This window comes from Mytilus edulis, chromosome 7 (genome assembly GCF_963676685.1).
Source record: "Mytilus edulis chromosome 7, xbMytEdul2.2, whole genome shotgun sequence".
Lineage (NCBI taxonomy): Eukaryota > Metazoa > Mollusca > Bivalvia > Mytilida > Mytilidae > Mytilus > Mytilus edulis.
Window position 1 is genome coordinate 42,457,258 of NC_092350.1, and position 288,358 is coordinate 42,745,615.

The 288,358-nt window shown below is 32.0% G+C and overlaps 10 protein-coding genes and 1 long non-coding RNA gene across 18 annotated transcripts; 5 read left to right on the top strand and 6 right to left on the bottom strand.

Annotated features, from left to right (window-relative positions):
* The first annotated feature begins 1,057 nt into the window (after positions 1-1,057).
* On the top strand, positions 1,058-25,552 carry LOC139481490 (palmitoyltransferase ZDHHC17-like). The gene is made up of 15 exons (XM_071264859.1): positions 1,058-1,146; positions 4,119-4,360; positions 6,411-6,488; positions 7,039-7,109; positions 7,381-7,519; positions 9,638-9,800; positions 10,616-10,741; positions 17,931-18,070; positions 19,159-19,259; positions 20,420-20,544; positions 21,501-21,657; positions 22,162-22,245; positions 23,247-23,404; positions 24,763-24,905; positions 25,260-25,552. Exons 1-15 carry the CDS (start codon positions 1,090-1,092, stop codon positions 25,426-25,428), a joined length of 1,953 nt encoding a protein of 650 aa, XP_071120960.1. The 5' UTR covers positions 1,058-1,089; the 3' UTR covers positions 25,429-25,552.
* Positions 25,553-37,648: 12,096 nt separating this feature from the next.
* Positions 37,649-76,135, bottom strand: LOC139481517 (N-acetylglucosamine-6-sulfatase-like). 2 transcript variants are annotated; one of them, XM_071264902.1, is made up of 13 exons: positions 75,963-76,134; positions 74,238-74,297; positions 73,956-73,982; positions 72,250-72,453; positions 71,213-71,278; positions 67,123-67,221; positions 43,010-43,180; positions 41,827-41,909; positions 41,350-41,468; positions 40,518-40,621; positions 39,930-40,133; positions 39,298-39,417; positions 37,649-37,885 (listed from the first exon to the last, which is right to left on the bottom strand). In XM_071264902.1, the coding sequence occupies exons 4-13, from the start codon at positions 72,298-72,300 to the stop codon at positions 37,685-37,687; spliced, it is 1,218 nt and encodes a 405-aa protein (XP_071121003.1). In that variant the 5' UTR covers positions 72,301-72,453; positions 73,956-73,982; positions 74,238-74,297; positions 75,963-76,134; the 3' UTR covers positions 37,649-37,684. The 2 variants fall into 2 exon arrangements, with proteins under 2 accessions (XP_071121003.1, XP_071121002.1); XM_071264901.1 differs by lacking the exon at positions 73,956-73,982 and having other exon boundaries at positions 75,963-76,135.
* Positions 57,324-60,452, top strand: LOC139482880 (uncharacterized). The gene is made up of 2 exons (XM_071266911.1): positions 57,324-59,157; positions 59,849-60,452. The coding sequence occupies exon 1, from the start codon at positions 57,412-57,414 to the stop codon at positions 59,137-59,139; it is 1,728 nt and encodes a 575-aa protein (XP_071123012.1). The 5' UTR covers positions 57,324-57,411; the 3' UTR covers positions 59,140-59,157; positions 59,849-60,452.
* Positions 76,136-76,143: 8 nt separating the features above from the next.
* LOC139481515 (uncharacterized) lies at positions 76,144-110,694 on the top strand. Of its 2 annotated transcripts, XM_071264899.1 has the most exons (27): positions 76,157-76,263; positions 81,261-81,576; positions 82,491-82,555; positions 83,229-83,418; positions 84,326-84,456; positions 85,708-85,740; positions 86,182-86,272; positions 86,861-86,943; positions 88,278-88,355; positions 88,952-89,043; positions 89,799-90,851; positions 91,654-91,800; positions 92,550-92,597; positions 93,562-93,775; positions 95,152-95,260; positions 97,327-98,797; positions 99,305-99,419; positions 100,536-100,691; positions 101,303-101,407; positions 101,812-101,922; positions 102,896-103,008; positions 103,888-104,203; positions 104,800-104,875; positions 105,141-105,212; positions 105,747-105,835; positions 106,447-106,523; positions 107,360-110,694. In XM_071264899.1, exons 2-27 carry the CDS (start codon positions 81,358-81,360, stop codon positions 107,422-107,424), a joined length of 5,319 nt encoding a protein of 1,772 aa, XP_071121000.1. In that variant the 5' UTR covers positions 76,157-76,263; positions 81,261-81,357; the 3' UTR covers positions 107,425-110,694. The 2 variants fall into 2 exon arrangements, with proteins under 2 accessions (XP_071121001.1, XP_071121000.1); XM_071264900.1 differs by lacking the exon at positions 92,550-92,597 and having other exon boundaries at positions 76,144-76,263.
* A 954-nt stretch (positions 110,695-111,648) lies between these two features.
* LOC139481518 (uncharacterized) lies at positions 111,649-118,318 on the bottom strand. The gene is made up of 4 exons (XR_011654629.1): positions 116,600-118,318; positions 115,557-115,751; positions 113,243-113,281; positions 111,649-112,646 (listed from the first exon to the last, which is right to left on the bottom strand). It is a non-coding gene; the product is annotated as an uncharacterized lncRNA (long non-coding RNA).
* A 4,314-nt stretch (positions 118,319-122,632) lies between these two features.
* Positions 122,633-161,312, bottom strand: LOC139481520 (uncharacterized). 2 transcript variants are annotated; one of them, XR_011654630.1, is made up of 5 exons: positions 161,025-161,312; positions 128,552-128,826; positions 126,947-127,139; positions 125,536-125,595; positions 122,633-124,397 (listed from the first exon to the last, which is right to left on the bottom strand). XR_011654630.1 is itself a non-coding variant. In XM_071264909.1 (5 exons), exons 1-5 carry the CDS (start codon positions 129,659-129,661, stop codon positions 124,240-124,242), a joined length of 762 nt encoding a protein of 253 aa, XP_071121010.1. In that variant the 5' UTR covers positions 129,662-129,757; the 3' UTR covers positions 122,633-124,239. The 2 variants fall into 2 exon arrangements, 1 of the variants encoding a protein (XP_071121010.1); XM_071264909.1 differs by lacking the exon at positions 161,025-161,312 and adding an exon at positions 129,586-129,757.
* LOC139481519 (apolipoprotein L3-like) lies at positions 154,411-165,347 on the top strand. Of its 5 annotated transcripts, none has more exons than XM_071264905.1 (4): positions 154,411-154,504; positions 162,275-162,383; positions 163,744-164,004; positions 164,583-165,347. In XM_071264905.1, the coding sequence occupies exons 3-4, from the start codon at positions 163,758-163,760 to the stop codon at positions 165,194-165,196; spliced, it is 861 nt and encodes a 286-aa protein (XP_071121006.1). In that variant the 5' UTR covers positions 154,411-154,504; positions 162,275-162,383; positions 163,744-163,757; the 3' UTR covers positions 165,197-165,347. The 5 variants fall into 5 exon arrangements, with proteins under 5 accessions (XP_071121006.1, XP_071121009.1, XP_071121007.1 ...); XM_071264906.1 differs by lacking the exon at positions 154,411-154,504 and adding an exon at positions 156,370-156,504; XM_071264903.1 differs by lacking the exon at positions 154,411-154,504 and adding an exon at positions 159,600-160,024.
* Positions 165,348-173,187: 7,840 nt separating this feature from the next.
* On the bottom strand, positions 173,188-194,397 carry LOC139483132 (probable glutamate receptor). Its single transcript, XM_071267166.1, has 8 exons — positions 194,226-194,397; positions 185,391-185,530; positions 184,711-184,805; positions 182,292-182,382; positions 181,288-181,609; positions 180,253-180,470; positions 175,909-176,177; positions 173,188-173,584 (listed from the first exon to the last, which is right to left on the bottom strand). Exons 1-8 carry the CDS (start codon positions 194,395-194,397, stop codon positions 173,188-173,190), a joined length of 1,704 nt encoding a protein of 567 aa, XP_071123267.1.
* Positions 194,398-197,261: 2,864 nt separating this feature from the next.
* LOC139483134 (glutamate receptor U1-like) lies at positions 197,262-211,904 on the bottom strand. Its single transcript, XM_071267167.1, has 10 exons — positions 211,820-211,904; positions 207,556-207,743; positions 206,285-206,473; positions 205,156-205,335; positions 204,758-204,852; positions 204,268-204,358; positions 201,687-202,008; positions 200,563-200,780; positions 199,188-199,456; positions 197,262-197,690 (listed from the first exon to the last, which is right to left on the bottom strand). The coding sequence occupies exons 1-10, from the start codon at positions 211,902-211,904 to the stop codon at positions 197,426-197,428; spliced, it is 1,902 nt and encodes a 633-aa protein (XP_071123268.1). The 3' UTR covers positions 197,262-197,425.
* Positions 211,905-217,620: 5,716 nt separating this feature from the next.
* LOC139483135 (glutamate receptor U1-like) lies at positions 217,621-232,905 on the bottom strand. The gene is made up of 10 exons (XM_071267168.1): positions 232,893-232,905; positions 231,345-231,532; positions 229,892-230,080; positions 225,896-226,081; positions 223,678-223,772; positions 223,257-223,347; positions 222,027-222,348; positions 221,190-221,407; positions 219,486-219,754; positions 217,621-218,498 (listed from the first exon to the last, which is right to left on the bottom strand). The coding sequence occupies exons 1-10, from the start codon at positions 232,903-232,905 to the stop codon at positions 218,096-218,098; spliced, it is 1,974 nt and encodes a 657-aa protein (XP_071123269.1). The 3' UTR covers positions 217,621-218,095.
* Positions 232,906-245,715: 12,810 nt separating this feature from the next.
* Positions 245,716-248,015, top strand: LOC139481521 (neurocan core protein-like). The gene has a single exon (XM_071264910.1). The coding sequence runs from the start codon at positions 245,725-245,727 to the stop codon at positions 246,904-246,906; it is 1,182 nt and encodes a 393-aa protein (XP_071121011.1). The 5' UTR covers positions 245,716-245,724; the 3' UTR covers positions 246,907-248,015.
* Positions 248,016-288,358: the final 40,343 nt, after the last annotated feature.

Below are 288,358 nucleotides of genomic sequence, written 5' to 3' on the forward strand. Positions count from 1 at the left end.
AATCATAGTCTCATATTAGATTCATTACATATTAAAACAGAATTATATCTAAATTGCAATTAGTCTAAAATAAACAATAAACAATGTATGGACTCGATCATATGTATCCGCATATCGTTCGTATTTTAGTCTAGGCGTCTTCCAACTCACCTACGAGATGACCTCCAAAAACTGTCGACGGTCATATAACCAGATATAAACATGAATATAAGAAACATATAGTTAACGACCACGTGCAATTGAAATCTTCTAGGTCTGTTTGATTTCATGTTCTAGGTAAAAAGAAAAGAAGAGATAATCATCATTTACCTGTACAAGAATGCCTTTGTCGATCACATCAGTCAACGAAATGGTTCGGCCTTGTTTCACTTTCATTGTTGAAACTTCTTTAACAGCTGAACATGCATACTGCAGTAGTACATGTGTGACCCATTTCCAACTAAGGTGTTAAATTGAATTTCCTTGCAAACGAAGTCACATGAGGTCGAATCATTCACTTGCAAGCGATATTTTTATGGCTTATTTGTAAAAAAAAAATAATAATAAATGGCAAAACTGACAGCTTAAAAAAAAAATGTTATTTCAAAAGTCCGATTTTATTATTACTTGAAACAAAACGATTCGTATTCTAATTTCAGTTTGGGCACCTTTTTAAACGAAAATATGTATAGGAAAAAGTTAACTTGACTTAGCAAAAAAAAAACCACAACAACAACAAAAATAAAATAAAAAAATCTGCTAAAAGAAAAAATTGTTGTGTCCAAAATTCAGTCAAAAATATAAACAAAAATGAAAAAATTGCAAAAGATAAAGAAAAATTAAAGCAGGTAATTTTTGACAATGCGCAGAATTAATTGCTGTTTTTTCATGCAGAAGCAATTTCAATTTTACACCGCTATGAAATCTGGGACTTTATACTGAATTATTCTCAGATAAAACTAATTGTATTAAGATCTATTAATATTCACTTGTTAAAAATAATTATAATGTGATGCCGTCGTGTTTAATTTCCGGAACTTGTACATGACCACCCCATTTGGTCTTATATTTAGTTATAGATTATTACTTCCTGGTAAACTGTCTTTCGAAATGATGGAACCAGAAGTTGACCCCTCTTGTAATCCAATACAGCCCCTTTACCAACAGGTATAAACCAAATTCTAAAACAAACAGCTACATAAAGTTGAAAAAGTATACATCAAAGAGGCATAGAAGCTTTACAATTGCACATTCCGTAGCGTAACCATGACGCCCCTTACTCCCCAGAGGCAATTTATATATGCCCTGACGTGATTCAGTATCCCGCTTCTATATTTTTCTCTCCATCTGATTCGTTTGTACCTTTCAGACATTTATATATAGGTAAAATAGTCCAGTATACTATCTTCTAATTGAAATCAAATGGCCAGTTAACAATGGTAAGTCTATGTTCTACCTTTATAAATTTAGTAAATATAATTTTAGGGTTATTGATTAATTATGCAAGATCCAGTAATTTTTAAAAGGTTGAGTTCCAACCCCAGGTTAAAGGGGGGTTCCAACCAATTGTCCCCATTCATCCCCTGGAACCAATGATTACAGTGGAGTCCCCGACCGCCAGTGATGTCGCGCTTTAGCTGATTTCGATATATCCGCACAGTAACTAGTGGCGGATCCAGAACTTTGCCTAAGGAGGGGGGGGGGGCCGCTCCAGTCATGCTTCAGTGATTCCCTATATAATCAACCAAATTTTTCCCACGAAAGGGGGGGCCTGGGCCCCTCCAGGGCCCCCCCCTGGATCCGCCTATGGTAACACAAATAAAATTGTTTAGCCTTCTGAAGGGATAGCAAAGAATAAAATTGATAAGTTCAAGGGTTAATTTATAACTGCAATCCTGTGATTTACCATATTTAGCCTATTTCCATTAAAAAAATTACATTTATATAAGAATGAAATAAAACTTGCTCTGCATCCTTGGCAGTGTATTTGGTTCAAATTCAACTAAATTTCGTTGTCAAAAATCTTATCCTTTTTCAAAATAAGATGTTTTAGGAAGGCATGCTTGAAATCACCAGGCATTTGAGGAACTCTCAACACAACCACAGCGGTTTCCTTAATATTGGACACGCATTTCATTAAATCTTGAGGGTGAAACCATACAAACAAAAGATTTTTTAAGATATAAAACTGTGTTATGAATGTCTTCACACTAAAATATCTAATTATTGGTTTTATCAGTTGATTAAAGTGAAGTCATAAGTCTTTATACATGTAGGTGTGTGGATACACCGAGCTGCACCCTACATGATAATTTTTGCTGTAATCGATTAAATAACAATTACATGTAATAAAAAATATTGAGGATTACAGGATTACTGCCAATTGTTGTAATAATTGATCTTTCAGATCTTGCCTAGGGTTAAGAATGTCAGTGGAAATTGTAAAAGTTGACTTTGAATGGTTTTACACTAGTAATTTTTTGGGGCCCTTCATAGCTTTCTGGTCGGTGTACGCCAAGGCTTCGTGTTGCAGACTGTACCTTGACCTATAATGGTTTACTTTTATAAATTGTAACTTAGATGAAGAGTTGTCTCATAGGCACTCATACCACATCTTCCTATTTATACATTCATCATAGATAAAGGCAGATGTGGTGTGAGTGCCAATGAGACAACTCTCCATCCAAATAACAATTTAAAAAAGTAAACCATTATAGGTTAAAGTACGGCCTTCAACACGGAGCCTTGGCTCACACCGAACAACAAGCTATAAAGGGCCCCAAAATTACTAGTATAAAACCATTCAAACGGGAAAACCAACGGTCTAATTTGTTCTATAGGTACAATATATAGTCGCATTTGTCATCCATTCTTATGATAATTCAGATTGAGTTATTTCGGGAGAAAAACGGGAAAAAATGCGGGCGGATATTGATTCCGTCATTGGGCAGAATGTTAAGTCATAGTAGACTTCCGGTTTGCATTTTTTTCTTCACTTTGAACATACATATACTATCAAAAAAGTGTATTTGCTATCTGCTATCATTTTCAAGTTTACTATAAACGGCAGTGACACAAATTTCGTTGTCAAAAATCCTTAATATTGGACACGCCAACATGTGTGTATGTTGTTATTGTTAATATACATAATATAAAAAGTTCTTTGAGCCTTATTTTTGATAGAAATTTATTTATAATGAATGGCAATAAATTAGTTTTATGGTTTAATAAAATCAAAATAAATTATTGCCATTCATTATAAATAAATTTCTATAAAAAATAAGGCTGAAAGAACTTTTTATATTATGTTTATTAACAATAACAACGTACACACATGTTGGTGTATGAATACACAACGTCAGAGTGGGCGTGTCGCCATCAAAATTGACAACATTGAAAATAAAACTAATAATTTTAACCAATCAGAAGGCAGAAAAAACACCAAATTTATTTATTAATAAATGTTTATAATATACAGATAGACGCTAATATTATTGAAATAAACAGAAAAGAAAAAAATGGGAATTTTGGAGAAAAAAAAAGGAGGAGGGGTAGAATACAATTGTCCTGTACCCAAGTACCTATGCCTTTTGATTCCTTTCCTGAAATTTTCTAGTCATTAAATCTTTTAGAAATTTTTTTCCTACAACACTACATACTTTCAACCACACTCTAAAGCCTGCGATTTTGCAGGTGTGTTCTGGTATCTAATTAATTCTGCATTTTTTGTAAAAGTAGCATTTATTCAGCTTGTTTGTAAAAGTTAAGAGACTTGTGGTAGCAAAATATATTATCAGTATGTTTATAAGACTAAATGAAAAGCAAAAACAGATATAATTTGAATTCTTTTCTTACATTTTTAACCTATTTGCAGTGAAAACTTGAAGTTTGCTTGAAATTAAAATGAATATGAATCCCTTTGCCAAGGTCATAACCTCATAGTAATTTTTTGATGGCCTGTCTAAATAATATATTGGACATTAAGTGTTGCCCTTGATCTTCTTTCCATCCTTTTTTCTTTCTGTCATTCTGTCATTCCCTCCTGTCTTAATGAATTTCAAAGCTAGAGCAGGTGCATTCATGTCCTCAGGCATTATTAAAGTGTATTTATATATACATGTATTTATCATTCCTTGTAGGAGGGTGACAATGGTTTAAATAGAGTAGACTCTGCAGTGCCACTCCAGCCAGCAACAACAGACCAGCAAGGTCAGGGTCAAGAGGATGCCAGGAATTATGGGATTGTTAAAGCTGTACAGTATGGAGCATTTGGCAGAGTTCAGGAGTTGGTGGAAGGAGGGTATGATGTGAACGAGATGGATAAAGAAAATGTCAGTCTTTTACACTGGGCTTCTATCAATAATAGAATTGATATCATCAGGTATGTATAAATTCTTTTACTACAAACATGACAACTACACTTAATGTGTTACAAGTTATATATATAGCACGCCTTTTACGGATTAACTTATTCAATTCAGGAAAAGCGTAGCTTTGAGTGGATTAAATATGTTAATGAGTAATGCGTGTCTATATATGATTTGTAACATTAATGGGCTATGACACATATCAAAAGTTAAACCCTGACCAATAAAGCTTAACTGCACTTTTCAATATGTCAATCAAATAGTGGCGTGATACGATAGCTGATTTCCAGAAAATTAACACATGCAGCAGAGGTCAGTTAGATTTGGTTGTCAGATAAAGGTACGTTTAAAATTAAAAGAATTGTTGCTGTAGGATTCATACTTGATAGTCATTTATGTGTTATTGAATATTTTTTCTTCCCAAAAAAATCTTGAAAAGGTGGTGTGGTTGGGAGAGAAAAAAGGGGGGTGGGATGGGGTGGCGGGGTAATGCAAAATTTTATTCTCTGTTTATTTGCCCTCAAATCCAAAAAAAACGTGAAGTTTCTAAGGACGTTGTGTTTAAAAGGAAACATATCCCTAATAACAATTATAAAGTAAATCAAAATCTTCTTTAATTCCCTAAAACTGGGGAAAGATCTTTTAATTGATTGCAAAGGTTGCGTGTTGAATGTGTGCAAGGTTCAGGGACAAATGTTTGAAGCATTTTCAATACACGGAAATAGTTATTTATGAAATTAAGGAAATTACTAAACATCAAGTGTCATGTATTTTTTTAGACTATTAATTTAGACATAATAAAACATGTATCCAAGCAAAACAACTGTAGGAAAATGTATAGTCATTTCTGTTTTATTTTGTTTAAATCTATCATTGAGGGAATGACATTTTAACTATATGAAGGAGGGAGGATATGGTTTTTTTTCTAAAGAGATATTTTTATCTCAATTTGATGAGAAAGAAGAAATATTCTGGTCAAGTAGATTAAAAAAAAAATTTGGAATCCAGATCTTCCCCCTATCTTATAGTTTTATATATATTGAAAAAATAATTTGATTGTTAGCGTTGGAAAACTAAATAAGCTTGATAGCGCTTTGCGCGTAAAAGAAATTTCCAACTCGGACATTAAACTATTGCCCCCCTTGAAGTTAAATGGTTGCTCCCTAATTACTATCCGAAGGAGGCAGAGCTAGACTGTGCATTAACAACTTTTGAGATGGAAGGTAATGCACTGGATTAAGCTCCTCCGATTCTTTGCTATTCAAATGAGAATCCTCAACGGCGGGATTGTAGAGTAAAATAACTAAAAAATCATTCAGTTAACGCACTCCTCTAAAGATCAAAGGAAAATTTATCATTCTGACATGTTACAAATGATGTGATACAAAAGGGAAACTGAATGGACAAGACCTTGTGTAGCATATCTATTATTAACAAGATGCAGAGAAAAAGTGACATAGACTTCTTTCTGCAGAACAGACTAGTCTTAACCAGAAATATTGCCATTGGAACCACACACTTGTGAAATATATTATATATGTAATATGAACTTAACAACAAAAGTTTACACTGTTTCTCATATTTCATGGTAAAAACATATCAACACACAGACAAGTACATCACTTGAAACTAAAGAGAACTGTGTTCAGGAGACAAGATCCATTGTACAAATTTTACGTTTTGAACTCAAAATAAACTCCACTCATAATTTGCTCATTTACAAATGTAAGGTACTGCATTACTCTAAAATTATTATTGAATATTTAAAGATTAACACATAAACAGCCTTCACCCTCAACAACAGGTTTCACAAGTCTAAGCTTGTAAAATTACTATTGGGCCTGTAAGAATTTCTAGTACTGGCTAATAGAATCAGTACAAAATTTTCCAAAAAGTAAGCATTTGGCCTGTTGATGCAAAAGTTTACTGTGAAAACTCTTAAGAATAAATGTTTAACAACCTCAAAAATGTTTTAATGCCCTTTTAGATAACAAAAACAGTTCTAATAGAATTTTTACTTCAATATATATGAGTAGCTGTTTTAAATATTTTCTGTTATTTCAGATATCTGATAGATAAAGGGGCTATAGTGGATAAGTTTGGTGGAGATCTTAATTCAACAGCACTACACTGGGCAACAAGGTATAGTAAATTTTACCCATAAGATAAAATCTTCAGAATTTTTCTTTTCAGAATCTTATGGATTATAAGATATTTCCTTGATTTATACCACATAGGAAAACACAGTTCAACCTATAACAAAGGTTATCTGTATCAAATGGAAACCAAGAGAAGACAATTTATTACAACTTAAGACACACATATGGTGCTACAAGAGGATAACAATTATACATTAACAATTGCATATATAATTATACATTTACAAGCTAGACTCACAATAAATAAATTAGTGATATCATACAGGAAATATACTTGTCTTGTCATATCAGGAAAACATTTTGTACATATATTTATAACTGCAGAATTGCCTTGGCCATATCATTACCCCAGGCTAGTAACCAATTATCAAGTTTTTTGGTTTAAATTTCGCAGTTACATTTACAATTTTGTATTAAAGGCATAAATATAAAAAACGGTTGGATAATAATCATTCCTTTTTAAAGTATTTCATGTATATACATGTTTAACTTTAACTTTTGTTATTGAAATAAAGAAATTTTGTTTATTTCAGACAGGGTCATTTATCTACAGTGGTACTTCTCATGTCATATGGAGCTGATCCAACCATACTTGATGGAGAAGGTTTGTACATTTGTTTGAAATGAATTGCAATTAAAAATCATTACTTTGGAAGCAGTAGGTGGACTTTTTTTTTAGTGACATTTGTTGGTCAATGTCATTATGACATGTATGATAAAATGTAAATATCAAAATTTATGCTTTAGCTTGATTCAGAAATTATTCTTAAAAGACACTTATCTACAATCAATATCAGCATAGGTTCTCACTTCAGCAAACCAATCCTATTTCATTGTATAGTTAATTGTAACAGCTGTGTATGCTTAATCTATAGGTTGTAGGTGTATCCACTTAGCGGCACAGTTTGGCCACACAGCCATTGTGGCATACTTAATTGCCAAGGGTAATGATGTGGACATGATAGATAAAAATGGAATGACACCTTTAATGTATGCCTGTCACAGAGTATTTGGGTATGTTATATTAGATTTGAATGGTAATCACAAAAAAACACTACCGCTCAAAAGAATTATTATATTTTGCATCTTGGTTTGATTTCTTATTGTTGAAAATTATTGTGTTGGTCAACCGCAGATAATCTTCAAATTATTACCATTGTGTATTGCAGAACAATTTCTGGCAAATACAAATGTACAAATACACATGAGTATAAATGCAACAAAAATGAAAATACATATTCAACATTTTGGCAATTTGTAATAGTTATATACAGAAATGGCTCTTTGTTGTATTACATGAACATTTTATTTGATATTATCAAGAAATCCTACAGTAAAAAAATTTTGGTCGTATGTTGGTATCACGTCGTCATCGTCATCAGCGTCGTCTGAAGACAGATTGTTTCAGGATAATAACTTTTTAATAAGTAAAAAGAAAACAACAAAATTTTAAAACAATGTTTATAACCACAAAAGGAAGTTTGGGATTGATTTTGGGGGTTATGGTCCATAAGGTTTAGGAATTAGGGGCCCAAAGGGGCCAAAAACAGCATTTATCTAGTTTCAGGACAAAAAGTTGTGTATTAGTATTTCAATTGTACCACAATGTTTAATATCTAACATAAAAGGTTAGGATTTATTTTAAGGGGTTATTGGGCAAACAGTCTTAAGAGCCAAAAAGGGTCCAAAAACAAGCATTTTTCTAGTTTCAAGACAATACCTTGTGTGTCACTGTATGGATATCTCTGACATTGTACCAAAAGTTTCCATATAACACAGAGAAGGCTGGGATTCAGTTTGGTGTTAATTATCGAATATGTAGGAAAAAGGGGCCAAAAAAGGGCCTAAAAGAAGCATTTTTCTAGTTTACAGACATTAATTTGTGTTTAATTGTATTGATCTCTATAAATTTTTACAAGAAGGTTCAATACCACTAAATGAATGGGATTGATTTCGGGGGTAATGGTCCCAATAGATTAGGAATTAGGGGTCAAAAAAGGGGCCCAAAATAATAGTTTTTGTAGTTTTCAAACAATAACTTATACTTAAGTGTATGAATCTCTGAAATTAAACCACAATTGTCCATACCATGAAGGGATTGTTAGTATTGACTTTGGGGGGTAATGGCTCAAAATGTTTCAGAATTAGGGGCAAAAAAGGGAAAAACAAGGTATTTCTGGTCAATGGACAATTAAGAAAATTTATAAGCAGTGTAAGAGAGGTAATTTTAAAACATTTAACATACAATGTTGGATATGTTTGGATTTACCTCCCTTACACTACTTGCATATTATGTATAAAGAAATGTCAGGTTTTGGACTAATTGCAAAAAAAGGGGGGGGAGGTAGTTGTTTTCAACTTTTTTTTCTTCAAATTTCTCAAATTCCAAATTTTTGAAAAGTTTAAAGAAGAAATCTTTAATTGCACAATATTGTGCAATAGATTTGTAAGATCTTGATATTTGTTTTGTGTCAGAAACTCATATAATGTCAAAAATTTGATCGCAATCGAAATTCAGAGCTGTATCAAGCTTGAATGTTGTGTCCATACTTACCCCAACTGTTCAGGGTTCGACTTCTACGATCGTATAAAGCTGCACCCCGGGGAGCACCTGGTTTTTAATGGGACATGTATTTTTAGTTACTGCTGAAATAGTATTTATATAAAATTTTCAAACTTTTCAAATACAGTACTGTCCTTGTTTATGTCTCAAATGATGTAACTTGAAGGAGAAAACTCTATTTATAAAAACATAATTATACCTGGTGGAGACCCATTATGTTCAAATTCTTTCAATATTATATAGTGTTCTTGAACTGTACTAAATGAATTCATTTAAATTTTGCAATTATAATTTGTATAAAAACTACTTGGTGGCTGAGTGGTCAAGAAGTCAAGCAACTGTGTCACTAGCCTGTCAACACTGGGGCTGTGTGTTCTGGTGCTGGTGCACTTGAATCCAATCTTTAATTTAGTATGATTGTCAGTTTTCTTACCAAAGGTCAATGGTTCTCTCTGAGCCATATGGCTTCCTCCATAAAAACTGACAGCCACCAAATAACACAATAGTGCTATAAGTAGTGTTTAACACCAATCAATCAATCAATATATAAAAACTACCTTATATTTCAGGTATGACCCAACACGTATGCTGTTGACCTTTGGAGCAGCTGTCAACAAGGCCGATAATGCCCTTGGTAACACACCATTACACTTCGCTTGTGTGACAGGAAACACATGTGCTGCCAAGCTGTTATTAGATGCCAAAGCTGAAATAAATGTATCAAATCACAAGGTTAGCCCATCAGCAAAAAATATTTACTTACTCTTAGACTTATTTCAAAGCCTAATCTGTCTTATCCCACCGCGGGTAAAATATCACGTTGTGATTGGTTTAACACAGTCACGTGGTGACCCCCTATGAGACCGTAGGGGGTTAGTAAATTTCATAGGGGGTTCATGACGCGTTAATGGTGACTTCATCTATTAATGTTGTTGTGTTTCATTGTTTATTTTTCAACATAACGCAGCAGAAAAAGTCCAGCATGCGATAAATTCATTTTACGGTTAACTACTGACCCCCTAACGACCATAGAGGGTGAATAAAATCCATAGGGGATTTGGCCTCCAGCCTCACCCCCTATGAATTTTACTAACCCTCTATGGATCCGTAGGGGGTCAGTAGCGAACCATATAACTTATAATGTCATGTCATTTTCTTGGCTTTTACAAATAACGTCTGTTCAGTAATTGGAGGTCATAAGGGAGCATTTGAATAGACTTCATAAAACTTTTCAAACATATTTGAAGAATCTTCTTTGATAAGAACAGAAAATCAAGAGGTCCATCCCCATTGAACTAAAATTAACAAAGCATGTTTTATCTGCATATTTTTTAACAAATGGAAATCAAATGGATTATTTTCAATGGAAAATGCATTCTTTAATTGGTTATTATTTTACAACAATGCTATTCTTGGGGTCTGTGTATAAATATTTGTTAAGAATGTCTACTTACAATATGAAATTTTGCTCCAAATGCCTGATGGAAAATTTTACCCTTTTTGTACATGTATACAAATTGCTCATAGATAAAGTTTTTTTTATACAGGGAGAAACTCCAATAGATATGGCAGTAGCAGCTAAATTACCAAATCTAGTGAAAAGATTAAGACAGATTAGTGAAATGAGAGGTTCAGGCAAATCTAACTGTCTTACAAGATATACTTCAGACAAGGTGTGTAATGAACATGTCCAAACTTAACATAAATCAATTTAAGTCCTGTAAACTTTATTGAAAATTTGCCAAATATACAACTGAACTGTGTGTGTTAACCATTGAAGGGATGCCTACCCTAAAAAAAAACCTGTTTTATCCGATTTCAATTTTCGAAGTTCGTATTTAAACTCAAAATGAAAATTATACATGCGAAACATGACTGAATTGCGTTGAGTTGAGGTTACATGCACTCACCTAGAAATTAATGTTATAAAGTTGATCTCTAAAAGTATGGAAAGCCATTAGAGCAAAATAACGGTATTTTGGGTATGACTGTAATATTACAGGTCCTGCATGGTAAGGGTTAATTATAATTAAAAAAAAACAGTTTAAGAAAGTCATTAAAGGGAAACTTCGCAAAAAAATCAAAAATTGATATTATGTCCATTCTGTATAAAAATGCTCAAATTTATAGATATTAAAGTTTTATTCCTCTAGATAAGAGATCACCATCGATTTTAAATTTTGAGTATCAATTCTCTGCGTTCCGCCATTTTGTCATCTTCTCCGATTAAAAATTACGATATGTCTATAAACCAGAAAGGACCAAAACTACAGTAACCGATGTAGTCGTAATTGCGTGTCGATATCTTGTCAATCGTACGGTTGTTTTATCTGACTATCTAACTTGATACGGAAAACGTTTTTATTTTTTTAAATAACCATAGTAATAGTTTTAAACTGTTAATATTGGAATTAGTTAAAAAGTCAAAGTTCAAATCATAAATAAGTGTTCCGTGATAATTGTTTTCGAAAATCTAATTCGTTCATAATTCTTTAAAGTAATAAACTTTATTCAAATAAATTCGGATTTTCCCTCATCTGATCACCAGCATGGCTAAAGGTATTACTCCCCAAGGTATTGTGAGGGATGTGAGGTGACACGTCCAGGTATTCAATCGATTTCCTGTCGGGCTTGCAAGTTCATGCATCGTTTCACTTCTGTAGGTATTGATTGATCAGTGTACATGACCGATTACTTAAAACTTTCCATTTTGAACTATCAGGTGTATAATATACATCTCTGTCTTGCGTGTCCGAAAGTGATATAATATACTAGTCATTACTTAACTCATTCGCTTGTTTATAAATAACATTTCTGGTGTAAAGAATATTATTTATGAAAATATAAATAATACCAAAAAAAAAAAGATTTGAAGAAATAAAAATCTATTTACATATTTTTCCCAAGGGTTAATTTGTGAAAAAGAGAACCAATTTGATGTTAAATACAGGTCGATATATAACTTGCTGTGGTTCATCGAAGATATGAACATAGTAAAATCACAGATTTATATATCAATTAGATTGTTCTCGAATAAAGGAAGAAATTCGTCATCATCACAATTGTTCCGACATTCATATAATATATATGCAACTGGACGTACACTAATAATCCCCAAGGGATGTGAATAATTTCTAGGAAAACTATTGAGTATTAAAGTTTCAAATCAATTTCGGGATTTATTTTCTTTCTTGATATTCAATGACAGCAATTTAAAGAATAAACTGCTTGTCCGCTTTAGGGATATTCTTGTCAGTTGAACAGACTTATCATTACATTCAAAAATAGGGAAAGATGTCTTTTGTTTTTAAACATCGTTGGTAAAATAGCTATCGTATTATATGTTGTGAGACGAAGACTATTTGAATAAGGACGTTCCCGATTATGAATAAATTTGGTTGACGTTTTTCACACTTGAAAAGAATATCTATACGTATTTTTTCGATTCCATTCCAAGAAGATCCTTAAATTTCCTGTCAATTTTTTAAAACATCTTTTTTTTATAAATAGCTGAAGTATTTATGCGTTGTGAGATTTAAAACATTTTGATGAGTACATTAATTCCTAAATAGGTAAATAAAGATCGCTTTGGATGGACTAAATTATATAATTGCAATTGTAAATGATTTGTTTGAAATATAAAAGGTTGCCGATTCTAATTTAAAAAAGTACAATTTTTAGTTCATACACTCATGTTTAGAAGGCTATATTTTTTTTTATAAATTTATTCAATTAAAATAATTCAGTATTTTATCGTTACAAAAGTAATCAGAAGTCATAATTCATTTAAAAAAGTGAGCTTATGCAAAATATATAAAAATATACAACAGCTATCCAGTTATTGTGCGACCTTATTACTCCCGTAAATTAATTTTAATTATTTTTCTTTCATTTCTGTGTCTTAAACTATAACTGACTCCCGTATATCATTCATATGAAATGTTGTTCACACCTGAAATGGTGAACCGTGACGCCTAGATGTCACTGAATGAAGATCAAAAGATTAGAATTACATAATGCTAATCTTTTAATTACCTTGATTTTTACCACGCATTAAACATTCACTAAGTGTCACAAATTAATACACATTTTATTTCCAGTACAAGCAAGTGAAAATGTTTGCTGGAATGAAGCAAAAAGTTCAGAATACAAACATGTATTTTTTAATACACTATCGATCATGTCAGATTCATATGTTTGTTTAAAGTATTTGTAGAAAAAAATCATAAAAATATTCTATTGTATTATTTACTTTAATTACTAAAATTCGTATAAAAAAAATCCACACATAAATCCTACAATCAAATTTTAAAAGTTGCATGGCTATCACTTACTTTTTGTTGGTTAATAGCTACACCAAAAGTCGTCGATGCGCTTTAAATAGCGTTATTAGATGGTTAACGAACAAGACTTAAATGAGATTAATTTCACTCCCGGCATGCAAAAGACTTAAACTACGTCACATAAGTCAGGTAGTTTTGACGAAATAAAATTAGTAATTCCCAATTTTCTTCTTTATTACTTTTCATATCAAAATAAAACTTGGTGAATATGTTTTTTATGGTATTATGAACATAATAAGATGAAAAGTGAAAAATCGCGAATTATCCCTTTAACTGTTGTATTATTTGGAGTGTTTGTGCTAAAAATGAGCTAGTCAGAATAATAAAATTGCAGAAAAGGGCTGCAAGACTTATTTTAGATGCTGATCCACTTTCATCATCAGCTCCACTGTTTAAACAGCTTGGATGGATGATAGTAGAGAACAGAATCTCATACCACAAATCTGTTTTGATGCAGAAATGCCTTAAGAATGAAGCCCCTGTATATCTCACTGAAAAATTTAAAGGGAAATTCCGCGATTTTTTACTTATCATCTAATTATGTTCATCTTAACATAAAAAACACATTTGCAAAGTTTTAAATTTATATTCCTTCTAATAACGGAGAAAATCAAGTATTTGTAACTTTTTTGGTTGAATTCTCGAGTGGGTCGTGACGTATTAGCCCGATTTATTGAATTCTGGGAAAAAATAAAATCTGTTTAACTCTTATAGCTTATCGACAATATACGTAATTAAAAGCGCACAGCTGACGAATGGTGGAAGTTATAAACCACAATATAAGAGTGTGTATATTATTTTGTAAAGGTCACTGTATATTTCTCGGCTTGAGGGCAATTCGTTTACCTTGTAGCTATTTAGCCGCAGGTGTGAGTTCAAGCGTACACAGGTATAAATGTTGTTATTTGGAAAGGATAAATAGAAAGGATTAGAGTATATGCTGTCATGATGTTAATACACTAAGATTAAATACACGATGAGAATAAAGATACAATAATTAAATTGTGTAAATTAATTGAAAATAAAATTCAGATTCGTAATTCCGAAAGTGTATAAAAATAAAAGGAAACAATTTTTGATTACTTTCTTAGCGGCAATTGGCGTAAAGATTCAAATATGAAGCAAAAAATAGTAGTTTTAATCTTTAATAAAAACTAAATGCAATATTACCCAATTTGATATACCATTGTACATCTGTTTGATATCATTGACTTTACAGGAATTTCTTAACTTGTATTCAAATCTGGCTGTGTTTAAATGCTAATAAAACTATTGCAATTTTAAAGTTTTTAATTGACAAAAAAATACAACATACAACATGCATAATTTTTTTTTAGTTTCTTTTTAACATTTTATTCTTACATAATTAATTTCATTTGACAATCATTTACACGAACTTTTGTGAAAAGAATACTAATTATCTAAGCTAAGGCATTATATCTTTTGAGGATTTTTGAGGATTTTTTTTAAAATTCTATGATAATAGTTGTGCAATGTTGAACATGATAGCCGTCATTAATCCAAATAAGTAATACAGTAGTTGTAATAAAAGTTATACTTTAGTCATGCATTACAGATATTGACGAATTTATAATAGTTCGTTCATACATCGTTGTTCATGAAACAATCATTATTAGTATACATGTAAGTTTCCTGACGTATAAGAGCCATTGAGGATGAGCTCCAGAGAAATCAGACTAGTTGCGTTTCGTTCGTTTGTTTGTTGGGAAAGGAGAGGAAATGCAACCGCTTGTACAGATAAACGACAGAATTACCATATTTATATTCAACACAATCAGAAAGAGTTCCCATCGTTAGACGGGGAATATGAAGGCTTCCAAGAATGAACAAGTGACATGTCTAACTCTGAACAGTTAGAGAACAGACTATCGACATCGAACGCTTGTTCTTGATATTTGAAACTGTATGCATATATATACGTATACGTTTATGATATAGTGATGAGTTCTGACAAAAACTAAATTCCTTCATGGTTATATCTTGCCATACGTTTATATTGGTTTGTAAGGTGATTACTCAAAATCGTTATTTGAAAATCCTGTTTGTGAGATGTAGATTCATTTCAATACAGAAATTTCGTCTATATATTTCACAAGTGTATAACACGGAGAAGCTCTGAAGGTTCATTACTCCCATTTTGTTTGGGTGTGAACCATCGATGTTTACAGCAATATCAAGGAATAAGGTGATGATGGTAGAAAGAACTATGGGCGTCATGTGGCAAATATTACATGCATATCGGACAATGAGTTGTCAATCTGTATGAAAAGTTTTCCAATACAACCATATTATTGAGAAGGAATGTTTACATGCTATACTCTCGTACTAGTATTACAGGGTTCTTGTGGCGTTCACCTTAGACACACATCGTTTTAACGATGTTTAAAAAAAGACAGAACCAATTTAATGTCATATTTCCCTATTTTTTAAATATAACTAAAATTCTTTTATCTGACAAGAATATCCCTATTTAGCGAACAAGTAATTTATTCTTTTTTCGGTTATTGAATACCAAGAAAGAAAATAAATCCCTAAATTAATTTGAAACTTTGATACTCAAAAGTTTCCCAGCAAAATATTCACATCCCCTGGGGATAATTAGTGTTCGTCCAGTGGCATATATAACAATTGTGATGACGAATTCCTTCCTTTGTTTGAGAACAATCTTATTGAAATATAAATCTGTGATTTTCCTAGGTCCACAGCTTCAATGAACCAAAGCAAAAGTTATACATCGACCTGTATTTAAATCAAATTGGTTCTCTTCTTCTTTTTGTATACAACTGTAGTCTATCGACATTCGATGATTACATACTGTTGGCATACGTTGGCTAGTCTATTTACAACACTTTTACCCCTATTTATTCAAAATATATGTTTTTTTCTTATGTTCAATGTATACACGTATATATTTTAAATTGCGCTATAGTTCCGTAACTTTATATCCAGTCGTATAAACGAATCGTCGGCAAGTGCGTACATTTTTTTAAATCAATATTTCTGGTCTGTTCCAATCTGTCCTTCACTATTGACAATGACTATATATTACATTTTCCCAAATTCACCCTTGGAAAAAATATTCAAATAGATTTTAATTTCATCAAATCTTATTTTTTGGGTATTATTTATATATTATGAATTATATTCTTTACACCAGAAATGTTATTTATAAACAAGCGTATGAGTTTAGTAATGACAAGTAAGACAGAGTTGTATATTATACATCTGATAGTTCAAAATGGAAAGTTATAAGTTATAAGTTATCAGCCGTGTACACTGATCAATACCTGCAGAAGTGAAACGATGCATGAACTTGCAAGCCCGACAGGAAATCGCTTGAATACCTGGACGTGTCACCTCACACCCCTCACAATACCTTTGGAAGTAATACCTTTAGCCATGCTGGTGATCAGATAAGGGAAGATCAAAATATATTTGAAAAAAGTTTATTACTTTAAAGAATTATGAACAAATTAGATTTTCGAAAACAATTTTCACGGAACACTTATTTATGATTTCAACTTTGACTTTTCACCTAATTCCAATATCAACAGTTTAAAAACAACAGACCATGGTAATTTAAAAAAAGTAAGAATATTTTCCGTATCAAGTTAGTTAGTCGTATTAAACAACCGTACGATTGACAAGACATCGACACGCAATTACGACTACATCGGTTACTGTAGTTTTGTTTCTTTGTGGTTTATAGACATATCGTTTTTATTCATCGGGAAAGAAGACAAGATGGCGGATCTCGGAGAATTGATACTCTAAATTTAAAATCGATGGTGATCGCTTATCTAGCGGAATAAAACTTTAATATCTATGAATTTGAACATTTTTATACAGAATGAACATAATATCAATTTTTGATTTTTTTGCGAAGTTTCCCTTTAAAGATATGCCAGAAATAAACCAATATTGTTTGAGAAAAGCCTCTTGCAAAAATTTACAAGTTCCAAAAGCCAGCTGTATAAGAAATCTTTTATATATTCAGGATCTATTTTATGGAATAACTTACCAATATCCCTGAAAAAAATCAACCTCAAGTATAAGCTCATTCAAAAAAGATTAAAAAAATTACTTGTTGGAACATTAAGAAGCTATGCGATTTTATATGCATTATAATTTTCTCAGACTTACTCAAACTTATGATATTGTTGATGGCAATACTATATATGTCATATATGAATTTGTAACTTTTACCTGTTTTGAAAATTGTATGTTTCATAACAATTTTTTATTGCATTATTCATGTATGTGTGTTTGTTTGATATTTTGTAATTGTTTGTTATATGTCATTGTATTTCATGAGGGCCTCAGAGAAGATTAGCTTTATAGCTAACTGTGTAACCCTCTTTAAATAAAGAATTATTATTATTATTATTATTATTATTATATTTCCAACAACATTTATTACTAACATGGTTAAAATTCATTTTGAAACTCTGAATTTTTTTTAATAATAATGAGAATTTTGTTCATATTTTACTTTTAGGCCTTTAGAAAGCGAGTGATGTGGACCTTCCCATTTGTAGCCTTGTTCGTGGTTGGTTATATTCCAGAAATGACAGCACCTATCTATATGAAGATACTATTAGCTCTACTAGCCTTTGGTGGATTCCAGATCTGCAGACAGTTAGTCTCTTTCTACCTTTGTTATCAACTATTTTTTTCTAAATGTTTTGAATGCCTCAGAAGATTTATATGCTGTTTAAAACAATCAAGTGTTTCAAGTGTTTGACTATAACTATATTTATATAAGACACAGGGGTCGAAATTAGCGCTGGTGCGACGGTCCGGGACTAGTAGAATGTACATCGGACCAGTAGATTTTGTCAGCTGGTGGTTTGGCAGACCAGTAGAAATTTGTCGAAACATCTCTATTTATATTAGTGTTTGTCAAATGAATGTCATGTTTGCAGGACCAGTAGATTTGGAGCCGGTCCAGTAGTGTTTTCAGCCCACTAGTCTGACTGGCCAGTACACAAAAAAGCTTAAATTCGCCCCCTGATAAGACATATTATGAAAAAAAGACATCAGCATGTGATTATTTATTGACTATCAATTACATTGTTCTGAACTTACTCTTGAAAACATTTGACAAATTTATAACTATTTAACAAAGACTTTTCTTCAACAAAATATCAACTGTTATCCACCTCTTTACACTAAGTGCATAAAATAATGTTAATTGTAGTGTCATGTTTGGTAGGTATGGTACTTTTTATATGAAATCAACTCCAACATTGCATATCCCTTTTAGGATACAAACATCTTGAAGTTGGATTAAAGGTTAATTCACTAAAGTATAATCTATCTCTTTTGGCCTGCAGATATTAGAAATATATTAATGTTAGGTCAATAAAACCTTTTTCTTCCACATTGCTAAAATTGTATGGATTCAACTAATTTCCTTTTAACTTTTCAAATACAATTTCATTTAACGAAAAACAAATTAAACATTTTTTCTCAAAATCATTCACTTTAATTCTGGTTAATCTAAGGTACAGTAGCTTGAAGCACACTATTTAATCTTAGCAATGTTATATTCAATATCAAACAGATACCATATTTGAACTACTATAAATACATTGATATTTAACCAACTAGTTGCAAGAAAATTTATCAAACTTGTATAAATTTGTGTATAATGGTGATGTAGTAATTTGTTAAAGATATTTCAGAAATTCAAAGCATTGAGAAAATTTATTTGTTTTTTTCAGGTTTTTCTTTGATGAGAATATAATGAATGTGATACCTTTACCTCTGTATCTTGCCACAAAAGTATGGATGTACTACACATGGATTGCCTATTGTTTGCCTTGTATCCTTATTTAAGGTCATTTAAAGGTCACACTGCTATAAATAGACTGCTAAAACATTGGCAGTTTGTTTTTGAATTAATATGGTTTAAAAATCAATGAGATTCAAAATTTTAAATGTACTGTATGCTTTGTCACAAAATTTTAATGTTTTTACTTGTCCATTGCAGAATGTTTGATAGTATTTAGATAAAATCACAAAAAGTATCCTGCTCACATTAAAGATAAGGTTCATGAAGGGCTGAAATTGAAATGTTCATTCATTTTTTTTTATTTCATAATTCATATTCATAATAATCGTCCAGCAAAGGTTCTGCAATAACCCAAATTCCCTCAGTTTTCATTTGACATAATAAAAATATACCAAAATAGTCCTCATATTTTCAAAGTTTTGCCTTTGCTTAGGAATTATTTTGTTTTACATATACATGTATACTGTGTTCTGGTAATTTAATACTGTAATAAACTAATTACTTACTTAATTAATTTATTTCTGTCAAGGCTTGAAATAAGTGAACCTAAACCTTTTCATATATACATTTCTGAATTGAATGCTTCTTAAAAGCAATCAGTTTTGAAAAAACTTTGTTTATTTCTGAAATGTATTAATAACAAAGTTAGTCCCTCCATGTAAATGAAAACGCATATAAGCATCATACTGATTTCTTTCTATTTAGTTGAATCTTTTATTATACATGTCACTTAACGTGTACACCGTCATAATTTTTACCATATTGTACTGCATTTGTTTACCTCAACTATTGTAATTGAATTCATATTGTATGTATCTCTGTAAACTTATATTTGGTTTTAAGGCGGTACCCAACACATTAACTAAAATTAATTTGGCTTGTTTAATTTCTTAAAATTTTGACAAATTATTTACTTTGACCCTTTGACAAATATATAAAAATTTCGAAAAAATTTGTACCAACCGTTTAATCATAAAAATTACACTGGTTATATAGCAGTTTGACAAACACTTATTTTGATCATTGAGAGGCTTAATATTCCCTTAATAACACAACGTAATTAAAACGTTTAGATGATTTTAAAGAGTTATCTCCCTGTAGTGTTAGGTACCACCTTATGAGAATAAAGTATCTATCTAACTTTCTATTAGTGAACCAAATGATCCATTACTTCCTTAACTTGTATACAGATGTAGATAGCATGAAACTAAACATTTTATTTACCATAAATACAATTTTACTGACGTATAACTTTGTAAAAGCTTGGAAGTCAGACCCAGGATTTATTGACACAAACAGAGAACAGAAAATGAAGGTATCATTAGCATTGAATGAGGAACAATCTGTAACAATCTGATAATATTCTGAGACGTTTACAAAAAAAACTACAGTCACTGTGTTAATCCTCAGTCAAAATGTTAATTTATTTAGAATAAAATTTAAATAGTAGAAAGTTTTACTGTTTGCGCAATTTTTTTTATGAACCTTCCAGTTTCCTTTGTACAAAATTTATCATATTGAATCTTCAAGAAGAAAAAGTGAAAATTGTGATCAAGGGGGGATAACCACTGGATATTAAATAATAAATGCACATATAATAAATTTCTGTAGCAGTGTCCACATATATATGTTACACATTACTGAAGTTCCTTTGAGTACTGTTCCCATTTATGTAGCAGGAAGAATTTGAATTCATATTGGAACGATTTTTTTTTAATTTAAGAGTTTTTTTTTTGTATATGACAACCATGTACATTCGCAGCATTGGGGTAGCTGCGGAACCGTAGCTCTTAGGTCCTTATGTTATTTTTTGACTATTTGCGGACAGTCAAAAAATAACATAAGGACCTAAGAGCTACGGTTCCGCAGCTAGCATTGGGGTATTTATAAAACTGTTTTATTATGCCCCACCTACGATAGTAGAGGGGCATTATGTTTTCTGGTCTGTGCGTCTGTCCGTCTGTCCGTTCGTTCGTCCGTCCGTTCGTCCGTCCGTCTGTCCCGCTTCAGGTTAAAGTTTTTGGTCAAGGTAGTTTTTGATGAAGTTTAAGTCCAATCGACTTCAAACTTAGTACACATGTCCCCTATGATATGATCTTTCTAATTTTAATGCCAAATTAGAGTTTTTACCCCAATTTCACGGTCCACTGAACATGGAAAATGATAGTGCGAGTGGGGCATTCGTGTACTGAGGACACATTCTTGTTTTATCATAAGTTTAAATTTTAATAATTTTTCCTAGAAGAGTTAGAGCTTCTATATATTTTGTAGACTGTATTAGATTTAGCAGAAACACAGACTCTAACATTACAAGAATTCTGTAGTACCTGTTTAGTACATAGACCATTAAGATCCAAACATTGTGGTATTTGTAATAAATGTGTGGCTAAAATGGATCATCACTGTCCCTGGATAGATAATTGTGTTGGTAAGGTCATATTTTATTTTTTAATGAAAGAAAAATATATGATGTTGACATGAATGTGAACTACTGGTAAAATAAAGCAGATAACTAACTCGCAAACAGGTAAACTAGGACAGGCACCAGTTGAGCTGGATTACAATTTCCAAAAAATTGAGTTTCGACTCCCTAGCCAGCAACAGGGCAGAGCAGGAGATTCAGGAAATTTAAGAAAAACATGGGGAGGCACATGCCAAGATTCTTGAGTTGCTAATACCAATGAAATCTGGACACAAAATGAACATTATTTAGTAGTTCAACCTGTGTAAACAAAAAAAACCTCACAAGAATCAAATTTGATTGTTTTATCACATATAAGAATTCAAAGAAGCATGTAACAATTTTAGAAGACTAAATTGGTTACATATATTTTGTTTGTTAATTCTAACTACGTATTTACTAATGTTTAAAGTAAGACAGGTATTTATATGATGAAACTGTATGTTGAATGATTAAAACTACTGTTTTCAGGTGCAAATAACCATAAATACTTCATTGGGTACTTATTTTTTCTGTTTGGTATGATCTGTTGGTGTATGTATGGCTGTAAATTGTGTAAGTATGAAACTTAAACAATAACATATAACAAATTACAATGTCTCTTCGTATCTATTTTAGTTATTCATATAAATCTGGGGAAGCAGATAAATATGAATGAGACTTGTTCTGTGGCAAATTAAAATAAATATACACATGTATATAAATAAACTCATCATAGATACCAGGACTATTTTTTTATATACGCCAGACGCGCGTTTCGTCTACAAAAGACTCATCAGTGACGCTCGAATCCAATAAAGTTAAAAAGGCCAAATAAAGTATGAAGTTGAAGAGCATTGAGGAACAAAATTCCTAAAAGTTTTGCCAAATCCAGCTAAGGTAATCTATGCCTGAGGTAGAAAACCCTTAGTATTTCAAAAATTCAAAAATTTGTAAACTGTTAATTTATAAATATAACCATATCAATGATAATTCATGTCAGCACAAAAAGTGCTGACTACTGGATGGTATCCATATTTGCCACATGGAACATAATATAGTTTTGATGCTCTGAGCTTAATGTCTATTTTGAAGAAAAAGGAAAAGAATATAGGTATTTAAATGATAAGAAAGGCAACTGTATGGAATTATTGCATAATGTCACAGATAAAAAAGCAAGAGCCGAAAGGAAAAGAAGTGCAGTGTCTTAATCCATGTATATTTATTGTGTTTAAATACTATCTAGCCTTGTCTGTAAGGCTGATATATGGCCAGTTGTTGGATAAAGGTAATGATTAAATACGTCAAGATTATTTTTGTACAAAGAGACAGTATGAACTATACACCTAGCATAATGTTTTATATCTGCTGATATATATACTGTAAATAAAAACAAACTTTTCTGAAAATGACAGGGTGAATTGAAATCAATCTTGGTCTCAATTTAAACCAATAATAAAAAAACGTGTAGAACTATAATGCTGAGGATACTGGACAAGCAACTTTTATATTCAAATTTCTTTACAAGCATATTATGTATTGAAATTACAAATAAAAAATGTATTTTTGTTTTTCAGATTGGAATAACGTTGTGCCTTTTGATTTCTACGAAGAAGGAATTACAGGAGTATCTTACAAATTAGTGAAAAATTCTCCCTGGGTAACATGGATAGCTTTGAATGCAGCTTTCCATTTCTGTTGGGTTGGAATCTTATTAGTTTGTCAGCTTTACCAGGTATGTATAAGTAGACCCTAAGTCCCTGGGTAACATGGATAGCTTTGAATGCAGCTTTCCATTTCTGTTGGGTTGGAATCTTACTAGTTTGTCAGCTTTACCAGGTATGTATAAGTAGACCCTAGGTCCCTGGGTAACATGGATAGCTTTGAATGCTGCTTTCCATTTCTGTTGGGTTGGAATCTTATTAGTTTGTCAGCTCTACCAGGTATGTATAAGTAGACCCTAGGTCCCTGGGTAACATGGATAGCTTTGAATGCTGCTTTCCATTTCTGTTGGGTTGGAATCTTATTAGTTTGTCAGCTTTACCAGGTATGTATAAGTAGACCCTAAGTCCCTGGGTAACATGGATAGCTTTGAATGCTGCTTTCCATTTCTGTTGGGTTGGAATCTTATTAGTTTGTCAGCTCTACCAGGTATGTATAAGTAGACCCTAGGTCCCTGGGTAACATGGATAGCTTTGAATGCTGCTTTCCATTTCTGTTGGGTTGGAATCTTATTAGTTTGTCAGCTTTACCAGGTATGTATAAGTAGACCCTAAGTCCCTGGGTAACATGGATAGCTTTGAATGCTGCTTTCCATTTCTGTTGGGTTGGAATCTTATTAGTTTGTCAGCTCTACCAGGTATGTATAAGTAGACCCTAAGTCCCTGGGTAACATGGATAGCTTTGAATGCTGCTTTCCATTTCTGTTGGGTTGGAATCTTATTAGTTTGTAAGCTTTACCAGGTAGTTATAGAATGTCCTAGGTCAAACTGTTTCCAGTAATTGCATCAGTTGTGTGACCTTGTGTCAGTTATCAATTCACTTAGGCAAGACTTTATCTGTCAACAGTTTTTATCATTTTATGAATTTATGATATCGCAGTACAGGAATCTCTAAATGCTGATGTGCAAATTATGACAATGTACATATATTGTATTTATCCTACAATTTACATCTGACACTTGAAGCTTTAGTTGTTTAATCTAAAAAGTTGTCTCAGATTTTTCAAAGAAATCAATATAGTTTATAAACACTGACTGTGAAGAGGACCCAAAAATTAACTGTTACGCAAAAAGAAAGATTCACACGACCGCTTGCTAAACACTTAAGCGAGGAACAGGAGACTTTTATGTACCTGCTATTTGTTCAAAAGTAAGCTTTATATTGCATGATAAAATAATTTATAATTACCAAGTGAGATGACGTTAATGGCCAATATATTTTTTCCCAATTATATATTTACCAAAGCTTACATGTATCCTATTTGATCATCACAAAAATTAAAAATTTAATGACAGGATTTTTTTTTTACAAATCTTCAAAACTAGCATGGTAACTAACCTTTGTTATATTTTGTAATCTTTATTTTCATAGGTTATGTGGTTGGCCATGACAACCAATGAAAGATTAAATGCTCACAGATATAAATATTTCCATTCTGAAGACCAGGACAAAGAGGTTGGCCACAGCCATGATGATGGAGAGAAATGTAAACACCAACCTAAAAGTCCTTTTAAGTGAGTATTTTGACTATTTAACCCTGATATGAGTATTTTGACTGTGTTTAACCTTAATTGGAGTATTCTGTCTGTGTTTAACTATGATGGAGTATAGTATTCTGACTAAGATTATCCCTAATGGGAGCATTTTGTCTGTGTATAACCCTAATGTGAGTGTTCTGACTGTGTTTAACCCTGATGGAGGATTCTGACTGTGTATAACCTTACTGGAATATTCTGTCTGTGTTTAACTTCTAAAATACTATTTTCAAAAATTACAAATGTAGATCACTTAGCTTAATAAGGATTATAATGTTCTGCCTATTGAGCAGTTTTTAAATCAAAATTTGATATGTATATTTTCTTTTTCAGCCGAGGTCCCTTATCTAATCTGATAGATATACTTGGTATAAGTTTTTGTGGGTTGTTGCGACCTAACAAAGTAGACTGGAAGAATCTTTATGATGTACCAGGGAAACCAGAAAACTTGCTCAGAAGAATGAGACTCAATGTAGCTAGAGAAAACTATCAATTTGTTTAAAATTTTCATTAATTATTGATTTTAGCACTATTTAAATCATTTTCATTTTATTAATTAATTTCATTTATTGTGTATTTTTTTTATAGTGTTTTTGTTATTAATTATATTGACATAAAAGGAAATAAAATTATGTGAAAGCTTAATTTTGAGTAAATATGTACATACATTGAATTTTCCAAAATATATTTCAATGCAAGTTTGAGTAGACCTCCATAGACTTACTGTTAATAAGGGATAATTTTGTTATTTCAAAGCATAAACTTTTCACCTATTTATTTGAATTCAAAACTAAGTTTTCCTTTAGATGTTTGAATTGAATAAGATTTTTTCAGTAGTTTACCAACATTTATAGCTATGGCTTTAGCTGCCATATTTTCTAGTCAAATATCGGTTTTAAAGAAAAAAATTAAATCAAATTAGTAATTATTCCTCCGTATCTTATGTTTTCAAAGTTACTACTGTTTAAATTTTGCTTTAAAATTTTTTATACCTTTTCACACTTATAGATTTTACTTATTCTTCTTAAACTGGAAATTCTGTTTTTATGAGATTTGTTTATCAAGAGCTGTTAACAAAATATCAGAATTCTCAGGTATATCTCAGGTATTTTTTAAAATCAACTTAATCAAGCTGTTTCACTAAAACAATATTAATTTTCAATACTCTAATTTTTTAAATTGCTCCATGCAGATTAACTGAAATTGTATTGATTTTGAAAGATTTAGCTAAAATTTGTATAAGTCTTGGTGTATTGACTCATGAACTGAACTAAGCATTTACAACCATTCTTTGCATAATGTAATGTATATGATTAATGTTTGCAAGAAATGTTTTTATTTTAATGATGAAAAACCATAAGTGTTATACTTAAACTATTATTTTGCTTTTGATTTGTTTAATTTTAGTGCACAGCTTATCTCATTATTTTGTTTAAGGAATTTGTTCCTTTGAAACAACTGTTTTGCCTGACTAATATCCAACATTTTGAATTTGATATTACATGTATCATAAGACTTGATAATATTAAAAGTACTTTCAACAAAGTGATCTTCACCAAAAGACTCAGGTTCCTTGGAACTTTTTTGTTATTAAGCATTTTTACTCTGACCAATGTTGAGGAATGTTAAAATATTTGCTTTGCACATATCACAAAAAAAGGTACAAAAATGCTATGGTTTGGCAGCTAGTTTATTTATTGTTATGTTATTAAACCATTTTTTCCATTTTGATATGTTAACTTTACTTGTTAGATTGTGTCCTATGTTCATTGTTGCTGCAAATTACATTCTTCCTTTTCTTTAGTTATTTATAGACTATCTGTTGCTCATTGTTGCTACAAATTACATTCTTCCTTTTCTTAATTATATATAAGTTATTTATAGACTATCTGTTGGTCATTGTTGCTGCAAATTACATTCTTCCTTTTCTTAAGTTATTTATAGACTATCTGTTGGTCATTGTTGCTGCAAATTACATTCTTTCTTTTCTTTAGTTATTTATAGACTATCTGTTTTTTGAAAACAATCTCATCATAGGTTGAAATCTCACATGAAATAAAGCAAAGGAACTTCCTAGAGTTGAAAGATCAAAGATAATCTGTTTAGCGCTATTTTCTTGGCAACATCAATGATACCATTGTGTTCTCACTGGACTGGGTTAAGAGAAAATATTCCCAGTCATCTTGCTTCAGATTGAAAATGATCAAACAAAAACATTAAAGCAAATTTTAAGAAAACATCGATAAATGTGGTTTTAACATCATGATCATACGTGAACTTTTACCTTACCTTTCTTATAATTTCATGTCATTCAGATTTATAGTTATATTGAAAATTTTAACATTCTACACATTCAAAGTTTTAAAATCCCATCTCAGAATATTCAGTTTATTGTAAAATATTTCAAGTATGAAACATAATTGTGTTCTTGAATTATAAACCCTGTGTTTGTGCTAGTAGATCCAACCAATTTGAAATTAAACTGTGATATGTGTTTTGAAATTATGCAAGTGTGAGAGTTGAATTACCTATAAAATATTGGATATCTATTATAGATGCTCATAAGTGAACTTTAAATGTTGATTTCGGAGCAATATGATCAAAATTTCAAAGTTTACAAAAAAATTGTTTACGCTTTATCATTTTAAAGTAAGGGCTATTCCAGAAAAAAATGTAGGGGGGGGGGGGGGGGGTTGGGTTGGAAGGCACATTATATTAATAATACATGGGTGATGGGTATCAGAGCAACTTTTCACACTATAATGCACTATAATTCTCAATTACAATTGTCTGGGTGGTGGGTGCTGACAAAAACTGCCTTCCAACCCCCATACATTTTTTTCTGGAATAGCCCTAAGACAAAAAGAAAATAGAACAAACGGATATGATTTGCGTGTTTGTGCTGTGTTGATTACATTTTATGTTGTTATAATGATTTTTTTGGTTACAGGATGAGATACTTCTGAAATAGATTAATATGCCTGTTAAAACTTTGTGATTTGTGTGCAATGGTAATGTGCAAAAGATTTGTTTGAAATTATTTTTGTTATGCTAAATGTATGTGTTTCATTTTGTAAACCAATATTATATGTAATTATTTATTTATTTTGAAATTAGCAATTTATAAGTAAATTTTAGCTTGTATTTAAAACTTATAAAGTATTATTTGTAAATCAAAATATTTAAAAATAAATGTTCTATAATTGAAATACATAATCTAAAATACTTAGTTTTGAAATCTTTGATCAAATGATCAGAATTATTGCACATAAGTTTCTCCCTTCACAACTTTGCACTTTGGTGTCAATGTTTCATATAAATCACCAAATATTTTGAAGAAATCCAAAAAATATTTTTAGAATGCAATGCATTCTGGGCAAAATTTTCAAAAATGTGCATCAAAAAGGTGTGATGAATTAAAATGAAGTACAACACTGTTTTTTTTTTTTAATATTAACACATGCTTGAAAACTTTTTTTCTTTGTTAGATACTAATTTTACAAATTAGTTAATTCAAGGAACTAAAAACAATTTATCCCATGAACAAAGATTTTTCTTTTTCACTGTACACATGGAACAAAAACATACAGTGGTCAATTGAAGGCGGATGAACAATTTTCACTTTTTCATATTTTGTTTTAAAACTTTTACTGAGACATTCATAACTCTTATAGTCCACTAATTTTTGTAATGGAACATGATCTTTTTTTATGTATCAATTTTCCATGAATTTGTATCCTTAAATGCTTCATATAGATCCATAAATTTACATTCAAAAATTAAAAAGCTTTTGAATTAAGATCTACTTTATGGTCACAGTTTCTGTATTAATTTTCCAATTTTGACATAATCCGAAGAATTGAAACCATATATATGAACAGGTCAAAACAGCCACTCAGGATATTTTGCTGTGCAAACAATGTATGATCAATACAATTGTTATTTCTTAGTCTATCTTAAAACTACAAAATGTATTTGAATTTAAAAATGAGCTTAGTTTTATATTAAAATTTTTATAATTTGTGATGTTTTTTAATTTGCCTATTAGACAGACATATATATCTAACTGTAATTATATATCTTACTGTGGATTCATTTATTTTCGTTGGTACCAATTTCGTGGATTAAGGCAAACTTACATGGTTGTGGATATTTAATTTTGTGGTTTTGCTAAAATCTGCATACAAGTCTATAGAACATTTGCTTTTCCTTGAACATTTAATTTCATGGTTTACCTGTTCCCACGAAACCCATGAACATTGATACAACAAATAATAATGAAGTATATAAATTACAGCTATCTCTCATAGTAAGTATAAAGTTATCTAATGCAATAAAATTAACGGTACCAATTTTCTTGCACCAGATGCGCATTTCGACAATACATGTCTCTTCAGTGATGCAACTTGCACTGCTTTTTTTCCAGTTATTTAATAATTAAAATTCCTGATCTTTTCCTGAATTTAATGTTTATTCAAACCTGTTGTATGTATAATCAGTCTGTATAATAGTCTCATATTGTAATTTTCTGTAGTCTCTTCGGACTTCTCTTGAACTGAATTTTAATGTGCGTATTGTTATGCGTTTACTTTTCTACATTGGTTAGAGGTATAGGGGGAGGGTTGAGATCTCATAAACATGTTTAACCCTGCCGCATTTTTGCGCCTGTCCCAAGTCAGGAGCCTCTGGCCTTTGTTAGTCTTGTATTATTTTAATTTTAGTTTCTTGTGTACAATTTGGAAATTAGTATGGCGTTCATTATCACTGGACTAGTATATATTTGTTTACGGGCCAGCTGAAGGACGCCTTCCAGTTGCGGGAATTTCTCGCTACATTGAAGACCTGTTAGTGACCCTCTGCTGTTGTTTTTTATTTGGTCAGGTTGTTGTCTCTTTGACACATTCCCCATTTCCATTCTCAATTTTATCTTATCTTCCTAAAATCTCATTAGGTGTAAATATTCTCTGTAGTTTTATGAGGTGGTTGTTTGTTATTCGTGTCTGAGTGGTATGCAAAGACTTTTGTAAATGTATAGTGTCAGTGAACAAAACATTGTAGGTCACCAATGGCAGGCTTACTAAATATTTAAGTTATTTATATTTTCCTATCCCAAAGAGCAAAGGTTTCATAATGTAAGCCTTCCATTAATGAAATGAAAAGTTTAATGATCACATCAACCTGTTTTTTACAGCTGTAATTTAGGTAAATTATTTTCTGTGTGTATTGATAAGAAGTCCTGATTATTTCCTGTGTGTATTGATGATAAATCTTAAATGTCCAATATTTAGTACAAGTAACTCTCCTGGTTGAGCAAATCACAATTAAAGTCAAGACAGCAACCCACATATTTTAGCATTGTAATCAATGACCTACTCCAAACAAATTTAACATAAGGGATATCTGTGTTAACCAAAACATAATACTTGCAAATCACACTGGCTAAAGCAGGAAGATATGTTAAAATAATAATTTATTAAAAATAATCAAATCAGTTTTGGCCCTTGAGAAACACTTAGCATAAAAAATAAAATTTTGAGTTCCTGCCTGAACAGGTGAGCTTGTGTTACCTTCATTTAAAGGAAGAAACTGCCTGCCCGACAATGCGCCAGCCAGGAAGTGGAGTGTCTCCACAGAGAGGATGAGAATAGACATCTCATCTGCAGACGGGTTGTGCAAGGTCTGCATCAGGGGATAGCCCATGTGGTGCTATTACAAGTAGTAAGTAGCATGGTCTATCAAACTGGCGCTGGAATAATTTTGATCAAATTTGTCCCCAAAATGCTTGGGGATGAATGAAATTTTAGAAATGACCAGTGATAAAATTCCATCAAGGTCCAAAAACACAGATGGAACAGCTGAGTGCCCCCAAGGATTTAGGAGAGTGGACTTATTCACCTTCAATAAAGTCATGAGAGAAAAAAAAAATATATATATATATATATAAAATCATAATAATAAAAAATACATTTCGCAATGATATCATAATGCTTTGTGTGAAGAATTACCTAAAAAATCTTGTGCATACTTAATTGAAGAAGATGACACTCTTATATACCTGCAGTAACTATCAGAGGACCAGCGTCCTAGTACTTTGACCAAATGGTCTTCAATATGTGCTTTACCTGCAGTAGTGGCAGCTCCAATGCGTAGGCTATGACCATTATAGTGATCGGGATTGAAGCCACATAAACTAAGTACATGTTTAATGCAATTAATGAAATAATTTCTTTCTAAAGCTGAAGAATTTTGTGAGATAAAAAATGGATCAGAAGGGAGATTAGGAATTAGATTTTTTCGAGTTCGAAAATATTTGATTAAGATTTTATAAGGACAAATCTGATTTTGTACTTTATGAAGTTGAATATCTATACCCTTCCTGAAGGGATCTGTTTTTGACTGTTTCAGTTTCAAAACGGTCATATCTTTATGAAATGTAATATCTCCAATACATAAATTTACAGATGAGTCATATTGGTTGGCATTCAAAACTTTGAATTCTCCACATCTCAAAAACCCATAAAAACCTACTGTACAGGCTGTTTTTAGCATTAAATCAATAAAAGGGGTAAACACCCCATGTCTAAGACGAAATATGATTTTTTCTTATATCTCAAAAGTAATAGGTAATCTCTTATGGTTCCTAGGTTTTTGAAGTTTTTTGACAGAGTTCAAAATGTAAGTGAGTCTATCTAAAGGTGTGTTGTTTTCAGATTCTAAAGGGTCTTTACAACTATTCTGCAAATACCTGTATCTTATCCCACATAAATACAAGTTAATGGTATGTTCAGCAACATAAATCTCTCAAAATGTTTGAATCCAGTTTCATATGCACTCTTTGTTTTGCTTGCAATAGCAACGTCTACAGGAGTCTTGTCCTTTAAACAATGATATTCTGAAATTGGTTTTAAAGATATAACCTGGAAACCAAAATTTTGCTCTAATATCAGTCTATCAGTTGCTGCTATGACCTTGAACCAGTGACCTCAAAATCATTTGAGGTTTCCTTCATACTATAAGGGCAGTGTCACACCATGATGGGGAAAAATTGGACAATGGTTAAAAGATAACATCTAGAAACCAAAAATTTGCCAACAGTTCTGTCTATCAATAACTTTTGTTACCTTGACTTTTGACACCAAAACCATTAGGTTTCTTTTTCAAGCCATGGGGCATTATAAAAAAAGTTTGTTAAAATTTGGACAATTGTACACAACATAAGAAGTTAAAACCAAAGTTTTGCTCATATATCAGTCTTTCAATCACTGCTGTGACATAGACCTCAGACCTTTCGACCCCAACATAAATAGGCTTTCTTCATTCCATGGACCATTAATCAAACCAAGTTTGGTAAACAAATTGTTTATGGCTCAAAAGATTATATTTGGTAACCAAAATTTTAATGTAAGACATCTGTACAACTTGATTCCAAGATGTGTGGACATTTTGACAGCATTCATCTTATTATAAGCTGACTAAATTTTTGTCACAACTCTGCTCAAAATTACAGAAGCACCATGGGTTGTAATCTTTCTGATTTGTAATAGAACAATAGATTTTTATGCTTTGATTTTTATGCTAGGTAAAATAGAGAATGTAGTCTATAGACAATTTATATTATTGTTGAGAAACCAAAAAAAAGTCTATTAATAGCTGATGCGACCCTGACCTTTGACTGATTGACCCTCAGACACTTCAATACTTTATTGATAGGAGGTGTCTAGATTGTTGTTATCCCCATCCTTTTTGTATAGTTTAGATTTTATAAATGTATAACTTTTCATTATTGTGAAGGTAAAAATAATATTTTTCTATACTATTTCAAAGAGTTTCATGTGGTGTTTGATGTAAGAGTGGAATACCAAAGTGTCAAATGAGAGAAAATTGGCTGAAAAAAAAATGGCCTGGAACATTAAGAAAGATGACAGACGAAGACATAATGGGAACTTTATCGACCTTAACTTATATTTCTGATAGTTTTCCCAACCTAGTCACATATTTTCAAGTTTGAAAAGGTGACCTATTCCAGCAGCACATCCTATCATCTTGTATATAGTAAGTGGCCCTCTTGTTCATTTCATACAAATAAAAATCAGAAGAGACCAAAGCAAATGAATCAGTCAAAAACAAAACATTCACAAGATAATCAACATTATACAAAACATTACACAGACAAATTATTTCAGCAATACAAGAACCTGACCAAAAAGGAACAGTAAGCATTTTTTGGATTCGACTTTACTATGAAAACCCTTTATTTAGCAGCTTCCTGTTAAGTAGTGACCATCACAGAAAGTATGTTTTACATTATATGCCATGAAAAAAGAACCAAATATGCATGAATTTCTAATTCTTGTAGTTTATTTATAAAATTACTATAAACATGATAAATACATAAATTATATATTTGTAAACTTATAAACTATAGAGTATAAAAATATAATAAGTAAAATGTGGGTGATAATGAAAAGAATATGACACTTGTATTCATGCAACCTCTGTAACAGTCTCTCATCTCTGTATTCTAAATAACCAATCTTTTAGTCATCTTCCTTGACCAAAAATCCAAAGTTTATAATTTAACAAGAATGTGTCCAAAGTACACGGATGCCCCACTTGCACTATCTTTTTCCATGTTCCATGGACTGTAAAAATTGGGTAATAATCTAATTTGGCATTAAAATTAGAAAGATAATATTATAGGGAACATATGTAATAAGTTTCAAGTTGATTGGACTTCAATTTCATCAAAAACTACCTTGACCAAAAACTTTAACCTGAAACTCCCACTTTCATTTTCTATGTATAGTGAACCATGAAATTGTGGTCAAAAGTCTAATTTGGCATTAAAATTAGAAAGATCATATCATAAGCAACAAGTGTACTCAGTTTTAAGTTGATTGGAATTCAGCTTCATAAAAAACTTCCTTGACCAAAAACTTTAACCTGAAACTCCCCCTTTCATTTTCTATGTTCAGTGGACCGTGAAATTGAAGTCAAAAGTCTAATTTGACTTTAAAATTAGAAAAATCATATCATAAGCAACAAGTGTACTAAGTTTCAAGTTGATTGGACTTCAGCTTCATCAAAAACTACCTTGACCAAAAACTTTAACCTAAAACTCCCACTTTCATTTTCTATGTTCAGTGGACCGTGAAATTTGGGTCAAAAGTCTAATTTGACTTTAAAATTAAAAAGATCATATCATAAGCAACAAGTGTACTAAGTTTCAAGTTGATTGGACTTCAGCTTCATCAAAAACTACCTTGACCAAAAACTTTAACCTGAAACTCCCCCTTTCATTTTCTATGTATAGTGAACAGTGAAATTGTGGTCAAAAGTCTAATTTGGCATTAAAATTAGAAAGATCATATCATAAGAAACAAGTGTACTAAGTTTCAAGTTGATTGGAATTCAGCTTCATCAAAAACTTCCTTGACCAAAAACTTTAACCTGAAACTCCCCCTTTCATTTTCTATGTTCAGTGGACCGTGAAATTGGGGTCAAAAGTCTAATTTGACTTTAAAATTAGAAAAATCATATCATAAGCAACAAGTGTACTAAGTTTCAAGTTGATTGGACTTCAGCTTCATCAAAAACTACCTTGACCAAAAACTTTAACCTGAACGGACGGACGGTCGCACAGACGAACGGAGGCACAGACCAGAAAACATAATGCCCCTCTACTATCGTAGGTGGGGCATAAAAATAAGATGTAGTATGATTGTGAATGAGACAAATTGACAACCGAGACCAAATGACATAGAATTTAAAAAATTTATGTCACTGAATGGTCTTCAACAATGAGCAATACCCATACCTTTTGATAAGCTATAAAAGGCCTTGAAATTACTGTGTTATGTAAAACAACTTAAAAGAGAAAACTAATGGCGAGATTTCTGTATAAAACAGTTACTGTAGATTCATTATTATTCGTTGGATACCAATTTTCGTTGCTTTCGTTGGTACAGGTGAACAACGAAATTAAATGTTCAATGAATATCAAATTTCTTATAGGCTTATATGCAGAATCGTCAAAACCACGAATTTAAATATCCACGAACATGCAAGTTTTTCGTAATCTACAAAAATTGGTACCCACGAAAATAAATGAATCCACAGTAACAAAAAAAATAAAAATATAATAATCAGCAACAAACTACCACTGAGTTAAAGGCTCCAGACGGGATAGGAACATACAGAATGTAGAGGGCTAAATATGTTTGCTGTTGCCAATTACAAATTCGTAATATAAAACTTCAGTTATTATGAGACAATAGAAGGAATTAACTTCCACAGTTTAAACTAATTGAGAATTTAAAACAAGTCTTTTAAGACAAACAGAAACTATGGCAGAATTTTGTATAAGCATACACTTGAGTGAGTCGACTAGATTTGCTTTCGCCATTGGCAACAAAATTAAACTAGAGGCTCTAAAGAGCCTGTGTCGCTCACCTTGGTCTATGTGCATATTAAACAAAGGACACAAATGGATTCATGGCAAAATTGTATTTTGGTGATGGTGATGTGTTTGAAGTTCTTACTTTACTGAAAGATATTGCTTCTTACAATTATATCTATAATGAACTTTGCCCATTAGTAACAGAGAACTATATTTGGTAAAAATTTACATATATTTACCAAATTAATGAAAATTGTTAAAAATTGACTATAAAGGGCAATAACTCCTTAAGGGGTCAATTGACCATTTAGGTCATGTTGACTTATTTGTAGATCTTACTTTGCTGAACATTATTGCTGTTTACAGTTTATCGCTATCTATAATAGTATTCAAGATAACCAAAAACGGCAAAATTTCTTTAAAAATTACCAATTGGAGGGCAGCAACCCAACAACCAGTTGTCCAATTCATCTGAAAAATTCAGGGCAGATAGATATTGACTTGATTAACAATTTAACTTCTTGTCAGATTTGCTCTAGATGCTTTGAATTCATAGTTATAAGCCAAAAACTGCATTTTACCCCTATGTTCTATTTTTAGCCGTGGCGGCCATCTTGGTTGAATGGCCAAGTCATCGGACACATTTTTCAAACTAGATACGCCAAAGATGATTGTGGCCTAGTAGTTTCAGTGGAGATTTTGTAAAAGATTACTTAGATTTATGAAAAATGGTTAAAGATTGACTATAAAGGGCAATAACTCCTAAAGGGGTCAACTGACCATTTTGGTCATGTTGACTTATTTGTAGATCTGACTTTGCTGAACATTATTGCTGTTTACAGTTTATCTCTATCTATAATTATATTCAAGATAATAACCAAAAACAGCAAAATTTCCTCAAAATTACCAATTCAGGGGCAGCAACCCAACAACCGATTGACCGATTCATCTGAAAATTTCAGGGCAGATAGATCTTGACCTGATAAACATTTTTATCCCATGTCAGATTTCCTCAAAATGCTTTGGTTTTTGAGTTATAAGCCAAAAACTGCATTTTACCCCTATGTTCTATTTTAAGCCGTGGCGGCCATCTTGGTTGGTTGACTGGGTCACGCCACACATTTTTTAAACTAGATACCCCAATGATGATTGTGGCCAAGTTTGGATTAATTTGGCCCAGTAGTTTCAGAGGAGAAGATTTTTGTAAAAGATTAATTTAATTTATGAAAAATGGTTAAAATTGACTATAAAGGGCAATAACTCCTAAATGGGTCAACTGACCATTATGGTCATGTTGACTTATTTGTAGATCTTACTTTGCTGAACATTATTGCTGTTTACAGTTTATCTCTATCTATAATAATATTCAAGATAATAACCAAAAACAGCAAAATTTCCTCAAAATTACCAATTCAGGGGCAGCAACCCAACAACCGATTGACTGATTCATCTAAAAATTTCAGGGCAGATAGATCTTGACCTGATAAACATTTTTATCCCGTCAGATTTCCTCAAAATGCTTTGGTTTTTGAGTTATAAGCCAAAAACTGCATTTTACCCCTTTGTTCTATTTTTAGCCGTGGCGGCCATCTTGGTTGGTTGACCAGGTCACGCCACACATTTTTTAAACTAGATACCCCAAAGATGATTGTGGCCAAGTTTGGATTAATTTGGCCCAGTAGTTTCAGAGGAGAAGATTTTTGTAAAAGATTACTTTAATTAACGAAAAATGGTTAAAAATTGACTATAAAGGGCAATAACTCCTAAACGGGTCAACTGACCATTTTGGTCATGTTGACTTATTTGTAGATCTTACTTTGCTGAACATTATTGCTGTTTACAGTTTATCTCTATCTATAATAATATTCAAGATAATAACCAAAAACAGCAAAATTTCCTCAAAATTACCAATTCAGGGGCAGCAACCCAACAACCGATTGACCGATTCATCTGAAAATTTCAGGGCAGATAGATCTTGACCTGATAAACATTTTTACCCCCATGTCAGATTTGCTCTAAATGCTTTGGTTTTTGAGTTATAAGCCAAAAACTGCATTTTACCCCTATGTTCTATTTTTAGCCGTGGCGGCCATCTTGGTTGGTTGACCGGGTCACGCCACACATTTTTTAAACTAGATACCCCCATGATGATTGTGGCCAAGTTTGGTTTGATTTGGCCCAGTAGTTTCAGAGGAGAAGATTTTTGTAAAAGTTAACGACGATGGACGACGACGACGACGACGGACGACGGACGACGACGGACGACGGACGCCAAGTGATGAGAAAAGCTCACTTGGCCCTTCGGGCCAGGTGAGCTAAAAAGTAATTGCACTTTTGTCCTACTTAGTGTTCTTTATAGTCAGTGGAGTAGGTTGATAATTTTCTCACAGTTATGTCCCCTGCAGTCTTCTATAAATTTAAGAACATGCTGACATTTTTTACAATTCTTCATATCTTTTATCATCTCCCCATTTTTTTCAAAGCCTGGTTTGTCAATATAATCTATAATATTGTTTAGTTCATTTTCATCCTTCACTAAATCATACAGTTCTACAAAAGTCTAAAAAAAAAGAAGAAAAAAATGAAACAAGTTATGTATGACAAATTTGACATAAATTCTTGCATAAAATAGAATTATATTTTTATAAGTCTTTACAAATTGATTTCTGTAAATTTCTGTGTCTACACTTCTTTTCAAGAATTTAATAACTAATAATCATTACTTTATAGTAAAGGTATTTATCATCAGGACAAAACCGGAGATCCCAAAATGTCTTTTTAGTAAGAAAGTAAAACAAAATGCTATTTGATCCTTGTAAGCAAAACGATGACACAGGATCAGCATATTTATCAGATTGTACGTCTTCACTAAAAATTAGAGATCTTGGATAAACATCAATAAGAAAGACATTCGGCCAAATTTCTTTTTTATCACTCTACTGTCTTCAACCATTTAACTATTGAACACCTTCCTTTACAGCCTCTAAATTGATCTGAGTGTAGATAATTTCTACATAGACAAAAGCATCTTAATCATTCCCTTTAGAATTGCAGTTTGTGATGTTACAAAATTACCTTGAAATAGACTTATTTGAGCAAATATTTGTATTGCAATCAATTTCAATTAAAAATAACAATGATTACTAAATGAATTGCATTATGTACTGTAACCTTTTCCTATATAGGTTGGGTTTTGTGGGGTGCGTTGGAAAAGTGTAATATTTAAGGCTAAAATTCTGTGTGTAATGTTCACTTATGACGAGACTTTCAGCTGTTAAAATGACAGGGCTTTTCATATACAAGTAATTGGGACTTTATCTACCTTATCATATATTTCTGATAGTTTTCCCTACCTATTCCAATATTTTCAAGCTTGAGGCAGGTCCTAACACCTTATATATAGGAAGTGGCCCTTGAGTGTACTGTGCTTTCAATATTCTAAAGTTTTCCACAAGGGAAGTGGGGGTGGGGTGGGGTGGGGTGGGGAATATACCCCCTGAGCAGTGAAGGAAAAATTATGCTAAAAAATACTATATAAACTGTGAGAATTTTTTCGCTCATCAAAATTTATGTTTTTTTAAGATGAACAATTCTCTCTATGTTGTGATGTTACACTATTGTGTCAGGTTAGGGTGAAGGTTGGTACCTTTAATATTTAAACCCGCTGCATTTGTTTACACCTGTCCTAAGTCAGGATCCTGATGATTAGTGGTTGTCGTTTGTTGATGTGGTTCTCGTTTCTCATTTTTATTTTATAGATTAAAACATTGGTTTTACTTTTTCAATAGTTTTACACAAGTCATTTTTGGGACCCTTTATAGCTTGCTGTTCTGTGTTCTGTGTGAGCCAAGGCTCCGCTTTGAAGACTAAATTTGACCTATAATGGTTTACTTTTACACATTGCGACTTGGACGGAGAGTTGTCTCATTGGCACTCATACCACATCTTCTTATTTCTATATGTCAAACTTACCTCATTATCCTCCATCACATAACATAGTTTTTGTTTATCTATATTTGGTTCACCCCACATCACCCAGCATCTAAATGTGTTGTTATGACTATCTTCACATACACAGTGGTTGTCACAATTCTGGAAAATAAATATGTACTAGTAAATCAAATGATAAAAAATATTTGAAACAATTTTTGTTTTATTTTGAGGTTAAGTCATTTTACTATTGCCTGCATATATATGAAAAGTTTCTTACCGATTTGAATTAAAAAAACATATCTTAGTTTAATTAATGGAAAAATTGTTTCTCTACTTATCTTATATTAGTTGACTTCTAGTTTACAGTAGGGTTCATTCTGTACAAAATTTTGTTTCAATTACTATTGATTGATTTTTTAGTGTTTAATCCCTCTTTTTATTGGTAATTTCGTGGTGACAGAAGCATGATACAACTGGCAATCCTAGTCAGTTAAGATTGGAGTCAAACACACCTGCCACATTCAGGGATCTAACTTAAATCACAGAACTTATCTGGGGAAGGACATATATTTTCAAATATTTTTAAAACTAAAAATACCCTTATCACTAATTACAACTTCAAAGGATAGTATAAAATTTAATTGTTTTCTTCAAATATTCCAACAACTTACTGCCATGCCTTGATTTGTGTACTGAGGACAACCATGGATTTCATCTTTATGTTCTCCATAATGTTCTAATAGTATAGGTGATGATCTGTTATAGTTCTGCGTGGTCAGTAACTTTAGTAATGATTCTCCTTGCATTGTTATAGGTATGGTTGATTCTGCTATCTCCAGAAATGTTGGGGCTAAGTCAATAGATGATACTGGAGACTAAAATCAAATAATTTGTATAATAAACTCAAGTTGTGATATTTCTTTTATTCTAAACCTATTGATACTTTCCAGAGCAGTTGATCATATTTTTTTTAATAATCAATTTGAAGTTTGCTTGATCTATCTGGCTATGGACAATGCCACCATATCTAATGACATCACATAGAGAGATAAAAAGGATTGTTTTACAGAGATGAAATGATAAATTTGCCTACACATTGATAAAAATTGTTAGAAAAACAGATTCCACTACAGCTATGATTGTGATATACCAGTATTTTTCTCTCAGACAGTTTGAAACTAAATTCAAATTGTGAGTCATTCAGAGGTTATCACTGCCTGTTAGTATATCTGAAACTGTATAGTCATTATGATACTTACATTATAGGTTGAACCAGATTTTATGCCAGGTCCTCGAACCATGAATGGGACTCTGTTATCAAATTCATACAACTGTCGCTTATCATTAGGCAATGAAAACTGACCTACAAGAACAAAAGTTGTTATACCTTAATAGTATTTAAAGTTACGCTATGATTTTTATACAAATTGATGTACATTTTTATTTCATCTTTGTTAGATTTGGCATGTCATTTGTTTCAAAGCTAGCTGGGCTACTCACAACTGTTCCGCTTTTGACTGGCTTCTTCTCCAAATTTCACAGAATTTAATGCTTTATCTCTTTTTGATATTTCTACCAATTTTACTTTGTCAAAACACAAAACATTCAGATGTTATTTGTGAAATTAATTTGGAGTACAGTATGCAATGTGATGCAATACAAAAACAGATCTCTGTGAAGCAGCCTCTACATATATAGTTTTTGGTGTATTGGAGTTTTGTTGTTTTAATGATGCTGATTACACAGTTTTATACATTGTGTAACAAAGGCACAACATTCTAATAACACCTAATTCAAAAAAAATAAATAAAATGAGGAATGTGTCCATGGAACACAGATGATGCCCCTGCTTGCATATAAGATTATAAAGGGACATAAGAACTGTAAAAGTGACACTACCCAAAATCATTCTTGAACTGTGTTTTGAGGTAAAAGGCATTGAGTATAAGTTACATAACATTTTGTTGAGGCATTTCAAGTTAGAGAACAGAAACTTACTTTTGGAATATACGGACAGACAGACAAGGGTAAAACTTAATGCCCCCTCCACCGTGGTGGGGGCATTAAAATATGTTGACATTTTGATGTTACCTAAATGATATCCATTATCCGATGTGAAGAATATAAATGTGTTGTTAATCAGATCTTTTTCTGTCAGAATATCGACTACATTTTCTACCATATCATCTACAGACAATAATGTTCTCCATCTGAAACAAAAATGGAAAACTTACCATCTGAAAACATTATTCCTTCACTTATGTCTTGACTTGAAATGAAGACACATTTATTAAAAGTACAAATCAGGCAAACAATACACTGTTATCAAATTATCTCTTTTCACGATTATCATTCTATGTAAAAAACATTTTGTTCAATTAGATACAAATGGAAAACTGACCAAAGTTTCATAAAAGTTAGATGATGAAAACTCAATTCAGAGTGCGAAAATGAAAATGGAACAGACCAAAGGACAGTCAGATTGAAAGAACTTCAAGGGTAAAACTTTATGCCCCCTTCACCTAGCCAAGGGCATGAAAGAAAACAAATCAACTTATATACATTTACCTGTTTCTAAAAATATCATCAATAGTTGTTACTGTATCATTGGGCATAGGGTTAAGTGCTTGTTCAATCAACCAGTGTTTGTCCTGAAATTATATTTTTAAAACTATTAATATGGTGTGGTTTTTGTGTGAAAATTGGAACTGAGAAGTCTCAAATTAAAGATTTAAAAGTTATATAGTCTATTTTCATCAACAATGAATTTATAATGAAGAATATCCTACACTTTTGCTGTTTTACTTACATTTCATAAATCTAAAGGTGTAATACCACCAAATCATGGTACGTCACATCCAGTTGCATACGAAAGTAGGCCTAAAAAAATATTCCCTTGAATTTGACAGTTGTAGAAAATTAACCCTGCATTTCAATGCACTTAAATTTTTCTGAGTCGTAAATATGTATGTTGGGTGTCTGAAAGCATCATTCTTTTTTTATTTGATGGTCTTATAAAATATTTTGGAACGTTAAGGTTACATAGTTACCAAAGCAGGTAACCAGTAAATAACAGTGTAAAAATTGGGTTGTCTACCCTCGACGGTGGTTACTTTCTTATATGCAATGAAATGTAGTGTGAAATTTTCACTGTATCACTGGAAAGGATTGAACTTTACACATGCAAAGTATTTCTTTGGTTGAAATAAAGGTAAATACTGTACGATTTTTTAAAAGTGCCAATTTAACAAAGACTAATAGGGAAAAATCAATGGTGGTATTACACCTAATTATTTATGAAGAAAATCTTTTGTTATTATTTTACAGATCTATTTCAATTCATGCTTTATGAGACTTCCTATATAAATAATTTCTTACATCCACTCCATTTGAATTGTGGCAGAAAATTGTCTCATGGTCAATCATACAACATCTCTGTATTTTTATATTCAATTCAAATTCAGTTCCCATGCATTTCAGTTAAACTATTTAAGCCCTTAATTTAAACTAGTCCAGGAATAAAGCCAAGAAAGGTTTTCATAAATTATTGATTTTTAAGAGACTGAGAAGTTACAAGGCAAGATTTTTGTTGTGTTCTTGTTAAAAATATAACTACCCTGAATAGATGAATAATATATATGAATGGCAGTTACTATCACAACTAAAAGCATATTTAGTTGATAAAAAATAATTCATTAGAATTTAAAAGTAACATAATTAAAGGTTTACGTTGGTGGAATAAACAATTAACCTTTCCATGAATGTTGTAACTAGAAGTTCTTGGAGCCTGTTTATCAGCAAAGTTATCTTTATACTTTGGTGCTGGTGTAAAGGGTGCATGTGATGCAGGAGTAGATAACATCATGAAAAATGGTCCAGCTTCTGTAGACTGCTGGTACAAAAACTCTGTAGCTCTTCTGTTCTGAAAAAAAAATAATGTTTTAGCATCAAATATTTACATTTTCTTTAAAAACCAGGTGCTCCACCAGGCGCAGCTTTATATGACCACAAATGTTGAACCCTGAACAGTTGGGGCAAGTATGGACAAAACATTCAAGCTTGATACAGCTCTGAATTTGGTTTGTGATCAAAGTTTTGACCTCATATGGGTTGATTACACAAAACAACTGTCAAGATCTTACAAATCTATTTCACAATATTGTACAATTAAAGATTTCTTTTTCAAACTTTTCAAAAATTTTAAATTTGAAAAATTTGGAGAAAACAAATTTGAAAACTACCCCCCTCCCCATTTTTTTGGCAATTAGTCCAAAACCTGACATTAATCTTTGTACATTATTTACAAGTAGTGTAAGGGAGGTAAATAGGAACATACCCAACATTGTATGTTAAATGTTTTTGAATTACCTCCCTTACACTGCTTATAAATTGTCTGAATTGTCCAGAAAAACCTAGTTTCCCACTTTTTTGGTCCCAAGTTCCAAATTTTTTTGAGCCATAACCCCCCAAAGTCAATACTAACTATCCCTACATTGTATGGAAACTTGTGGTATAATTTCAGAGAGATTTATACACTTAAACACAAGTTGTTTGGAAACTACAAAAATGCTTATTTTGGGCCCCCTTTTGGCCCCTAATTCCTAAACTATTGGGACCATAACCCCCAAAATCAGTACTAACTATTACTTCATGGTATGGAAACTTGTGGTATAATTACAGAGAGATTCATACACTTAAACACAAGTTATTGTTTGAAAACTACAAAAATGCTTATTTTGGGCCCCCTTTTTTTGCCCCTTATTCCTAACTATTGGGACCATAACCCCCAAAACCAATACTAACTATCCCTTCATGGTATTGAAACTTGTGGTATAATTTCAGAGAGATTCATACACTTAAACACAAGTTATTGTTTGAAAACTACAAAAATGCATATTTGGGCCCCCTTTTTGACCCTGAATTCCAAAACTATTGGGACCATAACCCCCAAAATCAATCCCAACCTTCCTTTAGTAGTTATGAACCTTCTGGTAAAACTTTATACAGATCCATTCACTCGGACGAAGATGATGACGCAGACGACAATATGATAACATTATACGACGCAAATTTTTTTTTGCGGTTGTATAAAAAATCTCCAACCTCATAAAATTAGTGTGCATTTTTTTTGCCGACTTCATTGTACTGCTCTGGTATAATTATCATTCCAGTATTCCATTCACCAAATAATTGCCTATAAAAAGCACTAAGAAATATCCTCTACATGAACAATGCTTGTACAATAAACCTTATTTTATACTAAGGGTTACAGCTGAAAAAGGAACACATTGTTGTTCCCTTTAATTTAAAGATCTATGTCTCATTTGATTAAACTTATAAAGCTGTGATTATAAGTAAAATAATACACCTCATTTTCGACTCTATGAAACAGAACATTCAATACTTCTCTAGGTACATGTATGTGATTTATGGTGGTCATTCTGGTTTTCTCTACAGGTTGAGGACCTGTTAGTTACTCAGCTAGATAGATCTTCATCTTATTAAACTTTTTATCCCATGTCAGATTTGCTCTAAATGCTTTAGTTTCAGAAAAATAAGCCCAAAACTGCATTTTACCCTCATGTTCTGTTTTCAGTCCATTGTGGTAGGGGCAGGGTCATAGGATACATTTTAAACTAGATACCCTAAGGATGGTTTAAGCCAAGTTTGGTTTCATATGGCCTAGTAGAAGAGTTTTGTTAAAGTTAATGACAAAGATGAACACCAAGTGATAACAAAAACTTTCTTGGACCTTTTGGGCAAGGTGAGCTAATAAAAGGGGGAAAACAAATAATAAGAAAATAAGAATGGAGACAAATAGGCCAAAAAAACAACAACAACAAGAATGTGTCCCCAGTACACAGATGCCCAATCTGCATTATCATTTTCTATGTTCAGTGGACCGTGAAAATGGAGAAAAATCTCTAAAATTTGGCATTAAAATTAGAAAGATCAATGATCATCATATCATAGGGAAAATGCGTACTAAGTTTCAAGTTGATTGGACTTCAACTTCATCAAAAACTACCTCTTCCAAAAACTTTAACCTGACGCGGGACAAACAGACGGACTGACGCACAGACCAGAAAACATAATGCCCATAAATGGGGCATAAAAAAACAAACCCAGAGGTTATTTGGGTACCAAAATATAATAAAATACATAAAATTGTAATAAAAATTAAGATAGAGAAAAATGGTCTTAACAAGAGGTCATTGTGACAGCAAACCGGATTTCCTGAACATGTCGAACTTTGAACAGAAAAGACACTACAATTAAGCTTAAAACAGCTCTGAATTTGGATTGTTATTGAATATTTGACACAGCATAGGTTTGTGACACAAAATGAATGTGGTCAAAGAACTGAAAATTTGAAATTGGACATAACCTATTATGTACCAATATCCAAAATCTTTTAATTTAGGACCTTTTGTACTTCAATGTATTATTATCTAATTAATAATGAAAAAATACAGATTTAGATTCAACATTTAAAAAAACCATATATATATTCAATTTATGTTGAAATCAAACACAGTTTAATTTTGGACAGCAATTTGGACCAACTGGAAAATGGTCCAAAATCAGACATCTAAATATATATTTAAAAATAGTTAATTTTCAAAGGAATAAACTTCATTAAAAAATATATATAGCATTCAGAAAATTAGTTTATACCGAAAAACAATAAAACTTCCATAAAATTCTACAAACGATTTACCAAACAATACCCATAGCCAGGGGGGTTCGGACCCCCCCCCCCCCCCCCTTGAAATCAAATAAGCACTGTTAAAGTCAACGTTTTGTTCAAATTGTGACTGTTAAAGTCAAGTTCATGAGTCCAACGAACCCCACTTGGAAATTCCTGGCTACGGGCCTGCAAAGAATGGAGAAAAAAATCCAAAATGTCATTTATCATTAACACAATGTCTTTTAAAAATTTATAAAACTATCTGTAAGTGTAATCAAACTTTATATATGTAATTAACTGTTTCTGTTCAGAGGGTAATAACTTAATTATATGAAAAGGTACCACTTTAGGCTACTGTGAAAATTGAACTTGACCTTCATTTAATCACAGGAAACAACATATCTAAATTTTCATGTCAATGAACGGACACTGTTTGGCACTGTGACTCAACCATATACCCGCCAGCTGCACATCCCCAAATCAATAATCAATATTTCCTTAAAAAATCTGGTAAAAAATTAAAGAACAAGTACTGCTAACCGATGGTACCCCTGCAGAAATATTTCAGTAAACAGAAAGTTGTTTAGTGATGAATCTGAAAACCCATCATACAGTATAGCTGACTTATATAAACCTTGAAACCAAAATTCAGAAATCCTTGTTTTGTAGTTCCTGAGAAAAATGTGACGAAAATTTTTAACTTGGCTATCAAGTGTAAAATGATACAAGAGTTTGGTAAACAGGAAGTTGTTGAGTGATGAATCTGAAAACACATCACACAGTATAACTTACTTATACAAACCCTGAAACCAAATTTAAGAAATCCTTGTCAAGTTAAGTTCCTGAGAAAAATGTGACAAAAATATTCATGGGACGGACGGACGGATGGATGGATGGATAATGACTGACTGATGGACAGATAGAGGTAAAACGTTATACCCCCACTTTTTTTAAAGCAGGGGTATAAAAAGAAATGGGGACCCCCCATCAAACCCTCAAGTTTTGTTTGCTGTTTCATATGCTAAATCCAACAATTGGTCTACTACTTCTAAGGATGGGGTTCAAAGAACTTGACGTAACCCATTAGGGTCTCACACAGTCTGAAACCTTAAGGGCCAAGTGAGCTTTTCGTATCACTAGTCTTGACTTTAATTGTCTGCTTTTGTATCTTGTTTTGAAAACTATAATAGATTGATAGAAAATTTAGACAGCAAAATTTATTTGCAAGACAAGATTTACAAATAAGTCAGTAGGACCAAAGTCGTGGTTTACTCCTTTTTAAAGTTATTGCACTTTAGTGACAACTTTTCACAGTTTTTTTTTAAATTTTTTATTCTCAATACTTTGATAGAAAGATAGAAACTTCAATAAGCAAAAATAATTAGCTAGACAAGATCTACATATAAGTCATCAAGGTGGAAATCTTCAGTTGACCATTTATTGAAGTCATTGCCCTTTAATGATAATTTTTTACATTTTTTTGTGTTTTTTGCCTGTTATCTTGAAAATTTAAGAAAAGAAATAGATCAACAGGATAAGATCTATGAAAACGTAAACATGATTGAAATTGTCAGGTAACTCTTCATACTGTAATTCTCCTTTTATAAGATTTTTACCAAAAAGTGGCATTGTTGAAGATGCAGGTGAGCGACACAGGCTCTAAAGAGGCTATATATTGTTTATATATTTTTTCTGTGTATCCATTTGTTTATTAAACTTAACAATTGTTAATTGATCAGGTGTAAATTCTAGATTTAATTTTAAATTGATATAAAGTATACATCAATATGCTTTAAATAATCCATTGTATTATATATATTTTATAACAATTTGAATATGTAATCGATTGATACATCTTTGGTAACTAAATAACATAGTTTTTAACAAAAGACTTCTCTTTAATTTAAAAACAGTCTCTGATTGCATATTTTGTATTCAACATAGTGTTCTAGTTTAAAAATAGTCTCATTATTTGTCAACTAGCATTTAAACACCTTATTTGAAGAAGAATGAGGCAATTTAAAAAGCAGTATAAAATTTAAAATGGCTGCCTCAAATTCAGTAAGACGTTCTCAAAGTATAAAACAATGTGAATTTTGTGAAACAAATAAAAAAATTAAAGTGAAATGTATCGATTGTGACAAATACATGTGTGAAATGTGTAAAAGGAATCATTCAAAATATAAAGATGCAGAAGTTCATAAGCTTGTAGATATAAAAGATATCAGTGCAGATGATGAAGACAAAAATGATCAAAGAAAATTCAAGGAGGTCAGATGTACCAGACACAAAGATCGACTGTGTAGTATGTACTGCAGCTCATGTAATCAAATTGTGTGTCCAGAATGCATCGAGTCTGATCACCAAAAACATGAATTAAAAACCATAGAAAATGGCTGCCCTGAATGGTTGGAAAAATTATCAAAATTACATGTTGAAGTTTCTAAAGAATCCAGTTTATATCTTGGGAAACTTGAGGTACTGGAAAAAGTTGCCCATTTGCAGTATGAGGAAATACTACGTAGAATTGAACTGGATAAAAAAGAAGCAATGGAAAAAATAGAACAAAAATACAATGATGAAAAAGACAAGTTGGGTGGACAGAGACAATCAATTTCTAGTCTTTTAACCTCTAGAAAAGACAAAATTGATAAGCTGCAAGAAAATGTTGACCAAGTAATGGAGCATCTTATAGATATTGCTGAAAAAAAGGACACAGGAAAATTTGTTGCAAAAGCAAAGGAATTTGAAAGTAAGCATTTACAAGAGGTAACAGATTCCATTCATTCACATCTCTATCATTCAAAAATACTGCGATATACACCAGGTATCGTATTTGGAATGGAACCAAATACAAAAATCAATGAAATTATTGTTAAAATTCTACAAGCATTTAACATGGAATTGAGCATTAAGGACTTGAAAATTGATAAAAGCAAGACAATATGGACATCTAGCATTGATAGTATCAACCAAGCTGACGCTAAGGAGGGTGTTGAAAATTTAAACATAACTGAAAGAATACGAAGTTCAGCAGAAATAGGAAAATTTATTCAAATCGAAATAACAAACACAGATGATCTAGTGTTCATTAATTTAAAAGGTGTTTATATTTTGTATAAAAAAGATGAAACAATCGAGAAAATTGTTGGTTTAACCGAAAATAAGCCAAGGTCAATACACGTTTCCAAGGAAAATCAAATATTCATTGGAATAAGCTTTGATAATGTTAAAAAAAGCACTGACAAGGCCATCATTAAAGTCTTCACCTTGGAAGGGAAGAAGATACCAGCAAAAACCATTTTCAATTCAGGAAATAAATTTCTCATCAATGGTTCTGTTACTGGTTGTGCCACCTTTAACGATGAAAGTGAAACTTTCACAAGGAAAGAGAACTCAAACAAAGGAACGATTTGTTACATAGATTATAATGACAAATCGCACTGTGGAAGACTTATCAAACTTAACTTGAATCGTGACATTCAATGGGAATACAGAGGAAATGAAATTATGAATCATGAAGAGAATTCATTTAATCCCTGTGCAATGGTGGTAACAGAGCAAGACAATATTGTTGTTGCAGACTATAAACAAAGTTCCCTACACATTATTCAGCCTAATGGACTCTTACTGGCCTTAGTGGATTTGACCTTAGTGGGGTTACAGGGACCAGAACTGCTGACCCTAGATGGAGATGGACACTTGTGGATTAAAACTCTTACAGACACAAAAGACGGAAAGTTATCTGAACTGACATTTTCTGGCTTTTAAATTTAACTGATTAGATATAAAGGACTTGAAAATAATCGAATGAAACTTCATGGTATGTTTAAGTACTTTTTAGAATTTTTTAAAAGAATAACATGTACCAGGTATGCTTTGCCTGACAAATCAAAATTTGGAATATCCTAAAAATAAAACATGTGTACTCATAAAATTTTTTCCATTCTCAGCAATTTGTTCCTTCAAGTAACATTGTATAAATAACAGACAGTTGAGAGGGTGATAGAGCAGATTGTTTCCCTGAGAAAACTTGTAAACTATGGCAACCTGCTCTATCACCTTTCCAGCTATGTGTTATTTTTTCAATTGTACTGAATGTTCTTTTGTTGCTGTCTACTTAATTTCAAATGCAAAGTAATAAACTATAACGTCTTGTACCTAGGAATCATCCCTTTTTAGTAAAGCGCACAAATGATTAAGTGTCTTTGTGTAGGGTAATAGGGTCTTTGCCATGGGATAGAGTAAATTGTCTTCCTCGTATTAATCCAGTGACGGATCCAGAACTTTTCATAAGGGGGGCAAGCTCCAGTCATGCTTTAGTGCTTCTCTATATAATCAACAAAATTTTCCCCACGAAAAAAAGGGGGGGGGGGCCAGGGCCTCCCCTGGATCCGCCTATGTTAAGCAATCAGGATCCCCTATTTTGAAATCTTTTTATTTCTGAAAATGTATGCATTAAAAATACATGCTGTGTATTTTAAATTTGATACAAAACCATGCTTCATGCGAAATGTGTTGGTCACTTGCTTTCAATTCTTATGTATAAAGATATATAAAAAATAACATTCAAATTTTTAATTAAGCACCTCACTCAGCCTAGATCAAAACTTTAAACAGATATCAAATAATATTCCTTACTCTATGAGAGGTGCTACGCAAAGTAATTTGATAAGAAAGTTCCTAAGATAAATAGTTCTCTATGGAATGGTCTTAATCATCACCATGCATTGAGTACAATGAGCAAAAGACTTTACTTAATAAAAGTTTTTTTCCAGCATGTATTATTTAGATTTGTTTACAATTATATGAATATATTAATTATTTACGTATTATTTTAAGTTACTAATGTTATCAGTTTAAAGAAGATTTTTAATATTGAATTGTTTATCATATTTTTTCTTTTTTCTCAGAGCTTTTTATAACTTACTATATACTGTATGGATTTTGTTAATTGTTGAAGCCTTTACAGTGACCTATAATTGTTAACATCCTGGTCCTTTGTTCTTAGTAAATATTTTCCTTATTGACAATCACACCACATCTTTTAATTATATTTACATATTGCTTTAAGGAGGCTCGCAGGTACAAAAATTTCAGCAAAAATTTAAACATTAGTTTTTTCATTACAAATTTTATTTATCACACTATTTGTTATTACTTTATGATATGGTACAAAAATCAACCAAAATTATTGATTCGGTTTGGCCCCAGTTGACTTTTTAAAATGTTTATATAATTGAAAAAAAGCTCCAAATTATCTCCCTTTGGTGCAGAAATGCCATTTTTTGGCATTAAAATTGAGATATCTTTTTTAACTCATGGGTGACCTATATTTTTTATTGTTGTTTTCAAATAAGCTGTACATAAACTAAATAATTGTAAAACTTAAGCAATTTCTGTTATTTAATTCATTTTTTATTTCAATATTACCAATATTTCTCCTATTAGTTCAACAGAAAAAAAGGACATTAACAGAAATGTATGCATCTTTCAGAGGCAGATTGTGAGCTTAAATGAAGGGTGACCCCATTTTTTTATTTCATTTTTCTATTAAGTACAATGCATATGATAAAGTTCATTTATAGAAAAATACACTGAAATCCTAAATTTAAAAAAAAAAATGATTTACACCCGAGAGCCACCTCAATCAGTTTTCTTGCATGTTGAAAATATTATAAAAATTTTATTTATGAGCTTTAATATTAGGAGCTGTACCAAATATTGCAGAGGTGGAATTCAGTTATATTTATGTTTTAAACTGGGGTCACACATTCACTATTTTTACTGCCGTCCTTAAAAGGACCATTCCCAATTAAAATTTGTCTGATCCTGTGAATTGTGGATGGAAATTCAAACTTTAATTTAAATTTGTAAAACAAATAATTTAATCACGACAACAATCAGATACTGTTCAGGAAGCGTCGATATTCAACTGTTTCTAAGCAAATTTATCTGGATAATCCCGTTCTCAATCCGCTTCTTATCCAATTTGTATCTTTCACCTGGTAAAATTCGACCGAGTCTGTCACAACTGCGTCCCGATTCTACCTAATGTAATCCGCAAGAGATCAGACAGTGACCAGACAGTGAACCAACGCTGACGGAAGTTATCTGTTCGAAAACTGTTGGCATACTCAAGATGATCAGGTACTGTCGGAACGTAATCCTATCACGGTCTGCTCTGTCGCATTGCAAACGGCATTGTCTGGTTTCAGTCGTATTGTATTCTGTAATTGTCGGGACTCTGACGTGGGTATCATTGACGAATTTCATATTAATAAAGGGATGCAATCTGGACTCAATCGGCAGAAAAACAACAATGAAAAATTTCTCAAGATCATTCCCGTTCCACAGGACACCGTCCAGAATACACAGAACATTGTTATGATTTTGATCCGATACAGCAGAATCTGTCACGACATAGGCACGATTGTAATTCGTCTAGACAAAATTGGCTGTCGGGGTGCTTCGCCGAACTATTCGGACCCTTCCCTACCCGTAGGAATTTGTTACGAACTTAAACAACTGAGACAATGATAGGACATTCCAGATAATTGAGTATAGTAATCAGACTTTTTCTCTTTTCGTGTCGTATTGCTGTCTGATCTCAAAGGGGAGCAATAATCAGCAATGTGTGAACCCCGCATTAGTCATCTGAATGAAGCTCAGATCAATTCAAGTTTTAGAATAAAATACTTGTGTATATATTTTGAACAAAAAGTTAAACCTTTCTCAAAACAGATAGAAATGTAGAAAAAAAAACCCATGAAATATGGAGTAATTATCTCAAAAGAGTGGTCTAAGTAGGTGTTAAACATCAATCAAACAGTCATTCAATCAAATAAATTGATCAAGTTTTTTAATTAAACCACTGTGGGTTAAAAACTGTATCATATGCCCTTATTTATAGAAACATTAAAGGAAAGCCCCATACAAGCAAGGCTATAACTTAAAATATTAGTTTCCATTTTTGCTAAGCTAACCCTATCACATTTTTATACGACCGCAAAATTTTTTGTTTGGTCGTATATTGCTATCGCGTTGGCGTCATCGTCTGCGTCGTCGTCCGAATACTTTTAGTTTTCGCACTCTAACTTTAGTAAAAGTGAATAGAAATCTATGAAATTTTAACACAAGGTTTATGACCACAAAAGGAAGGTTGGGATTGATTTTGGGAGTTTTGGTCCCAACATTGTAGGAATTAGGGGCCAAAAAGGGCCCAAATAAGCATTTTCTTGGTTTTCGCACTATAACTTTAGTTTAAGTGAATAGAAATCTATGAAATTTTGACACAAGGTTTATGACCACAAAAGGAAGGTTGAGATTGATTTTGGGAGTTTTGGTTCCAACAGTTTAGGAATTAAGGGCCAAAAAAAGGGCCCAAATAAGCATTATTCTTGGTTTTCGCACAATAACTTTAGTATAAGTAAATAGAAATCAATGAAATTTTAACACAAGGTTTATGACCACAAAAGGAAGGTTGGGATTGATTTTTGGAGTTGAGGTCACAACAGTTTATGAATTAGGGGCCAAAAAGGGGCCCAAATAAGCATTATTTTTTGGTTTTTGCACCATAACTTTAGTATAAGTAAATAGAAATCTATGAAATTTAAATACAAGGTTTATGACCATAAAAGGAAGGTTGAGTTTGATTTTGGGAGTTTTGTTCCTAACAGTTTAGGAATAAGGGGCCCAAAGGGTCCAAAATTGAACTTTGTGTGATTTCGTCAAAAATTGAATAATTGGGGTTCTTTGATATGCCCAATCTAACTATGTATGTAGATTCTTAATTTTTGGTCCCGTTTTCAAATTGGTCTACATTAAGGTCCAAAGGGTCCAAAATTAAACATAGTTTGATTTTAACAAAAATTGAATCCTTGGGGTTCTTTGATATGCTGAATTTAAAAATGTACTTAGATTATTAATTATTGGCCTAGTTTTCAAGTTGGTCCAAATGGGGGTCCAAAATTAAACTTTGTTTGATTTCATCAAAAATTGAATAAATGGGTTCTTTGATATGCCAAATCTAACTGTGTATGTAGATTTTTGGTCCAGTTTTCAAATTGGTCTACATTAAGGTCCAAAGGGTCCAAAATTAAACTAAGTTTGATTTTAACAAAAATTTAATTCTTGGGCTTATTTGATATGCTTTATCTAAATATGTACTTTGATTTTTGATTATGGGCCCAGTTTTCAAGTTGGTCCAAATCAGGATTCCATATCAAGTATTGTGCAATAGCAAGAAATTTTCAATTGCACAGTATTGCACAATAGCAAGAAATATCTAATTGCACAATATTGTGCAATAGCAATTAATTTTCAATTGAAGTTATCTTTCTTTGTATAGAATAGTAGTTGATAATATATGTTGGAAATTTTCCAGACATGACTATGATGTCATTTTCTATTTTTATTTGCCAATAACTTTATGTAAATAACTTCATTGGAAATTTGCCAATATAAAATGTTGCTGATGAAGCTTTTTTTCCTTATCTTTTCTAAAATGTTTTTAGATAATTTTTGTTGGACATTTGCCAGACATGACTATGATGTCATTTTCTATTTTTATAATTTTCTGATGTATTTAAATGAGTGTTTATGGTTGCAAAGTCCATTTAAAATTTGAATTGAGATGATGATGATGATGGAGTGGCTTGACATTTGTTTTGTTTAAAAAACCCATATAATGTCAAAAATTTGATCACAATCCAAATTCAGAGCTGTATCACGCTTAAATGTTTTGTCTATACCTGCCCAAACTGTTCAGGGATCGACCTCTGCGGTCGTATAAAGCTGCGCCTTGCGGAGCACCTGGTTTCCATTATTATTATTATTGATATTTATCCAATATGGATTTTCTTTTAAATACAAATACAAATATTATATCAACTTTAAAATTAATGTTTATTGATATATATGTCTGTCATATCTGTTTTTAATAAATTTGATTGTTATAAATTAGGCTGTTAGGTATTTGCATTGTTTTATATTTTGTCATGTTAAACCTTTTTTGCAGAAATTTTTTTTTTGCATTGTTGAAGACCATACAGTTGCCTATGATTGCTTACATCATTGGCATTTTAACACTGGCAAATATTTGTTTCATTAGCAATCACACCCAATCTCCTTATTTTCACATCACCATGAACTTTTAAGTGGATTTAGAAATAAATTGATATAAATACAGATATGTTTTTGACTTTCAATCATCATGAATGGCACAACATGACACCTCTTCTAATTTTGTATTGTTGATGTCTCAACTGCTACAACCTCAAAAACTGAGGTCCATTCACTTATCAAGTAAATTCTGTCTGGTTCACAGTTCATCTATATGCAATGAATTCAGTTGAAATATGATTAATCTTGATTCCATGATGTCTTATGTAAAAAAATAAAATTAACAAACATACCAAACTCCGATGAAAATTGAAAATGGAGAGTCCATTATCAATTGGCAAAATCAAAAGCTCAAACACATCAAACAAATGGAAAACAACATATTCCTAAGTTGGTACAATAGACATTTCCTTATGTAGAAAATGGTGGGTTTGATAGCTAGCTAAACCTCTCACTTGTATGACAGTCTCTTTAAATATATCTTTCTTGCACTCAATCTACACACCAAATTGTTGTTCTATCAATATAAAGCTACTTTACAGACTTCTCCAAGAAAACATGTACCTGACCACCAAAGCTTGAAATGTAGGACAACATGAATAGGATATTATCAAAGTAACATCATTTGACTTCACAAAACAAAGCTATAAAAAATATCACTAGTTGTATACACAGTCTTCAACAGTAGACAAGTGTCTATACTAAACATCCACCTCTAAACTGCCATAACAAAGAAGTGAACAAATATAGGAACCTGATGTTCAGTGGTTGTTGTTTGTTGATGTGGTTCATAAGTGATTCTCTTACCTCTATTTCTATATATATAAGCCTGTTGGTTTTCCTGTTTGAATGGTTTTACACTAGTCTTTTTTTGGGCCCTTTATAGCTTGCTGTTTGTTGTGAGGCATGGCTCCGTGGTGAAGACCGTACTTTGACCTATAATGGTTTACTTATACAAATTGTGATTTGGATTGAATGTTGTCTCATTGGCACTCATACCACATCTTCTTATATCTAAATAAAACAGAGATCATTATATCAAATTCCATAAAGGGATATAACCCATTAAAATTTGGATGAAGAGAACCAGTGACTAAGTTCTTGATATGGCTAGGTACATATCATTAATGCTATATATATATATATCAAATTGTGTCAATCTATCATTCAATGTTTGTAAGGAAAGTCTTAATCCTGAAATTTAACCTGACCACTAAATTGAAAATGAGATTGTGGTCGTATGACATATAAGACGCACATTTACTCCCATAATATTGTGACCCAACATGCATAATTACTGAGGTAAAACTTGATCTTGCTGTCATAAAATCATCATCCTCAGACTCAAGAGTTCAACCCTATCAAAATGCTGATTTTTATGGTTCAAGCAGAAATTTGTTCTGTGAGTACTGAGCACTATTTTAAAACAGAAGGGTTTTATCGAAAAAGTTGACTCGCACAGACTGGAGTATAGCATTTCAATGGAAAACCTTCAGTATTTTTTATATATCAATCACTCAATTAAACAGTAGTTTAATTACTTTCCAGTTGAAGTACAATTATTAAAACTCTAAGAGACCTAAGATGATGTGGCATCTTTACTGATAATGATTCAATGTATGTTAAAAGTATTTGAGATAAAGGTCTGATGAACTCTGCCAGATAGATATGTGTACCATTATATAGTTCCATACACAAAATATAATTGACTTATTGCTTAAAGTATCTGAGGAACAAGGGCAACCACAAATCCTTGTTATGATCAATTAACCATGAAATTCACTCAAGGACAAACTTTCTACCAATTGCAACATGAATAAAAAAAATCTGTAAGAAAAAGGCTTTGCTTGAATGTTTATCAATAGGGCACCTACACTTCACTACCAAATTAATCATGATATTTTTTAACAGATTAACCGTCATTTTAATTTTCTACATTTTATGCAACATATGAAAACCTCATTCTTTTGTCAGATTTTTCAGAGTAATTCAATATTGATATTTATTGACAGAAATTTAGTAAGTATGAAACTTAAATAATATTTTGATAGTGTAAACATCAATAGCCTCTCAATATTACATTGCATTTCATACAAATGATTGTTTTCCTTTATAGGTTTATTCTGGTTGAAATAGGATATAAAACCCAATAAAAATACAGTGACAGGTTTCATATTGTGAAAATAATTATCATGTGACATCTGTGTGATCAAAACTACATCATAGTACACACTTAATACTTTCAGCATATTGTTTGAATTGAATAATTTACCGGTAGCCATTACTGAATCATTTTAATGTTTTAGAAGACAAATGATAAGATATGTCATTCATTTTACATGGCTTCCTCAAATTCAGTAAGACGTTCTCAGAGTATAAAACAATGTGAAGTGTGCGAAACAAATGCTAAAATAAAAGTGAAATGTATTGATTGTGACAAATTCATGTGTGAAACATGCACAAGGGCTCATTCAAAATATAAAGATGCAGAAAATCATAGGCTTGTAGATATAAAAGATATCACTGCAGATGATGAAGTCAAAAATGATCAAAGAAAATTCAAGGCAGTCAGATGTAGCAGACACATAGACCAAATGTGTTATATGTTCTGCAGCTCATGTAGTAAACTTGTGTGTCCAACATGCATAGAGTCTGATCACCAGACACATCAGTTAAAAACCATAGAAAGTGGCTGCACTGATTGGATAAACAAATTATCTGATTTTCACGTTGAAGTTTCTAATGAAACCAGTTTATATCTCAGGAAACTGGACACACTGGAAAAAGTTGATAATTTGCAGTATGATGAGATAATTCGTCAAATCGAACAGGATAAAAAAGAAGCAATGGAAAAAGTAGAACAAAAGTTCAATGCTGAAAAAGACAACTTGGGAAGACAAAAGAAATTAATTTCTAGTCTTTTTACCTCTAGGAAAGACAGAATTAGCAAGCAGCAAGATAATATTGACCAAGAAAAGAAGCATCTTAATGATATTGCTGCAAGTAAAGACACAGCAAAATTTGTTGAAAAAGCAGAAGAATTTGAAAGTAATCATTTGAAAGAGGTAAAAGATTCCAATCATTCAAATCGCTATAATTCAAAAATACTGCAGTACACACCAGGAATCGTGTTTGGAATGGAACCAAATACAACTACCAATGAAATTGGTGTTACATTTCAACAAGCATTTAACATAGATTTAGACATAAAGGACTTGAAAATTGACAAAAGCAAGACAATATGGACATCTAGCATTGATAGTATCAATCAAGCTGACGCTAAGAAGGGTGTTGAAAATTTAAACATCACTAAAAGAACCCCAAGTTCAGCAGACATCGGAGAAATTAAACAAATTGGAGTAATAAACATTCATTGTATTGTGTTCCTAAGTTCAACAGGTGTTTACAAGTTGAGTAAAACAGATGAATTAATTATGAAAAGAGTTTATTTAGCCAAATATAACTCAAGGTCACTGCACATTTCCAAGGAAAATCAATTATATATTGGAATGAGCTTTGATGATGTTAAAAACAGCACTGACAAAGCAATCATAGAAGTCTTCAGCTTGGAAGGGAAGAAGTTACCAGCAAAAACCATTTTCAATACAGAAAATCAATTTCTCATCAATGGTTCTGTTACCTGTTGTGCCACCTTTAACGACGAAAATGAATTTTTCACAAGGAAAGAGAATTCAAACAGAGGAACTATATGTTACATTGATTATAATGATGACTTTAACTGTGGAAGAATTATCAAACTTAACTTGAATCGTGACATTCAATGGGAATACAGAGGAAATGGAATTATGAATCATGAAGAGAATTCATTTAATCCCTGTGCAATGGTGGTAACAGGTCAAGACAACATTGTGGTTGCAGACTTAAAACAAAGTTCCCTACACATTATTCAGCCAAATGGACTTTTACTGGCTTTAGTGGATTTGACCTTGGTAGGATTACAGGGACCAGATCTGCTGACCATAGATGGAGATGGACACCTGTGGATTAAAACTCTCACAGACAAAGAAAATGGGAAACTATCTGAACTGACATATTCTGGTTTTTAAATTTCATAGATATTGGACCTTAAAGGGGCACTAGCTGTCAAATTCATGGTCACCAATTTGATTCAAATTCTCATATTTGATTTATAACAAAGAAAATCATTTATCTAAACTATAAAAAGTCTAAAATAAACAGTTTACAGAGCATGGGGTAGATAATATATAGGTTCATTTCCTGTGTATTTTAGTCCAGACACCATCTAATCAACTATCCATTTGACCTCAGATGACCATATAAGCGATGTAAACATAAATAAAGATATGAATAGATTAAACCAACATGTGCAATTGGATTTTTATAGGTCTGTTTGATTTTATTTTATAGATTAAAAATAGATGTTTCTCATTGTTTTTAACGGTATAAGAATGATTTTATGTGCATCACATTAGTAATCAAATGATTTACCGTAGTTTCACTTTCATTGTTGACATTCTTTTTCTTTAAATAACCAGTACACGTACAATGCATGCGTTGTCAATCTGTAACTAGGGGTTAAACTGAAGTTCACATGAATACGAATTTAAAGAGGTCGACTCATTCACTTGCAAGTGAATAACTAATTATCAATGTTTCTTAGCGTAATTTGACAAAATTGAACCTTTTTGGCTGCAAAAAGCGAACTGTTATTTCACTATTTCAATTTAATTATTGATTCAATAATTGAACAGAAAAAAATCAAACTTTAAATTTTTTATATATCGTAGCTAGTGCCTCTTTAAAATAAGCATATGATACTTCATGGTATTTTTAAGTACTTTTTGGAATTTTTCAAAAGAATTTCATGTACCAGGGACTGACAAATCAAAATTTGGAATATCCTAAAAATAAAAAGTGTGTACTCATAAATTTTATTCCATTATCAGCAATTTGTTCCTGAAAGTAACATTGTATAAATAACACATACCTGAGAGGGTGATAGAGCAAATTGTTACTCTGAGAAAACATTGTATACCCCAGCAATCTGCTCTATTACCCTTTCAGCTATGTGTTATTTACTTTATTACACTTAATGTTCTTTTATTGCTGTCTGCTCAATTTCAAATGCAAAGTAATAAACTATATAACATCTTGTACATAGCAATCATTCCTATCTAATAAATCACACAAATGATAAAGTGTCTCTGTGAAGGGTAATAATGCCATGGGATAGAGTATATTGTCTCCCTCGAATTAATCAATCAGAATCCCTCATTTTGACGTCTTTTTATTTCTGAAATTGTATTCACTAGAAATACATGCTGTGTTTTTAAAATTTTATACAAAACAATGCTTTGTGCAAAATGTATTGGTCACTTGCATTCATTTCTTATATATAAATATAGCATTCAATTTTTTAATGAACTACCACAATTAGTATAGATAAAACTTTATACAGATATCAAATAATAATTACTACTCTTTGAGAGGTGCTAGACAAGGTAGTTTGATAAGAAAGTTCCTTAGATGAAAACAGTTCTTTATGGAATGGTCTGAATCATCACCATACAACATTTTTGTGCAATAAGTACAATGAGCAAAAGACTTTTTTTTCCAGAATGTATTATTTTGATTGGTATACAATTATATGAATACATTAATTATTTAAGTATTTTAAGTTACTAATTTTATCAGTTTAAAGAAGATTTTTTATATTGAACTATTTATCACTTTAATTTTTTTTTTATCTGACAGAGCCTTTTAACAATTGATCCGGAAAAAATACCTTGCATGGAGAATTTTTGTAATTAAACCACTGTGGGTTGAGAACTATATCATATACCCTTATTAGAAATATTTACACAAAACTAGAGGCTCTCGGGCCAGGTGAGCTAAAAATTAGGTCCATTAACTGATCAAGTAAATAATTAAAATTCTAACTCTAACACTGTTTGGTGTAATTTTCAGACTTATATATATATATATATATAAAAGTCTATAAAAACGACCAACCAGCAAATTTACTATGTACCGGATCGTCTAGAATAGGCGATACTATGCAGATAAGGAAAAAATTATATCAGTCTAAAGATTTGCACAACGGTACTGATATAAGATGTTATAATACGAAAATGTTGTTATTAAATCGTGCTGACAAATATTTCGGCTCAACAAATGGCCTTCTTCAAGTGTCACAAGTTTTAACAATACTGATGTTAAAACTTGTGACACTTGAAGAAGGCCATTTGTTGAGCCGAAATATTTGTCAGCACGATTTAATAACAACATTTTCGTATTATAACATCTTATATCAGTACCGTTGTGCAAATCTTTAGACTGATATATATATATATATATATATATATATCAAATTGTGTCAACCTATCATACAATGTTTGTAAGGAAAGTCTTAATCCTGAAATTTAACCTGACCACTAAATTGAAAATGAGGTTGTGGTCATATGACATATAAGACGCACATTTACTCCCATAACATCAAAATACCAAATATTGTGACTCAACATGCATAGTTACTGAGGTAAAACTTGGTCTTGCTGTCATAAAATCATCATCCTCGGACTCAGAGTTCAACCCTATCAAAATGCTGATTTTATTGGTTCAAGCAGAAATTTGTTCTTTGAGTACTGAGTAAAGTTTAAGATAGAAGGCCTTTATTTAAAAAGTTGACTCACACAGACTGGAGTATAGGGCATTTCAATGGAAAACCTTCAGTATTTTTTTTATATATCAATCACTCAATTAAACAGTAGTTAAATTACTTTCCAGTTGAAGTACAATTATTAAAACTCTAATAGACCTAAGATGATGTGGCATCTTTACTGATAATGATTCAATACATGTTAAAAGTATTTGAGATCAAGGTCTGATGAACTCTGCCAGATAGATATGTGTACCATTATATAGTTCCATACACAAAATATAATTGACTTATTGCTTAAAGTATCTGAGGAACAAGGGCAACCACAAATCCTTGTTATGATCAATTAACCATGAAATTCACTCCAGGACAAACTTTCTACCAATTGCAACATTAATAAAAAAATCTGTAAGAAAAAGACTTTGCTTGAATGTTTATCAATACCTACACTTCACTACCAAATTAATCATGATATTTTTTAACAGATTAACCGTCATTTTAATTCCATACGTTTTATGCAACATAGGAAAACCTCATTCTTTTGTCAGATTTTTCAGAGTAATTCAATATTGATATCTATTGACAGAAATTGAGTAAGTATGAAACTGCAATGATATTTTGATAGTGTAAACAACAATAGCCTCTCAATATTACATTGCATTTCATACAAATGATTGTTTTCCTTTAAAGGTTTATTCTGGTTGAATAAGAGTATACAACCTAATAAAAATACAGTGACAGGTTTCATATTGTGAAAAATAATTATCATGTGACATCTGTGTGATCAAAACTACATCATAGTACACACTTAATACTTTCAGCATATTGTTTAAATTGAATAATTTACCGGTAGCCATTTCTGAAACATTTGAATGTTTTAGAAGACGATTGACAAAATATGTAAAGTGTTTTATTTATCATTTTGTATGGCTTCCTCAAGTACAGTTAGACGTTCTCAAAGTATAAAACAATGTGAAGTATGCGAAACAAATGCTAAAATAAAAGTGAAATGTATTGATTGTGACAAATACATGTGTGAAACATGTAAAAGGAATCATTCAAAATATAAAGATGCAGAAAATCATAGGCTTGTAGATATAAAGGATATCACAGTAGATGATGAAGACAAAAATGATCAAAGAAAATTCAAGGCAGTCAGATGTGCCAGACACAGAGATGGACTATGTAATATGTACTGCAGCTCATGTAATAAAATTGTGTGTCCAGAATGCATCGAGTCTGACCACCAGAAACATGAATTAAAAACCTTAGAAAGTGGCTGCACTGAATGGTTGGATAAATTATCTAAAGTTCATGATGAAGTTTCTACGGTAACCAATTTGTATCTTCGGAAACTTGACAACCTGGAAAAGGTTGACCTTTTACAGTATGAAGAAATATTACAACAAATTAAACAGGACCAAATACAAGCTATGGAAAAAATCGAACAAACATACAATGATGAAATAGACAAGTTGGAAAAGCACAGGTTTTTAATTTCCAATAATATTACTTCTAGGAAGGACACAGTTGAGAAGAAGCAGGAAAATATTGAAAAACAAAAGAAACATCTTCATGACATTGCTCAAAGTAGGGACTCCATTAATTCAAACCACTATAATTCAAGAATATTGCAGTATACAAAAGGATTAGTGTTTGGACTAGAACCAAAAGCAACTACCAATGAAATTGATGTTACAGTTCAACATGATTATAATGTAGATTTTAACATAAATGACTTGAAAATAGATAAAAGCAAAACAATATGGACATCAAGCTTTGATAGTATCAATCAAGTTGAGATTATGAAATGTGATGAAAATTTGACCCTCACAAAAAAAACATCATGTCCAGATGACATAGGACAAATTGGGCAAATAGGATTAACAAACTTGAATAATCTGGTGTTTATAAGTACTTCTGGAATTCACATTTTGAAAAAAGTAGATGAAAAGATCATGAAAATAGCTGATTTCACTCAATATAAACCGAAGTCAATACACATTTCCAAGGAAAATCAATTATTTATTGGAATGAGTTTTAATAATGTTAAAAACAGCACAGACAAAGCAATCATAGAAGTCTTCAGCTTGGAAGGGAAAAGGATATCAGCAAAAACCATTTTCAATACTGGTAATAAATTTCTCATCAATGGTTCTGTTACCGGTTGTGCAACTTTTAACACTGAAACCATTGAAGGCAAGGAAACTTCAAACAAAGGAACAATTTGTTACATTGATAATGACTGTATTGAGAATGGTTCTCATTGTGGCCGACTTATCAAGCTTAACTTAAATCGAGACATTCAATGGGTATATAGAGGAAGTATTATTATTAATAGTGAAAAGAGTCCATTCAATCCATGTTCAATGGTGGTAACAGAGCAGGACAATATTGTCCTGCTGGACTTTAATCAAAGTTCACTACACATTATTCAGCCTAATGGACTTTTACTGACCTTAGTGGATTTGACCTTGGTAGGCATACAAGGTCCAAGGCTGGTAACCCTAGATGGTGATGGACACCTGTGGATTAATACTCTAAGTCACACAAAGAAAGGAAAATTATATGAACTGAAAATTTCTGGCTTTTGATTTTTAGGCCACACCAATTTAATTTCTTGTTCTACGGATTTTTGGACTCCAAAATTTGGGGCGAGCGAGCGATTTGAAAATTTTAATAAAAAAATATTTAATTTGCAAATTTTTGAGGCGAAGCTTGAAAAGTAAAGGCGAGCGATTATAATTTTTTTTTGTAAACATAAAATAGTAGGTTTTGACAATATTAAAGCTTGATTTATCACTTGTACTTTGACATTTCTTTAATTTCTGAAGTATTTTTTCCCTGTTCACCAAGACATAATTAAATCTGGCCTATGTACAATGTATGTGTGACTGACAATGAGACAATTCTCCTTCCAAGTATGTGTGACTGACAATGAGACAATTCTCCTTCCAAGTCATAATCAGTTTGGGGACAACCCCTTAATGTTATAAATATCCCTTTTACTTGTTTTATGAGGGATCAATATAAGTTATAATATATTTGTTTGTACAAAAGGCTCATATTTTCTCAAAGAACTACACATCTATCTGGTATTAAATGGTCAAAACATGTCCAAGAATTTTGTAATATTCCTGGACTTTAACCATGTTAACACATTTACTTTTATACAGTTTAATATTATTCAAAATAAGTGTCTGAGACCCCTCTTTTAGAAAAAGTTGTTTAAAATATGATGTAACTCTCCTCTTTTTGAGTACAAAATTCTAAGTTTTCAAAGGTTTTGTATAGAAGAACTATACAAATCCTTGGTATTTCTATTTTCTTTTCTACATCAGTAAAATGACCCCTTGTCTAAGGGAGGGTTGTTCTCAACCTGATAATAACAAACACAGGTCAAAGTACGGCCTTTTACACATGGCTTTGATACAGACCAAACAGCAGGCTATAAAGGACCCCAAAATTATTAGCGTACACAATTCGAACAGGAAAACCAACGATCTAATTTATATATCATATATATATCCAAACGGGAAAATACCAATGAACTAGTTAACACTATGCAATGAACCATGAAAATGAGGTCACGGTCAAATAAAACCTGCAGGACTGACATAAGATCATAAATTATTTCCATACACCAAATATAGTTGACCTATGGCATATAGTATCAGATAAAAAAAATAAAACTTAAAAACTTAACTTTGACCACTGAACCATGAAAATGATGTCAAGGTCAGATGACATCTGCCTACTAGACATATACACCTTACAATCATTCCATACAACAAATATAGTAGACCTATTGCATAAAGTATGAGAAAAACAGACCAAAACACAAAAACTTAACTATAACCACTGAACCATGAAAGGAGGTCAAGGTAAGATGAAACCTGCCAGTTTCGACATGTACACCTTACAGTCCTTCCATACACAGAATATACTAGCCCTATTGCTTATAGTATCTGAGGTATGGACTTGACCACCAAAACTTGACCTTGTTCACTGATCAATGAAATGAGGTCAAGGTCAAGTGAAAACTGTCTGACGGGCATGAGGACCTTGTAAGGTATGCACATACCAAATAAAGTTATCCTACTACTTATAATAAGAGAAAAATCAACATTACAAAAAATCAGGAGTACTACAAAATTCTTGGACATGTTTTGACCATACAATACCAGAGATGTATAGTTCTTTGAAAAAGGTTTCTTCAAATAATATAAATATGTGCCCTTTGAAGTAAGAAGTGGTTTTACAACAACAAATGTTTTTTTATCAATTGAGATTGATCCCTCATTTAAGGGATAGTCAATACATTGAAGGGTTCCTCCTTATTTTAGAGGTTGTTCCCAACCTGTTGAATATATTTCTAATAACGACTGGGTTTTTTTCTATACCATTGTAAACAAAAAAGTTGAGATGTAAAACTATGCTTGAAATATGTTCGTCACCAAAACCACTTTGAAGTACCCTCTTAATTCAATTATCTATATCAAAGTTAAAGAGTAAAGCTTTTAGTCAGAAATTTTTCTTGCTTTTGAACAATTTTTGTCATAACAACAGTTTGCCTTTCCAGACCCTTGTTAAAAGAAGGAGAGGAGAAGTCAAGAGTTTAACATGTGCATGGCAAAGGGGTCAATGAATCCTTTATGTGACATGTGATGGACCCCATTTAACCATATCATTTTGTCGATCAATACAATCAACACCTTTATCAATAAGTCCTGTATTCCCTACAGCTATAAAATGCAATCAGCTGATTATTTTTTTACAAAATTTTAAAGAAATAATACTCCAAATTGACAACAACACTTCAAATGGTCTGCAATTTTATTTGCTATGGTCTACATGTTTTGCTTGAAGGCAGGCTTCATCAGGACAATTTTTACACAGAAATTAATTCCTGAAGTACTTAAAGTGGTACATAGAAATTGACATCATCATGGTGAGAGAAATCTTAAAGAGTTCAAGGTGAATTCCCAGTATTGTATGATCAGGTAAAGTCTGAGAAACCCGAAAAAATTAAATAAACTAGAAGGATAAAATCAAATTGTTATAATATTTCTTTCGCTGAATTCTTTCTAAAATGATGATTTTTTTTTTCGCCACAATTACTTCAGCAATGAGCAAACCCATATGACAGGGCAAGTTTAAAAGTTCCCAAAATGACAAATGCAAAACATCAAAACTAGAAGACTAATGAACAAATTTATGTGGAAAACAATTAAAAAAAACTAATATGATATACAGCAGCAAATGGCAACCACTGAATTATGACTTGAGACAGATACGCACGGAATGTGACTGGGCTAAGCATTTTATCAGTTGCCCAACCATCTCCCTCACCTAGGACATTGTTATATTAAGATTACAGTACTATGTGTGATTTAATATAATATCTTACTATCAAGTCTGTGAGATAGTCTTTATTTGGGTCACTTCCATGTGCTTCCTTTGTACCATTTACTGAAAGATGGTAATTATAGTATCTGGAATTTCCAACCTAAAAATAGATAAGAAAACTTTCAGAGCATGAATATAAATAGTGAAGTACCTTCTCTTGTGAGATATTTTTCAAAGCAGATGGATCATATCCTTATTCAGCTTAAATGCAAGAAACTCAATCATGATTGTAAACAAAAATCTATATGTTTTATTGGACATGTTGCTATTTAATGAATAGATTGAACTGTTTGCAATGTTTTCAAAGTGCAGAGGACCATAGAATAAAAATGTTAAAACTATAGTTGTTAAAAATGACAGCAAATTATTGAATTTTCAGAGATAAGCCCATCCAATTAGGGATTAACATGCTTCCTTAAATTATGGAAAGTATACTTCTTATGGTACCATGCAAATTGAACCCTGCATAATTTATGAGGAAATTCAAGTTTGTCATAACTTCCAAATTCAAGTTTGTTGTAACCATCTATATAAAAAGACAAGAGTGCACACACTGAAATGTCTCGTCTTCTTTACTAATCATTGATATTATGTTGATAGCCCTAAGTATAAAGTTTTATTACAACTGTCACATAAACTTAACATTAACCAAGATAGCTAAACAAAGACCAATGAACCATGAAAATGAGGTAAAGGTCAGATGACCCATGCTAGGCAGACATGTACAGCTAACAAAGCTTCCATACAACAAATATAGTTGACCTATTAATTATAGTTTTAATAAGAAAAATAGACCAAAACACAAAAACTTAACACTTTGCAATGAACAGTGCAATTGAGGTCATGGTCAAATAAACCTGCAGGACTGACATATAGATCATAATATATTTCCATACACCTAATATAGTTGACCTTTGGCATATAATATTAGATAAAAAGACCAAATCTTAAAAACTTAACTTTGACCACTGAACCATGAAAATGAGGTCAAGTTCAGATGACATCTGCCCGCTAGACATGTACACCTTACAATCATTCCATACAACAAATATAGTAGACCTATTGCATAAAGTATCAGAAAAACAGACCAAAACATAAAAACTTAACTATAACCACTGAACCATGAAAATGAGGTCAAGGTCAGATGACACCTGCCAGTTGGACATGTACACCTTCCAGTCTATCCATACACCAAATATACTAGCCCTATTGCTTATAGTATCTGAGATATGGACTTGACCACCAAAACTTAACCTTGTTCACTGATCCATGAAATGAGGTCAAGGTCAAGTGAAAACTGTCTGATGGGCATGAGGACCTTGCAAGGTACGCACATACCAAATATAGTTATCCTATTACTTATAATAAGAGAGAATTCAACATTACAAAAATTCTGAACTTTTTTTTCAAGTGGTCACTGAACCATGAAAATGAGGTCAAGGACATTGGACATGTGACTGACGGAAACTTCGTAACATGAGGCATCTATATACAAAGTATGAAGCTTCCAGGTCTTTCACCTTCTAAAATATAAACCTTTTAAAAGAAGTTAGCTAATGCCGCCGCCGTAGCCGCCGCCGGATCACTATCCCTATGTCGAGCTTTCTGCAACAAAGGAGAGGGATGAAAGATACAAAAGGGACAGTCAAACTCAAAAGTTGCAGGCTCGACAAAAATGTGGTATGATTGCCAATGAGACGTCTACCAGGAAACAATTGGAAATACTGAGATACATTTCTGTACAGGGTAACGTTATCGCTATGCCATGGTTTAATATCTCCCACTTATGTATACTGTGAATAAGTAATACAGTGTGAGTGTGCTGTAACATGATAAAGATATATAACAGAATTTGTATAAATTATGTTGCAATATGAATGTTTTAGAGGACGAAAATCATTTTGTTTTATCATGTCCAGCGTATAGATCTGTGCGTATTAGTGTTGTCAACGATTAACCGGTTAACCGGTTAATTGGTCGAATGACCGAATACCGAATACCAAAAACGTTAACCAGACTTTTTTTCAATTTTGACAGATTTGATATAAATTTGTATTGAAATCATTTAATAGTTAGGTTTTATTTAAAAATTGTCGTCTTGGTAATTAATTTGACAGATCAATTGTCCAGTAAATTGATTGCTATTGTTAATCCTATACACATAAAATTAATTAGAACTTGTCTCTCGGCTCGGGGCAGGATCTTAAAGAAACATAATTAGTATACATGTTTTTTTGACAGTAACTTTAAATCAGTAAGCGATTAAACTTTACGATTTACTTCATTATTTCGTTTCTGATCTAATATTGTGTAAACCTTCACCTAAATGTACAACCTCCGTCGCGCAAGGCTTAGTCTTACTTTAAACGAAATGCTAACTAAAAAATTGTGAAATGCAAACCAATGTGAATGTACTCAATGTATATGTGATAGTACGAGTAACATGCAAATAAAGTAAAGAAACGGTGACCTATAGTTGTGAATTTCTGTGTCATTTTGATCTTTTGTGGAGAATTGTCTCATTGGCAATCATCTTCTTTTTTATAATTAATCATTCAAATTGAAATATTCCACATCATTTTCGGAGTCAACAAGTGAAAACGAAAGAATAATCAGTTTCAGACATATTCAATTCTACGAGATCAAGAAGGTTTTTCTATTTTTCAATCTGAAGTTGGTACAAACGTTATAGTTGATACGGTGTAGTTGATTATTAAAAGTCAAGCTTCGCCAGGAATCCTCACAGACAAGCCTTATAACAAAGAGGACAAACTTCAATTCTAAAAGCGTAAATTTATGACTTGGATGAAAGGTTGTCAAATTGACACTCATACCACATGTTATATCTATGTGTAGGGTACTATTGATAAGGCTTTCAAGCACCAACTCAAACTACCCGTTAACCGGTTAATCGGTTGAACTATTATCCGAGTAACCGGTTAGGCAAAAAGTTTACGATTTGACAACACTAGTGCGTATAGAATTTTTACCTTTATTCTACTGTTCTTGGCCAAATCGGCACAGGTTAGATAATTTATTACAAGCTCATTCTAAATCTCTGACAGTAAAACTATGCAATTATTTAAATGCAGCTTGGAAAATTATATCACATATATTGTCATAATATTATTGTATACTCTAACTAATGTTCTCAGCTGTCTTTTGTTTGTAATATATTGTATATATTTTCGTTTGCCATAGCATGTATATATGCTTCTTGCAAATAAAATATTCATTCATTCATTCATTCATTCATTCAAAGATAGTCAAAGTCCCATAACTCTGGCAGAAAATGTCAAATTCAATCAAAAAGACAGTAAAGTATGGTCAACAACACAACATGACAAACCAGTCTACCAGTCATTCATATTTAAAAGATTTCTATTTTTTAAATGGTCTCAGTGTGCTACAAAGGTAAAATAGAATGGTCAAAGTTTCATTACTCCCTCAAAAAATGTCAAATTAAAATGCCAGTATAATATTGATATAATATTATAACTACACATGATTGATGGAAACTAATTCTACCAATTCTGAAAGCTTTCTGTCAAATGGTTCTAGATGAGTTGTGTTCACAAGGTGTTTTTGTATTCTAATAGTTAAACAAAACATTTAACATGGTCAAAGTACTATTTTATGATAACTTATTGTTTACGAAAAGAGACCCGAGTGTGGATTCTATAGAATTTGTATTCATTGAACTACTAGCAATAATGTATAATCAACCATATTCATGCCTTAAATACAGGTACACTCATCCTGCATAATTTTAAATTTCGTGGTTTAAAACTGATGGACTTACATGTAACAGGAAAAAGCTAGTAATCTATGTCAGACAGATGGGAGGACTGACAGACAGGAGTTAACATATGCCCCTAACATTTTGTTGGGCATTCAGTACCATCCTAGAGATACTTTTAAAAAAAATATTTAAAAAATGAAAATCCTGTATAATCCATTAAATAATAGAATACAACGTACCAAAATAATATATCAATCATACAGTCAATATGTATAAGACTGCCTTGTAAGAAAGGAAATTTTGACTATCTGCAACATTACACGAGCACATGTTTGTCTCCATTACTTACGAGTCCATTCCACCAGTCCCATCCAGGAGGTATATGTTCAACTCCACCAGTTGCTGTAAAACCATACTGTATAAGTAAAAACAAATCCAAATAGTATCGTCAGTCCATAAAATCTGGCATAAATGAAATTTAGCATATATCAAGATGATCTAGAATTTTACAAATATAAAGCCATGTGATTTGAAGAAATAAATGACAAGTAGTCATTTCTAAACATGTTCAATCATTTATATCTATATCTATATCATTTCTAATACATGGCCTTTTCTTTATTGTTAAAAAAAATTGTGCTTGTGTAGAAAGTGCAAGTTTAGACCAAAGGAGTAAGACAGACCCCTTTTTGGCCCCAAAATATAGCAGTTTTAGAAAATTGTGAAAATGTAATCTTTTAGCTATATTTTGGAAAGTAAAATGCGTCTGCTACATACATATGAGCTGTTTTTGACAATACAATGCACAAATATCGCGTTCTAGCACCATTAAGTCATGCTAAATTACTGAAATCTTCCAAATTTTAGCATTTTGGTTAATTTTTAGACGGTTTCCGGCTAAAATGAAAGTGGCCACATTCGTGTTCATTCATAATATTGAAATTCAAGTTGTATTTGATGATAATACAAAACATATATAAAGGTGGAGGATGAACACGGATGCGGCCACTTTCATTTTTGACAAAAACCATCTGAAAAGTGACGTTTTTTGGCATATTTGATAGATATTTCATATTTAAGCTTGCATCAGAGCGTTTTTAATGACTAAATCAGTTAAAATCTTTCACATAAACTAATTGAATCGATTGAAATAGACACTTAAGTGTTTAAAATTGTCCAAAAACTTTCATTAGATGAACCTGAAATTTGAGGCCAAAATCGGCCCTTACCGGACCTACTCCTTTCAACTATTAAAGAAGGATAGCACACAAGTATGAATTAATCAATATGCAAGCTTTAACATTTTGCCCTGTTGATCCGAAAAATTCTAACACTTAGACGTACATGTGATATGTATATCTAGTTTATACATTTATTTAGAAATACCTGGTTTAAATATTTTCCAGCAAAGAATGTGGTGTAGGACTGGTTTTTCATGTACACTGGAAAGGCATCAATTTCCTGTGTTTTCTGCCATTCAGGACTACTACATCCTCCAACAATTGAGTTGTTGTAAGCCTTGTGGCTACTTACGTATTTTCCTGTCAGAATACTCGATCGGCTTGGGCAACATAGCGGTGAGGCTACATACTGAAGTATAAATAAACTAAGTATTAATATCAAACAGGCTATTATTTATACTTGGAATTATTTTTAATTATGGAATTTTCATAATTTCTTGTGCTTGAAATTTTAATAAATACCATAATAAAATTGAGAAAGGAAATGGTGAATATGTCAAAGCGACAACCACCCGACCATAGAGCAAACAACAGCCGAAGGCAACCAATGGGTCTTCAATGTAGCGAGAATTCCCGCACCCGTAGGTGTCCTTCAGCTGGCCCCTAAAATATGCATAATAGTACAGTGATAATGGACGTCATACTAAACTCCGAATTATACACAAGAAACTAAAATTTAAAATCATACAAGACTAACAAAGGCCAGAGGCTCCTGACTTGGGACAGGCGCAAAATTGCGGCGGGGTTAAACATGTTTATGAGATCTCAACCCTCCCCCTATACCTCTAGCCAATGTAGAAAAGTAAAAGAATAACAATACGCACATTAAAATTCAGTTCAAGAGAAGTCCGAGTCTGATATCAAAAGATGTAACAAAAGAAAATAAATAAAATGACAATAATACATAAATAACAACAGACTACTAGCAGTTAACTGACATGCCAGCTCCAGACCTCAATTAAACTGATTGAAAGATTATGTCTTCATCATATGAATATCAGGTACAATCCATGTTTATTCTGTATTATAATGTTTTGATTGGTGCATAACACTTTCCATACAATGCATTTTGTATAGATAGTGTTGTACGCCACACAGTTCATTCTATTGAAAATATGCTATCTTCTTTGTAATAGAAAGTGTTGTGCACCGCAAAGTTATTAAAATACAGAATAAACATGGATTTTATTAAAATTTTCAAGCAAAACAAAAAATGTAAATTCCATAATTAAAAATAATTCCATGTTGAAATACTAACCTGTTATCAGAACAATGGCATTGAATGTCAATTTTCACACATCCCTTTGCTCTCCAAAATTACTAAACCTCACTCACAAGGAAATGCATGCTGCACATGTTGCAGTTTGAGGAATCCTTGATAACATACACATTATGCAAGATGATATTTTGCATCCATGATCTATGTTGTTAAAAAGATCCAATTAAATTAATGAGGAACTCTTGCACACATTTTTTAACCAGAATTATCTCCCATTATAACATTTAAATTTCAATATTTTTTTTTTGAAGATGTTAAAATATATGCAAATGACACAATAAAACCTAAACATATCTACTGGTCTAGAACTTAGAAGTCAACATTTAGTCCTCAACAATGGACAAATTACAAGCTCTTAATTTCTGGAAGTATAAAAAAACTTTACCACCTGGTACATCAGAGCTCATCATTCTCAACTTAAGGACAACTGTATACCTAATCTATTACTCTTTTCTAGTAAAAAAATATTCATTGGAGAAATGTTACTCGCTCTATAAATATTAAATTATAAATATATAAATTGTCAGAGTGTCTATGTGTTCGACAAACAAATTGTATTTATTTATACTTACTAGTAAACTATGTCAGCATCCTATTTGCTACAAAAAGTGGACGGAAGTTTTTGAGATTGAAGAGAATGATCTAATTTTTATTGGAAACTATCTATATTAATGGATCTAGATTTCAAAATAGCACATTATTGTATTTTCACTAATTCTAAACTTATGACTATGAAACTTATAAATTACAATGTATGTGATGTTTGTGAAAAGAAAAAAAAATGTTTATCTGTTTTTTGGTATTAGGTTGCTTTAGCTGATATTTCCCACAAATATTCTTTTATAAAGACTTACCATGGAATTAAATAGCATCCCATGATCTCCAATTAACTTGTTTGTCTTCACAATTGGAATCTATAAAAAAAAATGTTTGAATTAGCCTATTTTTAACAATTTAAATTTTTATAGAAACCAGAAATTATAGGAAAAGATGTTATCAACTTTTTAATGTACAACTTAAGTTTGGTAATTCCAAAAACATGTGTCATATTGGCAGTGAAATTGTTATCATGTTTTCATTGACATTAAGTCTTCGCATAACATTTTAAATGTATGTACAAAAATGTATTATTTCAAACATTAGTTTTAGTTTCATAACAAATCTTTTGTCTATAGCCTCACTGGACACCAATTAAGAACGATTTTTGAACTTCAATTATTTTTTTTCTTTAGGGAATACTTTTCTTGAATTGTGTGTACCATAGAATTAAAGATGTATGAAGGCTTTTCATTTTAAATCATAACACACATAATTTTCTATTTACGTTGGGATACTTAAGTAAGATTTTCATAACCTGGTTTTATGGGTCTAGCAAGCCCAATATGGACGCAATTACGAACGGCATTATATTTATATATCTGGCAGAAGAAATCAATGACAATGATCTAAATTTATGAAACATACATTAATCTTATCTTAAACCCATTTCCTAAGAAATTAAGAAGCGTAATATGGTATTTTACTTCAAATTCTTCAGCAGTAGTTGCAGATGAAATTAGTGACAAAAATTTTCTTTGAAAAAGAAATATTTACGATTTTTTTTGTTTTTATGCAAGTTCTTTTGTCTAAGAAGCACTGAATTCTCCTTTCAGTTAGTGAACCTATGATTTTAATATATATTTAACCTTTACTTTCAGAGTTCTTGGGACTTTTCAACAAATATACTATTTTTTCTGACAATGCTCAGGGTCACCAGAGTCTGAGAAAACGTTCATTTTTGAATTATTTTGGCAAGATAAAGGGCATCACGCATATGAACATATTCAGGAGATATTTTTCTATCTATATAATGACAAAAGAAGGCAATTTGCACTAGCTTGTGTGCTTTATTCATGTAATTTCCAAGAGAGGGAGTCATTATTTTGACATTTTCGAAATTGAATTTTTCATCGTCTGCAACATTAACCATGTTAACCAACTGCGCATGAACTTTTTTTTCATGAAAACACAAGTAATGTAGTGGGTTTTTAAGTAATAGAAACATTTATTAATTATCATGCATAAATATTATATCAGAGGGCAAACATTAAAAATCGTTCGTAATTGTGTCCAGTTGTAATTGCGTCCGGTAAGGCTAGGGTTTAACTAAATACTATTTTCTTTAATATCAACTGAATTAATAAACAGGCTATCAACCAATTAGCATGGAGAGACATTTTTCCTGCTTGCCCTGACATCATCTTAAAAAAAGTCATTGTTATCTCTCTATCTGTACATGTATGCATAACATTTGACAGGATGGAACTACATTTACTAGTCTTTTTCCCATGCCATACATGTACATGTATAAAGTTGCCCATTCTGGTTAGAAAAAAGTCTGCTCAACTTTTACGTATAAAACTAGGAATTTTAATGCATGATCAACATGTAGTCAGGGATATAACAGTAACACTGTGGAACAAGTATAAGTAATGTAACTAGCATTGTGTAAGAGGAACAGTTAATGAGTTCAGAGACATATATACATATGTCTCTGATGAGTTATAACTTTTTGTTTTAACATCCTGTTAAAATAGTACCTGTCCTCCGAGGATTAAATCTTGATCATCTGTTAGAACAAACACAATGTTTGATTTCCCTGACATCGTTTCTCGAATTGAAAAACCAGTCATTAACGCAAATATTAGTATTAGTACAAGCATCCTACCCGCCTCACAACTTCTGCAATCTGAAAATATGTCACATGACAGTCACGTGATTGAAAGGAGTTGTTCCCCCTTCATTGGGTTCAATCAAAAAACTGAATCATGTGACTGCAATGTTGGTTTAATTTCCTGTAAAAAGACGATTGAAAGAACTAAACGTGGGCGTAATTACGTAGTAAGTTAAACAAAGAATTGACACAGCACATCATTTAATTTCATATTTCTGTCCAAATTACCAAGAAAATATATATGCCCATCTACTTGCATTTTAACTGTTAGAGACAAACTGAAAGTAAAAAAGTGAACATGAGAATACACACATGGAGACTCGTGTATCTTTATCTATATTCTGATGTCTTTTGCATTCATTTTGACGTTTATTTTAAACATAACTCCCTTGAAAATTCCTTTTCAAACGGTATTCATGAAGGTAGCTGTTGAAAGAAAAGGTTTATCATAACAGAGGGTTTGGATGGGGTTAAATGATTAAAGAATAATGAAAATAAAAAGAAAATGAATATAAGAGAATAACGGGCAAAAAAAATGAAGATTAGAGAAATGCGTGGTCTAATTTTTTGATGATTAGAGAAAAAAGGGGTTATTAAAATATTAGAGAAAAAAGGGTGAAAATTAAATGTTTACAGAATAACAGACCCCCCCCCCCCCCCCCCCTCCAGACCCTCATAACAAAATGTCTTTTACCAAAATTATCTAAAATTATTGTATTTACACCATACAATTTATTCAGTGTACAGGCGAATGCTAGTCATTTCGTTCCAAGTCTGATTCGTTCCAAACCAGTTCGTTCCAGATTTGGACAATTCGTACCAAGTCAATTGTCAATTCGTTCCAACTGATTTAGTTTATTATTAATCAGACTTAGCAATTTGTTCTAACTGATTTACATTGTATATCATTATTAATCAGACTTAACAATTTGTTCCAACTTTTTTTTATAAATAAATGTAGAATATGTCCGTATATCACTGTATTTGTGTAAATCAACCTACAGTGCACGGCAAAAATCGGCAATTCCTTGTCAATTTTTTTTTATATATATTTCACATAAAAGATCGTTTTTCAATAATAACTTTGAAGGCTTTTATGGTTCGATTTTAACAAAAAATTGTGTTGAAAAACGCAGATTTATGTGTACAATATTTGTTTATTTAGTCATACATTTTTTGGCCGGGTTGTCTTTGTTTTTTTTTTCCTTTTTCCGGTCAACTTGTATCATATTTCGGGATAATCTAAATGTCTTATGCAATAAAAAAATAAGTTTAAGGTTTCTATCCTTGAACAAAACGATGACACCAAAACACACGAAGATTCCATGATGGAATATAAAAATAATATATGGAATTAGGAATCTTTTAGAACACCCATGTTTCAAATTTTTTTTCCATTGGTTTGAAAGAAGTTGACCTTTTAAAAAATATGTATTATAATTCCACACCTTCAAGCCCATACTTTTGGTTTTTTTTCTTTCTTTGAAGTTACTTTTTTTCGGTTTCGTACAGGAAACTGAGTAAAATATGCATGTACATGTATCTTTCCTCCCAATAAATAAACAATAGATTTTTTTTAGACAAGTATTTATACATTTTATATAAGTACAGCCTCAAAAATTAAACTTATAAGGCTATCAAAATGGTTAATGTTGTTTAATATTGTTCTTGAATAAGTTGGAACGAACTGACCAGTTTTTTTGAAAAAGTTGGAACGAATTGACCAAGCAACTTGGGACGAATTTGTTGGGATGAATCGGAGTTTGAACGAATCATCCAGATACCGTACAGGCAATGAAAGACAAACCAGTACATTTTTTTATCATTGTTTATTGTTGCAATTAATAGGATGTTAAGATTAACACATACATTGTATATATATACATAAAGTCTATAGTACTTCAGTTGACAATCAGTCTCTCAAGACTCTCATTAGACTCTCAATGTCAGACTTGAATTTTATTTTTTCTTGAAACAGAATAACTGGACAGCAAATCCAACAGAGTTACCTTACATGCATGCAAATAGTGTAAAAAATCATAAAAAACTAAAAATAATGAATAGAAGACTACAAGATTGAACATTGAATTTCATCATGTTGCAGATCTCATATAAAACTAGCTATATATTTTATATATATAGCTATATGTCTTATAGAATTTGAATGTTGTTTAAATTTCAATATTGTATGTTCCAGTTTGTAATGATTGTCACGTTCATGACATTTGTCTTGGTAACAATCCAATATTTGGATTTTACACCAATAAAATGATTTGATTTGACACCAACAACTATTGATATATTAAATGACAACAATTTAACACAGACCTGTCATAAATAAGAACACCAGAAACGACACAACCCTAGACCTTTTGTGTATGACCAATCCATCATTTGTTAATAGAGTCGAAACATTACCACCAATCAGAGCAAGTGATCATGACATTGTCTACAGTGAAATAAATGTAACTCTGCCGCACAATAAACAACTGGCTCATAAAGTACTTCACTACAAAAAGGCAAATTGGGAGCAAATAGAAAAAGATCTCACTGAAACATGCCAACAACTAAAACAAGATCAAGATAAATTAAATCTCAATGAACTTTGGAACACATTCAAAACCAACATCCAAAAATCTATTACCAAGAATATTCCAACAAAAAGCATTGGTAACAAATCAAAACTACCGTGGGTAAATAACCAACTGAAAAAGCTCATCAACAAGAAAATCAAACTATATAAAAAAAAAAGAAGAATCCCAAGTATAAAAAACAATATCAAGAAATTAAAACCAAGCTCCTGAAAAAAATGAGAAACTCCTATTGGCAATACATAGAAAATATGATTTTCGATATTGAAATAAAGGAGCCAGACCAACCATGCTTCAAAAATGCTCCTAAAAAACTGTACACCTACATGTACATTAAAAGCCAGAAAAACGAAAACACTGGCATAGCTCCTCTGCGAAGTGAAGGTACACTGCACTTGAGTCCATCTGAGAAAGCATATATACTAAATAAACAATTTTAAGTCTGCTTTTACATCTGAAGCAAACTCTAACATTCCAGACAAAGGTCCTAGTAAATAACCTATAATGGAACCCATCAGAATATCTAGGGATGGTGTTTACAAACTAATCAAAAACATAAACCCGAATAAAGCTGCTGGTCCTGACACCATCGCAGGCAAAGTACTAAAACAAAACATAGAAATATGTACAGATATCCTCACTTTAATATTTAAAAGATCACTACAAACAGGCAAAGTACCATCTGAATGGAACCACGCAAACTTCACACAGGTCTGTATTCCAAAAAGGGGATAAACACAACCCAGGCAACTATAGGCCTATATATCCTTAACATGCATAGCTTCAAATTACTTGAACATATCTTTGCAAGCAGCATGATGAATCACCTAGAAACAAACAACACTCTATGAATTACAACATGGATTTAGGGCAAAACTATCATGTGAAGTCATCTCACTGATACACGAATTATTCCAAAACAACAACAAGGACATACAATCAGATCTTATAACCATGAATTTTGCTAAAGCTTTTGACAAGGTACCTCACAAAAGATTACTATACAAATGAAATACTTTGGCATATCAGATCAAATCATGAACTGGGTAGAATCCTTTCTTTCAAACAGAACTCAAACAGTACTTTTAGAAAACATGTCATCTTCAAAAATACCAGTCTCATCAGGTGTCCCAAAGGGTACAGTGCTAGGACCAATACTATTCTTAATCTACATAAATGACCTCCCAGTTTACATCCAACATAGCAAAATCAGACTCTTTGCAGATGACAGTTTAATCTACTGACAAATTAAAACCCAAAACGACTGCCTCAAGCTTCAAGAAGACCTAGAAGCTGCCATACAATGGGGAAAAGATTGGCTTATGTCTTTCCATCCAGACAAGTGTAACATCATGAATATAACAACAAAAAGAAATCCCATCCACTTTTATTATAACATGCATGGACACATTTTAGAATCTGTAAAACATGCAAAATACTTAGGTATCACCATCTCAGCAGACCTAAAATGGAACACTTGCATCCATCAAACCGCTGCAAAAGCAAATAAATCCTTAGGTTTCATCAGACGAAACCTTTAAAGTCCAATCACAATCAATTAAAGAAAGATCGTACCAAACACTTACTTGTAAGACCAAAGTTGGAATACTGTTGTACTGTATGGGATCCATATGCATTTACAAACGAAAGTAAAAAATCATTAGAAAAAGTACAGAGAAGAGTGGCAAGGTACATGTGCAATAGACATCACAACACCAGCAGTGTGTCTGAGATGCTAGAGACACCATGCCATTCAATCGCATAATGTATTACAACAGAGTCAGTCTACTACGAGATCCACCAATAAAGAATTCTACAGACAAATTCAATGCAATAAAGACAGCTATAAATTATTTTTTTCTGTCAAACCATCAAAGACTGGAAAAAACTATCCTCTGAAATTACTAAAAACACTACTACAGAAAACTTCAAGGGTGCACTCAGGCACGATGTGCTCCTTGATACTTACCCTCATCTGAAATAAACAGATACTCTTGTTTTTATCTTATACCAAAAAATAAAAATAAAAAATGTAATATTTAAAACCAAATAAAAATTGTATAAATTAGAAACAATTTTTTTTTATAAAAATTGAAAATACGAAAATATATGACCAAAAACAACTTTGAACAAGAAATATTTTGTTAATCTATGTTTTGACCAAACATTATCCACATAAATTTATTTTGAAACATTTACCAGGCATGCGCCGGAAAGTAAACATCAGTATGTTGATGGTTTTCTGTAACAAAAGAAGAAGATTTGATTTGATTATAAAACTGCCACTTGTCTTCACAATCAATGATAGCTATTCACTAGATAAATACAGTTGTAAACTTTCTAAATGTGGATAGCCAAGTCTCCGTGTTGAAGGCCGTACTTTAACCTATAATGGTTTACTTTTTAAATTGTTATTTGTATGGAGAGTTGTCTCATTGGCACTCACACCACATCTTCCTATATCTATTTAACTGGTTCATATTAAATTTTACAAACAACTGGAATATACAGGTGTTTGGGTAAGATTAGATGAGGTTTTTTTTGTTGATTTTACAATGTAATCTTTTTTTCAGATGGACCTACAAGCATGACAAGACAATCTTAAATGAAATGACAGTGTCATCCTTATGATGCATATACATGATATAAAGATATAATAATCAAAATTCCATGGCTGAGTTCACATCAACAGAACCAGACTGGACTCATATCTTGGTAGAAACATCTAGTCTGGATGATGTAAAGGGTGCACTCAGAGGTTCATCAAGACTAAAGTTTACATGTATTGATGTGTCATCTAAGTTTCTGGCCTTTGGTAGCAATACAGGCAGTGTGTATGTGTTTGGAAGATCTAATCACAAACATCCACAGATTATATTCCCTGAAATTGTAAGTTTTTTTTCTACCTAACTTTAACATAGAGGATAGGCTTTCTAAAGATAATGAGGCTATGTCTTATTAAATAAGAAATAATAGAAATATTGGTTAGCACAAAACAATTGAACATTTAATTTCCAAATTAAGTAAGAAGGAATATGGTATAAGTATAATTTACATGATTTGATATCAACAATAAACTTTTAATTGTAAATAATTGTATCAAAACACATAGATAAAGGAAGATGTGGTGTGACGGCCAATGAGACAACTCTCCATTAAATAACAATTTATAAAAGTAAACCATTATAGGTCAATGTACGGCCTTCAACACAGAGCCTTAGCTCACACCGAACAACAAGCTATAAAGGGCCCCAAAATTACTAGTGTAAAACATACATGATTTGTAAAAATTTCTAATGTCTTGCTAAATATTTAAAAAAATAAATAAATTGAAGTAATCTACTTTGTAGCATTAAATGTGCATTTGGGCGTTAAGTTTCATAAAACTAGACTTAGATACTCTGATGATATTCTATAGTCTATACTTCATCAGTGGGATAAGTGATTTTTCAAATAATCTTTTCAGTTGTATTCACATAGATTATAGCGTTTTAGACTATGTAATTTTAAAGTATTGTTACTTATATATAGTTACTGTCAGTTTTAGATTTAATGTTGGTGTTAATTTTTAAAAACCTTGTTTATTCTTATCCATATTAATTCCGTTTTGAACTATGCTTTAAAATGATTTCAAATTTGGGGTTTATTTTGAAGTTGTGATTTGTAAGGTCAATAAAGGTATACTGCATTGTTTTTTTTGTCGTTCAGTTTCTTGCTTTCTCACAATATCGGTTGTTTTTAATTCAACAAAAGTATGATTTAATGATTACATTAGTATATTCTTCTTCATTCCTGTTTTGTAGGAACCAGCACAAGTGAACTGTGTATCAATCAGTCCTATAGATAAATCTGTTGCCTTTTCAACAGTGTAAGTTAATTTACACGTAGTTTTAATATATAAGACAGAATTAAAATATATGATCATAGTGACCGCGTACATGTTTTTCTTGCAAGTTGAAATTTCAACTGTTACAATTGGTTAATTTAGAGTTGATAGAAAGGTCATGAGGATAAATGAATATCTATCAACAGATATCGCTAATTAGATTTAGATTAAAGGGTAAAATTCCTGATATTTTATCAAGAATATTTTTTAAAGTATTTATTTATTTCTGAGCAAGCATAATTGAAAATAGAATTTATCATTGATGATTGAGTTGAGATGTTTTTAATATTCAATTTCTATTGTATAACTGCAAAGATTGTGTTCATAATACTATCTTGTTGTTGTTAAATAACAAATTTGACAGCTTCAGAGTTATGAGGCTAAAGAACTGAAAATTGTAATTTTAAATATTATAACGTACAAATTTTGAAACTTTTTATCAATTGAGCATTTATTTATTTTATTTTTTCTTAAGGCTTCTTCCAATAATGCTTTCCATTTTATTTTTAACTTTTCTATCATGCATATTGTCTCATTTGCAAAAATACCATATTTTATTTTTAAATGTACATTTCAAAATTATATGCAGACAAGATATATCTCTGTCAGTCTGTGTCTACAGTTTATACTATAAAACATATTTTTCTATTTACAGGAAAGGCCATGTTGTAGTTGTGGAACTGAGCACAGAAAAAGGTTCACGACAAAAACCAGAAAGATTACGATTGATTAGTGACCATGTTCAGTCAACTGTGACCAGTATTACATGGGATACCACAGGAAGTAAACTATATACAGGGGACAACCTTGGGAGAATTTATGCTACATCTATACCTAGTACAAAAGTAATATATTAACGATTACATTTAGATTTACAATTATCAGGGTAGACAGTGCCATACTCCAATCTGTGCAGGATTTCTTTGCTTGTTAAAAATAATTTTTAAGCCATTTAAGTTAAAATATTTTCATTAATAGCTGTTGAAGCTGACAAATAAGCCATGTTTTTTTTTTATGAATTTATGCAATTGACATTTTTTTTTTGCATACTTACCATTTGAATTTTACTTTACAACTTCAGTTTGTATGAAGTTGTGGATCTCTTAATTATCTGCTTACTGATCCACAAGTTAATCATGTGTTAATAGACTGTTCAAATGAAATTACATCTAAAAAACTGCTCGTCTTAAAGTGTAATTTTTGAGTAACTGATACTTATCTTTTCTATTCATATCACGGATTGAAACACTGTTAACTACAGAAGTATATGAATAGTTCAAGAAATGACTAGAATATGTTCACGTGTCTGGAAGTTAAGATTGAAAAAAATAGAAATTTAAGCTTTTTGCAATACTCTGTTTGAAATACTGAGAATCCAATTTTTAAGTGTAAAAGAAGTCAGAATGTTCAAATTACTCTGATGAAAACAAAGGCTCTTAAGGCATTCATATCAAAATATAGAATAAATCAGTCTAGGCTGGGACTGGTGAAAGTAGAACAAGGAGTTGAGAATGGAAATGGGATCGAATGTGTCAAAGAGACAAAAACCCAACCAAAGAGCAGAAAACAGCATAAGACCACCAATGAGTCTTCAACACAGAATTATTAATTTAATACACATTTGCACTGCACTTGCAATTCTAAATGCAATTTTATTATCTCAGTTCAATTCATTTTCCTAAAATGTATTCATGAATCATAACTTTTTCCTTTAAGATTTATCCATAGAAATAAAATAATTCTCTGTTTCAGGTACAGAATTTTGTTTCACTACCACCTGAGATCATTCTCAGATTAGATTCTCCTATCTGTCAAGTGGATTTCTCAGAAGATAAACTACTGGTGTCTACATTACACAAGTGTTACTTGTGTTATACAACAAGGTATGTCAATCAAAAAGACTTATTAACAAAAACAAGTAAGCATACAACAATCTATGACACAATATAAATACAATTTAAATAAAGAAGGGGGTTGTAAAACAATGTCAAAACGACAACTGTAACCTGAGACAAATTGGTGTTAAATATAAATAATGTATACAGGTTTATTTTATTTGATAATTTTGTAGTTAGGTGTATGGAAATATTTTATACAAAATGATAAAAAAAAAATCATAGTATGAGAACAGAAGTGAAAACTTATTGTCATACTAAATGCTTATTAAAGGTGGTACATATTAAAAAAAGTAAGACAAGATACAACACAAAATAAGTAAACATTGAATAACAAAAAAGCATTATAAATTGTGACAAATTAACATGAAAGTCCTTACAGTTACTGAAAGCTAGTTAAAACGCCAAAACCAATTAAAAATAAGTAAAAAATAAAAGTATCCACAGGCAGTAGGACAAACAAATATGGAACAACGGTGACTGGCTATACAGCCCTCGCACATTTGGTAGGCAGTAGGATAGTTAGGATGTAACCTTATATAGTAAATATGTATCATTTTATAAACGGATAATTTAATTTTGGATGTAAAGCGTCTTCTGATTGGCTCTCAGTGTTTTGTATATCAGCTCGAAGACATAATTTAGTCATGTGACTGTGACGTCATCAACGTTTTTTTCATGATTTACTCAGGTTTAAAATGGAATTTAGAATTAACTATATGAAAAGGCTGTAATATTTTTTTCTGTCTATTCAATATAACATAAAAAATGTGGTGCACACTGTAGAATAACCCGCTACACGAGTTTTTCAGTGTGCACCACATTTTTAATGTTGTTTCTTCATAAACAGAAAAAATATTACAGTCATTCCTTTAATAAAGCAATCTGTATAGATAATAAATGTGGGCGTGTATTTTTAAATCCCCAAAAAACATTCCAGAATGTAAGGAATAGAGGCAATTTTCAAGTAAATCCTTTGCAAAATTAACAAAGAGCAAACAGGTTATCAAAAATAATGATTTACCAATATGTAGTAAATTATATAGTACTTTCCCTGTATTTATCTTGGATAATTTCTGTATAAATGGAGATATTGTAATTAAAAGAACAAACATAAAAATTCACAAATTTAGAAACTATTAAACACCATTACCAATGACCTTTAATACTGTTACAAATCAAACAAAAAATTGTCATATAAAATGGAGCATATTAAGATATTTGTTTTCTTTTTTTTAGGCAAAAATTTACCCACATTGGAACTAAATCAAGGTATATATGTTCCCTGAAATATTGTGTATTCTTTTACTTTTGTTGTACTTATTTTTGTGGATTGAGGAAAACATTCTGATTTATGTTATTTCTTTTGACAAAGCATGTTTGTCAATAGAAAATTTGTACTTCTTTGAAAACATTAAAACATGTGGTTCATATATGCAAACAAAATCCATGAGAATTGGTATTCTGTGAATAATAAATGATCCACAGTATTGCATATATGGTATGATAATTCCTTTACAGTACGAGATAGTTCCATGAGAACAAATTTTTCAAAGAACCATCTATCTTAAAAGAAAAAAGAAAGGTTAGTTATAATGATACTTTTAATGGATTCAATTCTGTTGTAAGAGATAACTGTTTAACTTACATTGATAAATATCTGAGAAAATCTTTTAAAGACAAGAACTAAGGTATGTTTCTTTATGTTTTCAGAGATGGGGAGTATGGAGCATGTTTTTACAAACAGCCTAGTACAGGGTTATACAGAATATATTGTGCGAGACCTGGATCTAGAATATGGGAGGTAAATTGTACATACCTGTCTGGCAGGGTTCATCTGACCTTGACCTCATGTATATGGATCATTAATAAAGTTTATGTAAAACATGCAGTAAGACTTTCATATTGCATGCTTTCAAAATAAATTCAATCATGCTTAGTAGACATTTTATTGTGTACATGCTTGTGTTCATTTTTATATAGAGAATGACTCAATAAAGTGCTTTTTCAAAATATCTATCTAAATTCAATTTAATAGATGATCTTTATTCTGAAATGAAAGATACATGTATATACAATTTTGCACCTGTCCCAAGTCAGGAGCCTCTGGCCTTTGTTAGTCATGTATGATTTTAGTATACATATTGTTTTAGGGGCCAGCTGAAGGACGTTTACGGGTGCGGGAGTTTCTCGCTACATTGAAGACCCATTGGTAGCCTTCGGCTGTTGTCTGCTCTATGATCGGGTTGTTGTGGCTTTGACACATTCCCCATTTCCTTTCTCAATCTTAGAAGCATTATTTTGTTAAAAAAAAATTTTTTTTTACAATATTCTTTTTCATCAGTAAGAATTTTTTAACATTCATGTAAAGAATTATTTGTTATATTTCTAGGTTGACATAGAATGTAATGTGTTATGTACACACATGTTTAAACAGCTGTTAGCTATACCTGCTCTGCCTATGGTCAGTAGTGTGTAAGTATTGTTTTGAATTAAATGTGTTTTGTACCCACATAGTACTGAATAGTTAAAATTGCTCTTATAGTTGAGTATGTAAACAGAGGTAAGGGTACATTGGATTCTTGGAATCCGAACCGGGGATGATAGTGATTAAAATAGATATGCCTGGAATTTTTATGGCCCCGCAACGAAGTTGTTGGTGCCATATAGTTTTACCCTTGTACGTAATTCAAAAATTCAAAAATTCTGAAATTCCGAAATTCCGTAATTCCATCATTCCGTCATTCTGCAACAAACCATTATACAGAGTTTTTTTCTAAATGCCTTCAAATATTTAGTGGATTTTTGGTATGTGAGTTAACTATGATGAGTTACAGATCAAGTTCAAGTTTCGTTTTGCTCCACTAATCTTTGGCGAAATTACGGGGTTTAGACTTTGATAAATTTTTGACAATCACAGTTATACAGACTTTTTTTCTAAACTCTTTCAGATATTGGGATGAGTTTTGGCATGTGAGTTAATCAAGATAAGTTACAGATCAAGTTTAAGTTTTGTTCCACTTCGTTAATTTTTGCCAAAATTAAGGGTTTACAACTTTGAAAATTGTTGAAAATCACAGTTATATAAACTTTTTATCTATACGCCTCCACATTTTGAGCTGATTTTTGATTTTTGAGACTACCATCATGTTTGTGTCCACATGTGTTATTGAAATTGCAGATTTATCAACTTTTTTAAAACGAGGCCATTCGTGTTACTTTGACATTTCTAGTTTTTACTGATTTTTGTTTGGGAGTAAAATGGTAGGGAAGTTGGATTTTTGGGGTAGGAAGAGGGAATCTCGGACCTCCCTGTCCATCCCCTCATAGTTAATAGTGTTAATATTGTAATTTTCTAGATTCCATATGTTTAGCAATACAACCAGTTGAACCTTTCAACTGATTAAATGTGTGTAAAGTTTATATGAAATGCATTTTGTATTCTCCTTGCAGTAGTATTGAACCAGTACTGGTACTCTCATTTTATAGTCATGTCTGCATGGCATCAGCTGTGCAACATGTACAGTTCAGATGAATACAAGATAGGAATTATATAAATGAAAAACTGTCCAATAATTTGTAGATATAAATCCTAAATTCAGGTGTCTCCTGTCTTATTTCATCACAGACCAATAAAAATGAAGTAGAACAAATATTATGCCTTACGAAGACCAGCAATTACTATACTTGGTCTTAAAATGGATTAAAATTTGAATTGTTAAGTTATTCTTTGATGCAAGGATTTGTATAATGACTATACAACTCCTTGTTTGATGGCATTGTAATTTTTAGTTTTGGTTTTGTTGTAGGGACTATTACTGGAAGGCACCATTAAAAGAAAACAATGAACCAAAAAGTGTGGCCTTTCCTAAACTGAAGACAACAAGGTAAATTTGATTTTTGTATTTTGTTGGTTTGATCAATCATTAGATTAAATTAAAAAATGCATACAAATGATGATAAGATATCAGTCTAACTTTACTTTTAGATATATTTTTATAATACAGCTGATTACAATGAGTGTGTAAGTCAAGGTATTATCTTTGTTTAGATTGCTTGCTAGCTGAACAGTGAAGTCAATTTTACGTTAGGTAAACTACCCTCCTTTAAGAGTAGACTATTCGAACAGACAACCAATCCATCTGTCTGTAGGACTAGACTACTTCGAAATGAGGGTAGTAAACCTTACATAATTACTTCAAGGTTCAGCTAGCAAGGAAGCTAACCAAAGATATTACCTTTACCTACACACTCACTGCAATCGGCTGTAATTGTTTACTGTTACATTGATGTATAGCTCCTTTAATGATTTTCAATAAATTGGAATTAGTTATGAAAAAATGACAGACCAGCATGATATTACCTTCAGCTTTTGTATTTGTTTGAACATTTTTTTCTATAGGATTTAATGAGTTTTGATTAGAAAATTGTTATTATCAGACATTGTTTACTATATAGGACTTTCTTCTTGTTCATGTTTTAGAGAAAACTTTTTGTTTACCTGGAATAAGACTAATCTGTATGTCATTGACCCTGTCAACATCAAGGTTATATTCTGGACAGACATGGGAGCAGGTAAATATATGTTTTCTAACTTGAATCTTTAGGTATATGAACAGTTGCTCAACTATTATTGATGCACTCTGACATTAAAAACTCACATGTTTTGATTCAGAATTAAAAAAGAACACCCTAGCAATAATTTATTGAGCACAAGCTAAAGTCACAACTTTAAGCTCAAACAAATATCTAAACGCTGCCTATATGTACCATTGGGATTACAGCACTAAACTAAATGCAATTAAGCTCTGCATATGATATGTAATAAGTGAGAATAAAATTAAGCATCATTTATGAAAACATGATTATTTACTAGATAAATTTGTACATGCAAAAAAAGTCAATTAGTGTTGCATTGCAGAAGATTATGTAACACTTCACTGTACATAAGCAAAATAGTTATTTGTCTTTCATTCAACTGAAGCAGTTAAATAGATCAGCAGTTTAATTTATGAACTCAAAACAGACATAAACTCAAAAAATCTTAAAACCTGTCAGTCATAACTAGAATTCTACATCTCAGTTAGCAGTATTAAAATCAATACACTAGTGAATCCAGAATTGTTATCTTTTTTTTACATCATTTTCTCTTTTCCACATGTTCCTTGTTGACAAGGTTGGAATGTTGTATTGAAATACTGTTTCTTGCAAATTTGTACTTTTGATAACCAAGAAGTATCATGAAATACAAGGACTTCATCCTCTCTCACTGGTAACATCTGCCTCTTGTTGAGCCTTAACTTAAAATAAAATTCCTTTTTGTTTTTCAGGTATTCAAAATGTAGTTAGCAGTGAAAATTACCTCTTTATATTTTATAACAATGGAAACATTCAAAAGACCAAGATTTATCCTATTCCTCAATGTGTTTCATTTCTTATTTCTAAAAAATCTTGGATTCTAGCCGAAGAAATTTATAGTTATTTTTATACATGGATTGCAAAAATGAGATGGAAAAAGTATGTCTCTGTTGAAGACTTAGAAAAATTAAAAGAACATTGTAAAAGTTCGGGTAATGAAACCATAGAAAGTGTAATAGACAACATGGTGTCTTCGTATCCTGTCCAGAATGATAGCGAATCATCAGGACTAGAAGACTCCTTTTCTGATAGAAGTCGATCAAGTAGTAATGCTTCTATACAAAAACTAGAAACTGGGATATATAGGATAAATAGTCAGCCTTCATTGCTTTCTCCTGAGATCAGGAGTATTCCAGAAGATTTTCATTCAAATTTCACTGGCGATAAAAATCCAGTCTTAACAAACTTAAAATCTGAAATTATTGGATTGATGGATAGCACTACTAAAGAAGTTAAAATTGAAAAAGAAAATTTGAGTTTCAAAAGTGATTATTTGACCTTGGGAAAAGAAACAATGGACTCAACAAGTAATAATTTGTCTGAAATTTCATGTAATGACAATCAGCTTCCAGATTTGACTGTGAATGGTGCTAATAACCAACAAAAAGAGTTTGAAATTTTATATACACGTAAGGACGAGCTTGATAGTAAAACAAGTGTTATAACTTCTGCAGAATTAGGAAATGATAATTTTAAAGATGAAACAGTATTAAAAACTGCACTTAAAGATCCCACCACAGTTATAGTGGAACACACTGAACCTATGATCAATGGGACTGAAGCTGCCTCTGCCAGTGATACTGGTATTTTTGTTGATTTGCAAGGAACAAATAAAATATACATTAATGAGGAAAAGGAAACTGAAAGTATAACTTTTGTAAATGACCACACAAAGAAGCAAAGTGAAAGTAGAATAACTGAAAATTGCATTCATGAAACTGAAGAAGATATATTTGCAGAAGAAGGTAAATATTAAATCTGGCATAATGGAATTGACTAAAGAAATGAATCATAGAAAATTGAGAGACAAATTATTGTGTCAAAAATGTTGTAGTATGACAAGTTTACAGTCTTTACAGTTGGACAAAGTAATTTAGTTTAAACATATTTATTTATAGTGGAATGGGAAACAAGTTTTTGCAACTTATTAATCCCTTTCCACTTTACGGGTGCGAGTGCTGCCTTGTAGCGGCATTAGCCTGCTCTTTTTCAAAATCTACAAGGATGTCTTTTACGAGCAAGATATATGGCTCTCTCACATGTAATTAAACAAGTTTATACAAAAGTTAAATAACATTTGGCTCTAAATATAAATGGATCTATCTCTCCTTAAACATAAGTAACATCTCAAATACTTTTATTTGACCTAACATCAGGAAGTACCGGTATACTAATTTATTTCTGTTGACAAATAATTATGCTAGTAATTTGATTTTTTTTTTTTTTTTTTTTTTTTTATTAATTACCAATTATAATCATTCATAAGTTAAAAATATAAATATTTGACAAAAGTACAGGCCAGTGCAAAAGCATTTGACAAATGAAAACAGAGAACTTCAAAAAGTATTTCCATTTAGCGTTTTACTATGAATTTTTCAGACAAAGAATTTGTGAAAATTTCAGACAAAAAATTTGTGAAAAATCATCTTATTTCATGAGAACTCTGAAGCAATGTTCATTATTGAAACTACAAACAATTAGTTGATCACAGTGCATCATCTAGACCTTATGTTAAATTAATAATATATACTGTACCTATTTCTTCAGATTCAAAATCAGTCCTAGCCATTGATGTGAATGATGCCACTCCACTTGTAGTATCTAGACAACCATCTAGACAGAGGAAGAAAAAACCAAGAAAGGGATCGGTTAATACACTGGAAGAAGAGGGGCAAACTATACCTCAGAAAGGAAGTAAGATAAACATTTAACTCAAACTATTCAAAGCATGGTTAGCATAATTAGCATGATCATAATAATATTTAATTAGCATAAATAATATTGGATTAGCATAAATAATATTGGATTAGCATAAATAATATTGGATTAGCATGAATTATATTGGATTAACATGAATTATATTGGATTAGCTTGGATTATATTGCATACACTGTTCAGTGGAGCTTTGCCCTTATAAGAACAATCGAGTTTCTTTTCAGTAGTGTTATGCTCCATGACATCTTAAATTAATAAACTCATTTTGGACTCAATTTGAATGAACATTCATATTTTTTATACTGAAAGTGGCTGCTTTATATCTTTTTATGATATCAGACATTTTTATTGTATAATTGCTTTGAAATGGCTATGCTGTAGAGACAATGCATGTTATATGTACACCCTCCATTGTTGTCTTGTGGTAGGGTGCTTGCCTGGAGTGCTTGAGGTGGTTGGCTCCATAATCAACTGTCTCAAACCATACACTACTATGAACTAAAAAAATTGCCTGTTCGTATCTTTATGATATGATTTTCACATCATATGATTACTAATTTTATATATATGCGCAACCAAAGTTTTTTGTAAACCAGCATGAACGCTTGTCAATATACTTCTGATAAAATCTAGACTATTAGATTTTACTCTGCAAGAGTAATATATATATGTATAACCTGCTTTCCTGGTTTTAGCTTTTCAAATATTTACCGGTAATTTTATTCCAGTGAGAAGAAGTAAAAGTATGGGATCAATTTCAAGAAGTGTAGAAAAAAGTAAGGTGATTTACATTATCATGATGAAGATAGCAAGTGATCACAATGCTATTAGCTACTGAAAAGCATTATTTATATTATGAATGATTTTATTTACCTTTTTCATACTTACTGTTTTAAGAAAACAGCAAAATATGATTAACAAGATAGATGTGTGAATGAAATCATCAGTTCAAAAAAATTGTTCCAACTACAAATTGTTGACAAAAATAAATAGTTTAAACTATTGCCTGAATGAGTTCTATTGCTCAATACACTTCAATGTTCAAATTTAAGTTCATATTGCAAAATGAAAGCAAACTTTTCCTTTCTGCGTTCAAAATCTTTTTGATCATATCTTCCTCTGAGGACCAGACTCATGAGAGATTGGGTTTTGATTTTAAGTCCTGGGTTTTTTTCTTCTTTATTTTAAATAATTCCTAAAAGATAATCCCTCACTTTCAAGGTTTGAAAAGTTTACACCATCTTTTCATAAACTAAGATGTTAATTTTGTCATTATTTAGAATGATTGAATGTAATTATATTATACATTTCATATTTTTTTTATTAATTAAGGTGGTACCCAACACTTTCACTAAAATTAATTTGGCTCGTTTAATTTTCATAAAATTTTGACAATGTATTTACTTTGACCCTTCAACAAAAACATAAAAATTTCAAAAATTTTGAACCAACTGTTTTGTCTGAAAAATTACACTGGTTATATAGCAATTTGACAAACACAGATTTTGATCATTGAGAATCTTAATATTCCCTTTACAACGCAACGTGATTAAAACGTTTAGCTGACTTTACAGAGTTATCTCCCTGTAGTGTTAGGTACCACCTTAAGTTGTCAAAATGATGATTTATGAAACCTATGATAACATATGTCCTTCTCACCATAAACATTCTTCTCAGAATGCAGACACAGATATTCAAACTGGCAATGATTGATTATTATTTTTTACCATTTACTTACAGAGCTACAGCATAGACAGTCCATAGAAGAGCCTCTTACTGAAGAATGTTTATCTCACCCTGTAGAGGTCAGTCATGGTGACCTTGACAATAAAAGTCTTGGAGAAGGAAGTAGTAACTCTTCTCCATCAAGTTCTCTGCCTCAATCTTGGGAAAGTTCTAACAGTGATATGTTTGGTGGGCCCAGGAAAAAGTCAATAATTAACAAACTAGACAGGTAAAAACTTGAAAAAACTTCTAATGAAGTAGTCAATAGGGATATATTATAAAGAGGAATAAAGGTGAATAAAATGAACTGGATATATATAACAATGAAACATCAACCAAGAGAGTCGTGGTGTAGTGGTTAGTGCATCGGACTACTAACACAAAGGTTCCTGGTTCGATTCCCGTTTGGGATGAAAATTTCAGGAACTCAATTTTCGGCTCTCCCTTGACACCATCTGCGAGTATGGTCTTGAGGAAACGATGATAGTCCATCGGAAGGGGACGATAAATGGCTGACCCGTGTTAAGAGAGAGCCATATCTCTTGCACGTTAAAGACACCCTTGTAGATTTCGAAAAAGAGAGGCTAATGCCGTTACAAGGCAGCACTCGCACCCGCAAAGTGGAAAGGGATTAATATAAGTTGCAAAACTTGTTTCCCAATCCACTATAAATAAATATGTTTAACTAACCAATAAACACAAACAGCTAAATGGCATTTAAACGTCAATTATCAATGGAATAGAATACTTTTGACAAAATTAAATAATTTCCCCTTTAAATTTTTTGCAATATCAGATCAATAAATAATAAGCATTCATAATTTATTTTAGTTTTTAGAGTATGGATAAATATAAGAAGATCTGGTATGAGCGCCAATGAGACAACTCTCCATCCAAGTCACAATTTGTAAAAGTAAACCATTATATAGTCGCCGTCAGCTGAAATTCGTAGCGGTTATCAGTAAAAATAATCTAAACTATCAATCGCGTTCACTCGAGATATAGTTTTTCACATTCCATTCATAAATTGCAAAAAGAAAAACCACTACTGACCTACCTTTTAAGTGATCGCACTGTAATAATCCTGACCTTCACTTTTTCATAGACGATTTTGAATGGTGGAATCAGCCATTGTTTTGACCGGAAGTGTTTCCGTGGAGTTCAATTTCATAAAATTTGCATAAAGTGCGGGAAACCTTATCACATCAATGAAAGGAACATTTCAGGAAACTGCGTACAGTGACGAATGTCATATGTAAACAAATGATCCTCATTGAAACGAAGATGGCCGAATTACAATGGAAAATATTCTGGAAAATGTGAAGGTCAGGATTATTACAGTGTGATCACTTAAAAGGTAGGTCAGTAGTGGTTTTTCTTTTTGCGATTTATGAATGGAATGTGAAAAACTATATCTCGAGTGAACGCGATTAATAGTTTAGATTATTTTTACCGATAACCGCTACGAATTTCAGCTGACGGCGACTATAGGTCAAAGAACAGCTTCAACAGGGAGCCTTGGTTCACACTGAACCATAAGGTGTTTCTATATACATATTTTTTTTTTATCATCATATGCATTTTATGTATGTTTATTTTCAATAGTGTACAATCAATGCTAACTACAAAGAAGAACAAGATTCTGCAGGCAATGAAATCAAAGAAGCTTCCAAGATCACCAGGTAGAGAAGGAAGAGGTACACCAGATACTGTGGTAAATATTCTGATGTTATCTTCTGTGTGAAAGTTTCTTAGGTTATCTTCTGCGTGAAAATTTCTTATGTTATCTTCTATGTGAAAGTTTCTTAGGTTATCTGCTGCATTAAGTTTCTTATGTTATCTTCTGTGTGAGAGTTTCTTATGTTAACTTCTGTGTGAAAGTTTCTTAAGTTACAAATATCTTCTGTGTGAAAGTTTCTTATGTTATTTTCTGTGTGCATGTTTCTTATGTTATCTTCTTTGTGAATGTTTTTTATGCCCCACCTACGATAGTAGAGGGGCATTATGTTTTCTGGTCTGTGGGTCCGCCTGTTCGTTTGTTCGTCCGTCTGTCTGTCAGTCCATCTGCCTGTCCGTCCGTTCGTTCCGCTTCAGGTTAAAGTTTTTTGTCAAGGTAGTTTATGATGAAGCTGAGGTCTTATCAACTTGAAACTTAGTATACTTGTTGCTTATGATATGATCTTTCTAATTTTAAAACCAAATTAGATTTTTGACCCCAATTTTACGGTCCACTGAACATAGAAAATGAAAGTGGGAGTTTCAGGTTAAAGTTTTTGGTCAAGGTAGTTTTTGATAAAGTTGAAGTCCAATCAACTTGAAACTTAGTACACAAGTTCCCTATGGTATGATCTTTCTAATTGTAATGCCAAATTAGATTTTGTACCCAATTTTATGGTCTTCTGTTTGAAAGTGTCTTATGTTATCTTCTGTGTGATTTTTTTTTTTTTAATGTTATCTTCTGTGTGAATGTTTCTTATGTTATCTTCTATGTGAATGTTTCTTATGTTAACTTCTGTGTGAATGTTTCTTATGTTATCTTCTATGTGAATGTTTCTTATGTTAACTTCTGTGTGAAAGTTTCTTAAGTTATCTTGTGTGGAAGTTTCTTATGTTATCTTCTGTGTGAAAATTTCTTATATTATCTTCTGTGTGAAAGTTTCTTAAGTTACAAATATCTTCTGTGTAAATGTTTCTTATGATATCTTCTGTGTGAATGTTTCTTGGGTTATCTTCTGTGTGAAAGTTTCTTATGTTATCTCCTGTGTAAAAGTTTCTTATGTTATCTTCTGTGTGAAAGTTTCTTATGACATCTTTTGTGTGAATGTTTCTTAAGTTACAAATATCTCCTGTGTAAAAGTTTCTTATGTTATCTTCTGTGTGAAAGTTTCTTATGTCATCTTTTGTGTGAATGTTTCTTAAGTTACAAATATCTCCTGTGTAAAAGTTTCTTATGTTATCTTCTGTGTAAAAGTTTCTTATGTCATCTTTTGTGTGAATGTTTCTTAAGTTACAAATATCTTCTGTGTAAATGTTTCTTATGTTATCTTCTGTGTAAATGTTTCTTATAATATCTTCTGTTTGAATGTTTCTTATAATATCTTCTGTTTGAATGTTTCTTATGTTATCTTTTGTGTGAATGTTTCTTATGTTATCTTCTGTGTAAAAGTTTCTTATGTTATCTTCTGTGTGAAAGTTTCTTATGTTATCTTCTGTGTCAAAGTTTCTTATGTTGTCTTCTGTGTCAAAGATTCTTCTGTTATCTTCTGTGTGAAAGTATGAATATTTGCAGACAAATAGTTTTACTATGTTTACATTCCTATGTCATTTTTGTTGCTCTTATTATCAAATCAGTATTTAATTGAAAAATATTGTCAAAGAGAAGGAAAATATATTAAAGGGACATTCAAACTCGTTAGTAAAAAAAATGACAATGCCATGGCAAAACTAAAAAACAATCAATAGACAAACAACAGTTAAAACCAATAAAACCAAAGAATGGGCAACATGAACCCTTACAAAAAATGTATGAGGGGGGGGGGGTGGGGGGGGGAGGGATCTCAGGTGTTCTGGATTACATTACCTATATACAATTTTGAAAAATAGCTGTGATCAAGAAAAACTACACCACAGATATTAGATGTGTTAAATGTTTTTTTTTATCAACCAATTACCTTTAGTGTACATGTATATTTTTAAAGTTGTTAAAGTATTTATTTGATTTAGTGAAAGAAAACACATCTCATTTTTGACAAATTAAAATTCATATACTGTTTCTTATAGTCTTTGGATAGTATGGACGGAATCATAATCTCAGCCGACAAAGTACAGAAAGATTTGGTGGAGTTAGCGCCAGTTGTCAAAGGTCCTATAGATCTCTCTAATTTACAGAAAAGTACAGAGGAAACCAGAAAACTATTGCAAGATGTCAACATTCTACTTAATCCTGTAGAGTTACAAAAGACTCTCTCTGATTGGATAAAACATCTCAACCAATCACTTTATCAGTTACACACATTCATTTATGTTGAAAGAATGAGAAAATATCACACGTGTACCAAAGAAAAAAATGAAAGTAGTCAAATAGCTGACCAACCACATATTTTAGAACAAAGTGCAGAAGAAAATATCAATAATTCTGGAATTGGTAATTCTAAATTAACTGAAGGTCATTTGAAGGTCAAAAGTGCTGATGCAATTTCTACAGGATCAAGCCAATCAATCAAAAGTAAAACTTTCCATCATTTAGACCATTTGATTGAGGAAGATAATTTAGACTTTGGTCATATCTGTTATGTCAATGACCCATTTTTAATGGAAAGAGATTTTCAACAGAACGTGGCAGAGTTAACAGAGATGTGTTTTGGTTGTGGTTGCCATGGTGACGTATCAAATTTTACCATCCCTAATTTGAAAGATTTGAATGAAATTGAAATCTGTGATAAGTGTAATGAAATGCTTAATGTAGAAAAATCTAGCATTTATATTCTCCACCAGAGAGATTCTGGGTTTAGTGACAGTGGTGAAATGAAGCAGGATTCCAAACACTCTAAAACTGAAACAGCACCAGGTTTTGGTTATCTTGAAAAGGAAGAAATTGGTTCTATAAAATGTATCAGTAATGAACCACTAGGTGATATTAATGAGATGGAGGGTTCAAAAAAGTTAAATGACTCTTCCTCAAAAACATGTCTGGAAGGGACTAATGAAAAAACTAACACCAACTTGAATGAACAAAGTAAACTAGAATGTAGTAGTTTGTCAGATAAGGATAGTATTGATGCTCATGAAAAGTCAGAAGCAGTATCAAAAGAGGACGATTCCTTTGAAGACTTGGATAGTCTCTCTGGTCCAGTATCTAACAGCTCTGATAAAAGTATAGCAAGCCTTTCTGACAGTATACCAGATTCTCATTCTGTGGAATCTGATAAAAATGATGAAACAACTTTAGTTATTGAAAATGGGATAGAAAAATGTCACCACAGTAAAACGTTATCAATAGATGACGCTGTAGTCAAGGACAACAGTAGCAGTAAACCAGTCAAAGACACAAAACATCATCCGTGTAATTATTGTCATCAGTGTCACACAATTTGTTTCCATGGTAAACATTTAAAGACAGAATGTTTAAATTTACAGACATTTGTTCAAAGCTTCTTCTTTTTACTGGATATTGATAATATAAAGAACAAAGCTTACTGCTGTGATGAACAGTCATACCAAATTTGGTGTGGACTAGTCACTGCTTTAAGAGGTAAGTAAAAATCACAATTATCTTAATGAGTGGTCTGAATTATTTCTACTACTTCAATTCAAATTTGGAAAAAAAAATTAGATCTTTGTTCTTGACTCAGACACATTAGTGTTTTAAACAGACCAAGTCTTGGTGAGAAAATCATGCCTTTGCATTTTCTTTAGAAATGAAATTATTAAGAAGAGTGTTATGCAGAAGTGTATAAGAGGTTAGAAGAAAATAAAAATAATGTTTAAACACATGCTTAATATGTACATGTATATGATGTGTTTGTTACAGAATGAGAAAACCTTGGGATTGCAGGACAACACAGTCTAATGCATTGATTAGAAAATAGGAAAATACCTTCTGGATTACACAATATGATTGAAAGTTTCAGAATGGGATATATTTAATATTATTAGGTTACCAACAATGGCAACATTATCATTATGTTGAGATTGTACATTATTATAAATGTTTTATTGGTAAAAATGTTCAATGTATAAATTGATGTCTGTTTAATAGAATGTTGCAGAGAAGATGTACCATATAATAGAATGGAACAAGAATTGTCAACGATGACAGATTTATTGAGGTTGGGAGAATTTCAACAAAGTAAAACATTAGGATATATTTCTAGGTATGAATAATTTACAATTAAGAGAATGGACAAAATTAGTTATTTAGATATATATCATGGACAGGATGTGTGACTTGAAAATAACGTCATGTTGCAGTGCTGCAATCCATCCACATCAATTATCAATGAAATGCATGTGACTTCATTCATACAACCCAACAACCATTGCATCATGTTTTACTTGTAGAAATATTTTGAATTAATAATTCATGATAGTACTGACTTAATACGCTTGAATGCCAGCTTGACATATATAATATCTGGCACACTTGATAATCTTGCTGTTAAAGTATGTCTTTATCCTATACATATTCATTTAAGAAAAAAGTCATTGGCATATGGCATGTCAGTTAACTGCTAGTAGTCTGTTGTTATTTATGTATTATTGTCATTTTGTTTATTTTCTTTGGTTACATCTTCTGACATCAGACTCGGATTTCTCTTGAACTGAATTTTAATGTGCGTATTGTTATGCGTTTACTTTACTACATTGGTTAGAGGTATAGGGGGAGGGTTGAGATCTCACAAACATGTTTAACCCCACCGCATTTTTGCGCCTGTCCCAAGTCAGGAGCCTCTGGCCTTTGTTAGTCTTGTATTATTTTAATTTTAGTTTCTTGTGTACAATTTGGAAATTAGTATGGCGTTCATTATCACTGGACTAGTATATATTTGTTTAGGGGCCAGCTGAAGGACGCCTCCGGGTGCGGGAATTTCTCGCTACATTGAAGACCTGTTGGTGACCCTCTGCTGTTGTTTTTTATTTGGGCGGGTTGTTGTCTCTTTGACACATTCCCCATTTCCATTCTCAATTTTATTATACCCCATGATAGCCAAGTTGAAAATTTTCATCACATTTTTCTCAGGAAATACGCATACCGGTACTATATAAGGATTTCTGAAATTTGTTCAGGGTTCATATAAGTCAGCTATACCGTGTGATGCGTTTTCAGATTCATCACTCAACGACTTCTTGTTTACTAAACATTTGTATCATTTTACACATGATAGCCAAGTCATCACTCAACAACTTACTGTTTACTGAAATATTTTGGCGTGGTTAAATCAGTGAGCAGTAGCTCAAAGTTTTACTTGTTGATATTGTTTTTTTTCCAGGTTATTTGAGCTCAATCCAACAAAAGCTATAGACGTGTGTGTAGATGTTGCTACAGTATGTCCACAGGATATCATATTCTTCTGTGACCTTTATTTGCTGCCAGTGGAAACCTATTTCTATAAATTTATGAAACCAAGGGTCACAGACAGCCCTGTGTAAGTTGCTCTATTTTTAACTGTTAAGATTTTCTCAAGTACTGCATTTACCAAAGCAGTTTATACTACCAGATATATTTCCTCTTATAGGAGGGTGGTAAAGGGTTATTTTCGTGCAACATTTATTGACCTTTTTATTTCAAATGCAGCCTTGAAAAAGGTTCGTTATTCACCATGTTTCGTGAAATCGGTAAAAAGATCAACGTGCAAGATATTTTTAATTGTTCGTTCATCGTGAAATGGCAATTTTATTTTGCATTCTTCCGTGCAGGTACCTCTTATACCATTAAATGAATATATTTCTTTTAATGACTTGTGTATGTCTTTAATTTTTGTTTAACATCATGTTTAGCATTGACAGGTCTATTTTGTTTGAATGTTCCTTTGGTTTCTTCGCCTAACATATGTTATGCAATCAATCATATTATTTCGTTAACAGATAAGATATATTTATGTTATAACATTTTGTTTTCCCCAGAACCATCTGGGGGACATAGGAATACTGAAGGTTTGTTAATTTGAGTAATTTTTTTTTCTCTTGAAGATTTAAAATGAACGTTATATAAACGTGTATAGAATATAAATGTTTTTCATTTTTATTGCTTGAACAGGCACAGTTTCTATGAAAATGAAATGGTTGTTAAGAAATGGCTACAAATATTACTCCAGACAACAAACCATAAAGAGAAATTTATGGATGAGAACTGTAATCCAAGGTAATATCCATATAATTCTATTCCAAGTTATTACAACAATGGTAATTGTAATTTATTTTAGGCATTTAATTGTAATACATGTACAAAATAGTGTATGAGATCAATTTTTTGGTTTTATGTTTTTTTGCTGTGCATTTTGCCATTTACCAATAAGTGTCATGGATGGGTACACTTTTAACAATGACAATGGTTATGAAATGAAATTTTTACAATCTAACAGAGGCAGATTTTTTTTTTTGGGGGGGGGGGGGGGTGGCAAAGGGCCAAGCCCTCCTATTTTGTTGGAAATTTTTGATTATTTAGGGAATCACTGAAGCTTGACTGGAGCAGGCCCACTCTTTGGCAGTCAGTGACCCTTATGATTTTTTTTCATTAATTTAAACTTTATCTCTTCATTTTGACAGACCATGGAGCCACTGTTTGAAATGGAATGACCAAGACATAATTGATCATGTGATATCAGTAACCAATGAAAATGTGATACAGCACCATTTGAACCTATGCAAGAAAGAGGGGTAAGAGAGCAGTTGTTTTAAAAGTCATAAGCTTGTTAAGGTTTGATTATTGTATAACAGAATAGGAATTATATTGATGTGATGTAAAGTATTATAGGGTTATTGCATGAATATTGGGGAATATTGTCCTGAGTAGAATTTTATATTGCACGAGCTTGCGAGTGCAATATATGTTCTACGAGGGACAATATTCCCCAATTTTCATGCAATAACCCTTTTATTGTATAGCAATATAATATTTGAAAGTAAAAATTGGTTTAAACTAAGATTTTGTCATTGATGATGTCATGAATTTTGAAGATTTATTGCACTAGTGCAATATTAGAATTTATTGCACGCTAACTTTTGGTTACTTTCTGTTGGAAATATTATATTGCTATACAATAATATCAGTTATCATCTTAGTACATGTACTACCATGAAGATTTTATATTTGTTATGGTGGAAAATCCCCATTTCGAATTAAAGTCAGGATTGATCATTATGTTTGTTTTTTATGCAAATAAAATTTATTTAGATACTCAATGTATTCTCTTGCAAAATGTGTGAAAAATCATATGTCTAAAGAATAAATTTTATCTACCATTTATGATTCTGGTTTACCTTTAAGTTACATCAGAATTTATTTAGACTCCTAAAATGGATTCATATAAGGATAAATCTGCAACATTATTTTTATGCCTCAGTTATTATACCCCATTTATGTTGAAGTCCAATCTACTTGAAACTTAGTACACATGTTCTATGATATGACCTTTCTACTTTTAATGCCAAATTAGAGTTTTTACTCTAATTTCATGGTCCACTAATCATAGAAAATGATAGTGCTGATGGGGAATCCGTGTATTATGAACACATACTTATTATTGCAGTATTTACCAATTTCATATCAAAGCTTAAATTAATCATCACTCTTTTCTGGTAAAATGACATATTTTGTTAGCATTTGTCAAATCGTATTATTCAATTTCAGATATTGGAATGGTTTGCTAGTTTTGTTGAAACCTAAGGAAAGATTGGAGGAGATGCTAATGCTTATACTGTATCTTAACGATGTGACACTTCTGGATAATAATCAACCTAATGGTTTGTTCAATTTTATACATATTTATCTTTGTAATATAGATGTCCAAATTTATTTTCATTGGGACTGAAGATGCATCACGATTAAGAAATGATCTAGGATAAACTCATCATAGATACCAGGACTAAACTTTATATATACGTCAGACGTGCGTTTCGTCTACAAAAGACTCATCAGTGACGCTCAAATCCAAAAAAGTTTTAAAAAAGAGGAATATTTGATTGTAATAGGCGAATTAGTTTATTTCTGCTTGGTAGATAAAAACACTGGTGCAGTAATTCTATAACATCAATTCCATAGGATACAGTGGATTCATCATCATTTTTCAAATACCAATTTTGATGGATTTTGTAGGAATAGGTATACCACAAATTCCTTAATTCAATAAACTTATTTTTTCTACAGGCTTGTATTCAGACTTTGGCAAATCCAGAAATCAAATATCCATAAAAATACAACTTATCCTAAAGCCAAAAAGATTGATATTAACAAAAAATAAATAAATTCAAAGTATTTTGTATTCATAAGTATGATTACTTTTTAGAAAGAATATTTTGGGAAAATTTAAATCATGCTTATAAAAGATAGTTTGAATTGGACTCTTCACATCTCAAAATGTAATACTGGGAAGAGAGGTTTAGACAAATTAAGAGATACTGTTACTTTTTGGTATTTCATTGATAAGTTCAGCTTATGAAAACATCTTAACATGCTTTACACCTATTCACTTTTTTCCACCATTACTGGACATCACAAAGTTTCCCATAGAATTTTAATGCCAAAAAGGACAAATTATTATAGTATAGGGTCAATAGTTTTAAAAAAGTGTCAATCATTCCCAAATAAGCTATTAGGTTTATTATGTCATATCCTCTTTGCAGGGATACTTCCAATTTCAGTGGAAGATTGGAAATGGTTTTTGGGTCAGTTTTCCTCATTTAATCACCAAAATACTGCAGCAACGAACTCTGAGCAATCAAATGACCAGTTAGTGTCATGGTCAGAAGGCAGAGATGACCATTCCATTTCTACTTGCACACCTATTACATGGAATGCTATAGGACAGTTGATGTTACAGAACTTAGGACCAGTAACTACAGTCCAGGTTATAAATGACTGTAAGATGACAGATGAGATGTTTTCTCTCCCTTTCTTCCAATCATGTGTTCTTAGTTCATTCATTCATAGACAACAAAGGTATGCTTATTATTTAATATAAAGGAATCAGTATGACCATATACATCATGTTTTCTATTTACCGATACCTATGAATGGCATTTAAGAATATAGTAAATACCTATAACACAGTCTTTAAGCTGAGTGGCAGCCCAGACAGCCCAGGCAGCCCAGGCTTGTAAAATAGCTCTTGGGCCTGTAAAAATCATATCTACAGGCCAACAGAATCTAACTAAAAAAACTTCAAAAATTGAGCTCCAGGCCTGTAGATTTAGCAGTTCATTGTAAATACTGATAACATACACCATCAATAAAGTGGCCTTCCAATGACTGCCACCCCCACCTGATTTTGACAAATTTTTACTCTTAACTTACTTTGAGAAGGGCATTAAGGTTGTCATGTATTACTATGAATACATTTAGAAAGGGTTTATGGACCACATATTGCAAGATTGAACTCCCTGATGTCAACCAGTTAAGCTGGCACAGTTTTTGAGAAGTTAAGGGACAATATGGGCTATAAAGTACAAATGAGGTCAATAGATAATGAAGATGCACAAAAGCATCATATAAATTGTATTGTAAATCTAGCTGTATAAATGTATATGTATTTACAGAAATGTTACACATAGTTTACTAGAGAAGTTAGATTCTTACCTATGGACGAAGAAACCCAATACACTTATGCCAGAGGTAATATATTAGTTCTTTGCTTAAATTAAGTGACCTTCTCAGTTTGAAATTTAGAACTCTATAATTAATAAGATACTTAAGTAGCATAGGAGTATAAAATAAGCAAAAGTGTTGATTTTCCCCCATTTTTGGTAAAATACAACTCATATGTCTTGATGGTGATTGATATTATAATTCAGTATGCTTTTAAAAGATTTCATGTGTCTGAATTAAAAAAGATAAAAACAACAACATGGTTTTCATATTTATATTACATATTTTGTAGTTACAGTTCTTAGTGAACAGTCAGAAAGAAGGTATTACAGAAGATGTAAGAGTAGAAGAGCAAGACAGTATGGTAATATATATTTTAGTATTTGTTTAAATGTTGTCTGTAAATGATAATCATATTTAAGGGGGGACAATCCTGAAATGGAATGTGAATTATTTTCAATGACCTCAATGGATGTATTTTTTAATTGCAAATCTTAAATCTCTTTAAAATTTGTTTTAATTTAAACATATTTAATTATTGTGGATTGGGAAACAAGTTTTGCAACTTATATTAATACCTTTCCACTTTGCGGGTGCGAGTGCTGCTTTGTAGCGGCATTAGCCTGCTCTTTTTTGAAAAATATGTTTTAGTTAAGAACCATAACCAATTGTCAAGTTAAGTTGAAGAACTAAGTATATCATTGTCATTACTTATAGTTTAAGTGGTCATATGTTGTCACAAACTTTTTATAATCTTTTCTAAGAGACTTGGTTAAAAAGATTTATCCAACATTACTTGCTTATCTGATATCCATTATCTACAACCAAAACAGACTTCTAGTGCCAATAATGAATATATGATGGTGCTTCTTAATTTATATTTTACTCTTTTCTACAGCTCTATATGACTACAGATCACAGTTTGACCAGCAGACGTTACAGAGAGGATATGGAGAGTCATTGGGGTACCAGTACCAAAATTAACAGGTTTACCAATTGTTTTTTTAAAATGACAATTTTATATATTTTGAGATTGTGAAAGAACCCTTAAATATGCCATTTTAATTAGTTTTTGCTGGAAAAAAGTCCAGTTTATTTCAATATGCATAACTTGTATTTTATGTTTTCTTGTGGATGACTATTGTTCTTTTGAATTTGTGACTGCATCTAAACTAGACACATCTTTTTGAAATGTGTCTATGACTAAATCTTTAAAAAAAAATGTATTTTCCCCAGGAAAAAAATCTAACTTGTCTTTGATATTTTAAGCTGTTAATGCTCATATAATACACAATTTACTGATTTTTAGTGATACATGTATTTACTTTAAAACAGATAATTATTTTATTAGTTGCAGTATGGTACAATAAATAAAAATTTAGAGCATTTACTATACAAATGTTGTCTTCATAAATTTTTTAAGTACAGTAATCTCAATTTCTTAAATAATAAATGACAAAATAAAAAAACCCAAACAAAAACAAACAAACAAACAAACAAACAAACAAAAATGAATATTTTATTAAAATATTCATCAATTTGAGAACATTAATTTTGTCGCATCTTAATTTGAAAATTAACTAGTCCTTTACTTGCAGGAGTTGCAGAAACTGTAATATTCAATTAACTGAGACTGTATCTCATGTGGAACCTGGAGTACTCATATTTCCTTGTGGTGAGTTGTCACTGTTACCTACATTCTATTTATCTATTAAGTCATTGTCTATAAATTTAATCCATATAGTTCCATGTGTTTTATAAGGGTGGTATGAAGAAATAATATGGCTATGAATCTTAAAGCCAGGTCAACACCACCCTTGTTTTCTGCTATATAATATTTTATGAAGGTTAAGAAAGTGACATTCATTGTCTGACAATATTTTTCGATACAGTAATATATATGAAAATTAAGAATTACTTTAGAAGCAGACCTTTAAGACCTGCTTGAAAGCAGTCATTTTGATTTGAATCTGTAAATTCAGTAGTTATTGTGATGTTTTTATTATTACGAAAAATGCAACACGGTTGTTATCACAATAATTTAAACTCACAGTTTGGATTTTGTTTATATTAATGAAACAGAATTATCCTCCATATTGCTAAAATAATAATTGTGTTTTGTTCTAGAATGACAAAATTGCAATAACAAATGCAGTCAATAATATCTGAATTCCTGTAAAGCAAGAAAACACACTGTTCCATTATTAAAAACTATGCAAATAGAGCTTATTCTTGACTTGGTACAGGCACTTTGAATGGCTTATGGTTTTTTTTTTAAGTTGAAAATAGATCATCGTTAAATGTATCAGTTTATAGGATTGAGTTAGTAAGATGGTATAACAGCATCACAATTTAATGCTTAAATCAGATTGCTGATTGCCTTCTAAGGGAAAATTTAGCATAAAGTGCTTTTATTGTACAGGCAGTTTGTTATAGTTATCAAGATCATTTAAACACAGTTAATTGCAATTTTTTTCGACATTATTATAAGTTCATTGTAATTTATTTCAGGACATGGATTTCACAAGTTTTGCTGTCTTCTAAGAGAGTGTATCATTTGTTTGGAATTGGACTGACAAAAGAAGATATTCCATAAATCAAGAAGCTTAAACAAGTTTCTGTACTCACATTAAAATGTAATACTCTTACTTATAATGAAATTATAAACAGAAAGCTGTCAGGGTATGACTAAAGTTTATTTTATATACATGCACTGAGATAATGTAGTTTGAAAAAAAATATACGGTATTGCTCATTCTAGATATATATTTTATTCAGAATGCAATTCAAAGTATATTTTAATGATATGTATCTTAGATATTTATTGCATGAAAAAATTCTGAAATATTGTTATATCTTTATATCAGAAGTAGTTTTAATTGTTAATAGACGGCTTTTTTTTAAATACCTCATAACTTAGTGTGAAAGCAAAGAATTTAATATAAATGTCAATTTGAACTCATTTTTGCATTAATGTTGTTTTCACTGTTGACTCCTACAGTAACAGGGGTTTAACAACCAAATATGTGCATGATAAGATTTAACATGGCTTTTATTTTTCTAAACTTGTTAAAAACTAGGTCTGTTTGTTATTAATTGCTGCCAAGTGACGGGTATTTAGTTTTACCCTTGATCCCTATCAGTCCAAAAATTGGTTTCAGTTACCTTTAGTTTGCCTCAACCAAATTTTATGAAAGTTAACCACAAGACTTATTTCACCAAACACAGATCAAGTAGGAATTTGGGTATGGTCACTTCCACGGTTCTTAAGTCATGTCTCTTTATAAATAGAAAAACTGCTGAATTTGCCTTATATTTACAGGCAGTAGCATTTTCATGGACATTTTTTTATTTTTTTATTTTTGTTATGTATAAAGCTTTGTATATTTTATAACTTTATTAATATATTGCTAGGAAATGTTAGATATTGTAATAATTTATAGACACAGATAAGGTGCTTAATTTATAATGGTGCTCAGGTTTTGTTAACTGTATTGATCATGTACAGTATGGGTTTGCTCATTGTTGAAGGTACTTTGATGATCCGTGATGATTCACGTATTTGTCCTTGGCCTTTATGATCCTTTATGGACACTTGTCTCATTGTTAGTCATGCCACATCTCATTTTTATTGTGGTTGTCATTTATTGCAATATACAATGATAATTCAATTATAAATGTAAATACAGGTTTTATCTTTTGAAAATGATAGAATTTTTTTTGTTATAAAAGTTATTAGGTGAAAGCTTCAGATAAAATTGAATTTCCGTGAGAAAAAAACCTGTGAGTTATACATCAAATACATAGATTTAAATTTTTAATCATATTTGTCTAGCAAATACAATTTAATAGTCAGAAGGGTGTTTCTAGAAAGGTTGTGTTTCATTTTGTGCCATATAAATCTAGTTCTAAGAAATAGGACATCCTAATGTTAAAACAAAAATAGGACATTTATAATGTTTTAAAAGTCTCAAGAATAGATTTTGGTTTGTTTAAATAAGTAGGGGACAAAGGATACATGAATCATCAATTATGAAATGTGTGTCTGGTATATATAGTCGCCGTCACGTAAAATTGGCACAATGATTTATGTAAAAAAAAATAATGAATTATTTGTCGCGTTCACTTGAGATGATATTTTTCAATTAGCCGGAAAAAATCCTATCCAAATATCCACTACCTTTTATTTTGTTTGCACTGTATAATCCTGACCTTCACATTTTCAAGATTATTTACATTGTATAACCGCCATCTTGGTTTCTATGAGGATCTTTTATTCCATAACATTCGTTACTCTCCGGTAATATCGTTGTCATTGATGATACATTTTCCTGCGCTTTTTTGCATAAATATGATGAACAGCTCCGAGAGACATGAGAAAATAGACAGCAGGTGGATCTCCACGGCAACATTTCTGGTTATAACAATTTCGGATTCCGCCATTCAAACTAATCTTGGATTATGTGAAGGTCAGGATTATACAGTGCAAACACAATAAAAGGTAGGACAGTTGTGGATATTTGGAATGGCATTTTCCTACGCTATTCAAAAAATATGATCTCTAGTGAATGCAACTGATATTTAAAAATAATTTCGACAAAAATCATGGTGTCAATTTTACGTGACAGTGACTATAGATAAGAAGTCATTTCATACAAAATATTACAATTGTGGATTGTTTATATTATTATTTATTATTATTGTCAATATAATTTAATTAGTCTGTAGTTTATTAACATCCCTACACTTTTGCTAGATGTGTAAATAGATTTTGTATCCTCACTAATTACATAATTTTAATTTTTTTTTAGATCATGTCACTGATTTCAAATTAATATCTGTTTCTATTATTTTAAGTATTTTTATAAATTTATTTGTATATTCCAGTAATATATATTATTTTTTGTGTTCACAAAACAACAGGGTGATATACTTTGTTCATGCATGATATTTATGTCTTCAGTCTGATTAACCAATTAAATACTGAAAATTTGAAAACCTTTAACTGCAGTATACTGCATGAAAAAAATTACATATGAAATAATCTGTTTACAGAATTAAACTGCTATGAATGATTCTAGGCTTATAATTGTGTATTTCAGATGTAGTTTGGTCTAAAAACGATTGATCACTGACTCTTGAAACACAAATGTTAAAAGTCCTAATAAAGTATGAAGTTGAAGTTCACTGAGAATCCAAAATTCCAAAAGGGTTTATCAATTATAGCCAAGGCTATTTATTCGTGAGGTTCATCAAAATAATTATGAAGAGCGAATTGTTTTAAATTTTCTTAAATTATTTGTCTCTTAGATACTGAAGCACAAAAAAAAAAAACAATAATTTTTTTTTAATTTTCATTACTATATGAATTGGTTCTATCTGGTGAAGTATGCTTGTTCAGCACAGGTTCTGTCAACTTTATAGTTGATGTTTGCTGTGACATTTCAATAGACAATTATTTCAAGTCAGCCAATGTACAAAGCCGTTATGATAAAAAAAAAAAAAAAAAATATTTTCATAAGTTTTGATTAAATACTTTTTAAAAATTAATTTGTGATTTCATTCCTGGTTTGCTTGCAGCAGAGATATTTAAAGTAAAATGTTTCATTTGTATTTCTTTAGAACTATGTTATTGTTATACAACTATGGCCTTAAACTTATGTTAAAATAGCTTGTTATGTAAAGATAACCGAGGGCTTTAAAAGTGCAATTTGTTAATGGTATATACAATGATTGTTAATTTTACTTGTTAGTTATTGAAGGTGTGTTTATGAGTAAAACTTTATATGTAAAAAATGTTAATGACTTTATCATTGATAGGATTTGAAATAAAACTATTCAAGTTAGATATTGATTTACTTTGTTTAAGAACTTTAAAAAGACTATGAATTAAAAGGTGCCAGTAGTTAACCATGGTTCAAAGTCTTGAAAAACTAGCGATTAAAAGCCATTGAAACATTCTCTGATTATAAAATTTGGGAAACCATGACACATTTTATTATTGAAGTCTTATAACTATGTAAGAAATTCATTACTCACATCTCATTTCCATGGACAAAATTTGACCCGCCTCCTCAGTCATGGTCTATTAATTTTGAAACATTTGCTTAGTTTATATATATGTATTAGTTTGTAATTAGATCAGTTTAAGATGAACTGTTAATGTTTAGTCAATGATATTTAGTATGCACATTTATTGGCATTTGCAAGTCTTATTTCCAATGAGTTTATAAAGCCCCAACCCCTCATCATGGTTAATGGACTTTGAAACTTTTACCTATTTTACAAGTTATTGTTTGTGTTTAGGTTTCTTTAAAGGGAACTACTTCCATGATATATGGAAATCAGTTGTATTAGCATTGGCACATCTTATTTCCATGGAGATTGTTCAGCCATTTACCTTCATTCATGGATCATAGATTTTGAATATTTGCATAACTTACATGTTAAAGTAATGCTTTTTATGCCCCACCTACGATAGTAGAGGGGCATTATGTTTTCTGGTCTGTGCGTCCGTTCGTCCGTCCGTTCTTTCGTCCGTCCGTTCGTTCGTTCGTCCGTCTGTCCCGCTTCAGGTTAAAGTTTTTGGTCAAGGTAGTTTTTGATGAAGTTGAAGTCCAATCAACTTCAAACTTGGTACACATGTTCCCTATGATATGATCTTTCTAATTTTAACAACAAGAAATGCTCACGACCTTTTAGGCCAAGTGAACTAATAATATTTAATGATGATAATAACGATAACAATACATGAATCTTTATTTAAAGAAGGTTACTCAGTTAACAAAATACGCTTATCCTCCCTTCCCTAAAACATTCGATTATGATAAATATAGAAAGAAATCTGCAGATAAAATACGTAAACACATTTAACATATTGATGTATACAAATACATGCAGGTAGCTTTAATATTAATTAAGCAACTTGACATTTGACAGAAAATAGAACAAACCACCATATTTTCGGCATCTTCATTTTGTGAAGTAAAAAATAGTTTGAACATTTGATATTGAAAGTATCTTGATTATTTATTCCTTTAACATCAGTTGACAAATTGTATTAATATATCAGTATATTTAAGGTTTTTTTTAAATCAAATTTGATCATAATATTGTCGAAATGCATGATTATAACGATTCAGCCGAATATATTCCAAGAATGTTATCAAAGCCTCTATTTAAACAACATTACATGCAAAGAATGACATGCAATATGTTATGGCACTAAATGAACGACAGCTTCATCGCTCGTGTTTATATTCATCAATATCATTTCTGATATATATGCATTTCAGTAAAACAAATGCTCTGGGCATTTCCCTGTATCTCTGTATGCAAAGTTCTGTAGTTTCTCTCGAGAAGTCATTCTTTTGACATTTGTGCTAAAACTTGATCACTAATTATGACATTGGCTGGTGGAATTATTTCTCGAGACGGACATCTTCTTCATAAGTATAATAATGATGGTGTATGTATATAGTCTCATGATCATCTATGTTCATTTATTTAGGTTCACTTTGTTTTAGTTTTGTTGAATTAACTGTGAGTACATCTGCAGCGTCATTCACGGTATGAGATCCCAACCTCATTCAAATTTTTCTAAAAGAGAGGCGGACGATGTATGAAGACAGTTACAGACATTCACTCCCATATATTATATGCCGTACACTTCTCTTTCTACATTTCGTATTCTATCTCGTCTTGCCTTTGTTCGCTTATAACGTCGACAAAGTGTTAGCAACAATAAAGAGAGTACCAAAGATTGCTGCAAGACGTGGGACAGGTCCATGTTCTAGCACTGCAAAACAAATGATTGTTTTTCTATTAAGAGAATGAAATCAAATATATGTGCAAATAAAAAACGATGAAACTTTGTGAAAAAACGTTTTAGAAACGCTACCTTCTGCCTCTTTTGCTATGGACGCATTTATGTATACATAGAAATACAAAAAAAATATTCTGCTTAAAATGAAAATATCTATAGAGTCTATAAAAATGACCATGGTGACACAATAGATTCTTGAAACAGATTTTAAATTTGGAGAATATTTATATTACAATTTATCAATATGTAAACAATTTCAGTTAAATGCACTATTGATGAACGTCGGCTGTTGATGCTGATTGGTTGGGTTGTTGTCTCTTTGACACATTCCGCATTTCCATTCTTAATTTTATTCTGAGATGGAAATAATATTGCTTCATTACATACATGCGTATTTTGTGCTGGAAAAAGAGATCTGATATATCTGCCCGTAATATGCAATTAACGCATCAAAGAATTATGCTTAACATTAAAAAGTTTTGCTGAACATCAACCAATTAAGTGTAGCATTAAAAAATAATTGTAAACATTTTGTAAAAGTTTATGAAAAATAATATATTATAACTTACCATCAGTGACATGGTTTTTTCCCTTATCTTATGAGTTGTCTGAAAGAACGAGGAATACACTGATTCAAGTTTATTTCACATGAATTTTACAGCATTAAATTATGATAATAAACGGGGGAATAATATTTAAATCTGTTTCTATATAAAAAAAAAACGGGAACCGTAGACACAAATGGCATGTTTTTTTTCATGAACAATCTTTGTTTGTGAAGAACCGTATCAATTTTTATGATATATAGACCTAGTACGATATTATCGAAATCGACCTCATATTTGATGATTTTGGTGGGTTTCATGAGTAATAATATACAAATATAGCCTTTGTATGAGGTCGATACAAGGATATATTGACCTGAAAGAAGTATATTGGCTGAGGACGAAGTCCGAGGTCGATATACTTCTTTGGGTCGATATATCCTGTATTGACCTCATACAAAGGCAAAATTTGTTATATTATTAATTTCCGACCATGTTTGTATCAAAATCGTCATTTAGGTTTGTTGGAACTTTATAGATTTTACATTTGTCTCCTTGACAATAACAACTAACTAATTTCATTTACTTTTTTTTTGACATCTTATGTATTTGAAGATTTTTTTCGTCAAATAATCGATCACAGATATCATTTGTTTCAAAACGTTAAACAATATCCTGAAATTCATTACATGACGTCACAAAGTATATCGGTTTTTAGATATTCTAAAAATAACCGTGCAATATGCTTTTTGCCGGTCAATATGCTTTTTGCCGGTCAATATACTTTTTGCTATGCGCCGTTTTCTCTCTACCTTCGAAAATATAGTTTAACATGTGACTATCCCTAAACGAATCAAATTTGTTAAAATATACGAATTAATAATATTTGTGACCACTACTGACCTACTACTGTATTTATATCACTCAGAATTCAAGAATTAACATTATATAGCTCCCTTACATTATCTGCCCCTTATATAGTGTTAACACACGTGCGTTATGGTTGAGTAAATTATTAGCCTGGTATCTTTGAGACTTGTTACGACTACTTATTCGATTTGACTGTATTGTATAATTCGTCCCCGAGCGCAACACCAACACGGCAGTCATTTTTGTGTTAGCATGCAATGTCATAGTAATTAATGTTTATTTTCCATTAACTTGCAGTTTGAAAGAATTGTTAGATTATTTAACTGAAACAATGAAATTTTTCTTCCCCCAAGATATAGACTGCCTAAGCATTATTTGGCACAACGGTTTGGCATTTAACTCCTCCTCAACTTTGTATTTCATTAGACATTACACTTATTTGGATTCGTTCGCCACTGCTTGGTCTTTTATAGACGAGACGAGCGTCATGCGTATCATGGCAATTATAAGCCTGGTATCATTGATGAGATTTTTCGTAAATTATAATAAATGTTCGATCTGTAAATGTATCGGTTGTGTCCTGTTCCCCATCTTTACATTTGGATGAATGACGGATTGTATGTGTGTTGTAAGTGACGCTATCCCATTGGATTCCCAACAATTCTTTCAGTTTTTTTATTTGTAAATCAAAAGATATTCAAAGGTTAATGAGTCCTTAACTAATCCTACCAAATCATGTAAATGTAAATGCTTAACCAATTGAATCAGGCAGAATAATTATAGCTAAGACGGCGTATCTATCGTATCATTTCATCGAGGTTGTTATTTGTTGCTATATATCACATTTGTTTTTTGTTCATTGTTTTGCATGTAATTTCGGTCGTTCTTTTTCTCGTTTGAATTATTTTACATTTGTCATTTCGGGGCCTTTTATAGCTGACTATTCGGTATTTGGTTAAGCTTATTTGTTGAAAATCGTACGGTGATCTATAGTTGTTAACTTCTATGTTGGTGTCTGGTGGAGAGTAGTCTCCTTAGCTATCATACCACATCTTCTTTTTATACATATACTTATAAAACTGAAGACCACAGTGAATATAAAACAAGTGCAATCAAAATATGACGAAAATATGTAAACAAAGAAAATTAAGCATTTCTTGTCATTTGTGTCCCTATATTCTTTAATATTGTGTTTCTTGGAAGATTAATATTTTTATTACATACACGAGCTGTACTCACTACAAAAAAAATATTAGCACGTGTCATCTGCTAAATATTGTCTTTTTGTAATAACTTTCAATCTTGAGAGCTACAGATGTAACATCATAACATTTTTCTCGATGGTAAAAAATTAACAATTGTCCATCTGCTTAAAGGAAAAAATTGAAAAATCAAAAGCCACAACAACATCCTCAAGAAAGAATAGTACATTGTACCTCGCTATAGTAGTACTTATCATTGCACTTACCAACACATGTATTCTTACTCTCTAACTTATATTTATCTACAATTCTGACAATCAAGACGATTCTTGATGCACTGTACCCGTCTGCAACTATATATTAACGTACACACTTTCTTTATCGTTAGAATTAGTGGTACAAAATTTCGGGATGTTCTATGCTTGGTCATTGCATGAATACGTATGTTTTAGACGTGTATCCTGCGGAGGAAAGAACTGCATAACAATGTGAAAACTAAGCATTTTATGTAAAACAAAACGAAGTATTATCAGACTGAGTTCATGCCACTGTATGTGGACTCTTATTACAGGCGAGTATCATCATCCCTGGCCTGAAGCTTGTGCGCTTCTTTGTGGAATATTTTGGAGTAAATGATGTCCGATATTTTTTATTTTCAACTTTGAAGTTCAAAGTTTATTTTGGAATATCCATGCCGGGAAAAAATCTGGAAAACCGCATTTTTGAGAAATATTTGTCTATGAGTGTGCCTGATGAAGTTAAAATCCAGAAAAAGGCTTGCAATCTATAACGTGTTGTTGTTAATTTTTTGCCCTGTACTTTGATAACAAAAGTTTATCTTTGCGTAGCCCTTTACATCTATATGGACATATTTTACGATATAATAATTACTTTTTATCAATATTTAAATAAACATCGGAACTTTGAGTCCCCAAAACTTAATGAGCTTTTCGTTTATTCTAAATGGTAAAAACATATTTTTTAAATATAACTTGGTTTTCGTAAATAAATCAGGACGTTATAGTTTCATAGTTTTATCATTTAATTGTTTTCTTCATTTCGGACCCTTACATAGCATTCTTTTCGGTATGGGTTTTGCACATTGTTGAAGGCTTACGGTGACCTATAGATGGTAGCTTCTAGGCCATTTGGTCTGTATGAGAGTTGTTTAATTTGAAATTATATACAATTTTCTTATTTTTATATGTAAGATAATATAAGATTTGATTTTATGCTAAAAGATTCTAATCGAAAATTGATTTGATTTTAGAATTCACATAATCTACTCTAAATTTCTGTATGTACTTACATTCAAGTGCCTAACTACAGATTGTCCTGTTCTTATTCTGTACTGTAAACTGACGTGAGTAGAACCACAGTCGATGTCAAATACTTCCATGCTAATACATTTCTGATAGGTATAATCTCTGAAGTCTTGGTCATCAGAAAATCCGTAAAACCCAAGTAAAGCCCAGGACCTATCAATCCCTCCCCCCCCATTGTAGACGACTCTATGTTCTGGATTGACCCATTAAACCATTAGTGTAGCATGTGATAGGCGGTAGGGTTACTGCAATTATTAAATCCTAACATATCAGAATTTACAAAGTCCCTTAAAAAAAGGTAATTAGAACCATATAGCTAAAACAGATACTTTAGGTGGTGCGTTTAGTCTGTATGAGAAGTAAAACTTTCAAAAGATGCTTAAACTCATTAAGGATATCAGGGTTACAATTTGGTACGGCAGTCGCGCGATTTTTCATTAAAGACTCTTCTTCAGTGGAGGTGGAATTAAAACAAATTGGAAAGCCAAATAAAATTTGAAGTCGAAGTTTGAAATTTTATTTATGAATAGAGATTTGTAAATTGATATTTTTATCCAATTGAACTTAGACTATTTGTATTATTTTTAAGATTTATTGTTCGTTCTTTCATCTAACTGCGTTCCACTCGTCTACACTCGACCGATTCCGTTTATCTATTTAACGTACGCAACTACATAGAATACAACCCCATTAACTTTCATAAAAGACATTAAGCTGATATCTGGTAGTGACCGGTCTTTATACTTAGATACACGATTTGATTTAGTAGTTCTTTTTGGCTTCGAACTAGATGTATCTGGTAGTAACCGGTCTTTATACTTAGATATATGATTTGATTTAGTAGTTCTTTTTGGCTTCGAATTAGATGTCAGTAGCTGCGAGTACTCTCAAGATATATACTTATGTCTTTCTGTTGTTAGAGATGAAGAATGGATATAACCCATATCTGTGTCTTTGTTTGATGTTTTTGTTTGTATTAGATCTAATCAGTTTAGCCTTTTAAAACTATTTTTTATAGTTTGTTATTATGATGTTTGGAACATCATTGTCTATGGTTAAGGGGGGATGAGGTGTGGGTGTGCTTGGTGCAGTGATATGGTGGTGGGATGGGATGTTGTTTGGCATTCAAAAACATATGTTACCCCACAAAAATCTTTATTTTCCTGTACCAAGCCAGGAGCCAGTAGTTCAGTGGATGTCGTAGATTCATATCAGTTATTGTTTGTTTTCCTAAATTGTTTTGTTACATTAGGGCTGTAATTTTTCTCGATTGAATTGTTTGATATTTTTCATGTCGGGACGTTTCATCGCCGACTGTACGGCATGGGATTTGCTTCATTATTAAAGACCGTACGGTTGCAAATATACTAGCAATTTGCTAACATCTATTCTAGTTGAACTTTGGTGGACATTTGTCTCAACGGCTATCATAGCACATCCCCTTGTTTTTACTGTCACTCTACCACCAGAGTGTGTTGATCGCTTTGTCTGCCGGCACGAGCACAAAACGTTAAAACGTGTACGAGGATAAAATATGTAAATAGAAGATGAAGTTTGTTTTAATCTTATATTCAGACATTTAATCAAATAGAGATACAGTATGTTTTTTGTTGTTTACAAATCTTTTTTATAATACGATGCTTAAACATTCAAACTAGCTGACGACACGGTTTTCATTTTTTTTCGATTGAGGTTAGATGAACATAATGATTCTATATTATTTTTGACGAATCAGTCTCATTTTAAAGAGACATTTTTTTTCTATACTAACAGGTGATGCAACTTACAAGGAACAAAAGTAAAGTACTGTGTTTTTTTTATACGTGTAAGAAACTATTGTCGGCTCTATCCATTATGAAACTAGGGACATATAAATTTTTGAACGGTAGAGTCTTTATGAATACTAGGTAAATGGTATTTGCACCTCAGTTATTGTATTTTATTCTTATTCTTGGTATTTATAAAAAGTAATGGAATGACAAATGACTGTAAATGCACGGTTTAAGCATATTAATAATTCGTTTTTTTCTATTGTCTTTTTACTTCAAATATTTTATTTTATTACTAGTTGTGAACAATGTCCCATGGCGCTAGTCTACATAATATTAGTTAAATTTGAATACATTTTGTAAAAGTGAAAAAGATCAAGGCTAAGTACATGAATTATATTTAATGCGTTTCCCTCAGTTTTACTTTGTTACCCCAATTTTGGTTTTTTGTCCATGGATTTATGAGTTTTGAACAGTGGTATACTACTGTTGCCTTTATTTATACATACATAAATATATTCAATATAAATTTATCTTAAAACCATCATCGCGTTGATGTCATACTATGTACACATATATAGTTTATATTACAATTTCAATTGGTATATAAAATAAACTTAATTTTCTAGTTTACAAACTGATCATGCTGATGTAGTTTAACACCAACGAGCTGTCGTAGCTACAGACTTGTCTTCAGAGTTCATGCAGAGTTCAAACTACATCAAGATAATTGAAAGAAAATCACTTATAATGAAAATGATTTAAGACTTACTTGTTATTTCGTTTGCATTTCTAATATTGAACTGTAGAAAATAGAACACAAAGAAACAAAAACAAAATTGGTGCATTGTATTGAAAGGGTAATAATAGGTCACGGAAATTAAAGTTATCTGTGACGACCAGTATATATGTTGTATTTATATACCAACCTACGGAACGCCGTTTTCCACCTATTATTGTAACGGGGAGTTAGTTTTAAAATATATTGTCTATAACATCGTTTTATGAAAATGAACTTATTCTAATAATTTTTTTTACTATATATATACATTTGATTCAGATTTCTTTTTATTCTTAAGGAATTTGGGGATTGGGGAGGGGGAAGGGGGTGTGCAAAAATGATTCTCTCTTTTGTTGTTCTGCCTATAATTTTTTTGTAAGGTAGATAGTCGGGTCAATGATTATTGGCTTCATTAGACATCTATGATTCCAAAAGATCCTGAATTTATATATTCTGTGAACTTTTTTTAAAGTAATTATTTAAGGAGGCTCGTGGGTAAAAAAAATTCAGCAAATATTTATACCTTTTTTTCATTACAATTTTTTTTATTACACTATTAGTTATCATTTTAATATATGGTACAAAAATCGACAAAAAAATCAATTCGTTTTGGCCCAGATGACTTTTAAAATGTTTATATCATTGATAAAGCTCCAAATTATCTCCCTTTGGTGAAAAAAGGCATTCTTTTGGCATTAAAATTGAAATATTTTTTTTTTAACACATCGGTGACCTATATTTTTTTTTCAAATAAGCTGTACTTAAACTAAAAATTTGTAAAATTTAAGCGATTCCTGCATGTAATTTAGTTTTTTTTTTTATTTTGATATTACCTTTTTTTCTTCCATTAGTTCAACAGAAAAAAATTTACTTAAACAAAAATGCATGCTTTCGAAGGCAGATTGTGAGCTTAAATGAACGGTGACCCCATATTTTTATTCTATTTTTTTTATAAGGTATAGGAGAAAGTTTATTTATAGAAAAAAATAGCTAAATCCTTTATTAGAAAAAATATTTGATGTATACCCGCGATTTTTAATTCATAGGACGTTAGAGAAAAGGATAGGCACGTGTAACCTGTCCCCAAAAGAAAGATTGTGTTTTCGGTAGTATTTTTTTTAGAAAAAAAATGTATATTAGATACAACAGAAAAAGGGGGGATATCCCAACCCTGGTGTAATATTCCGGGCCCAGTCCAGGTATATCAGTGCATGTTCATAGATCTCCGTTGTAGTATATAACTAAAAAATAATGCATCCAAGTAAGTTTGATGTAGAATTTTTTTCCGTATGCGTTTTGTCTCCATAAGGTATAAATGGGGTTAATTCATCAATTTCACTTTGATTTCAGGCTTATTCCTCACACTTAGCATGTATACGCTATTGTTCTCGAATCACTCCTATAGAAATTTATTTAAAGCAATCACATTCTCTCTAGTTTTCTTTATGCCATCTTTAAATATAAATCACGATCTCCGATTCTCAAAACGAATGGCCGGACGAATAGAGATTTTTAACTATTCGTTCGGCTTGCCGGACGAATAGACACGATTGTTGTGTTAGCGATTTTGTTTTTGCCATGCATTTGATAAAGGACTTTTCGGTTTGAATTTTCAACAGAGTTCCGAAGTTTTGTTATTTTACTTTTCACTTAAATCATAGTCACATTATGTCCATCCTAAATTTACTAAACTAAATCATTAAAACTATTCATTTGACAATAGGTGATTTCATGTTTGACCTTGATGGTAGAATCATCCTGCAGAATTTGTAGAATTTTTCAAATTTGATATAAAATATCAGCATCAGTAATGGTGCAGTGATGTACGAAGGTTAATTCCATGTCGAATATGTTGAATGTTTTTACCGTAACTTTAAGATGAAGAACAGCAGTTAAAGTGTTGATTTATTTTAACATTTTCCCATACATTCATAGTGATTTTGTGTTATACCTTGATAAACTGTCCTTTGTTATGCATTTCGTTGATCTTTATGCAAATAACAATGAAACTAATGAATTAATTTCTTGTACGACCATGAGCTAAGAAATGGTAAAATTGTTTTTAACATTTTAACATTGCATTTGTTTGAACTGTCAATGATTTTTATAGGTGACTACTTCAAGTATTGCGATTTTTTCACTGACAAAATACTTGGTAATAACGCATGATTATTGAGTTTACTATTGCTTTCTACTCCGATGGCAAGCACACCACATTTCCTTATTTTTGACAATTTTTATAATACCTAAACATGTGTTTTTAAGAGGTCAAATAAAAAAAAAACAAGCTAAATTCATTAAACAAAGACATAGAAAAAAGCGATACGATTGTAAATTTCAATTTTTTATTTCCTTTGTTTATTATATCAATCACCACAACATACTGGATAATACACAGGCTGAAACAATTTATTTATATATAATTAACGATAATCTATGAACCTAATTTATATGATCGATTACTTAATTAATACAAGAAAAAATGCACTGCTTACAGTTTTATGTACTTTTTGTAGTTTTGACAATTGTGAATCTTGATACCATATGTAAGGAAAAGTATAAATTTGACTGTAAGTTTTATAGCAATAATAATAATACAATATATAATAATAATAAGTGTAGTAAAAATATTGTATAATGAAAATTTATTTAATAAAGGCAACATACTAAACAAAATATTCCTACCATTCCTGAGAGCAGCATTCGAAAATGATTACAACAGTACGGAATTACAAACAAAATGTATAAACACAACTATAGATGTATACTTAAACCTGTAGGTAGCTTAATGTTACCTTTAGGCGTTTGACAGAAAAGAAAGCATAACACCATTTTTTGTTGGGGTTCGTGTTGTTTATTCTTTAGTTTTCTATGTTGTGTCATGTGTACTATTGTTTTTCTGTTTGTCTTTTTCATTTTTAGCCATGGCGTTGTCAGTTTGTTTTAGATTTATGAGTTTGACTGTCCCTTTGGTATCTTTCGTCCCTCTTTTAAACAACATAGCCTTAGGTATCTTCTTTTTGTCAAGTTTGAACATTTGATCTCAAAGGTATCTTCATTATTGTTTCACTTAACATCATTTGACATTTTTTGTTGTTGACAAATTTCAGTATACTAGTATATCAGGGTTCTTTTTGGAGATTTAGCTACACGAAGATGTGCTGATATTGTCGATTTGAGTGAATAATTATAAAGATAAACACATGCAGTATATCTAAAACGTTTTCGAAATCTTCATATAGAAAAAAAACCAATACTTGGTATAAAGAATGACATGCAATATACAATACACTTATCTCATAAATGAAGTTAGGTATAAAAACAAATGCATTTGCATATAACCGTAAAAGAAACAAAAAAGTTAAAAAAAATACCGAAGTACGGAAAGTCCGTAATCAAGTGGCAAAATCAAAAGCCAAAAAATGGTAGATTAAACCTGGTTTTGTAGCTAGCCAAATCCCTCACACTTATATGACAGTCGCATAAAAAAAAATCAATATATTGAGTCAAATCCCAATCTGTTGTTTAGGACAGATGGATTTCAGAATCGGTCATGTCTGGCATATATGACCGTTTCCGGACCCTTGATATTGACAATAATGTGTGAACAAAACAAACAGACATAATAGGTAAAAATGTGAAAAATAAGGATACAACAGTCCATACTGTGTTATAATCTTAATCACTATAACAGAAATCAAATATGTCACAAAGAAACACAAAAAGGCAAAGAGACAAAACGCATGAACAAAAACGAAAGACAAAAAAAAATACCACAGCACAATAACACATGACGGGTTGAATATAAGTACAGATCCACGTCATATGTAACAAAGAAACACAAAAAGTCATAAAGACAAAGCACATTAGCAAAATTGAAAGACAAGAATATCAAAATTTACTGTAGCACAATAACACAATGACGAAATATATAAGTAAAAAAATAAGTAAAGAGCCACTTCAAATGGTTATTACTTAAACTGATAAAACTGTAAAATTAATATTCATTAAGACAAATAAAAGAATACTATAACACGTTATTCAGTTGACAAAAAAGTAGGTACCCAAAATCATTACTACAAGACCATCGTGTATCATTTTTGTAGTTGATAGTTATATTTATCAACAAGGTCTTCCCATAAATTTTTCTTTTACAAAATGACGATACATACTTTGAGATACTTTTAGTTCATCAACTTTCTATTCATACACTGGTGATGTTATACAAAGTTACACACAATTTGAAATGATCTTTTGACATAGAGTTTCGTTTTTAATTGACAACTCGATTTCGTTTCCTTTGTGTCCGTGTCTAATAAATGCATTTCCGATTAAAACAAATGTTTTTGCTTTTTTCTGTATATTTTCTTATGTTTAGTATAAGTAGCTTCTCTCAGCTTACACTTGATGACGAATCATGACATTGGTTGTTTGGAATTAATTTAGAGACGGACATCTTTTTCAAAAGTATGGTAATGTTGTGTGTATATAGTCCAAAATTTATTCAGGTTCATTTATCTCTTTCATTTTCACTTTATGTTGGTGGTGTGCAATCATATGTTATTACTTCTTCTTCGTTTTCGACCCCTACCTTATTCTAACATTACCAAAAGAAAAGCGGAAGAAAATAAGGGCATAAGTGTCTTGTGCGTTTTCCTCGGTCAATTGTATCAATTTTATCGTCTGTTATATCATCTGTAACAGTCAATTTTTTTTATCTAATCGTTTGCAAAGTTGTTTGCCGCTAAAACTCAAGAAGGTGAATGTACTGAAATTGTGTAAACTGCTGTCAATTCGAGTTATATATCAAAATATCATGATAATATTGTCCTTTCATCAGATTAAACTCTTGATCATATCAAAAAAATAATCGTATCCGATCTTGGTCTCCAAATAAATGTTTTGAGAAATTTAGTTGTTAGAAAACTCCAAATCTATTAGACATTCTAGTTTGTTTTAAAATCATTAATCCTTCAGTGCAGTCGTCATAGTTTTAGGCACGTGAATAGATAAGATATACATATATGACGACAGTTGATTTGACCTCTCAGAGTGAGACGTTCACTTACATACATTACATGCCGTACACCTCTTTTTCTACTTTTCGTATTCTTTCTCTTCTTTCTTTTCTTCGCCTATAACGTCGACACAGTACTACAACTGTTGGAATTGCAAGAACAAGAAGTACGCCAGCAATTGCTCCAATATATGGAAGTGCATCAAGGTTTGGTGCTGCAAATAATTTAAAAGAACATACAAAAATATTATGTACGTATTGTAACGATGAAACTTTATAAAAACGTTTTATAGGCGATTCTAACTGCCACTTTCTTCATGTGATACCATATATTCAGTTATGAACAGGAAAAAGATCATTGTGATAAATGTAAAAATATGTTGAGAGTCCAAAGCAGAAACAATGGTGAGTTTCAATCTTTTGAAACATATTTGGTCCCGTTTGAATAAAAAAATATTTTGCATTAATAAAATATATCAATATATATATTTGCATGAGCATACAAAGGAAACTACGATCCATTGTTAAAATTTATTAATAATGGGATAGGGGAGGGTGACATTCGGAACAAATAAAAAATACTGGTATTCATTATTTTATGTAAAGACTTTTCAATTGCAGCTCATGTTAAACAAAATCATATATGATTTCTTATGTATATATGGAAAAATAAGTACATAAATTAAATACCATTATATCTACATATATCAATATGAATATGGTTCAGTTCAAGATGTTATTCCACGCCTATTTACATGAATGCGAAATTTGTAGTGGATAAGAAAATAATATTTTTGTCTAAAATATACTGTTAAAGCATTCAGTAATTATGCTAAGCATTAAAACCACAAAATTTTCTTTACATAGTCGAAATATGAGCGTTACATTATTTACGTGTTCCATCTTCCGAAGTCATTCCACTTTTAATCAGTAGGTGACTTGTAGAAACATCTTTTTTTCTTTGAGCAATGATACTTTTACTGTTTTATTTGTAGGTTACTAATATAATTGGACCTCGGAATAAGGTCTATACATGTATTGGTATTTACAGATTGTAAACAAACGATATTTGCTGATATCTAATTATTAAACATTTACGTTTATTTTATCAACTATAACGTTTGTTATGTCTGTTTATTTTGTTCATACATCGATTCGTTTATGGAATTAGATGAGAAAATGCCTATATGAAGTCAGGAATATGACAGTTGTTATCCATTCGTTTGATGCGTTTGAGTTGTGAGATTGCCATTTGATTAAGGACTTTCCTTTATGAATTTTCCTCGGAGTTCAGTATTTTTTGTGATTTTACTTCTGTTTGTAAACGATTAATACATTTGATACATTACTTACAATCATTATCTGAAGAATCATGTTTTTGGTTCTTATTTTCTCCCTGATCTTTGCAGCTTTCTGAAAACAATGGTATAAAGCGATAAAAGTATGCTATAACAGATATGGTTGTAAAACTACTGAATTTACTGAAACAGGATAAAAGCATTTACAGACACTCTGTAATACAAACATGGGAATTGTAGGCACTAATGTCTTGTTTACGGTCAAGAAAAATTTTGAAGATTTTCAAAACATTTAAATCGAGGATGAATTTATACAGACGATGGGGTCTTGTTCGACAACATAATTGATGAGTTATTTTCGGGGTATGGGGAGGGGTGTTGATATTTCAACAGACAGTCGGTTTTGCAATGAGTACTAATTGTAAGCTCCTACTGACTGACTTGTTGCACTAGACTATAGTAATCATATGACTTTGGCAAAACCACGAATTTAAATCTCGACGAAAATTTGTACACAGGAATATAAATGAATCCATAGTTAATCATCTTGAAAGTTTAAGACCAATTACATCTTCGTATTGGTATAGTACCTTTTTCTTTGTATGTCCTCCTCGTTGCAATATAGCTTTTTGAAATGGGACGGCGTAAAGCAATAAATCAATCAATCAATCAATCAACCAGTCAAATTTGTAATTTAGGTAATGAAACATTTTATTTTGTGAAGAACCCCATTAATCCAATTATAGTTCATTTTATATGAACATTGAGAGACTGGGCTGAAAATAATGTGCTATTTTCATTGACAAATACAATTTATTTACTAATTGGTATTTGACCAAGTTGACATACTAATTGATAACTATCATTGTTTTTTACCAAGTTGTCATACTAATAGATAACTATCATTGTTTTTGACCAAGTTGACATACTAATTGATAACTATCATTGTTTTTGGATATATATAGGATATCGTCAAATGTATAACATATTGGATGTTGAATTTGTTGATTTCGATTGAACGTTTGGTATTATACCTATTAACACGCGGCCTTGTATCAACAATATTCGTGGTATTAATAAAGGAAGTTCCCTTCTCCCATTTAATTATCATTTCGACCAAGGGGACATACTATATGCAGTCGTTTACTCAAAGAGAATTTGATGATTTTACCTTCAAATTGTTTATGCGATTGTCCTTGTTGTGTCTCGAACGTTTCGAGTGGTTTTAATTTTATAAATTTGATATTGTGGTTGTGTATAATTAAATGTTGACACCATTTGAATCAAGAAAAAAAAAATAATTTTAAAATTGAAAGTCTCGACAAAAACCTTTTGCATAACTTAAAAAAAACGTGTGCAATAAATATAGATGAACCTACAATGATGTGATGTATATGTCAATAAGACAACATATCCTATGGTAGTACATGTATAGACACAAATATTGATTGTTCGTATGTACTTACCAAAGAGTGTATTATTACAGTCTAGTTTATATTTGTCTCCATTTCTGACATTAAAAACGATTCTTGATGCAGTGTTCTCGTTTGCAACAACTTTTATTATCAGATCTTGATGATAACTGGAATTAGTGGTACAAAATTCTGGTATGTCTGATAATTGGTCATTACATGAATATGTATGTTGTAGAAATGTATCCTGAAAATATACAAACTATATTACAGTGTGAAAAATAAACAAATCGTTAGTCTGCTCATGAGGACCTTTATATTGAAATAATAGTGATTTTTTTTCGTGCTGCTGATCATTTATGCAAGTAACATATTTATCAACCAATCTCCCAAATGTTATTTAATAGCCATCAACGAAACCAAAGAAAAAAGAGTTTAAAAACTACGTTTTTTGGTTAAACAAGTCAAAATCAGGTTTCAAAATTGCTTAAATTTTCAGAAAAATAGACCTTGCCATTAAGTTCATTTTTATATTTTTGACTTTAATGTCTTATCGTTTGTAGAACAAATATTCAGAAAATTCCCTTTCCTTACCATTATTTTTCATAAAAATTCTTTGGACGAATATTGTTAAATAATTGTATGAGGTCCGAGACTGCATGTTAAGCGCATCACTGCTTTTGATATTCTAAAGTCGTTGATGGAATATGTTCGTTGTTGTTCTGCTGTTAGCATGTTTTGACGACTATTATGTAATTTTGTCTGTGCGTTTCTCTGTTATGAATGTGTTTGCGTGTGTTTGTGCAGTATTTCTATCACGTATTGTTTAAGCGATATTTTTTTATATTGCCATAAAGCCGGAAGTTTGGTATACCATTAAACCAGGTTAAATCGACCATTTTTCTTAAAATGTCTTGAACCAAGTAAAAAATATGGCAGTTGATATCAAATAACTCGTTTCAATGTGTGTTTGCGTTTGTTTTTGTTGCCCTTCGGTGTTCCTGTTGTTCCGTTTGTTTTTTCTTGTACTTGATGTATTTCCATCGGTTTTGGTTTGTAACCTGGATTTGATTTTATCTCAATCGAATTATCAATTTTGAACACCGGTTGTTTACTACTGTTACATTTACTTAACATAGCTCCAATAGTTTTCAAGACATTTCTGAAAACATCTAATATTGAAAACAACTCAGGCATATTTGAATAAATAAGTTTTGTAGTATTATATTAAAATAGTAATTATGCATAGAATAATTGACATTGTCCCTTTTAATCAATATAGACATAATTTAAGATATAACATTTACTATCCATCAATACAATTAAGACATCGAAACTTTGCGTAGGAACAATAGACACTACCTTCTTTTTTTTTTAAATATTAGTGTATAAGTTATAATGGTATAAGATTACTTTTATGCGCTAAAAGTGTGTTATAAAATATTTTTAAGAAATAATCTACGCTTAATTCCACGAATTTTTGCTGTGAATAATATATAAAAAGTGAAATCACATAAATACTTAAGGAAAATTTAAAACGGAAAGTCTCTTATCACATGGCAAAATCAAAACTCAAACACATCAAACTAATGGACAACAACTGTCATAATCCTGACTTGATACAGACATCGCGCTCATAGTAACTTAGTATATACGTACCTTATTCAGTACCCTGATTGAGGATATTCCAGTTTTTTTAGTTCTGTATTCCAAGGTGACGTTAGAAGACCCACAGTCGATATTAAATTCTTCTATGCTGATACATTTTTGATAGGTATATTCATTGTAGTCTTTGTCATCAGAAAAGCCATAAAACCGCAATAAAGCACACAACCTTTTTATTTTCCCGCCATTGTAGACGACTTTATAACTATGTTCTGGATTAATTTTGTAATCTTCAAAACCATAACTGCATGTTAGAGGTGGTAAAGATACTGCAATTATCACAATGATTATCAATATAGTACATATATCAAAGATTTAAAAACCGCAAAATGTTGGTAATAAGGATTCATTTAGTTCAAAGATACATTGTGTGTTTCGATAACTCAATATGAGTAGTGCATGTCATAATTCTAAGCATAATTTATGTCAAAAATCTTCGACAATGTCAGGCTTATAACTTGGTACGCCAGACAATTGATTCTTCTACAAAAGACTCGTTAGTGGCGCTCGATTAAAACGACATTAAGCCCAAATAAAAAAAGACATTGGAATTTGTAACCTTACGCAGGTTGTAAAATTCTGTGTAATTTGATCCCTATTGGCAATCATACCAAATGCTGGTCTCCGGCAAAGCAGCAAAGAATAGCATTTTTTAATTTCAGTTTACCAAGCTTTTAATTTAATTATCTCCAAAAAAATAATTAAGCAAGATAATATTCATGATATTACAAGCGTTAGCATGAATATGTTAAACTGAAATAAACATAGTTTAGCAGAATATTTATATCTACGATAAGATTTAAATTAACTTTTAATCAGTACAGTTACGGGCTATAGATTTTGTCACCTTGATCATAATACAAATAGCGTTACTTTTGTCGTGGTCTCGTTACTACCTGTTTACACACTGATATAATTATAACACTAACGAGCTCCCGTAAATACGGGTTTACCATAAGACACAACATCAAGTTCATTTAAAATCATTTATAATATAATGAAAAAAATGTTTATCATTCCACACTTACTCGTTTCGATGGCAGCATATGTGATATTAAAGTCCAAAAAATAAAACATAAACAAGAAGACACAAAACTGATGCATTTTAAAACCTTGATATAATAAGTCAAGGTAAAGTAAGTAATCTGTGACGATCAATGCAAATGTTGTTATTTATAAACCACATATTAACTAACTTATGGAACGCCGTTTCCTCCTATTATTGTAACGGGGAGTTGCGAAATATAGATTACCTGGGAATAGCGTTATATGTATAATAAAAAAAAATATACAGAGCATCAGTCACCAATAAAATATTAACTCTTCGTCAGCGATAAATATATATGATTTTATTGGATGATATGATATAAACTTTTAGTATTGACATGATAGATGTATTACTGGTGTTATTTTCTCTCATAATATATAGCACGTATTGTGCCCATCATTTGCGATAAGTTATTAAAGGTACCAGGATTAAAATTTAATACGCAATTACATCATTCTATTCTCCAGTACGATAGGTGTTGTCTATGTCCATGCTCTGTTTTTTAGGCAGTTAAGCTGCCTTATGCGAGCACCCTAGATTTGTGTTCTACCCAATAAATGCTGAAATATGTGCCATTGTTATTATCTAGCTGGATGTTATGTTATTCATAACTAATTGGACAGCTTTTTCATACTTTTAATTCTTGATTACAAAAAATATGATCAGAAAAACCTTAAATGATCGTCGATTTATCCAAAAGTTTTGAAGTTGCACATAGGAAGTAGGGCACATTAGGAATCTTTATGTAGTTTATTATCCCCTGAGATTTTGACTTAGCTGTCTATGAACAAATGTATGAAATGTTTAATCGCCGAAAATTTCTAAAGACAAGTAGTTTAGATTTCCCAAATGGCAAAAGTCGTAGGAATATTGTTTGTCGTCAATACGTAGTCAACTACGTCAGTAGTCGTAAAATAAGTTCCACTGTTCATGCTGTTGGCGGCAATTTCAAATTATAAGACGAAATTTTTGTATCTTTTCAATTTAGAGGCAGGGGTTCAATTAGCGGTTGTCCGAGGTCTGCGAACTTCCACTTTTCCAGTCGGACTGTCGACTTGGTTACTAGCTACGCTCGATATGCACGACTTGAGAGGAAATAAACAAATAACTTTGCAAACCTTTTTACCAAAGTCGCCTAATAAACGATCTCAAAACTTGTTTTTAGCATTATTATATATGACAGCGATGTTCATTTTGTTCAACCGCTAGCTTTATACAGAAAAAATCGCCGACAAATAATGTGTAAATTCGAGTTAAATCGTATCTGGAACGGGGACCCAGTTATTTGCCCCATTGGAACGCATTGAAAGTCATAGTAAATAAATGGGGTGCTGTTCGTTAAATAATTTTGATAGCCACCTTGGGACTTCTGTTTCATGTTAGGCATTAGGTTCCAAGTTTCTGAGTGCAATCTCAGTGCCTCATGACCGGCATTCCGTTGCAAAATTTTGTTTTGATTGACAACAGGGTCACTCAGTCTACTTCCGGTGAAGAATAAAGGCTAGAATTAAGACAATTTACTCCATGCACTGACGCCAGATTTTATTTAAATCAATCATTTTTTTTACAGAAATTCAAACTAGAAAGCCTACCCTTTCAAATAAATCTACATTCAGTTTCAGAACTTGTGTAATAATGACACTACACCATTTTAGAGAAAAGTTATAGTTTTTTTTTAAGAACTACATTCGTGGGTACCGGACTGGTTACCGTAACTGGGATCCTATTCCTGTCAGACTTTAACTTTTGTTCCAGACTTAAAACTTTACTTTTAAAATAAAGATATACATCTCAGTAGTTATTCTGAAAAGTTTTAATAAATTTCATCGAACAGTTACAGAGTTATTGATCCTTATCTATAACGTCTCATTTCTCCTCAAATATCAGAAAATTGGTCGGATAAAATCATATATTCATGAAGTAAATTTGCTTAAAATCAGCACAACATTTTTATTTGAAAAGATATTTACATTCTGTAAATTGCACATGGTAGATAAATTCATTCATTGTATGAAAATTTAGTAAAAATTAAATTTTAATGAAATTTTTTTTAATTAAAATCATTTTTTAATTAAAAAAATAAAAAATCCTTATTATTTTTATAGGAATTACAAAAGGAAAGAAGTTAAAAGTGAAAAACTTACAAAAAATGTATATCTATGAAGGCAAATAAGTTCCTTATCATATATGAAAAGCAGTAGTTTACATGGTAATGCAATTAGTGGTAATCCAATAAAATGTAAGCCCTACTGTACACACACATGATCTCTTAGAATACACTGTCCAGCACCTGTAAATCCCCATAAAAGTGTCACTGTCAGCAATTAGTGGCAAAATTGTGTCAAGGAAGCTGACAGCATCTTCCAGTGATATAAATAATGCAAGAAAATGTAGAACATCATAAATTATCAGTCAATGGTACTGTAAATTAACATGAAAGGTGGCAAAAATCGACGTAAATCTTGCTTCAAAGCGGGTAACAGACCCCATAACAAGGGAATAAAGCATGAAACACAGTCTTCAAACAGTCAGCCAAGTTCATCTAATACACAATGGAAGAGGCTAGATGCAGAGAAGTTCTCACTTGTAGCTAAATCCGGTCAAGACGGCACCTCCTACAGTTTACCAGATGTCGAGGGAAATCCTGGATCTGCCAAGTTATTACGTCCACAGCCAAAATGTTTGAAGGTTCTGAAAGAAGAAGCTAAATCTGAGTCTCATGATGAAACACATGTTACAGATGAGTCATATAGAGTTGTTAAGATGAATAAAGTTACTCTGCTACTTAATGTAGTTGTTAAATTTCACAATTTACAAGACATTAAATGTGATAATCCAAACTTTGAACTGACAAAGTTAATTAAGTATGGATCTTGTGTAAAGTGCATATATAAATGTACAGAATGCAAGTTTACATCACCATGTGTTAACCTGTTCGATGAAATTAAAACTCCAAAACGTGGACCTAACCCTGGAGAGTTAACCCGCATGCTTGTATCTGCCTTACAGGAGACTCCTATTGGAATAAAAAGAGGAAGATTTCTGATGGCCGCAGGACTAAATATACCACCACCCACTAAAAGAACACTGCAGAGGCATTCTAATTTTGTTGCGAATGAGATTAAAGAGTTAAATGACAATGATATGAAGAAAAAACTTGAAACTGTGAAAGAAGTTAACAGAATTCGTGGTGTAAAAGAGCCGTCACATATTCCTGTAGCAATCGACACGCGTTATAACAGTATGCATATAGTAAGCACAAAAAAACCCGGACAAAATGCTTCCCAGGCAATATCATTGGCATGTGAGCAAGTGACTGACCATAAGTTCATTGTTGCATCAGTTTTTCACAATAAACTTTGCTGGACAGGTTCTTGGCTTAAAGGGAAGGGACTTAATGTAACCTGTCCAGATGGACATGCTGGTACATGTACAGCCAATGTTAAGCCAACAAACCCTTTAAGTGAATATCTCATGGGTAAAGAAATTGGACTTCAGATTGATAGGCAAAATGTGCTGGTAAAGTATGCAGTTACAGATGGAGACGGACGGGGAGCAGAAGGTATAAATGATGCACTCAAAGTTTTACACCCGTTGTGGAAAGTTGAACGCCAAGCTGACCCAATTCATCTCGGAAGATCACAGTTTCGACAAAGTAATTCTGCAAATTTTAGTTTGAACATGTTTTATGGTTCGACACGTGAAAAGAAAAAACAAGGACAGAAAGTTTTAAGTCAAGATTTGAAAGCCAGATGTAGCTTAGTTTTCAATGAAATGTGGAAAGAAAACTGTGGAAATTTGGAAAAGATTAAAAAATGCTTACCTAGAGTGCTTGATGCTACTGTGCGGTGTTATACCGGCGACTGCTCTAAATGTCCCACTAGCTCATACGTGTGTGGTGGTGGTCACACAAACTGTTGGTGGCTGAGATCCATGTACTTGGGTGCAAACAAGTTAACCAACCTGAATATGGATGACAATGACAAATTAATAATGCAGGAACTTTTAAAAATGAAACTTAGTGAGGAAGCATTAATGAAAATGAAATTTAATTTCAACACTCAAAAATGTGAAGCCGTTAACAGAGCACTAAGTGTATCCTTACCAAAAAATGTGAACTTTTCTAGAAATTTTGAAGGGAGGGCATCAGCAATAATTCACACTTTGAATAATGGTATAGCTAATTCCTGGAAACAAAAAGCAGAATGTATTGGTTTTAAAATATCACAAGGTTCATTTAAACACTTAGAGCAGATGCAAAGGGAGTGTGAAAGGAACAAAGTATACCAAAATACTCCAGAAAGGAAAAAGAAAAATTTACAACAAACTGGACAGAAAATTAAGGATCATGTGGAAGAAAAGGAACAAAGTAAATTTAAAGACCGATATCAAAAAGGACAACTTGATCCCAAACTTAATACGGCATTTGTTCAAAGCACAAAGGACGATCATTCATATGGGAGAGTAATGCCTGCTAAGAAGAATATACCTACCAGAAGCTGTACTTCAAAAATTCCAAAGTCAAAGAAGACATAGCTGCATCCATCTACATCTGAAAAAGATAAAGACAAAATTAAAGGTTCTTTTAAGGACCACCAAATCTTTCAAAAAGAGTCTAAAATTGTTGTACATTTAGTCAAAATTCTTTATATATAAGCTATAGCCCTACCCCTTAAATATCTTCTAAAAATAAATCCAGGCGGCAATCTGGATAATTGGCATGGCCCTGGCAAGAATTGCGGTGCTTACAATAAATCCTGTTGTTATTTATGTGATGCGGCTCTAAATTAATGTGAGCCGCATTCACACACAAACTATTATGACACAAATGACTGGCATCAAATATTTTATTTAACTCTAAATAATTGTTATAAACCATGTAACTGAATCTATGGGCTTTTTTCTTTTTCCAGGTACCAGAAATAGGATCTAGAAAAGAAATAAGCCCATATTTTCCATCTTTTGTTGTTCCCTGATCCCATAAAAAGCATTCATGATTTCTTGCCAGGTGGCTCTTTTCTATTATTTTTTGCCTATATTTTTCAAAAAATCCCTCCATTTTAACTTACAAGTGTATGAATTTAAATTTCCAACAAATGACCTCACTGTGACCTCTTTTTAAACTTTCAAATGAAAAAAAAACTTTTTTTAAAATTTCATAAATTTAAATTTCAATTTAATTTAAAAAGTTTAATTCAAATTTAAAAAATAATTACACCATTGTTTTCCTTATTAAATTTTGAAGTTTGTAGCAAAATTTCATCCATGTTACTCGAAAAATAAGCTTACAGTTGTAGATTGAAGTGTTCAATATATGCCTTCTGACAGGAACGGGGACCCAGTTATTTGCCCCATTGGAACGCATTGAAAGTCATAGTAAATAAATGGGGTGCTGTTCGTTAAATAATTTTGATAGCCACCTTGGGACTTCTGTTTCATGTTAGGCATTAGGTTCCAAGTTTCTGAGTGCAATCTCAGTGCCTCATGACCGGCATTCCGTTGCAAAATTTTGTTTTGATTGACAACAGGGTCACTCAGTCTACTTCCGGTGAAGAATAAAGGCTAGAATTAAGACAATTTACTCCATGCACTGACGCCAGATTTTATTTAAATCAATCATTTTTTTTACAGAAATTCAAACTAGAAAGCCTACCCTTTCAAATAAATCTACATTCAGTTTCAGAACTTGTGTAATAATGACACTACACCATTTTAGAGAAAAGTTATAGTTTTTTTTTAAGAACTACATTCGTGGGTACCGGACTGGTTACCGTAACTGGGATCCTATTCCTGTCAGACTTTAACTTTTGTTCCAGACTTAAAACTTTACTTTTAAAATAAAGATATACATCTCAGTAGTTATTCTGAAAAGTTTTAATAAATTTCATCGAACAGTTACAGAGTTATTGATCCTTATCTATAACGTCTCATTTCTCCTCAAATATCAGAAAATTGGTCGGATAAAATCATATATTCATGAAGTAAATTTGCTTAAAATCAGCACAACATTTTTATTTGAAAAGATATTTACATTCTGTAAATTGCACATGGTAGATAAATTCATTCATTGTATGAAAATTTAGTAAAAATTAAATTTTAATGAAATTTTTTTTAATTAAAATCATTTTTTAATTAAAAAAATAAAAAATCCTTATTATTTTTATAGGAATTACAAAAGGAAAGAAGTTAAAAGTGAAAAACTTACAAAAAATGTATATCTATGAAGGCAAATAAGTTCCTTATCATATATGAAAAGCAGTAGTTTACATGGTAATGCAATTAGTGGTAATCCAATAAAATGTAAGCCCTACTGTACACACACATGATCTCTTAGAATACACTGTCCAGCACCTGTAAATCCCCATAAAAGTGTCACTGTCAGCAATTAGTGGCAAAATTGTGTCAAGGAAGCTGACAGCATCTTCCAGTGATATAAATAATGCAAGAAAATGTAGAACATCATAAATTATCAGTCAATGGTACTGTAAATTAACATGAAAGGTGGCAAAAATCGACGTAAATCTTGCTTCAAAGCGGGTAACAGACCCCATAACAAGGGAATAAAGCATGAAACACAGTCTTCAAACAGTCAGCCAAGTTCATCTAATACACAATGGAAGAGGCTAGATGCAGAGAAGTTCTCACTTGTAGCTAAATCCGGTCAAGACGGCACCTCCTACAGTTTACCAGATGTCGAGGGAAATCCTGGATCTGCCAAGTTATTACGTCCACAGCCAAAATGTTTGAAGGTTCTGAAAGAAGAAGCTAAATCTGAGTCTCATGATGAAACACATGTTACAGATGAGTCATATAGAGTTGTTAAGATGAATAAAGTTACTCTGCTACTTAATGTAGTTGTTAAATTTCACAATTTACAAGACATTAAATGTGATAATCCAAACTTTGAACTGACAAAGTTAATTAAGTATGGATCTTGTGTAAAGTGCATATATAAATGTACAGAATGCAAGTTTACATCACCATGTGTTAACCTGTTCGATGAAATTAAAACTCCAAAACGTGGACCTAACCCTGGAGAGTTAACCCGCATGCTTGTATCTGCCTTACAGGAGACTCCTATTGGAATAAAAAGAGGAAGATTTCTGATGGCCGCAGGACTAAATATACCACCACCCACTAAAAGAACACTGCAGAGGCATTCTAATTTTGTTGCGAATGAGATTAAAGAGTTAAATGACAATGATATGAAGAAAAAACTTGAAACTGTGAAAGAAGTTAACAGAATTCGTGGTGTAAAAGAGCCGTCACATATTCCTGTAGCAATCGACACGCGTTATAACAGTATGCATATAGTAAGCACAAAAAAACCCGGACAAAATGCTTCCCAGGCAATATCATTGGCATGTGAGCAAGTGACTGACCATAAGTTCATTGTTGCATCAGTTTTTCACAATAAACTTTGCTGGACAGGTTCTTGGCTTAAAGGGAAGGGACTTAATGTAACCTGTCCAGATGGACATGCTGGTACATGTACAGCCAATGTTAAGCCAACAAACCCTTTAAGTGAATATCTCATGGGTAAAGAAATTGGACTTCAGATTGATAGGCAAAATGTGCTGGTAAAGTATGCAGTTACAGATGGAGACGGACGGGGAGCAGAAGGTATAAATGATGCACTCAAAGTTTTACACCCGTTGTGGAAAGTTGAACGCCAAGCTGACCCAATTCATCTCGGAAGATCACAGTTTCGACAAAGTAATTCTGCAAATTTTAGTTTGAACATGTTTTATGGTTCGACACGTGAAAAGAAAAAACAAGGACAGAAAGTTTTAAGTCAAGATTTGAAAGCCAGATGTAGCTTAGTTTTCAATGAAATGTGGAAAGAAAACTGTGGAAATTTGGAAAAGATTAAAAAATGCTTACCTAGAGTGCTTGATGCTACTGTGCGGTGTTATACCGGCGACTGCTCTAAATGTCCCACTAGCTCATACGTGTGTGGTGGTGGTCACACAAACTGTTGGTGGCTGAGATCCATGTACTTGGGTGCAAACAAGTTAACCAACCTGAATATGGATGACAATGACAAATTAATAATGCAGGAACTTTTAAAAATGAAACTTAGTGAGGAAGCATTAATGAAAATGAAATTTAATTTCAACACTCAAAAATGTGAAGCCGTTAACAGAGCACTAAGTGTATCCTTACCAAAAAATGTGAACTTTTCTAGAAATTTTGAAGGGAGGGCATCAGCAATAATTCACACTTTGAATAATGGTATAGCTAATTCCTGGAAACAAAAAGCAGAATGTATTGGTTTTAAAATATCACAAGGTTCATTTAAACACTTAGAGCAGATGCAAAGGGAGTGTGAAAGGAACAAAGTATACCAAAATACTCCAGAAAGGAAAAAGAAAAATTTACAACAAACTGGACAGAAAATTAAGGATCATGTGGAAGAAAAGGAACAAAGTAAATTTAAAGACCGATATCAAAAAGGACAACTTGATCCCAAACTTAATACGGCATTTGTTCAAAGCACAAAGGACGATCATTCATATGGGAGAGTAATGCCTGCTAAGAAGAATATACCTACCAGAAGCTGTACTTCAAAAATTCCAAAGTCAAAGAAGACATAGCTGCATCCATCTACATCTGAAAAAGATAAAGACAAAATTAAAGGTTCTTTTAAGGACCACCAAATCTTTCAAAAAGAGTCTAAAATTGTTGTACATTTAGTCAAAATTCTTTATATATAAGCTATAGCCCTACCCCTTAAATATCTTCTAAAAATAAATCCAGGCGGCAATCTGGATAATTGGCATGGCCCTGGCAAGAATTGCGGTGCTTACAATAAATCCTGTTGTTATTTATGTGATGCGGCTCTAAATTAATGTGAGCCGCATTCACACACAAACTATTATGACACAAATGACTGGCATCAAATATTTTATTTAACTCTAAATAATTGTTATAAACCATGTAACTGAATCTATGGGCTTTTTTCTTTTTCCAGGTACCAGAAATAGGATCTAGAAAAGAAATAAGCCCATATTTTCCATCTTTTGTTGTTCCCTGATCCCATAAAAAGCATTCATGATTTCTTGCCAGGTGGCTCTTTTCTATTATTTTTTGCCTATATTTTTCAAAAAATCCCTCCATTTTAACTTACAAGTGTATGAATTTAAATTTCCAACAAATGACCTCACTGTGACCTCTTTTTAAACTTTCAAATGAAAAAAAAACTTTTTTTAAAATTTCATAAATTTAAATTTCAATTTAATTTAAAAAGTTTAATTCAAATTTAAAAAATAATTACACCATTGTTTTCCTTATTAAATTTTGAAGTTTGTAGCAAAATTTCATCCATGTTACTCGAAAAATAAGCTTACAGTTGTAGATTGAAGTGTTCAATATATGCCTTCTGACAGGAACGGGGACCCAGTTATTTGCCCCATTGGAACGCATTGAAAGTCATAGTAAATAAATGGGGTGCTGTTCGTTAAATAATTTTGATAGCCACCTTGGGACTTCTGTTTCATGTTAGGCATTAGGTTCCAAGTTTCTGAGTGCAATCTCAGTGCCTCATGACCGGCATTCCGTTGCAAAATTTTGTTTTGATTGACAACAGGGTCACTCAGTCTACTTCCGGTGAAGAATAAAGGCTAGAATTAAGACAATTTACTCCATGCACTGACGCCAGATTTTATTTAAATCAATCATTTTTTTTACAGAAATTCAAACTAGAAAGCCTACCCTTTCAAATAAATCTACATTCAGTTTCAGAACTTGTGTAATAATGACACTACACCATTTTAGAGAAAAGTTATAGTTTTTTTTTAAGAACTACATTCGTGGGTACCGGACTGGTTACCGTAACTGGGATCCTATTCCTGTCAGACTTTAACTTTTGTTCCAGACTTAAAACTTTACTTTTAAAATAAAGATATACATCTCAGTAGTTATTCTGAAAAGTTTTAATAAATTTCATCGAACAGTTACAGAGTTATTGATCCTTATCTATAACGTCTCATTTCTCCTCAAATATCAGAAAATTGGTCGGATAAAATCATATATTCATGAAGTAAATTTGCTTAAAATCAGCACAACATTTTTATTTGAAAAGATATTTACATTCTGTAAATTGCACATGGTAGATAAATTCATTCATTGTATGAAAATTTAGTAAAAATTAAATTTTAATGAAATTTTTTTTAATTAAAATCATTTTTTAATTAAAAAAATAAAAAATCCTTATTATTTTTATAGGAATTACAAAAGGAAAGAAGTTAAAAGTGAAAAACTTACAAAAAATGTATATCTATGAAGGCAAATAAGTTCCTTATCATATATGAAAAGCAGTAGTTTACATGGTAATGCAATTAGTGGTAATCCAATAAAATGTAAGCCCTACTGTACACACACATGATCTCTTAGAATACACTGTCCAGCACCTGTAAATCCCCATAAAAGTGTCACTGTCAGCAATTAGTGGCAAAATTGTGTCAAGGAAGCTGACAGCATCTTCCAGTGATATAAATAATGCAAGAAAATGTAGAACATCATAAATTATCAGTCAATGGTACTGTAAATTAACATGAAAGGTGGCAAAAATCGACGTAAATCTTGCTTCAAAGCGGGTAACAGACCCCATAACAAGGGAATAAAGCATGAAACACAGTCTTCAAACAGTCAGCCAAGTTCATCTAATACACAATGGAAGAGGCTAGATGCAGAGAAGTTCTCACTTGTAGCTAAATCCGGTCAAGACGGCACCTCCTACAGTTTACCAGATGTCGAGGGAAATCCTGGATCTGCCAAGTTATTACGTCCACAGCCAAAATGTTTGAAGGTTCTGAAAGAAGAAGCTAAATCTGAGTCTCATGATGAAACACATGTTACAGATGAGTCATATAGAGTTGTTAAGATGAATAAAGTTACTCTGCTACTTAATGTAGTTGTTAAATTTCACAATTTACAAGACATTAAATGTGATAATCCAAACTTTGAACTGACAAAGTTAATTAAGTATGGATCTTGTGTAAAGTGCATATATAAATGTACAGAATGCAAGTTTACATCACCATGTGTTAACCTGTTCGATGAAATTAAAACTCCAAAACGTGGACCTAACCCTGGAGAGTTAACCCGCATGCTTGTATCTGCCTTACAGGAGACTCCTATTGGAATAAAAAGAGGAAGATTTCTGATGGCCGCAGGACTAAATATACCACCACCCACTAAAAGAACACTGCAGAGGCATTCTAATTTTGTTGCGAATGAGATTAAAGAGTTAAATGACAATGATATGAAGAAAAAACTTGAAACTGTGAAAGAAGTTAACAGAATTCGTGGTGTAAAAGAGCCGTCACATATTCCTGTAGCAATCGACACGCGTTATAACAGTATGCATATAGTAAGCACAAAAAAACCCGGACAAAATGCTTCCCAGGCAATATCATTGGCATGTGAGCAAGTGACTGACCATAAGTTCATTGTTGCATCAGTTTTTCACAATAAACTTTGCTGGACAGGTTCTTGGCTTAAAGGGAAGGGACTTAATGTAACCTGTCCAGATGGACATGCTGGTACATGTACAGCCAATGTTAAGCCAACAAACCCTTTAAGTGAATATCTCATGGGTAAAGAAATTGGACTTCAGATTGATAGGCAAAATGTGCTGGTAAAGTATGCAGTTACAGATGGAGACGGACGGGGAGCAGAAGGTATAAATGATGCACTCAAAGTTTTACACCCGTTGTGGAAAGTTGAACGCCAAGCTGACCCAATTCATCTCGGAAGATCACAGTTTCGACAAAGTAATTCTGCAAATTTTAGTTTGAACATGTTTTATGGTTCGACACGTGAAAAGAAAAAACAAGGACAGAAAGTTTTAAGTCAAGATTTGAAAGCCAGATGTAGCTTAGTTTTCAATGAAATGTGGAAAGAAAACTGTGGAAATTTGGAAAAGATTAAAAAATGCTTACCTAGAGTGCTTGATGCTACTGTGCGGTGTTATACCGGCGACTGCTCTAAATGTCCCACTAGCTCATACGTGTGTGGTGGTGGTCACACAAACTGTTGGTGGCTGAGATCCATGTACTTGGGTGCAAACAAGTTAACCAACCTGAATATGGATGACAATGACAAATTAATAATGCAGGAACTTTTAAAAATGAAACTTAGTGAGGAAGCATTAATGAAAATGAAATTTAATTTCAACACTCAAAAATGTGAAGCCGTTAACAGAGCACTAAGTGTATCCTTACCAAAAAATGTGAACTTTTCTAGAAATTTTGAAGGGAGGGCATCAGCAATAATTCACACTTTGAATAATGGTATAGCTAATTCCTGGAAACAAAAAGCAGAATGTATTGGTTTTAAAATATCACAAGGTTCATTTAAACACTTAGAGCAGATGCAAAGGGAGTGTGAAAGGAACAAAGTATACCAAAATACTCCAGAAAGGAAAAAGAAAAATTTACAACAAACTGGACAGAAAATTAAGGATCATGTGGAAGAAAAGGAACAAAGTAAATTTAAAGACCGATATCAAAAAGGACAACTTGATCCCAAACTTAATACGGCATTTGTTCAAAGCACAAAGGACGATCATTCATATGGGAGAGTAATGCCTGCTAAGAAGAATATACCTACCAGAAGCTGTACTTCAAAAATTCCAAAGTCAAAGAAGACATAGCTGCATCCATCTACATCTGAAAAAGATAAAGACAAAATTAAAGGTTCTTTTAAGGACCACCAAATCTTTCAAAAAGAGTCTAAAATTGTTGTACATTTAGTCAAAATTCTTTATATATAAGCTATAGCCCTACCCCTTAAATATCTTCTAAAAATAAATCCAGGCGGCAATCTGGATAATTGGCATGGCCCTGGCAAGAATTGCGGTGCTTACAATAAATCCTGTTGTTATTTATGTGATGCGGCTCTAAATTAATGTGAGCCGCATTCACACACAAACTATTATGACACAAATGACTGGCATCAAATATTTTATTTAACTCTAAATAATTGTTATAAACCATGTAACTGAATCTATGGGCTTTTTTCTTTTTCCAGGTACCAGAAATAGGATCTAGAAAAGAAATAAGCCCATATTTTCCATCTTTTGTTGTTCCCTGATCCCATAAAAAGCATTCATGATTTCTTGCCAGGTGGCTCTTTTCTATTATTTTTTGCCTATATTTTTCAAAAAATCCCTCCATTTTAACTTACAAGTGTATGAATTTAAATTTCCAACAAATGACCTCACTGTGACCTCTTTTTAAACTTTCAAATGAAAAAAAAACTTTTTTTAAAATTTCATAAATTTAAATTTCAATTTAATTTAAAAAGTTTAATTCAAATTTAAAAAATAATTACACCATTGTTTTCCTTATTAAATTTTGAAGTTTGTAGCAAAATTTCATCCATGTTACTCGAAAAATAAGCTTACAGTTGTAGATTGAAGTGTTCAATATATGCCTTCTGACAGGAACGGGGACCCAGTTATTTGCCCCATTGGAACGCATTGAAAGTCATAGTAAATAAATGGGGTGCTGTTCGTTAAATAATTTTGATAGCCACCTTGGGACTTCTGTTTCATGTTAGGCATTAGGTTCCAAGTTTCTGAGTGCAATCTCAGTGCCTCATGACCGGCATTCCGTTGCAAAATTTTGTTTTGATTGACAACAGGGTCACTCAGTCTACTTCCGGTGAAGAATAAAGGCTAGAATTAAGACAATTTACTCCATGCACTGACGCCAGATTTTATTTAAATCAATCATTTTTTTTACAGAAATTCAAACTAGAAAGCCTACCCTTTCAAATAAATCTACATTCAGTTTCAGAACTTGTGTAATAATGACACTACACCATTTTAGAGAAAAGTTATAGTTTTTTTTTAAGAACTACATTCGTGGGTACCGGACTGGTTACCGTAACTGGGATCCTATTCCTGTCAGACTTTAACTTTTGTTCCAGACTTAAAACTTTACTTTTAAAATAAAGATATACATCTCAGTAGTTATTCTGAAAAGTTTTAATAAATTTCATCGAACAGTTACAGAGTTATTGATCCTTATCTATAACGTCTCATTTCTCCTCAAATATCAGAAAATTGGTCGGATAAAATCATATATTCATGAAGTAAATTTGCTTAAAATCAGCACAACATTTTTATTTGAAAAGATATTTACATTCTGTAAATTGCACATGGTAGATAAATTCATTCATTGTATGAAAATTTAGTAAAAATTAAATTTTAATGAAATTTTTTTTAATTAAAATCATTTTTTAATTAAAAAAATAAAAAATCCTTATTATTTTTATAGGAATTACAAAAGGAAAGAAGTTAAAAGTGAAAAACTTACAAAAAATGTATATCTATGAAGGCAAATAAGTTCCTTATCATATATGAAAAGCAGTAGTTTACATGGTAATGCAATTAGTGGTAATCCAATAAAATGTAAGCCCTACTGTACACACACATGATCTCTTAGAATACACTGTCCAGCACCTGTAAATCCCCATAAAAGTGTCACTGTCAGCAATTAGTGGCAAAATTGTGTCAAGGAAGCTGACAGCATCTTCCAGTGATATAAATAATGCAAGAAAATGTAGAACATCATAAATTATCAGTCAATGGTACTGTAAATTAACATGAAAGGTGGCAAAAATCGACGTAAATCTTGCTTCAAAGCGGGTAACAGACCCCATAACAAGGGAATAAAGCATGAAACACAGTCTTCAAACAGTCAGCCAAGTTCATCTAATACACAATGGAAGAGGCTAGATGCAGAGAAGTTCTCACTTGTAGCTAAATCCGGTCAAGACGGCACCTCCTACAGTTTACCAGATGTCGAGGGAAATCCTGGATCTGCCAAGTTATTACGTCCACAGCCAAAATGTTTGAAGGTTCTGAAAGAAGAAGCTAAATCTGAGTCTCATGATGAAACACATGTTACAGATGAGTCATATAGAGTTGTTAAGATGAATAAAGTTACTCTGCTACTTAATGTAGTTGTTAAATTTCACAATTTACAAGACATTAAATGTGATAATCCAAACTTTGAACTGACAAAGTTAATTAAGTATGGATCTTGTGTAAAGTGCATATATAAATGTACAGAATGCAAGTTTACATCACCATGTGTTAACCTGTTCGATGAAATTAAAACTCCAAAACGTGGACCTAACCCTGGAGAGTTAACCCGCATGCTTGTATCTGCCTTACAGGAGACTCCTATTGGAATAAAAAGAGGAAGATTTCTGATGGCCGCAGGACTAAATATACCACCACCCACTAAAAGAACACTGCAGAGGCATTCTAATTTTGTTGCGAATGAGATTAAAGAGTTAAATGACAATGATATGAAGAAAAAACTTGAAACTGTGAAAGAAGTTAACAGAATTCGTGGTGTAAAAGAGCCGTCACATATTCCTGTAGCAATCGACACGCGTTATAACAGTATGCATATAGTAAGCACAAAAAAACCCGGACAAAATGCTTCCCAGGCAATATCATTGGCATGTGAGCAAGTGACTGACCATAAGTTCATTGTTGCATCAGTTTTTCACAATAAACTTTGCTGGACAGGTTCTTGGCTTAAAGGGAAGGGACTTAATGTAACCTGTCCAGATGGACATGCTGGTACATGTACAGCCAATGTTAAGCCAACAAACCCTTTAAGTGAATATCTCATGGGTAAAGAAATTGGACTTCAGATTGATAGGCAAAATGTGCTGGTAAAGTATGCAGTTACAGATGGAGACGGACGGGGAGCAGAAGGTATAAATGATGCACTCAAAGTTTTACACCCGTTGTGGAAAGTTGAACGCCAAGCTGACCCAATTCATCTCGGAAGATCACAGTTTCGACAAAGTAATTCTGCAAATTTTAGTTTGAACATGTTTTATGGTTCGACACGTGAAAAGAAAAAACAAGGACAGAAAGTTTTAAGTCAAGATTTGAAAGCCAGATGTAGCTTAGTTTTCAATGAAATGTGGAAAGAAAACTGTGGAAATTTGGAAAAGATTAAAAAATGCTTACCTAGAGTGCTTGATGCTACTGTGCGGTGTTATACCGGCGACTGCTCTAAATGTCCCACTAGCTCATACGTGTGTGGTGGTGGTCACACAAACTGTTGGTGGCTGAGATCCATGTACTTGGGTGCAAACAAGTTAACCAACCTGAATATGGATGACAATGACAAATTAATAATGCAGGAACTTTTAAAAATGAAACTTAGTGAGGAAGCATTAATGAAAATGAAATTTAATTTCAACACTCAAAAATGTGAAGCCGTTAACAGAGCACTAAGTGTATCCTTACCAAAAAATGTGAACTTTTCTAGAAATTTTGAAGGGAGGGCATCAGCAATAATTCACACTTTGAATAATGGTATAGCTAATTCCTGGAAACAAAAAGCAGAATGTATTGGTTTTAAAATATCACAAGGTTCATTTAAACACTTAGAGCAGATGCAAAGGGAGTGTGAAAGGAACAAAGTATACCAAAATACTCCAGAAAGGAAAAAGAAAAATTTACAACAAACTGGACAGAAAATTAAGGATCATGTGGAAGAAAAGGAACAAAGTAAATTTAAAGACCGATATCAAAAAGGACAACTTGATCCCAAACTTAATACGGCATTTGTTCAAAGCACAAAGGACGATCATTCATATGGGAGAGTAATGCCTGCTAAGAAGAATATACCTACCAGAAGCTGTACTTCAAAAATTCCAAAGTCAAAGAAGACATAGCTGCATCCATCTACATCTGAAAAAGATAAAGACAAAATTAAAGGTTCTTTTAAGGACCACCAAATCTTTCAAAAAGAGTCTAAAATTGTTGTACATTTAGTCAAAATTCTTTATATATAAGCTATAGCCCTACCCCTTAAATATCTTCTAAAAATAAATCCAGGCGGCAATCTGGATAATTGGCATGGCCCTGGCAAGAATTGCGGTGCTTACAATAAATCCTGTTGTTATTTATGTGATGCGGCTCTAAATTAATGTGAGCCGCATTCACACACAAACTATTATGACACAAATGACTGGCATCAAATATTTTATTTAACTCTAAATAATTGTTATAAACCATGTAACTGAATCTATGGGCTTTTTTCTTTTTCCAGGTACCAGAAATAGGATCTAGAAAAGAAATAAGCCCATATTTTCCATCTTTTGTTGTTCCCTGATCCCATAAAAAGCATTCATGATTTCTTGCCAGGTGGCTCTTTTCTATTATTTTTTGCCTATATTTTTCAAAAAATCCCTCCATTTTAACTTACAAGTGTATGAATTTAAATTTCCAACAAATGACCTCACTGTGACCTCTTTTTAAACTTTCAAATGAAAAAAAAACTTTTTTTAAAATTTCATAAATTTAAATTTCAATTTAATTTAAAAAGTTTAATTCAAATTTAAAAAATAATTACACCATTGTTTTCCTTATTAAATTTTGAAGTTTGTAGCAAAATTTCATCCATGTTACTCGAAAAATAAGCTTACAGTTGTAGATTGAAGTGTTCAATATATGCCTTCTGACAGGAACGGGGACCCAGTTATTTGCCCCATTGGAACGCATTGAAAGTCATAGTAAATAAATGGGGTGCTGTTCGTTAAATAATTTTGATAGCCACCTTGGGACTTCTGTTTCATGTTAGGCATTAGGTTCCAAGTTTCTGAGTGCAATCTCAGTGCCTCATGACCGGCATTCCGTTGCAAAATTTTGTTTTGATTGACAACAGGGTCACTCAGTCTACTTCCGGTGAAGAATAAAGGCTAGAATTAAGACAATTTACTCCATGCACTGACGCCAGATTTTATTTAAATCAATCATTTTTTTTACAGAAATTCAAACTAGAAAGCCTACCCTTTCAAATAAATCTACATTCAGTTTCAGAACTTGTGTAATAATGACACTACACCATTTTAGAGAAAAGTTATAGTTTTTTTTTAAGAACTACATTCGTGGGTACCGGACTGGTTACCGTAACTGGGATCCTATTCCTGTCAGACTTTAACTTTTGTTCCAGACTTAAAACTTTACTTTTAAAATAAAGATATACATCTCAGTAGTTATTCTGAAAAGTTTTAATAAATTTCATCGAACAGTTACAGAGTTATTGATCCTTATCTATAACGTCTCATTTCTCCTCAAATATCAGAAAATTGGTCGGATAAAATCATATATTCATGAAGTAAATTTGCTTAAAATCAGCACAACATTTTTATTTGAAAAGATATTTACATTCTGTAAATTGCACATGGTAGATAAATTCATTCATTGTATGAAAATTTAGTAAAAATTAAATTTTAATGAAATTTTTTTTAATTAAAATCATTTTTTAATTAAAAAAATAAAAAATCCTTATTATTTTTATAGGAATTACAAAAGGAAAGAAGTTAAAAGTGAAAAACTTACAAAAAATGTATATCTATGAAGGCAAATAAGTTCCTTATCATATATGAAAAGCAGTAGTTTACATGGTAATGCAATTAGTGGTAATCCAATAAAATGTAAGCCCTACTGTACACACACATGATCTCTTAGAATACACTGTCCAGCACCTGTAAATCCCCATAAAAGTGTCACTGTCAGCAATTAGTGGCAAAATTGTGTCAAGGAAGCTGACAGCATCTTCCAGTGATATAAATAATGCAAGAAAATGTAGAACATCATAAATTATCAGTCAATGGTACTGTAAATTAACATGAAAGGTGGCAAAAATCGACGTAAATCTTGCTTCAAAGCGGGTAACAGACCCCATAACAAGGGAATAAAGCATGAAACACAGTCTTCAAACAGTCAGCCAAGTTCATCTAATACACAATGGAAGAGGCTAGATGCAGAGAAGTTCTCACTTGTAGCTAAATCCGGTCAAGACGGCACCTCCTACAGTTTACCAGATGTCGAGGGAAATCCTGGATCTGCCAAGTTATTACGTCCACAGCCAAAATGTTTGAAGGTTCTGAAAGAAGAAGCTAAATCTGAGTCTCATGATGAAACACATGTTACAGATGAGTCATATAGAGTTGTTAAGATGAATAAAGTTACTCTGCTACTTAATGTAGTTGTTAAATTTCACAATTTACAAGACATTAAATGTGATAATCCAAACTTTGAACTGACAAAGTTAATTAAGTATGGATCTTGTGTAAAGTGCATATATAAATGTACAGAATGCAAGTTTACATCACCATGTGTTAACCTGTTCGATGAAATTAAAACTCCAAAACGTGGACCTAACCCTGGAGAGTTAACCCGCATGCTTGTATCTGCCTTACAGGAGACTCCTATTGGAATAAAAAGAGGAAGATTTCTGATGGCCGCAGGACTAAATATACCACCACCCACTAAAAGAACACTGCAGAGGCATTCTAATTTTGTTGCGAATGAGATTAAAGAGTTAAATGACAATGATATGAAGAAAAAACTTGAAACTGTGAAAGAAGTTAACAGAATTCGTGGTGTAAAAGAGCCGTCACATATTCCTGTAGCAATCGACACGCGTTATAACAGTATGCATATAGTAAGCACAAAAAAACCCGGACAAAATGCTTCCCAGGCAATATCATTGGCATGTGAGCAAGTGACTGACCATAAGTTCATTGTTGCATCAGTTTTTCACAATAAACTTTGCTGGACAGGTTCTTGGCTTAAAGGGAAGGGACTTAATGTAACCTGTCCAGATGGACATGCTGGTACATGTACAGCCAATGTTAAGCCAACAAACCCTTTAAGTGAATATCTCATGGGTAAAGAAATTGGACTTCAGATTGATAGGCAAAATGTGCTGGTAAAGTATGCAGTTACAGATGGAGACGGACGGGGAGCAGAAGGTATAAATGATGCACTCAAAGTTTTACACCCGTTGTGGAAAGTTGAACGCCAAGCTGACCCAATTCATCTCGGAAGATCACAGTTTCGACAAAGTAATTCTGCAAATTTTAGTTTGAACATGTTTTATGGTTCGACACGTGAAAAGAAAAAACAAGGACAGAAAGTTTTAAGTCAAGATTTGAAAGCCAGATGTAGCTTAGTTTTCAATGAAATGTGGAAAGAAAACTGTGGAAATTTGGAAAAGATTAAAAAATGCTTACCTAGAGTGCTTGATGCTACTGTGCGGTGTTATACCGGCGACTGCTCTAAATGTCCCACTAGCTCATACGTGTGTGGTGGTGGTCACACAAACTGTTGGTGGCTGAGATCCATGTACTTGGGTGCAAACAAGTTAACCAACCTGAATATGGATGACAATGACAAATTAATAATGCAGGAACTTTTAAAAATGAAACTTAGTGAGGAAGCATTAATGAAAATGAAATTTAATTTCAACACTCAAAAATGTGAAGCCGTTAACAGAGCACTAAGTGTATCCTTACCAAAAAATGTGAACTTTTCTAGAAATTTTGAAGGGAGGGCATCAGCAATAATTCACACTTTGAATAATGGTATAGCTAATTCCTGGAAACAAAAAGCAGAATGTATTGGTTTTAAAATATCACAAGGTTCATTTAAACACTTAGAGCAGATGCAAAGGGAGTGTGAAAGGAACAAAGTATACCAAAATACTCCAGAAAGGAAAAAGAAAAATTTACAACAAACTGGACAGAAAATTAAGGATCATGTGGAAGAAAAGGAACAAAGTAAATTTAAAGACCGATATCAAAAAGGACAACTTGATCCCAAACTTAATACGGCATTTGTTCAAAGCACAAAGGACGATCATTCATATGGGAGAGTAATGCCTGCTAAGAAGAATATACCTACCAGAAGCTGTACTTCAAAAATTCCAAAGTCAAAGAAGACATAGCTGCATCCATCTACATCTGAAAAAGATAAAGACAAAATTAAAGGTTCTTTTAAGGACCACCAAATCTTTCAAAAAGAGTCTAAAATTGTTGTACATTTAGTCAAAATTCTTTATATATAAGCTATAGCCCTACCCCTTAAATATCTTCTAAAAATAAATCCAGGCGGCAATCTGGATAATTGGCATGGCCCTGGCAAGAATTGCGGTGCTTACAATAAATCCTGTTGTTATTTATGTGATGCGGCTCTAAATTAATGTGAGCCGCATTCACACACAAACTATTATGACACAAATGACTGGCATCAAATATTTTATTTAACTCTAAATAATTGTTATAAACCATGTAACTGAATCTATGGGCTTTTTTCTTTTTCCAGGTACCAGAAATAGGATCTAGAAAAGAAATAAGCCCATATTTTCCATCTTTTGTTGTTCCCTGATCCCATAAAAAGCATTCATGATTTCTTGCCAGGTGGCTCTTTTCTATTATTTTTTGCCTATATTTTTCAAAAAATCCCTCCATTTTAACTTACAAGTGTATGAATTTAAATTTCCAACAAATGACCTCACTGTGACCTCTTTTTAAACTTTCAAATGAAAAAAAAACTTTTTTTAAAATTTCATAAATTTAAATTTCAATTTAATTTAAAAAGTTTAATTCAAATTTAAAAAATAATTACACCATTGTTTTCCTTATTAAATTTTGAAGTTTGTAGCAAAATTTCATCCATGTTACTCGAAAAATAAGCTTACAGTTGTAGATTGAAGTGTTCAATATATGCCTTCTGACAGGAACGGGGACCCAGTTATTTGCCCCATTGGAACGCATTGAAAGTCATAGTAAATAAATGGGGTGCTGTTCGTTAAATAATTTTGATAGCCACCTTGGGACTTCTGTTTCATGTTAGGCATTAGGTTCCAAGTTTCTGAGTGCAATCTCAGTGCCTCATGACCGGCATTCCGTTGCAAAATTTTGTTTTGATTGACAACAGGGTCACTCAGTCTACTTCCGGTGAAGAATAAAGGCTAGAATTAAGACAATTTACTCCATGCACTGACGCCAGATTTTATTTAAATCAATCATTTTTTTTACAGAAATTCAAACTAGAAAGCCTACCCTTTCAAATAAATCTACATTCAGTTTCAGAACTTGTGTAATAATGACACTACACCATTTTAGAGAAAAGTTATAGTTTTTTTTTAAGAACTACATTCGTGGGTACCGGACTGGTTACCGTAACTGGGATCCTATTCCATCTGACAAAAACAAAATGGCTGACATGAGAAGAAAATTCTTATATCGGATTCCGGTAGCGGATATGGGTAATTCCGGGTTTTGGCGATCTTTGAACTTTTGAAAAAATCAGACAGATGACAAAATACATCTTTGCATGGTAAATAAATATAAACACTAGAATTGAAAACCAAAAGATATATGTAAAAGAAATAAAAAACAGAAAATATTTTGTACTGAAAATGTGAGAAACGTACAATTAAATTCAATGGTGATGAAGTAGAGCAGAATATAATGGTGCAACAGTGCCAGCGTTCTGAAGATCCATAGGTATCCATAGGAAACTCAAAATTACTTTAAAAAAAATGTTAATGTCAAAATCCAATACAAGTCTTTGTGACAGCTGGGAACAGTATATATGGTCCTGGTGATAGTATAAATTTTCTTTATCAGGAATAAATGTTGGTAAAGCAAGTTAGATGCTTTTAAAGTGTAAACATATTGCTAAATGGGTATTTTTTTTTCTCAATTTTGATCGGTCAGTTAAAATAGCTGGAAGTTTCTTATTTTACACATATCACTGAGTGCAACTAGATTATATGATACCTGAATGTAAGAAAATTATATATATGTGGAGTCCTTTGGGGCACTCTACCCCCTCCTGTTTGATAACTTTGAAACGGATGAGATCCCCACCTCTCAACCATATACATTCATGTATGGGACTATATAACTAATCAAATGAAATATAGGTGAAGTCCTTAGGGTCACCCACCACCTCCTGCTTCAGAACTTGGAAACAGTCGAGATCCCCACCCCTCAACCATATTTATTCATGTATGGGACAAGATAACCAATCAAATGAAATACAGGGGGAGTCCCTGGGGTCACCCTACCACTCCTGTTTGGGAACTTTGAAACAGTCGAGATCCCCACCCCTAAACCATATATATTCATGTATGGGACAATATAATAAATCAAATGAAATATAGGTGGGAGTTCGTGGGGCCACTCTACCCCTTCCTGTTTGAGAATTTGAAAACGGTTGAGATCCCCTCCATAAACCATATGTATTCATGTATTGGACAATATAACAAATCAAATGAATTATAAGGGGAGTCCCTAGGGTCACTTCACCCTCATGTTTGAGAACTTGGAAACAGTAGAGATCCTCACCACGTAACCATATATACTCATGTATGGGACTAAATAGCAAATCAAGTAAAATATAGGGGAAGTCCCTGCGGTCACCCCACCCTCCTGTTGTTTGAGAACTTGGAAACAGTCGAGATCCTAACCTTAAATTAAACCATTTATTTTCATGTATGGGACAAAAGAACTAATCAAATGAAATATAGGGAGAGTCCTAAGGGTCACCCTACCCAATCCTGTTTGATAACTTGGAAACAGATGAGATCTCCAACCCTCAACCATATATATTCATGTATTGGACAATATAGCAAATCAAATGAAATATAGGGGAAGTCACTGGGGTCCCCCACCCCTAACCATATATATATTCATGTATGGGACAATATAAAATATCGAATGAAAAATAGGGGTAGTCCCTAGGGTCACTCACACCCTCTTGTGTGTGTTTTGAGAACCTGTAAAAGATTGAGATACCAACTCCTAAACCATATTCATTCCTGTTTGTCATTTCAAAAAGATTGAATGACATACAAGGTCAATCTCATAGGCGTCACATATGCATATCACTTTGCTAGACCTAACACCTGTCATTTTATTCCAAACTTAGACATCATAGACTTGGGTTAAAGGTGGGAGTCATTTACATTTACTATTGACAGGTCAGTCAGACCTCACTTTTAATCCCTGTAGTAGTAAACATTTGTCTGATTTGTGTCTCATAACTTTTGTACTGTAGAACACAAACTCAGTTTTCTTTCCAGGGAAGCACGTCCATTCATACTTTTACAAGCTCGTACTAAAGTCAACTTGAAATACTAACAGTCAACTAATACGAACAATTACGATCAACTAGAAGAACTGCAATCATTGCGAATATTTACCATTGTTGACTCGAGACTCATGACCATGAAAAAAAATACACTTGATATATACGTTGCTATTGAAAACCTTGATAAAATATGAATTATTTGCCTTAATGATTAATTCATTAAATGAACATAAATGTACAATTATATATGAATGTTTAATGTTTGTTATTTTAAATCTTAAAAAAAAAAAATTGAAGCAACATTGCCACAGTTTTCATAATTATGTTTGCCTTGGTTTTTGGTTAACTGCCTACAGTGCTTACAGCGCTTTGATTTTTGTGTTTTGTTGGTGTTTTTTTCTCTTTTCTTTATCAATATTTTCTTTAATTGTCTTTCTTTATATTCTAGCACCCCATGGTTTCTTTTCTTTATAAGTTTTTTTCTCTACTCAATCTGGAATATTTATATTTTTGAACGATAAAAATAGATATATAAACCGCACTTAAGAGGCCGGACGAGACCTAGGATTACAAAATGGACGAATTTTCTTTTAATATAAACAGGAAGATGTGTTATGGGTGCCAACAAGACCACCCTTCATTCAAGTCACAATGTATAAAAACAACTATAGGTCAAAGTACGGCCTGTAAAACGGAGCCTTGTCTCACTTCAACAGTAAGCTATACATGCTATAAAGGGCCTCCATAATAAAAGTGTGAAATAATTCAAACAGGAAAACAAACAATCTAATCTACATATGTGAGCAAGTCACTTACGAATCCGGAGTTTATTGATGTATAACCGGTAATTTTCTATTTTTATTGTAACCGGAAACACCGTTTTGATGACGTATTATGCATTTATGATAACGCTGAAATGAAATGAAAGTAACACCATAAATTGCCTTTTTTATACCATCTGCAGGTAAATTATTATTGTATTAATTATTCCCTGGCCTTTATATTATTATAAATTGCTTTTATTGTTTCTGTAAAGTCTTTAACACACATATAAACATGATAAACACATCAAAACAAACAATATTCATACGGCGAACCATTGCCGATGTATTTTCATATTTTGGTATCATTATCTGTGTATACAGCAGCACTATGAATTAATAACACAGACAAACATATCGTATTATATCTTCTGTAATTATGTGACACATAATGTATGTCACGTAGAATACTATGATTTAGGTTAGTTGTTTTGGTTGCATAAACATTGTATTTTTCATTGTTAAATAATTGTTTTGGTATATTAATAACATGCATCTATAATGATGGAACAATAACCATCCCAGTTCACTTCTGCAAAGTTTAATTAACATTTATTTTGTACACAAATGAGAGCTATTTGCTATAAAAACTATGGAAAGCCTGTTTAACATTAATGTGTCATGTTATCAGCCGGACAGCAAATCTCTTAATGGCGTCGATTTTATTATTCTGGTCACGTGATTTTCAGTTCAAAAAATGGCATTTTTTAGCAACGGCAATGACGCCACGAAATCGACGGCGTAAAGCTATTTTGTGTATTTAGCATGCTTAACCAAATACATCATTAAATACGGCAGGTTTCAAACTTTAACTACGTTATTCATTTAAGAATGAAAAAATAGAATTTCCTTGATTATTTGATTGGGAAAGATGAAAAAACGTGCCGCGGCCGTGACACTTCTCGGTAAATAAATGTAAATTGAAATGACACACGGAATGGTAACGTATTTTCCTTTATAGGGATGATACCTCCTGATATTATGAACATGAAATGCCTATTGATACAAAAACTCGCCAGGTAAAACGGCATTGTATCAATTCAACAGGCCCAAAACTAGCGACCGGCCAAAGGGAGATAACTCGAATGGAAAGTCGTTGAAGGGACGGCTGATCAGAAACGAGAGAAAATAACTATTTCGCTCAATTTTAGTAAGTGAAAGAGTTCATTCTGGGGTAAAATATCCAATAATTTATCAGTGTGGATCATCAGTGTGCGAAGGAAAATGTGTTAATATTAAAAATACCTTGGATATTACAATTAATCATTGGAATGAGGGCACCTGTCCGGTATCAAGACCCAAACAGTGAGAGAAAGTATAATAGAATGTATGTCTGCTTTGGTAAATCACTATTTAATTACATATTGCATAAAAATATCTGATAATCATCTAGAAATCGGGGAAATTGCAAATATTATTACATATTCAGTTTAAAAAATATATTACTACAGCTTCAGAAGAAATATAAAAAAAAGTTTTCTATATGGTTATTTTTTTTACATAAAGTGAGGGGTTTTGGACCAGTAAATTGATAGAAAAAAAAATACTTGCCCAAAGCTTTGGTGTTAAAATTCCATCATTAAAGGGGGGAATGTTGCAGAATATTCCCTGATTGCATGTGTATACCTCTATTTTGTCATATATATATATATATACTTTGATGGAACGTAGGTTTAACAATATTTTGTAATTCAATTTAAATGAGTGTTTTGATTAAGTAAACTTCATTTTGAATATGAAAAAGAGTTAATGAAATGATTTAAGCAATATTTACTACATATAAACCATACTTTGCAATATTAAATGTATACAAGAGTTGTTGGTATATATACTGAGTAATTATTGACTAGGCAAGCAAATTATTGTAACTATGTATTTTGCTGATATCATTTACATTATAGTGTACATTATAACTGAAGTTGTGTTCTACAAGTGTGTATTAAAAACCTTCTTTTTGTGTATTTGCAGGACTACCTGCCACCTTTGTTAATAGTAAAAAATAAAGATCTATATATCATCAAATATGTCACTTCTATTAGCCTCACCCTACTCCTGGCTACACATATAATACAATAAAGGGAAAACACTTAATTTATATACCTCAACACCAAACAACAACCACTGTACAACAGGCTTCTGACAGGTGAATAAAAATGTTTTTATTTTTAAATGGTGATTATTACATACCAGGTTGAATGCTTCTATTTCTAAAGTCAAAGATAACTAATTTTTCATTTATTGCATGGAAAGCGTGAGGACCTTGTCTCAAACCTCATTCATAGTGCGATTTTTTCAATCATATTTTTATATCTCATGCTTGTAGGTTCACAATATATCACATAGCTCTGATTAACCCGAAATTTGTTTTGACGACAATTAGAAAAATTTTGAAACTTCCGGCAAAGATAACCTACAGTAGTCTTGGTTTTAAATTGATTTTATGCTCATATCTGCTTCTTTTTTTGTTTAGCTTCAAAGGATCATTCCCACTAGTACTATATCAGTGGTCGAATGAAAATACTGATACAAATTAGTCAAGTTTGTAAATATAATGTGACTAGTGATCTTTTAAGGTAGCACAATACAAAAGCAACTAAATTTTATCAAAATTTTATTTTCAGCTGTTTTTGTTACTTCTTAATATTCCAAAACCACAGAAGAAAAAATTATTTACACATCTTCCACTGTTAATGAGTTTTGATGATAATTAGTTTTATTAACAAATGCATACAATGATAAAAACATGTGGGCAGTACATTGTGGTTAATCAATAGAATCATTTGATAGCTTTATGACCACTGACCTGTATAAAAATAATAGTTATGAAAAAGAGGTGTATTAGGGATTTATGGAAAAATGAAGTTAATGAATTCCAAATAAAAATACATTTCTTTATTGGAGCTGCCAGGAGAAAAAAAACCAACTATTTGATATAGAGGGAATCAAACTATAAATGTACAGATATTAAAAAAATATAATTTTACAACAATTAATGTTTCTGATGTTTATACTAGAATCTCTTAAGGAGAACGTTGAAATATGAATTCTTTTTAAAAGAAAATACAAATTGAATATTTCATTATCAAACTGCAAAAAAAATGAAAAAAATGTACTTTGTGTAAAACACCATATTGTCATTGTATACAATTACAATTTTAGAAATCCCCCATATGGATCCTCTAGACTGACCAACTGATAATCTTGTGTACAAAGCATAAATCCGTATTGAAGAAAGTAAATGCAATGTGTAATTAAACTTCTGAGATCATTAATAGTAAAGGTTTATCATGGTTAGCGGAGTTTTGACCATCTATACTATTAAACGAGAAGACCTCATTTTGGGTGTCGCTTCTCTTCTTTCCACAATAAATTAATCAACACGCCCCTGTGTCCTATAGGTACAGTGCATAGTCGCATTTGTCATCCATTTATATGATTATTCAGATAGTTATTTTGGGAGAAAAACGAGAACAAAGGCATCCGGATATGGTCCCGTCACTGGACGAAATTTTAAGTCAGATTAGACCTCCGGTTTGCGTTTTTCTGTATACTTTGAACATACATATACTACGAATAAAGTGCATTTTCAGAATTTTATCTGCTATCATTTTCAAGTTAACTATCCACGGCGGTCATAGAGTTTATTAAATAGAGAGAGTCTGTATACTATATCAATGACCACCATGGATCGATTAGTAAACTTAGAATTGAAAGTAAATACACTTTATTTATATAGTAATGAATGTTCATAATATACAGATAAGCGCTAAAATTATTCATGTGAACTTTTGACACCTTTTCTGAAATTCTCCAGTCGTTAAATCTTTTACATAATTCATTGATTACAAAAAAAAGAAGATGTGGTATGATTGCTATGTTGCGACAACTCTCCACAAGAGACCAACATGACACAGAAATTAACAACTATAGGTCACTGTACGGTCTTCAACAAAGAGCAAAGCCCATACCGCATACTCAGCTTCAAAAGGCCCCGAAATGACAATGTAAAACAATGCAAACGAGAAAACTAGCGGCCTTATTTATGTACAAAAAATGAACGAAAAACAAATATGCAACACATAAACAAACGACAACCACTGAATTACAGGTTCCTTACTTAAATGTTCATAACATACTAAATGTATGTTCATATTGAAATTGATAGAAAACCAAAAATAAGGAACTTGGAGGGTGGAGGGATAAAAAAAAAAAAATTTCCTGTCCCCAATAACCTATGACTTATGATACTTTTGCTGAAATTCTCCAGTCATTCAGTATTTTACAAAATTCTTCCAACAACACTTTACATACTTTAAACTACGCTCTGAATGACCGCGATTTCGCGGGTGTGTTCTAGTATATGTTGAAACTTCCAGCAAGGTCGCTAATGATATAACATCTCCAGTCAGATCTGATTTTTGTTGCATAGGGTGTGCATTTTCTTTATATATTCAGAATTGCTGAAATGGAATGCTTTTTTACTGGTCAAAACCTAATTGATTTATGATTAAAAGCCAATCCTGAAGGCTATCCCCATGGTACATGTGTGAATTATTTTGAAGTTAATGGGGTACAAGTAGGAATAGTCTTATTTATTCAATTGTGACATTCATTTTTGTCATGAAAATGTAGTTTTAAATGAAATTAGCTCCTAGATCGGTGCCCCGATTTGCCTGATTTTCACACACGTTGTTCCTTGACCAGTTATCTTCCACAAACATCAATAGAACAAATTTTATACCCAATTAAATTTAGTGATCTCTTATGAATTGAGGTTGCAAACTTCATTGGAGGTTTATGAGAGAATGAAATACAATAGGAAAAATCTGAGACACGGTTTTGGAGGTCAAAATGTGCTGTACAAGAATCTATAAAATACTTTGGGATGCTATACATAACAAAGAATCTAATTTCATTCAAGTGGCCATCACAGTGTAGCAACTAGTAACATAATAAATAATTATGTAATACTCATTTCATAATGAAATTATCACCATTTGAAAGATTAATCTTTCTTCTTTCTATTGGTACATTTGAAAGATTAATCTTTCTTCTTTCTATTGGTACATCATTTATAAAATTCAAAGTTGGAATGAAGAAATTACCTCAGTTTATAGTTGTCTGATTGGCGGGTGAAAAAATCTTTGTATTGTGCTACCTTAATAATTTAAAAAAAAATATTGATATTGACCTTAATACTTTTGTACCTGAAACTGAAATATGTAGATAAGTCGTATTGAAATGTTTCCTTTTCTATCGATCAGACTTGATGATTAACAGTCAATCATGTGATAATTCACGAAAACTAAACACATGCCATGTGTATTTTAAAAAACATCGTTTTATCATATACCTGTGTTCACAGCTGTTGTCAATTTAAGATAACCTAAACTTGCAAAAGTGGAGCACACACTTGGACAATCTACTTCAAATACTAAGCTTTTTTTTTATATAAATTAAATTGAGAAATGGAAACGGAGAGGGTGTCAAAGAGACAACAAAATCCACACACAAAGTTCAAATCTGTATATATAAAAGATAAAAGTTAAACCCACGTACTTTTTATGTGTATAAACATTATCGATTTGAGTCACATGTATATGCATGTATTACAGATTTCGTTTTCGTGTAAACTCATAATAGGATGTATACGTTTCAATAAGGTAAGAAATTTATTACACTATAAATGTTAAAAAAAAGATATTTGATAATTATATAATATTAATTTCATGTTGACGTTGCGATTCTGATTCCCTTATTAATAGCGAGACGGTGTAACGTATATAATAATTTTATCCATGTCCTATATATATATTTTATACAACACGTCTAAACATCAACCCAACAATGTTAGATCTGTAAATTTGCTTTCACAAATTTTTTGTTCTTCCCTCGCCGGGATTCGAACCCATGCTACCGTGATATCGTGACACCAAATCGCCTGCACTGCAGCCGTCCCGCTAGACCACACTACCACCTTGGCTCTACCATAATAAAGCTTTCAGTGGCCGTGTGTTACCTTTCCTCGTCAGTTTTAATCTAGCGGCGTACTACAGTACATGATATATAAGGCTTGGAGATGTTATTGTAACAGATCAGCTCAATTATCTATAGTAAAGGATCCTACAAATTAATATAAGATACAGTCACAGAAAATAATTATATTTATAAGTACGTCTGAGTCAGTGACAACTCTACAACAGATTTATCCATCGGATCGCCATCAATGATGGTGATACATGGCTGTGTACATTATGTATATACAACTCGTCTAAACATCAACCCAACAATGTTAGATCTGTAAATTTGCTTTCGTAAATATTTTGTTTTTCCCTCGCCGGGATTCGAACCCCATGCTACTGTGATAATGATATATAAGTCATGGAGATGTTATTGTTAACAGATCAGCTCAATTATATATAGTAAAGGATCCTAATATATATTTTATCCTATTTAAAGATACAGGAATTGCTTACATTTATGCCATCTTTAACTTAGGCATACCAAACTCTTATTTACATTTTACCAATTTGTTTACTATACATCTTCCTTCATAACTGCTTCTTTGCATATCAAGATCATCTATCATCGTCCATTAAACACTGTTAAATATAAATAAAATTATTGCGTGGTTACCTTGTGTCATAATATTTACACACTTACTTCACACATATTTAGATGTATGTCTATAGCTTCATGTTATTATCTACGTTTCTTTAGTTCCTTCCATCTACCGAATTCTTCACACGAATACCTCTACTTTATCCTACTCTTACTACCATAATCATATATCTGCCTTCCTAACTATTTACGTTTCCTGCGTGTCTGCTCGTTGGCGCTGCTCCATATCTTTATGAACCTATATGCATGCCCACCAGTGTATTTGTCCATCTATTTTCTTGTACTCTCAACTGCCGAGCTTCTTACTTTTTTCGCTCCTACATGCGTATTTACCTGTCGTTATGCATGTTATGCACACTTACCCTCCGTATCTACATATATGCTTCTTCAATCAGTCTTATGCAGATATCTTTTAACCTACATTAGACCCAATGGAAGTTTATGGAATAGCATTAGAATGTATTCAATATTACACACATACATACGGTCTAAAAGTAAAGTGGAGTTTGTGCACAAGGCATCGCTATTAAGGAATTTCGATACAAATTGGAAATATAATTTTATAAAAAAAAATCAATTATTATCACCATCGACAAAATTGTACTAAATTGCATCCAAGAATCAATGCTATGATTTAGTACTAGTTCTGTTAGAATTCGAAGTCCAGCTTCTTTTTTGTATTTTAGCCAAATTGTATTTTTAAACTAACTTGCATAAAGCATAAAATGTGATTTCATCACATTACAAATGAGAAATAAAAAAACCTTATATCTTTACGAAACAACAAACAAATATGATATAATGCAACAAGCAACAAGAACTGAATTACAGGTTCCTGACTTGGGATAGGCACATGTTGAGGGTTTAAACATTTTCGGAACATCCAATTGTACCTCACTTATAACAACAGTGGTTCAAAACTATACATGAACTATCTGTACAAAAAAGTAACAATAAAAATCCAGACAATATAACTAACAGGTACGGTTTTGTAACAGCACAACAGAGGAACAAGTTAAAATATAAAATCAGTTGGAAGTAGATTGACTCATCAAATCAATACAAAGCGAAAATCCATTAGACATTTTCCGAAAATCGTATTACAAGCTACATGCATTTTATCATGTAGATATGATTCAAGATATCCCTGCTTGTAGATAACGTCCGCTTTATCGATTTACGTAACACAAGTTTCTAGTTAAACATTAATATTTTTAGAAAATTAACAATGTGCATGTGCATATGACTTTATCAGTTGAAGAACGTACTGAAAACGTCTATTAATATTTTAGGTTAAGATTACAGACGAATGGAGCGTTTGTACTCATAGTTGCTCTGAAACGGAAAGTAGAATTACAAGCTTTCTGCAAGGGAAGAAATTAAATCACTACAACGTTTAAGGTAACCTACATTTGTTTTTTTATCTCTTCTATTTCCTATTTGTTATATTTATTTATCTTATTTCATTATAGATATAAAACGATGTACCAATTAGCATGATTAGACAACTCTTCATAATGGATAGATCATGTAGATAACTCAGATATTATCTTGATGCATGCGCAATATTTTATATTTCATATGTAAGATTTGTTTTTCGATTAACATAATGATCAGCATATGGCTTATTTTAATTTTGTAAATGACTGAAGATTTATATACTAGTACACTTGTGTATTATTGATACCATTTATGAATAACGATGTGTGATTTTATGTAATTTGACAAACAATCACCACAGAATTGCATATATATTTCATGATCAATCAAACATCATCTCTTAGACTTGGCACAATTATTGGATATATGATGTTTTGTTTTTAAAATTCACTGTCCCTGCGTTTGGGATGCATTCGTTTTTTAGTCCTCCAGTAGAAAACCATTCACACGTTTCTTTGTAGGTATCTCCTATATCTCAAGTTATCTACACATTATTTTGTCATCTAATCTATCCGTGTACTTGTTTATTTGATTACATAGTACATACTTTTCTGTAGGGTTAACCTTTTTGTTGTCATCTAAACAAAGTGGTTTTTTTTATATTGTTATACGTCATTTACACCACCTCTACTTAACTACCTCCTTGAAAATTATTTAATGTCCATCTTTTATTATGTATGAATAAAAGATATCATAACATGTCTACCTGTTAGCCTATTTTAAATATTATCACACATTCTTTACACATATATTGGTTGAATCATATGATACGATTTTATGTCATATGGTCTCTCCAGCAGCATGTAAAGTAATTCTGGAATACTTTTTGTCTTCTCTTATATTTGATGTGTTTCCCTCAGTTTTAGTTTGTAACCCGGATTTGTTTTTTCACAATCGATTTATGAATTTCTAACAGCGGTATACCACTGTTGCCTTTATTTAATACTTTTGAAAGCATAGAGGACAGAAAATGACTTAAACATAACTCCTTCTTTGAAAGAAATGATTTACTTGTTTCAAGGATGAAGAAATGAAATCTTCCATAGTACAATTGTAATGTATGTGTAATTCTTAAATTACCCTACATGTATGAAAGGTAAACAAAATCTAATTGATTTAATTAGTAAAATTAAAATAAACTACATGCACATATAAAAGCAAAAGCAAAGGAACACTTTTAAATGCCGTTCTTCATCTCAAAGTCACGTTTACTTGGATGGTGATTGATGTACATAATTTGTAAACTGAAATCAAATTAAAAGATGCCAATAAAGGAGACAACATTTCTCTATGACATCGTGATTGTATCAATCCTTTTCAGATTCAGCTGACAACATGTCTGACAGTCTCTGTACCAAAGCACACAAGCTTGAAAAAAACTTAAATGAATGGATAAAGTGTAAAGATGAGGCTGTGAAGGAATTAAAAGAATTGGCAGTAAATCTAGACGATCATTTCCAAAAGATATGCAAAGCAAAAATTGCTGGATCAACTACTTCTCTTGGTGGCGGAATATTGGCTGTTGTAGGATTTGGATTGTCATTTGTGACATTTGGAGCTTCATTAGGTCTCACTATAGCAGGTAAGTACTAAAAAAAATATTTGTGCATAAGATATTGTTACATTTTAAAATCCATAAGAAATTGTATTTTAGTCAGTTTACTACAGAAATCAGTGCCCTTTAACTTCGTACTTTATTTGGCTTTTTAATCGTTTTCTAATTCGAGCGTCACCGATGAGTCTTTTGTAGACGAAACGCGCGTCTGGCGCAAATACAAAAAAATCAATATGTGATGAGTTTATTAGGAAAATATGTAGCAGAAGATGTTTATGTTCTAAACAGTTTACATAGCAACTTACTGTCAAATTGATTGCAATAAACTAAGTTGTCGAATATGAAAATAAAAAAAACCCATTATGCTTACACTTGAAATCAAGAATGGAGACTGGAATGTGTCAAAGATACAACAACCCGACCAAAGGACAGAAAGCAGTCGAAGGCCATTAATAAGTCTTCAACACAGCTAGAAGATCCAGCACCCGGAGGGGGTCTTCTAAATAATTAGGGTTATATTGTTGTTTGAATTTTACAATTTAATACATTGCATATCACTTGTAATACATTATAAAAACGTTATCAATTTCTTATCATTATTATAGGTAGTGTAATAGCAGGAGCTGGGGGAATAACGGTTGGAGGATCCATGATTACAGACGCCATGCTTTCAAAGCAAAGAAGAGAGTCAGCACAAGCTATTTTAGATAAGTACAATGAGCTTGTTGAAATTATTAAAGAGGAATGCATTGAGATAGGTGAAATGCTTAAAGAAAAAGATGGGAATATGGAACAGTATCCACATTGGATGGATTTTTGGAGCAAGCTAGCTTTCGGAGCTGGTACGACAACCAAGTGTATAACATGGGATATATTAGCAAAGACAATATTAGCTTCATTACGTATAACCGCGTCATACGCCGATGATGCTTTGGCCGTTGGTGCAAGAGCAGGCGCTTCTGCTTTTCGAACAATTGGATCCACTGCTGGACAAGGTCTGCATATTGCCGGTGGTGTTGTAGGTATACTTGTTATGCCTCTAGACATTTACACTCTTGTTGATTCCGCTATTGATATCCATAAGAATAATCCACATAAGGTGTCTAGTAAAATAAGAGAATGGGCTGACCATATCGACAAATCATGTCCAACTAAATGGGATATTGAAGTTATGATGGACCAAACATTCCAGCAACAGTTATGTTTTCAAATAATGTAAATGACTGATAGCTATTAAGATACTAGTACTAGTATTTGGAATTGATGGTTGAGTGACCTATGGGTTTTTGAATCGTTTGACATATATTAAAAATACGAGTTATATAATTTATTAAATGCATAAAATAATTTTACAGCAACTAGTTACAAAAGCTATCTAGTGTATGTGTACTTCCTTTGGTAATATTTCACCCGTTTGATGTGTTTGAGCTTTTGATTTTCCCATTTGAAAGGGACATTTACGTTATGAATTTATCTCGGACTTCGGTATTTACGTTATTACACTTTTGTATGATACAACAGTGCATATCTGATATGTTCCTTATGTAGTAACTACAATGCCCTTTCCCTTTTCACGAATGTGACCTACCGAATTAGACTATTTACCGGATAACATATACAACACGACGGGTGCCACATGTGGAGCAGGATCTGCTTACCATTCCGGTGGACATGAGATCACCCCCAGTTTTTGGTGGGTTTCGTATTGCTTAGTCTTTAGTTTTCTATATTGTGTCTTCTGTACTTTTTTTTGTCTGTTTGTCTGTTTTATTTTAGCCATGGCGATGTCAGTTGTTTTTTATCTAGTAGTTATGAGATTGACTATCCCTCTGGTATCTTTCGTCCCTATTCCTGAACGTACAAGGAGCAAAAATATTCTTCAAAACAGACATCATTTTTTTTATGCTTATCACCCTCTCCCCTCGCCTTCCCCCTAAAAAACAACATGCGGTCGGCAAAGTGCAAATTTATTTTAAATTTGAATGATAAAAATGTTAATACTTTAGATCCTAGATAAGAATTTCCAATAATGCATTGCACTCTAAAAAAAGTTAACCTTTCATGGACAGTTACTTTTCAAAACGTATATTTTTAAATTCATAAGGAACGAGTGAAAAATAACAATCATTAACTGTAAAGGTAATCTGTGATATTCGGAGATGGGGTGCAGGAGGATTCAGGAGAAAAACAACATGTAAGTGTCTAATTATCTTATTTCAATGGTTGGTTAAGCGTATAATCGGCAGTGGCGGAACCAGCCATTTTAAAAAAGGGGGGTTCCCAACCCAGAGTAAAGGGTTCCAACTATATTCTCCCATTCAAATGCATTGATCGGCCAAAAAAGGGGGGTTCCAACACCCGGAACCCCCCCCCCCCCCCTGGATCCGCCACTGATCGGGGTAAAAAGACCAAACAATACACAAAACTCATTATAAAAACTAATAATACAAATAAGAAAATAAACGTTATAGTAAAACAATTACCCTCAATTTCATGTTGATGTAACCACACCTTCATGATTAACGTCTTGAAATCTAGGCCTTACCTTGATAGGAGACGGGACTTCCTAACAGACCTTAAATCTTAGATGCATGTTTTTTTTTATTAGTTTTTAGTGGCTTTGAACTAATTTTCAGTAACTGCGAGTACTCTCAGATCATTACTTACTACTTAGTGTATTTTTTGTTGTTGGGATAAACAAGTACCCGGCTACGTTTACTCTGTGATTTTGTTAGGTGTATTTCTATTTGTATTCGTCTGATAAGTTTAGCCTCTCAACTGATTTTTATAGTTCGTTCTTATGTTGTACTGTTACAACACTGTCCCAGTTTAGGAGGAGGGTTTGGACCCCGCTAACATGTTTAACCCCGCCGCATTCTGTATGTATGTACCTGTCCCAAGTCAGGCGCCTGTAATTCAGTGGTTGTTTATTGATGTGTTACATATTTGTTTTTCGTTCATTTTTAAATTTTACGTACGCCGTCACGATTTGGTTGACCGGTATGGAAATACTGTTTCACATATGATATCGGGTATGTTCCTTATGTTGTATCTACAAATTCCTATCCTTTTCACGAATGTGACCTACCGAATTAGACAATTTACCGGATTTGTAACATATGCAACACGACGGGTGCCACATGTGGAGCATGATCTTTTTTACTCTTCCGAAGCATCTGATATCAGCTTCAGTTTTTGGTGGGTTTCGTGTTGCTTAGTCTTTAGTTTTGTATTTTGTTTCTTCTGTACTATTATTTGTCCGTTTGTCTGTTTCATTTTTAGCCATGGCGTTGTCGGTTTATTTTCTATCTATGAGTTTGACTGTCTCTTTTGGATCTTTCGCCCTTCATCTAAGCCGTTAGTTTTTCCGTTTAAATTGTTTTACAATTGTCATTTCGGAGCTTTTTATAGTTGACTATACGGTATGGGCTTTGCTCATTGTTCATGTTGTTGAAAGCCGCACGGTGACCTATAGTTGTTTATTTCTGTGTTTTATTTTTAATCATACCACATCTTATTTTCTTATATATACCTAACGGACGCAAACAAACTACCATATCGGATTTCATCTGTACTGTCCAATAAATTGCAAAGACTGTTTACACTCGATATGGAAAGTTGTTAGGTAAAAAAAATCATTTACGCTTCATCTTTCATTCCTGTTAACAAACCATTTTTACGTGTTTCAACGTCTGTTTGTACGGTTCCGTTTTGGCTTAATTCTATTTATATTGTTTAAAAAAAACAAGCTTTTTGTGTTTTGCTAGCGGCGTTTTTCGGTAACAATTCTAAAACGAATTTGACTCTTAGCGGAACAGCGTTGATTGTGTTACAATTCATTTATGTATTGCAAAAAGAAAATAAAAAGGACCAACCCAGAATAAAAAGCTCAGTCTGTTATGCAATAGAACACATAGAGATAAAGTCGAAAGCTAACTCATCAAAAGAATCATAATATTTCAAGGTTCAATGAACCAATCAATGTAAAATAACGTATTGTTTTAACTCGCGAAAAGAACACACTACCTGTATTGTGCTTAAAATTGTTTTAGCCATTTAAGCCCTACCTTCCCCAATTATTCTTAAACTGAGAATATGTAATCTTATTGGTACCAGAAAAATAAGTATTTCTTAATACTAGTATATACCATTTTATTGTTGGTATTTCTTTTTATCATAATATGCATTTCTGTTATGTATGGATTTAAAAAACAACAAAGATCTTTGACATTTGCATTCAATAGTTTTCAAAAGCAAGGACGCATTTATTTCTAGTTGTCTTACATCAACTTTTCCTTGTTATCAAGTAAAATATATGTTGACGGAAGAAGAGCGTAATTAGGTTTGTGAGTTTTATGTTGATGATTATTTACCATTTAGAAATCAGATGGTTGTCAGGTTGAAAGAACTAGATATAAACTTAATGTTGGTAAAACTTTATTGACTGTAAGCTGTTATGATATGTGTCACTTGAATGAAATTTTTTCATATTCAAGATCAGCTAGTTTTTCAATTTATGAATCCGAGATGTTTTGATATGTAAGCTACATTTTATGTAGTAACATTTTGAAGACAAAAGTTTAACTGTAAAAAACAAATAAATGAGATATTCTTATATATTTATTTGACTTTACATATTATACTTTTCTTTAAAGGCTACAATTTTTAAAGTAAAATTTAGATTAGGACCATTAAGAAAACAAGTGTTATAATATAGCGAAAATCTTAATGTTTTTATTCAAATTTTAATTGAATTAAACGCTTCAATAAATATTTTTAAGTATAAGTTGATAATTATTACTCAACATTTTACAAACGTGAGGCAGATGTAGTCATGCAAACCTCCCTCGTCAACAAATGTTCTTGTAGATTCTATTATCCGAAATAAAGGTTATAACAAAAATAACTGTACTGTACCAGATCTTCAAACTATTAAGTTAGAATAATTTTTTCCGATTAAAAATAGATATAAAATTAAGCCACTAATAATTTTTGTAAGGTTGCTTGTTGTTCCACATTGAGTCTCGATAAAAAAAAATATATTAATAATATGGGCAAACACTTTTAATCTTTCACATTCTGTTTGTCTCTGTCCCAATTCAGGAGTCTGTAATTCCATGAATTCAGCGATTATTCCTGGTTACTATCAACTAAATCTGCGTTTGTTTATTGTTTTGTCATATATAAGGCTATCGATTCTCAAGGTTTAATTGATACAAATCGGTCCTTTAAAAGCCTACCATATATATATTGTATACGTTTGATCGTTGGCCTTTAGTTTTCATCATTCGTGTTAATGGGAAATAGTAGTCTCAATGGCAATTATACTTCCGTTTCTTAGTTTTGAACGTATGTTAGTTTTGAAGTTCAGTGATATTGTCTGTGAAGATTATTTCAGGAAAAAACTTGTGGTATATTTGAGTCGAGTTCTAACTCTACTGCAGAGATGAACTGTTTCGCGACATGGCAATATTATGGGGAAATCAGCGCTTACCGTTAATTTTATTTAGTTCGATTTCTTTTAAAATAAATACAAATACAATACCGTTTAACTCGAGTTCCATTCGTTTGATTTTTTTCCCATTTTTAAGTTAGAGACTTTCCGTTATATTCTTCGGAGTTCAGTATTTTGTTATTTTCACCAACTCTGGTGAAGTCGGATAGAGAATTATCCTTCTGAGGCGTATTTAACTTTGAAAAAAACCCCGTTTTTTTTTTATCAATATTGTGTATACTGTTGTTTCTCTTTTTGTCTTTTTAGTCTTTACTCATGGCTTTATCAGTCAGATCTTTGAATGCTAATGTCCCTTTTAAGCTTTCGGTTGTCCTGAAGACTTTAATAATATTACAGACGTCATCATCCTTTTATTCACCATATGTTGATATCTGAGCATTATACTTATTTGTTTCATATGTTCACGGATAAGTTCCTGTTATTGAATATCTGAGCCTTATAATTATTTGTTTCATATGTTCACGGGTAAGTTCCTGTTATTGAAATAAGAATTTCATTCTTTGTTACTGGATTGTGCCTTACACTCTTTTTACTGTAAATATTTGTTATATATCGGGTGCTTTTAGTGGAACAGAAAACTACTTACAATACAAAAGCTCTTGAGTTCATACGTTGTTTTCGTGATTTTTGTTTTACTCCATTTTTTATTTCCTGTGTAATATTTTTTTTAAATTGTTGCTTTTCTTTTTATCTATTGTAAAATATTTATATCCACAATTTTCTCTGTCTTTGTGTGTGATCGAATTCTTTGTTTACGTAATTAAGCCACATTCATGAAATTCTGTATAAGTACCACAGTGTAGATTCTATTCTGTACGCTATCCGGAAGTCGCGATTTTCGAAGCGAGAACTTTTTGGATCACATTTTAAATTTGATGGATATACTGAATTAAACGTTAAGTTGATCATCTGTACATTGGTTAATGATTAATTCAGCTTTCATCGATATTCTCAGATGGTATAGAATTAAATTCAGCCCATTCATAATTCGTATCTTTACCTTAATCAAGAGATTTTCAAGTGTATCACTAAGGAAAATCAGTCGGTGAACCTAAAAACAATCTTTTTACCCTCTTAGTGTACAAATTAACGTAAAAAACAGGCTTAATGAACTACTTAGTAAACTAAGTAAATTTCAAGTGGTGGTAAAAGTTTCAACCAGATCTTTGAAGCCAGAAATAAGAAAATTACACTTGTTTGAATTTCTCACTGTACGACCAGTCTCGCTTGTATATTTTGAAACTGTATGATCAGTCTTTATTTCACTGTATTCTAGTGCTGATTTCAAAGGTATGTACGATACATTAGAAGGTGGAATTTTTCTAAATAACACAAATATTTCAATAAATTCACATCCTGAAAACTTTTGAAACATGTTTTGGCTTGATAGGGTGTACTCGACTTACTACATTAAGTATAAGGATGTTTAAATGTTGCTTAAATAAGAGGAAGGTTTGTTGTATATATAAGTTTCAGAAATGTCCTCCGTTATACTTAAACAAACACACAGATGTAATCGTTATATAAAAATGCATGTATTTACACACATTCGAGGCCGTACTGTAGCCTATAATATATCACAGTTCCTTTACTTTGTTTTGGATGTAGAGCTGTCTCTTTGACAATCAATTGTACACCACTTTGTAAAGCGGGGGTTACTAGTGATAATGAAGTCCGTCTTTCCGTTCGCCCGTCGGACCGGTATAATATGTTTCGCTGGCTTTGTAAGCGTATCTCCTCATAAACCACTTAATATACATTAGGGGTTCCAGCCATTTTTAAATGGAGAGGGGGTCTAATTTAGGAGAAAAGGAGATTCCAAATACATGTTCCCATACAAATGCATTGATAGTTAAAAAAGGGTTTCAAACCGCCGGATCCCCCTTTTTGGATCCGTCACTGATATAACTATTAATTAATCTTTCTCTGATTCCTTATCATAAATGATAATGACTGTATTGTACACCGTCTATTTCGAATTTTAGTAAAAATCTTTAATGGGGTTTCTTTATATAAGATACGCGGACTTTAACATTGCATTATATGGGGGCACCCATCAGGTATTTCCAACACCTCCTAAACCAATTATTAAAGTTTCTGAAATTGCTCCAATTTTAATATTAAATGCACTATGGACCGTCAATTTCGAATTTTTGGTAAACATATTTTTGATGTTTATATATCTAAAGTACGGACTTTGCCATAGCCTTATATTGGGCGTACTTATTTTATATTCACAACTTCCTTCAAAGGTTGAAAGTACATAAGCAAATTATTATCATTTTCACAAGTTGCCACGCAATTAACAAATGCAATCAGTACAATGACATATATTGATTAACCCAGAAATCGCTTTAAGTAAACTGATAAAATCCTTTTCATTTTAAAGTCATTCGTTTTTGATACAGGCAATGATTTCTGTAAACTTACCCAAATTATATCACAAGAATTATTATACACTATTACAAAGTCCACAAGCGAATCATGTATTGCTTTTTATGCATTTGATTTTAATTATAAATAAGACTGACGGAACAAAAATACTATTAATTTTCCGTCTACAAAAATCATCAGAAATATATTTGTATTGTCTGATTAAAGAAATTACACGTTATTGGTACCTGGACAGTTCATAATATAGACATGTATATACCTTCAAATTGCCGTTGTTTTTTTTTCAAAATCACGACTTGTCATACAGTCAAAAAAATCTGAAATCGCTTCTAGAATACAGTCAGTTCTAGAATGATCGTACAGTAATTTATTTTGGGATCCTCAAGGAAAACATATTTTTTTCTTTGTGAAATACGAATATTCTACTTAAATACGAAAAGAATATTGAAACAGTATGTATTTAACTGTAAACTAATGCACATATTTGCAATAAAAGATTATTTGCTTTGTACTACGAGAGCAAAATTGTCCATCGATCTCACTTTTGTCTATCAAGTTGGTGTGATGCACACGTATATTTCATATTCTAATGCATGTTTTTGTTACAGTTACTCATATTTATGATGCTATACATACCTTGAATATGTTCAAAGCACTTTATAGATATAGGAGTAAACAAATGATGAGAAAAGTCACCGTAGGCAAAACCGTCCTGTTAGCGAGTTGGAAATCATCGCTTCGAAAATCGCGGCATCCGGATAGCGTACAGAATAGTATCTACACTGTGAATACTATACTCATCAAGCCACATTTTAATCAAAAATCGAAATTTTTGATCGATATAAAAAAAATAATAATTACATGCCATCGACACTTATCGTTTTCGTAAACAACATAACATATACCCTAGCCTACATCCTCATTTGGCTAAACATATATTTTATGTTCTTAATTGCACTTAAATCTGGAAAAGTAAGGAATAGGTTTCAAGGATCGATCTTTTTTAAACGATAACGTTTTCTCTATTCTTTATGTTATATTTATTGCTGTCACCAACATACAAACTCATAACCCATACACTTACACACTCACACCCCACACATTCACACCAGTAACTAGACGCAACTCCAACGGTAGCTGGTATTGGAAAGTAAAGACTTGTAACAACCTTTTCATTGCAACCTTTATTACATTTATATACATTTGTAGAACATTTTTTGAACTACTCATCATAGCAATGATAGCTGTCTTTAAGGAAATGATTAATGTGTGAGAACAACTTAGATGAAAAGGCATGTCTTTCAGTTGGAGTAATTTTTACGCTTATTTTCAAAACTGTTTGAGGTATCTGTAATCTGTCGACGAATGGCATTTTTTAAAGGTGTTTCATTGACTGGATTAATGTTTCTATAAAATTCATCAATAGATGAAATCTCTATATCTTTTAAAGACATTTTTCTCTCCTGTTCATTTTGTCTTCTGTGTTGCGTTATCATCCATTTTCGTTTTATGTTTTCATAGATTAGCATTAAAACAGCAAATATAACTCCTAGTCCACATAAACAGAACGCAAAATGAAAATCCAAGACATTGATAGTTTTTGCGTCTGTAACTGACTCTTCTTGACAGTTTGCTCGCTTAGGCCATGTTTTCTGCTGCCACATGAGAATCAATCCAGTTTCGATGATAGTGACGATTCTTAAAAACAAAACAAATCGAGTTAATGTAGAATGCATACTATAATATTAAAACTGTATTGAAATATGCATGTATGCGAGAGTGTATTAAAAGTGTAAATCCACAAAAATAAATATGTCAATAAAGAATAAGAAATTATAAACATAAATTCAAACATTTTGGAAATAGATATCATTATATGTATGACTAAATGTATTTGTGAATATGTGTATAGATATAGGAAGATGTGGTGTGAGTACCAATGAGACAATTCTCCATCCAAATAACAATTTAAAAAAAGTAAACAATTATAGGTTAATGTACGGCCTTCAACACGGAGCCTTGGCTCACACCGAACAACAAGCTATAAAGGGCCCCAAAATTAGTAGTGTAAAACCATTCAAACGGGAAAACCAACGGTCTAATCTATATAAAATAAAAAAAAACGAGAAATGAGAAACACGTATAAATTACATAAACAAACGACAACTACTGTACATCAGATTCCTTTTTTTTTACTTTTGATAAAACAAAAAGAAGATTTGAAGTACATTTGATGTGCTTATAGTGCACAAACCCCATGTAGTTCCCACAAAAGGATGACAACCTGTATGATGAAGACAATTTTCTTGGAGGCTCAACTCCTTCTGACAAGTTGATCCAAGATTAGAAACAATAACCGACTGTTCATATTTATAAACAGAAAAACTCAATTTTATTCTGACTATCTCGAGAACATTTTGAATTAAAATATTCTCTCCAGGGTTCAGGGAAGTTGCTGAGATTAGAAAAATATGAACGTCAAGTGAATAGAATATAGATATAGGAAGATGTGGTGTGAGTGCCAATGTGACAACTCTTCATACAAATAACAATTTAAAAAGTAAACCATTATAGGTTAAAGTACGGCCTTCAACACGTAGCCTTAGCTCACACCGAACAACAAGCTATAAAGGGCCCCAAAATTACTAGTGTAAAACCATTCAAACGGGAAAACCAACGGTCTAATCTATATAAACAAAACGAGAAACGAGAAACACGTATATATTACATAAACAAACGACAACTACTGTACATCAGATTCCTGACTTAGGACAGGTGCAAACATTTGCAGCGGGATTAAACGTTTTAATGGATCCAAACCTTCTCCCTTTTTCTGAAACAATAGCATAACATCACAACAAAGAAAAACATACGATAAAATATCAATTGGCAGACTTAACTCAATCAAAAAACGTATGATTAAACAATGAACGAATAAATTTGATCTGCGATATCTGAATACAAATGCACAGTTAATTAAATATTAGAGACAAACATTCATGACCAAAAAGCTAACAAACAAATTCAAAAACAGGACATGACTGAGAAATAGTTAACCAATCAATGTTCACTTTAGAAAAAAAAAACGTTTTTTTTTATAATCTTGAAGTTTATACAAATGTTGTAAGAATAAGTGAAAAATTTAAGATATTACAAATAATCAAAGCTGGTGTACAGACAAGATCCATATAAATAAAAATAACAAAAAAGCATTATAAACAGTATCAACAGGTCGAATTAACAAGAAAATACGATTTGAGAGTACTCGCAGTTACTGACAGCTAGTTAAAAGCCAAAACCAATTAATAATAAAAAATCATGCATCAGAGACTAAAATCGACTAAAACACATCACAGGGATTTAGTATTTTAACGTCATTAATAGTCAAAGAAGACATGACTTGTGCAATGCCAAAAATAAATGTATCGACAGGTAGTAGTATAGTGAAGAGCGACTTCTATAGAAATAAAAGTTAACGTGTCTGTGTCTCTATACATCTCGCCTCAAAAGATAATGAAATTTAGTTATGTTTTAATTTGCTAATGACAATATCAATATTAGTGCCAATGTGAACTATATTCAGAGATCTTATTACAATATTGGTACGATAACCCTTACTTATAAGTTTGTTTAAAGGTTCGATGAGTTTACAAGGATCACATAGTGATTTCCTCGCTTTAAGTACAATATTACCATAAAATTTAGGATGTGAAATACCATTTTTAATAAGCTTTCTACAGGTATAGCCAAATTTACTAATCAAATCTTTGTATCTATGAAAGAATTTAGTAAAAGTTTTAAGTAATTTATGGTATCGAAATCCCTGACACAACAATTTACCAGTGATGCATTGATTACGTTCGTTAAAATCTATGACATCAGAACACACACGGGCAAACCGAAATCCACTAAATCATTCATATTATAATGAACAAAGTTAAGTTATGGTATGAGTGCCAATGAGACGACACTCCATCCAAAGTCACAATTTGTAAAAATAAACCATTATAGGTCAAACTTACTCATCAGAAAAGACATTCAGAAAGGGAGAATTATTCGGCAAAGCTGGAGCTATTAGTAGAGGATGGAAATCGGAAGATGAGATCACTGACATGTCACAACTTTTTCCTATTGCCATATCTAGGTATACCCTTTCTCCAATATAAGCATAATAACCACCTCTAACTTTGCGTATCTGTTCAGCTGGATCACTACTTAAAACTGATGGATCACTCTTGTTGAATTCTAGTATGCCATTCCATAACTTCTGACGTTCTGGTAATTCTGAACTCTATACAAAAAATGCAAAACAAATGTTGAAAACATTACACATTTAATTTCTACCATTGATCGGTATGGATTAATCTGATCAATGCTTATTAAGAAAGAGGAATTCGAAAAAAAAATTATTCGATGTTATTAAAAAGTAAAATCGCAAAAATACTGAACTCCGAAGAAAATTCAATCGAATGTCCCTAATCACATGGCAAAATCAAATGACAAAACACATCAAACGAATGGAGAACAACTGTCATATTCCTGACTTGGTGCAGGCATTTTCAAATGTAGAAAATGGTGGATCGGACTTGGTTTTATAGCGCTAAACCTCTCACTTTTACAACAGTCTCATCAAATTCCGTCATATTTACAACGATGTGTGAACAGACCAGACATAACAAATAAAATAGTAAAAATATGGGTACAGCAGTCTTCACTGTGTTACAATCTTAAAACAAAAATTATATGAACTGGTTACATGATATATAGCATGCTTACATTTCGTAAGTTCGTTCGAGGAGTTGTTAGCATAAATTTCAGTGTTTTTTTTTATTTTACCCTCAATTTGTCGGCTAAATTACATATGATCAGGTTACATAACGAGTTCATTCCTATTGTGTATGATTACCTTTAAACTTTATCATGTGGTAAACTGGTTAGTTCAAGAGCATTAACTTTGAAGAAGCTTATATTTGGTTTCATTTTTGGAAAATCAGGATGAAGAAAAGCAAACAAAACCATTCAAACATCAAATTTATAGCGGTGATATATGTCTTGGTAACTGCAAGCTTAATTTGTTCCCTCTTAATGCAAAGAAAAGGTATATTTAAATAGACCTTTGGTTTAGTGTTGGGGTAGTATGCGAAACATCGAATCCCACCCTAAAAAGTAACAATGTTTCAAGGAGACAATGCAAATTGAATGAGGAGCAGTTTATGGCTGAACCAAAATAAAAATGAGAAGACAAACAAGGGTTGATCTCGATTTTTCTGTGAAATGTTTTTTTTAGTGTTTTTTACTTCATAGAAAAATAGAGATTGGGTTAATTTACTAAACAACCAAACAGGAGAAGAATGCATATTCAGGTTTTGTTATCATTTAAATAAAATATTTTTATCAAATGAATAAAATTGAGAAAGGAAATGGTGAATATGTCAAAGCGACAACCACCCGACCATAGAGCAAACAACAGCCGAAGGCAACCAATGGGTCTTCAATGTAGCGAGAATTCCCGCACCCGTAGGTGTCCTTCAGCTGGCCCCTAAAATATGCATAATAGTACAATGATAATGGACGTCATACTAAACTCCGAATTATACACAAGAAACTAAAAATTAAAATCATACAAGACTAACAAAGGCCAGAGGCTCCTGACTTGGGACAGGCGCAAAATTGCGGCGGGGTTAAACATGTTTATGAGATCTCAACCCTCCCCCTATACCTCTAGCCAATGTAGAAAAGTAAAAGAATAACAATACGCACATTAAAATTCAGTTCAAGAGAAGTCCGAGTCTGATGTCAAAAGATGTAACAAAAGAAAATAAATAAAATGACAATAATACATAAATAACAACAGACTACTAGCAGTTAACTGACATGCCAGCTCCAGACCTCAATTAAACTGATTGAAAGATTATGTCTTCATCATATGAATATCAGGTACAATCCCTCCCGTTAGGGGTTTAGTATCATACTATCATAAAATATATGAGAAGAACATAACCCGTGTCATGCCAACAACTGTTTTTTTAGAAATAAATGTGTTTAGTTCCGATGCAAAGACCCTATCAGTGAATCAATGTTAAAGCCAAAATATGCAATCTTTAATGACCTGACAACAGTATCGTAACTATATCCCCTTTTAATAAGTCTATTTAAAGGTTTTGTTAGTTTCTGAGGAGAATACTGACATTTTTGTGCTTTATAAAGAATATTTCCATAAAATTTTGGATGTGAAATACCTGAAGGTATAAGATGTCTGCATGTTGAGTTATATTTACGAATTATTTCCTTATACCGGTGATAAAATTTAGTAAATGTTTTGACCAGTTTGTGATATCGAAAACCCTGGTGTAATAATTTTTCAGTAATACATACATTTCTCTCGCTAAAATCTAATACATTGTTACATACACGAGCGAATCGTACAAGTTGAGATATATAAACACCATAAGATGGTGACAAGGGAACGTCACCATCTAAAAATGGATAATTAACAATAGGAAATGAAAAATCATCTCTTTTATCATAAATTTTTGTATTAAGCTTCCCGTTTATGATATAGATATCAAGATCGAGGAAAGGGCAGTGGTCATTGTTATCATTAGCTTTATTTTAAGTAAGTTCTACAGGATAAATTTCTTTAGTATACATACTGAAGTCGTCATTATTTAGAGCCAATATATCATCCAAATATCTAAAAGTATTGTTAAATTTTTGTATCAAATGTTGTTTTGATGGGTCTTTGCTAATTTTAGTCATAAATTGTAACTCATAACAATACAAAAACAGGTCCGCAATAAGTGGTGCACAGTTAGTCCCCATTGGAATTCCAATAACTTGACGATATACGGAATCTCCAAAGCGAACAAAAATGTTATCAAGTAAAAATTCAAGTGCATAAATAGTATCAAAGCATGTCCAATTGACATAGTTCTTTTGTTTATTGCTACTAAAAAATGATCTAAAAGAGTTTGAACATATGTACTCGCATTCCGACTTTTTAAATGCCCAGTTAATTAGGGATGTGAATTTTTTCTTAATAAGAATATGAGGCAAAGTGGTATATAGGGTAGAAAAATCAAAACTTTGAACAGATTCAAAATCACCAATATATGCATGCAATTTATCAAGTACTTCCAAAGAGTTTTTGAAGTACATTTTCCTTTATTTAAATATACTTTAGAAAATATGGCTTATCATTTATCAATTATAATTTGTACACACATTTCTTATTGATTGTATTGCTGGTGAGCAATGTCAAGTAATGGTCAAATGTAATAGTGACTAGTTGAATGTTCATGGAATTGAATCTCCAAAACAAAACGAAATCGAAAAAGGTGTATTTTCATGGAAATGGGTCATATACCACTATAGGCAACAACGATTGATGATCAAATATTAAAAATCGATTAAAACACATCAAAGAAACAAACAAACAAGGAGGAAATCATGGACTTAAACAGTTTAGGGGTATCATTACTTCCTTAGTCAAGCGAGCGGTTTAAAAAGACATATGATGCTGTAATGCACAAAATATTCCAAATACACACGGAGTCAAATGTCACAATCGGAAAGACGAATCGACAATCGATAATATGCCTCAATCGGAAATTTTGCACAATAGGAAAAATGACAAGATCAGTGCAATTTTAGGTAAGACGACCATTCTGTTATCTTATTATCTAAGACAGCAAAATTACGTCACTAGTAATTTTGGACACAGACAAATATTGGTCAACCTTCACCGATTCGTATTTATACAACAGATAACACAATTTGTGTTTTTAAAAACTCATTGTGACTTGTTGGTCTGTTTAGTGAACAGGACGCATTAAATTGTCATTATCTTTTATTACTTTTTAGTAAGACAGAAAAGGTATTGTTATGACAAATACGAACACATATATGATTAATGTAAATAAATATAAAGTGATCTTCAAAATCATTTAACAATTAATGATTTCGATAAGAAGGGCAGACCCCTTTCCAATAGACATAATCTACAGTGAACTTAAAAAGTATAGATTACATATAGTTTACGAAAGAAAACTGAACTGTTTTTTTATAGTGCAAACCGTCAACAATACAATAATTAAGGCATAGCTCTGATCCCTGAAAATAAATCTATCTGTACAGAAAGGTCTTGATTTAATTGAAGAATAGATGTATGTTTAAAGGTGGAGATATTTAATATTTTAAGTTATTTAACCACAAGTTACTGATATACCGGGATGAGAAATGTGCTCCTGATGTTCTTATCAGGTATCAACTTCTGACCAACTACTTTTAAAATAAATAATATTAAAACTTCTAAGCTTTTGCCAAAAATTAATAATTGAACATAAACTACAAAAATAATTTGTCACCTTTAAAATTGTTTCAAAAATTGTTGAACCAGCTGTGCCCCATTTATAAGTATTTTGTGCAACTAATCCTTCTGCGTCTTCAAAAGGTAGCGTTTCCTTTGTCACTGTCAAGATTGCAACAAAATTACCACTATATGTGGCCGCCATCAGGGTGCAAAATAGCCACCAGCAACTCAGTAGTGTTTTTCCTGCTGACGAAGCGGCTACATGCTGTCCACCTGAAATAAGTGTATTTTCATACTTTCATGAATTAGACTAGTATTGTTCAGTTATTTTTGAAGCAGTCATGTGCCATAGAAATACTTTATAATTGTAAAGATTATTTTCAATCTTTTCTTACAATTAGTGTCTAAGATATTTAACTTATGCAAATAGTTGAAATTCTGGTACTTTGCCAGGTTTTCTTACAAAATAGCAACTTAATTATCTTTAGGGATTCGAAATCATATTGTTATTTTAACAAGTACAATGAAAAAAAAGTACGTTGAATATGTTTTTGATTTTTTCTGTAAATTCTATGTGTCAAGTTTTTACTTCAAGTTATCCGTAAAGCTGCGTTCAAATTCAAATCATAGTCATGTTTACAATGGGAAATTCCCTTTTTAAATGCGGAATCGCACTATAACGTTGCGTGCATGAATATATATCATTAAAGTTCAAGGTTAATTATGTAAATCACTGTCAATACGTTCGTGAATATTGAATTATATAGAAACCAAGCTCAATTTCATACGTCTCGACACCGAATTATCAATATAAAACATGTAGAAGTAACTAAAGATAGGTAGGATAAAAATTAGCTAGAAATCAAAGATATTAACCGAATGACATATGTTGGCTAAATTTTTGTAACGTAAAAATCGTGAACGTTCAAATTTGTCGGCAGCAATGTTCCATCCCCACAAAGGTATTGCCGCGTTATTAAACGTGCACAACAATAATTAAGGACTATGCTGAGGGAGAATGCCACCAAGAAAGTCGACCCAATTATAATTCGTTTTATTGACGTTAAGGGTATGAACAAACAAAACTTACCATGGCAAAGTATTGCTCCAACTACGTACCAGAACGAGTCAGATAAGTGATGCAATCCTCTGATCTTCATTCTACCGGCAACGTTTTTGTTATGCGGATTAAAGTTTTCGAAAAGAAACAGACAAAATGTAATAACTATCAAAGAAAGTCCTATACAGAGAAACACAATTGAATTAACTGGAACGTGTACTTTCTTTGAATACGATGTAACGGGTTTCTTTATGATAATCCCTGATTTTTCATGAAAATATGGCTGTGTGAAATCTACTACAGTTTCTCTGAGAACATCTATAACTAGTGGTGCAGCCACCAAATCTACTTCCTGAAACAAAGGTTATATATAATTTGTTGGTATTTACTTTATAGCGTACGTTGGACTTTTCGTTTTAAAATTTTTTTGGAGAGCGGTTAAACTGTATTTTACCTTCGTTATGCAATAATATGCATTCCATTCGTGATAATTGTTTTGTACATTGCAAGGAATCCATTTTGGTATGTGTTTCATTCTTAAACCTAAAATCATTTTGAATTTCTGTGTTTTCAATTTTTGCATTGATTATAGTAAACAGGATTCTTGCTTTACTTATTGAATATTTGGGATGATGTAAAGAGTAAGTTAATGATTTTCATTTTTTCGAAGCTTATGTTGTGTTCCATCCATTTTATATAAACGTCAAACTTTTAACAAGGATTTAACCTTTCAAAAGGACAGCGCGTTTGTCAGTTTTCAATAGTAGGTGTGCAATGTGTAGTATTACTAGAATATGGAAGTCTGGATTACTAGTATATGGAAGTCTGGATAATTGCGTTAACCGATGTTCATTCGCAAAACAACCGTGTTGTGCTCATGAAAATCAATTTAGCTCGTTTATTTGACAGCATGTGTTTGCGAAAAAAAATATTAACCAGTGTAAATGCGTGAGTTATTTCATCTTACGTATGTTCATAATACGTTTTAATGCATAGTTTTCAAGTAAAAATATATACAAGCAGTTCATACTCACTCTACGTTGCAACTGTCCAATCAAACCATTCCAAAGGTTATTGCCCGATACTACACCCCATTTTCCATCAGGTGGCGATTTTAGTTCATAACTACAAAATATATATATTTAAGTGGTATATAAGTCCTATTGGAGAGAACGCCAGATTCGAACAAAGTGTATGCCTTTATGGCAAATGTTCATGTTATTTAAATGCTTTGAAATGTTAAATATGGTAAATTTAAGAAAATATCACCTTATGGAATATAATTGTAATTGTTGTGTGATTGAAAATCATGTTTTATTTAAGAAGCCTAAAGATTAGTTCAATTAAGTTAAAGGTATTGTCATAGATATGCAATCTTTAATGCCATTGTGATTTTTTTAATTGAAGAATAGTTATGAAATAAAAAGAAATTCACTGTTGCCTATATTTGCTAACAACTACGTCATTTGTTCTCTGGTTAAGATTTGTCTCATTGACAATCTACTCACATATTTTTTTATATATTGTTACGCCCCGGTGATCTGAAAGCTGATATTTTTACTGTGGTCTCCGTTCCACACTTGTTACACGCATTTGTCCGTTGTTGTGTTCTGATTCGTATTTTACAGAAGAAATAGCTTACCTGGACCTAACATTATATACTGACTTCTTTAAATCTATATATCGACTTTATTTATATGTGTCATTGTTCATTTTGTATTTTTTTTTATAGGTTCAGTATAACGCGTCAAATGAAACGTACGTTACGTGTTCTTGTTTATGAATAACTTGTGTACTTCGTCACACGTAACGACGATTATGTATAAAATACGAAACACATGTTCCTACTGGAAGCTTCTCTCTAAGAACCTCCATGCAGTTAGCCGTCTCTCCAAAACTAGAATTTTCTGCACCAAGTAAAATTGCTTTGTGAAAATATTTAATGCTGATATACTGTTTTCGCGGGTAAATAGCTAACCATGCACCGAGTATGCTGAGTAATTGAATGCAGTGCACCAAGTAAATTTTCCTTAACCAAGTAATGCAGTGCACCAAGTAGGAGTACTTGGAGATACCATTTAATGCACCGAGTGTGCTGAGTATTTGAATGCAATGCACCGAGTATGCAGAGTTCTTGAAATTAGTGCACCAAACAAGGATGCAGAATATTAGACTGCCGTGTTCCAAGTATATTTTATTTCACCGAGCACTACAAGAATTGATTTATTAAACTTGGTGCAATGAACACATATTTTGGACATGCCATAAAATAGCAGATCTGTGGATAAGACTCATGGACTGGATTTATAACCAAACACAAATAATTATTCCATTTAACATGGATATAATTTTATTTGGAAATTTAGGAAAACAGAAAATAATAAAATAAAAAACTTAATAATACTTTTATCAAAATTCTTTATCTATAGAACAAAACTGTGTGAAAATCAAGTAAATTTTGCAGGGCTAAAAAACTATCTAAAAGAAAATCTAATACTAGAAAAGAATATATTTTTTAAAACAAAGCCTCTTCACATTGCCAACCTCTACTGGGACCCCTGGCTTCCATTATTAGAATAATTTACACTTAAGCAACTTAATTAGCATTACCCTATGTAATGTTATTGTGCATTTTATTTTAGCCTTTTCACACCATCATATATGTTATTTAATATACTGTTATATGTTGTTTATTGTTTATTGTCTTTTGTTCTTGTTTTGTGCCTAAAATGCATATACATTCTCTAATATCTATTTTGTGTTTGTATGAATTATTTACAATGGAAAACCAACTTTGCCAAATCTATTTAATTGTTGCCAAAAAAAATACTGCTGCCAAATTCCAAATTTCAAGGACTTTCTATTTTTTATTTTTATTTTTTTTTCTCTAGTTTTTATTTTTTGTTTTTTTTGTTTTGTATTTGTGTTTTAATTATTTATTATTTTCTCTTCTCTTCTCACATTCTCTCTTAAATAAAATTCTCACTTTATTGATCAATATTGAAATAATTGATACACAATAATATACTGTATATATATTTTGTAATTTTGAGTACTAACAATTACTAACAATTTTTCTAAATATACAATCTAATGTTTAACGAGGCCGGGATAAGGTACCGGTACTTTCTGTATCAAACTAACAAATGTGAAAGTTTTCAATAAAGTATGTATAATTTAAAAAAAAAAAAAAAAAAAAAAAAAAAAAAAAAAAAAGTAATGCACCTTACCGTATCGCTTGTTATATAATTAATGTATTTGATTTCATGCCATATATTCTATGAAGCACTCTATTTATTGTATTTCTCAAATAAAAATAATACAATTTATAAACGTCCATTGTAATTTTTATTTTTACTTCCTTCAGCGGAGGCCCACAAAAGTAATAACGGTTGTATATCCTGACAAGAAAACCCCCGACCTTTACAATATTTGTTACATTTTAATACATACGAATAATTTAGTCTCCGTGATAATTCGTTTAGTAGTTCAATGGTCATTCCTTTATACTCTTTTGTTTCGTCATCTATCTCCACATATGGCTTCCACTTGAAATAAAAAAAAAGATAAACGTTTCATGTTATTTCTTAGCAATATTTTAACATAATCGAGTTTATATTTAGTAAATGTTTACCTGGACAAATATTGTCAATAAAAATATTCAAAACTAACTCTTTTGCAATGTCCCATATGTCCCAGTTGATACATTATTCCAGAGCTTGCATTTCCCCTTATGACTTCCATGACATTTAGTAGTGCTGTTTATAAGGAAGCGTCAAAGCAAAGAGTTACAATTGATAAATTTGAAAATCTAACGGACCTCAAGTTAATTAACCGTTATGGACGTATCACAGTTGACGATAGATATTACCCAATTGTCGTAACAATAAACCCGTCCATTTCTTATTGTGTAACCTACCGAAAAAGAATCGTTTTTTCATGGCCCGAAATGACACATGTGGAGCAGGGTTTGCTTACCCTTCCAGTGTTCCTGATTGTATGACCTATTTTTGAAGGTTTTGTGTTGCTCTGTTTTTAGTTTTCTATGTATTCTTTTGTCATGTTTCATTTTTTGTCATGCCATTGTTGCCATACTCATTGTTTTTTACTTTGCCATACTCATTGTTTTTTACTTTGCCATACTCATTGTTTTCTACTTTGCCATACTCATTGTTTTCTACTTTGCCATACTCATTGTTTTCTACTTTGCCATACTCATTGTTTTTTACTTTGCCATACTCTTTGTTTTCTACTTTGCCATACTCATTGTTTTCTACATTGAGTATGATTATCCATTCACCTCTCTTACTTCATCTTCTCCTTCTAGTACCTAACTAAATCATAAGTTAAGTACAATTTCAGGTTACGAGTTGAACATTTTCCCATTAATCCTGAGAATTATTTAAACACAAATGTCTAAGAATAAAGATTTGTTAACATGAATACTTCTTCAAAACGCTTTACAGCTTACACACACCAATGCGTTTGCTTGATAACTATTAAATTAACATATACGTTATGAATAACATTGGCTAGTTTTAAAGCTATTGAAAAAAATATTGTAAAGGAACTTTACATTTGAATCTTCTTTCCTGCTTTCCCTCCTTTAGTAAAATTTATATTTAAAACAAATATTTTGATAATATATCTGAAGCCATTTTCTATATTCTTGGACTAGCATTGAGTATTGTCAATATGTCTTGCGTTGCATGTTCCTGAATAATTATATTGTCAAGACACATTGTTAGAGTGGATAGTAAACGGAAAATGTCTCCTCAGAAAAAAAGGTACCGTGGTTTTCTTTATTTTGTGGGTACTTGTGTTCTTGGGGAGAAAAATAACATTTTCGAGGATATTTGATTTTGTGATTTTGCCAAAGTCTGTATACTGTGGGATCACTCTTATTCGTTTGATACCAATTTTTCGTAGATTTTGTAGGTACAGGTGAATGTCCAACGAATAACAAATTTTTTATAGGCTCTCATACAGAATATATAAGAATATTTAAGTTTTCCTTAATCCTCGGGAAATGGTACTCACAAAAATAAATGAGTCCACATATAACGATATAGAAAACTTGTAATTTGTTGAACACTTAATTACATGGTTCCCCTGCAACCACGATATCCATGAAAATTAGTATCCAACAACAAATAATAATTTATCTACAGTATTAATATGTTAAATCTTATAAATGTGTTATCAATAAAATCGTAGGTGGTAGAAAAGTCTCTGGATAATGTCCTACTTAGTTGAGTTTCTGTTATCCCCCAATTCTTTATACGTAATGCAAAATTACGTAGTTTATCAACAAAATGATTTTGTTTTAATTTTTTGATAAGGTTAACAATCCCTTTCTAACCTTTTTTTGGCTCAGTGTATTCCGCTTTGTGATTGCTCGATAGATAAAATTTAATTCATATCTACCTTCTTTGCTTTGATTATTTTATTAGATATTTAGATTCGGTAGCACTTGCAAATATTTTCTACTAAAAGATATACGTCAGTAAGTGCATTCAATAAAAGATTATTCTAGTAAAATATAGTTCTTCTTATGGACTATGCAGGCATATAACAAGGGGTGGTTATGTAAAAATTACAAAATTTCATCATTTTTTGGTAAATGACTTCCAGTATAATTTTAAGAATACGCCCAAAATTTTCTTTTTAAAATAAGGATTGTGTAATTTTTTGGTCTAAACTTCAAATCACTGTACATTTCAGATCGAGTGGTACAAATGCACAGTACATACTTTCTTCATTCCCACTGTTCAAGGTAAGCATAAGTCATATTTTATAAAACGACAATTTATAATTTTTATAGGAAAAGTGAATCTAAGAAAATTAATTCAGTTACTTCGCAGAATAGAGTGTTGATAATTTTTAATTTCAAACAAAGAAAAACATTAAGTTAAAACGAAACGCTGCATAGATTTTTATATCCAAAATGTTAAAAAAGAGAGAAACAGACTTCAGTCTAGCCTGCAAATTGTTTGGTGCTTTATCCAGGTATAACATAGTTTCAAAGATGTTATTGTGACCCACATTAATAAAACTGCAATTATTAATTCATATCTCAAAAATATTAATCAAGGAACTTGATTGGATGATTAAAAATAAATTGTTAAAAAAAATCTTAAAAATATTCATAGTGGTAAGACATGGAACTGCATAATTAAAATTACCGTAGCAGAAAAGAAGTTTATTATGGCACCATGAAAACAATAAGCACGCATTGATTTTTATTGTATGCAACGTTGTGACCTATTTGTTAGTATTTTTTTCATTTTAGTTCATTAACATGTTTTGAGTTTGGTGTGACGTCCATTTTCATTGAACTAGTACACATTTTGTTTATGGCCAGCTGAGCCCGAGTGTGGGGTTTTCTCGCTGTGCTGAAGACCCATCGGTGCCATTCGGCTGTTTTCTGATGTTTTGTTGGGTTGGTTTTTATTTTGACACATTCCCTTATTTCCATTCTCAATTTGTAAAAGGTCTTCTAGATATAAGTTCTATGGTTTAATCTAAAGTTTGTCTTATAAAACTTACCGGTAATATGCTTACAAGGAATTTTCTCTGGTTAAAACCAAACTTTACATTTGGAAATACAAATTTTTCTAGATGGTCACTTCCATTTACATCCCAGATTGTGGTATCTTTAAGAAGAATTATACTTCCGTTCAAGTAAACATATCCAACGTTAGATAATTGTCGTCGTCTTGCTTCCTTCCACAATAATGTCTGAATCGGCAACCAATCATATTTGGGGTTTAAACTATGCTAAAATTTAAAAACAATACGTCGACTTAGCCAATCACAGTTGGTTTTAGACCTAGTTAAATTATATTTAAAGAGATAGGTCGTCTTAAAGGTTAACACTGTAAAATTAATCATCGATATAACAGAAAAGTGTTCAATTTTGACAGTGTCAAATTTAGGAAAGCTCACCATTGGAAAATTACACACGCACTTAAGACTGCAAAGCAGCAATTAAGTCGTATCCCTGTTTATGCATAGCAGGAGACGCATAGCCTGTCAACTATGAAGGGCTTTTCTGATCATAATTAATTTTGTTAAACGTACACTAGAGGTACGCGAAACAGGTCGTTTACGGACCCGAAAGGTACACGCAACTATTTGTTCACATAACCTTGTGTTGAAGTAGCACTTTTGTACAAGTAACAGTTTGTCCATGTTGGCCAGATACGCATAACGTTAAATGGGAATGGTGTATTACATTTATAGTGCAGATATACCGTCTCATATATAAAAGTTCATTAAAATGTGTTAATTCTAACACTCAATATTCAATTTTATGTATTATGAGAAACCTGATTACAATCTTTTTATTGTTCAAATGGTCTGCGTCAATTTTGATTTTGTGGTCTATTAAAACTCGCATTCACTTGAACAAAAGTATACATTATAAAGTATCATTATGTTGTAGACTTTAACTAATATGACACCGATAATAACACAGACAACAACGACAATGACGGTATTGACGATGATAACAACGACGATGAAAATGATGAAGATGGATTATTAAAGGCGATGACATTGTTACCTTATGGTTTTGTTTTTTATTTCCAGACACACTGAAAAAACGTATTACTGCAACATTGTCGAAAGTTATATTGGGATTTCCGTCAAATTGGTGATGTTCGTCTTCGTGAAAAATAATCACTATCCATCTCGAAAAGTGTAGAAGAGAGTTTCGCCTTACATGTTTTCGTCCAAAATCAAAAGGCTACAACAGATCAAAATACATAGTTATAGTAATTTATTATCAGTCTTTGGCAAATTGTAAGTACACTTTAAATCAATTGCATGTTTATTGTGTTAAGTAATAAAGTTTAGACATACTTAATTGGGTGAATGAAACCTTAGCCGGGTTTGGCACAACTTTTTGGAATTTTGGATCCTCAATGCTCTTCAACTTTTTACTTGTTTGGCTTTATAAATATTTTGATATGAGCGTCACTGATGAGTCTTATGTAGACGAAACACGCGTCTGGCGTACTAAATTATAATCCTGGTACCTTTGATAACTATTTACTTGTTATATCGACTCCTTAAGTGTTGCTTATGATTTCATTGGAGTTGTGTTACGATGACTTAACAGATATAATAAGTTACTATCATAAGCATAATGGTAGCTCGTTTCGTGCGTATTGTTTACGATTTGGAGAAAAGGTATAAAAGCTTTAAAATCTGAAAGACTGGTAAATACTCGTAACTAACTGGTAACTATTTGTAACAACACGTAACAGGTTATAGTTAACATTTAAAAGCTTCGCTGAAACAGTAACATTTGTTATATACTCGTATCATTCCTTAAAAAGATCGCAACATGCCCATTATTTGCTCTTAGATATCCTTGAGATTTCGTAAGAAATCGTTGAATTTTGCCATATATATATATATATACATGGTAATAACTTTTAACAATTCTTGATAAACTGTAAATAGCTCATAATGACTTGTAACAATTCCAAAATCGATTAAAAAGTGACCAAATCGTAAGGATCCGAAAGTGAATTTGTGCATTACGTAAGGACTTGTAAGAAAAATGTATGTGAAGAGTTCAATACCTTGTTTAGTAATCTATTATAGATCATTTTTCCAATCTAAAAGTGGAAGTGAAAAAAGACGGGCATTGATTACCTGTGATAAAAACTTTTCACATAATTTCGAATGGCAATACACTATGAATTTAAGAATTCTCTTTGAATTGGTTGACTCTGCATCTAATAAATCATCTATGTCAGAAGATGTAAGCTCCTTCATATCGTAGGTTACAGCAAATATGTCGTAATGTGAAAGACGTTCATGAAAACGCAAAGCTTCTTTTTCTGAAATTGAAAAATGTAAAAGGAAACATAAAGAGGAGAGTATTTTTTGATTGGATAATTCACAAGGTTTGATTAGAATACCATCAGATATGTTGAATACCTCAATATTGTAACAGTTATTTCAAAATTAGTGAATTGAAGAAGAAAAAAACCGAAATAATAAACCAAAAGTTTTAACGTGTTATAATCGACGGAAAGAATGAATTGATAATCCGCTTGTATTAATTAATAGATAAATTTTGTGTATTTACTGTCTGCTGATTGGTATTACTTTTATTTTCAATGTTATGGCGACACGCCCGCTCTGATCTTATGTATTCATACGTCAACATGTGTGTACGTTGTAATTGTTAATATTAATAATATAAAATGTTCTTTGAGACTTTTTTTGATAGAAATTTATTTATAATGTTTGGCAATAATTTATTTTTAATTTATTGAACCATAAAATTAATTTTTGACTCGCGTATTATTCAATATGAAGAGTCAAAAATAATTTTTTTTGGTTTAACAAAATCAAAATGAATTATTGTCATTCATTAAATGCTTTATTTGGGGGGGGGGACAAATCTTCCGTATTCATGCCTTTTAACCATGCGGTCGATTAACATATCTTTCATTTTATTCCTAATAGATCAGTTTTATACATAATAAAAGAAAACACATGTATTGGTTATAAATGAGAAAATGTACATCGTCTGACCTTTGGAAGTTATCTAATAACCAACGAAGAGTGAACCGAAATGTTGGAATATCGTTTCATCATGATAACCCAAATAACGCATTTTTCGTTTTTAATTTGGTTTTAATATCTTCTCATGTGAGAAATAGTTTTATATAAAAAATATGCTGATGTGGTAATAATGCAAATGGAACAACTATCCACCTTAGTTCAAATGACTTATATATAAGCAGTCATACTTCAACATACTAATGTCAACAATGAAAAAACTCATACCAATTAGTATGCTATGAAAAAGCTCCGCCATTAAAAGTACCAAACAATTCAAATTAGAAAACTAACGACTGGATTTGTAACAAAACAATTTACAAAAAACAAAAATGAAAAACATGAATCAACGACAATAGCTGAACTACAGGCTTATGACTTAGGACAGACTTATAAAGCATGGGGTTGAGTTAAACATGGTTGTTAATGTCTGTGTCATTTTGGTCTCTTGTGGACAGTTGTCTCATTGGCAATCATACCACATCTTCTTTTTTATATTATGAGTACTGAACCCTCTTCGAATCTTTTGCAATATGTTCGGCTGAACATAAGGACAAACGGTAAAGATTAGTTGCAATTGACTTATCCCAATAGGTCGGTACGAAACACACACACATAACTTACTTAAAAATAATAGTCATAAAGCAACGATATAAGAGCTATCGTAATTAAAGCTAGTTCAGAGTCAAATTACAACTATTAAATAAATTCAATTCTCGTATGTAAATAGTTATCAAAGGAACCAGGATTATAATTTAATACGCCACACGCGTGTTTCGTCTACATAAGACTCAGCCGTGACACTCGGATCAAAATAGTTATAAAGCGCCAAACAGTACAAAGTTGAAGAGCATTGGAGACCCAAAATTCCTAAAAGTTGTGCCAAATACGGCTAAGGTAATCTATTCCTGGGATAAGCAAATCCTTAGTTTTTCGAAAAATTAAAAGTTTTGTCAACAGGAAATTTATTAAATTGACCATATAATTGATATTCATTTCGGTGTTGACTACTGGGCTGGTAATACCCTCGGGGACGAAACGTCCACCAGCAGTGGCATCGACCCAATGGTGTAAATAGTTATCAAAGGTACCAGGATTATAATTTAATACGCCAGACGCGCGTTTCTTTTAATATAAGGATGATTATCTTTGTGTATAAATTACGCTCACGATGAGTGGAAATGCAACAAAAGCATAAGAATGATAACGACCGTATTGTAGTTATTAATTGATACAAGTGTACTTGACAAGATAAACGAATGACAAAAACAATATGTCATTAAAAGAAAATGTTGAGAATATAAGCCACTAATGAAAATTAATGTATTCTATTAAACAAATGGCATATTTAGATAATAAAATGAAGCAAATCGAAAAAAGTCGTTTGATGTTCTTTTCACAAACAAAGAGAAACATTTTGAATAAATGATAAATTTGCTTTGGTTGTCAACGTGCCTTTTTGATTCTGTAATTAGAGGATGGTTGCACAAAAACTTAAGAAAATACATTCTAATTGAGAAACTGCTAGAAATAAATCAGTCATACACACGGGGTTTACTACATTTAAACAGTTTTAATCTAAATTATGATATGATTGATTTCTTTTTATTTATATATCCGACTCCTAGCAAGACACTTTCTAAAGCTAGAGCCTATACAAAAAAATAAATATACAAGAAAGAGTGAAGCCTAAAATTCGAACAAATTAAAATTTAAATCATCAAATTTTTACAGTGACAGGTCTACTAAATTAAGAAAATTTCACATTACTGATCACGTTACATCCTCAGTGACTGTTATTTTAAAATAATTGATACTGCCATTGATCCCGGGTCGATCATATCGAACAGCAGCTATTGTCTTGTTGGAGTGTGTTCGTCTCGATAGCAGAACTTTTAGGTTTGGTCCCTGGCCTAGTCAAACCGAAGTGAAATATTGCTGGTTCTCGGTTAAACACGAGGCACTTTAAAGTAAACGAAAAGAATTGCTGCCATGGAGTCTGCACAATGATTACTGCAGAGCTCTGATTCCTGAACCGGCTTTGGCTACATTTTTTGTACTTTTGTTTTTATCCGCTCTTCAATGGACAACTATGAAGTTTAGAATAAGTATGAGTTTATTTATAAATTTCACCCGAATTCACATGTTTAAAAGATAATCTGTTGCCTTGGTTTCTTTCAATATTTTTTTTCTATAACACTTTTGTAAAATAAATCAGAGATGCTAAAATTTCAGAAAATACTATACACAATTCATTTACAGGTGAACATAATGTCATAATAAGAACAATACTTTATTTTTCTAGATGAAATATGCTTGACTTTTTAAATGAAATAGACGATACTACAATGAGACACATGAAATCTGGTCTAATATTGCTGCATGATAATATTCATTTATAAAGATAACCCTAATACAATTGTCGCCAAAATAATTATGGCTCAAAACTAATTGATTTGTATACAACAACTTGTAAGCAATCCTGTATTTTCGTACGTCCGATGCGCTTTTGTTGTTTTATCTTGATAAAAAATCAACAGTTTTGGGAGCAAAAAGTTATCAAAGGTACAAGGATTATAATTTAATACGCCAGACGCGCGTTTCGTCTACATAAAACATACGAAGATCTATATATGATCAAAATGAATCTAAATTGCCAAATTTTTCTAGTAAAAGATGTACCTTACCATGCTTTGCCTTTGATCATTTTGCAAAATAGTACGGTAGTTTGGGTCTTCTATGCTCTTCAACTTCGTAGTGTATTTGGCTTTTTTTAACGGTTTGATTCTAGCGTCATTTACGAATCTTTTCTAGACAGAACGGGCGTTTGGCTTAACAAAATTAAGCTTTTGGTAATCCTGTTATCTATGATGAGTTTATTTATGTATTGACAATTGTTATATAAAAATTGTTGGTTGTTAATGCAACTTGTACGAATGTAAGTACTTTTTACTACTTTATTATATCAACAAAACTCTTTTAAATATGTATAATTGATTAGAGATGATAAATTCTAGTGCTATGTTCCCTATAGCAGATAATTAAGATTTATTTGACATGTACTTTTCCGGACTAACACAACTCATCTACAACTAGGAAGGAATTATCAAGAAGATGGGGTGCAGATAAGGGCAATAGATTTTAACAGGCTATTTAATTAAAACTTCAGGTGATCCAAGTTTGTTTGGAAGAATTTAGAAACAATCGAAATTTTCCTCTTAATTGACATAACGGAAAGTTGAGTTCAAAAATAATAACTTCACTTCATTTTCCACCAATGAAATCAAGTTTTTAATGTTAATTTATTATATTGACCTAAAATAAAGAAGCATTAGAATTAGTAAGGTGTTGTAAATACATTTATTTTTCTGATACTGACATACCTGTCTCCTTATCAAAAATAATGCAAACAGAAGTCCACTTTAAATTGATAATCACAGAGATCAACATGAAGACTGATATATCTGTCTCATAAGAGATTGGTTCTCTTCTACTAATTGTCTCTCCTTCTGTGACACAAGCGGTCATAAATGTTGTTTGATTTAAAGCCGCCATGAAATCTCGTATCACGTAAATTTCCTGAATACGTATAAAGTAGTTCCTTGCAGGACTTAGAATAGTACTATGTAGTCCATTTATAGCTTTCTAATATAGTCTACAAGAACGTAACCAAGGAATTATAAGCTCCGCCCACCTAATTTGAAAATCTTATTTTACACATTGTGCGTCTACTTCACTCACATGATCAGTTTTGAAAAAGAGTAGGAAAAGACATTATATATTGTAAAAAGAAAAGATATAAATGATATGTAAAACAAAATAAGTACCATACGATATAATTTTAATAATTTTGCTTTACGATCGATTTATCTTCCAATTTGTAAATTAAAGCCATAGGATTAGTACTTGATTTGACGTGGAACATTTTCTTCTTTTAAAGTTTTACTTTTATAATCAAACTGTTTATAACATTTAAAAAAAAACCATACAAATGAAAGAAAGTGCAGATCACAAGTTTGAAAAAAAATTAACATAAATACCGAACTCCGAGGAAAATTCATAACACAATTTCTGAATTAAATGGCAACAATCAAAACCTTAAACACATTAAACGAATGGATAACAACTGTCATATTCCTGACTTGGTACAGGAATGTTTTTATGTAGAAAATGGTTGATATCTTGTTTTATAGCGTGCTAAATCTCTCACTTGTATGTCAGTTGCATAAAATTCCATTATATGCAACAACGATGTGTTTCATTCTTGTAATAAACGCTTCAATACAAATGTGAAAATAAAAATAATAAGATTCCAAATTTGTTTTATAAACAGGGAAGACCACTAGCAATAACAGTACAAATTTAACCGCACATGATGCATATTTTGACAATGAACGTCTCGACAGTTTTGATCGAGTCCAAAATATTTGAAAACCAAAAGTGATACAAACGTTGTGGATGCATAGCATTAAAGGACTCAAATAAAGACAACTTTGGTTTACCGCTGTTCAGTAGTAATAATTGGATTAAGCAAAACAATCCGGGTAATAAGCTTACCCGAGGAAAACGCATCAACAATGGCAAAACAAAAACACTGAACAAAAACAAAAGCAAACGTCAACATAGAAACAGACTGCAGATAATAAATGCGATATTCATGACTTCGTACAGGATATTTTAAGAACCAAGAAAGGTGGAGTTGAACCTGGTTTTAATGCTAGCCAAACCTCTCACTTACATTTAACTGATAGAAATAGTGCTAAAACGACAACACTACATGACAGGTAATGAAATAGACAATTAAATAATAGAAAATTACAACATGTAAACCGCAAAAAAAACAAACAATAAACACATCGCATCAATTTACGACAGCACACCAGAACACCACAAATGTGATCACAGTTAAATTTCGATAAATAAAATAAACCACAAAATAAAAAATTCTTTGCATATAGTTTAGCAAATATTTATCTTATCTTTGACATGCATATTGGAAAAGAGTAAAATAAACAAGTCAAGATCATGTAAGACCAAAGAGTTAAGACTGACAAATCAGACTTATTTGAAATGACAAAATTAAAACCACCAACGAAATAAGCAGACAACTACTAAGACAAAATGACCTAACGGACCATCGCGTATAAACACCTAACAACAAAATGCCTGAACCACGTCGTCTCAAACAGCGAACAAAAGACAAAACAAAAAATCCAATCAGACGAACAACTAAATATATCATGACTAAATTCATTAATGTTGGATATATAAATACCGAGACAAGTCGTAAAGCAATGCGATTTCAGACTCGGCAAAAGTACATTCAAATCCAGAGAAAAAAGTACAGCTTTATATCAGAGATATATTTTTAGATTTATTGTCTTAAAAAAGGCAAAATTTTAATCAAACCTTATTCGTATTTCCATACCAGTACCAAAGTATTTGCTACTCGACAGATGATACCCACGGGAACTTACCTTCAACCAGCAGAATATCGACCAAGTGGCAGTTATTACATTAAATGTACCAAATTTAGTGAATAAGATGTGCCTTTCAACAAGAAATGTCAAACACAAATGTATTGTTTTAATGACAGGATACATTATCTTGTTTAAAAAATACTGGATTCAAATAGAAAGTTCTTTGAAACTAATATCAAGATATTAAAGTTTCGGGTTTTAAATGATATTCATTTATAATCATTGCGTTTGGAAGATGTCATATATAGCAGATAATCAGCATTTCTTTGAGAACCGACTGAATTGCTAATATATTTTTACTGGAGTTTCTCAGGTTTTTTTCTTTCGTGTTGCTCTTTCTTTCGTTGTATGTGAGATGTAAAATTAATTAAATGGAAATACATATATGATACTATAGCTAATTATGATAGTTAAAGAAATTATGAAACATAAGCCTAAACTTATTCCTCAAAGCATGTTTTTTTATTTACTTAAACTAAAAGGGATCTTGTTGCATGTTTTTTTTTGGAGCTATTTCTTATTGTGTTTCAAATTTCTTTAAAAAATCTAAGAACTAGATAAACATGCGTGTCCTTTTAAATAATGTAAATAAATAATTTGCTTTCATTTACTTTTTTTTTGCATTTGTATATCTTTGCGATGTTCTCTATCGCTACGAAAAAACATGAATGTTTGATGTGACATCCAGATTCTAAAGATGTCAACAACACTTATAAAAACATATACTTTTAATAATGATGGACACAAACACGCAAAAGTTACCAAATGAGGTTTAATTTCTTTAAGAACTTTATACTCTAGAGCTCCCATGTTTTCTACCTTTCGGCACATTTTCCTGTGAAATGCTTTAAAGGCGTTTACAAAAATTGAAATATGAAATGTTTTACTTAATAATTTCTTTATTTATGCATGGCTAAAGTCGAGATACATATGTTATATTTGTAACACATTTATTACGCCCTATAATTATTATAGCTTGGCCTGTCTAAACTTGACTCCTACAGTTCCAGATGATAGTCAATCAGCAGTAAGGACTAATATCTTTATTCTGATAAAGAATATTATGTCAGATATTCCTATATAAACATTAAAAAGTCCTTAGATTAGATTTCTGTAAATACTGTTATTTTCTTCTGCTCGTTTTGTCTTCTGGTAACTACCCAATGGTAACATCTGCGTTCTATGTATTCATAAATTAACGATAAAACAGCTAACATCACTCCAATACCGGTTAAATAGAACGCAAATTGAAAATCCGAAACACTAATGGATTTTGCGTCTGTAATTGATGTATCACAATTTTCTGGCTTTGGCCATGTTTTCAACATCCAAGTCTGAATCAATCCAGTTTCAATGATTGCAACGATCCTTGAAATAAACACATAAATCATAGTAAGAACGTAGCCAATGAAAAACAAAATGTATGTACAAATCATAGTATCTTACGAAATAAAAAAAGAAATATGAAAATAGGATTTCAATTCGTTATTATGCAGTTTATTTTATTTAGTTCGGATATAATTAACATAAAATTTAACATTTTCAGTAAAGGCAATGCCTTTTGATTCATAAAAAGATACATAACATTATTTTTGTTTATACAACTATGACATCAATGTATTTAACTGTTTTTATGACAATGTTGCATATATCTGTGCTCTAATACGGATTATATCTATGTTTTTACATAGAAATACACCATTTCAATTGTATGTAGGCTCATGCTATTCATTCATATTATTACTCTAAACCGTGAATATATACCAAGATCAAAGTTCACATGTTTGCCGAATAGTACATGTATTGTAAAGTTTAAGTCTAATTTTTGGCTTTAAGGCAGATCAGCCATGGGTAATATTGTTCGAATCAGACGAAAATAAAGAGACTAGTTAAACAGATAAATATTACAATTTGTTCTTTTGTTTATCAGCCATGGGTAATATTGTTTAAATCGGACGAAAATATAGAGACTAGTTAAACAGATAAATATTAGAATTTGTTCTGTTGTTGATCACCCATGGGTAATATTGTTAAAATCAGACGAAAATATAGAGACTAGGTAAACAGATAAATATTACAATTTGTTCTTTTGTTTATCAGCCATGGGTAATTTTGTTTAAATCAGACGAAAATATAGAGACTAGTTAAATAGATAAATATTACAATTTGTTCTTTTGTTTATCAGCAATGGGTAATATTATTTAAATCAGACGATAATATAGAGACTAGTTAAATAGATAAATATTACAATTTGTTCTACTGTTTATCCGCCATGGGGAATATTGTTTAAATCAGATGAAAATATAGAGACGAGTTAAACAGATAAATATTACAATTTGTTTTATTGTTGACCAGCCATGGGGAATATTGTTTAAATGAGACGAAAATATAGAGACTAGTTAAATAGATAATTATTACAATTTGTTCTTTTGTTTATCAGCCATGGGTAATATTGTTTAAATCAGACGAAAATATAGAGACTTGTTAAACAGATAAATATTACAATTTGTTTTATTGTTGATCAGCCATGGGTAATATTGTTTAAATCAGACGAAAATATAGAGACTAGTTAAATAGATAAATATTACAATTTGTTCTACTGTTTATCAGCCATGGGGAATATTGTTTAAATCAGATGAAAATATAGAGACGAGTTAAACAGATAAATATTACAATTTGTTATATTGTTGATGAAAAAATTATTGATACCACATTACGAATTTAATTTCCGATTTGATCATCATCCTCACTGAATACTATCAATCCATATTTTTCAAATGATATCTCGCAAAATATTAATATTTTGTTGACATTTGTTTTTTTTTTTTTTTAGTTTGTTTAATTGTAGCTGTTAAGGTTACTCACTCATTGGAAAACACTTTCAAAAATGGAGAATTGTTCGGCAAAGGAAGAGCTATTAGAAGTGGATGGAAATCCTCAGTTGATATTACCGACATGTCACAACTTTGTCCTATAGCCATATCTAGGTATGTCCGTTCTCCAATAAATGCATAGTTACCACCTCTAACTTTACGTATCTGTTCAGCAGGATCACTACTTAATACTGATGGGTCACTCTTATTAAATTTATATATACCATTCCATAACTTTCTTCGTTCTGGCAGCTCTGAATTCTGTAAAAAAAAAAAACACCAGGGTAAAATAAGATGCTGTGTATATTGCATGGCTGTGGTTTCCAGCTGATCTGTAAGTCTTAACTTGACAAATGCTTAGCAAAAGATAAATCATTAGCCGACTATCTATTTGATGTAATTGTCAGCATGAAATTTCAAACTTTATAAATACTAATACGAATTAACAATTAACCTAAACTCCTGACAAATATAATTAATGAAACTAGTTTTTTCATAAGCTCTTTTGACAAAACATGGTTTTAGTTGTCGATTCTTCCTTTCTTTGTGTTTGTTTTTATTACCTTTTAAATATTAAGATGTGCTATATTGAATGTAGTACATGTGTTGTCTTAACCAGAATAAAGCTAGTGTGTCTATTAAAATGTATAACAACATCCCACACAATTGCCTACATCATTTTGAAAACTAAAATAATATTGCGTTTGTTTTCACCTGTAACTGTACATGCTCTTAAATAATAATTTTGTACGGCAGACGCGCGTTTCGTCTGCGTAAGACTCATCAGTGACGCTCATATTAAAATATTATGAAGCCAACCAAGTACAAAGTTAAAGAGCATTAACCCCTTTCGTAAAAAAGTATGCTTTAAAATGTTTCTATAAAATATTAATACCTTCATGTTAAAAACGTAATTTGCGTAACAACTTTCAGTTCGCTTCAATATTTTCCCTTTCTTTGCCCGAAATTCAGATAAGTATATTGAATAAAATTAAGTTAACTCTTTTAGTTGTGAAAGGTACTATCTTTCTATGAAGAAGTTTAAAAAAAATTTACATGCTACATTAGAAAGAAACAGTTACAATCCATTGAAAACAATAGACGTATGCCCTTACCGTCCTCAACTGATTTAATCCAAAAGCAAACTTTGGTTAACTACTGTTTTGAATTTATGTAAACACTTAAAAAAATCTTTGAATCGTCTAAATAAATAAACGTAAGCTGAAGGACGTCTCCGGGTGTGGGAGTTGCTCGCTGCATTGAAGACCTATTGGTGACATTCTGGTGTTGTCTGTTCTATGGTCGGGTTGTTGTCTCTTTGACACATTCTCCATTTCAATTATCAATTTTACTAATATAAATGTCACCTTCAAAATTGTTTCAAATACTGTTGCACCAGCTGTACCCCATTTATAAGTTTTTTGAGCAACAAGTCCTTCTACGTCATTGAAAGGCAATATTTCCTTTGTGACGGTCAGGAAAGCCACAAAATTACCACTGTAAGTGGTCACTATAACAATGCAGAATATCCACCAACAACTAAGAAGTGTCCTTCCTGCTGACGACGCTGCCACATGCTCTCCTCCTGAAATTATTTTGAACATCAACATGCATTTTATTGCTTTATTTTGTTAATTGACTATGATTGTCAGTTTTCCTATCGACGGTCGGTTTAATACTGGCACTTCGGCTTTCTCCACCACTAAATATTGGCCGCCACGAAATAGCTTAAATGTGTTGCTTAAAAGTAGCATTAGAACACAGAAAATCAAATGAAATAAAACAAATAGCTATATTTTAAAGATATTTATTTAAAAAAAGAAGATGTGGTATGATTACCAATAAGAGACCAAATGACACTAAAATTAACAACTATACGTAACTTCACGGCTTTCAACAATGAGCAAGCCAGTACCGAAAAGTCAGCTATAAAAGGCTCTGAAATCACAAATGCAAAACAATTCAAATGAGAAAACTAACGACTAAATTTGTGTACAAAAATTGAACGAAAAACAAATATGTAACACATAAACAAACGACAACCACTGAATTACAGGCTTCTGATTTGGGACAGGCACATATATACAGAATGTGGTGGGGTTAAACATGTAAGCGGGATCCCAACCCTCCACTAATCTGGGACAGTGGTGTAACAGTACAACATAAGAACGAACTACTAGTATAAAAATCTGTTGAAAAAGGCTTAACTCATCAGATGGACACAAATACAAATACTATACAGAGTGGACGTGGCCGGGTTCTTGTGAATTCCAACAACAAAACGACACTAAGTACAGATCTGAGAGTACTCGCAGTTACTGACAGCTAGTTCAAAGCCACTAACAACTAGTAAAAAATCATGCATCTTAGACTAAATATGTTTAAAAAGATAGTATGTATAAAAAGGGAAGATGTAAACAATAATCTAAAGAAACTTTTTTTTTTTATAATTAACAAATATTTCTTGTGAAGCTGTGAAAAAGAAACCTACCTTGGCAAAGTAATGCTCCATAGAGGTACCAGAACGAATCAGAGAAATGGTGCAGTCCCCTGATCTTCATTCTACCTGGTACTTGTCTGTAAAACGGATTATACTTTTCAAAAAGGAACAGAAGCAATGTTATTACTGGCAGAGAAATTCCAACACAGAGATAAACCATTGGATTCAATGGGTCAACTAATTTTGTAGAATGTGATTGAACTGGTTTCTTTATGATAATTCCTGATTTTTCGTGAAAATATGGCTGAGTAAAATCTGCTACAGTTTCTCTGTGTGCATCTATGATAAGTGGCGCTGCAACCAAATCTACTTCCTGAAACAAACATGGATGCTGTTTAAGCTGGTATCGACTTAACTTATTAAACAACTTAACTAAAAGTAAAATAACTTGATACCGAACTCCTCCGAGTAAAATTTTATACGGAAAAACCAATGACAAAATCCAAAAGGTCAAACACAACAAACGAAACGATATCAATTCCTTTTCAGTCGAGTTTCATAACATTTTGAATTATTTTGTTTGTGTCCTTTCAATTCAAGTAATCGTTAAGCTTTGTCTTTTTTTTTATCTGTGAAAGCTTACTGGATCTTGGTGCACTTATTTTATAACTTTAGGAGGCAAGCTCTAATTTGAACGAACCGTTACTTTACATTTGTAAAGATTAATAACTGCCTCATTGATCGCTGCAGAATATGTTGATCATATATGACCCTACAAAGTGATTAAAAAGTTTGATTGTGGTTGTGTTTTGATTTTAATTCTGTTGCTTGTATACTATGATATTTATACGATTAACTCAATTTAACTTTTACGTACATAATATGTGATAGTAATAAAGATAAGGATATTGGCTAGTGCATCTTTTATTCTGGGCAATGATCGAGATACGATATATTCCTGTTAATGTTTTTGTAATTGGCTGTCACATAATAAGTGTGTGTTGCTATTTGATAAAGAAGTATGCACCTTTGTATGATAGTAGACTACAAATTTAATCAACCTTTCTTGTCCCTGAAAATTAACAAACATAAAATACCACGACAAAAAAAAAACCCACCAACTTCTAATATCTTGAAATTGTAAAGTGGTATAACAACCTACGAACTAGAAACATAATGCAATACGCAAATTATTGAACATTATTGCTATTCATTTGTAGGACATACATTACAATAATGAAAAGTTTGTGACTTTATTCAGTTATACAACTGCTTTAAAAAAAAATAATGTTTGGTTTCTTTCCATCTTACCCATATAGAGGGATATAAATCTGATATTCTATAAAAGAATCAATAGAAACATTTACTTATTTTAGTTTTGTATCAACAGGACACGGCCCAACATTTTAAATTTATGAAAGCAAATGACAAGAGCTATGTCTCGTATTTCACTGTTTCACTATAACATTATGTTTCATTTCTAATCCTTTAAACTTGGGTTAATAACTCAGTCCCAGTAGGCCACGATCGCACTACGATCTGTGAAAAAAAATGAAAATTTTGACAATCGTAGTGCGATCGTGCAGATCAAAGTAAGGTCATAGTACGTTCGTGGTGAGTTCTTCATGATCGTGATAAGCGTGACCAACTTGAAACATGTTCAAAACAATCGGCGTACGGTGTCGAAATCAGGTCGTAGTAGAAGCGTAGTGAGAGCAGAGTAAGGTTGTGATAAGATCGCAAAATGGTTGTACAATCTTAACTACAGCGTAGTGAAAGCGCGATTCTAGCCGGGGAGACCGCGCTATGATATAACAGCGACTTTATTACGACCTCAGTACGACCATAACGTTCTTACCGCGACCAAAACACGCTTCCACTACGACTATACCACGTTCATATCACGCTGTTCAAGACCATAGTACAATTTAAGCACGCCCATGCTATCCCCATCACGCTGTTCTTACGACCCTACTACGTTCATACTACGATCATCATGCTCATTGTCATTGTCATAAACATTTATAAAAGCTTCTGTTTGTCTGTATGTAATTTGGAGCTCTTGTCTTTTATCTCCAACTGCTAAATCATTCTTGACACATATGTGTCATCACTTCTATCGTTCACTAAAGCATCGTCATTTGATCTTGATGAACCAGTAATAAGTTGTTATTTAGGTTGGAGTGGTCGGTTTGACATATATATTCTAGATCATGATTCGTTACTATCAAATCTCCCTCTATCTCGACCTCTACCGTTATCTTTACGTATATTTTGATTGCATGACTGTGTTGTTTCCTAGAAACTCTACGTATCAATGAAAAATAGAAGGAATGGTACAGTATTTATATGGAACACGATGTTGACGTAATTGCTTGGAGCGTAGTAAGATCGCAGTATGAACGTGGTATGATCGTAGTATGGTAGTGGTAAGAGCGTGCTATAATCGCAGTAGAGGCGTGTTAAGATCGTGTTGCAATCGGATGATTCGTGGTATTGTCCTAAATAGCTGTTATTGCTTCCGTTAGTGATATTATTCTTCATTATTGTTCTCTTCATATACATTTGCATTATGAAAATAATCAAGGAGTGGTATGACTGTCAATACGTCAAATATCAATTTAAAACTCACTCTTCGTTGCAACTGTCCTAACATACCATTCCAAATGTTATCGTTCGATGCCACTCCCCATTTTCCATCTGGTGGGTGTATTAGTTCATATCTACAAAACACAAATAAAACACGACAGTAATCCTAGTAAAAGTGCACCGGTGATGTGGGAGTTGTCTTCTAAAACCGGAATATTTTACACTATTGTCAAAAACTTCAACAAACTATTGTTTTATATTTAATTTCATTGCTATGAAATTTGATTACTAAATTTACTAAAATATCATAAATAGTTTATTGAAATCAACTGATGGAAAATAGGGATTATTTTTCCCTTTTAAAAAAAGTTATCTAATTTCTAATGACATATCTAAAGAGTTCGCTTTAGATCAAATAAATTTTAACAATAACTTCTATTTAAACTTTCAGTCAAATAAGCATCCTCCTTTCTTAACTACCAGAAGAGAGATCAAATTAGACAAAATCGACTATGTTATATTTCGGTACATACGTGAAATTAAGTCTGTGTGATAGTTCTTTAAGTAGTTCAATTGTCATTCCTTTATACTCTTGTGTAACTTCGTCGATCTCAACATATGGCTTCCACTTAAAAATACATAAGAATCACGTTCGTGTTAATACACTATAATACATTATAAGTTTATTTTTGATATGATTTGAAGTGTTTTGTTTTACCATTTATTTACATCAGATTTTTTTTAAGAATAAGTGAAGAAGATTTTCAGAGGTTTCACCTGATTTGTACTTGCATTAGCACCTCGTCGTGTGCTCCTAGCGGAGAAAGAACTGGTCACCCTTCAAGAGCATATGAGTTCACCCCGGTTTTTAGTGGGGTTCGTTCAGATCAATCTTTTTATCAAGTGTTGTGTGGATTTGTTTTTTACTTACTGGCAATAAACTGGTCAAAAATTTCCTCTGATTAAATCCAAATCTTATGTTTGGAAATATAACGTTCTCTAGGCGAAGACTTCCATTGAAATACACATATCCTACAGTTGTAAATTTACGTCTTCTGTCATCACTCCACAGCATAGTTTCAATAGACAGACAATTGTTATCCATGCATTGCTAAAACATTAGTGAAATGAGATTTTATTTTTTTACACATATGGTTATCGCAGTAGTTTTTGTTAATATCTGTTAATGTTCAAAACTTATTTCTTGAACATGCAAAAAAAGAGAATTATGTTTTGGATGTTTTGTATTTTTTTATTTTGATACTAAATTAGACTTGAATTAACCTATAAAGCCGAATACGCGGCTTAAATTTGAACCCAACAGTGATCTTAAAATATTTTTCCTTTACAAATGTATGCGACTGTCAAACAAATTAGAGGGTTTGGATAGCTATTAATTTTCTACATAAGGGAATGCCTGTACCAAGTCAAGAATACGACTTTTTTTTATTTGTTTGATATGTTAGAGCTCTTAATTTTGACATTTGATAAGGAACTTTCGATTTGAATTTTCCTAGGTGTTTTGTTTTCTTATTTAACTTTTTGATCTCCTTTAGATAGTCTCATTAGAAATCATTGTTCTTCTTTCTTGTACAAAAAGCATATAAGTGATCTCTGGAAACTTAAGTTTATTTGTCATTGTAAGTTAAAAAAAAATGTACAGTTTCTTCAAATATATATCGTACAAATCGACATACAAATTAAAGGTGAAAGTATTAACTGGATGCTCAAATCTCTATCAATGGACCAAAAAGAGATAAGTAAAAGCAAAATAGGAGAGCATTACATTATCACACCAAAGTGAAAATAAATACTGACAGCTAGCCAAGATAATGATTGTTACAAACGTCAATCCGTAGATTTTAACTTTGGATTTCATTTTCTGTATTCGCTGATCATTTAAACAATAAATATTCTTCATTTGTTTTTATAAAATGTTTCATAAGATGTATGCAACTGATCGCATTTCAACGATGAACTCTTTTTGAAATACAACCTAAATATCAAGGATTTAATCATGTCTAATGATTTGAATTATGTTAGTAGATTATAATTCTTACTGTATATTTCTGGTTTTGGACATCCCCAGTAGATACGTTATAATGCATTAAGGCTACATTGTCAAACTCAATAGAAGTATTAACTGTCCAGGATGTCACATCAGTCGAAGTATGGAAAATACCAACTAACCATCTTGAATACTGTAGCAAGGAATTTCTCCAGACATTTTTGCGACCAAAATCAAATGGCTAAAATTGAAAATATTTGATATCAAAACGGAAGGTATGTCATTTAGGGATGTGGTTATGTAATTTTATGACTTTCTAGTACATACTTTACCTTATTGATATAATGTCGTTTTCCATAATTTATTTTCTCTAATTCGTACATCATGTAAACTTTACCAACCCTTTCATTATATTTTATCATCATAGTTTGATCGTTTGATCTTTGTTCTTCATTAATCAAAAATCAATAAGAAAGTCAAAGTTTTGTGTTTCGTTTGCTTTGGTTTGTCAGTTATTTTTTTTTATTTCTTTCTTAGTCATGGCATAGACTTTTTCCGAATTAAGAGTTTGAATGCCCTTCTATATACATGATATATGTCGCCTCTATCTTGCTTTCCCCTGAATTATATATCTTGATAAGAAAAAGGGGACCATATCTCACTTCGTGACAAAAGATCTTTTGAAGATCATCGGAAAAAAAAGTTTAAAAGCCAACCAAACCTCGCGTTTTAAACATAAAAATTTTACAGTCTCGAGTGGAGAAATATTTTACCAAACTCGCTAAAATAATGAAATATATGTGACTTTGCAAGTATAAATGTTACCTTAATGATTTGGTTTCGATATTTGGATGCAGTTCTTTGTAGCCGTAAATGCTTACAAAGTGTCATAAAAATTCAAAGTTGCTGCTTCATCATTTTGCATTGTATTCTATTCATCTTAGACATTGTGCAAGATTGTTGCGTCATTGCCTAAATCGGAGTTGTAATCAAATTAAGTTTTCAGCTGATTTCGATTTAAAACTTTTTGAATAAAGATATATCACTTAGCATTTGTAATTAATTTATTTGTGTGTGTTGTTATCAGGGCTTTTTTCAAAACTCAATTATAGCTAATAAGTTGAATAAAGGTGCTACCATGAAAATAACTACATAAGGAAATGCCTGTACCAACTAAGTTACGAATATTATAGTTGTTTTCCATTTATTTGATGTGTTTGAGCTTTTGATTTGCCATTTGATAAGGGATTTTCCGTTTTGAGTTTTGAGTTTGGTATATTCGTTGTCTTACTTTTAGTTTTATAAGATAGTGAAATCAAATACCTGTTTTAAAAATTGTTGACTGATTTCCCATCGGCAAAGAACTACAAATGTGATTATGTCGGGGGCATCATGAAATGAAGTGTTTGCTAAACGATCAATTTGTGATGACGTCACTTCTTCCATACGATAAATGACATTAAAGGTTCCAATTTTTGACAAACTTTCATGCAACTGTACTGCTTCGTGTTCTGATAAAAAAAAATCAAATCACTTGTTATTCTTTTGCTTAAAGCAGAGCATACGTAAACAATATGACAAAAAGTAACGCGATCATATTTTGATGAACGTCAAAAACTTGTTGAAATTCGCATATAACATTTCGAGTAGGTAATACGTTCATCTCTAGGATTAAATACAAAATGCAGGTACTTATAAAGCGTGTTGTGCTCGTAACGACCGACAAACCAGTCAACAATGTGGTGATGCTATGACACCAGTCCATCAGACTGAAATATACATTCATCTACACTGAAGGTAGTGTGCTCCAGAGAGTGTCAAATAGTAAAAAATCAATGCATTACCAAAAGTCAGTTTAATGCATTCTCTAGAAATTTGTTAGTCCCTGCTATGTATAAGCGGTTATATAAATTACATAAAAAAAAACGTTTAATTTCATTTCTTCGAAGCTTCTACATTGTAGTAAGATTCAAATGTCTAGTCTTTCTGGACAGTTAACCAGTTGTCTAGAACTAGTTATCAATTTGTGTAACACAGCACATGAACATTACGGAATTGACTATCTTTGGATGTTATGGAATATGGATAAATTACGTGCTTTTGATGGTCAAATATATGCGATTGCCATTTATGACTCTCGACCATATACACTACACTGCCAAAAAATCAAACAAAAAGTGATGTCAATAATGGTTCTTTGAATGTAGTTGCAGTTTCATATGCTGCAACCCAAAACAAAGCCTGTTTCTGTATTTAAAAAAAGGAAATTTACTTGTCTTATTGGCAACGAAACCACGTCTCGGTATTTTTATATTAATAAACATACTGGAACGGCGATGAGATTATTACGGCTATAATTTGTCTTCTTTTCAATATTTAAGAACGTTTTTGGCAATAAATGTTATCGACAGGTTACAGGTATTTCTATGATCACCAATTGCCCCCGATCAAACGCAGACTTGATCCTGTATTGTTATATATCACATTTTTTTTTTAACAAACTCAGTAGATTACATTTAATTGATCAATTTGAAAATACTTACAGTAACATTGATAAAATATTCAAGCGGAAGTTAAAATTATTTTTTAAATAAATCAAATACAAACAGAAAAAATTGTCCTTTTCCAGTTTGTTTTGATATTTCAGATTCACCAGGGAATTTCTTAACAAAAAATTAAGATAAAAGAGGAATTTCGTTACCGATTGTTATTTTTCTGTTTTAGACTGTGATGCTTCTTTGGCCCCTTCTACCGATGTATTTATTTCACAATTTGTTCGTTATACTCGTGTATATAATCGCGCTTTATATTTCAATGGATAAGTTGTAAATTAAGGAATTTCGATATCACAAAAAACTATATATTTTACCAAATTCTTTCATAGATACAATTATTGGGTTATGAGGTTTACTGGTATCTGTAGAGTTCTTATAATAAATGGAATATCATGCTCGTTTTAATTTTTGCTGTTGTTGGTAATAAATCTCGTAAATTTAGAATGAAAACAAAATATCAAGATCAGTTTAATTGAGGTCTGGGGCTGGCATGTCAGTAACTGTTTAAAAAGTCCTTTGTTAATTTATGTTGAACATTGTCAGTTTGCATAGTTTCTTCTGTTATATATTTTAATGGAACTCGTCGTTTTTTCACTACCAGCATCATATGAACTGAGTTTAATAGGCCTGTTGATGAGTGTTGGTATATTTCACATTGGCTTAGAGTATATGAGGGGTTGAAATATCACAAAATATGTTTCACCCCCTCCCAAATAGTTTGCCTGACCTAAGCCAGGAACCTTTCGCCATTGTTATTATCCATACCAAACACATATTCTGAAGGTAGCTTCAGGAGAAGTCTATCTTTGAATCAACCAGTAGAGTGTTCTTATATCACTGACATGAATTTGAAAACAAATAATGTGTCACAGAATTGATTTTCACAGCATACTCTAAGTGGTGTGCTAGTTGAAAAAATATCACAAAATGTTTAAAATAGCGTCATCGTTTTGTACATTTGTGTAAGCCATAAAACGTTGAGTTGTTTAACGTTTTTCAATTTGCAAACATATTGCACCAAATGATGAAATAAGAATACCAACAACGTATGACTTTTAAAAAGAAAAAATGTATGGGTTTAGAATTTTTCATAGAATAAAATAAATAAATGCATTATTCTTACAACTTTTAGTAAAAGTCCGACGAACCAAAGTTTATTTGCCAATTTTTACTAATATGTGTAATTTTAAGATTGAGCTGCGTCGGATAGAAATCGACCTTATGCAAGTGCATGTACACATATACATATCTATGACTTTGATCGATTGGGGAATAACTAAGATATGAAAGCTGCATTTTGGTCCGTTTAAAAGGGTTGTCTTCTTATGAAAACCTACTTTTGGAACAATCACAGACTTTCCGTAGAAATTATTTTAACCCAAAATAGGTTAACAGAGGTATTGATTTTCGTTTGCATAATGTCGATTTCTATCCGACGCAGCTCATATATTTGTACGACATTTTAAATTAAAAAAAAATCTACATTGCTAATACCGTGTATTGTCTTCCTTGTTTAATTTCATATTTGTTTTAACGTTATTTCTGAAAGTGTAGAGAAAATCTCTTTGTTCTTTCAAATGAATTTGTACAAAATAAGATTGCATATGTATGTCATCGATAAAAGGCTATCCATCTCCTTTGAGTTATCAGTATACATTAAACTTTACATCATTTTAATGAGTTTCAGGAAATATATTGAACTATAATATCAATGTATTAATGTAGTTTATTTTCAAATAAAATATCTAGAAATATCGGTATTAATAAACTCTGATTATCTTATTAATTAAACTGTACAAAAGGGAAAAAATACCTCTAAACTCATGTTATTATCTGCTCAACATGCAAAAATTGCTTGAGCACAACATTTTATCAGACAAACTATTATACTTGAATCCAAAACGCAAGTAAAAGGTTTTACAAATAAATTAATATATGCAAAATATCATACAAAATACATCCTAAAAGAAATAACAAATATAAGCAAATGCATCTGATTTGCAGTGCATCTAATATAATTGAATGTTGATAAGGATGGCTGCTGTTAAACGTCCAGTGGCAAATTACATCTATTTTGAGGATGAGAACACGAAAATGTGATATGAATACTAAAAAAACGGCAGTAGTATACCGGTGTTCAAAAGTCATAAATCGACTGAGATAAAACTAATCCATTTTACAAACTGGAAACGAGGAAAACAAAGGAACACCAGGAACGTTGAAGTACAACAAAAACAAACGCTAACATACATAGAAAAGAACTATTTGATAATATCTGCCATATTCCTGACTTGGTACAGAATATTTTGTGGATTAAAACAACCTTGTTTTGCACTAGATTGATTTTTTACGAACTAGTTTACAAGATAATGGCCCACAGGAAGACATGTCAGCATACCAGAACGTACTTTTCAGATTTCGAGGTGCAGTCTTTAATTTTAATACTGCTAAATGCTAGGTACCTAGTCGATAAACAGCGAACACCTAGTTTTAAAAGAGGGGCGAAAGATACGAGAGGGACAGTCAAACTCATGGATAGAAAATAAACTGACAACTCCATGGCAAAAAACGAAAAGGACAAACAGACAAACAACGTACACAAGATACAACATAGAAAACTGAGCAACACGAACCCTCCAAATCTGAGGGTGATATCAGGTGCACCGAAAGGGTTAGGTTTTAAGTTGTGAGTTTGACCTGGTTAGTGATTGAATTCTTGACCTCCTGAATTCTCCTTACAAGGCAAGGGGATATCTTCACATTTACTAGTTATCCAAAATTTGAAAATTAACAGTATCGCGATAGATTTTAGTTCTAAGCAAACAATTTCATTAAATGAATGAGTATCCTAATAGAAACTTCTGCTAAACATTAATTTATAATCGTAATATGGTATTCAATATAGGAAATGTTAACACAAAATAGATACCTTTTTATCCGCTCGACATATTGAATACTAATAGTGGGATATCCACAAATATTGGTAATCGTTAATAAAATATTAGAAGTCGGTATTATTATTGAGAACCTACCTGTTTCCTGGTCAAAAATAATACACACAGATGTCCAGTTTAGATGAGTAACTACAGAAATTAATGTCACTACCGGTATATCCATGATGTACGCTTCTGATTTCTAGTAGATTAAATAGCTAGGCAGGTACCGTAGACACTGATCACTTACATATGTAATTTATTAGAATTGAAACATCATGTATTTCTCGGATGATTAACAGGTAAAACTTTTTCTTCGACTACCAAAATTCAGTATCTGCAATTTGACATCGTTGAATAAATCAAATTAACCACGATCTTTTACCGGATTATCTGCTCTAAATTTACCTTTTAGTACCGGTTAAAAATTTTAGTCAATAATGTTTCATAATATAAATATATACATAACGTAACGGGTTTTTTTTTTAAATATCTCTTTAAAGAAAAAAAAATCATCCTTTTTCCATCATGACGTTGTTTGATGTCTTAATATTTGAATTGACACGCTTCTTAAAATTGACAAAATGCTATTAGGCTTTAGAAATACTGCCACTAATTGTTTCCATAATTGAAAGACAATATCCAAGTCGGATATCGATATACCATCAGACCTTCTCTCTCAAAACCCGATTTCATGGGACAATGCATTTACAATGTTGATTACGTAAAACGAATTCCATTCGTCTAGATTTACAGCTTGGGAAGTTTCCTTTTATATTTTTCTTGTTTACGCCTCATCTACGATAATAGAAAGGCATTTTTTTTCGTGTGTTCGCTTCCGTCTCTCCGTCCGTTATATTGTCTATTCGTCCGTTCGAATCTCCCCTTCAATCTCGTTCGTCCATCCCGTGTCAGGTTAAAAGTTTTTGGTTATTTTAAAAAGTATTTTACCATCACGTTGGGGTCGCATGAACTTTGATCCAAAATGTCTTTGTCTGCTAAACATGGAAATATGATGATGTGAATTAAGTACGTTAACAGGTTCGAATAATTGGTTAAGACTGTTTACCAGATTGGCATGATGGCATTGAGTCTTTCCTATTTAATATGTTTTAAATTTAGATATTTTAAGTTGATTGTTCGACATTATTTCAATAAAAGCGTCAATTCAGTTATGTTTTCTTTTCATATTGAATATCCGTGCAAATTATTTTTCATCCATAAATGCAATATTTTAACAATATCCAAAAATGGTCAATATCAGAACAATGATAAAAGGTCATGTTTTATTTCAATACATCCTGGTAGCAGTTGTAGAGAAGTACAGGTTCTCGCGACTTTTTGTTAAGTTGAACCCCTGACGTCATCATTAGGTATTATGACACTAATTAATTAAATCAATTAATTTCTTTGGAGTATAAGCTAATTATAGAGAAGTATGTTATTTTATATATGTGTGTTAAATATGGATAAGTATATGGTGTTTATTTAGGTCCTCTGCGTTGAGAAAGACCTTATTGTTTTTCTAATTTAAAAGACAAATTCTAAGATCTGTTTGACATGGCCTCCTATTAAAGTTATCATTACCAACTTTGGACCATCGATAGACCTCATCACGAAGTATAAACAGATGATTCTGTGTGGGATTTCATAATTCCCTTTAGAAGTTATCTTCCTTTATTTTTCTCTCGACATGGCCCTCATGGTTGTTTTGAAAGATATATTGACCTTATTTGGACAACAGTTAGATCTCATCATGGAACTTCGTGGGATTTCATCATCCACTTTTAGAGTTGTGTCCCCTTAACACAATTTCTTGTTTTTGCATACATCTTTAAAATTGTTCCTGATAAAATCGATCTTCAAATGGCAACATTTACAGGAACAGATGGCAATGGTAATAAGCATAAACAATTATTTTGTTATCAACCATTATAAGAGTAGTTACCCTTCAAATATTATCATAACCTTTTAATTTTTTTTTATTGTAGAGACATTTGGCCTTCACCAATGATCTTTAGTTCATGTGACCTTTCATTTGCAAACACGGTCAAAGGTCATAGAGTGCAAAAAGTTTTTACGCTTTAAATTCAAGCTTGAATGTTAAGAAAACGGTAAGAGATAGCTACATTCACACACCGTATACAATGTAACCCTCGAAGAGCTCTGCGTTTTCTACATTAGACTAAAACTGTACGACCATCCGTTCAAAAGCAGCGACGAGATCATTCTTAAAAGTATTGTTTTGTGTGTACATATTTGAAATGGTAAAATATATCAACCTAGTACAAACTGACTACAAAAATGATCAGTATTGTAATACCTCCTGATGCCAAGGTCATGAGAAAACTTTACCTTGACATTCAAACGGCACTATTACCTTTAGCTTGACCTTGTGACCTTTTGAAATTTAATTAGTAAATAGAAATCTATAGAAACACAAGGTTTATGACCACATACGAAAGGTTTGGATTGATTTTGGGGGTTATGGTCTTAACAGTTTAGGAATGAGGGTCCAAAAAGGGGCCCAAATAAGCATTTTTTCTAGTTTCCAGACAATAACTTGTGGAATGGTGTATGGATCTGTCTGAAATTATACCACAAGTTTCCATACCACAAAGGGATGATAAAAATTGGCTTTGCGGGGTTATGGCTCAAACCGTTTAGGAATTAGGGGCAAAAAAGGCTGAAAACCAAGGGTGTCCTGGTTAATGGACAATTACTTAAATACAAAACATTATTTTAAAGCAGTGTAAGGGAGGTAATTCAAACACAACATTGACAATTACCTCCCTTACACTGCTTTTAAATTATGTATAAAGAAACTACGTTTATGCTACATGCATGTTCTACCCGAATGATTTTTTTTATCTATGATACGACCCCTCTATTTCGCCAGTAAACTGTGGGTGTAAATAGTTGGTGTCGTGAGTTGTTGAAAAAGGTCTAATAGTAAGTGTTTTTTGTTATTGATTACCTACCTGTTTCGTGGTCAAAAATGATACACACAGATGTCCAGTTAAGATGAGTAACTACAGAAATTAATGTCAGTACTGATATATCCATCTTATACACAAATGTATTACATTCTCATCAGGTATATACACCGGTCACTTACAGATGTAAGTTATTGCGATTGAACTAACATAAATTTCTCGGGTGATTTAAAGCTCAAACGTTTTCTCCGATCGCTAACATTTCATATCTGAAATTTGACTTCGTTGAATACAACCAAGCCATGAACTTTAAACAGGCTAACTGTATTTTAATTAACCTTTTAGTTACGGTTCAATATAATAATCAATAACGTTTCATAATATAAATGTATACTTAAATTAAGTGCCTGTCTTTGTAAGAATCATGCAGAGGTTGATTCATGACATGTCACAAAAGTTTTTTGTTTTTTGGCCTTTATCATAAGAACACAGGTAGATGAGTTAAAACTGGCAAGATAAGTTTTATAACAATCCAGGTCAAAAAAGCTTAAACCTATCTATAAATTCTAACTGTAAAAAAACTAAGTCTATCTATCAGAAAAATACTGAAAATGAAAAAAAACAAAATTTACAATTTGCTTCAAACATTCTCTCTTAATCATAAAAAAGCTTCTGCCAAAGCTTATAAATTCTAGGAAGGTTTAACAAAGTAATTTATGTGTAACAAACTTTAACCCCAGACTATATCTACTTGTTAGATGTAAAAAAAAAATAGGTTGCTATCGTGTAAACGCCATTTAACGCGATCGGAGTTATAGCTAAAAATATAGTTAAATATAGGCATGATGACATTTTTTTTTCTCATTTTTTCATTTGAGACAATGTTAAGGGTACAAGACAATACGATAACATGCCTAGCACAAGTACATCTAATCATCAAATCCTTTTTTCTTTTTTTAACAAAAGTCCACATTTTTGACTGTTTCACTGCTAATAACATGTTAAAGTTTCTAAGGAAGAATGAAGAAAAGGAAGCATTATTCATCAACTTTTCTTTCCTATATATAGTGTCTAATAAACCTATCTAGACTGGGTATTTGTCTTATTTCATTATTGTGCAATGTATATTATATAATCTGTATAAAAATCTGTAGACAAATATGTGACACTTTAATAAAATAAATTATTATTATTATTATATACATGTAGATGATGTCCTCTCACTAAATATTTCAAAGTTTTGTGGCTATGTCAACGAACTTGAAATAAAGGATGCAACAGATACAGATAAGCCTGCCTCATATTTTGATTTGACAATGAGGTTCGGTTGAGAATAAAACTTTACGGCAAAATAGATAATTTTACCTTCCCAATTATGAACTTTCCATTTCCATGAAGCAACATGCGAGTAGCGCCGGCATATCAAATATATTTCTCCCAGTTGATACGATATTCTTGAGCTTGCATTTCCTAGTATGATTTTCTTGAGTTCTCAGTGATGAAGTTGAAATCGTCCCTTCGAATGTTTTACGGACGCCATCACGAGGTTGTTGACAGATTGTCGTAACCACAATTCCGTCCTCTTATCCTCGATGGTCAACTACCAAATTTGACCTATTTTTTTATTTTTTTTTATTAATGCTCTTCAAATTCATAAGTGTTTTATTTTTCAACTGTTTTGATTTGAGCGTAACTGACGAGTCTTATGTAGAAAAAACATGCGTTTTGTATACTATTACGATACAATACTTGTATATTTGATGGGTTTTTATTAAATATAAAATTGAGAATGGAAATGGGGAATGTGTCAAAGAGACAACAACTCGACCAAAGAACAGAAAACAGCCCAATGCCACCAATGGATCTTGTATTGTTTAATTACTATCGCAAGTAGGAATATGACATGCTATTAGCAGTGAAACAGTAAAAGTCATAAAGTTAAGATATAAACAGACTAATCTGTATCTGTTGTATCCTTTCTTTCAAGTTCGAAGACATAATCCCAGAATGTGTTTGAATTGTTTTACGTTTGTCATTTCGGGGCCTTTTATAGCTGACTATGCTGTATGGGTTTTGCTCATTGTCGAAGGCCGGACGGTGACCTATAATTATTAATTGCTGTGTCATTTGGTCTCTTGTGGAGAGTTGTCTCATTGGCAATCATACCACATCTTCTTTTTTATATATAGTCGCCAAATCATCACGTCACATTCAACTGCCTCGACTCAATTCAAAACTTTAGCTTTATAATTTGCAGCTTCTTAACTAAATACGCAACGTACAATGACAACGCACAAAAATAGGACGGCTTGGAGTCTGAATAAAGTTTCGAAGTAGGATTTCGTATAGTTAATTAAATTGATGATTAATACTTAACTGGACGAAAAACGATAAATAAAGAATTCAGAACCCGAATCGAAATAAATGCTTTAATCCTACTTGATAACACCTTCCTCTTTGAATATCTTTCTGGACAACTGGATGCATTAAGGTTATTTCTTTCATGTAACTGTCGACTGTATTGCTGTCATTTCATAAGTATTTTATGTGTATTTTTTAACCAAAATAACACCATTGTTTTTACCATAGATCGCTTTGACAAGTAGTTGCACAAGTTCAAGAAATCTTAAGACACGCAAAACCATACTTTCTCGTTAAAAAAAAAAGATTACAAACAAATTGTACGTACTGCGCCTTTCGTTCTTTAAAAAAAAACAATCCGTGAAATGTTATCTTAGCATTTGATCGAAAATAAAGAAAAGTATGCAATTTCTAAAAATGAATACTAAACAGCGTTTGTGTAACAATGTATAAGATTTTCAATTGATTAAATTAATTGATAATTGAATATTGCTGTTTATAAACTTTACACTATTTTCCTCGTGTTATATTTATGTTTAGCATGGAAATTATCATTTGCCACATCACAAACTTATATCCTTACCTATTATTGAAAATATGAAAAGCATAATTTAGATATGGAGTGTTTGATATATTTTGTTGAAAATTTGTATTCAAAAGCTCTTTTCTTTACTTTTTGTTGTTGTTGTTTGTTGGTAGCAGGGGGAAACGGATGCACATTTTGATTTACCTCTCCCATACTTTTCCGCTCTATATCTTGAGAGATCGAGAGATAGAATGACGAAATATTATCCTCATTTACTATTATTTCGGTTTAATGTTTGCAAAAATAATTCTAGAGGATATCATCCCCTTTCTCCATTTTTGCCACTGTACTGACACATAAACAATGCATTGGCGATTGTCCACAACGAGCGCTGAGGATACCTGACGATGCTTAATCTACAAATAGCAGCAATCACTGTGATTTTTCTTTGGTTAGTGTAATAAAGAATTGGTATTAACATATTCATATCTAAAAACAAATGCAGCCATATGACTTAAAATATGCAATTCACTAACTATAAGCTATGTCTTCTCAGTAGTTTATATCTTTGTTAGGTTTATTCTTTGTATTTCGTAAAGTATACGGAATCTGTCGACGAATTGCAAGTTGTATGGGCGTTGCATTGACACCATGAATGTTTGAATAAAATTCGGTGATAGGATTGATATCTTTTACGTAAGTTGTCGTCCGCTGTCCGTTTCGTCTGCTGCAACGTGTTACTGTACATTGGTAAAATTTACTTTTTATGTGTTCATAAATAAGCGATAAAAATGATATTATTACTCCTATCCCAATTAGATAGAATGCAAATTGGAACTCCAAAACACTGATACTTTTTGCGACGGTAACCGACGTATCTTCACATTTCCCCAACTTTGGTAATGCTTTTCTCAACCATATCTGAATCAATCCACCTTCTACGATCGAAACGATTCTGTGAAAAGAAATAAATTATGATCGGTATGTATTAGTTTTGAAATTTTAACCGTAGCAAATGTGTGCTCTCATTCTTGAACAAGCATGGGGATTTTCGTTATGCGATTACTAAGACTTTAAGTTGATTATATGGTTTTACCTCAAATTTATATTTATCATTCAATTAATACATGACTTTGACGCTGCAAGGGCTTTTGACAGCCCGGGCGTCGGGTTGTTAAGAAAAAAAATTAAGTACACAATGACTTAAAAAAAACATGTATGTCTAAAAAGTACACGACAAAAACAAAGTAGTTGTTTGGATTTTGTTTGGCATTAATAGGTGTCATATTTCTAAAAAGAACGAGACTTACAATAGTTTCTCTATGGGTTTAATCTTAAACTTTTATCCTGACAGTCGACTTTTTAGCACTTTATATAGACAATCTCCTCTGTTTTTTTTTTATGTAGGATCATAGTATAATCTTCTACGCAGGATATAAATAAAAACAGCAAATCAATATCTAAGACAAATCTCTTTAAGCAATCAAAAACTTCAGTCTGCTATAATGCTTGAATTTTAGATCTTCAATAAATTATTTAAACTGATTCGTAATTACTAATTCAGTCATTTTGTTATACCTCTTGTGTCGCTAGTTGTCTAAGATTTCAGATTAGCGTCAAAATAACGGTCATTTATAGTGAACGACGATCGTCTTGGTTGATGAGTTGTTTCTGACAAAGAGATCGCTGCAGCTTTTAACTGATCAGAACCGTTTATAATGACAGACTCTTAATATAATATCAGTTTTTGGATATGACAAATCAAGAAATATCAAAGCAAAGTAAGGCACCTGGGGTGTGTCTGAGCTGAGGTAAAACACATACGGCGAGAGGAGGACGCCAAATGATTGAAAAATAAGAAGTTTAGTAACTCACGTATATAATTATGTTTAAGTGGCATTCAACAGTTCAGATGCTTGTTAAACCGAAATCTAAAACTTACTCATCAGAGAAAATTTTCAAAAATGGAGAGTTGCTTGGTAACGGAAACGCTATCAGCAGTGTATGAAAATCGGCAGGTGATATCACTGACATGTCACAACTCTCTCCTATTGCCATATCTAGGTAGGTCCGATCTCCAATATATGCATATTTTCCACCTCTAACTTTTCGTATTTGTTCAGCCGGATCACTACTTAAAACTGATGGGTCACTCAGGTTAAATTTTAATATGCCATTCCAAATCTTTTTGCGTTCAGGTAACTCCGAATTCTGTAAAAATAACACGTAAATTAATAAAATTGAGAATGGCAATGGGGAATGTGTCAAAGAGACAACAATCCGACCAAAGAGCAGAAAACAGCTCCAAGGCCACCAATGGAAACATGTTATTTAGTTTGCTGTTCGGTGTGAGCAAAGGCTCCGTATTTAGGTGTAATACCACCATTGATTTTTCCCTATTAGTCTTTGTTAAATTTGCACTTTTTAAAAAAATGTGCAGAATATATCTTTGTTTCAAATAAAGAAATACTTGGCATGAGTAAAGTTTTATCCTGTCCAATTCTATAGAAAAAAATTCACATAACATTTCATTGCATATAAGAAAATAACCATCATTGGAAGTTAACCAATCAAATTTCTCCCCTTATTTTATCTGTGTACAAGGTTTAGTCACCATGTAACCTCAAGATTACAAAATTTTCTATAGAAATCCCAAATAAAAAATAATGGTGTTTTGAAATACCCAAGACATATGTTTATGACACAGAAATGGTTTTACTTCAATAAAATGTAGGATTAATTACCTACAACTGTCAAATTCAAGGGAATATTTTTTTAGACCTACATACAACCGGATGTGACGTACAATGATTTGGTGGTATTACACCTTTAAGGCTGTACTTTGACCTATATTTTTAATTTTCATCATTATGACTTGACTTGGGTGGGTGGTTGTTTCATTGGCACTCATACCACATCTTCGTATTTATATATATAAGAAGTTGGTATTACTGAAGTCTTCTAGGAATCGTCAAATAATAAGTGTTCAGACAAGGGCTTTGGAAACAATAAATTAGGTGTAATTTTAGGGAGCAACCATTCAACTTCAATCACGAACATTTTTTTTTACTGTTTTGAAACTATAAATCAATTTTTTTTTTTTAAATTTAACACTTTAAGGTATGGAGAAAATCTGGATCCGGAATGAATTTTTTTGGCAACTGCTTGACCACAATATTTTTTTTCATCAAATTGTGGATCAGAATATTTTTAAGGAAAAAATCAAAACACCCCCTCCCTCCCCCCTTTTGAATTTATATGGTCGTTCTCTTATGACATTGAACAAATTATATCATTTCGATACTAAAAGACACATAAGGTCATAAAGTGGATGAAATTGATAGATATCATCATAGATAGTGTTACGTCCAGTGACCAATATTACACCCATATTCAAGTATTCAATTCAATAACATGATAATGAATTATGAATTCACTCTGTTTCTAAGTACTAGATAAACACTTCAAAGTTACAGAACATGCAACCCTACATGGATACATAATTCCGACTCCGAGCCAACATTATTTGCAGGCTAGTTCTTCCAGATTTAATATGTTGTCAACCATGTATTTTAATGTTATTGTTTAGTTTCAATTGTACAGAAATTTATTTTCAAATGTATATAATTTTTGGATTAAAAAATACCTTTAAAAGAGTTTCAAATATAGTGGTGCCAGCAGTGCCCCATTTATAGGTATTTTGTTCAACTAATCCTTCTACATCTTTAAAAGGTAATGTTTCTTTTGTGACAGTCAAGAAAGCCACGAAATTACCACTGTATGTGGCCACCATTATGATGCAAAATATCCACCAGCAGCTCAGAAGTGTTCTCCCTGCTGACGAAGCTGCAACATGTTCTCCACCTGAAATAATATTCTGTTCCTTCTATTAAGATAACAACATACTTCATTCAAAAGTCCATTTGCCAATAACCGATTTGATTCTGATATTACACACTTTTTAAACAAATTACTTCCCTTCGTCAATCGTAGACTGGTTCCATACCGGACAAAATTGGTTTTAGCCAATGCAAAGCAGATGAATTGAAAGTGATGTATCTGCGGTATCTTATATGTCATAAGAGAACGACCATATAATTCGTATTAAGTACGAAAAATAATTGCTAATGTCAAAAGTATTTAGTTAAACAACAAATTAATGTTATTAAAAGATTTGAAAACCATATAAATTGCTGGCATTACGCACAGGTAGATTTCCTCTTTCTGTTACATGTAGCTCTCCATTGTAAATCAAAATTAATGTCCCTCATAAGGGAGACAACTTTTTTAGGGATCTCTAATTACAGGGTCAATTACAGGAATTGGCAAATACAAATAGCCTATTGCTATACATATAATTAATATATTGTCGTTAAAATACTTATTAGATATGTTAAGATAATTGTTGCTACCAAGAAGGTCAATTATTTACTTTTGCATGTTAAAACGTTTTATTTTGAAAATATACAAATAGAAAACTTACCTTGACAAAATAATGCTCCATACATGTAAAAGAACGAATCAGAGAAATGGTGCAGTCCTCTGATCTTCATTCTACCGGCAACATTTCTGTAAAACGGGTTAAACTTTTCAAAAAGAAACAGAAAAAAAGTTGTTACTGATAGAGAAATCGCAATACAGATATAGACCATAGGATTTAATGGATCAAATAATTTCGTGGAATACGATGGATCTGGCTTCTTTATGATAATTCCTGATTTTTCGTAATAATAAGGCAGTGTAAAATCTGATACTGTTTCTCTGTGTGCATCTGTAGCTAGAGGTGCTGCTACTAAATCTACTTCCTGGAACAAATGTTTTAATTAAATTTCTAACTTTGTCAATCCATAAAAAAAAATTAATATAACACAAACAACAATTTCATAACTAGTGGCGCTGCCACTAAATCTACTGCTACAGCAAACAGCAATTAAATGATCGCATCAACTTAATAAAATTTACCAGTACAAAAAAGTGTGTTTTTACATTTACATGCATTTTTTTCAAGCTCCCACGAAGGTTTTACAATTTTGGATCAAAGTCATACATTTCCGGATATGTTCATCTCTCAACTCATGAGCGGCATGTTTTCGATGTCTTAGATCTTTTACGGTCGTCCAATCTATAGTTTTTATCGATTGTGACATTTAGACAATGTGAATTGGCATGGTGGGTGATGTATGCATAGCAGGAGACGCTTATCATGTCGACGCAACTGGTCCCGCTTCTTTTGAAGTTCATGTAATTCCCTCCATTTTTGTTTGTTATCTTGAATACCTCTTCCAAGTGTTTCGGTACGTGAACACCTCGGCTTTTATAGTTGGTTTTGATGGTTCCTGGTGAAGGTAAGTCCATGAAAGCGCTTCGAACGCATACAATTGAAAGAGTTATTTTCACTTTATGAGGGTAGTTTAGCACATGTCGTCTTACTTGCTGATACAAATTCATTATTTCAATTAATCAGATATGCCAGAGATTTTAGAGGAATGACGAAACTAGTATGGTAAATTGCGTTTTAAAATAAAGACTTGAAAATTTGAAAATCACAAGATATGAAATAGTAAATGTTTTATTTAAGACTGCAACTCATTGTCTAACAAACTGTTTTCCTCCCTCAATCTATACTATGTCGCTTATATTGTTTTGATTCTATCAATGTATATTGTGTTTTAATATAAATCTACACAAGCATTTTAAAAATATTCATACTCACTCGACGTTGTAACTGTCCAAACAAACCATTCCAAGTGTTATTGCCAGATGCAACACCCCATTTTCCATCAGGTGGCGATATCAATTCATAACTACAGAATATGAATGGGACTGAGTCAACTTTTAAAAGCTAATGTGTTTTTTTTCAAATTTTTAACTCTTTTCTTTTCATTTTACTTTGTTTTTGAGAATTTTTCAATGCTAAAAATCAAAATGTGTGACAGATTTGTAATAGGCTTTAGTTCTATATTACCTTATCGAATGTAGTGTACATTTTTTCGCCAAAAAACAAAATTCTAGATCAATTCAGTTTATTGAATATTCAATCATATCTATTGTTCTTTTTTCTCCGTCCTTTTCTGAAATGCGTAGAAAAGTGATAAAATAAAACAGAATCGACTATATCGAATTATGGTACATACGTGAAATTAAGCCTGCGTGATAATTCTTTTAGAACGTCAATGGACAGCCCTTTATACTCATTCGTGACTTCATCTATCTCGACATAAGGCTTCCACTTGTAAATATGAATAAAAAAACAACTTTAAATTTAGAATATATGACTAAGCACATGTAGTCTGATCATAATGTTGAGGTTCTATATTATTTTGTTAAACAGTCTTACATTTTAGTAAGTAGGAAAATAAGATGTGACGTCATTACCATGTATTGGGCCTTAAGGTGGTATGGGTGTCTTCCTCCATCTTGGATTGTAAAAAACAGAGAATCAAAGGTCCAGATTTTCCATCAAGTTAGCAAAATTTGATGCAGGAATGCAGATATTTAATGTACATTTTCATTTAAAAGTACCAATTTATAAGAATATAACTTCTAAATATTGATATTTTTGCAAATGTTAATTATTTTTGGTTGTTTTTATTATTTTTTTTAAATTGGCATTTTAAGGGGAGGTAACTCTTAAAAAGTGTATTTTCTGAAGGATTCTGTATGGAATTTTCCTATTTTGTATTTTAGCCGGAAAAAACGTACGGTGACCCTATCTTTTCTTTTGATATTCTCAAAGCAGTGTTTGAAAGCTATCTTTTCCTGAAGTATTTAACAATTCTATCATTTTGTTTAGTTTCTAATCACAAAATGGTGTTTTTTCCTGTATAATCCATACAAAATGTGTCATTTTGTCCCGTCCTGTAGCTTGAGAAAATGCGCGGTGACCTATCATTTTTATTATATTTTTCAACATGTATCAATAGATACAACGTTTTGGCAAAGTATGAACAAATTCTATCATTTTTATTTTAGACTCCCATACCACCTTAAGGGCATACGATACAGTTACAGGGGAGGTAATGACGTTGCTAACGTAAATTGTTATTTTCGCGACGTCAAACGGTGACTTATCGGGAAAAGATGCAGTTTTCGGCTAATTTTTAGCATTCAAACTGATTTAACTTGAAAACGAGTTCATGGACCCCCCTTTTTTAAAATGGCATTTGGTTTGATTACTTAAGAAGATTATGTGTACCAATTTTCAATAAAACGTAAATAGTGCAATTTTTTTAAATTTGATAAATATACAGCCAAAAATTACGTTTTTTTCCTACAATCATGATCATTTGATAAATTTGAGTTATTTGTAAAAATAAAATGTACAAATTTATGCAATATTTATATAACACACAAATTACAAATAATTTAACAAAAAACAGATCGTGTTTATCTTTTAAAACAAAAAAGTTATGTTTTTCTATCGAAAGGAAAAATATGTCCACAAATCCGTATTTTGAGGAAATATCTGAAATTTGAACCTCAATTTACTCAAAAAGTAGCACATGAAGGTATATTTTTTATAACATATTTGATTTGATCAGATTTAAAATAGCCTATATGCAAATTTTCATCAACTTGTAAATACAGGATCAAAACTGTATCGTATGCCCTTAACACCTCTGTTGGAAGGACTTTTTTCACCGAGGCTAAATCAACTAATTAGTCAGATTTATAACAAACTTTTCTAAAAATGTCCGTTTATGAAATATGAAAATATAAAGAAAATGAGGTTTCAACTCCCTCCGGCAAAGTTTGACTTAGATGCAATTGGCTATTTTGTTTATGTCCTTCTTTAGTCATATAGCTCTTCAACTGTTTCGATTTCTTATAAATCATTGACTTGCAGATATTCGGCTTATATATAAATATATAAAGTATTGTTTTCATTTTTTAGAATACTATCCTTCAGACAAAGAGATGATGAGTAAACTAATGCATTGTAACTCTAAACCTATACCGCAAAGTAAGCATAAAAGGTCTCCCTATAGCAAATGTGAAACGATTTAAAAGACAAAAATAATGGCCTATACAAAAAAACTATGGATAATAATTACTTTTTATCGTTATAGCCTATAAAATAGGTAATTTGTTGTATTTTTGTTTGCAGATCGGAGATCATATACTATAGTTTTTTTTTCTTTCTCATTTGATGAGTTTGCAGAATAAAAAGGAATAATATTGAATATCATTACAACAATGAACTTTTATATTAATGTAAACATATTTTATTAATGATTCATTTTACTTGAATCTAAGGTGTTTCAGTAAATTATGTTTAATTTGTATCAAGTTTCTGTTTAAAGAAATGTTTGTTACGAACGCTACAATTAAGTCTTACTCTTCACTACTTACAGGCAGTATGCTTATCAATAGCCTTCTCTGGTTAAATCCAAACTTTACATTCGGAAATATGTCTTTTTGAAGGTATAAACTTCCATTGAATACATATCCTACAGTTGTTAATTTGCGTTTTCGGTCATTACTCCACATCAATGTCTCAATAGACACACGTGTACAGTTATTATTATCCATCCATGACTACAAAATAGGCACAAAATCATCTTTTAAATTATTTCACAAATATGGATCTCTTAAATATTTTTTTTAGAATTTTAGGTTTTCAAAACTGCTCAACTCAAGCTCACAATCATTAGGTCTGAATTTTTAATTTGATTTTCCAACAATAGTACATGTATTCCTTGTATATGATAAGATATTTTCCTTACATAGTATACAATAGGTTTTTTTAATATGGGTATAGGACTTTTCCAATATTTTCACACGTTTCTAAATCAAAACTTTATCATTTCCCATCATGATATCTTTTTAAAAAGCCAAATGGAAATCAAAACGATGGTAATGAAATCAAACACAGTTGACAACCAATTCTGGGCATGCTAATTGGAAAAAATAGAAAAGGATATAGGGTCAACGACAAAATGAAAATTGTATATCTTTATTTTGAACTATTTAAAAAAGAGTGTTGTTCTTACCTCGGATTTGTTTTTACTTTCACAGATAAACTGTTTGGTTTTAAATTGTCGTTACTCTAATGTTAAACTCATTCTTGTTTTATCCAAATTATTTGATAAACAATATTCGCCCATTTTTACAAGATATTTTTCGCTGGTGTGATGACAATAAGATGGCTGTAAATGTATCTAAAACGAAAGCTATATGCATTGGATCTAAACAAAAGCTTTCCGTTACATCAAATGAAAACATTAATCTTGCTTTAAATGGACAACAAATTATAGAAAGTACATGTGAAAAAGTTCTAGGTGTTTTTATTGATGCATCTCTATCTTGGTCTTCTCATATCGATTATATAATCAAAAAAGTTAACTCTTCTTTAGCTTTACTAAAAAGGATAAAGAAATATCTAAATCATAAAGCTAGACAAATGTACTATAACGCTTACGTTTTACCTCACTTAGATTATTGTTGTTCAATATGGGGAAACTGTAATAACTTTCTATTAGATAGTTTACTAAAACTGCAAAAAAGGGCAGCAAGAATAATTTTAGACGAACATGATTACACCAAACCTTCAAGAGAATTATTTCACGAATGTAACATTGTGCCAATCACACAAAGAATACTTTATCACAAATCATTACTAATGTATAAGGCAAAACATGGCTTAGCTCCAGAATATATGTCCAGTCTTATTGTATCAGCTTCTGCAAACCAAAAATATAATACGAGATTTTCATCCTCAGATAATTTTATTATTCCAAAACCAAATACAGAGTTGTATAAGTCTAGTTTCTCGTACAATGGACCAAAAGTGTGGAATGCTCTTCCTAATTTAATAAAAAAATCAAATACAGTATCCGAATTTAAACATAAATACAAATCTATGTACTTTTAACATTACCATCATATTTTTACTGTAATGCCATATCATAATTGTTTATTGTATTTTAAATTGTACATAATCTTTATTTAATTTATTATTATTGATGCATTGTTTATTTGTAATGTAATTATTATTGTATTAAGAGAGCCTTATTGAAAATTGGTGTAATCCAAATGAGTTACTCTCTCTAAATAAAGATATTATTATTATTATTATTATTATCGCCATGATTTTTATTCACTTTCAAACTGGATATTGATATTGTCCTGAACATGCATAAAATATTTGTCACTGGACGTTGAGCAACTAACAATTAATGAATCAATAAATCAAACTGGTTAAGAATACTTTTTAAATATTTTTAAAACTACATGTTCTTATTGAATATAATTTGAAAAGAAAGTCCTTTATCTTTTCTGTAACTGAATTATTTATTATCTTCGTGTACTCTAATTCGCCGACAGCTTTTCCGTATTCAGTTACCTTTATCATGACACATCTTGTTAGAAACGCAACCAGAGTAAGACCCCGTTTACAATAGTAAAACAGATCAGTTTGATTCTTTCATGAGATCGATCTTATCTTTTTTTAGTCTAATGTAAACGGGAAAGATCGATCTTCAATTGGACTTAAAAAGTCTACCTACAGAGGTGGTTTTTAAAAAGATCGATCTTAGTTGAATCGATCTTTCTTCAAGTGTAAACGCTTAGATCGATCGCGATCAATCTTTCTTCAATTAGACATGAAAATATCTGTGAATGTTCGGCGGGAAAAACACACGTGTTTTAAAACAATGGATGAAATTTGAAAATACATGTATATATAGATTCCGCCATTTTTTTGGATAATTTTTGTTGCAAATTCTCATCCTCAAACGCATTGGCTGTTCATTTTTAAGTAATAGTCTTCTCACATTTTTTTTTAATGACTTGTAACATGTGAACCAAAATGTTAATTGATGACTGCATATCGTATTTATAAAAATTATTTTCAATTGGAAAAATATTTTTCTGTTTTACCTCACAAATTCATTTATACATTATGCAAATATAGATGTGGTAGTCACCACTTGCCGATTGAGTCTGGAAGGTGGCAGGGTTTACCGAGAGAAGACAGAATCTGCTGTCTCTGTGACTGAAACGACATTGGTGACGAGTACCATTATATTATGAATTGTGGATCTTTTATGTTTGAAAGAAAGAAATTTTTACCTACATACTGCTGGTCTAACCCTAATATCTATAAGTTTGATCAACTGTTTAATTCATGTAATATTGTAATATTAGAAAAACTATGTAAATTTATCAAAGTTATAAATGTGAAAGTCAGTCCTCCAAGTTAATTTCATTGTATTGTTCACACATGCTTGTAAAAATTGTACCTTATAGTTATATTTATGTATGTTCTCTATAGCTATGTAATTGTAGTTTTATGAGAAATAAAGTATTCGTATTCGTATTCGCATACGAAATATCAGACACATATATTACAATTATACAATGTATTATATGTCTCTGGAAATATCAATGATCAAACTATTTTCTTCGGAATTATTTTGCCAGTGTGATTGTTCGCGCGAGATGCATACGTTATTATACTATTCTATTTTCACGATTATGTGTTTACAAAATGTAAGGTAATCAGGTCAGACTGGTTATTTTTTATGTTGCAGTGTAAACGCACTAGATTAAATAAGATCGATCTTGATCGATCTTGGCCGTGCAAAAGTAAACGCGAACTTGTCTGTTTTTAAAAGATCGATTCAAATAAAGTTCGGTTTAATTTCGTTCAGTGTAAACGGGTTCTATGTCATAGGAAACATCCGTAATGAAAGAAAATGTAAACGAACGTGGAAGAAAGTCGATAGTAATCGATTCTAAAAAACATTAATACATCAATTGATATTTAACAACTGTTTAATTAACAAACGGAAATGCATGAAAATATTTAAGCAAAAACAACAATAAACATCGCTGTATCATCTCACTTGTTTTTTTAATTTCTACATTGTACAGGATTCTGTGTTGACTATAATCAAGATTACGATCGGTAAAGTTTGGATTTAAAAAAAAAATGAGGAGTTAGTTAGCAGCCAAAATTTTCGATCAACAATCATCGAACGAAATAGTTCTATTGATTAAAAAAAATACATACGTTATAGATTCGATACTAAGTATTTAAAAAAACGTCCTGGGAGATTTTTTGGGCATGTTTTGGTTCACTGATGGCATTAACATTATATTTATCAAAAAGTCGTTTCGTATGACTCTAAGAATCCATGATATTTTGAACTGTAGTTTTAGTTTAATAAAAATTTATAGTTTTTGTTATGTTATCTAACTTGAAACAGATTAAATATACACTAGATTAGCATAATAGCAAAGTAATAGCATCTAACATAAAGTTAGTATGATTCATCAGGTCTAAAAAGCAGAATAATGCTAGTCTAATAATAAGACATAAAATAGATATAATAATATTCTTACTGTATAATTCCGGTGCTGTTCACCCTCAGATGATAAATTAAATTGCATAAAAGCAACATTGTCAAACTCAATACCGGAATCACTTGGCCATGATGTCACATCAGTGGAAGTATGGAAAATACCAACAAGCCATCTTGAATAATGTAGCAAGGAATTTCGGAAGGCATTTTTTCTGTCGTATTCAAATGGCTGAAATACATCGTTAAGAGATATATATATATATATTGAACAATTTTTACAATTTTCTTATCTCCGTTTCATTTCATTTACTGGTGCTTAATCTTCTAAGGATCTTCAAATTGATTAAATCAGTATTGTTAATAATCATTGTCATTTTGCTTAGTTTCTTTTGTTACCTATTCTGACAACGATACAGTTACATAGGGAGTAATGACGTTGCTAGGCACTAACGTAAATTGTTATTTTCGCAACGTCAAACGGTGACTTATCGGGAAAAGATGCATTTCTCGACTGATTTTTATCATTCAAACTGATTTAATTTGAAAACGAGCGCATGGACCCCTATTTTTTAAAACGACATTTTGTTTTATTTTGCAGGGAGATTATGTTGACCAAATTTGATAAAACTGTAAATAGTGCATTTTTTTTAATTTTGATAAATATACAGCAAAAAATGACGTTTTTTCTTCAATTCATGATCATTTGATACATATGAGTTATTTCTGAATAAAAAATGCATACATTTTTATGATACTTATAAAATACAGAAATTAGAAATCATTTAACACACACAAAAAAAATATGTTTATCTTTTTTTTTCGACCTCATTTAACTCAAAAAGTAGCACATGAATGCATATTTTTTAGTTCACATTTGACTTACTCAGGCAAAAAATAGCCTATATGGAAATTTTCTTCAAACTGTAAATAAACTGTATCGTTTGCCCTTAAACTGAGTTTTACTGTGCGATTGCTGTGTGTTTGTTTAATCTACATAGGCTAGATATATAGGGGAAGTGTTGAGATCTCACAAAACATGTTTAACCCCGACTCATTTTTGCGCCTGTCCCAAGACAGGAGCCTCTGGCGTTTCTTAGATTTGTATGCTTTTTAATTTTTACTTCATTTATATGTCTTGGAGTTTAGTGCGACGTCTATTTTCCCTGAGCTAGTACGTATTTTTGTTTAGGGACCAGCTAAAGCCCGCCTCCGGGTGCGGGATTTTCTCGCGGTGTTGAAGACCCATTGGTGGCCTTTGGCTGTTTTCTGTTCTTTGGTCGGGTTGTAGTCTCTTTGACACCTTCCCCATATCTATTATTACCATTAATTGGTGGATATTTTAATGTTTAAATTCAATATCAAACTACAATAATAAAAAGACACATTTCTCAATGTATTTGCTAATCTGAGCTTTGTTTCAACTCAATTATAGAAGATATTTTATTTTAAAGCATGTTCCAATTATGAAATAGAAGTAACCATGTACTGCATACCTGTTTTAAAAATTGTCGACTGGTTTCCAATCTACAAACCACTATGAAATTAAGTGTGTCTGGGGCATCCTTAAAAGAGGTATTTGATAAAACATCAATTTTGAATGAAGTCAATTCTTCTATACGATAAATCACCCCAAATGTTCCAATCTTTGACAAACCTTCCTGCAGCTGTATTGCTTCATGTTCTGAAAAACAAAAAATCAAAACCAAACGTCATAATTTTACTTTTTCGGCTTTCGACCATGAGAAAAAAAATCATACCGTATAGACGGTTATAAAAGGCACCGACATAAAAAATGTTTTACAAATCAAACAACTTACGGTATAGTTTATAACATAACACAAATATGACAGACCTGGATTGACGGCAACCACTTTTCTACAGGCTCCAGAATTGAGCCAGGCACATTAAGATTGTGGCTGGGTTAAACGAGGGGGAGGCAAGGGGGTCCCAATAACAGCAAAACAGCAAATTGATTTGGCTTATAACAGATAACAAGGAATTAAAATGGAAAAAAACAGATAACAGTAAATGTAATATTAAAAGAAGTCGGGTCCTTGACAAATCCAGTATTTCTTATTACGGGTATAATCCTTTGTAATGAATTCCATTCGCTATGAACATGGTATTTAGAATTATGTATCTAAATATGTATTTGGGATATTCTTGTCCGTCTGTCGTCAACATGTCGGACATTAACCCAAACGCTCTTTAACCAATTTACATAAAACTTTGGGAAATTGTTAATATCTATTGACGTGAGCTCCCTATCGTTTTTTTTTATAAATTTTAGATTTTAAGTTTCTGAGTAATGGGGTTTTATTCAATAAAAATTGTGTTTTTTTTTCAGTTTTCTGATAATATCTCAAAAATCCTTTCACAAATTTGCAAGGAATTTTGGTGAATTGTTTATTTCTATTGACATGAGCTCCCTTTCAATTTTTATAAATTTTAGATTTTACGTTTCCGAGTTAAGAGGTTTTATTAATTAAAAAGGGGGATTTTCTAGTTTTCAAACATTAACACAAAAACCTTTTCAGCAGTTCTCATGAAACTTTGCTGAATTGTTTATATCTATTGTTGTAAGCAAACTTTCGATTTTTTTTTTAATTTTTTTTTTCGATTTTATGTTATTCAGTTAAGGGATTGATTCATTGAAAAAGATTGTATTTTCCAGTTTTCGGACAGTAACTCAAAAATGTTTTTAGCAGTTCTCATGAAACTTTTGTGTATTGTTTATATACATGATATATATTGACTGATTTTTGGGGAAAGACGGCTTCAAGCCGTCAGTTCCCTAATGTGGTTGGCCAGAGTTCCATGCACTCACGTCAATCATTTTGTTTTAATAGTTTGGAAACCCCCTTAAAATATCATACTGAAATTGATGACAAGGAGAACAGATTGACTTTAAACACTTATTTTACACATTTTCGTTCTGGTTCTCGTGAAATTATCGTATATTGAGCTTTCCCTTGCACTATATACGTTTTTGTTACAGTCCGGAAAAATCAGTACTACGAAATATTCTAAATATATCTAACCTAGTGACGTCATTGTTGGAAATTGCTACACTACACAGGGAATGAGAATGTGGGATCTGGAATTAAACTTCACACAGCTTATATAAATCATATTGGATTTTATAAGTACATGTATCCCTGTGATGAGAGTTGTAACTGGGAACTTTATTAATGGAAAATTAAAACTGAATAGATTTTTCATTCCTCACTTTCTTGAGAAAAAAATAAAAAATCTTGAGAATACTGTCACAAAAAATTGAGAATGGTCCTAGCCTGCCGTTTAGTGGTACATAATGAAAATTCTAAAATGTATTGTAGTAGTTGTTAAATTTAATTGAGTTTTAGATAACTAACTCCCAACTATAATCGAATGTTTTGATTTAGAAGGTGCAGATCTCATGGGTCCAAATTGTCTCTATGATGAATTCTTGACTAAGGAAATGAAATAACAATAAACAACAATTAGTTTCATTATTGCCAACCTTTCTATATGTTCTATATGTTCTAGCTGTTCTTTTGCTCATTCGTTGTATGTAGACTATCAAAATATACCCCCTCAAAAAATAGAAACAACGGCCGTCTTTTCCCCATAGCTCTTCAGCTCTTTGATTATAAATATCTGATATGACATTGAGAAGTTATTGAATATTTCAAAAAGATGACGGGCGTATCATGCGCTCATGGCGTAGCTGTTTATTTGTTAAAGTATACTTTTTTCAGCATTTTTTTTGTACAGTTATAGAAACTCACACATGCTTGTAATTTAAATAGTGAGTAATAAATTGAGAATGAAAATGAGGAATATGTCAAAGAGACAAAAAAGATATCTAGTAAAAATTCAAGGGCAGTTATGGTATCAAAGTAGGTCCAATTGACATAGTTCTTGTGTTTGTTGCTACTAAAAAATGACCTAAAAGAGTTGAATATATATATATTCCCATTCTGACCTTTTTAAATGCCCATTTAATGAGGTGTGTGATTTTTTCTGAATTAGACTATGGGGCAAAGTTGTATATAGGGTAGAAAAATCAAAAGCCCCAATTATAAGCATGCAATTTATCAAGTACCTTGAACCAATTTTGACACTCCAAAAGTAATTTATTCCACTATTTTCAAAGGCCTTACTTGAACAATTTGTTATCAGGTTTTTGATTGTACCAAGTCTACTAATAAGTAGAATCCATAGTTTAGTAGTGGAACGATGACTTGAAGACGAAATAAATCTTTGTGTGTAATGAGTTATGTGCAGCTTCGGAACCCAGTACATGGTGGGAACTTTCATTGTACAATGTATTTGGTTCTGCTATGAAAAGAGCTGAGTCTATGTACCATATATATAAAAGGTTAACTGGTTGTAAGGACCTAGTCCTTAATTGAGATCCTTGTCAGATATTCCTGGTTATATGTTTTCCTTTTTGTCATATTAAGAATTGTTCTAATTTAATATGTTTGTTCGTGGCTGTCAAAAAATGCTAACATTTCAATTTTCGATAACAGTTAACAGCAAATACATTATCACAATAACAGATAACAAAAAAACTAAAAACCCAATAACAGCTAACAAAGAATAAGACAATAACAGCTAACAGCAAATATATTTTCAGAATAACAGATAACAAAGAATTAAAATGCCCCATAACAGCATAACAGCTAAACCCCTTGCCCCCCCTCTTAAACGTGTTTGTGACTGTTCAACCCTCCCACTGACCAGGGACAGTGGTGTAACAGCACAACATAAGAATAAACTGTAAAAATCAGTTGCAATTGGCTTAAGGATAATAGTATACACCTCTGAGGAGCCAAAAATTTCTAGAATTAAACTTTTTTCTTAACCTGATTTTAGGGTTTGTAAGACTGTAACAAAATAATTGGTGAAGAAAAAATCATATGGTGGTGCACTTCTTTTTTTGCTACGGCCCTTTGGAAATGCCCAGTTTTGATGATTTTTCCATTTTTCATCGATTTTCCCTATTTTTGGGCTATTATCGTGAAACAAAATCACAGTTCCACAATTAATCTTTTTTCATACTTTCTATAAAGATGAAGTGGACCAATCTTAATAAATTTTACTTTAAAAAACTATAGGTAGGTGTTAATATAAGAAAGTTTTATCATATTTTGACGCTTTTTTGTGTAAAATTTACCATGCTGTCAGTTTTGTGTTTTTATACCCCCGCTTTAAAAAAGGGGGGGGGGGTATACTGTTTTATTATACCCCCGCTTTAAAAAAGGGGGGGTATACTGTTTTACCTCTGTCTGTCAGTCCGTCCGTCAGTCCGTCCGTCCGTCCATCAGTCCGTCCGTCAGTCAGTCCGTCCCATGAAACTTTCGTCACATTTTTCTCAGGAACTACACATCCACCCTTTCTGTAATTTGGTATCAACATTTATATATGTCAGCCATACCGTGTGATGCGTTTTCAGATTCATCACTTGACAACTTCCTGTTTACCGAACACTTGTCTGATTTTACACATGATAGCCAAGTTGAAAATTTTCGTCACATTTTTCTCAGGAACTACAATACAAGGATTTCTGAAATTTGGTTTCAGGATTTATATAAGTCAGCTATACCGTGTGATGCGTTTTCAGATTCATCACTCGACAACTTCCTGTTTACCGAACACTTGTATGATTTTACACATGATAACCAAGTTAAAAATTTTCGTCACATTTTTCTCAGGAACTACAATACAAGGATTTCTGAAATTTGGTTTCAGGATTTTTATAAGTCAGCTATACCGTGTGATGCGTTTTCAGATTCATCACTCGACAACTTCCTGTTTACCGAACACTTGCATATTTTTACACTATTAATATTATCCACTTACGGCGGGGGTATCATCAGTGAGCAGTAGCTCGCAGTTTCACTTGTTGTGATTTTTCTGAGTTTTAAGAACAAAATGTATACTATTTCAACTTTTTTGTCATAAATGATTAAAAAAATACATATCTAAGAAATTTGAAAAGACAAAAATGATATGGGATGTACATGATTCTTGTAAAATCATTTTTTGTATCCCTAACCCATTTTCACAAAATTTTTGGCTAAAAAATACTGACTTGATTGGTTGTAAAATTTAAAAACTTGATTACTCAAAAACCATTCATTGTAAATACAAAGTTATGTTGCAGTACAATATTTTTAAAATTCATTGATATTTTCCACTTGTATCACATGTTTTGGAAATAATTCAAGAACGAGATTTAAACGAGACTGAATGAGACTGAAAAGTCAGAAGAATACATCCTTAAGTCAAAAAATCGGTACGAGGCACAAACACAATTAAAATAAAAAAAAATAGACACAAAGCACCGAAATAAGAGTATCCGCAGTTATTGAAAGCATGCGTATTTTGCTGCAGAAAAAAATTCAATTTTTTTCTGAGACATAGAAAATATTTTTGGGTGTTCCAAAGCACAATTTTGTTTATTTTGTGTCTATAAATCATTTTGGAAACTAAAAGATGTAAAAATAAAAGGGACGAAAAGTTGTTTGGTTTACTTCCGGTGATTCTTATTTTCTTATATGCAATGAGATATTGAGTGAAATGTTCACTATAGTATTGGTACTTATTTTACTGCACCATTTCGACTCTTCACGGATGCTAGAGTTAACTTCATATGCATATTCACTGATATACGTCTCTAAATGTTTAAAAGGAATGATAAAAAAAATGAAAACATGTATTTTAGTTTCAAAACTTTCAAAAAATGAATTTAAAATTAAAAGTTGATTAGCTCACACAGAATGGAAGATTTATATGAATATGAATATGCACACAAATACTTCTTCTCGTCACTAAAAGTAAAGAGAACGATACTATTACATATAAATTCAATATATGAAATTGCATTACATGAGTGAATAAAGTAATTATAAAACACTGAAAGATCAAACCGTGAGGAACGCAGGCTATCTCATGGTGAATATTATCAAAAAGTGCACATTTTTATTATATAACTTGGCTGTTTAAAGAAAACAGCAGTTCATTTATCAGTGTTTCTATTTGTGTGACCATTATTAGCCGAGTATTGGTGTTTGTTTCGTGGCTCGTAACGCTCTCAAACGGCAATCGGTGACGGCCACGTCCCTAAGTTTGAGTAAGAAGGTTAATTATGTAAGATGTTAGTGAGGAAAAAGATAGGCGAAAGATATCAAAGGAGCACTCAAACTCGAGTCAAAAATTAATTGACCACGCGATGGCTAGAAAAGAAAAAGAATAACAGACAAACATCTATTTTAGAGAACTCAAAACACATAGAAAACTAAAGACTGAGCAACACGAACCCTCTAAAAACTGGGGGTGAAATCAGGTGATCCGGAATGGTAAGCAGATCCTGCTCCACATGTGACACCCCGTCATGTTATCTGTTGTGCTTATGAAATCAGTTTAAATCAATTAATTCAAAATCTGAGTCCCATACACATTTTAACCCGAAGCCAATATTCCAGTGCCAATAAAATAAATTGCATTTGAATGTCAAATTTCAAAATCAATTGAATTTACTATTTTAATAGTAGTTAATTGTCATAAATGACTGCTTTGGAATTCTCACATAATTACATAAACGCTACCATTGTTACTGCACAAGTAAACTTCAAACCTATTTTAATTCTTTTTGTTTCATTCAAAATCCAAAGTTTATCAGTTTCAATCGTAAATCCTTTCAAGCTGATAAATGTTCTTTAAGACAGTTGTAACTAATTTACAAAAGTTCTTTGTTTTTGACTTGTAAGTAAGCCTTAAAACTAGGATTATCCCTTACTTAGAACATGATAGATATAACTCCATTCTTCGCGATTAATAACATCAAATTCTACAATTTCATTGGTCGAAAGCACTTTTCTATATTATAAACGTTGTGTAACTGTTATCAGATTATATTAATTTTAAGTTCATAATTATAATTCATGAACTCAAAAGATACAGTATTGATTTAATTAAACAAAAGAATAAATGATTAAAATTACCAGAAGGTTGGTGTTATACAGTAATCAAAGGTTGACAAAGTTATATTGAAGCGTAAAAATCAAATTCATCTTGAAAGAGTTCGCCTAGTGGATCTCGGTTATTGATTTTGGCGGCAAATCGATGTTGGAAGTATGCCCGTAATACATTACTTTTGTCATGCCAAACATACAATCTACAAGACTGTCAAAATTGATTTCGTTTGAAGCATATTGTTTTTTAAGATTTAATTCAAAAGCATAACGCTTGTATGGTCAAACTTTCTGTGTCATGGTATTGAAATGTATGAATAATAAAAAAGTAATACTAGAACATCACACGTGGTTTAAACGCAATCGTTTTGTTTGATTGCCTGTGAAACAACAGTATACCATCTATTGATATAAACTGTACTGTGCATGTTGCTTCCAGTTTATATTAAATGAGCCCCGTTAGTTATATTCATAGTAGAATTTTATTAGGACCATATTCAACCTACCTTATTGTTTCTATCTTTGCTAATTTTACGTCAGTTTGGTGACCTATAATGTTTTAAAGACATACATGTCTACTTTTTGCCAATGATTACGTGTGTTTCTCGCTTACTTAAAGAGTTAATCATTGTACACACATGTTTTCGCAGTTTTATGTAGTCATGTTTCATAAAATAGCTCAACGACTCAAATATTTTAGTTGCAAATCATAGGCTTTATAATTTCAAAGGCAACATTCCATTAGGTGATAGTGTACGTGTAACCAGGCGTTAATATCTCAAAAAAAAGTAAAATCACAAAAATACTGAACTCAGAGGAAAATCAATTCGGAAAGTCCATAATCATGATAATCACATGGCAAAATCAAATAACAAAACGCATCAAAACGAATGGACAAGAACTGTCATATTCCTGACTTGGTACAGGCATTTTCAAATGTAGAAAATGATGGATTGAACCTGGTTTTATAGCTAGCTAAACCTCTCACTTGTATGACAGTCGCATCAAATTCCATTATATTGTCAGCGATGCGTGAACAAAACAAACAGACATAATAGGTAAAAATGTCAAAAATAGGGGTACAGCAGTCAACATTGTGTTATCATCTTAATCACTATAAAAACAACAAATGTAACGAAGAAACACAAAAAGGCATACATCAAATTAACATTCTAATTTTGATTATATTATACGATTATATTTGTCTATGTAAAATGCACCCATCAAGGAAGGGGGGTTTTGAGTACTTGTGTAAAGTTGCGCGTTTGAAATTCGCACAGGTAGACATGAAATAATTTTGTCGTTCAAAGTATAACGGGATGCATAAATACATTCACGCAAAATAGATATAACAAACACTGACTTAACAGTTAAAGTAATAATAATAAATAAAATAATAGTGTGGTTCAAAGTATGACGGGATACATAAGTACAGAGTCACGTCAAATGTATATCACAAGAAAAGTTGGTTAACAGTAAAAGTAATATTAATAAATAAAATAATTTTGTCATTCAAAGTATGACAAGATACATAGGTACAGAGTCACATCATAAAATAATTTTGTCGTTCAAAGTATGACAAGATACATAGGTACAGAGTCACATCATAAAATAATTTTGTCGTTCAAAGTATGATGGGATGAATAAGCACAGAGTTACGTCAAACGGATATCTAAAAAAACAGACAACAGTAAAAGTAATATTAATAAAGACACATAAAAGAATAATATAACACGTAACCAAGATGATAAACAACGTCAGTACGCAAAATCTACACTTCAAGACCATCGTGTATTATCTGTGAAGTTGACACGGAATACCTATCAACAAGCCCTGGGTACCTTCCGATGAACTTTTTTAGAAAAAGGACGAGACGTTCTTTTACATACCCCTGGTTCATCAACTTTCTGCTCAGACACTGGTGACGTTTTACAAAGTCTGAGTAGGAGCTGCAAGCTCTTGAATACCGAATAAGTTGGGAAATGTATATTCCATATGCAGGTGAAGTTGGTATGTTGCTACCAAGGTGGGGGAAACCGACAATTTCAAAATCAAAATCGTCTCGTTTGTCATAGATTCTGGTACTAAGATGACTGTGTATGTCAAATTCGAGGTATAAGTCTAAAAATGAGGCGGATGAAGCCGTGTCTGTTGTCTCTTTAATTTCTAGTTCTGGTGGATATATTAATGGAACCCAATCAGAAAAGTTGGGATTGTTAATGGAAAGAACATCATCAATATATCTGAAAGTGAAATTAAATAACCTGGCTTCTTTGATCTTCTTGTTTTTGACAAGTGTCTGAAGGAACTCCGATTCATATGAAAACAAGAAGAGGTCAACAAGGAGAGGCGCGCAGTTCGTTCCCATAGGAATGCCGACAATTTGTTGAAAAAGTCTACCTCCAAACTCAACAAATATGTTGTCGATAAGAAACTCTAGCATACTGACCACTTGTTCTTTTGTGTAGCATGTTTTACCTTTTTGTTTGTCACTATTAACGAAATATGCCTTATGAAATCCCAAAGTAATAAATTTATAGCGTTTGCTACCATTTTTATGTTGAAAGGCATTGTGGATTATTTCTTTTAGGCGATTTTTCAATTTCACATGGGGAATGGTGGTATACAGGGTTGAAAAATCAAAAGTTTTGATAGAACTAATTTCAGAAATAGACCGAGATTTAAAATTGTCTAGAAGTTCAAACGAACGTTCCAGTAAATACTTGGATCCAAGTTGTCCACAAACAATACAGCAATACTATAAACTATATATAAGTTATGTACAACGATCTAAAATATACACATTGACTCTTTGTGGATATAAAGTAACAACGGAAATATATATATAATTTATATATATATATAACATATTTAACATTTATATATATATACAACTCGTCTAAACATCAACCCAACAATGTTAGATCTGTAAATTTGCTTTCGCAAATTTTTGGTTCTTCCCTCGCCGGGATTCGAACCCATGCTACTGTGATATCGTGACACCAAATCGCCTGCACTGCAGCCGTCCCGCTAGACCACACGACCACCTGGGCTCTGTATATATATATATTTCCGTTGTCTACTTTTTATATATATATACACACAAATGTAAAACAAACTCACACCCCCTCCTCCAGATGGGACGACCTGTCACTACAAGACAGTATGACTGGTACAGTTTGCCTCTACCAGACAGTACGTGCTGGTACGGCTGTCCTCCGAGTGGAACAAGCTGTCACTACCAATCAGTACGGATTATTGCAGTCTGTCCTCCGTATGGGATAGTCTGCTTTGCCAATTTCCTATGTCAGACCAACTTGTACCCAGTATCACTGACAGCTATGTTACGTGATTACTCACAGATCTTCTTTATAAGAATATCGACAGACAGAACCCAAATATATTCCTAAACCAACTTATATACTCCAGGGCGAATACACTATTTATGGATATGGGTATTCTCTAAATGTTCCTCATACTGAACACAAGAATCCCTCTCAAACACCCCATACCTTTAGACCTAACCACTGACTTTCCCGCCAAAGGTCTAAATCAACGTGCAACGTGTAATGATACAACAAGATTCTTCTTATTTGTATCCTTAGTGACCAATAAACATTACAATATTTGCTTTATGCTTTAAAATATATAGTGTAATTATACTGATATCAAAAATACTTAAGAATATTTTCTAAAAACAGAAAAGTTGTGAAAACATGTTATCCTGCGTTGCTGTCAAAATTCGATTATGTTTTACCATACAAAGCTCTGAGTTGAATACCGTAGAGTAATTTACAAAAATACACACAAAAAAACGAAATTAACCAAGGTAAAGGCCAGATTAGCTGCGGTACCGTAGTTCTTAGGTCCTTTTTATGTTTTTTGATAATTTGCGGACATTGTCAAAAAATATCAGAAGGACTTAAGAGCTACGGTTCCGTAACTAAAGCCAGATACTCTCTCTCAATCCATTCAATAATATACTACATGATTTTGTTTTTAAGTAAACGTGTACCTACCCGTTTCATGGTCAAAAATGATACACACTGATGTCCAGTTAAGATGAGAAATTACAGTTATTAATGTCACTACTTGTATCTCCATCTTATACAGAACAGGTTTCCAGTAGATAAAACTCCCAACAGTTCAAAGATACCACCAGTCAATTATAGCATTGATTTGCTGAATTATTCACTTTGCACCATAATATTACGTTTCATGATTAATATAATTATATAATTTACTTCGGATTTCCGATGTTCCTTATCTTCAATCTAACATCAATAGATCCAATAATTTACTAAGCCATAAACTGTAAAAAAAAAGTTAATTAGTTTAATACCAATCATAATGATGGTCCCTATACAAGAATATTAATTATTTATGTACACTTAAATGTATACGAATTTAGCCATGAATATCTGTTGAAATACAAATTGCAACCTCTTTTTTAATCAACTAGTATCGTTCTATATTTTAATATTTGATCTTGACTTAATTTTAATTAGCTTTACAATAGACAAAGGCTAACATACGTGTTTCATATTGTTAAATGCAGTACGGTTGCCTGCTTACATCAAATTTAGTTGAACTTTGTTGTAAAGTTGTCTTACTGGTAAACATACCACGTCTCCTTGTTTTTACATGACCCTTGCCTTTTTTTATCATATAAATACCATCAATATCTGTCTACATAATTGGAGACAACATTCAATTCGTGTAAACATCTGTCTTCAGCACTTCTCATTACATGGAAATTCTTTTTCTAATTCTTATAGAGCTTACATATCCACAATTGTCTATACACATTTGATTTGTTTTCGATTTTTTTCGTGTTTATATTTGGGGTTGGAATGGAGTCGGGGTGGAAGTTGTATTAATGAAACAATATCTCCTTCTGCTCATAATCTATAATACTAAAATTACGAGGTCCAATTTGTCAGCCGTCATCACGTAAAAACGAGGAATCAAAGAATTCAACTTTGTATACAACTAATATAGTACAAATGTGTAGATTAAAAATTACACCACTCCAGGCTCTTTTGTTTTCCACGTAATTAATATTGCCAATAATTAGGAAGTTCGGTCGAGTCCGATACCGATACCAATAGTATAATCACCTGTTACCTATTACCTTATCTGTACGTTCCGCATCTGACAGGCGCACCACCAAACGGTGTATTCAGGATTAATATGCTATATATACACGGGTCATAATCACAGGGTTGACACTACTAAATTGTCAAATTGTTACGTATTGTAGTATTTTAATCCGTAAGACTTTCTAAGATAACAATACGAATACTAAAAATCTGGACTAAAAATAATTTTCAATTTGTTAGCGGGCATGACGTAAAACAGCGAATCAAAGAATTCAACTTTATATATAACTAATATAGGACAATTATGCTGTTGGCTCCATTCCAGGCCTAGGACCTTTTGTTTTCCAAATAATTAATATTACCAATAATTGATAAGTTCCAGTTCGACGGGTTCAAACAGAAAGATTTGAAAGCAGAGAAAATTGTGTATCTTATAATCGGCATGACTTTATCAGATGACAGTACTTATAATAAGATAAGGCTTGCGCATAGTTATATACTTTAATTCAGTCACGGACCCGCGATATATCACGGGTGTGTTCTAGTACAGTCTAAAATGAACTGGCGTTGCACAGAAAGCAGCATAAAATGATAAAAGATATATGTATAGGAAACCGCCTAAATAAATTTGGGCTATATAGCAAACACCCTAAACTGGACCAAGTTCTATAGCTTGTAGTATTGACGATTACGAGGAAGTGTACAGCAAACAACTACAAATGAGCTAGAGCTTAGTTAATTAGGAATATTTATCGTTCTACAAAAAAACATACACCGGAGCTGTATAACATGTGACAGTCGAAGATAGAGTTACCGTAAAAAATTGCGTAAACAAAACAACAAAAACCTCAAATGGTCAACTTTGATAGATTCTACAGAAGCGTATTAGGGCATTTAATAAATTTACGTTTATATTTTTATTTATTATTAGTATTTCAAAGTTTATAACAAAGTTACTGTGCACTTACCATGGTGCATGGTTAATATAACAAAATACGAGTTCGAGATAATCCAAGATAAAGTTTCCAATAATCACGCAATTGCTATTGTTTATTTTCAGAGAAAATTTTTCAAATGGACGAAAACTTTATATTTACCTAACAATGACGTTCGTTTTCAAGTAATAATTTGCACGGTCAATTGTGGTTTCATTCCTAAGGGAATTCTATTAATCTATGATATATAAATATAGTTATGAAATAATGCATGAAGCTTTTGATACTGACTGTATAGGTGATGACCCGAGGGAACTAACATCCATATCAGAGGTATTGATTTACTAGTGCTACTGACCGTATAGGTGATGACCCGAGGGAACTAACATCCATTAGCAGAGGTATTGATTTACAGGTAATAATCAAACTCAGACAAGGTTCATTTCACATTTGTATCTATCAAGAAAACAATCGATCAAATTGTATGTAAAATTAATATTCTTCAAAATGGATATACTTTAGGCCTTTGTTTGCAACTGTCCACCGTCAGGAACCTGATGATCAGTGGTTGTTGTTGGTTGATATGGTTCTTAAATGTTACTCGTATCTCGTTTATTATACAGATAATTAGATTGTTGGTTTTTCCGGTTCGAATGGTTTTACACTAGTCATTTTTAGAGGCCTTTGTTTAGCTTGCTGTTCGGTGTGAGCCAAGGCTCCATGTTGAAGAACGTACTTTGACCTATAATGGTTTACTTTTATAAGTTGTGACTGGGAGAGTTGTCTCATTTGCACTCATACAAAATATTCTAGTTTCTATTCAAAGATTTCTTTTTCTTTGTTTTCGTATGAAAAAAAGTTTAAAAAATTCTACATTTTATAAGTCGGAACAATTGTTACTGAACTTCTAACAAAGATAAATGTAACAGTATTTTCTTTTTGATAACAGATAAATTTATATAAACAATGTTTATAAATGTAGACAGAGATATACATGTACGTTTGTATGGTTATGTCGTATGGCCAATGATTATTGTCTTTTTTTAGCAATCCTGTAATTTTGGATTGCAAAACAATAAAATAACTTATTTTATCTATCATACTAACACTAACTAAAGTTTTGTTACAAGTTTGTTTATATGAGTTTATATGACAAAGAAGAAAAAAAAAACTCTTTATTTGGCAAATAAATTAGAAAGATCATATGAAAAATGTGTACTAAGTTTCAAGTTAATTGGACTTCAACTTCATCAAAAACTACCTTAACCAAAAACTTTAACCTGAAGCAGGACAGACGGACGAACGAACGAACGAACGAACGAACGAACGGACGGACGCACGGACAGACCAGAAATTACAATAACCCTCTACTATCGTTGTGGGGTACTAATATCCTAATAAAATGTCGTGTATGCAAATTGAATGACGGACTGAGTTGAATTTTATTTGGGTTTATTTTTTTACTCCTCCTTACCACAAAAGTACCTTGTAAAAATTAAAATAAAAGTAATGTAAAACTCTGCATTTGTATGCATATTTTCCAATAAGAATTAAGTTGGCAATACACATAGATTTATAATTACGTTTCATGGAAGATGGGTTTCTTCCGCAGGTACTTACTTAACAATTATTTTCAAATTTTTATCATTTACTTTCCATATCCTAGTTTGATATGAACAATAAAAGGGAGTTATAAAACAAAACTTTTTAATACGAATGTGAACTTCCTACACTCTAAGTATTCAGGAATTCAGCCCTTCTGACCCCATTGTTAATTTAACCGAGGACAATACATATTGATTAATGTTTATTTGAAAGAAAGAAAACACAAAATTGTACATTCAGTGAGCTACTTATATTTAACACAACAGTATGGATGTTAAACCACGACCAAGACCTGTTAATTTCGCAATATATATGAACAATACAGAGAGACATGATGATGATGGAAATATGCCAGATAAAAGTTACCAAAGCCTTGTTAGAATTAAATCACAAAATGCAGACAATACTTATGATGTTCTTCTCCATGAAGAAGCAACTTCAAGAAGTACCGAAAAGAACAAATTGAAAAATGGAAACACTACAACATGGAAAATTTTAGCCTTACTTTTTTGCATGAGTACTGTCATTTTAGGTGGTGCGGTAGCATATTTAAGCGCAAAAATACTGTCTGTAAGAAGTGATTTGCGATTATCTGCTGGTAAAAATCAAACAGGACTCGATCAAGACCTTACATGCAAATGCAACCAAACGTTGATTGATCCGTGCAGACGTTCACCTTGCAAAAACAACGGGGTTTGTACTGAAAATGGTAATGACTATAAATGCGACTGTCCCAAAGGGTTTTCTGCTTCTGACTGTCACGAAACTCCATGCGACAACTTTCCTTGCAAACATCAAGGACGTTGTGAGAACATTGGCAGTGGACGTAATTGTAATTGCAAAGAAGGCTACACAGGAAAAGATTGTGAGGAAACACCTTGTAGTGGTAGTCCCTGTAAAAATGGAGGATTTTGTTCAAATAGGGGAAGTATCTATCATTGCACATGTCCCCTTGGTACATCCGGAATAAACTGTGAAAACATTTCGTGTGGATTTCCGGAGTACAGACGAAATGTTCTGAATCAGAAGACATGCAACATTTCACCGTGCCTAAAGGACTGGATATTTAACATTGCAACATTTTCATGCTATTGGATAGATATCAGAAAAGCAAGATGGAATTCGGCAAATAAAATCTGCCAATCAAAAGGGGCAAGTCTCGCCTTCATTCAAAGTCTGGAAGAGATAAAATGGCTGGAACAATTTATCAATGAAAACGTATGGGTAGGTGGACGTGCGGCTAAAAAGCAGTATCGATGGCAAAGTTCAGAGTATAATTACGCTATCCACAATCAGTCTAATTTATGGACTCAGAATGAACCCGGATCATTCAATAGAAACTATTGCGTACAACTTGGGAAAAGAACCGAAAGTTTTCTCCTGGACGATACAGCATGCTATTACGAGAAGAGATTTATTTGCAAAACTACAAATCTTCCAGGAATCTAAAACTAACGTCCTAAGCTACTTTTTTTTTAAATTGACAATAAAGGGCAATAACTTCTTAAGGGGTCAACTGACCATTGTGGTCATGTTGACTTATTATAATATCTTACTTTGCTGAACATTATTGCTGTTTACAGTTTATCTCTATCTATAATAGTATTCAAGATAATAACCAAAAACTGCAAAATTGTTTTAAAAATTACCAATTCAGGGGCAGCAACCCAACAACCGGTTGTCCGATTGATCTGATAATTTCAGGGCAAATAGATATTGACTTGATAAACAATTTAACCCTGTCAGATTTGCTCTAAATGCTTTGGTTTTAGAGTAGTAAGCCGAAATCTACATTTTACCCCTATATTCTAGCCCTGGTGGCCATCTTTGTTGGTGTGCTGGGTCACCGCACACACTTTTTAAACTAAATAACCTAATAATGATTGTGGCCAAGTTTGGTTAAATTTGACCCAGCAGTTTCAGAGGAGAAAATATTTGTACTGAAAAGATTACAAAAATCTACGAAAAATTGGTAAAAATGTCTATAAAGGGCAATAACTCCTTAAGGGGTCAACTGATCATGTAGATCTTACTTTACTGAACATTATTGCTGTTTACAGTTTATCTCTATCTATAATGATATTCAATATGAAAACAAAAAACGTCAAAATTTCCTTAAAATTACTAATTCAGGGGCAACAACCTAACAACCAGTTGTCTGATTCTTCTGAAAATTTCAGGGCAGATAGATCTTGACCTGATTAACAATTTTACCCTCTGTCAGATTTGCTCTAAATGATTTGGTTTCAGAGTTATAAGCCAAAATCTACATTTTACCCCTGTGTTCTTTTTTTAGACATGGCGGCCATCTTGGTTGGTTGGTCAGGTCACCGGACACATTTTATAAACTAGATACCCCAATAATGATTGTTTAGAGGGCCTTTTTTAACAAACAATTATCATTCCTATGGAAACCAACTGTGCCCTTCTTAATTATTTGCTTCATTATTCAAATGAGGCTGAGTGCAAATAGCAATTCCTTAGGAAAAGAGAAAAGAAATTATCAGTTACCTTTCATTTAATTTTATTTTATTTTACAAGTATATAGATGATTGATTGATTGATGTTTGCTTTACGCCGCATGAGTATACATGTATATATGATGTTCTCTCACTAAATAATTTTAAATTTGGTGACTGTATACTACATTAATCCCATCGTGATATAGGATACAACAGATGAGCGTGCCTCACATCTTGACTTGTATTTAGAAATTGACAATAAGGGTCGGTTGAAAACAAAACTTTTCGACAAATGAGACGATTTCGTCTTCCCGATTGTGAACTTCAAATCTTTATGAAGCAACATTCCAGGGGAACCTGCAAACGAAGTATAAATCTCCCAGTACGATATTCAAGGGCTTGTATTTCAAATAAAGATTCCTTTGATAGATATTTGCTGTTTAAAAAGAAGCTTATAAACCAAGAGTTCCAAGTTGTGAAGTAGAAATAATTCCTTCGTTAATTTTATTGATACCATCTCGAATTGGTTGACCGTTATGGAATATCAGTTTCACAGATGATACGGATATGTTCTGTAATCGTAACTACAGTCCACCTTTTTCGGCCGAATATTACCTACCGAATCAAAATTATTACCGGGTTTTTACTAACATGAACAATATGTTGGGTGCCTAATGGGGAACAGGATTTACTTACTTTTCCGGAGCATCTGATATCACCCTGAGTTTTCGGTGGGGTTCATGTTTCTCAATTTTTAGTTTTATATACGCTGTGTTTTGTGAACTATTGATTTTCTATTGGACATTTTATTTTTAAGCCATGGCGTTGCCAATAGATATATATGAAGATGTGCCATGAGTGCCAATAACATAATTCTCCATCCAAGTCACAATTTGTAAAAGTAAACCATTATAGGTCAAAGTACGGTCTCCAACATGGAGCCGTCATGTTGGCTCACACCGAACAGCAAACAATAAAGGGCCTTAATAATGACTAGTATAAAACCATTCAAACGGGAAAACAAACGGTCTAATCTTTATAAAAACGAAGAACGAGAAACACTAATAAAAATTAATGAGTTTGAAAGTCACTTTTGTATCTTTCGCCTCTTTTTTTATGAAATGACAATAAACATTGAGTAAATAAAAAACACGACATTTATTGGAGGATTTCAGGTGCACTGCACGGAAGGGTGGTAACCAGTTCCTGATCTATTATCTATCATGCTCCTCGTAGTAATGAGTCATTAATATCTTGAAACATTGCAATTACATTTACTTTCCGTCCACATATAAATATTTTATGTTGAAACTAAAAATTGATTCTAAGCTATAATTGAACCTTTCGGTATAATGGTAAGGATTATCGGTTTTTTCCCGAAATTTTGATAATCTATAGTAAGTAAAATTGTCTTTTGAATTGTTTCTGTTTAGTCTATGCATGCACTGACGTGGTTAAATATTTGTTTTGGTAGAAAATATTTCAGAAATACATTAATTTGAAATTGATAATAAAATATCTAGATAATGTTGAAAAATATTTACGACTCTTGACAATAAACTAACAATGGTGGAGTTAAGGTTTCATTGGATATGGATTTTTACCGAATGTCCTAAACTTGTGGTTTGCATCAACTCTTTATCTCTTTATTTAATTTGTCACCGGATGGAAAACTAAAGAACAACAGGCCGTTTGCCCTTATTGTATATTGCACTTGAGATATTGTCATTCCATCTAACAGATTGGAAACTTAAATTGATCATTCAGCAAGATTAGTCGTTCGTGAATATCTTTAAATAATATCTTATCAAAAGTGCCTTCAAAATCAACCTAACAATCTTCAAATATATCTGATTCCCGACCGGGACTGGTACACACTGTATTTTTCACTTCGTTCTTTCTACATATCTTTTGTTTTCCATAATAATGATTTGTGAAACATCGAGGTTTATATAAAATAAAGTTCACAAAGTTTATGACTGAGGTTTTATTATTAGTTCTCATAAAAAAAGTGAAGACGACATAAAAAAACAACCATAACAGTTAAATTAAATGTATTTAATAATGTTCGCAATACTAAATGAGAGCGAACTTCCTTGTGACCCTAAGTAGGCAAGATTTCTCCCCTTCTTACCCAATTGTTTGTTTAGTGGAGAACAATACGCCTTGTTTGAATTTATAAGAAGAAAGAAAGAAAATTATACACACATTCAGCGAGATATTTATCGTTACAACAACAGTATGAATTTTCAAAACCGATCAAGACATGCGAATTTTACAATATGCGATAACAACACAGAAAGACATGGAGATTAAAACAAACCTGATAATAGTTACCAAAACTTGTTAGAATTTAATCACGAAATGAAGACAATACATATGAGTTTATTTAAGAAGCAACTGCCAGCAGTACCGAAAAGAAAAAATTAAAGAATGAAAACATCACTTTATGGAAAATTTTAGCCTTACTTTTTTTTATGAGTACCGTCATCTAAGGTGGTGCAGTAGCATACCTCTGTGCAAAAATACTTTCTCGTGACTCGTGTTTATCTTCTGGGAAAAATCAAACAGGACTCGATCAATACTTTGCAAGCAAATGCAAAAACAGCTTTTCCGGACGATGTTGTGAAATTACGCCATGTGACAATATTATTTGCGAGAACAGAAAATTATGTGTTAACAATTTAAAACAGGATCAAAGGCCTGTGTGTGCTTCGTTTCCCTGTAGAAATAACGGACAGTGTGTATAAGTGGTTGGAGTCTACCAGTGTATTTGTTCCTCTGAATACATCGGTCTCACTTGTAAAACTTTGATTAATCCGTGAAGACGTTCACCTTGCAAAAATAACGGGGTTTGCACTGAAAATGGTTATGACTATAAATGCGTCTGTCCAAAAGGATTTTCTGCCACTGACTGTCACCTAACGCCATGCGATAACTTCCCTTGCAAAAATCAAGAACGTTGTGAGAACATTGGCAGTGGACGTAATTGTAATTGCAAAGAAGGCTACACAGGAAAAGATTGTGAGAAAACACCATGTAGTGGTAGCCTTTGTAATAATGGAGGATTTTGTTCAATGTGAGGAAGCATCTATCATTGTACATGTCCCCTTGGTACATCTGGAAATAACTGTGAAAATATTTAGTGTGGATTTCAAGAATATAGACAAAACCTTCTAAAACAAAAGACATGCAATATCACACCCTGCCTATAGGACTGGATATTTTACATTGCGTCATTTTCATGGTATTGGATAGACATCAGAAAAGCAAGATGGAGTTCGGCAAATAGAATATGCCAATAAAAAGGGGCAACCAAAAGTTTTCTCTTGGACGATACAGCATGCTTTGAAGAGAAGCGATTTATTTGCAAAACCATTAATCTTCCAGGAATATAAAACTAACGCCTTAAACTACTTATTTATAAAACTAGTGGATACAGATAATAAGTTTACATATATTATGTTTGGTTCATTTTATGAAAGGTTAGATTAAAGGCAAAACAAGATAAATATATTTTGTTATGTTTTCATGGTTTTGATATTATTGACAGTGAGAAGCATGCAAACATTAAAAGTCATTTAGATTTACATCTAACCCTTCCGGAGCACCTCAGATCACCCCTTTGACTTGGTGAGGTTCGAATTGCCCAGTATTTAATTGCCTTGTTGTGTTTCCTGTACTATTTGTCATTTCGTCAGATTCTTTTCTTTTTTTTGTCCTGACATTGTTAGAGTTACGTTATGAATTTGAACATCCCTTTGGTATCTTCTGCCTCTCTTTTATACACTCTTCAAAATGGAATACGGGAAACACATTCAGTCCCGTTTGTATGGCGTTTTTTTAAAAATAATTGAAATTCAAATGAGAACCAACTGTGTCCCACTTCGTGCAGACTTGTTCCTTTATTCATATGAGGATTGTTCCCTACACCAATTTCTTAAGAAGAAAGAAATGAAGTATCCTTAAACTTAATTTTCCGCTATAAAACTATTGCTGATGTTCTCTCACTAATTAGTTCAAAGCTTGGTGACTTTGATGAACGCATCTATCCTATCGAACCTACGATGAAAGATACAACAGATACAGTTGAGTTTGCATCATATCTTGACTTACATTTAAAAACCTTCCAGATTGTGAAATTTCCATTGCTATGAAGCAAAATTCCAGCAGCTCCTGTATACGGAGAATATATCTCCTTGTTGGTACGATATCCAAGGGGTTGTTTACCTATCATGATTCCCTTGATAGAGGGTTGCTGGTCAACAGGAAGCTATTCTTCAACCAAGAGTTCCAAGTCGTGTTGTTGAAATCATCCTTTCGTAAATTTTACGGACACAATCACAAGTTGGTTGACCATAATGAAATATCCTTTTCACTGATGATGGCGGATATTTTCTGTTTATCGTAACTATAACCCCCACCTTTTTTTCATCGAATGTGGACGACCTAGTTAAACTTATCACCGGGTTTGTACTAACATGAACAATACAACGGGTGCGAATTACGGGGCAGATTCTGCTAATCCTTTCGGAGTACCTAAGAACACCCTGAGATGTTGGTGGGGTTCGTGTTGCTTATTCTTTAGATTGGTATATTGTGTCTTGTGTAGTAGCTATTGGTTTTCTGTTTGTCATTTTCTTTTTAATCCATGGTGCTGTTAGTTTATTTTCAACTTATGAGTTACTAGAAGAATGTTTCTTCGGTATCTTTCGCCTCATTCCAATTACATTTACTTATCGTCCACATGTTATTATTTTATGTTAAAACTGCCAATTGTTCATCATTATTTTAAGCTATAATTGAACCCTTTTTAATGGTAAGGATTGTCGGTTATTTCCTTTTTCAGAAATTTTAACAGTTCATAAATAAAATTGTCCTTTGAATTGTGTCTGATTATAATGATGCATTCACTGACGTGGCTAAATATTTGTTTTGGTCTATTTTTGGTAGAAAATATTTCAGAAATGCATAAATTTGAAATTGAAAATTAAAACAACCTGGCTAATGTTGAAATATTAAGGCTAAATATGTATACGACTCTTGACAATAAGTTAACAATGGTTTGAAAATCAGAGTTAAGATCAATATATATCATTTTTTTCCGCATGTACTAACGTAGTGTTTTGCATTGTTTATCATCAACTCTTTATCCTCTGTATTTATTGTGTCACCGGATGGAGAACTTTAGAACAACAGGCCGTTTTCCCTTATTGTAAATTGTACTTGAGATATTGTCATTCCATCAAACAGAGTGGGAAAACTTACATTGATCATTTAGCAAGATTAGTCGTTCGTGAATATCTTCAAATAATATCTATCAAAAGTGCCTACAAAATAACTTAACAATCTTAGAACAGATTTGATTCTTTAATTCATCTTCGACCGGGACTGGAACACTCCATACTTTTAACATAGTTTACTCTTATGTTTTTATGTATTTCTGTCAATTAAATTCAAAATTGTTTAAATATTTATCAAAGGTACCAGGCTTACAATTCGATATGCAAGTCGCGTGTTATCTACATAAGTTATTACTGACGCTCAGATCAAAATTGTTGCAAAGTTGAAGAGCATGAAGTGTTTGCGAATTATTACTATATAAATATAAGAACGTCAGTTTATTTTCGACTTATGAGTTTGAATGTCCCTTTTGCATCTTTCGCCTCTTTTTTATTGATTTGTGACATAGAAATAAAATATTGAGTAAAATCAATAACACGGCATTAATTACAGAATTGCAGGTGGACTGCACGAAAGAGAAGGGTAAGCAGTTCCTGTTCTATTATATATCATGCTCCTCATAGTAATGGATCATTTTTATCTTGAAACATTGCAATTACATTTACTCTCAGTCCACATAAAAACATTTTATGTTGAAACTGAAAATTGGTTATCAGGCTTCTAAGCCATAATTAAATCTTTTGTAAAGGTAAGGATTACAGGTTATTTCACTTTTCAGACATTTAAGTCCATAATAAAAATTGTATCTTGCTTGATTGTGTGATTATAATGATGCATGCACCGACATAGTTAACTATTTGCTTTGGTCTATTTTGGAGGAAAACAAATCAGAAATACATGAATTTTAAATTGAAAATTAAAACAACCTTGCTAATGTTGAAATATTAAGGCTAAACATGTATACGACTCTTGACAATAAGTTAACAATGGTTTGAAAATCAGAGTTAAGATCAATAGATATTAATTTTTTCCGCATATACTATTCTAGTGTTTTGTATTGTTTATCATCAACTCTGTCTGTTTGTACGTTTTATATTAGTTTCATATTTTTCTCTTATTACTGAACTAAATGACAATACTTTTTGAAAATGATAGTCAAAAACTAAATCCAAAAATCTAATTTCAGTAATGAATGACATGCCTAATTTCATTTGTAGAAGAACTGGGAGGTCTGTGGATTAAATGAAACGCTATATTACGTTAATATAATGCTGAAATCTACAATGTTGACAAACGATTTTTATTGGATTGTCAACAATTATTGCCTGATAAATATCTAGACGTTTATTGACTCACAACACTAGTAACTAAATCGGTGTTTTCTCTCAAAATATTATTTGAACAAAAATTTGTTTCTTCCTGTTAGATATTTTAATGAATCGAGTTACAAACCTGGAAACGACATCATGTCAAATTTCAAAAGTTTCGAGCCATCATATCTATAAATGAAAAGTACTCATTTGTTGATAGATGCAACTTAGCTAAATAGAAAGAGCATCTAAAGCTTCCTCTGGTATCCGACTGACATCAGACCCATAGAATATTTCCATGGTAACATGTGTCTGTTCTGGGTTGTATATACCAAAAACTGGCCACAACGGGGGCTCTGTCGGTGAAACTACTAAGTTTTTGAAGAGGGCTACTACCTTTCTACTTTTTAAATCAACAACTATCCAGTGTCTTTTAGACGTATCCAACAAAAATCCGTAATGTAATTTAGAATATGATCTAATGGCTTAGGTAATTCTATCACTGAATGGATAATGACTTAACATTTGTCCATTATGCCATCCATGAAGACACACTTTCCCACATAGATGACAACCACTTCCACTGATTACCCAGGAGAACGGACTACGGTCGTTTATAAAACTTTTATCGATAATGTCATTCCTTGCTAGACCAATCTCAAATAAAACTGTCCGTCGAATAAGGCGCAAGATTTTGAATTTAACGGAAATTTCCCAATAAAACAGCCCCGGTTTGTTGAAAGATCGTGTTCCTAAAGTTCCGGGAAATAAACGAAGTCTGCGAGTTCCAGATTTTCCTGGAGTAGAGCCATATATTTGCCTTGTCGATTTTCAAGCCATCGTAATACTGTCACGTGACACTTCTACCAAGGGATGACAAACAGCTACATCAAATGCTATACTTATGCCTGCAAAATGTACAAATATAGACTTAAATAGTGAAAATAATACACACACTGTTTTAGTTAATTTACCTTTTTATAGGAGACCAATTGGAAAAATGTTGTTCAATAAATTAAAAAAAATATAAAGAAAACAATATAAAATCAAACGCCCAATCGGAACAGAAAACACCTTGAAAAAGTTAAAAACCTAAAAATGCTGCAAGATAGTATAAAGATCACGTCGTCTCAAAATTATTCCAGTGAGGGTCACATTATTTTTTGAATTTTTAATGAGGATAGAATTTTCTAAATTCAAAGATCAGTCATGTGTATTGAGAAATGCAACCGTTCGTTAGGCCGAGAATAAAAACATCGACGATTATATTTCAAACTTGAAGTTAAATAATGTTTTGAATCCTTTAAAATGGATGGAGTAATAAAGGACAAGTATACATAAAAATCAAAACCTCTCTTCAATTTTTCCCAAACAAGTCCTGCTAAAGGAATATGAGTTCAATTTATTCGACTCAATATATGTCTCAAGACTGCCTCCCAGTTTTTTTAAACTTACAGTTTACGTCATTGTACAACAAATTCCGCTCCGTTATGGTCTCTGAATATTTTCGTGTAAAGAAATCTGCAATTAAATAAGATTAATTTGTAATAATAATGATAACATTTTATGAATGTATTTCTGCAAACATGTATAATTTTGATTATTTCTTTTGTACAGAATTTCCGAATTTCCTTTTTTTTTTAATAATTCAGAAAATGACCAAGTACATTTAAAAAAAGTGAAAAGTTGTTTGAGAGTCTCTAATAGAAACACTAACATTAATTATAGTAATCCTTTAAATTGATATTTTCAAAATTAATCGAAACAGTCTCGTCGCCTACAACGATTAGAATATTTATGATTAATTTATTTGGCATTCTCAGTGTTGTGGAATTATTATTTTTCGAATTAGACGTGTTTCGACGAATAAAGCGTGTTGAAAAGATGTCCAACATATAACGAATACTTATTTCTTTCATAAATCCTGATTTTCTTATTATGTCAAAAATTAAGTTATTCTAATTCTAATCATAGGAAGTCTTATGCCTGCATGGGCACTAAGATTGGACAGAAAGTCCATTATCACTGACACAGACCAAATATAGAAGTTTATGATTGAGCATTTATTATTTTTTTCCAATTAATTTCTGTCACTTTGATACCAGTGTTAAACAACGTTACTATTAATAGATATACTTTACTTACTATCCGTGTCAACTTGATTTCTTGCAGAGTGTATGACTGCATCTTGTAAAGACTCATCTGCAAGTGATATGAAAGCCTAGACTGGCAGAGTTTTATCTAAATACGTTATGACATATAATCCCGTAAACACTTCATGTTTAAGAAAATAGTTGTTTTAAGGCATGCATTACAGGCGCAGACATTTGCCTTTGGAAAATATTTTGTATAGTAAATTGTATTGTGTGTTTTTTTTTTATATATATATATATGATTTGTCAGCGCATTAAATCATTATGATTTATTAATCCTGTTTGAATATTTACAAGACGTCATATATCACACATTTCTGCTATTGCTACTTTCACTTATATATATATATCGACTTTGTCAAAGACATGATATAACTATGGAATCGCGTGATTGATGTGCAGTGTCCATGGAAAACTTTGTTTATCCTAGGATGCTTTATGTTTATCCTGTTCCAAGTTTACATAGTTTACATTTTTCCAATAGTTGTATTGGTATCATCTTCACTAACCTATGGTTACACTCCAATTTCCCCTCCCTCCTAGCAAACATGCATTGGTGTGTTTATAGATGAAATTGATGTCTGGTTTACGTCAATGAGACAGGTATGTGGCACTCTTTTTACAAGAGGCATTGGGTTTAACCTTCCGTTTTAACCCGACGTTACTGCATACTTTAAATATGCATTACACGCAATGAAACGGACGCCCCACTTATAGCAGATTAGTCGAGGAATGCTAAATATAAACTATATTATTTTCATACTTTGAAGGACAAAATTATTTTATAACTCTTCCTGTGTGACGTTTACATTCTGACGTCAAACTCGCGATTCAACGTTAGAGTCGATGTTAATCTACCATTCGGTCCAAGTACTTTCAATCGTTTATGGGTGGATTTAACATACATAAATAAAATTTTAAAATAAGAAAGCAATGGTTGTTTAATAATATATATATATATATATAAAAGACGATGTGGTATGATTGCCAATGAGACAACTTTCCACAACAGACCACATGACACAGCAATTAACAACTATATAAAAAAGAAGGTGTAAACTTAAAAATTATGCATACTGGTTTTGGGTTATTTGTTTCAATTTTGCATGAAGCTTTGCTGTTGGTAAACTATAAGGAAACAAAACAATGGTCCTGAACCATTTCACTCACATTTTTGTAAGTTTTAAGTTCCATTTTATCTGTGAATGTGAATAATAAAGATAAGTAAACAAAAACAAACTTACCCTGTACATATAAATTGCGTCGTGAAATGCATGTGTCAGTTAGAATGAAGAAGTCGATAGGCTATATATTCGCTACAAAAAATAAACCATGATGCATTGTTGACAAATTTTGAATGTTTTTTTTCAGGAAATTAGTATTCTTAAATTATATATAATAAATGCAAATTAATCACTGTGTATCATAGCCACCGGAAATTGGGTACTAACGAAGCGGAGAGAAATAAAAAAAAAGTAAACAAGTTCAGAATTCATTCACTTTAAGGCATTTCTACTCGTTTGATGAGGGTTCCGCTTAAGAAATGAATTAATGATATATAATTCTTCAATTTATTAGCCCGATAAGTACAAAATTAATACAAGATTTTGTGTAATACTCCAAAACTTGCCACTTAGTACCGAAAAGTTTCGAGGTCGATCGTCCTCTGTCGCCCTATTCTCAAGATATTGAACTGTTTTTCATTATTTTTCCAGACACGTTTTTAGATTATTATAGTGTGGCATCATATTTACTGAAATTTGTTGTCAAAAAGATTTATTTTAAAGAATATAGACCATAAAAAAAGTCTAGGGTACGGCAACTTGCTCGTGTTGACAAATTTACTGTATGGCAACTTGTTTTCAACTGTATGGCAACTTGCTAATTTTAAAATATGCATTTTCCGTCGTTTCAAAGAAAATAAAGTATTAAGTTCAAATATCTAACGGGGTGATACCTTTTTGTGTTAAACTATTTTTGCCCTTTTCCAGGTTTTGTTTAAAACTGTAATTTGAGATAAATTCAAACTGTTAACTGTTTTTGACCCACTGTCTGTAATCTGTTCTGTTAAAATTTGCAATGTTGTTAACTGTTAATTTAAAATTCGGATTCCTGTTATCGATTACTTAATACTTATATTTGTCAAAGTTGTACATATATCGATGCAAGTTTGTTTTGTTTGGTAAGGTACACGTGTGTATGCTATTTATAGATAGGTCTGTTTGATTGGATATATAAGGAATGCGGGTAACATTTCATGCACGGGTGGTTTTAAGGTAGTTCAAGTCATTCGAGTCATTGTAGTCAAGTGTTCCAGAGGCTTTTTTCTAAATAAATAATTATAAAAAATTATTTATTTACAGGTTGATAGTCCAGGATGGGTCGCAAACATTGATGTGCTAGTCAGAGACAGACAATTAATTTATCACAATACTCATTGGTATTAAATGAATTACGTGTATTTATTATCTGAATAAAATGCACTTGACTTTTGCAAGTGGCTACTCCCAATTGAGAGTTTTGTATTATATTGATAAATGTTTTATGTTCGGTTGAGGTTACGAATTAGAACATAAATAAAGTGTTCACTGTTTTTGACATCATTATCTCTGTTAACGGTTATTTACAAGAATCACATTAAAATTTGCTGTCCATCTCTTTCTTTACGTTGCTTCCGCAAAGGAGTGACATAAACAGCATATATATAACTGTCTTTAAAAAATTTGAGTTAGTAAATCCTTAATAAAATTGAGAATAGAAATGGGGAAAATGTCAAAGAAACAGAAGCCCAACCAAATAGAAAACAACCCAACGCAGCGAGAAAATTGTGCACTAGGGTGGCAATACACAGTTAGGAAAAAAACTTAAGATTGACACTCATAATTTTTAAACACCCTCTTTCCCTACCTTCCTAACAAATATGACTTAGTATTTGAGTTATGCATGTGTATATATTTATGCAAAAGAGAATCGTCCATTATATAGATTTGATTTCCGATAGTTATAATGCCGGGTGAAATATAATCTCTTTTTTGTGTAACCATGGCAACAATCAGCATTTATTTGATCCAAAATATTGCAAAATAAGGGGTTGAACATGTCACAAAGGTCTCATAAATTAGGTCCAAAGGAAAATTTCAATCAATTAGAGTGATACCTTTCCTGAAACCATAGTGTGATATAAAGGTATATAGGGGGAAAAAATTCTGAGACGAGTGCCTGTGAACCATAGACATATATCTATCAAGAGGTAAACAAAAATCATATGCATTTCTGCTGGTTTTTCCATAAAATTGAATTGAAAAGATCGAGCGTCAAATCTTTGTTGTAAAAAATACAAAATTTCTAAATCTATTGCTGTACGGATAGGGAAATATGGACGGTCAAACTGAAAAATGGCCTATAAAACCTGCTAAAAACTATCTAAATGTTCATATAAACCCACGAGGAAGGCTGAATTATTCTTCAACTATCTAAATTTCAATTTTATTGTACAAAAACTTTCATATTTAGAAAATTCACCATGGCCATAATGCGAAACTAAACTTGTTAAACTTGTAACTGCGTATTGGTATGTACCTGAAGCTGTCTCCTACGTGACGGCAATCATTCAACTAGAAAAAGGGGGTAGAAGTTCAATGTTTGTTTCCTGAAACATATAAATGAACCAAAATCTTAAAAAATGAAATGAATAAATAGACTATATAGCAAAGGTTACAGACAGTCAAGTTGGCCCACGGTCAGGTGCAAGACATGCGGCAGTGTTAAACATGTTTTGGGATATCTCAAGCCCCCCTTTATACGTCTAACCAATGAAGTACATTTCTGGCTTCTATTTGTAATGTATCCAAAACTTTAAAAGGAAGAGCCGCTTCTTACCCAGCTAAAACCCTGGTCGTCGGTCCTATGATGAAAATAATTCAGATGTATATGGAATGTTTAATAAGTTACATTGTCCCTGAATGGAATTGTGAAAAAGAAAGTACCTTTTCAATTTGCAATTCGTAAAATAACTCAACAGTGTGGCCTGGTAGAAGAGGCAGAAAAATGAGGATTTGGTGCTCAAATTGATGTCAAATTTGCTAGTCTAAGACTGCTTCAACTTGTGACACCTTACTTGTTACTTTCTGATTAATACACTGCTTTTGATGATTTAGTAATACAAATCAGTAAACTTTCTTAATTCCTTTTAATAAAATCATGTAAGCAATGATTTGTATGAATTGCCTTGAGATGTGACCATAATTTATGATTGATATGAAATTTTATAAAAGCAGTATTTCTATGATTTTTCAGTACTAACACTCGATGATGCCATTTTGTCTGTTATTGCTTAGTTTTATTAGACACATATATTTTTATCAAATCTATATATCGTTTTTATCGAAACAAAGGTTTCAACTCCCCGGCTCAAGAAAAGTTTACCATAAATTTATAAAAAGGTATGTTGCTACTCTTATGTCTATTTTTTCTAATTGTGTAGCCTCAAGTGCAAAGCTTTGACTTTTAATAAAAACTTCCTGTAACAAAGTTTATCTAGAAAAGCCCATCGGATGCACACAATTCATTCTTTTCCTTGTTAGCCGTTTTTACTCCTTGGTTTAATTAGCAGACTTTTTGCGTCTTTTCTGTCATTGTGAAAATTAGTCATATATTTTTAAGAAAATTTTATTTAATGAAGGTTTTACCTACATGTACTAATTAGAAATAAGTATATATTGTTTTACTTGTTTATTTCTACAAAGGTCAAAATGTCGACAGGCAATTACCATTCGGTGATGTCACAACCATTTCGTGTACAAAGTAAAACTTCCATCCGGCCACAAATAGAGCATGTCCGGCAGAAATTCCTCGAATGCTATGTCTGTAATGAGGATTTTAATGAGACTGACCATATACCTAGAACTCTACCTTGCCTACATTGTGTTTGCGAAGTTTGCATGGAATATCTGAAAACACGCGATTGTGTGGTGTGTCCAGAATGTAATGAATCGCATCCGGTTCCAAATGGAGATGATAACAATTTTGAAAAAGATGATTGCAGGTGATATCTACTTAATTATTTACAGGTACAAGCGAACGAAACTGCAATAACATGCGATGATTGCTCAAATAAACGATTCAAATAATTGTGGTCATCGATGTCACAGAATAGTGTTTAATTTGAACTGTGCTTCATTATACGGTGTATCCTGATAAGAAAGGAAACACACAAATGTAAGACTGAAGCCATCCTAAAGTCGTATCCCTATAGCATAACAGAAGACGATTACCCTGTCAACGCCCCAGGTCTCGCTCCTTTTGGAGTTCATCTTCTTTCAGTTTTTGTGTATGACCTTGATATGCATTCTTAATTGATTATTAGGATTTAAACATTTGTAAACTACTGTTTTATCATACGACAAAGACTTTACGTAATCATGCGTATTTTTTACGATTTGGAGAAAAGGTATAGAAGCTTCAAAATCTTTAAGACTCGTAAATACTGGTAACTTACTCGTAACTATCCGTAACAACACGTAACAGTCGTAACTATCACTTTAAAGCTTCGATGAAAGACTAACATTTTGTAATATACTCGTAACATTCAAATAAAAAACACGTAAATGCCCGTTAGTTGCTTGTAGTTATCAATGACATCTCGTAACAAATCGTAAAATTTTGCCGTAAATAGATCGTAATAACTATTACAACTCTGAAATCGATCATAAACGTGACCAAAATCGTAAGGATCCGTGAATTCGTGCGTACCGTAAGGAAGATGTATGTGAAGGGGTTATCACTTTGTTTAGTAATCTATAAATCTTTTTTGCAATCTAAAAGTGGAAGTGAAAAAAAGACCTTCATTTATTACCTGTGATAAAAACTTCTCACATAACTATGAATTACAATACACTATGAACTTAACAATTTCTCTATGAATTGGTTGTATCGGCATCTAACAAATCATCTATATCAGAAGATGTAAGCTCCTCCATATCGTAGGTTACAGCAAAAATGTCGAAAAATGAAAGACGTTCATGAAACTGCAAAGCTTCTTTTTCTGAAATTGAAAAGGGCAAAAGGAAACATTAAGGGGAGAGTATTTTCAATAGTATGATTCATAAGGTTTAATTAGAATACAATCAGATATATTGCATATCTCAAAATTATAACACTCATTTCAAAGCCAGAAAATTGAGGAGAAAAACCCAAAAGAATATTCTTAGTGTGTTAATAGGTTATACTCGACGGAAAGAATAAATTGATAATCAGTTTGTATTAATGATTTATTGAAAACAAAACAAAACATTTGTATTTATTCCTTTTAACCATGCGGTCGATTAGCACATCTCTTGTGTTTATCATAACAGCTAAGTTTTGTACATGATATAAGAGGTCACATATCTTCGTTGTAATTGAGGAAATGTACATCGTTTTGACCTTTGAAAGTTATCATGAGCCAAGAAAGAGTCAATTGAAATGATGCAATATCGTTTCATCATGATAGTTACGCGAACCAAAATAACGTATTTTTTTCGTATTAATTTGTGTATCAATATCTCTTCATGTGAGAAAGAGGTAACCGACCAAAGCCAAAAACGAATTTGTTTTACTATTTTTTATTAAAAAAAAAAGGTGATGTGGTTATATTGCCAATTAGACAATTATCCTCTTAAGTGCAAATAACGTAGACATAAGCAATTATAAGTCACCATACGAATTTCAACAATGAAAAAACTCATACTGTATAGTCTACTATAAAAAGGCTTCGACGGTATCAAACAATTCGAACGAGAAAACTAACGACCTAATTTATAACAAAACAATTTACGAAAAACAAAAATGAGAGACATGAAACAACGACATTAGCTGAGCTACAGGCTCCTGTCATACAAGTGGGAAGTTTAGCTAGCTATAAAACCAGGTTTAATCCACCATTTTCTACATCAGAAAATGTCTGTACCAAGTCAGGAATATGACAGTTTTTATTCATGCATTTGATGTGTTTGAGCTTTTGGTTTCGCTATTTGATTAGGGACTTTCTTTTATGAATTTTCCAAAGAGTTTGAAATTTTTGTTATTTGACTTTTTCCTGACTTACGACAGACATATAAGCATGAGGCGGTGTTAAACTAGTTAATGAATACTGAACCCTCGCCGAACCTTAGGCAATGTTTATCAGCTGAACATAAGGACAAACTGTAAAAATAAGTTGCAATGGGTCTACCTCAATAGGTCGGTACGAAGCACACACACAACTTACATAAAAATAATAATCGCAAATCAGCGATATTAGAGAACTCGCAGTTGAAGCTAGTTTAGAGCTAATTACAACTAATAGATAAATGTTGTTCTCCCTGCCTATTTTCGTTTGATATACTGATGAGTATCTTTGTGTATAAATTACGCTCATGACGAATGGTAACAAATGCATTAGAATGGAAAACCCTCTATTGTATTTGTATTGTTTTGATACAAATGTGCTTCACAAGAAAACAAATGGCAAAAACAATATTTCATTAAATAAAAATGTTGAGAATAATACGCGACTAATGAAAATTAATGCATTCTATTAAATAAATGGCATATCTAAATAAATAAAATGAAGCAAACCGAGAAAAAACGTTTGATGTTATTTCAACAAACAAAAACAAGAAACAAGTTAAATAAATGATAAATTTGCTTTGGCTGTCAACGTGCTGTTTTGATCCTGTAATTAGAGGATGGTTGTACAAAAACTCAAGAAATACATTCTTAATGAGGAAACTGCTAGAAATAAATAAGTCGTGCAAACGTTAAATTTGAACAGATTTTTTTTTAAATAACCTCAAACGGGGTTTGAAATTTATGATATGATATGATTTATTTCATTTCTTTCATTTTATTCATGTATCCGACTCCTAGAAACTTTCTAAAGATAGATTCTATACAAAGATCTATATGTATAATGACAAATGATGATGCTTAAAATTTTACGTTAACAAAATTGGAATTATCGAATTTTTACAGTAACAGGTCTACTGAATTTAGAAAATTTAACATTACTGATCATGCTATATCCTCAGTGACTGTTATTCTTAAAGTATTGATACTGTCATAGATCCTGGGTCGATTTTATGAAACCGCATCGATGGTCCCGCCGAAGCGTGTTCGTCTCGATAGCATAATTTGAACGTTCAGTCCCTAACCATGTCAAACCAAAGCCTTAAGTGAAGAATGTACTGCATTTTTGTTAAGAACGCGGGACTGTATAATAAAAGCAAAGACTTTTTGGCATGGAGTGTGCACAATAAGTCCGTCAAAGCTCTGATTCACTACCCGGCCTTGACTACATGTTTTGTACTTTTGGTGTTTTCAGCTCTTCAATGTACAAATATGAAGTTTAAAATTACTATTAGGTAATTTATAAATTTCACCCGAATAAACAGGTTTAAAAAAAGACTGTCTGTGTTGTTTATATATCTCTTTCTATTACACTTCAGAGAGAGCCTTTGATGGAATTAAATCAGAGATGCTAAAATTTTCAGAAAACACGATAAACATTTCATTAACAGGAAGGCGTAGTGCAAGAACTTGCACAAAATTGCAGGATTTTATTTTGCAAGATGAAACATTGTTTGATATGCTTGATTTTTCTAGTAAAATAGATGATACGACAATTAGACACTTGTACTCTCGTCTAATATTGCTGCATGATAAAATTCCTGTATATAGATAGGCCAAATACAAGGTCATCAAAACAATTATGACTCAAAACTTATTGATTTGTATACAAGAAAAGGTAAACACTTTAGTACTTTCGTACTGCCGATGCGCTTTTCTTGTTTTATCTTGATCAGAAACCCACAGTTTTGGAGCCAAAACATATGAAGATCTATATGACCAACATTGACCTAAAATGCCCAAATTTCTCTAAAATCAACTTTGCCAGTAAAAGATGTATTCATTCAGGAATAGATTACCTTAGATTATTCGGCAAACATTACGGAATTTTGGGGCATCAAGATGAGAAGGGTTTCAGATAAGAGCAATAAATTTTAACAGGCTATTTAATTACAACTTCAGGTGATTGAAAATAGTCTGAATAACTTCAGAAATAATCCAAACTTTCATTTGAATTGACCTAGCGGAAAGTGAAGGTAAAGGATAATGTTAGTTTTTTTTTCATTGTTTTGTATGAAGTCGATTTTATGTTGTTAAATCAATATATTTGCCTAAAATAAAGAAGCATTAGAATTTGGCAAGATGTTGTAAATACATTTTGTTTATACTGACATACCTGTCTCCTTATCAAAAATGATACAAACAGAAGTCCACTTTAAATTAATAATCACAGAGATCATTATAAACACTGATATATTTGTCCCGTAGAAGATAGGTTCTTTTCTACTAATTTTATTTCCTTCTGTTAAAAAAGCCGGTCATAAATGATATTTGGTTTGAAGCATCCATGAAATTTCATATCACGTAAATTTCCTGAATAAGTGGTTCCTCGCAGAAATTAAAACAGTAATAGCTAGTTCGTTTAGGTTTTCTTATCACTTCTATATGAAAGCAACCAACCCAACGAAATATAAGCTCCGCCATCTAATTTAAAAACCGTATTTTACACATTGTGTGTGTACATGATCATGTTTTGAAAAATCGCATATTGTATCAAAGTAAGAAAGAAGTTGAAATGGATTATTGTAAATAGAAATACTAAATAATAATTTGTAAAAAAGAATCAGTATCATATAATATAATTTCATAATTATATTTTATGATCGATATATCTCCACTTTGTAAATTTTAGCCATACGATGTATAATTGACTTCATGTGGAACAATTTCTGCGTTTAAAGTTTTACTTTCAGATTCAAACTCTTAATACCATATATAAATACTATTATATTAATTTGAAGATCTCTAAATTTAATAAATGAACGCATTTCTTCAAAAATCATACGAAATGAAATACAGTGAAGATCACAAGTTTTGTAACAAGGGCCTCATGAAAAATGTAAAAGTAAAACATAATAGTCCAACTTTGTTTTATAAACAGGAATGCAATTAACGGTACAAATTTTACCTTCATAAGATGCGTATTTTGACATAAGCGTCTCTACAGTTTTGCTCGCGTCCAAAATATTTGAAAACCAAAACTTATACAAACGTTGTAGAGGTGATGAAACAATAAAAGACCTAAATAAAGGCAACAGTAGTATACCACTGTTCAATAGTCATAATTTGATTAAGCAGATTCAAATCAGAATAACAAACTAAAACCGAGGGAAACACATCAACTATAAGAGGAAAACATAGGAAAAACAGAAATACTGAACTACAACAAAAGCAAACGCCAACATAACAGAAATGGACTGCAGATAACAACTGCCATATTCCTGACTTGGTACAGGACATTTTAAGAAAAAATGGTGGGTTGAACCTAGTTTTATGGCTAGTCAAACCTCGCGCTTATATTAGTCTGCTAGAAATATTGCTGAAACGATAACACTACGTGACAGGATTTCAGTACAAACACATGCATGAACACTCAGTACAATGACATACATAAATAAATAATATAATTATACATTACAACATGTAAACCGCAGAATACCAAGGGATTCCTCCCATGAATTAACTACAGCACACCAGGACACCACAAAGGAAATATAAACTGCGCGTCACATGAATGTATCAACGTCACAAATAGCGAATTTTTTTTCTGATGTTCATATTATCACAGGTAAATTTCTAAAAAATAAAATAGATTTGTTTTACTTATAGACATGTACAAGAATATAAAATTGGGATTGAGTTTGTAATGTTTTATTTTATGTATTTTCTAACCATGACAAGAATATTAAAATGGAATTGTGCTTGTAATGTTGTTATTATTTGTATTTTCTAACCATGTCGGTTTTTGTTATAAATCAAAACTGTGTATAAACAAAACAAAAACAATCCTGTGCTTAGAATTGATTTAAACTTAAAATCATATAAATTAAGTAAATGATATTTATCTTAACTTTTACATACATAAATAAAATTAAAATAAAATAAAATAACTGTAATATAAGGCAAGATCAAACAGTATACACTGACAAATAGACATATGTGAAATGACAGAATTCAAACCACAAACGAAATAAACAGGCAACAAACTGAGCACAAAATGACCCACCGAACCCAAACGTATAAGAAAGTAACAACAAAATGCCCGAAAGCGGGATGTATAAATACCGAACCACGTCGTCTCTAATAGCGAACATAAGACATAGCAAAATATCCTGACTTACTAAAGAAACGTCATAACTTAATACATGAATGTTGGATATAAAAATAACGAAACACGTCGTATAGCAATGCGAATTCATACTCGGCAAAAGCATAGTCGAATCCAGATAAAGATTCAGAGCATTGCATCAAGGATATATATTCCTTAACTTTTACTGAATTTCTTTATAAATGCAAAATTTTAATTAAACTTTATTCGTATTTTCATACCAGTACCAAAACAGTTAAATCACAAAAATACTGAACTCCGAGGAAAATATAAAACGGAAATTCCCTAATCAAATGACAAAATCAAAAGCACAAACACATAAAACGAATGGATAACAACTGCCATGTACCTGACTTGGTACAGACATTTTCTTATGTAAAAAATGGTGGAATGAACCTGGTTTTATAGCGCTAAACCTCTCACTTGTATGACAATCGCATCAAATTCCATTATATTGACAACGATGCGTGAATAAAACAAACAGAAATAATAGGTAAAAATGTCAAAATAGGGGTACAGCAGTCAACACCGTGTCACAATCGTAATCACTACAAAAACAACAAACCGAAGTATTTGCTACTGGGTCGATTATACCCTCAGGGACTAACTGTCCACCAGTAGAGGTATCGACCCAGTGGTAGTTATAACATTAATGGTATTGATTTTACTGAATCAGATGCGCCTTTCGACAATAAATGCCAAACATACATACAAATATATTGTTTTAATGAAAGATAAATATACTTGTTGGTAAGGAAAAACCACAGGATTTAAACAAAAAGTTCTCTGAAACTGATATAATCAAAGTACTTAGGTTTCTGATTTAAATCAAATTTATTACGCTTGGACGATGTCATATATACATGTAGCAGATATACGGCTTTCCTTTGACAACCAACGGGATTATCTTTCTTGCCGAATCGATACTTAATTTATACTAGAGTTTCTAAGGAAAAGAATCTAGCATTACCCTTTGACCTAACGTTTCGCTAAATAGGTGATCTCCTCTCACAAAATAATTCAAAGTTTGGTGAATATGTTGAACGCATTTGTCCAAGTTTTGTAATAAAGAACACCACATATGCGGTAAAATCTGCTTATCATATTCACCTACATCTAGAAATTTACATAGAGTGTCTGTTGAGAACAAAATTCAACTTTCCAATACCGAATGTGCCATTTCTATGAAGCAACATTCATGCAGCGCCTATGGAGTATATATCTCAAAGTTGATATGATATTTCAGAACGTATCATTCCGATAATGATTTAAATTGCAGTGGTAGCTACTGGTAATGAATCTATTGAACCACGGGTACCTTTTAATAAAGTTGAGGTCAATTCTTCGAAAGTTTTCCAGACATCATCATAATTTGGTTAACTGTTATGAAATATCTGTATCACACATGTCACAGATGATAATGGATATGTTCCAATCATCGTGACGTCAATCATGTCCCCCTTCCTAAAAAATGACATAGCAAATGTGACTAATCACCGAATGTTACTTGCAACACATTATGACGGGTGCTTCTAGTGAAGGTGTGTCTGTTTTCTCTGACAGAGACCGGAGATCAGCCCGGATTTTTAATGGCGTTCAAGTTGCTCTTTCTTTCATTGTCTGTGAGATTTCTAACGTTTATCTTTTTGACCATGTAGTTGTCTGTTTTCATCGATTTATATCTTCGGGCTTATTTGTTAACAGGTTAGAGTTAGAATTACGTTAAGCTAATGTCGATGGAAACGTTATTTTCCTGATAACAAATTATAGAAATTATAACAAGAAATCAAATGGTTCCCAAATATTTCCACAGAACTTTATGAAACAAATATATAACTAAAATAGTATATATACCATAATGATGTACATTCCATTAGTTATGCGTTAAACATTATCACCTTGTTCTCAAAGCATAAAGTACTATTCAAATTTCGATTCGCTGTTAAGATTCATGCAGTGATCTACGGTCAATACGGTATTTTATGATTTTGCGATATCGATTGAGCTAAGTATTAAATTAAATATAATGGTATGTATGACAGTTTTTATTAATATGAATAAAATGGGATGTGGGGTATATATCAATAAGGCTATTCCCCAACGAAAAAGAACGCAAAATATGAGATGCGTTATATTGTTCTCTACAATATCGGATTGAATGGTTACGTTCACGGTTTATCAAAAAGTTACGGACAAGAAATATCTCGGTGTACTATTACATAAATCCACATTCTTTTGGAAGTTTTTCCAAGAGGAATTTAAAAATGAAATGGGAAATGTTTTTATCTTTCAAAGGCACAAGTCGATGTTGTTATTCAAGAATTCAAATTAATTCTATTTAGTTATATCGAATGGGAAATGTACAAACAGTTATTACAGAGCATGATATACTAGTACGTATTCATTTTAAAAGACGCATCTGTCGAGACCGATAAATCTGCTTATATATATATCTTCATCAACCAAGATCTACTTTCAAGACACAAAACGAGTTACTAGATAAAAATAAAAATAACCGAGTGTTTCAATATTTTATAAACAGTTTTTTTTTTAAATAAGAGTGATCTTGTAGCATTTTCTTTACCGAATGGGTATATATTGTCTTATACAAATTTCGTTAAAAAAAATCGTAATAAGATAAACAATCTCTATGTGTTTCCTTTTTAATAATGTATACAAATCATTTGTCGTGAATCACTTTTTTGCATTTGTATAACATTGCTTGTGATTTTCTCTTTTGTTACGAAAAGGCATGAATGTTCGATGTGACTTCCTGTTTTTCACAGAGGTCAGCAATTTTTATTCAACCATGTACTTTTAATAATAATTGAAGCTCAAACACGCAAAATTTACCAGGGAAGGTAAGATTTTTTTATAACAGCTTGTATCTCTAGAGTTCCCATGTTTTTCATTTTTTGGACATAAGTTGGAGATGAAAATTGTGTGTTTTTACCTCCTTCCAGTTTTCAGTGAAGATTTCAAAAGATGTTAAAAAATTTGAAATATGAAATGTTTTACTTAATATTTCATTTATTTATGCATGTCAAAAGTCGAAATATATATATTTTTTGTCACGCATTTATAACGCCCTCTAATAATTATATTAGTGCCTGTCTAAACTTGGCTCCTACAGTTCCAGATGATGGTGAATCAGGTAATCGCAGTAAGGATTGGTATCTTTATTTTGATAAAATTGATACAATTATAAATACTATTTTGATTGATAATATTGTTACAATGAAATAAGAAATCATGTATTTTAGTTTACTTAATTCTTTGCACTCAGGAGATTATATGAAATCTGTCGACGAATGGCAAGTCCAACTGGCATTCTAACAGTCGCATAAACACTGAAAGGTATTGTCCTTATGTTAGATTTCTTTAAATGATGTTATCTTCTCCTACTCGTTTTGCCTTCTGGTAACTACCCAATGGTAACATTTGCGTTTTATGTATTCATAAATTAGCGATAAAACAGCTAACATCACTCCAATTACGGTTAAATAGAACGCAAACTGAAAATCCGAAACACTAACGGATTTTGCGTCTGTAATTGACGTCTCACAATTTCCTGGCTTTGACCATGTTTTCAACATCCAAGTCTGAATCAATCCAGTTTCAATGGTTGCGACGATCCTTTAACGATAGAATGAAGTAAACATAGAAATCATAATAAGAACGTAAGCGATAAAAAACAAAATTTCTGTACAAATCATAGTTATCTAAAAAATAAAACGTGGTATGAAAATCCGATTTCAATTTGTTATCATACAGTTTCATGTTATTTAGTTTGGATATCATTTATATGAAATACAATATCTTCAGTAAAGGGAGTGCCTTTTGACTTTAAAAAAACTATGACATCAATGCATTTAAGTGTTGTTATGTTGCTGTTGAATAGCCATCCACCAACGTCTCATTTAATTATCATGTTAACTAAAAAAATGCTACGTTTCTCAACGCGAAGCAGTATGAAATGTTCTATCCCTGTACTAGTTCGGAAACTGTCTTGGATTTTAGATAGTAATGATCCACTTCAATTGTATGAAGGCTCATGCTGTTCATATTATTACTCCAAACCCTGATTCTTTTTCAAAGATCAAAGTTCACATGTTTGCCGTATGGTATTGTAAAGTTTCAGTCTAATATGTTGCTTTAATGTCAGATCGACCACGGAGCAATATTGTTTTAATCTGACGACAATATATAGACCAGTCTAAGAGATCAATATTGATAAATATTACAATTTTTTCTATATTTCCTAACAAAATCATTGATACCAAATTACGAATTTAATTTAGCATTTGATGATCATCTCCATTTCATTTTTTTAAAACATGTGTTACAAAATGGTTTTTTTTTACATTGTGTTTTAATTTGTTTTGTTTTACGGTGCTGTACAACTTTGTACTTTTTTTCACTTTCGATCTTTTATATCTGGGCGTCACTGGTGAGTCTTGTGTAGACGAGGCGCGTTTTTGGCGTATTGAATTTTAAACCTGATATTTTTTGTTATCCATTAATTATGTGTTTCTTTGTCTAATACGTTCTCCTATTTATTTGTATTGTAGTCCTGTAATATTATGTTGTCATTTCAATTTTATAATTAACATAGCCATTAAAGTGCGAGGTTTGGCATGCCACAAAACCAGGTTCAACGCACCATTTTTTCCTTTAAAATTTTCCTGTACCAAGTCAGAAATATGGCCATTGTAATATTATTGTTCGTTTCTGTGTGTGTTACATTTTAACGTTGCGTCATTTGTTTTCTCTTATTTTTTAGTGTAATTGGCATTGCGATAAGACGTGTTACGGTACTTGTCTATCCCAAATTCATGTATTTGGTTTTGATGTTATATTTGTTATTCTCGTGGGAGTTTGTCTGATGCTTGGTCCGTTTCTGTGTGAGTTACATTTTAGTGTTGTGTCGTTGTTCTCCTCTTATATTTAATGCGTTTCCCTCGGTTTTAGTTTGTTACTTCGATTTTGTTTTTTGTCCATGGATTTATGAGTTTTGAACAGCGGTATACTACTGTTGCCTTTATTTACGGAGCTGTTAAAATGCAACTGTTATCTTTACTCACTCATTAGAAAATACTTTCAAAAATGGAGAATTATTCGGCAAGGAAAGAGCTATTAGAAGTGGATGGAAATCAGCAGTTGATATTACCGACATGTCACAACTTTGTCCTATAGCCATATCTAGGTATGTCCGTTCTCCAATAAATGCATAATTTCCACCTCTAACCTTACGTATCTGTTCAGCAGGATCACTACTTAAAACTGATGGGTCACTTTGATTAAATTTAAATATCCCATTCCATAACTTTCTTCGTTCTGGCAGCTCTGAATTCTGTATAAAAACATGTAGACTAAAATGTTGATTACTTTGCAAGGCTGCAGTTTCCTGCTGATTTGCAAGTTTTAACCTGCCAAATGTTTAGCTAAAACATAAAGCATTTGCCGATAATATATTTGATGTAATTGTGTGAATGACATTTCAAATTATATAAATGTTAATACCAAATGACAATAAGCCTTAACCCCTGACAAATATTATTCATGAAATTTTTTTTTTAAATAAGTTCATTTGACAAACATGGTTTTAGTGATTGATTCTTCTTTTCAATCTGTTTGTTCTTTGTATCTATTACCGTTAAAACTTAAAGATGTGCTATATTGCCCGCAAAACAAGTGTTGTCTTTACCAGCATGAAGCTAGTCTGTCCATCAAAATGCAATAAAATCAACACTCGACACCATTGCTTACAGGACTTTGAAAATTGAAATACTCTTAAACGTTTTGACCTGTGAAACTCTAAACCCCTATTGCTCAAATAAACGTACGGTATGAAACGTTTCTAGAAAAATATTATTGCCCTCATATTAAAAAAGTAATTAGATATAAGAAGATGTGGTATGAGTGCAAATGAAACAACTCTCCATCCAGGTAACAATTTATAAAAGTAAACCATTATAGGTCAAAGTACGGTCTTCAACACGGAGCCTTGGATCACACCACACAGTAAGCTATAAAGAGCCCCAAACATTACTAGTGTAAAACCATTCAAACGGGAAAACCAACGGGTCGAATCTATATAAAAAACGAGAAACGAGAAACACTTATGAACCACATCAACAAACGACAACTACTGAACATCAGATTTCTAACTTAGGACAGGTGCAAACAATTGCAGTGGGTTTAAATGTTTTAATGGTACCAAACCTTCACCCTTATCTGAAACAGTAGTGTAACATCACAACATAGAAAGACACACTATTAAATATCAATTGAAATGACTTAGCGCAATTAAAAGACATATTAACACAAATGAACATACACTGAACGAATTGTAAAAATCAATTACAAAATCAATAAAATAAGGGATGAATAATTAATGTAACGTTATTATAGTGCTGTGAAATGTTACACAATTTCAGAAAATCATCAATAACCTTAAACAAAAATCCGCCATTGTATGTATGTATGTACGTAGATCCCTCCGTTTACGGAGCACCCCTCAAGAGCTGCGAGGGTACAGTGGAATCCGTGTACACTCCTTATCGGATTTAATAGAGATATGTCACTAACGTATTTACAATGTTCAATATTTACAAGGACAATCCCCACCCCAACACCAGGGAGTGTTAGGACACCGGGCAGAATCTGTTATTATGGTGGAGGAAGTCGATGTACTCGGAGAGAACCACCGGGCTGCTCGGCGGGAACAGACAAACCGAAGAGATATCAGCAGATTGATCTCCAGGTCAAAGTCATGAGCAACTTTGACCAACCGAGGTCCTCATAGTACCCATTCTAGTTTAAACTCCGGTTTGGGTACCAAAGATGTGTCTGAGAGGGTGGAAATCACCCTTCTGATGTACTGATATTTTAGCACCCCCACAGTTGACAAGCGGATGATGGTAACTTAAGTTACCACCATCCCAATATGGTGGAGGGGAAACCCCCTTAGATCTTTCCCTCTTAATTTCTTTGTTTTTACATAAATGTGGCTAACATTACTCAGCCATCGGTTGGTTATAAACATTTGCAATGAGTCTGTAAAATATTAACTATAAACTGTTGTCCGCTACTGCGTTGATGATGGTAATTCCAAGATGGGATGGTGGTAACTATCGATCAAAATAGTTTTTTTTTTCAATCATAGAACAGACAACAGCAGAAGGGAACCAATAGGTCTTCAGTGCAGCGAGAAACTCCCACACCCGGAGGTGTCCTTCAGCTGGCCCCTAAACAAATATATATACTAGTACAGTGTTTGAGGACGCTGTACTAAACTCCGAATTATACACAAGAAACTACATGTATATATAATTTTCATCCATTTGTACATCATTATATTCTACTTTTGTAATAATAGTGCAGTGCAAGTGCATGGTGGACACTCTTCTGTAAAAAGATGATTTTTCTAAAAGATTTGATATGAGTAGGCATTCATATTTTCCCGCAAAAATAAATATTCCGTGCATAGCTACCGGATCTAGCCGGGAGTGTCGCAAAACGTCCTTTGAGATATTCTTCCGCATGCTTTGGCACAATTTTTCGGTACGTGTGCATAGATATTATCAATGATTTTTACTTATATATATACAAACATTTTCATATTATTAATTTATCCTTCAATCAGGCAACTATTGCTCAAATAGCAGGTATACAAATAAATTTTTGCGTTATTTGTTCACGTACAAATAAAGTCTCCTGTTACCCTGCTTCCATGTTGAGCACGGGGTAATGTGGAGTTTTCATTTCGCAAACCAGTTCATTTTGGGGTCCTCTTCGCGGTCCGCGTTTAAACCATGTCGATTTCATTGGGAACAAATAGAGACACAATAATTTACATTTGACAACGAAAGTGTTGGGTGCAAATTTCAGGATAAAAACAATATACGCACATTGTAAGAAAAAATAAAAGAGCTAGAGCCATTTTCTCCTGAATTCTTTTCATTCGATAAGATAGGTAAATCATGTTTTAAATAGCCCGATAGATGCTAATTATAGTACATGAAAATACGTCACACCATCTATTTTCATACCGTGAACAGGTATTCCTAAAAAAAACAAGGCCAAGACTATTGATTTTTTTATGTTGATTTTGTTAAAATTGTTAACACCCTTTATGCACATAAGGTACCATACCACGTAACTTGTCAAGAAGCCAAATAATATCGAACAAATTCAAATGCTGTTTTTCTCATTCTGTATTTGTCCTGGTCTTTTAAGGTTTTATAAGATAAGATAATATATATTTTAACCGGAGAAGATCTTATATCAGTTGGTCATAGAACACCTTGTGTTACTAACACTTGTTATATGGCCTTTTTGTGGCATTTTAACAAATCGGCCCTTCGTTGTGATACAGATGCAACAGCTTCTTGATGTTTTACGTACAATCACGATTTGAAGTGTAATTGATTTGTTCTGTGGTGTTGTGTTATTTTCTGATGACTTAGGTACCGGTGGTTTATGTTTATATTTAAATGAGAAAATGGTTATATATATAACAGAAATATCAGTATTAACCTCTTTTTTTTCGAGGATTGAATACGTCCTAGCCGTTTTTACAGTTGTTTTGAGAAACAAATTTATTTCTTTGAATGCAAATGACTGAATGTAAGTCTATCTGTGACTATATTTGCTATGGAATTTCAATATATAAAATGACAATACATAGTGAAAGCTTTAATTTGTTATTGTGGGAGTGTATGTATGTAATGCATGTACGCGTTTATAATATTCTTATCAATACTACATTTCGTTTTCACGTCCCATATCAACATTCCCGATTTTCCAGTAAAGTCTCTGATCTGTGCCGATTACCAGCGTATAGTAAGTTAATGTATGGACAGTTACACAAAAGTATAAACAAAATACTTCCGAGACCCATTCTTTGTACTTTAAACAGTTTTGTAGAAACTTAATGGTGAATAGAAGTTCTTGCAAGCATTAATGTTGGTCAGCTAGTAAACCCAACTCAATCACTCTCCAACCATCACGACATGCCAAGTTACTTTCATTTTCATGAGAGGAATCACTGTTTAACTGTTACAAGATATTTCATTTTACATAATTCAATTTTCGTTACATTTTGATGAGATGCATTCAATACCAAATTGACCATTATTCCGACGGAGCGGAGTATATTCTGACATCTTGAAAATATTGATAACTCTCATAGCAACAAACGTCGATTTTCCCGTTTCCCGCTAGAGACGTTCATTTACGTACCTATCACCTTAATCGTTGGTGGCTTCCATAGTATTGTATTTTCGATAGAATACAATAATATCAATGGTGAATATATATTATGAAATGTGTTACTAATAAAGATCCAGAGCGATACACAGTGGATCCAAAAAGGGGAAGGTCCGGGGATGCTGGGGATTGACAATTGACAAAACAAAAATTTAAATAAAATACTAGCACCCACCTTTTTTTCACAGTGTCTGAATCCGTCCCTGATACCGATACGTAGTACTTGCGGCAATTGTGGATCATAATATATGACGAAATACGTTACGTTAATTAATTTAAGGGCGAGGGGCCATATATCACGGCTAAATTGTACTTCGGTACTGACATGATTTAACAAACTTTTCTAAAATTGTCCGTTTATAAATTTTGAAATTGTTAAGAAACTAAGGTTTCAACTCCCTCAGGCAAAGTTGACTTTAGATGAATTTGGCTATTAATTTTAGGCATTTTTGTCATATAGCTCTTCAACGGTTTCGGTACTTTCACATCCTCGAATTTCAAATGTTTGGCTATGAGCGTTCCTGATGAAGGTAAATCCAGAAAAGCGTTTCGGACGCATGGAATTATTAAACGTGTTGTTTTCAATTTTGTACTAGTTCTTAGTTTGTCGTTTTATGCAACCTTTTGGCAAGTTACCACCATCCCAGAAATCAGTTACCACCATCTTTCAAAAATAACATGAACAGTTACCATCATCAACGTACTTTTTTCACCTTCTATTTTCTAAGTAACGGCCAACTGTTTATGGTTAATATTTAACAGACTAATTGCAAATGTTAATAACCAAACGACGGCTGAATATTGTAATCCACATTTATGAAAAAACAAAGAAATTAAGAGGGAAAGATCTAATGGGGTTTCCCCTCCGCCATATTGGGATGGTGGTAACTTCAGTTACCATCATCCGCTTGTCAACAGTGGGGGTGCTAAAAATATCAGTACATCAGAAGGGTGATTTTTACCCTCTCACACACATCTCTGGTACCCAAACAGGAGTTTAAACTAGAATGGGTACTATGGGGGCCTCGGTTGGTCAAAGTTGCTCACGACTTTGACCTGGAGATCAATCTGCTGATATCTCTTCGGTTTGTCTGTTCCCGCCGAGCAGCCCGGTGGTTCTCTCCGAGTACATCGACTTCCTCCACCATAATAACAGATTCTGCCCGGTGTCCTAACACTCCCTGGTGTTGGGGTTGGGATTTTCCTTGTAAATATTGAACATTGTAAATACGTTAGTGACACATCTCCATTAAATCCGATAAGGAGTGTACACGGATTCCACTGTACCCTCGCAGTCCTTGAGGGGTGCTCCGTAAACGGAGGGATCTACGTACATACATACATACAATGGCGGATTTTTGTTTAAGGTTATTGGTGATTTTCTGAAATTGTATAACATTTCACAGCGCTTTAATAATGTTACATTAATTATTCATCCCTTATTTTATTGATTTTGTAATTGATTTTTCATTTTTTACCATCATCCGCTTGTCAACAGTGACCCCGATCGAGGATCGAACTCGGGACCTTCAGCACTGTAGCCATCGGTCTTAACCACTAGACCACGAACTCACACATTTACAATAATATTATACACAGGTAAATGAAAATAATTTTGTTGTTAGATATACAGTTTAAAAGGAGAAAGGAAATATTTTTACAAAATAAATAATTTTGATGTTCATAGTTCGAAGAAGTGAAAAACACTTACCACAGCTGGTACATGTATATAGACCAGATATAACCCTGAATAATGTATGTTGCAAATTTAAATGTGCTTCAATATATTCCCTTTCTTTGCCCAAACTTTAAATAACTATTTTGAATTAAATAAAGTAAACCCTTATTGTTGTTGATGATGTACTATCTTTCTATGAAGGAATTTAAAAAAAAAATAAACATGTTACATCAGAAAAAAAAACAGTCCATTGCCACAATCCATTGAAAACAACAAAAGTATGCCCTTATGTTTTTAAATAAAGAGAGAATTCTAATTATGAACTGTTCTAATCCAGAACCAACCTTTGATTTGAATTAATACGAACACTTGTAACCTTTTTCAATCGTCTAAATAAATGAACGTAAACTAATAAAATATAAGTCACCTTTAAAATTGTTTCAAATACTGTTTGACCAGCTGTACCCCATTTATAAGTATTTTGTGCAACTAGTCCTTCTACGTCATTGAAAGGCAATAGTTCCTTTGTGACTGTCAAGAAAGCCACAAAATTACCACAGTAAGTGGTCACTAAAACGATGCAGAATATCCACCAACAACTAAGAAGTGTCCTTCCTGCTGACGAAGCTGCCACATGCTCTCCACCTGAAAAGATTTTGGACTTCAACTTTCATTTTATTGTTATATTTGACGATATATATTGTCATGAAAAATATTCATATTTTTAAAAAGATAGTGTGACTATAAAAAGGAAGCATGTAAAAGAATAACCTAAAGAAAAACAACTGTTTTTTTCTAAATATTAAAGAAATGTGTCCTGTAAAGTTATGAAAAAAGAACACCAACCTTGGAAAAGTAATGCCCCGCACATGTACCAGAACGAATCATAGAAATGGTGCAGTCCCCTGATGTTCGTTCTACCAGGTACTTGTCTGTAAAACGGGTTATACTTTTCGAACAAGAACAGTAGAAAAGTTATTACTGGCAGCGAAATTCCAACACAGAGATAAACCATTGGATTTAATGGGTCAACTAATTTCGTAGAATGCGATTGAACTGGTTTCTTTATGATTATTCCTGATTTTTCATGAAAATATGGCTGTGTAAAATCTGCTACAGTTTCTCTGTGTGCATCTATAATTAGTGGCGCTGCAACCAAGTCTACTTCCTGAAACAAACACGGATACTGTATACGCTGGTATCGACTTTACTTACTAAACTAAAAAGTAAAATAACAAAAATACTCCGATGAAAATTCTAAACGGAAAGTCCCTAAGCAAATGGTAAAACCAAAAGCTCTAACACATCAAACGAAACGACATCAATTCCTTTACAGTCGAGTTTCATAACATTTTAAAGACTGGATTGTTTGTGTCCTTTCAATTCAAGCAATCGTTTAGCTTTGTCTGTTCAAGCATACTGGATCCCGACTCACTTATTTAATAGCTTCAGAAGGCCTGTTCTTAACCGTTACTTTATATTTCTAACGACTAATATCTGCCTCATTGATCACTGCAGAAATTGTACAGTTCATCATAAATGAACCTGCATAGTAATAACGAAGTGGGATTGTGGTTATATTTTGATTTGAATTGATTTCAATTCTATAACTTGTATTGCATGATATTCATAAAATTAATGCAATTCAACATTTTTTGTACATAACAAGTGATATTAATGAGATAATGATCAGTTGGATAGTGTGTAGTGTTGATTTAGGGGAATAATCGACATGTGGAATATTCCTGTTAAGGTTTTGTTAAAACCACCTAAAAGGTGTTTAGTGGTACTCGATAAAAAAACTGTCTGCAACTTGATAATATACTACAAATTTACAGCCCTGTCTTGTACATAAAATTAACCAAAATAAAATACCATGACAAAACTAAACATATAATGATTCTAAATTCCATTCGAAAATTTAAACATTTACTTAAAATTTGTGTTTCTTGGACATTTCTTCCATTGGGACAGACATATTTAACTTTTTTGTTTCAAAAGATAAACACATACAGATTTTTGTAACCTGAATTATAAGATCTCCTTAACAAAAGTATCCTAATTAGTGTTATGAAACTTTTATGATTTTGGGGGGAAACCGGCATTTTTTCCTGTATATTTAAGTATTTAAAAAAAATCATTAGTGATTTCTTCATAAAAATTGGAACAAATTATCTTCATGCAGTATCAGGTCAAATGTAATTTCAAAAAGAAGAGATCAATTTACTCGTGTTCAAGCTAGTACTTAAAATCACTCGATAAATGCATCGTTTCCACTTTTTCTTTTTTTGACGTCGCGAAAAATAACATGTAATTACCGCCTCTGTGACTATATTGTATGCCTTTTTGTCTAAGAGGTTAGACCCTTTTTCAGAAAACTTGTTATGTAGACAACTTGCTGCATAATTACTCTACTCCTTTCTCAAAACTAACTTCCATTGCTACCGTAGATGAGATTAATATTTATGTATGTTCTGTTCATATAAATCTACATAATATAAAAATAATTAAGGAGGTGTGGTATGTTTGTCAATTAGTCAATTATCAATTCAAAACTCACTTTACGTTGCAACTGTCCTAACATACCATTCCAAATGTTATCGTTAGAAGCCACACCCCATTTCCCATCTGGTGGATGTATTAGTTCATATCTACAACACACAAATGATACATGACATAAATCCTAGTAAAAAGGACACCGGAGATGGGGGAGATATCTACGCATACCAGATATTTTCACACAATTGTTAACAACCTCGACATACTATTGTTTTATATTTTATTGCATAGTCATGTAAATCGATTATGAAACTTACTAGATATCATAAATAGTTTATTGAAATTACCTGATAGAAAATAGTGATTATTCTTCCTTTTAAAAACTTATCGGATTACTATGACCTATCAAAAGAGTTCGCTTAATTTTAATAATACCTTCTATTTAATCATCAGGTCAACTAAGCACCGTTTCTAATAGAATAGAGATCAAATGTAACAACATCGACCATGTGATATGTCGGTACATACGTAAAATTAAGTCTGTGTGACAATTCTTTGAGTAGTTCAATGGTCATTCCTTTATACTCTTGTGTTGCTTCGTCGATCTCAACATATGGCTTCCACTTAAAAAAGACATGACTTTTTGTATAAGAATCAATGTTCGTTTTAACGATTACTAATACATTATAAGTGGGTTTTTTTTGTTTTGGTTTGGTTTTTTTTGCTCTGTTTTGCAGTATCATTTATTTACATCAGATTTTTTTTAATGATTATAATGATTTTTAAATAAATCGACTAAGAATTAGAGAGGATGTTTATGGGACTTATCACCGGATGTGTACTTAGCAACACCACGTGTGCTCTGAGCGGGAAAAGAACTGGTCACCTTCCCACAGCACCCGAGTTCACCCCGGTTTTTGGTGGGGTTCCTTTAGCTTGATCTTTAGTTTTCTATGAAGTGTTTTGTGAATTTGTTTACCATGTTGTTGTTTTTCGTTGTTTGCTATAACGTAGTCAGTTGTTCTTCGACGTATGAGTTCTGAATGTCCCGTTGGTGTTTTCTGTCTCTTTTTAAAGTAAAATCACCCTTATTCAAGCCAATAGAATCTTCGCCACAATAGCATGATACCATTCAGAACTAACTGTTGTTTATTTTATGGCTTTGGATAAGAATTGAACAGGTTTTTTTTATATTTTCTTCAAAATAATGGATTTAATATATGTTTTTAACACCTCATGGTAAAATCTCCCTTTATTATCTTCCACCTATTTAAGTAATTATTTCAAGTTGGTTGGAGTGTATATCATATGAAACTATCAGCTTCATGTCGTGATGCACAGCAAAAGCGTTTCGTTTTTCCGGTATTCAGGTTAGATTATGGCCTTGGCTGAAAATTATACTGATATATTTATATTTTCTTAAAAATAATGGAGTTAAACGTTGAGTATATGTTTCCTTATACTCATTGATAAACTCTGTAATATTAAATATCATAATGTGTAGTATTATTGCTTCCTTTTAAAACTCTTAAATTAGGTTGTGATCTTACTTTTTTGAGGGTCTATCGCGACTGACAACCGGTATGATGTTTAAAACATTGTATTGTTTTTTATTTTTTATTTACTATCACCAATATTGTAAGAGAGGCGAAAGATACCAAAAGGGATATTCAAACTCATACGTTGGAAATAAACGGACAACGCCATGGCTTAAAAAGAAACAGAGAAACATAGAAACAACAGTACATAAAAATAACATAGAAAACTAGACACTGAGCAACACGAACCCCACCAAAAACAGGGCGCGATCACGTGTGCTCCGGAAAGGTAAGTAGATCTTGCTCCAAATGTGGCACCCGTCGGGTTGCTCGTGTTAGTACACATCCGGTGATAAGTCTAATTCGCTAGATCACATTCAGGAAATGGGCACGGGATTGTAATTACGACAATTGGAATATATCCGTTGTCATCTGTTTCATAAACAAATATTGTAAGATTATGTATTTTGTTTTCCAAATACAAATTCAAGGATCTTAAGCTGTTACATTGAGGTCTCCGCACAATGACATTTTTATGGTTAAAATACACTTTCAAAATTTGTGTTTACTTTTCAATCTTAATGTGTTCTTTAACATTTTGGTTGCATTTATAAGAACGTGTAACAATATATATGTGTTGACGACACGCTGATTTTGGTTGTTCGTCATGTCATGTCCGTCATATGTGATCACGGAAACATGTATGTTGAACTTTTATAAGCCACCATTCCGTTTTCATTTTTTTTTTCAATTCTTACATCAGCGAATGAAAATTATCCACCGTATTTGTATCCCATGACTGAAAGCACGGGGAAAACGTGTAGAGTAGGAACCTGTGTCAACTCAGATTTAATTACGTTTTTTTTTTTTTTTATCTATTTAGTGTTCTGTTAATTCTTGAGCTATCTTTTTGTTCCTTTGTTCGTCGTCGCGATGATGTTTTGTTTAAGACTCATGGTTTTTATTAGTCTTTAGTATCATATATCCTTTTTGAAGCAATCTTTTCTAAACTTATACAATACCGTAAGAGGTGCTATGTTTACCTCAAGATTCTCAATTTGTGAAATAAACAGTCAGGCCTAAAATGTTCACGCCCTGTCGACACTCAGTTTAGAGTTCATGCCAATTCCTTTGGTTTTGTTTGTTGCCTTGGATTGTATATCTTTTTAAATGATTTATTTGATTTTGAACATCGGTTAATAAATTCATCATAGGTACTAGGATTAAAGTTGTGTATGTCAGACGAGCATCTCGTCTCCAAAATACTTATCAATGACGCTCGAAATCAAAAAAAGGAAACCAGGCGAAGTACGAAGATAAAGACCATTGTTGTTTCAATTTAACAATATGAAAATTTGTGCAAAATTACATATCGGAATATTTTTTCATCTTTATTTTTAAATAACATGCGAATGTCGTACTTTCTTTATCTACTTACTGGCAATAAACTTGTCACAAATTTTCTCTGATTAAATCCAAATTTTATATTTGGAAATATGTCATTTTCAAGGCGAAGACTTCCATTGAAGTTTACATGTCCTACAGTTGTCAATTCACGTCTCCTGTCATCACTCCACATCAATGTTTCAATAGACAGACAATTGTAATCCCTGCATTGCTAAAATCAATCAGTGAAATTAGATTTTACATTTTTTTCACACATTTGGTTATCGCATAGGTTCAAAACTGTATTTTTCGAACATGCAAAAGAGAATCATGTTTTAGATGTATTGTTTATTTGTATATTAATACTATTCTAGACCTAAAATGACCTACATAGATGACTAAGCGGCTGCGAACGGTGATCTTAAATTGTTATCATATTTGTACTTTAGAATTCTATGTGACTGTCATACAAGTGAGAGGTTTAGCTAGCTATAAGACAAGGTTTAATCCACAATTTTCTACATCAGAAAATGCCTTTACGATGTCAGGAATATGACAGTTGTTTTCCATCGTTTGATGTGTTTGAGCTTTTTATTTTGCCATTGATAATGGACTTTCCGATTTGAATTTTCCATGGAGTTTGATATTTTTGTTATTTAACTTTTTGATCTTCTATAGATAGTTGTCTTATTGGTAATCATGATTCTTCTTTTTTAAACAAAAATCAAAAAAAAAAAAAGCTTCGGAAACATATCTTTAGTTAAATTGTCATTGAAAAGTAAAAAACGTGTCTTGAAATATATCGTACGAATTCTCAACAGATAAATTCCGATGACAGTAGTTCACCGATGCTCAAATTCCGCAAAATCGACTAAATTGAGACAAATCAAAGCAAAATAGGAGAGCATTATGTAATCGCAAAAAGTGACGAAAACTGATAGCTAGCCACGATAATGAGTGTTTTCAACCAACGATGCGCGGATTTGTACTTTGCATTTCATTTGCTGTATTTGCTAATCAATCCAACAATAAATATTCTTAATTTGTTTTATAAAATGTTTCTTAGATACATGTAACTTATTGTATATGGTATCATCATTTAAACAATAAATTTATATTGAAATACAACATAGAACTCGAAGATTTGATCAGGTCTAACGATCTGAATTATGCTAGGTAGATTATAATTCGTACCGTATATTTCTGGTTTTGGAGACCCCCAGCGGATACGTAATAATGCATAAAGGCTACATTATCAAACTCGATAGAAGTATAACTTTTCCAAGACGTCACATCAGTCGAAGTATGGAAAATACCAACCAGCCATCTTGAATACTGTAGCAAGGAATTTCGCCAGACATTTTTTCGACCAAAAACAAAAGGCTAAAATTAAAAGTATTTGATATTTAAGCAGAACATACGTAATTTAAAGCTGTGGTTAGAATTTGTATGACTTTCTACGTACATACTATTCATTAATGTCGTTTTCCGGAATATGTTTTCTCTAGTTCTTACCCCATGTACACTTTACCAAGCCTTTCATTATATTTTATAATTAAAGTGTGGTTCGTTTGATCTTTGTTTTGCAGTCAAAATTTAATAAGAACGTCGAATGATCTTACTTTCCTCTTAATTTCCTATCTTGACGTCACGAAAAAAAGGGACTATGTCTGGCTCCGTCACATCTGACGAATACATCTTTTTGCAGATCATTGAAAAAAAGATAAAGTTTGTCTACGTATCGTCTAAAATCATAAGAGGCAGAGATTCCGCCACTGCATATCGAATAATACGTTGTGGCTCCACTCTCGACAGTTACAGTTAAATTTTTAATGTTTAAAAAGCTCGTTATGTTAAATATAACAGTCTCGAGTGGAGAAATATCATATTACACTCGCTACAATGATGGGATCTTTACGTATATGTGAAAGTATAAAAGTTACATTCATCATTTGGTTTCGATATTCAGATGCAGTTTATTGAAGCTTTAAAAGCTTACAAAATTTCATAAAAATTCAAAAATTCTGCCGTAATCATTTGCCTTGTATTCAATTCATTTTGGATAGTGTACAAAGAATGTTGCGTCCTTACCTAAATCGGTATTGAACTCATACAAGTTTTCAACTGATTTCGATATCAAACTTTTTGAAGAAAGATACATCAACATTTTTTATTTATCTATTTGTGTGTGTGGCTTTTGTCTGTTATCAGAGCTTGTTCAAAACTCAATTACAGATGATGACTTGAAAAAAGTACTACAATGAAAATAACATGTGTTAATAAGATAATGAAGAAATAAAAATTGAATACCTGTTTTAAAAATTGTTGACTGGATTCCCATCGGCATAGAACTACAAATGTAATTATGTCGGGGGCACCTTGAAACGAAGTATTTTCTAAAAGATCAATTTGGGATGACGTCACTTCTTCCATACGAAAAATTACATCAAATGTTCCGGTCTTTGATAAACTTTCATGCAACTGTACTGCTTCTTGTTCTGTTAAAGAAATCAAAATTATCTGTTATTCCTTAACTTAAGGAAGTTCGCTACTCAGTTTCAAAATAACAAGCTTTTCATAACACTAGTATATATTGATAGGAAATTAATAAAGGAACCTAAATAGCAAAAAAAACATATAGGTCAATGTGCTTGTTTTCGAAATATTAGCCATTGAAATTTTTGCGGGAAGATGTTCTCTCTTGACTTTTCATAGTTTTATCGTTAACAAATTTTAGTTCTCAAAAACTATTAAAAAATAATAAACAATTTATAAGACTTTAACAATTATACATGTAAATGACAAGCGAACATCCTTAAGAGAATATATAAGTAATTACAATATTTCGGATCATGATGAAATAACGTATACAAGTCAGTTGAACTGCATCTGAATATTAAAACTTGATATTAGAAACTTAAATACTTCCAGAGATACAGCCAATTGAAATTTTTTGAAAAAGGTCTATAAATGTTCGAATGTATGGTCAGATCATATGCTTTCGTACGTCATATGAATTCATACTATGCATGCTTTTTCAATGAAAATTATGACGTCACAATGAATTCTTAAAAGCACAAAAACCCAAGAGACGAGGATAAGTTAAAAGCGGTGAAAAATGATACGCATTTCTTCACTTTAAATTGCGATTTCTAGAGAGAGAAAAAAGACTAGAATCAATCTTTTTAAAAATATGTTTTAATGTCATTAACTTTTACCTTTTTAACGTACGAATTGAAAAATTAAGTATAAATGATGTGTGAAGATATAGGATTTTGAAGCTTGACACCGACACAACATATGATAGTTTAGAAGAAAACTTGGGCTGTTTTCTGCTCTTTGATCGGGTTGTTGTCTCTTTGACACATTTCCCATTTCCATTCTCAATTTTAAAGACACAATATTAAATTTATTAAATTCCATTAAACTCAAAACCGTCCAGAATCAACCAGGACAATCGAATAACCAATTTAAATATTCCCATAAAATTTGCAAACTGTCTTTGATTAAAAGACTACAGACCGTGTATTTCCTAGGTCTAAATGACAATATCAAGGGCCAAGGGAACATATCTAAAACTTCCTATTGATGATAATTTACAACTTGATTAAAGGCCACATGTCGATCGCATACACTTGTTTTAAGAAGACACATAACATTACGCGAATCATCAAAGAAGACACTCGTTTTGGATCTACAATGGTCGCATTCAAATACATCAAACTATATTTTTCGTTTGTAAGATAGTGCATAATGGAAGTCAGATTAAGCTTGATAAGGTAAAGTTTTTTATCAGAAGGATTGTGTTGATGTTTACTCGAAATTAATCTTGAAAGATCAGACAACGCGTAAAGTTGATCTGAAAACAATGCTTGATCAGACCAGACTGTATATGTTTTGCTTATCGTCGAAGGCCATCTGATGATCTATAAATCTATGTCATTAGATCTCTAGTGGATAGTTGTTTATTGGCAATCATATACATCTCCTTGGGTTATCTAAAGGTTTATCACAAGAAAAATGAACCATTTTGACAAATTGTTTTCTTTATTTTAATATGTCTTTATAATTTAATAAAATAGATTAACTAGTGACTTTGCATGTGTCTTCTCGATTAGATTTTTCTTTCACAATCCCGAACCAGATTTTTGCGATCCTATCGCC

Bases quoted from the DNA above. Each gene is read 5' to 3' on its own strand.
- LOC139482880 (XM_071266911.1), top strand. From the start codon at position 57,412: ATGGCTTCCTCAAATTCAGTAAGACGTTCTCAGAGTATAAAACAATGT.
- LOC139483132 (XM_071267166.1), bottom strand. From the start codon at position 194,397: ATGGCGGCTTTAAATCAAACAACATTTATGACCGCTTGTGTCACAGAA. The intron at 182,383-184,710 runs GTATGTATTAAA...TATATTTTGTAG, and splicing joins TCACGGAGACTAAATTATTC to TTATGAACTAAAATCGCCAC. The intron at 176,178-180,252 runs GTGACAAATTAT...TTTTTTGTATAG, and splicing joins TTTTTGAAACAATTTTAAAG to AGTTCAGAATTACCAGAACG.
- LOC139481490 (XM_071264859.1), top strand. From the start codon at position 1,090: ATGATGGAACCAGAAGTTGACCCCTCTTGTAATCCAATACAGCCCCTT. The intron at 10,742-17,930 runs GTGTGTAATGAA...TTTTACTTTTAG, and splicing joins CAAGATATACTTCAGACAAG to GCCTTTAGAAAGCGAGTGAT. The intron at 18,071-19,158 runs GTTAGTCTCTTT...TGTTTTTTTCAG, and splicing joins GGATTCCAGATCTGCAGACA to GTTTTTCTTTGATGAGAATA.
- LOC139481520 (XM_071264909.1), bottom strand. From the start codon at position 129,661: ATGCATCAGTTTTGTGTCTTCTTGTTTATGTTTTATTTTTTGGACTTT. The intron at 127,140-128,551 runs GTACGTATATAC...GTATATTTTCAG, and splicing joins CAATCAGGGTACTGAATAAG to GATACATTTCTACAACATAC. The intron at 124,398-125,535 runs GTAAGTAATGTA...AATTATTTGCAG, and splicing joins TGATTCTTCAGATAATGATT to CACCAAACCTTGATGCACTT.
- LOC139481519 (XM_071264905.1), top strand. From the start codon at position 163,758: ATGTCTGACAGTCTCTGTACCAAAGCACACAAGCTTGAAAAAAACTTA. The intron at 164,005-164,582 runs GTAAGTACTAAA...TCATTATTATAG, and splicing joins ATTAGGTCTCACTATAGCAG to GTAGTGTAATAGCAGGAGCT.
- LOC139481521 (XM_071264910.1), top strand. From the start codon at position 245,725: ATGGATGTTAAACCACGACCAAGACCTGTTAATTTCGCAATATATATG.
- LOC139481517 (XM_071264901.1), bottom strand. From the start codon at position 76,085: ATGCTTGTACTAATACTAATATTTGCGTTAATGACTGGTTTTTCAATT. The intron at 43,181-67,122 runs GTAAGATATTAT...TTTTTTTTTCAG, and splicing joins ACTATCTCACAGACTTGATA to AACAGAAGAGCTACAGAGTT. The intron at 41,910-43,009 runs GTTAATTGTTTA...ATATAATTTCAG, and splicing joins GTTACAACATTCATGGAAAG to GACAAACACTGGTTGATTGA.
- LOC139481515 (XM_071264899.1), top strand. From the start codon at position 81,358: ATGGCTGAGTTCACATCAACAGAACCAGACTGGACTCATATCTTGGTA. The intron at 84,457-85,707 runs GTATGTCAATCA...TCTTTTTTTTAG, and splicing joins TACTTGTGTTATACAACAAG to GCAAAAATTTACCCACATTG. The intron at 101,923-102,895 runs GTAAGAGAGCAG...ATTCAATTTCAG, and splicing joins AACCTATGCAAGAAAGAGGG to ATATTGGAATGGTTTGCTAG.
- LOC139483134 (XM_071267167.1), bottom strand. From the start codon at position 211,904: ATGGATATACCGGTAGTGACATTAATTTCTGTAGTTACTCATCTAAAC. The intron at 207,744-211,819 runs GTAGGTTCTCAA...TTTTTTTATCAG, and splicing joins TATTTTTGACCAGGAAACAG to AACACGAAGCAGTACAGTTG. The intron at 199,457-200,562 runs GTGACATTTATA...TTTTTTTTACAG, and splicing joins TATTTGAAACAATTTTGAAG to AATTCAGAGCTGCCAGAACG.
- LOC139483135 (XM_071267168.1), bottom strand. The intron at 221,408-222,026 runs GTAAGTTTTCTA...ATATTATTTCAG, and splicing joins TGGAGCATTATTTTGTCAAG to GTGGAGAACATGTTGCAGCT. The intron at 218,499-219,485 runs GTAAGTTTTAGA...TTCTTTTCACAG, and splicing joins TTGAAAATTTTCTCTGATGA to AATCGTTTCGATCGTAGAAG.